The 242,408-nt window shown below is 40.5% G+C and overlaps 1 protein-coding gene across 2 annotated transcripts; it reads right to left on the reverse strand.

Moving 5' to 3' along the window:
* Positions 1 to 6,107: 6,107 nt before the first annotated feature.
* RTN1 (reticulon 1) lies at positions 6,108 to 217,197 on the reverse strand. 2 transcript variants are annotated; one of them, XM_087855977.1, is made up of 9 exons: positions 216,809 to 217,197; positions 102,260 to 103,033; positions 93,658 to 94,410; positions 15,827 to 16,034; positions 13,018 to 13,156; positions 11,518 to 11,587; positions 10,959 to 11,005; positions 10,815 to 10,873; positions 6,108 to 6,898 (listed from the first exon to the last, which is right to left on the reverse strand). In XM_087855977.1, exons 1-9 carry the CDS (start codon positions 217,047 to 217,049, stop codon positions 6,856 to 6,858), a joined length of 2,334 nt encoding a protein of 777 aa, XP_087712103.1. In that variant the 5' UTR covers positions 217,050 to 217,197; the 3' UTR covers positions 6,108 to 6,855. The 2 variants fall into 2 exon arrangements, with proteins under 2 accessions (XP_087712103.1, XP_045666487.1); XM_045810531.2 differs by lacking the exons at positions 93,658 to 94,410; positions 102,260 to 103,033; positions 216,809 to 217,197 and adding an exon at positions 30,407 to 30,592.
* Positions 217,198 to 242,408: the final 25,211 nt, after the last annotated feature.

Consider the following 242,408-nt stretch of genomic DNA (forward strand, 5'->3'; position numbering starts at 1 on the left):
TCTTTTTCTTGTCTGAGTGCTCTTGCTAGTACTTCCAGTATTATGTGGAGTAGAAGTGGTTAGAAAGTGCATCCTTTCCTGTATCATATCTTAGAGGAAAAGCTTTCAGTTTTCCCCATTGATGATAATGTTAGCTGTGGGCTTTTCAAAAGTGGCCTTTATTATGTTGAGAAAATTTCCTTTTATACCTATTTTTTGAGCATATTTATCATGAATGGGTGTTGATCTTTATCAAATGTTTTTTCTGCCTCTGAGAGGATCAGATGATTTTTTACGTTTCATTCTGTTAATATGGTATGTATCACATTGATCGATTTGTGTATGTTAAACCAAACTTGTATCCCAGGAATAAATCCCACTTGGCCATGGAATATGATCTTTTAAAAAAAAAAAAGATTTATTTATTTGAGAGACAGTGAGGGGGGGAGGAGCAGAGGGAGGAAGAGAATCTTTTTTTTTTTTAATTTTTTTTTTAAATTTATTTTATTCGACAGAGATAGAGACAGCCAGCGAGAGAGGGAACACAAGCAGGGGGAGTGGGAGAGGAAGAAGCAGGCTCATAGCGGAGGAGCCTGATGTGGGGCTCGATCCCATAACGCCGGGATCACGCCCTGAGCCGAAGGCAGACGCTTAACCACTGTGCCACCCAGGCGCCCCGAGAAAGAGAATCTTAAGCAGACTCCATGCAGAGCACAGAGCCCAATGCAGGACTTGATCTCACAACCCTCAGGTCATGGCCTGAGCTGAAATCAAGAGTACGACGCTTAACCAACTGAGCCACTCAGGCACCCCAGAATATAATCTTTTTGATGTTGTTGTTGAATTCAGTTCGCTAGTATTTTAAATTAAGGATTTTTACCTCTATGCTCATCAGAGACTTTGGCCTATAGTTTTCTTGTGGTGTCTGTCTGGCTGTGGTATCAGGGTTCTGCTGGCCTCATAAAATGAATTTGGAAGTATTCTCTGCATTTCTTGGAAGAACTTCAGAATTGGTACTTATTCTTTGAATGTTTGGTAGAATTCACTGTAAAGCCATATGGTCCTGGGCTTTTCTTTGTTAGGAGGTTTTGGTTACTATATTGGTCTCCTTATTTGTTATTGATCTGTTAAGGCTTTGTATTTCTTCTCGATTCAGTGTTGGTAGGTTGCATGTTTCTAGGAATTTATCCATTTTTTCTAGGTTATCCAATTTGTTTGCTTATAATCATCCATAATAGTCCTTTATGATCCTGGGGCACCTGGGTGGCTCAGTCAGTTAAGAGACTCTTGATTTTGGCTCAGGTCATGATCTCATGGCCCTGGGATCCAGCCCAGTGTTGGGCTCCGTGCTCAGTGCGGAGTCTGCTTGAGGATTCTCTCTCCCTCTCCCTTTGCCTCTCCCCCTGCTCATGCTCTCTTTCTCTCTCTCTCAAATAAATAAATAAATTTTAAAAAAAATAGTCCTTTATGATCCTTTTTATTTCTGGAGCATCTGTTATAATGTATCTTCGTTCATTTCTGATTTTTATTTGAGTTTTCTTTTTCTCTTAGTCTACGTAAGGGTTTGTCAATTTTGTGTGTTTTTTCAAATAACAAACTCATAGTTTTGTTGTTTTTTTCTATTGCTTTTCTATTTTCTATTTGATTTATTTCTGCCCTGATCTTTATTGTTTCCTTCCCTCTGGAACTTTGGGTTTAGTTTAATTATTCTTTTCTAGTTCTTAAAGGTACAAAGTTCGGTTGTTTATTTGAGATCTTTCTTCTTTTTTAATGTAGGCATCTATCTCTATAAACTTCCCTTAATACTGCTTTTGCAGTATTTGGTAATTTGTGTTTTTGTTTTCACTTATCTCAAATATCTTTTAAACTCCCTTTTGATTTCCTCTTTGACTTAGTGATTGTTCAAGAGTGTATTATTTAGTTTCCACATATTTGTGAATTTTCCCATTTCCTTGCTTTTAGTGATTTCTAGTTTCATTCCACTATGGTCAGAAATGATACATGGTATAACTTTTATCTTCTTAAATTTGTTAAGACTTGTTTTGTCAGCTAACATGTGATCTATCATGGAGAATGTTCTGTATGCACTTGAGAAGACTGTTGTATTCTTCTGCTGTTGGATGAAAAGTTCTGAGTAAGTCTGTTAGGTCTATTTGGTCTATAGTGTTGTTCAAGTCCCTTGTTTCTTTTGATCTTTCTGTCTGGATGTTCTGTCCATTGTTGACTGTGGGGTGTTGAAGTCTACTATTACCGTTTGCTGTCAATTTCCACTTTCAGATCTGTCAATATTTGTCTTACATACTTAGGTATTCTGATGTTGGATGCATATATTTTTACAACTGATATATGTCCCTGTTGAATTGACCCTTTCATCATTATATAATGACCTTCTTTGTCTTTAAATACAGTTATTGACTTTGACTTAAAATCCACTTTACCAACGAGTTTCATACTTTAGCCACTTGTGTTGCTGTGTACTGTCCTTTAATTTCTACTTGAAAAACCCTGGTTAACAACCAGGAAGAGCTAATTCCAGCAGAATTCCTTTAGAAGGAATCGTGCGGCCCAGGATACAAAAGAATTCACTTCAATTTACTCGTAAAGAAAAAGTGGCCAGCCAAACTAATTCTGTAATATTGAATGTATTGAACTAAAGAAAAATCAAAAGGAAAAAACTCATTTCTAGGAGCTTGAAGATGGTCCCAATATAAAGCAGTAGAGAGGCAGGCTGGAGTCTGAAGGCAAATGGCCTTTCTGCCTGGGTTAGCAGAGCACTAAGCCAACCACTAGACTGGCCAACACCAACACACCGATGGTGGCTCTTTTCTGTCCCCAATCTGCTTCTCTATACTCTGATGAGAGTGCTAAAGTTTGGGTGTCAGGAGCTTCTCCATTCAAGGACAGTGTGGTGATTGCTGGAACCCTGTAGTAGTGAAGTGAGGCCCAGTACTCGGCCATACTCAAGCACCTCTGAGTAAGGGATGAGCCATTCCACTTCTTCTCAGCAGTAATTCCCTAGTGGGGAACAGCTGGAGAAACAGGCCCAGGCTCTGCACAGGAGGAAAAGTCTACACAATGGCATAAAGGCTTGTATGAGGCCTGGGGTGGTGGTATGGGTTGAATTGTGTCTTGCCAAAAAGATGTGCTGAAGTCCCAAACCCCGGTATATCAGAATGTGACCTTATTTGGAAATGGGGTCTTTTATAAAGATCATCAAATTAAGTGAGGTCATGAGGTTGGGCCCTAATCCAATATGACTGCTATCCTTGTAAAAAGAGGAAATGTGAAGACACACAGGGAGGAGATGGCCCTGTGCCTGGAGTGAGGCGGCATCTCCTAGGCAAGGAGCACCAGGCATTGCTGGCAACCACCAGAAGCTGGAAGAGGCAAGGAAGCGTTCTCCCCCACGGCCCTGCCAACACCTTCATTTCAGACTTCCAGGCTCTAGAACTGGGAGCGAGTAAATTTTTGGAGTGTTAAGTCGTCCAGTTTTTGGCATTTTGCTAGGGCAACCCCAGGAAACTAACAGAGGTGGGGAAAGAGCCAAGGATGTATCAACTATTCTACTTATTTATTCCTGAAATGATCCATAAAGCATACCACAGCTGCTGTACCTACCTACCCTCTGGTGGGCTAGCTTGTCCATAGGCTGTATGAATTTTGTACTGTTCACAGCTCTCAGGATAACCTCACTCACTCTGGGTCCCTGGGAGGTTCTGTTCTTGGTCCTCTTCTTACCTGTTCATTGGGTCCTCACGTTGTATCCATCACCTTGAATATCATCTTGACTGATACTCTGTGCCCCATGTTCCACTTGGTAAAATTCTATGTCCACACCTATCATTTTGTAAAGGCAGGAGTCTCCTCAGGAAACGTTCTCCACCACTGCCAGCAAATGGAATTCCTCGTTAGATCCTCCTAATGAGCAGCTGCTTTTGAAAGGAATTCTGGGCCAAGAGGAGGGAGGAACCTGCTGCAAATGCAGATAAGGAGGAAGGTTAATTCTACACAGTGAAGCCATTTACAGGAAGTGTGATCACAAAGGTTGGAAAGCACACATGGAATAAAGGATGCTCTTCTGTACCTAGTAACCATAAAAAATGGCAGGCGCACCCAACCCAGCTTATTATCTTCCTTCCCCACACCAGGTCTTCCGGGCTCGCTCTCCCGAAAAATGGTGTTGCAATCTCCTGAACAGCCAGTCTGGGGCTAGGGCGAGGCGAGCCAGCTGCCTGGGTGTGAAAATTGAGGAGGCACCAACTCAGGGTCAGCTTTGGTCTTGAAACCCCACATCTAGGCAATGACCAACTCCGTCCCCTATCCCTCCACATCATCTCCTAGTGGCTCCCCAGGGGGTCTCGGCATGTTGGGCTGAGAGAAAGGATGAAGGACAGGTGCATATCCCCTTATATTTTCACTGTAGCCGCTTTAGCAGAGGCCTACTCATTTGTCACCCGTGTGGTGTTAGTTATGCTACAATCCTCTTCTACTCTCTCCAGCATCCTGCACCCTCAGTGTGTTCACGTGACGCTCTGAGATCTAAAAAACAAAGCTCAAACCCCTCAGCATTCAAGTTCCTTCCTAGTCGTCTCGACCCAGCTTTCAGCCTCACATGGCACCACTACAACCTCACCCCAAGCAGCTCACACCCCAGTTCAGCTTGTCACGCACTGTTCCCTGCATATGCCATGCACTTCCGTGCCTCAGCATCTTAGGTCACGTTCTTTCTCCATACTGGGATGAACCACGTTCTCCGTCTGGAAAAAGCCATACCAGGACCCAGCCGCAAAGTTCACCTCCTCTGGAGAATCCTTCTCTGTTGCTCTGATCTTGGAAGACAGCTCTTCTTTCATGCTGCTTTTATTTAGTTCGCATTTCCCCATAGCCGCCTCCCACCTCCCTCCATCTTGGCTGTTGGCACAGCAACCAGTTGCCCCTGTGGTCATCACACCACTTTGTGCAGAAGGGAACCTCCATGAGTGCTTACTGAGCCCAAGTGTGAAATGGGTCAAAGGAAGCTTTCTGTAAGTTACTGTTCCTTTTTTCTCCTGCTACTTTTATTCCTCCCACTGTTACTATTTTCATCCACTTCATCTTTGACTTTTGACCCTAACAGTGAAATGGAATAGGCAATTGGATTTTTATGAAAAGCAGCAAGCAATCCTTAGAAGATCTGTCTTGGTGATGGCAGTTAGTGTCCTCTCTCTTATTCCCAGCCCTATTCTCAGTGCTTGGCACACAGTAGGTGCTCAGGAAATAATTACCAAAAGATTGACTTCATAGCATATAAATTGTTGCATATTATTGTAAGAAGTTTATAGCACCATGCCCACAATAGCCAAACTATGGAAAGAGCCCAGATGTCCATCAACAGATAAATGGATAAAGAAGATGTGGTATATATACACAGTGGAATATTACACAGCCATCAAAAATGAAATCTTGCCATTTGCAATGATGCGGATGGAACTAGAGGGTATTATGCTAAGAGAAATAAATCAATCAGAGAAAGACAATTATCATATCTCACTGATATGTGGAATTTGAGAAACAAGGCAGAGGATCAAAGGGGAAGAGAGGAAAAAATGAAACAAGGTGAAATCAGAGAGGGAGACAAAGCATAAGAGACTCAATCTTAGGAAACAAACTGAGGGTTGCTGGGGGGTGGACGAGGTGGCTGGGTGATGGACATTGGGGAGGGTATGTGTTGTGGTGAGCACTGGGTGTTGTGTAAGACTGATGAATCACAGACCTGTACCCCTGAAACAAATAATACATTATATGTTAATTTAAAAAAATAACAAAAAAATAAATAAAATATTTAGAAAATTAAAAAAGAAGTTTATAGAAGGATTTATATCACTTGCAAGTTTTTAAAAAATGACTTAAAATATCTGCATCAACCCTGCAGAGTACAACATGAAGCATGCTTCCCAGTTTTACTCCTTTTCCATGACTTCCATCAAGAACCTAAGGGAACATATACCAAGTTGGGGTTGGACCCTATGGTCCTGGAGACAGGAGCAGAGTGAGCTCTTGGTCTCGGTCTTCCCAGACTGCCCTCAGAAGACTCTGTCTCTTAGAAATTTTGCATTTTCTGGTCATAGCACAAGAAGAGAGGGAGAAGGTTTTACATTTAGTAACATTTATTTATGCATTCAGTATCAAGTACATAAGTGCAAATATCCAGAGTCCATAATTAGGTCCATTAGGAACTACAGAGAAAGTAATACAAATTGTAATAAAGTTAACATGCTGGTACTTTTTACCATACATGTAAATCAGCCTGTCAGTCCCACACAACAAAAGTACTGCATGTTTTTTTTTGGGGGGGGGGGTTATTCATTTATTTAATTATTTTAAGTTATACAAAACTGATTACCAGAAGTATGGTCGACTGTTTTTATTTTTATGTTGTGTGTTGGAAAAACACTAGTCTACAATTCTATATATTGTTATTAAAGATGAATCCAACCAGCAACCCAAGGACATATAAGCGGTTTCCACTACTGCATCGGGGCACTCGGCGGGAAAGGCCTAGCCACAGGGGACATTAGAAGCTACAGAAGCATTGCAGAGAGGAGGAGAACACCGAAGAAGAAAAATAAGTTGGGCTCTCACCATCATGCACTTTTTTTTTTAGCAACACAAAATTAAAACCACATCTAATACACTTTTCTCTATACTTTAGTGCTTGACACAAGTGACTCAAATATCCTAAGAGTACAGGAACAGCGTGAGAACAGCTGTTGAAAGTTTGTCTCTAAGATGATGGTATTGGGGGGAGAAACAATCAATTTGCAGTAACATGTAAGAACAGAGCTGTTACCACTCCAGACATTCTGGTTCGTGTCCAGTCCCCAGTGGGAAATCGATTTACTCAGCATGCCTTTTAGCGCCTGGGATTTTAGCCTGAATCCTAAAAAGACAATATCAAAAAATGGTCAGTCACAAGTGTCATCAATGAAATCATTCTGTGACTTCATTACGCGTTCTTGCTTAAACTAGCTAGCTGACCAAATAGCTTAATATTCCAAAAAATATGATAGCAAAGTATGAGTGTCTGAGAACATATTTCTATGCAGCAGTAGAGACACGTTTCTGTGCATCAAACTGAGACCCAGAAGTGACCGGGACAGGTTCCATCCATGTCCTCTGCTTAGAGAAGGTAGTGGCACTGAGGTCTTCCTGACCCGGTCTGGGACCTCCACACTCCTCTTCGTCCGATCTCTAGGCAGTAATAGCACGATGATGAGGATGAGGATGATGGTGTCTACTATTTATTGTGTCTTCTGTCAAAGTCAGAGTACTTTACAGACATTATCTCATTTAATCCCCAACAACCTTAAGAGTTAAGTATTAACATTCCCAGTGTGCAGATAAGGACACAGGTTCACAGATGAACTCGTATAGCTGAGAATGCCAGAATTGGACTCAAACTAGCCTGATTCTGAAGATCCTGTTCTTAAGTGTTTCACTAAAATGATGTGAGTTCCTGTGCTGGGACTTACTCTAACGTGGAGTCAGAATTTCAAAGGTGAAGGAGCCTTAGAGGTAAGAGCCCCCAAGAAATTTCCTTCAAAATTTAGTGTCAGGCAAAACAGGTTCTCTTGAAGAACTTCTGTTCCCTTCTTTCTGATAACAAGAGCTATGTAACTTGCCTAGTTTCTCTTCTTGCTCTAGCTACCAAGAAGCTCAGAGCCAAGTCTGAATAAAGCTCAATTACAGAAACCATGGTAGTTCTCATGGGTAATGTTTTCCTTCTTTTCCTTTTCACAGCCCTGACTGCCAATTTTAACTAATGCAATTGTTAAAAAATAAATAAATTATAATAAATAAATAAATTATACACACATGTATAATGCATGTTCATACACTGTACGTTCTCTGTCTTCTCTCCTTTCTCTCCATTTTAACAGGCCTAGACCCCTATCACTTTCTGTGAATTGTGATCACTTCTTAGCCAATCTGATCGCCACATCTCCACTCTCCGGTGCAACTCTCCTCCCATTAGATTGTCATTGTGATCTGTGCAAAACCCAGCTCTGATTACATCACCCCGGCATAAAAACAGCAGGCGCTGGCCATTTCCCATTGGGGCAGAGTCACTCCTTAGAGCATTCAACACTTGACCTCAGCATCTCTTTCTAGACTCTTTCCAGTTGATCTTTCTTCTCATTTAAGCTTTAGACACACTGGTTGACTCATTGTTTCCTACATGACCTACATTTTCATGCTTCTGCCTCTACTTACATTATTTCTTTCTCCTGCAATGTCTTTCCCCTTACCACCCACCTGGCCAGTGTTCCCTCATCCTTCAGGGATGCTATAGGTGGAATGTTTGTGTCCCCCCATCCCAAATTCATATGTTGAAACTTAGCCCCCAATGCGTTGGTATTAGGTGAGGCCTTCCGGAGGTGATTAGGTCATGAGAGTGGAGCCTTCATGAATAGGATTAATGTCCCTAACAGAGACCCCAGAGAGTGCCCTTCCACTTCTACCATGTGAGGACACAGCGAGAAGTCTGTAAGCTGGATGAAGGCCCCGACCAGAGCCTGACCATGCGGGCACTCTGATCTTCGACCTCCGGCCTCTAGAACTGGGAGAAATAAATTGGTGTTGCTTGTAAGCCACCCAGTCTGTGGCTAAGACAAAGGCCTTCATTTCTGTGAGGGTTTAGTGTCATTTCCATTATCCCTCCAGGTAGGAACACACTTATTTCCTTCTCTCTCTGTCCTTCACATTTTATACAATTTCATTGCAGTTCTTACACTGTCTTATACTTCTTTCTTTACAGTTTTGTCTGCACCGAGAGCCTGAGAGCTGCACTAGGGTGGGGACCATCTCTTTCATCTTTATACCCTCCGTGCCCGTTGCATGCAGTACCTGGGACATCACGGGTATGGCTCTTTTTGGAACCAACCGACCAGTCAATGAAATAAAAAATTAATAGATGTGATTTGCGCAAGATCCCCAAACTAAGTATTGGACAACTTAGGACTAGAATTTCTATCTTCTAGTTTCTAAGCTCGTGTTCTGGTGTTGCTATAGTTCCCTAAAACACAGCTCTAATTGCCAAAAAGTCACCTGGGGAGTTCATTAAAGTATAGATTCTAGGTTCCCAACCCTAGCAATTCTAATTCTATAGGTCTGTCTTAAGAATCTGGGAACTGGGGTCTTTACCAGCTTCCCCAGGTTCTGGTGCCACCAACCGTCATACTATACCAAGCTGCCATTTCTTAATACAAAACAATGACTACTTTGGCTTCAATCTGTTGATTTTCATCAGATATTAGTTGCATTTGGGTCCCAGGTGATAATTTCAGGCATTCTGAAATGTGCTGTAGATCTGATCCAGATCCAAGCTCACCATGAATTTAAGAGGAAGAATATGAAGAGTACACAGTAAAAACCAAAATTCTTCATATACTGCAGGAAAGAACCATAACGGATGATATGCAAATCAAATAGCAGAAGAACTTTAAAGTGGTTGTTTTGTCTATGGACTCTGAGAAACAAACTGAGGGCCTCAGAGGGGAGGGGGATGGGGGAATGGGATAGACCGGTGATGGGTAGTAAGGAGGGCATGTATTGCGTGGTGCACCGGGTGTTATATGCAACTAATGAATCATCGAACTTTACATCGGAAACCGGGGATGTACTGTATGGTGACTAACATAATATAATAAAAAATCATTTGAAAAAAATAAATAAATAATAAAGTAGTTGTTTTGTTTGTTTTGTTTGATATATCTTCGGCCATCTAAAATATTTCCCTTTAATTCTGATCACCACCTACGTCCAGCCATGTGATTCTAAGATTATGAGAGGGAGTTTGTGTCAAAAAAGTCTAGCCCTTTTATGGCATGTATTTCCAGTGGGAGCCTAGATCAGCTTTTGATGAAAACAAAATCATTAATAAAATGACAACATATGGGGCGCCTGAGTGGCTCAGTCCGTTAAGCACCAGCCTTTGCTTTCGGCTCAGGTCATGATCCCAGGGTCCTGAGATCAAGCCCCGCATTGGGCTCCCTGCTCAGTGGGACACCACGCTGCTTCTCCCTCGCCCTCTGTCCCCCAGCTTGTGCTCTCTCTCTCACTCTCTCTCTCAAATAAATAAAATCTTTAAAAAAAAAGGAAAGTTAAAAAAAAATAAAATGACAACACAAAAACTATCATTTTAGATGGAGATATATTTACAAACATTAATTTAAGAGTTATGGAAGATTAATGTCCATTTAGCTGTGGCTACTTACAACTGAATAATATACAAGACTCAGGTTTAAAAAGCAATGGTGTTAATTAAATAAGCAAATAAACATACACACTTGTTGAGTCAAAATGATGTACTAGAAAACATAACACCTGTTACAGATATTTAAAATTCCTCAAGTTTTATAAACAATTTCAGTGGCTTATAAAATTAGTGGTATTTATTGTTGAAAATGTTTGTTAACTTGATTGTTTTTATTTCAGTTAAACTGTTATAAATTAATTTTAGTTTTCTGAATCAAGCTTCCTTCTTTCCTCCAACCCACCTTGTTCTTGGACATAAGCCAGTCCCCAGATAGAGCTTAATGCCATTCACTCATTAAAACTCATTCATCATGATACCTGAAGTAAACCACTGAAAGCTTTATTTAATTGAGAGTTTTAAAATGTATACTTATTTTCTGAAGTAATATGATTGGGAAAGGTGTGAATACATGACATGAATAAGTGAGTGATCATAAATTAACTTACTATTTTATTATCCCTTCATCACTCCCCTCTAATCCCCACAAAGCCTGCCTAAGGCAGTCTCTCCTTTTTCAGAATTGTACAATGTAACTTACTTTGCCACAACAGCGTTTATGTGAGTCCTCACAAGTCCCAGATATTGGTCAATCTGTGCCTACGAAGAGGAAGAAATCATGAGCACACCCAAAGGTCACAAGGTCAAAATTTAAGGTGAATATTTGACATCACACAGGACTTACCTGGTGCTTAACATACACTACAGGTAGAGTAAACATTGAAACCACAGCTGGGATGAAAAACAAATACAGTATTAAAATTCTGAGGGTTATCAGTGAGGAGAAGCTTTTAGATACATTTGTATATAATTATGTGATGTTAGAGCATTATTTTATAGCAGCTAGCATTTTAGCTAAAAGACGGCAGTGCAGTCCATAAGGAAAATAAAGGGGGCACCAAGCCTTTTATAAATATTAAGCCATTATTCCTGGAATGAGGATGGACCGTAGCCTCCCACGACGAAAATGAATTTCTGCCCATAACCGCCTGTTGCAAACAGGTATTGACTGGGAACCAAATGAAACTAGTCGTGCTTGAAGAGAAAAAAAACACTTCAGTCTAAGAAATTCAGTATTAATAAATATTATACCCTCTAACTGAACGATGATGGTCAGGAAACGCCCTGCACCACGTGGCGTTTGTTCCTAGGAACCTATGACAACCAGCTCACAGCTAACGGCCTAGGAAGTCTATGCTCACGGAGCAGGTGAAGGAAGACATGACATGCTCTTCTGTCCTTACCCATGAGCAGCAGGGTCAGCCCGTTGAAGAGAGCGCCCACGTAAGTCAGGAGCCACATCAGGACCGCAAACTGAAGAACGAAAAGATTATCAGAGCTCTTAAAACCATTTGTGACAGATGAGAGTTTTATTTCAGTGACTTTTTTGGATTAAAACTGGGGGAAATCCATCATGGTTTCAATAGGAAATGTAAGCATTTAAAGCTCATCCCAGAATTACTGAAAGAGGATCTAGTCTTCACTTCTCTCAGAACCCTTTGGATCTCTTTGTTATAAGATTCGAAGGACTCAATGAAATAATAAGACAAGGGTCAGCAAACTGGCCTGTTTTTTATGGGCCCGTGAGTTAAGAATGAATTTTATATTTTTAAATGGTTGAATAAAATCAAAGCAAGAATAACATTTTGTGATATGTAAAAATGATATGAAATGCAATTTTCAGTGTTCATAAATAAAGTTTTATTGGCTCACAGCCACAGTCATTCCTTTATGCATTGGGTTAGGCTGCTTTCCTGCTGTGACGGCAAAGCTGAGTAGCTGGGACAGATTTAGGCATGCAAAGCCTGGAGTACTTACTATACGGCCCTTAACAAATAAGGACTGCTGACCTCTGTTCCGGCCCATTATTTTTACATCACACATACAAATAGAAACATCACTGAAAAGCCCTAGGGTAAGTAATTACAATCTCCCCCGATACCTCTCTCTACTCATCACTTGGAAGGATGTTATTCCAGGAAAGTGTCTCGAGGGTCCAGGGCACGTTACTCACTTTCCCTTCTGCCTTTCCTCCAACAGCTGCTGGGCAGCCCCTGCTATAAGACCCCTGCCCCGCATGTACAAAGAGCTCTGGGAGCATGGGGAACCGTAACAACCTCGCCCAGGCCCTGCTGCAGCCTGACTCACTGACTTCTGGTTTATACATACACTGCAGGGCGGGAAAAGCAGCGTGTTCAAAGCACCCTGGTAAGTTCAGTGAGAGTGCCAGGAAGAACACCCGGGTGCCTGAGGTCCTCTGCCTCACAGGCTCTCACAGCCCCCACTACGTAAGGACACTTGCACGTCTCACCATTAGCAGAGTCCAGAGTTTCTTTCAATGAAAAAAGCATAGACATTTTTCACATTCCCCACATGAGATTTTTTAAAACATTAATTTTAGGAAATCGGCCAAGGAATTGAAAGTGGTAAGGACGGACAACCTGGTGTGTCGTAAAAAGTTCAGAATTAGAAGCTGTGTGACCCTCCGTTGGATCCCGGCTCTGCCAGTGACTCACTGGGCAACCTCGGGCAAGTGTCTTAACCTCTCTGGGCCGTAGTTTTGGCATGTGTAAGATGTGGGGCTGGGGCTGGCTGAGCTCCACGGGACTGCACAGCTGCAGGTTTTCTCGCTCTAGAGTGTAATCAGCACTTGCTTCTTACTGTCTAGTTTGTGGTGGTTTACAGGATACCCTTAGGGAAAATGACACTCGAGACTGTCGAGTGAACGGCGTAAGCAATCGTACTTTTAGGGAGTCCACCAGGTCCTGGACGAGGAAGAGTCGCCTCAGCTCCTTGAGCGTGTTATTCACGTAGAACTGCAGGCAGTCCGTGTACTTCTGCATCTGCTCCTGAGAGAGGGTGATCTCGAGCTCCAGGTAGGTCCTGTCAACACACCATCCCCACAGAGAGCTCCCTCAGATGCAAGCTCGGAACAGCTCTGAGGACAGCCGGCTCCCCTCTGGGGGCTGCAGGTACCACACACACCCACCGCCACTGCCTGGGGAACCTGGGAATCGCGGCTGTTAGCGGTGCACTGTGACTATTTCTGTGGCCCCGAGACCGCGGGACAGTGGGCGCTGATAGTTCAGAGCAACTGTCGGGAAGCCGAGGGAAGTCAGCCCCAAATCTGCTCATTCTCCAGACATCCCTGGCCCACTAGGTAGCTATGAAAGTCCTCGTTTCCTGTTGGCTGCAGGGAGAGGGGCGATCTTTTTAAATAATTGAGGTATCTGAAAATCCTAGCTGCCAATTATTGTTCATTATCAAAACTTTAATATTTCATAATTAAATTCTGGAAAATACTTCCAGGTTTTATGCAGAGAGTTCTGAACACTCAAGGGACCTGGGCCATATTCAAAAGCTCACTGTTTCTACTAAGAGCAATATTTTTAGTGACTACATTTTTTAGTTTTTCAAATGATGACATGTGATTATGGGTAGATAAACCAGGCTCCTCAAAAAGTCCATCGTCCTGTTTGGCGAAGCTCCCCACAGAGGGCCCATCCTCCCTTCCTCCTTCCCTCTCTCTATTCTAAGACAGAACCATGTTGTCTACCTAGAGGATATTTCTAGAGTTCTTACAGGGCTTACCTAACTCTGTGAATTGAGATGAAAAAAAGTAAAGTAGCATTTGGTTTGAATTTTAGAGAGTTTACACTAAAACCTTATGGCTTTTCTACTCTTTAGAAAAAAATAGAAAAATGATGATTTGTCCGGATAGTAAGTTTTTTTTGTTTTGTTTTGTTTTTTAAAGATTTTATTTATTTATTTGACAGAGACAGCCAGTGAGAGAGAAAACACAGCAGGGGGAGTGGGAGAGGAAGAAGCAGGCTCCCAGCAGAGGAGCCCAATGTGGGACTCGATCCCAGAACGCTCGGATCACGTCCTGAGCTTAACGACTGCACCACCCAGTCTATCTGGCGCCCCCAGATAGTAAGTTTTGATCCAAAATGTACTCTGAGTCAAATATTCCTTTTACTGATTAAAAACAACTCAACCAAAGGAAGTTTTTTATTTTAAATTTGTCTCCTAAAGGAAGAAAAAGTAGTTGGGCTAATTGAACGTAACGGTCTTAGGGGCCAAGAAAGTGAAAGAAACTAGCCTTCCTTGAATGGCTGGGGGCAGAGGCTGGGGAAGAGCAGGACTGAAGACAGGCACCCTGGTCACAGGCTGGGGCCACTGAAGGAGGCATGATATAACTCTGGTATGAAGACACTCCACTTCTCCGCTTCTCGCACCTTCGGGGTGGGAACTTGGACGGCCAAGCTATAGCCCAGAAGACCCATGAACTGCATTAGAAGGCCAAATACATCCCATGGGCAAGAAGGCTTGGAGTGTAACTGTTTAACATTGAGGTCAGGAGCCAGAGGCTGGGAAGGGAGGTCTGATACGCAGCCTTTTCCCCTTCTGTCAATAAGTCCTCACGACACAGGCATCTTTTCCCCTTTTGAGAGCATGGTGCCCTAAGGCCTTCATTCAGCTGACTGGTGAGGGTGAGCCAGGAAGGCATCCTGGTCCAGAAGCCATCCGCCGCAGCATCTACGAGGCTCACCTAGGACTCAGAACTGTCCCTCTGCTGCAGGGGCCGAGGCCACCCGTACTGCAGCCTCACTCTGGGGCCAGCACCGGGGAGAGGGTGACTCTGAGAGTCAGCGCTGAAAGGCCCCAGGCTCATGAGCCAGAGTCAGGAGATAATCTGGGGTGGAGTGGGTTGGCATGCAGCTGCCGGGGGAGCTATTACCTCCCTCTGCCCCGTTTCATTCATCCTCTTACTATATTGCCTGAAAAACAGTTCCTCCTCACAACTGATGAATCACTAAACTCTACCTAGGAAACTAACAATATACTATATGTTAATTGAATTTAAATAAAATTTAAAAAAGAAACAAAACAAAAAATCCTTCCTCCTCAATGTTCATTCTAGTCAGACTTCCCCAGTACAAAAATGCAGAGAAGGGTACATTATAAGACTATTCATGAACCTTGCACCCCTCAGAAAGTTGGCCCTTTGGTAGTAAGCTTCCAGAGACCATAGAAATAAAAATCCAAACACCCTAGTCCTGACTCTATGCTAGTCACTGGCCATGTGACTTTGGGCAAGTCACTTAACTTCTTAGACTTTGTTTTCCCACCTGTAAATAGAGAGTGCCCTGCCCTGCCTTCTTCACAGGGCTGGAAGGATTCATTGTTGACCACTCCTTAAATGATAAAACACTGTACACATATGATGGATTATGATTACTATTAGTAATAATTAAATATAAAATATTAATATTATATGTAAATTTATGTTAAATACACATATTAATTTATTCGTGGTAATGAAAATATAAAAAGTCAATACAGCAATAAGTGTTACAATAGGGATAACTGAGTTTGTTTTAGAAATTAATCAGAAATATTAGCTATTAAAAGTCAGGGCATTCAAGAGACTCTGCGAGGTCTGTCTGTTCCCTGAGATGCATCACCCAAATGCCCAGGGGCTGAAGCAGAGTCAGAGGGCAGGAGGTCCAGGAGGGGCTGGGCAAGGGCTGGTCCAGCTGGGACACTCACTTGAAAGGGTGGCCCTCGTCGGTTTTCTGCACAGCTTGTAAAACAGACTTGTAGATGCGGAAGCTGATGGTGGCCGAGAGCGCGGCCAGGGCCAGGTAGGCCACGACGCTCACCACGCTGAACTGGGTCAGGGAGAAGAGCAGCAGCAGGAAGCTCCCGAACACGATGCCCGTCTGCTTGATGTCCCGCCAGTAGAGCAAGTCAATAGCTGCGGAGGAGACAAAACCCACACACACACACACACACTTAACACTGGCAGTACTGTTGGGGGGCTGCCGCGGGGCTCACGCCGCAAAGCTGTGGACGCTGCACGTCCTCACCTGGCCTTTGCGTTCTCAAGCATGAGCGAGTAGACCTAGGGCTTTGGCCAGGGCACTGACTGTCACTGTATTTTGCTTTGGAGGACTCGTTTCCATCCCTGAGGATGGTTCAAAAATTCACAGAGAAGAACAGGCCGTTGCATCTCCAGCCACCGACACCTCTATGACTGTGTCTCGCTGGGCTACACCATCAGTGACTTGGAAACAGAACGGAAAGTACAGAAAACTCGGGGTACCTGTCCTGTCCCCCTGGATGGCACTGACTGCGTGCATCCTGATGCCCTACTGACAAATTTCATGCCTCAGTGGTGGCCTAGAGGTGTGTGCATCTCAGTCATACACACGTCCCTGCTGCTGAGAAGGGGCAGCAATGATGGAAACAGAGGTTCTGAAGAAGCGGTACCTTCAGAAACACGGCCGTGGGGCCAGAGACCCAGCCAATGTCGGAGGTTTCTGAATAAAGAGATAGCCCGCCTCCCAAACAAGCAGAACTGAAAAGTTTGTAGCTGTCTCATGAGTCCCTGGAGCTGACATTTGGACTAAACCATTTTGTACAGCATAATCTTTTTGCTCACCTTTTGTGAGTTAAAAATCTGGAATACAGCTTTAAAATCTACAGCACATTTCTCATTTAGTTATTTCCCTCTTTCACTTAGAAACAAAAAATTAAGTTCAAAAGAACAAAGCCATGGTGCTTCAAATTTGATACAAAATGTAAGTATTTTCAAAATTCCTGCCACCAGATTATGAAACAGGCGTAGAAGCCTTGCTAAAGAATGCATGCAAATTTATTCTCTAATTAGGCAAGTCACAAATTTTTTTTTAAATCATGATATAATTGACATCTAACATGGTATAAGTTTAAGGTGTATGACACGTTGATTGGATATATTCATATATTGTAATATGATTGTCATCAGAGCATTAAACTAACACCTCTGTCATAGCACATAATTATCATTTCTTTCCTGGTGAGAACATTTAGGATCAAGTCTCTTAGCAGCTTTGAAGTTTATAATACAGTATTGTTGGCCATAATCATGATGCTGTGCATTAGGTCTCCAGAATTTATTCGCCTTCTAGTTGCAAGTTTTTTTTTTTTTAAGATTTTATTTATTTATGTGACAGAGAGACAGCCAGCGAGAGAGGGAACACAGCAGGGGAGTGGGAGAGGAAGAAGCAGGCTCCCAGCGGAGGAGCCTGATGTGGGACTCGATTCTGGAACACTGGGATCATGCTCTGAGCCGAAGGCAGACGCTTAACGACTGCGCTACCCAGGTGCCCCTAGTTGCAAGTTTATAACCTTTGACCAGCATCTCCCCAGTTCCCCCACCCTCTAATGCTGGTTACCACCATTCTCGTAGGCGCCTGGGTGGCTCAGTTGGTTAAGCGTCTGCCTTCAGCTCAGGTAATGATCCCAAGGTCCTGGGATCGAGTCTCGCTTCGGGCTCCCTGCTCAGTGGGAAGTCTGCTCTCCCTCTGCTCCTCTCTCCCTATGCCCTACTTGTTCTTCCTCTCTCACAAAAATAAATAAAATCTTAAAAAAAAAAAACACCCCACCATTCTCCTGTTTCTGTGAGTTTGGCTCTTTTAGATTCCACCTATTAACGTGATCATACCTTGTCTTTCTCTAACTTTTTTCACTTAGCGTAATGGCCTCAAGATCCATCCATGTTGTTGCAACAAATGGTCTTTATAGAATGTTATGTCAATAAATTTTCAGAAAGAAAAGACACGAAATTCCCATCTCACAACCGAATGAAAATGGCAGTTGCTTACACTGCCAGCTTCACGTACAGTGTACCTGGAGGCACCTGGTTTATAGAATTAGATCCAGTCATTTGCTCAGAGGAAAACAAAGGTGACCAGGTTGAAGAGAGCGGGGGGCTGCTCCCATCATACACAGGAACAGTATTGAAAAGGCCACATAGCCCGTGACAACCCTCTGATGCTGTAGAGGGGGTACGAGGAGTGTTGCAGAGCAAAGTATTAACCCTTGGCAGCAGTCTTCCCTCAGGCTGGCTGGAGAGTAAATCAGGGACTGAAGGGGTGGGCTTCTTTTAAAAACTGGCTGAGGATACCTCAACAATCTGAAGCTGGAGAGAGAATTTACTTTTGAGCTGACCTGTCATCCATCCCCACCTACACCTCACCTACCCGGTCCACCAGTGACCTTAACGCACAAGCTCGCAGTAGTCTGCCATTTTGTTGGCAAAAATTTGTTCTTTTTCTCTTACAACACTTTTGCGTAGGAAGTAGAGGACAGAATCACAAGCATGTTTTGGTGTGAAACGAAGATTTTTTTTTTTTGTCTTTTGAGTGGGGGCTGGTTCTACAAGTAAGTTTCCAGGGGAAAGGAAAAGCACTGTTGCTCTAAAGCCTCTCTCTTCTCCCCACCCCAAACACCAGTCACACTGACTGACATTCTACTATTAGAAATTCAGTCCTTTAGACTAATCCTTTTTATCTTTATATTTATCCTTTTTATCTTTTTTTTTTTTTTTTGGAAAGATCCCAGAAGGGGATAATGCACTAAAGATTAGCTTGTCAGTAACAACAAAATACAAATGAGTTCGCCAAATGATTTTTGTTTTAGAAGAGTTTGTTGAGAACAGAGCACCAAGGTAATAATCCTTTTCAGGGGGAGAAGAGGGATCTTTTAGAAGACATGACACAAGAAACCCCTGGGCCTCCGAGGGTAGGTGATAGAAGTGGGAGGAGAAAGGATCTCCACAGAAGCTTAGTGCTCCCCGTGGTTGAGTGGATTTGCAGCACCAAACTGAAGTAAGCCCAGGCTATGTCCAGACCAGCAGGGCTAGAGGTCTCTGGGGAACTGGAGCCTCCTAGCATTTATTCTGTTTCATGTGGGGGAGAGGGGGTGGAGAATAGAAAGACTAAAACATCACCATTATCTGCAATGTTGCCTCTCCCCCATTTTGTTCATGTAGTCAGTGTTTTTTGAGCAAGAACTTTTTTTAAGTGCCAGGCTTTGTGCTAGGTGCCAAGGATATCAAAATCAATGAATTGTTTAAAAAAAGAAACCCTACACACAATTAAGTTGTAATCTGTTTTATGATACCCACAGATTCACATGGCAGACGCATTTAGAAACAAATACATTATAAGACAGCATGATTTGTGCTAAAGGGGACTCTCCTTAATGCTGAAGTAGGCTTATCCACCTCCGAGATGATGTGAGGGACATGGGAGATCCTGCAGGAAGTTTTCAGGCATAGAAAACATAAAATCTGCTACTACCAAGTGAACCCCCACTTAAACTGCTTAACACCTGTTAAAAATGGTGTACCCATCTAGAAAAGCCTTCTGAATCTCTGGATACCTGTTCAAACAGCCTGAGAATGGCAGGTACCAGGCAGGGACTTCATGAGTAGAAACTATGGGCAGAGAGTGTGGACCGTTAGCTAAACAACCGTAGTTCGGTGTAGTCACTACACAACAGGTGTTTCGATCAATGTTAAGATTGCTGGAGGTTTCTGATGAGGAGGTTAACAGAAGATTTATCTTACACATCAATAGGACATTTATTCTGGGTACTATGACACGGGAATCTATTTACATAGATTCTGAAATGTTCAAAGCACTTTCAGACATTACCTCATTTAAACTTCACAATCAACTCCACTGGATAGGTATATAACAGGTGAAGAAGCTAAAAGTTAAGAAATCTGTCTACTTACTAGTTAATGGGGGAAGCAAGATCAAACCCTAAGTTTGATGCTTCTTCTAAAACAATATGTTGCCTCTCTCACATTATGTGGTTATAGGTTGAATGGTCCCTGAAGCATGTAAAGTTAATTTGGGTAACCTGCTTTTATTTAAATCTGCTTCCAAAGCTCAATATTTATAGTGAAAGTTTGTATGTGAAAATGAGCCATTATCAACAGTAAACAGTTATTGGTCATCTATTCATCTAGTAAAACCAGGAATGAAGAGATCATAAAATTCTGTGTCCTGCTTCTAAGGCACTTAAGATCTAGCTGGGAGGACTGACATTCATTTTACAAATACTGAATGATTGCTAATATATTTTGTGTCATTGGAGGTGGCAAAGTTGAGTTCAAGGAAGGGATAGTGCTGGAATTGATGAAAGAGGACGTGGGATGGTTTGTGAATGTAGTGAACAATTTGCTAAGGAGATGGAGTGGATAAAGGGAAATATTATGAAGGATTAGTCAACAAGAATGGTGACTAATTAGCCGTGGGAGAAAAGAGGAAGAGCTAATTAAGGGTGAAGGCAACATTTCAAAGCTGGGTGACTGAGTGATCAGTATCATTGACAAAAACAGGAAATCGGAGGGGTTGCTGGTTGGGGATAGAGTGGACACTTGTTTTTAAACCTCCAGGTTCTAACATGATGACATCAAAGCAGGTCATTTTGACACAGTCTAGTGCAGAGATGGGATAGGGATTACAGGTGAGATGAAGCTGACAATGACAATGCTTCCTAAAAGCTTAGAAATCAAATGATTTGTTTTTTTAGGTTTTGTCATAGTAGCCCTGAGTTAAATGGCCAGTAATATCATAGTCCAATGATATTGAGATGAATATGTACAGTAGGAAACTGGAAGTGCAAGACTGAGATTTAGGAAAGAGGGCTGAATATTTACATTTGGGTATATTCTGGGTAGAAAGGATGACTGAGACCATGAGAGTGGAGGAAACCTCCAAGACAGGAGAGACTAAGAAATGCAACTGAGGATGAAACCATAGTTCAAGATTCAAAGGAGTAAGTGGAGCTTATCAAAAGAGTCCCATCTGAGTGTCAGCATGGGGACCCCAACAGTGTAGGTTACAGCAGTCAAGAAGAAGGAAATCTCCCAGGACAAAGAGGTAGATTACAGTGAGGGATGCTGAAGACATAACAAGGGAAACGATAACTGAGAAAGGACTCTGGATTTAGAGACTGGAAGGTCACTCATAACTCAGTGGAGAGTATTACCAGTAGTGAGGGTGGAAGCCATATTGTAAACGGCTGGGTAAACGGTGGAATGTTCAAAGTTATAAGAAAGATGGCAAATACAATGGTAGTTTGGGCAAGTAGCAGCAAAACAAACCCTTAGGTTGAGCAAAGCCTGAGAATATTAATGGAAAGGGAGGAGTGAGGATTCCAGAAAGAGAGAGATTTGATTGAGCAAAGTCTCAGAGAAGGGGAGAAAGGATAGGATTCATCATAGCTCTTTCTTTTCAAGGGGAGAAGGATGAAAAGAATGGATAAAGAGGGAGAGACAGTTTGGGAACGTATGGGTGTGACTGCAGATATGTGTTTCCGAGCTGGAAAAGGAACAACGTAAAGTGGCTGAAAGTGGCTTGAGGTAGATTTACTCAAATCCTGGAAGACGAGTTAGGAGGTCTTCCTGAGACTGAGGACGATAAGGGTAGGGCTTGAAGAGATTAGGAAGGGTCCGAATCCACCTTGTTCAGTATAGTAGTGATGAGCCACATGTGGCTACTGAGCGCTGGTCCCAAATGAGACATGCTGTAGTGTAAGCTACCTCTCAGATTTCAGACCTAGTCCAAAAAAAGGATGTAGGGTACCTCATTAATACTTTTTATTTTGATATTTGTTGTTGAAAGGTTAACGATCTGCATGTGTTGGATTAAATATATTATCAAAATTAATTTTACCAGGTTCTTTTTACTTTTAATGAGGAAGCTACTAAAAAATTTAAAATTTCTAATTAGTGGCTCACATTTTATTTCTATGGACAGTGCTGATCTAGGAAAATACAGTATGTCAAAAAGGAATCAATAAAAGAACTGCCAGAAAGTTAAGAGGGTTTGGTTAAAGTCAGGGATCGCTAGTGGATCCAGTCAATAGCGTTAGAGGCTGGGTGTTCCAAGCAGTAGACGGCGGAGCTGAGTGAGCCAGGGCTGTGAACTTGCATAAGCAGCATGGTTAGAGGAGTCGAAGATCCAAGAGGACAGAATTGAAATGAACCACTCAGGCTAGGAATGACAGTCAGCCAAGACTACTGGGGACTCATGGGCTGGGAGAATGGCAATGGCTGCGTGTGGTCAAAGTGACAGTAAATGGCCTGTGATGATTCAGTGGGAAGGGTAGGAAGTGATGAAGTGTGATCAGAGAAGAGACTTTCTGTGTTCCAATCTGCTGTGTAAATGATGACTTTTCACATTTTAATTTTGCTTAGAGTGATGTAAACTTGTGTAGGAAGCTTTATAGTAGCTGATCCAGAAAAACGGATATTTGGATAAAATTTCCTTAAACCCAAGAAAAAAAAAAAGTAACTCTGTAAGTGTGACAAATTACCCCCAGGAGTCTTTGGGTACAACGAAGTACAGACAGCTTACTCTCCTTTAATAACCCTCCTAATGCAGAAAGGTCACACGAGAGTTTGAACACCTGAGTCACATTCATTAAGCGTACTCACGAAGGCAGGTAAATAAAAGGCCAAGTGAGAAAATTCTGTTTATAATACCAGCATTTCATCAACCCGACTGTTAAAAAATGATATGCTATTGACTCTAATTTGCTTTTCAGCAAGCTTCCAATAATCGACTACAATACTTGACTACCTTCTGAAAAGAATTAAAGGCTCGAAAACCTCAGTTCTTTACAACCCAGGGTCCAAAGCAGTGATAGCCAGTTTCTCTGATTTTCATGAGGCCAACAAAATATCACCACAAAAAGTTAAGAGGAAACAGGAGTGACTTTCCCTACTTTAACTTCCCGTCATTTTGCCATCAAACTGGAGAAACGTAACGGAAATCGATGTAATAAAAAAAACTTGAAACATGCACAGAGACCTTCAAAGATGACATCTACTCAATGACTCTATGAGTTTCCTTGCCGTGAAACAGTCTCATACATACGTTTAAACTTTAAATGGTAATCCAGGGACCCTGAACTCGGGGCACAGGGAGAGGAGGGTGGCGGCGGTGGGGAACTGCTGGGAGGGACTTTAAGACATCTGCAGTGATTCCATTTTCCAGGCCCTTCCTTCTCACTGCTTAAATGCAACCAGTATGACTGTCAAGAGAAAAATGCCAACACTCTTATTTCTAGACGTTTAAATAATTCTGCGGATATTTTGAAAGAGGAGACACAGGACAGCTGGCATTCTGTGTGGACAGTAAAAGAGCGCAGCATTTATTCCACATGCTGGTTCTAACCCCTGGGACCACATTTCTCCCTGTGCTATGAAATTAACGCAATGATGCTTAGACCCGTCGTCACCTTTATGGGGTGGAGCTGGCCAGGAAATGAAACAGCAGGGCCCAGTATTTAAGACAGTGTGGCCAGCTCCTCCTGCTAATTCTTGTAGCAAATGGGCTCATTTGGAAGGGTCTCCACAGGGCAACTGGCATCAAAGGAAGAAATGGCCATATGGAGAGAGAGATAGGCTTTGGGCACATGGTAACTGAGGGAAGCACACAGTAAGATCTGCGAGGTATTAAATAATGGAGGTCCTTGTGTGATTTTTCTTTTTTAAGCTTCCTGACTTGATCAATAAAACTGCCACACCTTAAAATCCATCATTGTATTGGAATAGAAAAGAACCATGGAGATAGACAGCTATTACTTATTTGAAAAGACTGAATATATTTAAAATTTTTGACCAAGACCATAATGGCAAAATGTTTCTTGAACTAAAAGGATAAGGAAAAGGAACAGTCTCTCATTGTACCTCTGTTCCATTCAATAAATTATTATGTCCTTCTTGATCCTTGTTACCACCATATTGGATCTGCAGTTTGGTAAAATGTTTCTGAAAGCAACACATACTCATTGCTTATTGGATAGAAATGCAATAAATTCTAAAAGTTAAAACCTGTTACATTTATACTTTTCATCTGTTCAAAATCAACATCAGTTTCGACAAAGAGCTTCTAAATAATTCTTGAATTACAAGACAACTTTACTCAGATTTAACTTAAAAATATATTTGGAGGACATAGACCTCTATACTTCAAAGTTCTAAAACTTCTAACAAATTTCTTTTTATTTTATAAAGATTTTATTTATTTATTTATTTTAGAGAGAGAGGGAAAGAGGGAGCCTGCACGAGCAGGGGAGAGGCAGAGGGAGACAGAAAATCTCAAGCAGACTCCACACCAAATGTGGAGCCCTACACAGGGCTCAATCTCATCACCCTGAGATCATGACCTGAGCTGAAATCAAGAGTCAGATGCTCAGTTGACTGAGCCACCCAGATGTCCCACAAATTTTTTATCTTATTTGAAATATATGCTACAAATTTTGAATACATTTACAATGACCAGGGTTTTAATGTAATTATTATTATTATTTGTCATCTAGGCAGAAGATGGATTTTAAAGAATTATTAATGTCAAATTCTTCGCTTTCAAACTGTGAGCTTAATTATAAGGCAATCACGTTTCTGTGTACTTTCGTAAGAACTGGAAAGGTGACAATATGTAAATGCTAATATATGGCCAAATGTAAATATTAATACATGACCACAACTTAGGAGATCAGGTTGAGAAGGATGGGAAATTTTGTGGTGATGTACATTTAATTATTTCCAAAAAGAGAGGTGATATTCTGGAAGTCATCCACCCACATTAGCTTTTATTTGCTGGATTTAGTGAATTTTAGCATTTAATTCTACTATAAGGTAATTTAAAATATATCAATTACTTCACAGATTCTGTTCCCAAATGCATTAACTAAAGATGAAAGAGAATTGAATAAAGAATATAATTTCAAATATAAGGAGGAAATGGGAGAGGAGACAGGGAGAGGGACGGAAAGAGAGCAAAAGGGGAGGAGAGTGAGAGAGGGGGAGAAGGAGAAAGGGGGAGGAGAAAAAGGGAGAGAGAGAGAAACCTTTTCAAAATACTGAAGAAGGAGGGGCCTGCTCATTCCGATGGAATAGGGATCTGCAATCATAATCCTAATGCTTTAGAAATACACTATCAGGTATAGAATTGGGCTTTCAAATGAAATAAAAATTAATTCATGGAAATCTGAGAGAAATCATAGATTTGAAGATGTGGATTTAGATCAGCATTTTTTCAACCTTTCTCACCCATGATGGATCTTCCTTTACAAAAAAAAAGTTAGACCCCGCAGACAGTCCATTTGTACCTTTAAAACCAAAACATGAAAGTAAAAAATTATTCTATTTATGTTTATCATAGACTTTTTCTTAACTTTAGGAAGAATAGCTCATACAGTAAAGAAACATATATCTGAAGTTCAGCAATTCTCTGTTTCATGTCAGTTTCTTCCATTAAATTACTTCAAATACTTTTTGAGACAAAGATAATCTTGTTTTATAAAAGCTGTTTTTGTTGCCAAACGAGTCTCTAGCTTCATCTTACACGGTATGGAGATACTGGACAATATTTAGCAAATAATTAATGCTGATTAATTCTAGGTGGTAGAACTTTGGGCGATTTATGGATTTCATTTGAACCTCTCTTTAAAGAACCGGAAAATTTCATAATGTGTATGTATCACTTTTAGAAAAAGAATAAAGCCATTATTCTGTCCCCAAACTTTGGAATATTTCCTTTTAAAGATTCTCATGAAAATAATCATACACTGTGAAAAAGCAGAGTTTTGTTTTTAATGGAGTAATAACTACCCATATTTGGTATATTATCTGTATAAGGAGAGTTTTTTTTTTCATTTAAAAAAAAAATCCCCAGGGGCACCTGGGTGGCTCAGTCGGTTAAATGCCTGACTTTTGATTTTAGCTCAGGTCATGATTTCAGGGTCCTGGGGTGGAGCCCCACCTCAGGCTCTGTGCTCAGCATGGAGCCTGCTTACGATTCTCCTCTCTCCTCTCCTTCTGTCCCTCCCCGCCCCCCACACCTGTCCTCTCCATTCATATTCACACATTCACACTCTCTCTCACTCCTTAAAAAAAAAAACAAAAAACAAAAAAACAAACCCAGATCCTCAGCTAAGCCACTTTCCCCATTGGATCTCATTAGAATCTGCAGAAAGGGAGTTTGCAAGTGTAATACTTATGTTGTAATATTTGTACAGCATTCTAATGAGATTGAGTCCAAATAAAAGGTGTTTGATAAAAGGTTGTATTGGTCTGCCTTTTTGTAAGTATTATCTTGACCAAATGCCATCTTCAAAATACAAGCTTTTCTTTCAATTTCTGTCGTTAAAACACATTTTTTTTTTCTGTGTGTTCTGGGATGCTTGGCTGTTTTCAACTAGCACCTTTCAGAATGGACCACCACGAACAGTTTTTCCACAGAGCACTGTAGACCAGCATAAAATATTTTATTTTGTAAAAAACCAGAAATACTTTTAAGTTATATTCTCTGGAAAGTGTTTCACCCTTCATTAATATTTTATATGCTGGGAAAGCTTTACGTACAGAATGCTGCAACAGAGTCAAGTGGGAGTTGACCAGTAGCCCCAAACAGGTGACAAGTAACAACCCAGTGTATTACAAAGCATACTGCCAGGTAAATTTGTCGAGCACAGTGATATCTGGAAAAACCACCTCTGAGCACAAACAGAATGATATGGATGAATGATTTTGCTCAAACTTTATTCCTCTGCCACAGTACTATTTGGATTTAGGCAGTATGATTGAGTCATTAAAAGCATAGGTTTCAGAATCAGCCTGCCTTATGTTTGGGACCCAGTTAAGTCCTAAGGTAAATTCCTGGCCCTCTCTGCCTCAAACCCCTCAGTTTCCTCCTCTGTAAAATGGGAGTAGGATAATCATCATCTCAGGAAGGCTTAATTAAAGACATGTAGCAAGAGTTTAGGATAGCTACCAGGACATAGCTAATATTTACAGAGAATCTGGGATAATGAATTGATGATGGTGGTGAGGATGACAACAATGGCATAAATTGATTGAGGTCACTGACTTGCTGATAAATTTTGTGGTCTGTAAGGGGAGAAACTACGTGAGAAATATCTTGGCAGAGGTGAGGGGAAGTTCACTCTGTAACTCAGCATGAGGAAAGGAAATGGAGTGCTATCGTGGGAAGAGTTCTGGATTTGAAGCAGGTACCTTCCCACTACTCCACCACTTATCAAAAAACCTTGGATAAGTCACTTAACCTCTTTGAGCCTCATGATGTCCAAGAGTAAACTGAAAAGCTCCAATGAGAAGACATTTGGCAAAATGAAAACTATGTAAATGTGAGGGATTATTAAGCCCATACAATCACCATTATCTACATAATTCGTATTCTTAGAAACACCATTGAGGGAAAAGTTATCTACCACTGAGGCAGAGGGCAGAGCAGTGAGAAGTGAGAGGTTCTGTGGTCAGACAGCCTAGGCTTGACTCTAGCCTCTTCTGGCATTACTGGCCACGTGCCCTGGTGGAGGCCTCAGCTTATCACTTATAAAATAAGGTAATACTAAAATTTACACACTACAGGATTTGTGATGCAATGATGCAAGTAAAGCATTCAGCAGAAGTGCCCCCAACAAATGAGTATTATTGTGGTCTGTAACACCTAACGTATACAGGTGTTTTATTAGGTTATCGTTTTCTTCTGCTTTCACTTTCACTCAGTTGGGTGGGCTTTGGTTTATTAACCAATATTGGTAGTGGTACTTTTTTTTACATTGGAAGCAGAATCTTTGTAATGTATACATTGATGTATTAATATCCTGTAATGTAATGTGTTACAGAATCTTTGTACTAGTATAATGTGGATTTTAGACTCTCTTTAAATGCTCCTGTCTCTAGCTGAAATCTTATATATTAATTAAGTAAATATAAGGTCCCTTTTGTGTGGGTACTACAGTTCTTAGGACAATTGTATTAGTTCCAGTAGAGTCTTCATGAAATAATCAATGGGCTACAATTTCTCCATGGAATGTTTAATAATATGGAGAAAACCTAAGCTTGCTTTCTTTATTCTCTTTTACAAACAAAACTTTCACCTGTCATACTTCTGGAGGACATTCTCAATGATGTTACACTGCGTCCTGCAACCACATTCAAAGCTGCTCCTAGATCACACCCATTCCATCATTTGTACACCCGACCCTGCTCTCCTGGGCTATGGACTGGGCTAAGAATCATCACACACCACTGGTGGCTCCAACCCCAATTATGTATGAAACTCACTTGAGGATCTTTTAAAAAAATATTGATACTTGACCCAATTGAATCAGAACCTCTAGGGGTGGGGCCCAGGCATCCTTTGTGTTCGTAAAAGCTCCCCAGGTGATATTAATGTGTAGCCAGGGTTAAGAACAGCTCTTTTTGATAATGATAAAGTGAAGAAGATACATTGAAAATGCTAAACAAAAATCTTATTATAGATTTAGTTTAAACGAAAAGTTCTCCTAGTGGAAAGAAAAAGGAATTATTTACTTCTTATTATTTCTCCTTCATGCCTATAAACCCACCCACCCAGTTATTAGTCAATTTTCAAGATAATGGCTTTGTTCTATCTGACAAAAGGAAATCAATGGCACTGAAGACGACCAAAGGTCACAGAGTGTAAAAGACCTTCAACGATCTTGCATTAATCTTCACAAGTAGCTGTATATTGAAAATGAAAATGATTGTTTTCAATAGACAAATGATGACATTTGTGTTATTTTCTGATTACGAACGGCCATGCACTTTTTTAAGCCCTGCAGTGAGAAAGCTGATTGAGGCAAAACACACAGGAATATAACGAAATAGTGTCTTACATCTTACACAAATAAAACAGAAAATCTGCCATGTTTTGGCATCTACTCTGGGTAAAAATAGAAGAAACCCATAATCATAGTCTAAAAACCAACTTTTTTTTAATGTCTGCGTCCAACTAAACTTGATATTATATCAAGCCATAGCTGTCTGTTAAGTGTGTATATCAAAATAAACTGGATGAGTCTAATACATAATAAAACGTCACCAAGCATTTCCCCAGCTGCCTTCTATAAAACATGCGATTTCACGTCGCTGTCATCATTCTCTAAGATTATGTCCCGAATTGCCATAGATTACTTATTGCCTAGCTCTTAAATGTATTAGGGCAATTTATTCACTTTTGACAGTTGTATTTCCAATAGACCCACATAATTTGAACTCAACTGTTCTATTTTATGGCACCGCCACCCAAACCAACGAGTAAGAGACAGAGCTAATGTGCTCTTAATTCTGAGGTTCATGTTCACTTTTTCTTTGCTTAAAAAATTTACTGAAGAAAAATCCTACAGGGGCATTAAAGAGGAAAAGCCGTTCTATTCTTTCTGTGATATAAAAGGACAAGGGGAAGATGCCATATTAAAAAAAAAAAAAATCAGCTTCGGCTCCAGAGTATTTTTGGTCCCCTGAGGAACACTGCAACCCTTCAGGTTAAGTCAAATGCGCCTTCTTCAGAACCTTATTTGTTAAATATTTCAAGACACTTCATCTTACAAACACCCAAGTTCACCACACATAATTCATTCTTCCAAATTCTCTCTGTCTCCTCATCATCTCAAACTGAGCAAGGTGAAGGAGAGAATCTTAATGTAACAAAGGAGAGATGGATGTGTGAAGTATGAGGCTGAATAAAAATGGCTGAAAAGCCATCCAAGCGAGGCTGGAGGGTGGCCACACCCAGTGCTAATATGGACTGTTTTAAAATAAATCTGTTATACCAGAGGGCACTTCGCACTGCTTTTTATTTCCCCTCTGTTTGTTCCACAGATACCCATTATTAATAAATAGTAGTTACAGGTTACCCCAATGACAGACAAAAACCCTGAAATATTTCAAAGTGAACCATCCTAATATGTGGCTACGCCATCATATTTTCAGGATTTCGAGAGCTAGTCTGCATTTCCAGTCTCCTTTGTGTGACCACAAATAACAACCCTGAAATGGGTGTGTCCCTCTTAAAAGGATGCACTAGAGCCCTCTCACTTAATGGTTATACCAGGAGATTTCAACCTTTCGGCGGAAATTAAATGGCCTGGGATGCATAGAACAATAAGAAAGCATTTTAACTCCGAGGATGAGAAGAGATTAAACAAGTACTGAACAATCAACGGATCCCACAAGAGCTCCCGGAGAAGGCAACTGATGCATTATTTAAATTTCTAGCATTACAACAAGAAAACAAAGGGGTGGGGGTGGGGGGTTAAAAAAAAAAAAGGAAATGAATCCAAACACCATCCATTTTGATTTTTGACATGACAAGTTTACTCCCCCCAACAGAAAGCTCTTGGGTATGAAGCATGCATAGGTCCCACAGGTGAAATGATGCACAATGGCCGAGTCCGGGTCCCGGGGTTCCCGTGCACCGCAGGCATGCACTACCGAAATAAAGAGAATACCCTGACTTTTCCAGTTGCTCCATACACAGTCCATCTTGGTGGAATCGGCAGTAGCCTGCATCGTGAGGGCTTTGGGGGCTCGCCGCTGCTCTCCTCGGGGGCGCGGAGCTAGCACTCAGGGTCGGCGCCCCGGCTGCAGCGGCAGGGCTCGCGGTGGCCGCGCGGCTGCAGACTGACTGAGGCTGCACCAGCCGGCGCGCGGCGAGGGGCGGGCGCGTCGCGGGCGCCGCAGTCTCCGCGGCAGCGAATCAGCGCGGCGCGGCCCCGGGGCTGCCAGCGCGCACCGGGATGCGGCCACCGCTCGACGCGAGAGCGCTGGCTCGGCCGTCTGTCCTGGGGGGCTGCCCTGGAGACCGCTGAGCGGGTTCTGACCGGGGAGGCACAAAAATGGGCAAGGGGGGGGGGAGAAAAGGAGGGGCAAAGGGCCAAGGGTGGGGATCAGAGTGCGGCAATTGGACTGCTCCTGGGAGTTCTGGACACAGGGTGCATATTCTAGAAATATCTTAGACACCTAAGAAACCTGTTGGGTAAGACGCAGGTGACGGCAGTACAGCTGTCCGGCTTTCAGCAGAATGTCCCCCCATAATTGTCCCCATTGCTCACTCGCCTCTCTCTTCCTCATTTCTTTACATTCTGGCCACGATTTATTTTAATTGCCTGGCATCTTCCAAGCAATTGCCAGATCTCTTCCTCTTTCTGGAATGTTCTATGGCTATCCAAAACCTTTGTTGGCAAGCCAAAATCACTGTATAAAGAAATCCTGCTGCTCAGTAGGTCTTGTGTGTTTCTCCTGCGGCCCCTCTTCTCCAGCTCAGTTTGTGGTTTGAATGAATAAATACGTATCAGAATGTGGTGCTTGTAGGCTCTGGTTCAAAGCCCCTGGACTCTCGCACGCAGAGTTACTGGTCACTGCACTGACACTCCAGGAGGTCAGTTGTGGGGACATCCAAACAGAACTCAGGGAAGCAAAGGGTATTCTGCCTCGACATCATCATCTTTGGGATTGAATGTTGGGGGCAGATGGAGGTGGGGCTGTGTGTATCATTTGGGAGATATAAAGTAGGTTTCCAAACCCAGTGAGTCAAGAGATTCAAGTCCGCAGTTACAATGCAGATGTCAATGGGAGGACAACAGTGGGTGGTGACCTACTATTTAAATCTCACCATGAAATACTTTATCAGTTTATACACCAAGAACTTGAGAGAATGGACTGGGGATAGGTACATTTTGATGAGGAAAAGGCAGAGATAGCACAGAGAAAGGACTCGAATTTGGGCATTGTCTGGGGGAAGGCAGTTCTGGTGACAGGAACCCTTGGGGAGACAAAATATAACATGGGGCCAGAGGACTCCTTTGGAACTACAGAGGCATGCAGAAGGAAGAGTTCCCATTTTACTTGTTGTGGCATGACATCATCTTTTACACAGTATTTCTCTCTCTCCCTCAAAGAGAAATGGAGCCTTCATGATTCTTCCACAGTTCACAGAGAGGTTCCTTGCCAGACCCAAATCGACATTTGCACATCCTGCACTGGCAAGGACTTAAAGACAGTAGTCTCAAGGTTATGCTTGTAGCTATGATTTATCTTTCATTTTATGAAGAGTATACACATTAAAATGTGATCTTTGGGATCATGCATATTTTTTTTCTTTTTAGGATGTGAGCTTCCAGAGACCCTGAGCTTCTCTCTGTAGCTCTGTAACCTAACTGAAATTACTAAGGAAGCTTAATAAGAATGAGAAAGCAGGAGGATGATTTGGCACTTCCGGGCAGCTGACTTCTCCTACAAGAGGAAGGGGTGTCAGAGCTACCATGGGGCTGACGGGAAGGAAAAGTGTTATTACAAAGCACTTTTCAAACTGACTTGCTCCAGTGATTGTAGTGACCTTTCTATACTTCTATTTCCAACCCCACTCCAAATTTTTTTTTCATCATCATGGTCATGTTTGGGAATTCAGTCACAAAATACCGAAAAGACAGGTACTTGATGATCTGACCAGTACTGAATTCTCACTGCATGAAGTAGGGCTGGACAAACTAAAAACAGATGGGACAAGGCTCAGAAGGAAGGGGTTGCCATGTGGGCTGCCTATACTGGCTCCTTGTCAATGGAAAACCTTTGGAGCCTTGGCCACTAGGAGGCACTGCCAGTCCAATGATAGCCCCAGTCATCAGCCCGAAGTCCAGCCGTTGCCCCCCAGTTGCCTTTAGTGGTGAGTATGAAGTGTTCACCATGTTACCAGAACCACCGTTCACGGCTAATCTGATGGGCAGTCCTGTGCAGCAAGCTGAGGGCAGCACACCCCTGCCTGGGAAGAGCAGGCAGAGGCTAACTCTCCCTCAAGTGGAGGGGAGCTGTGTCAGACTTCCTGGGCCACGCATTTTCATGGGCCACCAAGCTGACCTTGGAATTTCAGCTCAGCTGAAAGACCACATTCTGTTTAGTCATGCTGAATCTGAAGACAGAGCTTGATGACGCCCCAGAAGTCAAGATAGCAATTTGATAGTCGAAGGTTGAGGTAAGGCGTCTGATGCCACAGAGATACACACCAGTGATACAAGAATTGAGGGGCTTTAGGTTAAGGCGTAGGTGGTAGGAGAAACATAAATGAATTTATTGAAGAAAAATCAGGCAGAAAAGTGTGAAGAACTTGACTGAGAATTGGGGGGTGTGGGCGTGAGACCCACTTAGGTGGCAGAAGTTAGTTATGTGGCCTTCAGCAAGTATTTATCACCTTTGGACCTTTTTCTCATAATGAGAAATGAATTATACAAATGAATTACAGCTTTAGATGTTTGTTTCTATGAAATAATAAGAACTTATTTCTTGTAGACATTGTAAGTGGGTACTTTCTTTGCACAAGTGCCCACACAGTATTAATTGAAAGCTCTTGCCAAGATCAAGATGATAAAATGGGTAGAAAAGATATGTAAATTGTCCTTGAGCGGTGAAAGAAAACAGAAAGCAAAATAAAGCTTGCTAAAAGCGGGCAGGGACTGCCACTGTCTTTAAACCAGGAGAGAACAGACGGGCTTTGTACACAGCCAGCTCAGAACTTGGTTTAGGTGCCTGCCAGGAGCGGAAGTGATGTCTTTAGTGTTCAGGATGAAATCATGCTGTAGGCATTCGGTTCAAGGAAAAACAAAATTGTTAAGTTTTGAAATCTCATCCCAGATCAAGACAAATGTTGAAGACTACCATGCCCAGAGTGCCTGTACGGCGTCTGTGCTTTTGTAGCCCCAGGATTTTACTGATGAGAACCAGTGGCACCTATATTGATACATTTATTCAATACATATTTACTGAGTACCTACTGTTTCTAGATACTGCTCTAGGATAAAGCAAAATTGCTACTTTTAAGAAGTTTACGTGCTAGTAGGATGGGCAGATAATAATAAAAGACGTAAATGTGTATTTCACTTATGGACGGGTGTACAGGGGGAAATAAAGCAGGTAAAGGGGATAGAGAATGGGAGTGGGGTGGAAGTTTTCTATTTTATGAGAAGGGTCAGCAAAGGCCTATCTCAAGAATAAGGTAAAATTAAAGCAGACACCAAACAAAAGAGAAGGAGAAAGCCATTAAGTTATATGGGGAAGAGTATTTACAAATGCACTGAGTTTCAGGACGGAATGTAATAGCTTAAACTATATCCAGCTCATAGAACTCCATGTTTGGCGTGTGTGTGTGTGTGTGTGTGTGTGTGTGTGTGTACTGCTCTGCGAAGTATAGCAATTGGAAGAAAAGGCACAAAACCAAAAAAGTACTTCATTATGATCAAAGAACACTCAGAACTTTGCTTTATGCCATATGGAATAAGGAAATTTAAAGTAACAACCAATTTGGCACATAAGCCACTGCACCAAAATAATGCATGAATTGCCTTTAATTCAAACGACAGATCAGCACTTGTTACTTGCCAGGTGCTTTTTCATATGGTATATATTTAGTTGTTACATATCTGTATGAGGTAGATAGTGCTTACCTTCATTTTCTTGATTCATTCATCCACTCAATCTGCAAACATTTATAGAGCCCCAACTAAGTGCCTGATCCTGTAAATACAAAAGGAACTGCCCACTGGAAACTTGAGTTTAGTGGGGGAGAGTTACACACAAGTAGATAAATGCAATCAACTGTTAGGTGCAGGAGCAGGAAAGAGTGGATACACAGTGATTAAGGGGAAGAATAGGTTTCAGGAAAAGCTTCGGAAAATAGATGATTACAAAGCTGAGTTACAAACAAAAAAATGGGATCGCCAGTTTGAGTGACGGGGCTTTCCTGGCATATGGACATGGAAATTTAATCACAGACAGGTGCAGGGGACAGTGAGACAGATCCAAGTAATAATACTATCAGTGAATGAAGGAAACCCTGCGAAGTTTCAAGAGGAGGAATAACATCTTGAGAAGCAGAATAATTTATCCGGATTTGGCTTTGGATTTCCCAGAATTGTTAAAAGAAATGCATTATAGCCCTGAGCAAGCAAGAGGAAATCAATACCCTGACCCACATCATAGTGAAACTACAGGGTATCAAAGACAAGAGAAAATCTTAAAAGTAAGCATAAGTGAACGACACATTGCCTCAGAGAAACTGTTGGACCAGCCACAGTCTTTTCATTAACCGAAGCCAGAAGACAATGGAATAATGTCCTCAAAGTAGTAAGGGAAAATAACTGTCATCTAGAATTCCGTATCCAGCAAGACTAATATAGATATTTTCAAATGTAAGAAATGAGAAAACTTCTTAACTACAAACCCTACAGAAAAAGCAACCAAGGTTGGTACATCTGGAAGAAGAAAACTGAACTTAGAAGGAAGAAGGGAAATGCATGAAAGAGTGCTAAGTGCAAAAATTGGTAATGGCTAATTTGGGGGGTTGCAAAAGAAAGGTGAGATTAAAGTAGTAGACAAAAATAGAATATAAAGTAGGAAGGAGTGATAAAAGTAAGAGCATCCTAACGTCCTAGTACTATTCAGGAGAAGAGTAGAGATCTTTATTTTATTTCATGTTTTTGAGATCTTAATTTTATTTATTTTTTAATAATATTTTTTATTATATCATGTTAGTCACCATACAGTACATCCCTAGTTTTTGATGTGAAGTTCCATGATTCATTACTTGCGTATAACACCCAGTGCACCATGCAATACATGCCTCCTTAATACCCATCACCAGCCTATCCCATCCCCCCACCCCGCTCCCCTCTGAAGCCCTCAGTTTGTTTCCCAGAGTCCATAGTCTCTCATGGTTCATTCCCCTTCTGAGATCTTAATTTTAGACAATGAAAAGTCAAATATGTGTGTTAAACATTTAAGGGGCACCACTAGAAATAACTAGAACATGTATCTTCTAAATGAATAAAATGTAAAAACAAGGTAATTAATAAATTAAATTGGAATCAGGAAAGAAAAAAATGAGAAGCAAAGTAAAGAACTAGTAAATAGAAAGCATAAAATAAAGCATTTAGAAAACATCTAAATATATCCAAATAATGCCAACCAGAAAGATGGAAACTCTCTGACTGGATGAAAAAAATTTAGCTAAAGGAGGTCTATAAAAGAAAATCCTAAAGCATACTGACACAGTAAAGTTAAAAGTAAAGATGTAAAAAACTATTCCAGGTTAGAGATTTTTGGATAGTGATCTTGCTAATAAACTTACTTCTTAATTCTAGTTGTGGATTCTTTTGAATTTTCTATGTACATAATCATTATTCTCTGAAGAAATATGTTGTTATTTCTTCCTTTCCAATCTTTATACTTTTATTTCTTTACTTTGACTTAACTGCACTGGCTAGTACTTCCACATATAATGTTGAGTTTCAGAAGTGGTAAAGGGTGTATATTCTTTGTCTTACTCTTGGATTTAGGGGAAAACTGTGCTCAAAATTTTACCATTAAATATGATGTTGGCTGTGAATATGTTAGTGGTCTTTTATCAGATTAAGGCAAGTTCCTTCTATCCCTAGTTTTTTTAGAGTTTTTGTCATGAACAGGTATTGAATTCTATCAAATGCTTCTACTGAAGCTATTGAAATGATCACAGGGATTTTATCCTTAATTTAGGTAATACATAAATTACATGGATTGAATTTTTAATGTTAAAGCAACCTTGCACATTCCTCAGATATACCCCATATGGCCCTAATGTGATATTCTTTTTATATATCAGTACTCAATTTCAAGTCAATTTGCTAATAATTTGTGTAAACTTTTTCTATTTATATGCAGGAGATCTGTCCCTTCCTTTCTTTTCTTGTAATATCTTTCTTAAGTTTTTGTATCAGGGTTATGCTGGCCTCACAAAACAGGCGGAAGAGTGTTACTCCCTCCTATCTTTTCTGAAAGAGTTTATATAAGGTGGTATTCTTTCTTTTTGGAATGTTTGGAAGAATTCACCAGTGAACCCATCTAGACCTAGTTTTCTTGTGAGATGTTTTTTAATTATAAATTTCTTTAACAGATATAGGATTATTCTGATTTTTAACTTCTGCTTATGTCAATTTTAGCAAGTTTTATTTTCCTCAAATCCATTCATTTTAAATGTTGTCAAATTTATTGGTATAAATTATTCATAACATCATAATTTTATGTTTTTAATAATCTGAAGGAGCTGTAGCCATGTCTACTTTTTCATTTGTGATATTGGTTTTATTTTTCTCTCTTCATTTCTTGATCATCTTATTGGAGGCTGATTAATATTATGAATTAATTTCAAAGAATAAAATTTTTCTTTTTTTTCTCTTTTGTGTATCTTTTTATATGCTATTTCATTCTATTACTATTATTTCCTTCTTTTATTTTCGTTTTTCTTTCATTACCTCCACAAAATAGAGGCTTAGATTATTTTCAGCCTTTCTTCTTTTCTAACATATTCATATTCATTTAAAAATATAATATTCCCTCTAAGCACTGGTTTAGTGGCAACCTACAAGTTTTGTTACATTATGTTCACGTTATTGTCCAGTTCAAAATATTTTCTAATAGTCATTGTGATTTTTTTCCTTTGGTCCATTGATTATATAAGAATTATAAACTTCTGAGGTGTGTTCTAACGATCCTATTGTTTATTTTCAGTTTAATTCACCTGTAGTTAGACAACAAACTCTGTACAATTTTAATCCATTGAAACTTGTCAAGCCTTGCTTTAGAGTCTGGAATATGATCTATTTCTTTTTAAAAGATTTATTTATTAACTTGAGAGAAAGCAAGCAGGGGGAGGGGCAGGAAGGGAGGGAGAGAAGTGGACTCAGCGCTGTTCGTGGAGCCCAACATCTCTCACAGCCCTGAGAGATCCTGATCTGAGCTGAAATCAAGAATTAGAGGCTTAACTGACTGAGCCACCCAGGTGTCCCAAATACGACCTATTTTGATACATGTGTCAATTGGTCATGAATGTATATTCTGAAGTTTTAAGGGTGTTCTATAAATGTCAATTAGGTCACAGTGGTTAGCAGCATTATTCAAATAATCTATTTCCCTACTAATTTTTTGGCTGTATGTCTGCCAGATATTGAAATGAGTATACTACAACATCTAACTTTCATGTTGATTGATCTATCTTCCTTTCAATTCTGTCAACTTATAAAACTTTACATATATTGGGCTCTTATAAATTTAGAATTATGATGTCTTACTGTTGAGTTAACCCATTTATCTTTATGAAATGTTCCTCCCTATCTCTAGTAACACTCCTTGACTCAAAGTTTAGTTTGGCTGATGTGTATATATACACAACAGCTTTCTTTTGGTTGGTGTTTGCATGATATGTCTTTTTCCATCCTTTACTTTCAAACTATCTGTATCTTTTTTTGTTCTTAAAAACAGTATTTTCTTGGGTCTTGTTTTTAATTCAGGCTAGTCATCTTTGTTTTTTTAAGGTTGAGTGTTAAAGTCAATTTATATTTAATGTAACCATTGATAGAGCTGGATTTAAGTCCATCATCCTGCTAGTTATTTCTTACTCATCACATCTCTTCTTTGCTCATTTATTCCACATTTCTTGACTTCTTTCAAAATAATCAAGCATTTTAAAAAAAATTAATCCATTTATTTCCCACAATAATTTTCTAGTTACACCATTTAAAATATTCTTGTAATTACCTTTCAATGATAATGTTCATCCTTAACTTACTGGAGTCTATCTTATATAGTACTTTTACAATTTCCTATAAAAGAATCAAAGAATCTTACAACTGTAAACTCCACTTACTGACTGCCACTTTTAAGCTAGGTTTGTTATGTTATAAACACCAAACAATATAATAATTTTTGTTTTAAAAGGTTGATAGTATTTTACATCTTTTCACATATATACTTTTTCCAATATTCTTCATCTCATCCTGGATTACCATATTTCCATCTGGGATCATTTTCTTTCAACCCAAAGAATTTTCTTTACTATTTCTTTCAGTTCTGGTCATGGCAACCAATTCTCTCAGTTTTTGTTTGTCTTAACATACCTTTATTTCACTTTCATTTCTGAATGATAGTTTCACTGGGCAAAGAGCTCTAATTTAGCAGGTTTTTTTCTTCCAGCAATTTAAACGTTTTTTCCTATTGACTACTGATCATCCTAGTTTTGGTTGAAAAGTCAGCAGTTGACCTCGTTTCTTTGAAAGTAATGTTTCTTATTTTTATGGCTGTTTTTAAGATTTTCCTCTTTTGCTTTGGTTTTATGCAGTTTGATTAAAATAAGGTTATATGTCCTTTGGTGTCTATTGAGCTTCTCAAATTTGTATATTGACTGATGCCTTTTATCAATTTTGAAAAAAAATCTCAGCCATATTTCTTCAAATATTCCTCTGCCCCATTTTCTGTCTCCTTTCCTATAAATCCAATTATTCATAGGTTCAGCCTTCTGACAAGTTTTTTATACTCTGTTCTTTTCATATTTTTATTTAGTTTTTTCACCACTTTGGATATTTCTTATTGAGGTATCTCTGAATTCACTAATTTTATCTTCTTCTGTGTCCAAAGAGCTATTACATGTAGCTAAGTGAATTTTAATTTCAGAAATTTAATTTTTCAGTTCTAGAACATTCACTTGATTTTTTCATAAATACCCTTTCTCTGCTGAAATTCTCAATCTTTTTATCCATTTTCTTTCAAATATTTATAATAGTTATTTAAAAGACTTCATCTAACTTCAATATCCAGCTCATCTATGGGTCAGCTTCTATTGTCTCTTTCTAAATTCTAGCATAGTTAACATGCAATGTTATATTAGTTTCAGGTGTACAATTAGTGATTTAACAATTCTATGTTACTCAGTGCTCATCATGATTAAGTGTGCTCTTAATCTCCTTAACCTATGTCATCCATCCCTCTGCCTATCTCCCCTCTGGTCACCATCAGTTTGTTCTCTATAGTCAAGAGTCTGTTTTTAGGTCTGTCTCTTTTTTTGTTTTGTTTTGTTTTTTATATTCCACATATGAGTGAAATCACATGGTATTTGTCTTTCTCTGATGGACTTATTTCACATAGCATTATACCCTCTAGATCCATCCCTATTGTCTTTTTTTGTTGTTATCAGTCACATATTCTTGCCTCTCTTACATGTCTAGTAATGTTTTATAGTATGATAGATATTGTGTACTCAAGAACCATACAGATAGGCAGTTGATGCTATTTTCCCACAGAAAGGGTTCACCTCTTCCTCTGTTAAGCAGATAATGGTGAGGGGTTGATCACATCCCTTCAATTATATGATAGACTACAAAACAAGACTCAATACACTTTAACAGGATGGAAATCATACAAAATGTATTCTCCAACCACTTGGAATAAAATTAGAAATTGATAACGAGGAAATTTGTAAATTCACTAATATGTGAAACTTAATCAATACCCTTCTAAACAAGCAATGGGTCAAAGAAGAAATCACAAGGGAAATTTTAAAATATTTCAAAATGAATGAAAATGAAACAAATGTTCAGAAGGTACAGCCAAAGTAATACTTAGAGGGAAATGTATAGCTGTAAACACCTATGATAGAAAAAAAGAAATCAATAACCTAAACTTCTGCCTTAAGAGACTAGAAAAGGAGCACAACCTAAACCCAAAGCAAGCAGGTGGAAGAAGTAATAGAGATTAGGGTGGAAATTAATGAAATAGGAAAAACGATACAGAAAATCAATGAAACCAAAAGTTGATTCTTTAAAAGGATCAACAAAGTTGACAAACCTTTAGCTAGAATAACTGAGAAGGAACAGATAAAGACTCAAATTACTTAAAGTCAGTGATGAAAGAGAGGGACATTGCTACCAACCTTACAGAATTAGGAGGATTATAGGGAAATACTATGAACAACTACAGACAAACAAATTCAATAACGTAGATGAAAATGAACAAATCTTTAGAAAGACATAAACTACCAAAACTGACTCAAGGGGAGATAGAAAATAAGAATAGACTGAGATGAATAGACACTAAATTAGTAATTTTAAAACTTCGCACTAAGATAAGCCCAGGTCCAGATGGTTTCACTGGTGAATTCTACCAAACATTTAAAAAATACATAACACCAATCCTTCACAACTCTTCCAAAAATAAGAAGGCGTGGGAAAACTTTCCATCACACTCTATAAGGTCGCCATCACCCTGATAAAAACCAGACAATGGTGAGAATTACAGATCAATATTTCTTATGACTACAGATGAGAAACTTCTCAACAAAATACTGCCAAACTGAATCCAGCAACATATAAAAAGGATACATCATGACTAAGTGGGATTTATGCCAGTGGTAAGATAGCCAATGTAATACACCATCTTAAAGAATAAAGGACAAGACCCACATAATCATCTCAATGAAGGAAAAAACCATTTGAGAAATTGATCACCCTTTCACAATAAAAAATGCTCAACAAACTAGGAATAGAAGGAAACTTTCTTACCCTGATAAAAAGGAATCTCAAAAAAAAAAAAAAAATCTCACAGCTAACACGAAACTTAATGGCAAGAGATTGAAAGCTTTCCCCATAAGATCTGGAGCAAGACAAGGATGTTTGCTCTGGCAATTTCTATTCAGTATCACACTGGAGATTCTAGCCAGGGCAATGTAACAAGAAAAAGAAATGAAACTGATCCAGATTGGAAATGAAAAAGTAAAACTATCTCAGACAAAATGAGCTTGTATACAGAAAATTATAAGGAATCAAAAAAATATTTAGAGGCAATAAAATAAGTCTAGCAGTTTGCAGGATGTAAGATCAGTGTACAAAAACCAACTGTATTTCTACACACAAGCAGTGAACAATCCAAAAATGAAGTTAATAAAACAGTTTCATTCATAATAACATAAAGAAGAATAAAACAGGGGCACCTGGGTGGCTCGTCAGTTAAGCATTTGCCTTCAGCTCAGGCCATGATCCCGGGGTCCTGGGATCGAGCCCCACATCAGGTCCCCAGCTCAGCGGGGAGTCTGCTTCTCCCTCTCCCTCCCCTGCTCGTGCTCTCACTCTCTCTTTCTCTCTCTCTCAAATAAATAAATTTTTAAAAAAGAATAAAATACTTAGGGAATAAATCTAACAGAGAAAATGTAAAGCTTATCCTTTGAAAACTATAAAACGAATGAAATTAAAGAAGACTTAATTAAATGGAACTACATTTTTGTTCATAGATCAAAAGGCTTAATATTGTTAAGATGGCAATATTCCCCAAATTAATCTACAGATTCAACACAATCCCTGTCAAAATCCAAGCTATTTTTTTTCTTTCAAAAATCAAATGATTAATCCTAAAATTCATATGGAAATGCAAGGGACCCATAACAGACAAGATGATCTTGAAACAGAACAAAGTTGTGGGTCTCACACTTCCTGACTTCAAAACCTACTATAAAGCTACACTAATCAAGACAGTGTGGTAATGGGATAAGGCTAGACACATAGGTCAATAGAATAAAATTGAAAGTCCCGAAATAAACCCTAATATATATGGTCAACTGATTGTCAACAAGGGTGCCAAGACCATTCAATGGGGATAAGAACAATATTTTCAACAATGGTACTGGGACAACTTGCTATACAAAAGAACAAAGTTGGATCCCTACCTTACACCAAATACAAAAATTAACTCATAATAGATCAAAGACTTAATGTAAGAGATAAAACTAGAAATCTCTTAGAAGAAAACAGGCATAAATCATCATGACCTTGGATTAGGCAGAGGCTTCTTAGATATGACACCAAAAGCACACAGAATGAAAGAAAACACAGGCAAATTGGACTTCAATATTTATCTTTTTTTGACTTCCAAAAGAAACCAAACCACTTTTGTACATCAAAGGATACTATCAAGAAAGTGAAAAAACGGAGACAACACCTCATACCTGTCAGAATGGTTAATATCAAAAACACAAGAAACCGGAGCTCCTGGCTGCCTTAGTCAGAAGAGCATGTGACTCTTGATCTCAGGGTTGTGAGTCTGAGCCCCATGTTGAGTGTAGAGATTATTTAAAAATAAATAAATAAAACCAAACCACACAAGAAACAAGTGCTGGCAAGGGTATGAAGAAAAAGTCATACAGTGCTGGTGGGAATGCAAACTCTTAACAGCCACTGTGGAAACAGTATGGAGGTTCCTCAAAAAATTAAAAATAGAATTTCCATTTGATCTAGTAATTCCAGTACTGGCTATTTAGCCAAAGAATATGAAAACAGTAATTTAAAAAGATATATGCACCCCTATATTTACGCAGTATTATTTACAATAGCCAAGATATGGAAGAAACCCAAGTGTCTGCTGATAGATGAATGGATAGAGAAGATGTGGTGTATATACATAATGGAATATTACTCAGCCATAAAAAAGAATGAAAGCTTGCCATTTGCAATGACATGGATGGATCTAGAGAGTATAATGCTAAGTGAAATAAGTCAGTCAGAGAAGGACAAATACCATACGATTTCACCCATTTGTGGAATTTAAGAAACAAAACAAATGAGTAAAGAAAAAAGAGACAAACCAAAAAATAGAATCTTAACTATAGAGAACAAACTGGTAGTGACCAGAGAGAAGGTGAAAGGGGGGATGGGTGAAATAGATAATGGGGATTAAGAGTACCATTATCATAATGAGCACTGCATAATGTATAGAATTGTTGAATCACTATATTGTACACCAGAAACTAATATAACACTGTACGTTAACCATACTGGAATAAAAAAAAAAAGATTACATGCAGTTAAAAAAAAAGTTTCCTCCTCCAGATGGCTGCAATGCTGCATCTCGGCGTGAGGCTTGGTGAACGGAGTGGGAGCTGGAATGAAGCCTCATTTGCTATGTTGGCCAGGCAATCTTACAAAGGGCACAACCTGGCAACTTTGCATGGCAGCTTGGATTGCTACTTAGCCCACCCTCCAAGCCAGCCTTGTTCTCTGTCTCAGCCTCTACTGACAGCACAACTCTGGCTCCAGCCAAAATTGCTCTCCGGAGCTCCTTGACAACCTGAGTTTATTGCTGTCCCTTTCCTGGTCCTCCCTTCCCATCACATTTCTCAGAATTTCTATTGCTGGATGTAATTTGAATTGGTTTCTGCATCTGCACATTTCCACTAGACCAGGGGGGCATGACTCTATTTGCAGACTTTTTTCCTTATTAGGGATTCAGCTCTTCAGACTTGCCTTTCATATATCCCTGCCCTCTCACTTATGGGTGGCTCCAGCTTTCTGTTTCTTTTGTTACTACCTGTTGATCAGTGGCTAATTGTATATATAATAATGTTCCCTCTCCCTCTCCCTCTCTCTCTCTCTCTCTCTCTCTCTCTCACACACACACACACACACACACACACACACACACACACACACACACAAGCTTTTCCAGAATGCCTTGCACATAGTAGTGGCAATAAGGCCAGGTTTTAGCCAATAACATACAAAGGAAAGTCTGCTGGAGGGCTTCTGGGAAAGATTGTTTTCCTGGTTAAAAAGCAGGGAGAGCTCGTTTCTCACCCTCGCTGCCCCCAGCTTTCTTTGAGGACATGATGCTTGGAACTGCTGCAGCCACCCTGTCATCATGGGGAGAAGGCCATGATAACTGTGAAGAGTATAGCGCCCTAATACTGTGGCTGTGTTGAGCCATCAGTGTCTCTGGTATCTCCTACTTCTAAATTTTTTTTAAAGATTTTATTTATTTATTTGAGAGAGAGAGAGTGAGTGAGTGAGAGAGAGCACGAATGGGGGGATAGGGAGGGAGCAGAGGGATAGGGAGAAGCAGGCTCCCTGATGAGCAGGGAGCCCCACTCGGGGCTTGATCCCAGGACCCTGGGATCATGACCTAAGCTGAAGGCAGACGTTTAACCAACTGAACCACCCAGGTGCCCCTCTCCTACTTCTAAACTTCTTTCTTTTTTTTTTTTAAGATTTTATTTATTTACTTGACAGAGAGAGACAGCCAGTGAGAGAGGGAACACAAGCAGGGGGAGTGGGAGAGGAAGAAGCAGGCTCTTAGCAGAGGAGCCTGATGTGGGGCTCAATCCCAGAATGCCGGGATCACGCCCTGAGCAGAAGGCTGACGCTGAACAACTGTGCCACCCAGGCGCCCCCCTACTTCTAAACTTCTTATTAAGTGCATACTCAATGTCCTTTTGGTTCACACTGATACTAGTTTGGATTTTTCTGTCACTTGCAGCCAGAAGCATTCCTACTGACAAGTCACAGACTGAAGTTCTATACATAGCAGGCTTAACACTGGTGTATTTTTTCTGATCCCTCGTTTATTATATAGACTCCTTGTTCCAGTGAAAAGCAACAACACCTTCTGACTCCATTGCCTGCACATGCCTCTCACTGTGAATGAGTTAGACATTTTCTTTCCTTTTTTTTTTTTTTTAAGATTTTATTTATTTATTTGACAGAGAGAGATAGCAAGAGAGAGCACAAGCAGGGGGAGTGGCGGGCAGAGGGAGAGGGAGAAGCAGGCTCCCTGCTGAGCAAGGAGCCAGACACAGGGCTCAATCCCAGGACCCTGGGATCACAACCTGAGCCGAAGGCAGACGCTTAAACTACTGAGCCACCCAGGCGTCCCGAGTTAGACATTTTCAACCATTTTCTTTGAAGGTCATCACTGACCACTTTGACAGAAAGCTACAGCAAAGAGAATAACTAAAGAAATGGGTTGCTATTGCAAAACTTTGCCTTGTACATCAATGTAAAAGAAACATTTTCAATAAATCATACATCATATAAGGGAGATACTGATGATTTCGCAGTAGTGCCTTACTAGTACAAAGTCAACACACACACACACACACACACACACACACACACATACACACAATCTTCCTCTGCTGAACATGCACTAATGAACAAGGACCAGGAACTGGATTAAAAATAATGATCTCATGAAACATTTATAGTGCAGCAGTAAATTTTGCAAACAGTTACAATTTTGCAAACTACCCCTAACAGATCTATATGGAAATATTTTTTTTAAATGCTAATGTGAGAGGCCAGGAAGCCGTTGAAGCAGCACAGAAATGTTTTCTCAGCAAGAGGCAACCTGAATACATGAAGCCAGAGTCTCACTATTTAAGGTCTGGAATTTCAGAGGAGGGCTTTGTGTTAGGGAAAAAAATAAAGTAAACAGACAAAGGACAAGAATAGTCAATTATTGTGGGTAACAGGTACTAGAAAAAACCCCTGCAAAGTTCTGTTGCACACAGCCACACTGGAATAAAGGAAGAGAAGGAAGAAAAACACAAAGGAATAAAAACAAGGAATAAAACACTAAGATTGAATCAATATGCTTCCTAAACTATGAACATCTATCTCTTCACCCTTAGCTAACCTAACAATCATGGAACCTCTCTCTCTCTCTCTCTCTCTTTAATGTGTTGGGTGGTATCTGTTGTAGTGAGTCTAGAAGTTTCAGGGACCAGAGAGGTACTCTTTCTTTCAGAATAATGGCCATAGTCAATCCCAGGCAAAAAACTCATGTGAGGTGAATTTTAAAAGATGCTTATAATGCCTTTGTTCTTGTCCAGTGACCTTGCAGGAATGCTTCTGAAGTCGGCTAACTGAAGATCCTCACAGATGAGTCTTCTCATAGGGCTGCTGATCTCAGAAATACACGTAGGGCCACTTCTTGCCTCAGCTACAGTGTTTTTAGCATAGACTTACTCTTGCAGTATAAAATATAGAGCTGTGCTCCAATTCTATTCTTATTTTTCCTTTAATCTAAGTGATGATGGCTTTTAAGAGCATTGAAAGTTAGAGACACTGACGTAAAAGTAATTTAGCAAAACTGACATCTGATGTTATATTTGAAGTTAAAAGAGATCATGCGTGTTTTGACCATTCTCCTTCAACCACGTGTTTCAGCAGCTTCACGGGCATACAGCAGTCTCTCAGCCCATTCATGTGCTTGAAAATGAAACCTATGTGCTGGTATAAGCTGAGTAAGTGTGTGTATACTAAATCACTATGCTCAAAGAAGGTAAATGACATCCAATTATCATAACATCTAGTATATTTTTGGGCCATGTCGGAAGGCGTTTACTATAATCAAGAAGTAGTCTCCTTGGAATGCTCCTAAATATCAATATGGTTATTCATCAAGTCTTCTTCTAAAAAAAAAAAACATTTAATTAATTTATTTATTTTACAGAGAGAGAGAGCAAGTGTGGGGGCCGGAGAGTGGGAGAAGGAGAGAGAGAATGCCAAGCAGGCTCCACGTCCAGTGCAGAGTCCAACATGGGGCTACATCTCACAACCCTGAGATCATGATCTGAGTTGAAATCAAGAGTCAGACGCTTAACCGACTGAGCCACCCAAGCGCCCCAACCAAGTCTTCTTAAGTAATTCCCATTAAAATACAAGCCAACTGGGCAGTTATGTTTGCGCAATCTTCTTTGAGGACTTTGCCACCTAAGCCACCACACAGTCAGCCGCAGTGCTGTCACAGTGAGTGCCCACCCCTCCATCCTACCATGCTCTAAGCAGTGGATTCTGCAGCAATACGTCCTGGCTCAGTCTGTGTTGGGTATATATGAAGTATGCATGGGGAGGAGAAAAGGCTGTGATTTTAAGTTTTCAAAGAGATGTTTTTCTTGCAAAGATACATGTCAAAGAGTCAATTTTGTGAAAGGGGAAAATGTCCAGTGTTGAAGTTGTCCCTCTTTGAACACCCTTCTTTATATAGTCTAACCAGATGTGTAGAGGATTCTTACTTCCTATTTTTAACCTCCGTTAAAGACAAACCATCAGGAGTTTGTAGGGAAAAAAAGCCCTTCTTATTCCTCCTTTTCCAACTGCCAGATAACATGGAACGAAGATTATATGTAACTCATACATAAATCAAAGAGCGGAGAAAAACATTCCACTCTCAAAAGAATAAGAGTGATACCAATAATAGCACCCATTCATTAATATTTGCCAAGTGACAGACACTGGGCTAAGTATTTCACGTGGATTCTCTCCTTTACTACAATGAAATGATAAGAAAGGGCTGTTAATACTCCCATTTTACGGGGCTGGGGGGCTGCAGAGGGGAGGAGAACTTGAGGCTCAGATTAGATAACTTGATCCCACCCCCAAATCCCCTTAGTGGCAGAGTCAGGTTCAGACCCAGGATTCCCAGGCTTCAGAACTCCGGCTATGATCCAGGATACTTTACTGCCTCCTGACATTTCCTAACAACCACCCTCTGTCTGTACCAGAGAAGCCAGGGGCTGCGTAAACAAAGGGTCTAAAGCTTCTGAACCTGAAAAGGCCAATCCCGAGGTAGCAGACAGCTCCTAGCCTCTATGGAGCTGGACTTGGGCTCAGAATTCAATGAAGGGAGAGGATATGGTGTGTTCAGTGTTTTGTTTTGTTTAGTCACTGGCTAACGCCCACAAAATTAAAACAAGACAGCTCAGATATTACATTTCTGACTTCTAGTTCCTGCCTTTTTCTTTCTCGAAATGGACACCATACGACTTGATGCCACAGTGATTAGGAAGTGATCAGCTGGACACACAAATGCTGGGAGTCTCTGAAGTCAGCCTTGCTTTGTCTCTGCTTAAGCTGCAGCAATGGCAGAAGAAAGAGTTCTGGCTCAGCCATGCTGGTCTCATCCTTCATGTAGTTTGACTTCCCTGCGTTCGGGTTCATCAGCAGGAGAAAGAAGATGATGCTGACCACACACAGGTACATAGGCCAGGTGTTCAGTATATAGCAGCGTGCTGCCAGTTCAGAAGAGGGTAAAATCAGCACCCCTCAACATAAAACGCCATTCCACGGTAGTGAGTAAAGCACTATTAAGTTACCTCAGGACCCTGAAGGATGTTACTTTAAAACACTGTTACATTCCAAAGAGAATCACTATTTTTCTACCATGGTGTTTCGAGTTGCATGTGATCCACACAAAAGATCCGCCGTGTGGCAAATTATTTTCCAAATTAATATCAAAGGAGGTAGTACCTTTATAAAATTAATTATGTTTTATTAGAAAATGAGAATTATTTAACAAATAACTTGGTGTTGAATAAAGGAATGAATACAAAGCATTATTTTTTTTAACCTTGACTTTTTTTGTTCAACCAGGAAGCTCAAAGTCAAATGTAATATAAAATCAGAGAAACTACACTGACATTTATCATTGCACATTTACTTCACTCATTTTTCATTATGGACTTGGTTTCCTATTTCTTTTTTTACTTTCATTTAAAAATCTTTAAAATTTTTATTATTTATTTATTTATTTATTTATTTATTTATTTATTTATTTATTTATTTTTAAGTAAGCTCTATACCCAATGTGGTACTTGAACTCACAACCTGAGATCAAGAGTTGTGTGCTCTACTGACTGATCCAGCCAGGAGCCCCAACTTTCATTTTTTTTAAATTGAAAGTTTTATTAACACACTTGCAGATTCATTTGCAAAGAAATAATACATAGATATCCTTGTACACTTTGTGTAGTGTCTTCCAATGGTAACATTTCACAAAACTGTAATACAGTAGCATAATCAGGGTGTGGACGTTGATTCAACCACCCACCGTTCTTTAGACTTCTCCTCCTGCTTGTACTGGTGTGTGTGTGTGTGTGTGTGTATTTAGCTCTCTATAGTGTTATCATTTGTTCAGGTTTGTATGTCCATCATTACACTAAAAACACGGAACAGTTCAAACACCACAAAACTCTCTCCTGTTGCCCTCTTTTAACCACACTCCCCTCGCACAATCCTCCCACATTTAATTCTATTTTTAACAGGCCTATTTCCTACATGTCTTGGAAGTCCACAGGAGATAAGCAGGAATGAATAAATATTTTAAAAACAAGGTTAAGCCTCATCACAGCCTTGTTGGTGATGTTGGCTAACCTGGCCAGAAAGCAAGGTGATGATGTCTCTGCGTGTTACCAGTATGGCATCTTTCCTGGCAGTGAGGAAACACGCTTGTCACAGGCACTTTGCCACATTTTAATTCAACAAGTAGTTGCTGAGTGCCCAGTGTTTCAGGCATGTCCTAGGTGCTGGAGAAATAAAGATGAATGAAGTACAAGCGCTCATCAATAACCGGGAGGCAGAAATGTAAAGCAGTAATTGCAATGTGGGTGATATTACAATTTCTTTCAAGTAGTTGGTTTCCAGTACAGCTTAAGGAGCAGAAAGTTGGAGAAATAGAGCTATTTTAATGATAGCTAAAAATTACCAATTACTAAAAATGTTTTGAACAATGACTTTACTTAAAGCTAGGGGGGTTACTTCCAAAGGGAATTATTTAACAAATGCCATTCTAAAAAAACCCAGACAAAAAGACTGTGTGTGTGTGTGTGTGTGTGTGTGTGTGTGTGTAGTATTCAACATACTGAAAGATCTTCATCTTTTATACTGAAAGTTCTTTTCATACTGAGAGTAGTTCAGACCTTCATACTTGAAAAGGAAGCAACTGAACAGGAATAATTATAAATTGCAGGATGCAAACAGCAGAGCACACTTGGGCAAGGAGGAGGCAGCAGCAAAAGAGGTAAATAAGTACTTTAAAAATTGCAAACGGCAAAGAGTGAAAAGACAAGTGATTTGTAAAAATATTACAATAAGAAGCCAAATAAGACTATTGAATATGAACTAAATACCTTCTTTACCTAAAATTAGGGGGAAAGTGATACATTTATTCATTCATCCATTCAAAAATACTTATTGTAAACCTATTAAAGCCCAGGCTTCCTTCTAGGTGCTGGACATAAAAAGGAGAGCAGGTCACAAGGAGGCCCCACACATGAGGGGGGGTATGCAGACGAGCACACACAATTGTCGTACAGCGTGAGAGGCGCCGTTAAGGGCAAGGACGGTGCGTTACAGTGCTCGTGAGTGGGGTGGCTAACCAAGACGTGGTGAAGAGGGTCAGGAAGGGTTTCCAGGAGGATGTGGTGTCTAAGCAGAGTCTTGAAGGAGGAGTAAACTAAGTACACAAGGAATGTGTGCATATGGGGCAAGAGGTGGGGGAGAGAGGAAAGGGAAAAATGCGAGTGCACGTGCAAAGTCCTTGAGGCCAGGGAATCTGGAGGCAAAGGTCAGAGTGCTCAGCAGGAAGCCAGCATGTTAATTTGGGGGTCAAGAGACTAAAGTACAAAATGTAATTACTTGAGAATGACAGCAGTTGGGGAGAGAAAAACATTAAAATTTATTGAGCATTTACTACGTTCCAGACACTGCCCTGGGTGCTTTTCATGTGTCACCTCATATTAATTCTCACAACAACCCTGTGATTTAGGGATGGTTAATTTTGCTTTACAGATGAGGAGCCCAAGATTTAGAGAGACTAAGTAACTTGTCCAAAGTCACACCATGTATAAGTGATAGAGCTTGGATTTAAACTCAGAGGAGTCCAATTCCAACACCAAGGGTCCTCAGTTAACTGGGTTATTTTCTATTATCTCTTCTCTCTTGCAATTTCATAATTAATATAAAAATTACAAGGAAAATAGATTCTGGAATTTTGTTTTAAATGAAACCAATCATCAAGGACATGATCTGGGTCAACATATTCAGTCCCCTTTCAGACCTTTAGTCCTACTTAACTTTCAGTCTTTCAAGACACCTCCCTGACAGTCCCACCCCCTCTAATACTGGCTCAGGTGCCACCGTGTATGTGTTCATAATTCCCCTTGGCTTCTTGTCTGCTCCCCAAACAGACCGGAAGCTTTTACGAGGGTAGGCTCATCACTGTGTCATTAACACCTAGTATAGTGCCTGACATATGGCAGTTAGTTTCAAACACCCAGTAGACAAATTTTCTAAATCAAGATTAATAGGAAAAAGTTAGCACTGGAATGGATGCTTACGACCAACTGTCTTCAGCCGGCAAGTGGAAAAAGTGATGTGAGCTAGTTTTTGCATAGAGACTGTACAGGTTAATGAGTCAATGTCTTCTGTGCACAGGTTTCTCTCTCTGTCTGAAAGCTTGCTTTACGCCACTTTGCTTTTATGAAAGACCTATGCTAGTACCTGTTTTTGTTAACCGAAAGAAATCCAAAGAGAATTTTCATGTTTATGAAATAGTAATTGCTTCTTCACTTTGTGCCATATCAGCTCACGGAAGGTTTCATACGCATGTGCTACTTTCAGACAGTGGGGGACACCTATATACCTCAGGTCGTCAGAAGGTTCTGTGTATATAGCAAATGCTGTTTGTTTTCTGTCGTATATAAATGACCTTGAGAATATCATCATCATTTGTAACTGCAGTGGCAGCAATCTGGGAACAGGTCCAATTAATTACCAGGAGTTTTATGGCCTGAGAGAGAAGTCAGAGGTTGACGCAAACTAAAAAATGAATGAAATTCTGTGAGAGGTCCAAGAGATAGGCTAAAGCTTCAGTGGGTACCTAGCTGAACTGATGACTGGAAAAGACTTCTGAGGGCAAAGGCCACATACACAAACATGGTGTGTGTTGGAAGAATGCCAAAAAGGAGGCAGGACAGCATGAAAGATGGAGGAAAAAGGAAGCAAAGAGTCAGGCAGTGTTCTGTTAACTATCAGCTTTAAAAATCACCTGGTATATTCATTTAAAATGAATTGATTTCTGTATCTATCCTTGACTAACCAAATCAGAACCACTGGGGATGAAGCCCTAGAACTTGCATTTTAATAGGTTTTTTGTTTTGTTTTGTTTTTTGCTTATTATTAAGAACTGAAAAAATAGTGACCCACTAGTTCTTAAATCCATGAAATATGACAAATAACAAGAGCAGAGAGAGCAATGAGGTTCAGAAATGCTTATTCCCTAAAAGGTAAGACGCACAGCCCAGAGAGATTTTTTGGGAAGGCATTACGAATTCAGATGATGAGAACAGATTCATCATATTCACCACACCCTACCTAAGAAGCAGACCTCACCACAAATCCACTTGTGCACCTGCTCCACTGCCCTCTGCCCATGTCTCCCCAAGTGAGAGGCTCTGGCTGTCACCTCAATGTTGTCTGTAGACCCTGCTCCTTCTTCCTTCTGATGTGCCTTCTGAATCCCTTCCTTCAGAATCCCAGTCTTTGAGTCCTTCTATAAGGAGCATACCCGTAGGTGTTGGTTTTAAGCTAGGTTGATGTGATGTATTCATGCATTCTGAATTTAAAAAGCAACACCCATTCGATTTTTCTCAGATTTTGAGCTTCTAACTGGCAAGGGCTCTCTCCATTTGATTTTCATCATAGGTTATTCAGGATATCTTTTTCCAGGGATGATGGGACCTCACTGCTCCGGTCAATGAGGAAACAGTGATTATTTTATGAAGATAAAAGTAATACATAAAGACACAAGAAAAGTCCTTCTTTTTTTAGGAGGCATAAGGAGAGATTTACAATCTGATATGTAGCTCCAGAGGTCAAATACTGCATTAAATGGGTAGAATATGATGTATAAGGAAATGAAACAAGAGATTGATAATAAATAAATAAATATCTCCAGTATTAATATCTCAGATGGACAGGGGGAGGGGCAAAGGGAGAGGGAGAATCCTAAGCAGGCTCCATGCGCAGTGAGGAGACTGATGCAGGGCTTAATCTCACAACATTCAGATCATGACCCAAGCTGAAATCAAGAGTCAGACACTTAGCCAACTGAGCCACCCAGATGCCCCAATACTGGATATTTTTAATCACCTAAACAAAAGTATAGAACAAAACAAAATCTGGCCCTGGGGAGGGAGATGATACAGGTGGTCATAACTGCTTGGCCAAAGGAAGATAAGGGCCTGGCTTCCACAGGTAGATGGAAATCAATGAAGACTATGTTGGCTTTCTCTCAAGTCAATTCAAAGCACTTGACCAGACTCGTGCATTCCTAGCTTTGAGAGGTGACCATAACTCAGGAATCGTGACCTCATTTAAGAGAAAGTGGGGAAGTGACTAGCTACCCCACTCATTGTAAGGCAGTAACATGGGTTTTAGTTTGGCAAGTAAATTTCTTAACAAACCATTTGGCCCATTTCTGTCTTTTAATGTTAGAACAATCCCCTAAAATAGTATTTCTTACAAAAATAACATTCTTTTCCCACTCCAAGTATCTTAGCATCTAAATGTTATTCTAAGCATTTCAAAAAGATAAATTAGTCAAAGCTATTTACAACAATGACTACCACGGCTGTGGCCAGAGAGAGAGAGAGAGCTTCACTCTGATTGCCAAGAAGGGAACAAGGGCATCATATAAGCCTGGAAAACAAGCCAAGGGGACAAGTCCTGCTCAGGGCTCTGAGAGGTTTGGAAGGCTGACAAAGCTTAGGCAGTTGGGGGGGTGGTTGTGGGGAATGAGAAAAGGGCCTTTCTCCAAAGTTCTGTCTAAGGATTGCATGGTAACACTTAAGTGGCCCGGCTCAATTATTGTAGCTATTCCGGCTAGCCCTTCCTATCGGCAAGTCTGAAGCCAGCAGCAAGTTACAAAACCTTCCATTTCTCTAAAAGGCTGGGGCCTGGTCTTTGTTTCATGTATGTTCTGGTTTCCACTATCTGGAAGGAAAAAATTGACTTAAACACTTAAGTAATTGCTGATGACGCTCACCGAGTCAGATTACAGATCACTGCATTCCTGTTTCTGTTTTACCTTGTGCCTCTTTCTCTGTAAATACTGAAGGCTTGTTGTTTTTTCACACACACATAGGTCTGGTCTGGATCGCACCACATGCTGGGACCTCAGGGCAGAAGGCTCCTTGCTGGGTTCCCAGGCGCAGAGGCACAGGCCTCCCTTCTCACTAGCACCACCTCCCCAAACTCCCCACTGTCCCCATTAAGCTTAGGACCACGGGCATGGATGAGGCTCTAACAGACTGAGAAGCCACTTCTCAGTGTTTGAAAGTAAGACCCACAGACCACTTGCTTCAGAAGCATCACAAGAGCTTGTAAAAATGCAGCTTCCTGGACCCACCGCAGGCCTCCTGAGTCAGAATGGAGAGGAGGAATCTGCATTTTTAACATGTTCTCCAGGTAATTCTTTTTTGTTTGTTTGTTTGTTTGTTTGTTTTAGAGGAGAGGGGATAGGGGCAGAAGGAGAGGGAGAGGGAGAGACCCCCAAGCAGGCTCTACGCCCAGTGCAGAGCCTGGAGCAGGGCTTGATCTCACAACCCCACGATCATGACCTGAGCCAAAATCAGTGTTGGCTGCTTAACTGACTGAGCAACCCCAGGTAATTCTAACCCAAGATCCGTTTAAGAATCATGACCAAAGGTGCAAAGTCTTAGTCTCTAATCTGCTTGGTTCTTGAGTTCAACAGTGAATTCAAAAGCAAGGGACAGTATCAGTGTCTTGTTTGTTCCTGGGATTTGGAAAGTAAGAGACTGGATCACAAGGGATAATGGTATTGGGGGAGAACTGGGTACAGGTAGGAATCAAGTAAAAAAGATCAGAGTAATACCTGACTTATCGCATATCATGTGTTAGTTGTAACTGTCAGTGTGGCTTGGGTATGAATTGGGGAATATTCTGCATTTCCCTCTTCAGTGTTGAGAGTCCCAGAGGTGCTCACAAATGAATCAATTTAGCAATTTAGCATTATTGCTAAACTGCATTATCTATTCATCAGAGCCACATCCTCTGACTTAGGTTTCATTTCTGCCATTGTATCAATATTCATAAAATAAGGCTGGGGCTCGGGGCTCTCATTTTCATCAATTCAAACTCCAGCCATCTCAGCTGAGACTGTGAGGTCTTTATTTCTTCTCTGTATCTTAATTTCCCCCATTATGGGATGGCCATGCTTCTCGTACGAGTCATATGCACCTTTTTAGGGTTGTTAAAGAGGGTTGACCAGTGGAAAAAAAGCAAGGCACAAAATAGGTATTAATACCAGTAACCATTGCTAATAATTTCACATTGTCCTATAAAAATTAACAATGAGGAGAAGCTGAACTGCTTAGCTGAAGTCTGGGATTATTTATGGATTTCAGTTATTTACATTGTGCCTATCACCATCTGCAAGAGACACGTCAAAGTTCACAGTTCTTTGGAATACCATATAATTTCCTGCAGCTTCCACACAGATCTGCTTCTTCTCTTAAAAGATGGCTGTGAGCCTTGCAAATTGCTTTCATTTCATTTTAGGTCTCATAGGTTACATTTGTTTTTGTTAATTTTTTTTTTAAGAACCTTTCTTTTTAATCTAGGTCAGACCTATCAAGAGAATCTAAATAAGCTTTGGTATGTTGTACAACCTCTACAATACAGCAATAATAAAATGTTTGCAGCAATTGCTGCCCTCATGCCGAAAAGCACTTACAATACATGTGACAAAGTGTGTCTATTTCCATGGTTCCTATCACCATGGTAGCTGAGCAGCACTCCTGGAACGATCAGGAATATAGCCCTTAGCTACTGCCTCCTAAAAGCTCTGCTCTTGAATAAATAAATGGGACACTGTCTGTCTGTTTTTAAGAAGCCATAAAACCCCTCCAAAATTGTTGCTAAATACTGCTTAATTTACTAAAAACAACAAACCCTCTTCCCCTGGATACCAGTTAGAGAAACATTTCTTCTTTCTTTCATTTAGAGAAACATTTCCAAGCTTCTTGACCATATAAAATGTATAAAATGTATTGTGCTTTGAACTACATTTTTAAGACTGTTTTGGATGAAGGTTGGCTTTTCAAAGAGATGGTAGTAATTGTTTAAAATAAGGCCACCTTTACATTAATTTGAACTGATCAGTGTATTCGTTAAATCAATAAAGTACAAGGATAGTGCCAATTCCCAATTTCCCAATGCCGAAATACAGGCTTCATAGTATGCTTCGTGGCATTGCCATATAAAACTTACAGAAGTGTAAACTGGAACTATCTTTTTAAAAAGCTATTTGGCACTAGGAACCTGAAAATGTTCATATCTTGTAGCTTAGTCCTTTTGGGCCACTGTTACAAAATATCACAGCCTGGGTAGCTTATAAACAACACACATTTATTTCTCACAGTCTGGAGGCTGGGAATCCAAGATCAAGGCACCAGCGTGGTCATGTTCTGGTGAGGGCCCTCTTCCTGGTTCACAGCCTGAGCCTTCTTGCTGTGTCCTCACACGGTGAAAGGGGGTGAAGATCTCTATGAGCTCTCTTTAATGAGAACATTAAGCCCATTCACAAGGGCTCTACCCTCAAGACTAAGCACCTCCCAAGGTCCCCCTTCATAATAACACATCCAGCAAGAGGATTTCAATATATGAACGGGGGGGGGGGGGACGGAACACAAAAATTCAGACCATAACACCTGTTAATATGGTAATCCTGTTTTGAGGAACTTATGCAAAGAAAATTGTTTTAAATAGACACAGTGCTTTATAACAAAGATGCTCATTGGAGTATTTAAAATAGAAAAAACAAAAACCTAATTGTTGAACAATAAAGAACATGTAAAAAAATAATTACAAGGTGACGGGCATCTTATGCTGTCACTAAAAATCATGCTTAAGAAAAGTTCTTAATAATTTAGGAAAATGATTATAAGATAAAAAAAGCACACAAAATTATATAGAGAGCATGATATATATAAAGTATGTAAAATATGTAAAAAAAATACTGGAAAATGTTGAAATTGGTGATAGTTGCTCTATGTGGTTGCATTGTGGATGAGAATTATTTTTGTTCTCTATATATTTCTGAGCTAATAATATTGGTGTGTCTATCACTATCTTCCTCATTCTTCTTTTCTCTGCCTCTTTCCTTTCATTCTAAGTGTCCATAAAATAAAACTAAAATTATTTTATTATCTACAAATTTACTGTATACAATTTAGAATTCTACATGCACCCATCCATCAAATACCTATGAAGCATTATTATAGGAACAATTATTAGTTTGGACATATACACAGATATTTTCTCTACCAAAAAATCAGTTACTTTGTTTTTAAATTACTTGGTTCTCAATTGGTTTTTCCCCTACAATTTACTATCCTTCAATAGAAAAAACTCTAAACCTTAAAAATGGTAATTTGATAATACCAAAATTTTCACCATCCTATTTGCTTCCAAACCTTTTTTCTAGCTCCAGTGATGATTATAGACAATGAGAGTCAGAGCAATTCCATCTCTCAATGCTGAACATACACTGCAGTGGGCACTGGGAAATAATGAATCCGGGTTATTCATTCTGTATTTTCCCCCTGGACTATCTCAGTCATGTTCATGATTACCACCAGACACAGGTACCATGTCTGTAACTCTAGCCTGGATCTTACTCCTGAGTTCCAGACTCAGGTCACGAACTGCTCACTAAACAGATCTCCCTAAATGTCTCATCAGCATCTATGAACTCATCCCACCTGCACTGCCTTCTCCTCAGACTGTGATCTGGTAACTAGCACTCCTGTTCACAGTCAGTCAAACAGAACACAAGTCATCAAATATTTTGTGTCATTAGACTTTTAAAATATTAATCAAGAACCAAAATGTAAAACCTACTGAATGTGAGATTTTTGCCAATGACATATCTGATGAAGGGTTAGTATCCAAAATATATAAAGAACTGATACAACCCAACACCAAAAAACCCAAATAATCCGATTTAAAAATAGGCAGAAGACGTGAAAAGCTATTTCTCCAAAGAAGACATAAAGATGGCCAACAGACACTTGAAAAGATGCTCAACATCACTCATCGTCAGGGAAATGCAAATCAAAGCCACAATGAGATATCACCTCACAATTATCAGAATGGCTAGAATCAAAAAGATAAGAAATAACCAGTATTGGTGAAGATGTGGAGAAAAAGGAGCCCTCGTGCACTGCTGGTGGGAAGGCAAACTGGTACAGTCACTATGGAAAACAGTATGGAGTTTCCTCAAAAAGTTAAAAATAGAACTACCCTAAATTTCAATAATTGACTACTGAGTATTTACCCCAAAAACACTAATTCAAAAGGATACAGGTACGCCTGTGTTTATAGCAGCATTATTTATAATAGCCAAATTATGGAAGCAGCCCAAGTGTCTGTTGATAGATGAATGAAGAAGTGGCATATACATACATATACGTGTGTGTGTGTGTGTATATATATATATATATATATATGAATATTATTCAGCTATAAAAAAGAATTAAATCTTGCTATTTGCAACAACATGGATGGAGCTACAGAATATAATGCTAAGTGAAATAAGTCAGTCAGAAAAAGATAAATACCATACGATTTCACTCACATGTGGAATTCAAGAAACAAAATAAATGAACAAAGGAAAAAAAGATAGAGACAAACCAAGAAACAGACTCAACTATAGAGAACAAACTGATGGTTACCAGCGAGGAGGTGGTGGGGGGCTGGGTGAAATAGGTGATGGGGATTAAAGAGTACACTTATTATGACGAGCATTGAATAATGTTTAAAGAAATAAATGTAACTCAGTGGAACACCCCCCCCCAACAAAAATGTACAAAGGTGCTATTAATTTTCAGGGATTAACACCACGACTTATTTATCTAAATATTTCCAAATCATCCTAGGATCAGGGAAGTGAAAACTGCACATTTGCAATATGGTTGAGATGGAAAATATATTTTGCATATTTAAAATGATATGCATTCAATATTAATCTTTAGCAACTTACTAAGCATTTAAAGACTAGGATTTTTTCTTTTTTTTTTTTTAATTTTCTTTTAGAAAATTAAAAGAATCTTGGTTAGAATATGTCTTTGGTCCCAGGACACCTTATCGTACTTTCCTAAGATCCATTCATCGTAGAATTGAATGTCACAAATGATAGGTTTTGCCACAACTTCTGAAAGCTTTCTTTGTTCCTCAAACCAGGTGAGCCAAGTTACAAATCTGTTTATTCATTCTATTTCCTGAAAGATTAGATACTCTAGCTCAATAGCAGGTCCCTTGAAGGGCTCCTTTCTTTCGCTTTAGAATTACTCTTTATTTCCTCTTTGGTTTCAGGTAGTTGACCTTATTAGTCATGAAAGTGTTTTTGGCTTTTGTCTGCCATGAAAAAAACTGATGATCCATCTAATTTGCTCTCCTTTGGTTTTCTGTTCTTGTCAAAGCCAACTCCTTTCACTATGAATAGTACCCTAGTGTTTTGATAGTCTTTGTGTCATTCTTATCATGTATTGTGCTTTGAGTCAGTTTCTTAAAAGTAATTTTAGTGATTGCCTTTCATAGGCCCAGAAAGCTTCTGCATTTAGAATTTTGTAATGAATCAAGCAAACTATACAGAGTGCATATTTAGTTTGCAACGGTGTAATAATATAACTGCGAAAGGCTCTGTGAATTTTAATTAGAATAGGCTTTTTTTTTAAGTCTTCCTCACTCCACCCCATTATTCTTACTTAGTTTCCTTTTTATGTATGATAGTTACTATGATTTATTTAAATGAATCTATTTTGCAACCATTTCTTGATATACTGATTTTAGGCAGTATCTGTTTTATAAAAATTAAAAAAAAAAACTTAGTACACTTTCAATTATTCATTTCCTTTCCTATTACTGATTTTTCACTTTTAGTGCCAAGATTTATAAAATTTACATTAAAAAAAAAGATTTAATTTGTTTATTTAAGAGAGAAAGAGAGAGAGCATGAGTGAGGGGAGGGGCAAAGGGAGAAGCAGACTCCCCACTGAACAGGGAGCCCAATGAGGGGCACAAGCCCAGGACCCTGCAATCACAAGCTGAGCCAAAGGCAGGTGCTTAACCAACTGAACTACACAGGCTCCCCTAAACTTTACATTCTTTTAAGGAGCTGTAATTAGGACTTCTCTGCCTTGTCCATGGAGGTGATTCTAAAATTTATGGTATTTATAGTTACACCACTACAACTATTTAAATATTATTTACTACAAAAATAGGTAGTGAGTTTAGACTCAAAAAAAGGGGAAATAATAATCTACCACTAAGGCTGCCACTGCTCAAGAGAAAAAAGCCTTAAACATCAAGATCCAATACAGGGCCTACCTGGGTGGCTCAGTCTGTTAAGCATCTGACTCTTCGTTTGGGCTCAAGTCATGATCTCAGAGTCATGAGGAGGGGCTCTGTGCTCAGTGGGACATCTGCTTGAGGGCCTTTCACAGTTATATTATTGTTATTCTCCTTTCATTCTCCCCATGTTTTTTCACTAGGTGCCCTCCCCAGGAGGAAAGATGGTTGTCTTTGGGAAGGGTTCCCTAGCTTTAGCTAAGGGGCTCAAGTCCCATTGTCAGACGTAGTTAAGGAGGGGGGCGAACCCTGTTGTCTCATCTATTCAAACGCACACACAGAGGTCCCCTAGCCCGCCTGGCCATGGTATTTGTTAAGCTGGGAGCTTCTCTGGTTCTCTTGAGATGAACTGTACCAGGAGCTGATGTCTGGACTACAATTTCCTCTGCAACTCCTCTCCGATCCAACCCCATCTGCTTTCTGTTTTTTTTCAGAAAAATCTTCAAAACTTCTTGTCCACTGATTTCATTAGTTCATATTTTCTAGTGCCTATATATAAATCTACTATTTTAAGAATATTTTCTGTCATTTCAATGGGAAAGTGGGAGGGAGGAGTGATGGGTGCCATTGCTTGATTTGTCACCTTGAACTGCAAGCCCCTCAAGCCATTCTGGATATCTTCTAAAGACTGGTAAAAGTTTAACTCTGTTGACAAATTTTGATCTGAATATGTAATCATTGTTTTATTAATACACACCTGTTTCTGACTTTGCTATAAGCCAATTGTAATTATTGGGCAAGTCACTGAACATCTTGGTGTCAGTTTCCTTCATTTTTAAAGTGAAGAAGGCTAATAAGGACGTATTCTGGAGGCTGAGAATGGAATAACAAGCTAGAAATAGCCACAGAAAAGTCAGAAAAGGAGAGAATGAGGAGCAAAGAGAATGGCTAGTGCAAATGCCCTGAGGGAGAAACAAACTACAGAACAAGCTACAGAAACATGAAGAGGGTCAGTGCATGAGAAGGAAGTGGTAGAAAGTAAGGTCAGAGAGTGAGGCAGGAATCAGATTTTTCAGGGCCTTTTAAATCACATTAAGGACCTCAGATTTCATTCTAAGAACATAGGGAAGACAATCAATGGTTTTTAACTAGTAGTTGACATCCTCTGATTCAAGCTTCTGGCATTGCCATGTGGAGAACAGCCAGTGGGGTGTGGGGGGCAGAGTGGAAGCGGAGGACCAATAAGAAATAATGAGCGAACTTGAAGATCAATTTTTGCACAATTCATCTTTTGTAGCATTTACTAGAATATTGATGAACATCTGTATGTTCATCTCATTGAACATGGCTCCTGGTTTTGACTGTTTGTACAGTTTGGTTTAACTCTAGTAGTCCAAATCAATACGGACACTGCTGTTCAAAGTTGTTTTTCTCTTTGAGCCTTATTTTTCCTATAATTCACTCAGACATGCGCGTGCAGTAAATGAGACCCAGAGGATCCACACAAAGGCTGGTCTATACCACAACAGGTATGAGAGTTCAGCCAAAAAAGGAAGTGGGCTTGCTCCGTGGCAACACGTCTAAAGATGATTTCTGCCAGACTCCACATGCTCAGAACCAGACTGACTTTTTCAGTTCCCTTCACCTTCGTCCATATGTCAATTTGGTTTAATGGAGATGCATCTCAAAGCAAATGGCCCATTTGGGTTCTGAAACCTTACTTTAATTCTAAATAGCATCTTTCAGCATAGGGTCTTCGTTGTGTTTCCCTTCCTCAGTCAGGTGTTTTGTTATCCAGCTCTTATTCCTCAGTTGCAGTCACCATTTTGTTTTTTAAATCAGGATTTTTTAACTTCAATAAAATATCGATCACAGTCAATTCTTAATAAAAGTAATGCCAGCATGACAATTAATTGCAGCAGATTATCTATCTAGAAACAAGGAGAGCCACAGTTTAGGCCAGGGGGGAGAGAGGGAGGGGAAAATCACTCCCAATGGGCAGAAATGATTGACAAACACTGCAAGAATGGAAGGAAGAAAGAGCATATGTGAATGTGTGCGCACTCTTCTTTTGAGAGTCAGAATCTCATCAAAATATATTTCATTTGACAAGGATAATTAAATATCTTTTTAAAGAAATGTTAATTACGAGTTTCTGAAAATAATTCTGAAAATTTGCACAGTGCAAAAACATCAAAGTACATCAATTACAAAAATGAGAAAATGCCATATGGTGTCTTAGAACCTCAAAGATTCAGGTTGAAAAGGGAATTTCCGTTGTATTCTTATACCTAATAGGATATTCAAAATTAATTGCCAACCTCCCAACATTATGGATCAATTTATAGTTAGAATATGCAAATCACTGGTCACAACACAAAGTAGCCTGGAAAGATTGTGAAGGTACACTAGCTGCTTCTTCCCTCCCCCAGCCTAACCCTGGAGTGCCACAGAAAGGAAAACGAGGCTGACACATCTCAGAAACTCAGATCTAAACAGGAAAACTCTCAGGGGAGAGTAGTGGTTGGGTTCCAGTGTGGACGGCAGACAGCATCCAGAGTGGGAGAAGGTGGGCATTCACAGAGATAAGACTAGAGCTTCTTAGGTTTTTTTCCCTTTTATTACTCTGGCATAGGTCACCGGAGGCAGAAAAACAGCAATACCAGCTTCTCAGAGTGGCAGAGCATTCCCTCCTCCTCCCAGGGGGAGATACAGATAGGTTCCAGAGAGAGAAGGTCTCTTGGTGGTGTTACAGGTGAGTGATGTGGTGGGGGTCGTAAGTAGTGAGGAGGCAGGCCAGGAGGCAAAGCCAAACCCAGATTGTAACAGAAGAGGCTTTCTACTATGAAGACCATTCCCTTTGCCACTCCTTAAGCTTATCATGAAGGGCTCAGCTAGAATCTCAAAATATATGAAGCATAATTGATCAAACTATGGGGTGAAAAAGATTCATCACAAATTGAAATTGGAAAGTTTAACAAACCCTGCATAGAAACTCACAGATCAAGAACACAGAAATTAGGGGCGCCTGGGTGGCACAGCGGTTGAGCGTCTGCCTTCGGCTCGGGGCGTGATCCCGGCGTTATGGGATCGAGCCCCACATCAGGCTCCTCCGCTGTGAGCCTGCTTCTTCCTCTCCCACTCCCCCTGCTTGTGTTCCCTCTCTCGCTGGCTGTCTCTATCTCTGTCAAATAAATAAATAAAATCTTTAAAAAAAAAAAAAAAAGAACACAGAAATTAGCAAAGACACATACGATTTAAATATCATAATTAATAAACTCAAATTAATAAAGAACTTTACATTCAATAGAAAATATATATTTTGCTTTCTTTATGAATATATGAAATATTCACAAAAATCAACTACTTGCTAGGGAATGATCAAAACCTTAGTAAAATCTAGAAAATCAACATTAGACATTCAAAACTAACCAAAATGTAATAAAATTAAAAATCATAGGGGAAATTACAAAAACTTGATTGGAATGGAAGTGAAAACTCATGTCAAAATTTGTGAGTTTTAAATATATTAGTCAGAAAGTAAGAAGATAAAAGCAAACAAGCTATATTTTTGTTTCAAGTGTTAGAAGAACAACAAACTAAATCCAAAGACACAAGAAAGAAGGAAATATATCAGTATGAAAAGAAATCAATGAAATAGACACGAAAACAACAAAAATGGAGATTAAAAAGAAAAAGCTGCTCCTCTGAAAAGATTAATGATGGACAGGACTGACCAAGAAAAGGAGAAAGAAGCAGCAAATGAAATACAACATGATCAAGAAGAAATAGCCACAGACACAATAAAGATCACAAAATAATATTGTGCATAACTACATCAATAATCTGAAAACTGGAATAAAACAGATATGTTTCAGGAAAATTCTGTGCAAATTAGTACAAAGAAGCATAGACATCTTACACTAAACAACAATATTCAGAGAAATGGAAATGGTCATCAAAGACTTCCTCCCCACCCATAGATTCCAGATGATTCTACATTTCAATTCCACCCCACTTTCAAAGACTCAATGATGCCTATTTTCTACAAAATGCTCTAGAAAGAAACAAAGAGGGAAAGCTATCCACATAATTTTATGTTGCAAGTATAATCTTGACTCCAGAGTGGGATGAGGGCAGTAAGAGCAACAGTGGTTACAGGCTCCATCCATTGATGAGAGGCGGTAAAGCACAGCACAGAGGAACACGGAAGCCAGAGCCAGGCTCTCTGATTCGAAATGGCAGCCCCACCACTGACTAGCTGTGTGATCTTGGCAATGTTACTTCTTCGTGCCTCAGTTTCCTCATCAGTAAAATGAGAATGGTAAATATCAGTAGATATGTCATAGACTGTTGGGAGGACTAAATGAGTTAACATATGTAGAGTCCTGGGCCCGTGTCTGGTATGGAGTAAATGTTCTGTAAGTGTTAGTAATTATTAATACTGATATGAACATCAAAGTTCTAAATAAATATTAGCTAACCAACAGATATTAAAATGCTACATAAAATAGCAGCTAATCAAATCACAGTTTATTCTAGGAACATAAGACTGTCTAGCTTTAGAAAATCTATCAGTTTAATTTGCTACATTAATTGACCAAAAGAGAAAAATCACATGATTATCATAATAGATACAGATAAAGTATTTAAAGTTAAATTCCTATTTTGTGACTGAAAAATATTAGAGAATTAGAAATCTAAGGAAACTTCCTTCACAAAGGTTATATGTCAAAATCAAATTACAGACATCATACGTAGTGCATTCCTTTTTGATCAGGCATAAGACAAGTATGTTCATCTATACAGAAACCCCAAAAGGTTCAGCAGACAGTGATACGGAACTAATATACAAGTTTGGCAAACTTGTCAGATACAGAATATATACGTATATATGTGTACCCCCCCCACAAAGAGTACTCTTCTGTATCAGTAACAACAAAAATATGTTGCCTTTACAACAGCAGCAGAAGCTATTGGAATTAACCTAAAAAGGTAGAAGACCTTTATGTAGAAAAAGTTTAAATTCTACTGAATCATCACACAAATAAATAAATAACTGACTCCAGTAAGTGGAGATATATATATTGCTTGCATGAATGAAAAGGTTAACATTATAAAAATGCTAATTTTCTCCTAGTTAAATATACAAATGCAATGCAATTCAAATTTCAGTATGATTTTTTGAGACTTTGAAAAATGTTTTCTAAAACTTCTATGGAAGAATAAGGAACCAGACAAAAGTCAATTTTGGGGGAAAAAAAAAAACGAGAGAGAGAGAGAGAGAGAGAGAGAGAGAGAGTAGATTCACTGTAGCAAATACAAAGAAAAACAGTTAAAGTATGATGGATGTGGAGAAAGGGGAACCCTCTTACACTGTTGATGAATGCAGGCTGGTACAGCCACTCTGGAAAACAGTATGGAGGTTCCTCAAGATGTTAAGAATAGAGTTACCCTATGACCCAGCAATTCCACTACTAGGTATTTACCCCAAAGATACAGATGTAGTGAAAAGAAGGGGCATGTGCACCCCAATGTTCATAGCAGTGAGGTTCATAATAGCCAAACTGTGGAAGGAATCAAGATGCCCTTCAACAGATGAATGGATAAAGAAGATGTGGTCCATATATACAATGGAATATTACTCAGCCATCAGAAAGGATGAATACCCACCATTTGCATCGACATGGATAGAAGTGGAGGGGTTTATGCTAAGTGAAATAAGTCAAGCAGAGAAAGACAATTATCATATGGTTTCACTTACATGTGGAACATAAGGAATAGCATGGAGGACATTAAAAGAAGGAAGGGAAAAATGAAGGGGGGGTGGAATTAGAGGGAGAGACGAACCATGAGAGACTACAGACTCCGGGAAACAAACTGAGGGTTTCAGAGGGGAGGGGGATGGAGGGATGGGTTAGCCCGGTGATGGGTAGTAAGGAGGGCACGTATTGTATGAAGCACTGGGTGTTATACGCAAACAATGAATCACGGAACAACACATCAAAAACTAGTGATGTACTGTATGGTGACTAACATAATAAAAAAAATCGTAATGAAAACAAACGTGGCTCTGACCCAAGAACACAAATCTCCCCAATGTACACTGAGCGAAAAGGTTTTATTTTCAGTTAGGTCATTCTCAATATGGAACATCACTTCTTACAGCAACGTAGCTGGTGCCAGAAAGTTCTGATGCTGACGCTATGCTGTGTAATTATTTGTTTACATGATTTTTTCCCTCCTTTCTTTCAACTTGCTTACCCGTCCATTGATGTTGGGCTTGGCTCTGTGGCACGCTTTGGCTAATGGGGTGTGAGGGAACACGACACTCCCCACATCTGAGTGGAAACTTAAGTGACTGTGAGGCTTGGTTGGTGCTGTCCTGCTCCATTGTTGCACCAGAAGAACACCACGTCCTAGATAGGGGCTGCTCCTTCAGCCTGGCTTCCAAAATGAACAAAACAAAACAAAACACCATATGGAGAAGAGCCCAAAAGAGTTTAGCAGAGTCAAACCCTGAGGTAAGGTGTGGAAGAAAAACGATTTCTTGTTGCAAGCCACGGAGATCTGGGGCTTCTTTGATGTAAACTAGAAAAAGCTGAGGAACTCACTGACTTAGAGGGTGACAGAGGATTTACTGTCCGTTTTAGCCATACGAATTAAAGATATTCTTCATTTTTCCCTCTGAGGAATATTATCTGACTTTGACTATTGATCCCTAAGAATACCTTTGATTATTTCAGCACTATTTTGATACATCCTGATGTTATCTATCTCAGAAAAATGCTAGCACCTTGCTCAGTCTATAGAAAAATATTCAAATGCTATGTTTACTTGGCCCCAAATCTTACAGTATATATACTGACCATGCATTAGAATGATGGGGGGGGGATGGTAATCTTAAGCAGGCTTTTATGCACAAGAGCCAAAGGCGGCAAACTAGCGGGAGAGCAGCCCCTACAAGTACCTGTAGGCATATGTCATCACGTACACCTCCTTCAAGCAAATCCTCCCAGTCACCCTGGTCAACCTTCTACTGTGATATCCACCGATACACTATCCCCCCAGCCTTGTAGGGAAATGCTGGTATGATTTTCATATTTTCATTTATTCTTTATTTCCACGTGGTGTTTAATATAGGGCTTGTAAATAATGGGCAGATAGTAATGTTTACTGACTGAGTGAAAGAATACATGTATACACGGTGGACTTCCCTATCGATGGTTTAAATGATGGGCAAAAAAGAGGTTGAGAGAAAATACATGTGAGTTACATTCACTATTTCTCATCCCAGACACATGTTTCTAAGTGCTGTTTCCACTTTTGCTTTTGACCAGAAGTAAAGAGATTGGCAAGGAAGATCCTTCCCCGGTACTCACTTTGCCTTAAGAACCTTCACCAGTGGAACTATTCTCTAGAAATGTTCAGCTCTAGGCTGATATGTACAAAACCATGAAGAAGTCAGGCTGTGGGCTCAAGAGGCAGAGGGAGGAGCAACTAGTAATTGTCACTTTTCTTCCACTGAACTCTGAGTTGCTTCACACCAAAAAAGATACTGTGTCAGGTAGTCAGCATTTAAACAATGACAAATAAAACACAGCGTGCCCTCCTAGAACTTATGCTCTAGTGGGAACACAATCATTAATGAAAGAATACAGGGACAGATCTGCAACTAAAACCCATTATAAAAGCTACAAAGAATAGCAAGCTATCAGAGGTTTAACACAATTTTAAAAATTTTGCTTTTTAGGGCCCTCATATTATGCTTGGCTTCCCTGGAGATTTAGACAGATTAAGCAGGTGACTTTGTTGAAGTCAGAGCAACTATTTAGCTACATTTGCAACAATCCAGCTAAGTTTTAAACTTCTCCTCTTACCTACTGTCAACAGCAATTTAATACCTGTATTTACCTGCCTGGCAGAGGATGAGGTCATACGCCTTTACGCTGAGGCAGTAGCTAGAATGACTTTGCTTTTAAAAGCTGCAAGATCTTTGCTAAATGGCATGGGCAGTTCTGACTAAATGAATGACTTGGCCCGCAGCAGAATTACTTTGGTCTTGAGATGGCTTTCTGCCCAAGTCACTCATCATTCCCAGGGCCAAGACATTACTTAAAAGGTCAGCAGCATAACTTAATAAAATGACAAGTACTTCTACATTACGGGTCTTGTGAAAGGAGAGAGGCAGTTTTAATTTTGTTTCAGTTTTTAAAGGAGAAAATCTCTTGCTAAATTGATTGTCCTTGTAGAGATACTAAATGGAAAATGCTATTCACTACAGCTACACAAGCTGGTCCTGGCTTTAGGGCTGGCAGGGCTGGTGAGTAATCCATTTATTGTCAGCAACAAATTTCTGAATTTCTGTGAAGGTGCGGAGTCCATTGTGAGTCTAAGGGGTCCCAAATACTGATCGAAGAGGCTGGAAGATACTATAACCTAGCTGTTGGAGGATCTAATCTGGGTAAGAGTTGTTCCTCCAAGACGGAGGAGTCTGTCACAAAGGTGAGATTTGGGTCAATAAAGATAAGCCATCAAGAAACAATTTTTCAGATTTCTTATTCTTGGCTCCTAGAACCTAAATCTAAGGAACATTAGTAAGAGTTTCCTAACCACCCTCAAGAGCAAAAAACAGGAAAACACATGATCTAGAAAATTTTTAAATGGAAACTTCCATTCTGATAGCATGTGATTGCTGTTATTATTGTGCAGTAACCACGGGATACTCTGGAGTTTAGGTTAAGTTGGCGAACATTATCTATAATGATAGAGTCTCAACTTTTTGATCTACTTGCTCCTCGAGGGAAGAACTCTCAGGAAAATAACACTTTGTTTTCCTATGAATAAATGCTGATTAATGAATGACAATCAGACTTTCTTTTCCTCTCACAAATACCTCCTCCTCTTTCAAGACCTGGCTCAAATATCACCTTGTCTTTGTACACATCATTAACCACCCCAGGTAATTACTGACCTCTCCTCTGTGTTCCTTGTTCACATTTTTGTTATTGTACTCCTCATTGTATACTCTGTTTATTTGTTTGGATGTCTTCCTCTCTATATAGACTAGTGATTTACTTGAGACTACCATCTTATCTTGTTTGTCATTGAATTCCCAACTCTTACCAAGTACGTGCTGAATAAATGTTTATGGAATTAAATTTAAATATGGAGAGAAGTTTCTAATAGCCAATCACAGGATCTAGGCTCTCAAACCTTTCATCAGTGATATGTAAAAAGCAAGTGATCATGCCTATAAATAACGCAAAAGTTGGCAGAGACAGCAAATGTACTGAGTGACAGGATTCTCTTAAATCTTGGCAAGATTAGGAAAATGGAGTTAACCTAACAAGATTAAGTTTAGCAGATATAAAATGCAAGGTCTAGTACTTCCTTCCACAGTGCCAACCATAATAATGTGAGCTATAAGAAATATAGCTTATTGCTAAGCACATATAAATAAAATCCTAAGGATATTAGATGATGTAAACTCAACACAAGTCAACGATGTGATGCAGCTGACAAACAGGTAATATGCCCATAGGCTGGACTGGCAGAAATTGGGTGTCCACAGTGAGGGAAGCCAGGGTCTTGCTGTGGAATGCACTAACCAGCTCACACACTACTCAAAAAGATGTTCTTCTTGGGGCATAACACTCAGAAAAGGGATTTGGAGGGACTAGAGGGCATACAAAAGAGGACAAATGGTACATGGATTTGAAACTAATCTGTGTTGGTTGATAACAAGGGAAATTTAGACTCTGGAAAAGCAAAAATGCAAGGTTAGTATGACAGTTATCTTTTTATTTTATGGCCCTACATGATACAATGGGATTAGTGGATAAGTAGCACCAATATCTGAAATAAATTTCAGAAGTAGCCAAGAATGGAAAGCCAATTTGGAAGGCAATGGGTTCCCTATCACTGAGAATGTTCATAAGATCTTTTGTAATGGTTCCTTCCAACCCAGAAATTATCTGATTCTGAGCTCTTTGATCAGTCAGGTTTAAAAAAATAATTATCTCAACACTTGATCATTTCTAATATTATGTCCCACTGGGAAGAATGAGTAGTCATAACAGTCTGCTTTTTATCAATAGATTAAACAGCTAACTTTTCATAAGGCATTATCAAGCTAAAAAAAATATTGTGACTGAGTAAGACCTCGTCTTTCTCTGGGAAGGTTTGCTTCCCAGATAACCACAGGATTATACTTCTGAATTGTTATGAAACTTTTAGTTGTGACTAGAAGTCTGAATTTTATGTGTACAACTTGAGTTGTTGAGTAATATTTTAATCTGTTTTGGTACAGTCAACATTCTTCTGGAGCAGATTCAAAAAAAGGAGTTAGTGGAAACCCATTTGAACCTGTTCCAGCTGGAAGTCTGTTGTCATCTATACCAACAAAATAGATACTGCAGGAGATGTGCTTTTGGTGGCTGAAACTGCTACATTTTCCATTTCATTACATCTACATGTTTATGAGCCAAACCAGAACACCATTACTAAAAAATGGAAGTAACATCTTTTTCTTAAGGGGACAGCTACACAAAACAAAACTTGCTTCAATATCACCTAATACTGAGGAACCAACATATTTTTCTGCACTTAAATTTTTATAAATAAATAATTAATAAAGGCACAACTAGGGGGCTGATATTAAGAATTTAGTGTGGGAAGTAGGGAAGGAGCAACTTTTAAATTATATCTCTCAGTCAGAGATTTAACTTCTAAGTCATGGTCATGGAAATGAAGATGGACAAAAAGGTAGAAGTTCTGGAATTCTGGGCCAACTTCTTGACGTTGGCTCTTGCATATGACATTAACAAATCACTTTCTTCCCTCATAAGAAAAGGATACTAAAATTTCAAGGAAGAGAAACAGAATATCAGAGAGATCAAATAGAAAATGTGAGGCCCAGGATTTGAACCCAGATCTCACTAACTCCAAAACTCATCCTCTGCAATATTATTTGTATTTCTCACCATCAAATAAAATTATTCTGATTCCTCTTCCATCTTACCACACAGAATCTCTGATGGAGGAAAAGAAAAGAATCAGTATTTTCTGAGAACAAAGTATGGTGATTAGCAAATGTTTTCTGTGAAGGGCCAGATAGTCAATATTTTAGGCTTTGTGGACCATAGAGTCTCAGTTGTAACTACTCAACTCTGCCCTTGCAGCACAAAAGCCAAAGACAATATATAACAATCAGTGTGGCTGTGTTCCAATAAAATTGTATTTTAAAAAATAGGTGGTGGTATGATAGCAACAAAAAGAAAAAAGTAATTAGGAATAAATTTAATAGAAGAAGTGCAAGACTTGTACAATGAGAACTACAAAACATTGTGGAAATAAATTAAATATGACCTAAATAAGTGGAAAAATATGCCATGTTCATGGATTGGAAAACTTAATATTGTTAAGACAGCAATATTCCACAAACCATAGATTCACCACAATCCTTAACAATGGATCTCTAGCCATTGGGAAGCTTAAGCAATCCCTATCAATTTCTGTCTTTCAGAAATTAATAAGTTGATTCTAAAATTCATATGGAAGTGCAAGGGACCCAGAATAGCCAAAACAATATTGAAAAAGAAGAACAAATTTGGAGGACTTATACTTCTAGATTTCACTTACTCCAGAGTTGCATTAATCAAAACAATGTGGCATTAGCATAAGGCTAGACATACAGATTAATGGAATAGGACTGAGGGTCTAGAAATAAATTCTTACATTTAGTCAATTGTTTTTTGAGCAGGATGACAAGATGCTTTGATGGGAAATAAACGATCTTTTTAACAAATGATTCCAGGGCATGCTTGAGTGGCTCAATTGGTTAAGTGTCCCACTCTTGGTTTCGGCTCAGGTCATGATCGCAAGGTCATGAGATTGAGCCCTGTTGGGGCTCCACGCTGATAGTGGAGACTGCTTAAGATTTTCTCTCTCTCGGGCACATATTGCATGGAGCACTGGGTGTTATACGCAAATAATGAATCATGGAACACTACATCAAAAACTAAGGATGTACTGTATGGTGACTAACATAACATAATTAAAAATTATTATTAAAAAAAATATTTTCTCTCTCTCCATCTACCCACCCTCCCCCTGCTCTCCACGTGCACATACTCTTTCAAAAAGAAAAAAGAAAAAAATTCCAGAACAACTAGACACCCACGTACATATTAAAGAATGAAGTTGAACTCTTATCTCACACTAAGTATAAATTAACTCAAAATGGACCAAAGACCTAAGTATAAGAGCTAAAACCATAAAACTCTTAGAAAAAAAACGTAGGAGTGAATCACTGTGACCTTGGACTAGGCAATGTTTTTTAAAGCATGTGCTAAAGACCCCACCTTTTAATACCAGCATCTTTGGGAAGTAGGATTTCAACATATGAATTTGGGGGACACAAATATTCGGACCAGAGCAGGGGTCCAACGTAAGAATCCCTGAATTCTAATCCCTTTAGGAAGGCCCTCAACATAGTCAAATCCCTGTCAGCTTCAAAGATCTACTTAGAAGATTATTTAGCATTGCTCAGAAATCCCATCCAATATTTAACAATGTTCCCTCTCAGCAAACTACTCCTTATGTCTCTGTGAGGATGGAATGAAAGAGCAGTGAGTACAATATGGTCTGCCATCGGGAAAAGGAGAAACAGAAATAGGCAGAGCTTTGAAAATCTGCTGGTACCTAAAGAGTCAGCTTTCAGAGTTCCAAAGGCAGGGAGGGAGTCACTGGAGTCTCCACACTAGTCCTTGTTTGCTTTGACGGGGTGTCCCTGCCATAGAATGAAGTGATGGCTAGCTTGTTCTTTTTTGAATTCAGCATTGTTCTGTGTAGAGAGTACAGAAGTGAAGGAATTTGGAGAAATCATCAAACTGCCAGCTACTGAGAGAGAGGAGAGAAGATAATAGAAATGTCAGTCAAAGCGTCGGGGGGTGGGGAGCCTTTGTTGGTCCTGGAGTTTGACTTGCTGCCGCCGCCACCACCACCAATCTTCCCCAACACTGTGCTCAGGAGGGAAATCCACCTCTTGCAAAGGCTGTGCCAGAGAGCAGAGAAACAGCATCTCGATGCCACCCAAGCATATTGGACTGGGGGAAAAGAGGAGAAGTGGGTAATCAGAGCACTGGATCATCAATATAAACATGCAGCACAAAGCCGTATTTACAGCTTTAGTTAGCCCAACAGATATATTCCTGGCTTTGAAAAGTGGTACTCAACTGGATAGGAATTTTATATATAGTAAGGGTAATATGGTGGACTTAAATCTCTCCTTTATGCCCAGAAAAGCCACATTAAAAGCACTCCAGAGTGTAGGAAATAAATAAGACATTTAACAGTCTTCTCCTATTCCCAAACTCAATTCTACTCTTGCTTCTGCGCAGCTATCCCAGGCTCCTGGGCACAGGGCAGGGGAAGACTGCATACCCAGGAGGGAGGACAGCACCACCCCGCCCCACCCCCCAGTCTGCAGCTGCCCTGCAATCAGCCTCTACTGAGGTGAGCACTGACATTTAACAGTACAGAGGGCTAATGAGTCTCTAAAGTTATCCAATAATTCCATGTATATTGTATAAACAGGAAAACAGGGAGGTAATACATTCTTACCATTTGCTTCTCTCCCACTGGTGTGCTATCACTAGCGTCTGATAATGCTACTCCAGCTATTAAAACAAGGATTCTCTTTATGTGGGTTATTTCCCGTAAGCCAAAACTAATATTCTCACCACTTTGGGACAATCCAACCTTCCTTCAAGAAAGGGATAGGAATCATTATTCTGCTAACACTTCTCTCTGCCCCAGATTTTTTAAGAAATGGGAAAATAGGCACAGAAAGGTCAGAACACTCATACAGCATCTCAGCCAATGCAGCATAAATCAATAACACAGACAGGGCTGGGACAAACATAGCTTCATTGCTCCTCTAACACTTTATTGCACTAATTTGTCTATATTCTTGTCCTTACAAATGCCTGTGGGCATTATTCATCCTAGTTTCCTCAGCCACAGCCCAGTCACTCACATGCAATAGGTGCCTGAGACTTGATTCTTGAACGAACGAATGAATGAATGAATGAATGAGCATGTACTCAAGTGAGTGCAAGCACATACAGAGAAATCAAAATGGGTTGCTCATAGCTCTAATTTCCTCAGAATCTCCTTAGTTTCTCATTACAGAAATAGGAGTAGTTTCCATGGGGCTCAACGTTCAGCTCAAACTGACATTTCAAGAGGGTAGGTAGACAGAAATGCACTGGACATTTTAACACTTCTCCCTTCTCTGAAATCCAACATGACTGCACTTAAGATTGGTAGCATTTTTATGAGAGTTAATTGCAACAGTACCTGGTATTTTTACATAAATGTCCCATATACATTTATTCTATCCTCTGGATGGGTTGAGGGTTGGTGAAGTATTCTGTGAAAAGCAACTCCTGGAAAGCAGGTTTTGACTTAAAATCCTCTGGTGCTCCCCCATGGGACCCAGCAAAGAACTAGACACACACAGAAGTTATAACCAGGTGCTGAATTAAAGAACTGTCAAACCGAGTCAAGTCCAAGGTCTACCCAGTTCCGCAGCAATACCAGAAACTGACAGCTTCAAAGAACAGACTTGTTTTTCATCTGTGTAGTGTTGCTGGTTAATGTTGAAAGATAACTAACAATGAGTATCTGTATTGAACAAAAGCTTCAAGGCACAGGGTTGGAGGACACGTCTGTTGTCCTTGCTGGCGATTTTAATACATGAGAGATTTCCATTGCAATATTTTAATCCCATCATCCATCTTTAACCATCCTATTGAAAATAGCTTTGCCTGCTTTAGCTTTTAATTCACAGTGCTTCCCACCACATGTGTGTTTACTTGTGTCCTGTCAGTCTCCCCTGTAACGGAACTCCATGGAAGCGGGGTGTTTGCTTTATTCTCCACTCTCCCCACCGCCCACCATGCCTAGGAAAGAGCCTGGCATGTAACAGCTTTTCCATAATTATTTATTTAGTGATGCTGCTGAATTTACAAATGTTCACTCACGAAGAGTAAGGCTTTCATTGCAGATAAAGCAGAGAGGTCTAGGAATGTGTTAACTGCTCGACAAGTTATCACATGCACGCATGCGCACATCCACTAAGCTGAAGCTGGAGTCTTCAGGAAATGGACACCTAGAGCCAGAGGAATGTATTTTTGTGACAAAAGCCTCATCCAGTGACCAGGAGGAAGAAACAGGGCCAATCAGTATAAAAGATTTGGAAAGAGACTGGCTGCGTTCTACTAAGGCTAAAAAAGAAAGGGGCGGTGGGGGGGGGGGGATTGCTGCAAATAAGCCAGATGGGGTAGAATGCCATGAAACTTACAGCAGATGGCACTAAAATATTAAACTAACATTTCCTTATGCTCCAAGCTGAGCTCTATGTTAATGCTGATTAGGAGAGTTGGTCTATTTTAAAACATTCAAATGAAAAACGAATCCTGTACTGTTAAATCACTCTGCTAAAAACAACTCCAAGCATTAGCATCCAATGTGCTTTCACACAAGTGATATGTTAATATTATTCAGGCAAGGTTACATCTAACAAAACCACCCAGAATGGGAGAGGGAGAAAAAAAGCCCACAGTCTCATGAATCTGTTCAAAAACAAGCACAGTGTGGTAAAGCCATGAAAATCTGCTTCTCTGATCTCCATAGCAACAGCAGCAACCCTCAGAGGGACACTTTAGAAACCAGATGTGTTTTTCTCTTTTCCAAGTACCGTTGCACGATATTTTTGGATAATGTTGAAATACGACTGACATTGCATAAGGTGTAAACACACTGCCTGTTCCAAATGCTTCGGTATTAGGGTAGCTTCTCATTTCTCACTTAACCCACAGTGTGATGCCACCGTCACAGTGCGGCACCTGGCTCTCCAGGGATACCCCACAGAAATGCTGTCAACTGAAAGTCAGGCTTAATAATGTTTGTAGGCTGGCATGAGCTATCCAGTTGGAGAAGAAGATACTCTCAAGATTTATAAACTATGCAAAGTAATAAGCACATTATCTATCTGCTTTGCAAATATTTTAGGCTTCCACCTAAAAAGAAGCCATAGAACATTCATTTTCTCACTGAATCTGAGGTATGGAGACCATCCAATCCCAGCCAGCTCAGCAAGTCAGAGAAAGAATTAAAAATAGAACCATATAAACAGGGGTGCACTGAAGAACTCTTTCAACCATTCTGTATGGTTTGAAAATTTTTATAACAAAATATTGGGAAAAAAGGGAAACACATCTGATCATCATATAAAACACAAAACAAAGGAACTTTCCATTGTTCCATGTTCTTACTACAGTCAATGTAGCGGAAAAACAAAAGCTGAAAGATATTTGCTCATTGGCTAATTAAAAGTGACCAACTGAAGGGGTGTTTGGCTGGCTCAGTTGGTAGAGTGTGAGACTCTTGATCTTGGAATGGTGGGTGTGAGCCCCACACTGGAGGTAGAGATTAAAAATATAAAAATATTTTATATTAAACTATAAAATATAAAAATATAAAATATAAAAAAAGTGACCAACTGAAAAAAAGTGGAGGGTTCTTGAGAGAATTTGAATATGAACTGGGCAATAGATGATGGGTGATATTTGTTTTATTAGATGTAATAATGGTCCCACAGTCACATAAGTAAATATTTTTAGATATGTACACTTAAGCATTTAGGGGTAAAATATCTTGATGGCTATGACTTAATTTTGAAATGCTCCCCTCAAAAGTAAATGAAATAAATCTGAAAAAAATGGTAATTACTGATAAATTTTGTTGATCTATATGTGGGAGTTCATAATAGTATTTTCTCCAATCTATATTTTCTTTTGAAAAAGAACCATAAGTATTCATTTTCAAATCATAGATAAGAGTTCAGTGTTTGAAGAGCTGACCATAACCTTGTCTTCTTTAAAGGATAATTAAAATACATACTAGCGTCTGGATGACGAGTTTTTGTCAGTACCTATGAAATATCCTGTATGGATTTTTGGAGTTCATTGATGCATAATTATTTTTAAAATTATGAAAATGGTGGAGGGGCGCCTGGGTGGCTCAGTTGGTTGACCGTACGACTCTTGGTTTTGGCTCAGGTCATGAACTCAGGGTGTGGGATCAAGACCTTCGTCAGGCTCTGTGTTCAATGTGGAGTCCGCTTCAGATTCTCTCTCCCTCTTCCCATTCCACTCCCCTGCCCCCGCTCACGTGTGCGCATGTTCTCTCCCTCTAAAATAAACTAATAAATCTTTTAAAAAACGGAAACGGAAGATGAAGCAAAATGCACTAAGTGAGCAAGATATTCCAAGAAACCACAGAAAGAAAGACATTGTCAAAACTATCTTATCTTCCATCTTACTCTCTTAAGGCTTATTTATCTTTCCTAAAATTCATCTTCTCTCTCCTAAGTGGCCTTTGACCCTCTACTCTCCCTGTTAAGATGGTATTCCACTGGACAGTCACTACCTTTCTGTGATGCCCCGTGAAGATAAAATTAAAAATTAATAAATTTGTCAAAAAAAAGAAAGAAAGAAAGAAAGAAAAGAAACCTCCATAGATGGAGATAGAAATTCTGCATAAATCCTGCCCCCTGCCTGCCAGTCCGCCTGCTTGTAAGGGACCACACGACGAGACTTCCCTGAACTGGAAGCACACGAAAGCTGACTTCCCACTTGGGATTACTGAACGCATATAACAAAAGTGGAAGAGCTTTTTGAGAGAAATGGCAGTCATCTGACACATTTGATGTAAGAAACAAATCCTAAAGGACATGTTTATCCATTTTAAAGAGGTTATTCCACGTGTATCATTGGGAGAATGTAGCTAAACCTTTTCCCCAAACATTATTTCAAATATTCCTGAAGAATCTGATTGTTCAGAAGGTAGCTTTCCATAAAAATAAATCATAGGACTGAAACTTCTTTGTGTGTTGAGTGACGCTTTGGGAAATGGGAAAGAAGAATGTGCAATTCTAAGCTTGCCGTGAATTCAGTCCCTTTTACAGGAAAGTAGCCTTAATGGGTCTGCTAAAGCTGCTGGTCATTCTTCTGTGTTGGGAGAAAACCATCCTGCTTGCCTGAGACCAGCGTTGGGGGCTTGAGCTAAATGTTGGTGAGGGGCAATAATGTCCCTGAGATGGGCTGTGACAGGTGAGCGTCGATGGTAATGAAGCAGCCCACCCGGATCCTCCCCATCCCGGGGAGCAGTAACGCTCAGTGCACAGAAGGAAGATGGGCTGCTGATGGAACTCAGGTGCGTGGCTGGGCTGCTGCCGCGGTGCCACACACACCTGCCATTCTGCCAGCCTCCAAGGCCAGGGGGCTGATCCACTGAGGAGAGCCCACCCCTGCTGCCTCACATTTTCTCATAGCCTTGGCAACTGCCACTACTGACTATAATCTGGGTGTATGCCTGATGTAGTACAGAAAACACGATCCAGGGGCGCCTGGGTGGCACAGCGGTTAAGCATCTGCCTTCGGCTCAGGGCGTGATCCCAGCGTTCTGGGATCGAGCCCCACATCAGGCTCCTCCGCTATGAGCCTGCTTCTTCCTCTCCCACTCCCCCTGCTTGTGTTCCCTCTCTCACTGGCTGTCTCTGTCTCTGTTGAATAAATAAATAAAATCTTAAAAAAAAAAAAAAAAGAAAGAAAGAAAACACGATCCAACCATACCTGATAATAACTGCTGCCATTTACACTGTGCCAGGTCTTCTACTAACCTAAGCCCCTTAAAACATTATTTAATGAACTCAATTTAAATCTCATTACAATGCTGAAGAATAGGAATTACTATTTTACAGATGAGGCTTACGGACATTTTAGGCCAGCAACTGGTGGACTGGGGTTCAAACCCGTATCTGTCTATTCCAGAGCTCATGCCTTCATCACTACGTAATACTGCCTGTCTCCATATCAACCTTAATAACAAGCCTTGTTTTAAATTGGGTTCTACTGTGTTCAAAATAACAAGACGCATTCACTGCAGAAAGTTTTTCCATTTTATAGGGGTTATAAAGTTTCAATAGACTGGACTTGTACAAATTCCATAGGTTCAGCAAAGAAAGGCTGAACACAGGCCTACAGTGATGTCATCTTCTGCTTTGTCAACTCAAATCCATTATTGGCTATGTCAGCTGAACCTCAGAAAAGCATCTTTCTCTGCTGACTCCATTGGCCCTTTGCTGGGATGATCACTCCAGGGGTGTACAGCCAAGAGGTAAATGCTCTTCATGAATAACAGTAGGGGATCCACACACAATATTCTCTTCTTAATTGGCCTATTATTCCTTAAACTTTCACTGGACTCAGTAACATTTAAATGAACTCGTGGGAAAGAGCACAGCTATAAAGCACTCTGACATACAACAGAATCCCATAATACACTTCAGTGTCTTCACCTACGTGTCTGGAGTCACTAGTCACTTATTCATCAAATGTTCATTGTGTCCCTACGACTTACCAGGCCCCACTGTAGGCCCTGGAGACACAGCAGCAAATCAAGGTGTGGGATGTTAAAGACGTTTGAATCTACGTGGTAGGACAAGCAACACACAAATAAACAAATGCACATATAATAGAGTGGGTCATGATAAGTGCTATGAAATTCTAAAACAAGACAGAATTGTGCAAGAGGTCTGTGATAAGGACTTAATCCTCACCGAATTTCTAGTGTGCCCCATGCGCCAGTGGAGTCATGTTACTAATTCTGGCCAATGGGCCATAAGCAAAATGGCATGTGTCATTTCTAGGAGGCGGCTCTGAAGAACTAGTGAGCCCCTCCAGCTTTCTCTTCTCCTGGCAAGACAACCTGGGGAACCATATGTCGATGTTCAGTGGCATAGGCGAGAAGGAGCTTGGATGCCTTTGCAACTGGACAAAAAAGAGCCCCCACCAACTAGCATCAGATTTTGTATGAGCCAGAAATAAATATTTGTTGAGTCAAGCCATTGAGATTTGGGGGTTTGTTACTCCAGCATGGGCTAACAGAGTCACAAAACTACAAAATGCCAGAGCCTGGGGAGAAACAACAAATGGGATGAAAGATTTAGGGAACTGTATACCACAGTTGGGGGTAACTCAGTGGCTGCAAACCTTGCACAGACATTTTAGATTACCCCAGGGGATTCTAAAAAATTCTGCTGTAGGGACATTACACCCAAAGATTATACTCTGGGATATTTAGGGTGGAGCCTAAGCATATATATTTTGGATAAAAAAACCAATACTCAACGGAAGAAGATAAATTGGGCCAGCTGGCTTTAGGAAGCCTTCCCAGAAGCAACCTGTCCCATGATATGCTTGGGAAGGAGCTTATTAGTGAGATCAAGTCAACTTCCTATAAATCACGGGAAAGCAGTAAATCAAACTATGACATATGTGGAAAACCCATAAACTTACTAATTGAAATTTTATGAAAGATGTTGCAGAAAGAATTCTTGCATTAAATCAGTAACTGGACTAGATTGTTCCAAAGTCCCTTCTCGTTGTATAATTATTATTAACATAAATATTTAAATAGTAATAAAATGAGAGAGTAATTACTTAACCTAAATGATCTCAATTAATCCTCATAAGAACCCCGTATGCAGGTACTATTCTCCCCTTTGAACAGATGAAAAAATTGAAGTGCAGACAGGTTAACTTGCCCAAAATTACACGGCTAGTAGTAAGTGGTGGAACTACGACCCAAACCCAGCTGGCCCCTGAGTCCTTGTCCCAGTGAAGAGAAGGACATACAATCAACATCATATAGAATCCAGAGAAGGGGACTCTACACAAGCGGCCGCTAGAGAGGGAAGGACCTCAGGCATGGCTCAGGGGTTCTGCTCTGATTCAAGTTGAGGATCCCAGTCCTTAGAGGACAGTTCACAGGTTGTGAGAGTGAGATGGAAATTTCCAGTGAAGCCATCCACCCTTCTTGCTCTAATTCTGTACCAGGCAACAATGAACTGATCTCCACACTAGGATGGCATTCCCCTGGTACATGTCCAGCGTAAGTTTAGAAAGGGCATGCGGGTTTAAACCAGATTCTAATATGTTTGTGTTTCAGAACACATACTGCTGAGAATGGAGTCTTGGACTCAGGAAACTACTCCCTAAAACTGTGGACTAGTCTTACCCTAAGATGGCTCATTCTGAAGATCTGTTGCATAGGAGGAATCACACACTAGCTCACTAACACATGGAAAAGAATTGGTTTATCAAATTACGCCTGTACGGTACACCATAAGAAATGGGAAGCATGAAGGACTCCAAGGATCCAGGATACAGGGAATGCATGTTTCGAAAGGGAAGCCAGGAGAGTTCAGGAGCACTGGGAGCCTCAAGTAGCTGAGGGACAGTGTTGAGGTGAGGGATACAAGGGTGGTGGGACGGAGGGAAGCCCAAGATACTGTGCCTATTTTCCAATTTTGCATGGGGCTAGCCCTAGACAGAGGGACGTCTCTAGTTCTCTCAGCGGTTTATCACACAGAAACTCCACATGCTTCTGCCCTGGTGAACCCGATGGTCACCACAAGGGCTACTTCTTACTTTGCACAACTCCAGAGGGCACCAGCTACTCACCTTGTGGTTATTAAAGATTTGTTTGGCTTTGATGACAATATTTCGCTAAGTAGCAATACAATGTCTTGAGGACAGGATTGTCTTTTTCTAATAGGTTCAGAATTATGCCACAGTAATTCTGGAAGTAGGACTGATTAGCATCAGCAAAGGAGAGTACAAAGTAAAAAGGTATAGAGGAGAAGCAAGACATAAAATCATGCAACTATGGGACATATGTTCCAACATACATTCTTTTTTTTATTTTTATTTTTTAATTTTTTTTTAATTTTTTTTTAAAGATTTTATTTATTCATTCAACAGAGATAGAGACAGCCAGCGAGAGAGGGAACACAAGCAGGGGGAGTGGGAGAGGAAGAAGCAGGCTCCTAGCGGAAGAGCCTGATGTGGGGCTCGATCCCATAACGCCGGGATCACGCCCTGAGCCGAAGGCAGACGCTTAACCGCTGTGCCACCCAGGCGCCCCCCAACATACATTCTAACAACAGGTCTTTCTCGACCTCATGTTACATCATGGGTTAGCATATTAGTCGGGATGAGGCTAGCTATAGTAACACCCCCAAAATTTCAGTGGCTTTAACATGGGAGAAATTTATTTTAAGCTAACTTAATAAATCAACATGGTGTTCATTGGCAAGGAGCTTTTGATAAGAATTAGGCTCCTGGCTTCACCTGGATATAAGGTCTGCGAAATGCAGTGCTGACCTGAGCAGCTACTTTCCAGAAATGACTCTATACTACGGAAGCGGAAGTATCAACTTGGTGGAAAGTTACCTATCTTTACCTGTTACAAAATAGGCACCAGATAAACTATAAGGGCAAACATTATATACGGGTGGAGAGATGAAACTTATAGTTCAAGTAAATGATCTGTATCTCATCCTAGAGGCTTATCAGTTCAGATATGATAGATGAACAGTAGGTCTGAATTCTGAAAAGTGTCTCTTCACTAGGACTTTGCCCTCAGCCTTTAGGGCTTGGGCCAGGGACTTCTCAAGCAAGGAGTCCTCTAGTGTTTTTAGCCACACGATTGGGATCTGAGGGAAAGGTATGGTATTCACAGGAATGAGAATGGAAACCATGAGAGGCTTTAGAAATCAAAGTCCAAGCCAAGATTTTTGGCTTTGGAATTACAGCACATCTTCGCAGAATATATAAAATCTACCCCAGATTTCAAGATTCTGTTCAGAGAAATAAAAGAGGGCTTAAGGGGCGCCTGGGTGGCACAGCGGTTAAGCATCTGCCTTCGGCTCAGGGCATGATCCCGGTGTTCTGGGATCGAGTCCCACATCAGGCTCCTCCGCTATGAGCCTGCTTCTTCCTCTCCCACTCCCCCTGCTTGTGTTCCCTCTCTCGCTGGCTGTCTCTATCTCTGTCGAATAAATAAAAAAAAATTAAGAAAAAAAATAAAAGAGGGCTTAAAAATGTTGACCCCAACAAAGGGAAGAGAAAGAAAATAAAAGGGACAAATTGACAATGAGGCCATTTTACCTGGATCAAAATTATGTGGAATCAAATTACTTGTGACTTTTTTTTATTTATTTCCAACATTGGAGAAAACTATGACTTTATGTAAAATTGATTCACCATCAGTTGACTAATCTAAAATTAAAGAAAAATTAAATCCTCTCAGGGTAACTGGAAAATTTCCAGCTGACAATGGCTAACACTTGACCTAGCTGCACATTGTGCTTGCTACTGTGAAAGTCCTACTTATGTCAATATGCATTAACGATAGTAAATCTTACATCTTCAAATTCTAAAGTAACTTGACATAGAAAACTTTCAGATTTTCTCATAAACAAGTCAACTACTTGGAAATCAATTTAGTTGGAAAAGGGTTCTGGATGAGAGTCAGATCTTATATTTCAGATCCTGGTTCTTCTAACCCTGAAATATCACCTGGAACAACTGCCTATACAACAATCTTTGACTTCCATTTAAAATAGGGCACCTAGGGGCGCCTGGGTAGCGCAGTCGTTAAAGTATCTGCCTTCGGCTCAGGGCGTGATCCCGGCGTTCTGGGATCGAGCCCCACATCGGGCTCCTCCGCTAGGAGCCTGCTTCTTCCTCTCCCACTCCCCCTGCTGTGTTCCCTCTCTCGCTGGCTGTCTCTCTGTCACATAAATAAATAAAATCTTTAAAATAAAATAAAATAAAATAAAATAAAATAAAATAAAATAAAATAAAATAAAATAAAATAGGGCACCAATCCGAAAACCCCAATTAGTAGGAAACTATGGTTCGCAAATTCTACATGGATTATATTTCATGGTTTGGTACAGGCCAAATGTTATATAGCTTAAAATTAATTCTGGTAAAAACTAAGTTACCCATTGGGGAATATTTTTTGAATCTCTGTCCACGTGCTTGTTCCAAGGAAAATATGGATGACGACTTAACTGATCAATCACCACATAAATGGTCCGGCCATTTAGCCATTCGGTGGACACTGTAAAATCATTCAAAGACATATTTTCTTACATCATAACCCAAGAGATCTGTAAATGTCAAATCTGGTGGTTTGAGATGAGGTTAAAAAGTAAAGGTTGGATATTTTCATCACAACCACTGGATGGCAACAGACATTAACATTGAGTTGAGATAATCAATAAGAAAACCACTCTTCTGCTTTACTTGATTTCCTCTGCACTTTTAGATGTAGAGTCAAATCTCCTTGAGCTATTAGGGGGAGGCAAAAAAAAAAAGTGAGTTTGGAAGTAAAAGAATTAGTTTGGGGACACATCATCTGCTTTTGCAAGTGATTTGTGTGTAGAAAAATCCCCCATGATTTCAGTGCTCAGCCAAGAGTTGTAAGAAAATGAGGTAACTGCCAGAAGGGAAGATGTAAGCCAGAATGCTGTATTTACCATAATCTGCAGCTTTCAACTGAATTATTTATCAGTGGCGTGAAATCTTTTACCGTGTGTAAGATCAAGCTTGTAACTCCTCTCTTGTGCCTGGTACAACCTGTGCCTGGGGCTCAACCCCACCCTCAGGCCCTTTCTTCTGAGATTTTTCCAAGCTATAAACAAAGGCCATCTGGAGGATTCTTCTGACTCAGGAAGCCCTAAACTACTGGGAATGTGCGTGCTTAGCTATCTGTGTTCCCACCATGTCCTTCTGGGGTCTTTGTTCTGGAGGCTTTGTGAGGTGGGGAGATGTTAGGAGCATCCTCCAGAGTGGCCTGGCAAGACTCCCACAATCTCCGCTCTATGTCTCCCATGAGGAGGTGGAAGTCTCAGAGTTAACAGTATAAATTTCATTCTAAACCTCTCACATGAACCATTTTAACTAATATCTAAGCCCAAACAGAAAAGCCAATGGAATGGAATGGAATGGAATGGAATGGAATGGAATGGAAAGGAAAGGAAAGGAAAGGAAAGGAAAGGAAAGGAAAGGAAAGGAAAGGAAAGGGAAGGAAAGAAAAGCCAACTTTCAGGATTCTGGTTCAGGCCTGGAAGAAGTTGGGGCACTACAGGAAAAAATTGCCGAAGATTACTCTGAGTGTTCTGAAAATTCAGCCTCAACACAGCTCCTCAAACAATAATTCTCAAATTCTGTTGTGCCTAGGAATCTGTTGGACCTACTTAATGAAGCAGTTTCCTCAGTCCCTCCCTAGGAAATTGTGAGGCGAGTCTAGGAATTTGTATTCTAACAAACAGCTTCTGATATAAATGGTCCAACAACAACACTTTGAGGAACGCTGTCAAGAAAAACTTCAAACAGTTCCACCCAGCACCTAATCCTCTCTCCCTACCAATTGACCCAAATCTCCACAAGGAGAGAGAAAATTCCTGGATTAACACTTCACCTGGCAGAAGAGGACTACTGCCTCAGCCTAGGTCATTTCAAACCCAAAAGGAGCATGACAGAAATAGTGTTGACTCAGAAAGTCCTGAGCAATCACAGATAAAGACCATGGTCAGCTGTAGCCTTGAGATGAAGTAACCAGACCCAGTGGCGTGCTTGTCTCTACTTCAGACCCCAGTTTGAGTGTTTGCCTTAAAGCCACCCTTTTCTCTCATTTTAACATCTGCTCTCTGGCAGGCTGCTATCTTGTCTTCGCCTGTTAGTATAATTTTTCCATATTTGGGACTGTACTTCAGGCTTTCTGAAGCTTTTATAAGTTCCTGGCCCTAGCCAAACTTGTACGTAATTCTATTTAGATGATCGATTTGCTTGTCCACAATCCCTGCCCACCTTACTACATGCCTTATTTAACCTCCACAAGTACCATATTTGACCGTCATTCCAGCTCCAGTCTCAGCCACCCATACATCACGGTCATCTAAACACACTGATGACCATTAGACCCCCAGTAGCTTGGCCATGGAAATATACTAGATACACAGGTCAAACTGTGAGAGAGTATTTCAGTGATGTCATCACTCAAGTGGATGGTTTTCTAACAGCAGACACAAAAAATGGGTTCAATGACTCCTGCACTAAGTTTGGGGTTATTTTTTCTGATTGTAAATGTTTTTGCATCTACTTGTAATCATTATGGTGACCAAAAACTAAAACATAACTTGAGAGATGTTGGGAATAAAATCGCCCCCAACCACCCATCCAATGCCTCAGTAAGTCCTGTGACGTCATTCTGCAAATTCTACCACAAATCCATCCATTCCTCTCCATGTGCATGGCTACCACTCTGTCCGAGTCACCATCATCCCATGCCCACACTACTGCCATAGCTTCCTCATCAGTTTTCCCACTTCCACACTCATCCTCCTCCAACCCCTTTCCTCGACAGCAGCCAATATGACCTTTAAAAAATGGAGAGCAGGTCATGTTACTTCCTAGTTTAAAACTCTTTTGGTGGCTTCTTGCAATGGCTGGATAAAGACCAAACTCTGCACCCTGGGCTGGGTAAGAAATGGCACTGCCAACCTTCCGATCCCATTTCTTGCCATTGTCAACTTTCCCTACCATACTCCAGCTATGCAGCCCTTTTTTTTTTTTTTTTAATTTTTCGATTTCTAGAATGACCCCAGAACTTTCCTCCCTCTGGTCTTTGTATTTTCTATTGTTTGGAATTTTCTTTAATCATCTCTTGCCATAGTTGGCCATGCAGTTTCCTCCTTCCCTGACCTTCCTACCTAAGTGTCCCTACCACCAGGTACTCTCTCATTCTCTCACACATCACTCTATTGATTTCCTTTTTAATGGAAACCTCCCCATCTTCACCAATGTAAGCCTCACGAGGGGTGGATTCATGGCTGCCTTGGTCACCATTATGCTGATAGCATCAGGCATGTAGTATAGCTTATTGGTTGAATCAAAAGAAGGATGAATGAATCAGTAAGGTCTTGCTTTTGCAAGGCTGGCATAACATTAGTTAAAATTTATTTCATTCTGTATTATTTTGTGGGATTGCAAAGATAGAATCCAGAAGTACAGAGACTATATCTGTGAGTATCCCACCAAGACTGCAGTGGAAGGTCAGGGTAGCATTTAAAAGGGATGGAGAATCCTCTGGAGTCAGTCTTGGCTCTGAGAATTAGAAGTACGTGAATTATATCCTCCAAGCTGCATGATTACATCAGCAGGAAAGGATGATTTATGTGAGGGGTAAGGGGCTGGATAGTGAATCAGGATCACCATCTATTAGGGTCATTATTTCTCAGAGGCACCATAATGTTTACCATCTGTGAACTCTCTCTCTATAGGCAAGTTCAAGGTTGACTTGAATCCATCTTAGGAGCTAATCTATGCCCCATTCTGTGCCAAGGCAAAATTTACTAGGGAGTTGGGATTTACCATGTCCCAAAAAATGACAATGAAGTATTACAGAGGTATAATAACCACTTCAGATCTATATACACACCCTGTGGAAATATCAAGAATATCTGTCCCTCGAAACAAGAAGCTCTGGGGCCACCAAGATCTGGAGCAACTCTATACAAGTCTGGGAAGAAAATCTCCCCAGTGTTTTAAAGTCACCAGTTAAAAAACATAGATCAATATGCAATCTGGGACAATGCCAACCTTGTGACTACTTCAGAAGGAAAAGCCAGAGAGGTGAGCTGCTTACCGGCAGCTCATTCGGGGTGCCTAGGCCAGGACAGAACCTTCTATCAATGGGCAAAGTCTCACAAAAGCAGCTTAATTGTTTTGAATAGTCTAAGATGGAAGGCTCAGTGTCTCCATCTAAGTAGCACATTGCATATGTCCTCATAGAAACCAAGCTTTATCCAGCAGTTACTGGTCCATCTTGTTGAAAGCTGGCTCGGGGGGAAGAAGGGGTAGCAGCTACAATGGAAGGGGCCTAAGTCCTTAGGCTGATTCTGAAATCTGCACTGTGAAGGAGACTTTCCAAGAATCTTTACAGCCTGATTTATGAATTCAGTCTTGTGAAAGCAAATAAATATGGGACTAGAAGTTGACGACTTGTTTTTAGAATTATAGGAAGAAAAGTAAATGGGTCACACTTATTTTGGTTCCTTCAAATATTTTAGGACAGGAGCAATATCTGGCATAATAATGAGAAGCAATGATAAACATCATAAATGTTAGGTCTATTTAGAAGACCTCCATCTGGTAGCCTCCCAGCAAATCACTCCCCCACGGAGGAGATGAGATTTTCCTGCCACGAGGGGCTGAGCCCTGCAAGCTCAGGCTACTGCAGCTGGTGTCCACAAAGGGAAGCTACAGAGGGCTGCTTCCCAGGGCACAGGAAGGGATGGAAACAGCTGAGTGCCCTCTCAGTCTCCCTAATTAAAAACCAACATGTGCCTCGGGCATGCTCACCAAGGTGGTTTTTTACTACACGTCTAGGCTGCCCAGCTCATCTGCTTACAACCCAAATTCTCTTCAGCATGCTTATTAAAAGTACAGGTTTGGGCCCTGATGCATTCTGACTCTGCAGGCCTGGTGCAGGAGAAGAGTGGGAACCTGCATTTTTCATCAGTACTCAGGGAGGTTCTGAGGAACCTGGTGCTCAGGCAATACTTGCGGGACCACTGGCTTAAACCAACATTTCTCAAAGTGGTGTCACTGGATGCATTCTTAAGAGTGCTGCAAGGAGAATTTTCTCATTTTGTCTTTTTATTTTAATACTCTTTCTAATGTTAAGAACATTTTGGGGGCACCTTGCTGGCTCAGTCAGCTAAGCATCTCAGCTCAGGTCATGATCCTGGGGTCCCAGGATGGTGCCCAGCATGGGGTTCTCTGCTCAGTGGGGAGTCTGCTTCTCCCTCTCCCTCTGCCTGCCCCCACCTTGCTTGTGTTCTTTCTCAAATAAATAAAATCTTAAAAAAAAAAAAGAACATTCTGGATCATTTGGATGATAATTTTATAACCAAACACTGCCACAAGACTTCCACTGAGTGTTTACATTTGTGTTGTACTTTTAACCATGTCTCAAACTAGTGAATTTTTATTTAGATCCAGACCTGATTTGAATGTTCAAGCCAAAGCGAAGCCCAAATGATATTCCGACATTAGCTCAGGAAGGGCACGGAGGAAGGAAAGGAGCAGATTTTGACAAATAACATCAACGAATTGCATTTGGACGGTCTGCAGTATGTCCAAACAACAGTGGGGAAATAGGCTTGGAGCTCAGGAGACGAATTCTCCAAAGCCAGAGATCTGGGATGTGCTACCCATAAGGCAGTGGCTGAAAACCTGTGTGGGTGACAGCAAGGAAATGAGGGACAAAGAAAGACAGGGACAGAACTCAGAGGCAAGACAGAGGAACTGGGAAGAAAGGTAGCAAAAAAGATAGGCAAAGAGGTCAGAGAGTAAGGGGTGGAGCAGGAAGGGGAAACACCTGGGAGATAAGGGAGGAAAAAGTTCTAAGGAGAGAACAGTGTTCGTGTGAGTGGGTACTGTCCCTGATTTTACTGTCACAGGGAGCAAGTTACAAAACAGTCTGTCCAGTACAATATCACTTGTGCAGTCGCAACTTATATATGCCTGAATACTTGAAGAAAATTTCTGAAAGGCACCAGAACAACAAAACCAAAACAAAAGCCTGCGAGTATCTCCAAGAATTAGATCAGGAGGGGGAGCAGGGGAACTGTAAGTTTTATTTGGCACCATTTTGTTCAGTTTATATTTATTATTATGAATGTACACTACTTTCTCCCTAATGTTTTAAGGACCGGCCAGCACTATGATCTTAAATTACCAGACAGGATAAGAAAGATGAGACTCAAAAGAGGGCATTTTAGGGGCAAAATGTGTCACTGGTGATGGTTATCAGGATGGTTACAGGTAGGAATGTGAAAGCTGACTGCCATAGTCTAAAACACTGCTCCTCAGGCTTCGCCAGGCATGTGAATGATGAGGGGATCTTGTTAGAATGCAGATTCTGACTTCATAGGTCTGGGATGGAGTGAGATTTCTAATAGGCTCCCACATATGACCCACATAACCATACTTTTGAGTTGCAAGGTAAAGAAATCAGAATGTAGGGAGTGGATGTGAGTATGAAGAGGCCACTATTTCCCAAAAAGTGTTCCCTAGAGGAGGAACCCCGAGGAACACACCAATAAAAAAAATTCTGCAATTAAACAGGTTTGGTGAATTCCACACAGCCATCCTGATGGGTCACACTGGTGTCAGTGCTTTATTGAGAATCTCTTGCTTGGCTTTTCACTCGGATGTCCCTGACAGTCAGGGTTAACCTTGCGGCAAGGAGAACTTCTCTACACTCTCAGAGTCTGATGCTCCTCACAGGCCTTCCCGGAAGGTGTGCAGGAACAGAATGACAGGGTAGCGAGAGTTCAGGAGCGCGCAGAGGAGGAGGGCAACTGGAACATGACAAACTGCATTTTGTCTCCAATGCAATAGCACCAGAGGCCTCTGAAAGGCGAAAAAGCTCCAAAAATAGACTTGATGAGGCCATATGCACCAGGATACCCTGAAGCTCCTTGACAGTCCATACTATGATGCCATCAGATATTTGCCACTCCTTATTCTAAATATTTCTGGACCTTTCCGCAACTCAGCCTCAGCCACATGGCTCCAAACCCAGGGAGATAAGCATACTGTGAAAACCTGAACTTGAATGCATTTATACTGCCAGAGGCTTCAGTGGGCAAGAGCAGGCGACCACAGAAGCCGACCTGACTTCACTGCTGACAGCCCTGCTTGACCTGAGCACAATCCTACCGTCCACTGACAGTGATTAAGAACAGCCTGGGGGAGGCTGGGCAGCACTGATCCTCTCACCTGCTGAGACAGAGCAGGTGAGACCAGGAGGAACCTCGGAGCTCAAAATACCATGCTGGCAGCACTGAGTCATCCTCCCAAGACCTCTGGTGCTTGGCTGCCCCAGAACAGTCTTTCAGACTCTCTTTATAGATAATGCAGCTGAGCAGTCAGTTCCGGCGGGAGACTGGAATTCAAAGGACCCCTCAGTGCAGAGAGCAGAGGTTATTCACCCTGGCATGCCTGAATTGTTTGAAAAGACTGCCACTCTCTCCTCTCTCATGTCTAAACTTGGCAGCAGAGGGTCCAAGCCATATGGGACAACTCACACAGAGATTAGAATGGACCAGAATTGGCCGGAAAAGATGCTCTGAAGCCTTTGCGTTCACAGCTGCGGTTTTCCTTCGCCTTAGCCCTTCACCAGACGTCTGGTCACTCTGTCAGTCCCAGCTGTCGCACCTGTCTCTCAGATTTACTGTGGAGAGAAATGGGCCTGCACAATTCTGTTTCCTCCTTATTAGCCTTCCGATGTATTTGCTTCCGAGAATAAACATATTTGAACAGCACTGCACACATGGTGACTCTTTCAGGGACATTATTTAGGGGATAAAATGGAAACACGTGTCTGTTCAAGTACAGTGGTATGAACTTGTGCTCAGCAAGACACACACTCCACTGCTTCAGGACCAAAAGGGATGGAAGATGTTCATGTTTACGCCATTTCCCGTGGCTCCCTGAAAGTTACAGGGTCCTTCCCCATCACAGTCAGAGTAGAAGCAAAAGAATCCAAAATTGGTTTTAACCTTCACCTAACAAACACACATTCCCACTGTTAAATCTGTCATCAAATAGCCCCACTATTGCACGCACTAAATACACTTTGAACTCTCAGGGAAGAGTTATTTGGGAAATCAAGGGTCAAGTCTACAGGATGCTACATGTCACGTGTCTAAGCCACCAAGCAACCAAGCAGCAGGATTATCTTTTTATCACATCCCTCTTGGTTCCCCTGTTCCATGTGTTAAAGAATTTAGAAGCTAGCTTCTAATCTACAATGGGAAAGATCTGCATTCTATTTTTATGTGAAACACTTTAATTGCTACCAATATCACTGAAGTTATTAGCATAAACAAAAGAAGGAGGGTGAAATCATTTATCCCCCAAAGGCAAAATACTTTGAAAGAAGAAGCAAGCAGAGGAGATGGGTGGGAGGGGACTTTGAATAAAGTTGTGCCTTGGGGGTTTGTTTTAAAGTTCTACCTGGATGTTCTCCACCCAGGAGCTGGAGAGACATTCCCTTCCTTCTCTCAATGTAGCCTGTGACAAGACTGCACGGGGCCTAATTTATTCACTGACTCCGCTCCATAATACAGTTGCAGTCAGGCTTGGGAGATGATTTGGAAAGAAGAATGCTACCCATTCTTCACAGAAAATGTCTGTAAGATAAAATAACACCTTCCATTTCTCGTGCATTTGAAGACTTCAACTCAAGACTTTTTGTAGGAAAAATATAATGGCCAATTTAAAATTCTTAAATTATACAAGACTTTAAAAATTAACTTAGGTCTTGCCGAAGAACAAGAAAAATTCTGGAATTAACTTTGGTCCCTGTCTTTCCTGACTGGCCAGGACACAAAAAAATTTGGACCTTTTTTCACCCTTGTTCCTTGGGTAAGAGAAGAAGGTGCTGAGATCCCCGACACCCAGGTAAGTACCAGCTTGGCTGGTGAAATGGATGTGCTGACTAAAGGTGGGTTCCAGCCCCTACAGGGATGGAGCCACGCCCCATCGCTGAGGGGTGGGAAGACGGAAATGAGCAACCATCCCTTCCCAGGTGAGGAAATCCAACCCAGGAGGAAAGGAAGGCCGCATTCACTCCATCCAGGAGATCTCTGCGTGTACACAGAAGTGCTTATTATTGGGGACACAGGGACTCTGCCAGCGCAGCACTGCCGCTTGGAGCACGAGGCTCTGCCGCCGAAGTCCCAGCTGCGAATCTGACTGTCCCCATCATCTCCTCCCCATCCTCTCCTGGTTGTTCTCTGGTCAAGTGTTGGACCAGCCAGCACAGGGCAACAGGGCTGGGCCCGAACCGCCCCTCTGCGCAACACTCGAGAGCGCCCAGGGAAAGAACTCTACTAAGCAGACAAGTTCCTTCCATGAGGAAAACTGTCACTTTACCTTGTTGCTTACTGAGGAACAGCGGAGGGGGCGCGACTCCCGGACCTCGCGGCTCCGGGCCCTGCGTGGCCGCTGGGCTTTGGCTGGAACTCGCTGCTTCCGCAGGTTTCTGCTGGGCGATGGGCCCCTCGGGCGGCGCCGGTGCTCTGTCCCCAGAGGACAGCTCGGGGCCAGCGTTGGGGGCGGCCGCGGGGAAGGTGAGGAAGGGGCCCGGGTCGGCCAGGGCCCGGCGGTTGGCTGCGCCCTCCTCGGCCCGGGTGCCCGGCTCCTCCCGGATGGCGTCCAGGGCGCCCGGCTTCATCGGGGGCGAGTCCTGCTCCCGCTTGGGGCTCTCCTCCGAGGCGGAGGACGCGTCGCACGACTCGATGATGAGCTCGCTGTCCAGCTCGGCCTCGCGCTCCTCCCTCAGGATGCTGTACTGGATGGACGGCGAGGCGGGCGACGGCGGCGGGCCGCCCACGTGGCCGAACGTCACGTAGCCCGAGGGCAGCGCGTCCTCCGCGGCCAGTGGGTCCTCGGACACCAGCTCGATCTCCGAGTCCCCTGACTCCGCGCTGCTGGCCTCGTGGTCCAGGGGGCTGGGGATGGTCGGCAGCCCAGACCTAGCCTTGGCCTCGGGCCTGTTGGCCACGTGGCCCGCCGGCCGCGGGCTCTCCGTTGTTTCATAGGATAACCCCTTTGCTTCTTTAATGGCAGTGATCAGCTCATCCTCGGAGATGCTGCACTTCCCCTGGGATTCTGCAGCAGATGGTTCTGTCGTCCCACAAAGCGAAAAAGACCCAGAGAGGCACACACACGGACAGACAGATGGACACACAGAGAAGAAATAAAACAAAATTCCATTAGGGGAGATGTTTTCTCGTTGCTTGAGAAACACGTATCTCATTAGCACAAAAATAGTCTGTTTCCAGGGCTATGCTGAAAAGGCAGGCCACCTGAAGGAAAGGGCTAATTACTATTATGGCCCAATTAATCAGTGTTTTACATACCTATCTATCTTCATCTAGCTACTTTAAAAAATGACAAAGCAATTTCTCAGCAACAGTCCCTCGGTTGGTTTTCCTATTTCAATGTGGCGAAGATTCTAGAAGTCATGGTTTTAATTCTGAATCATTCTCTCAGGGAAGTTTTCCAAGTTCACAGATTTCATCAGGTAATCTGATGTATAGAACTCTCTATTTTGGCCTGCCAATATCAACAAATCTGAAAAATCATTCATTACTCCTTACCCATTGCTTTTCACGTCCCCTCCTTCAGTAGGCCAAAGAAAGCTTAGTCTGGATCCTTATATACAATTTGACTTCTGAGCTTAATATTTACCATAAGAATCAATACCTTTACTCTTTTTTAGTGAAAAGTGTAACAAAGTAGGGGCGCCTGGGTAGCGCAGTGGTTAAGCGTCTACCTTCAGCTCAGGGCATGATCCCAGCGTTCTGGGTTCGAGTCCCACATCAGGCTCCTCCACTAAGAGCCTGCTTCTTCCTTTCCCACTCCCCCTGCTTATGTTCCCTCTCTCGCTGGCTGTCTCTCTCCGTCAAATAAATAAATAAAATCTTTTTTAAAAAAAAGTGTAACAAAGTAGAACAATATAAGAGAAAGATTTTGCCAGTTCTACTGAGGAGGCTGTGAAGATGGCCATAATGCACAATGCCCCTGGGCTTCTAACAATGGAGCCCACTATCGTTCATTTTCCTCTCTTCCCCTCCTCTAGAGAAGAACAAAACCGAGAGTCCCCTGGGTGAATGCCTGCCTTCTGCCTGATGTTTATCCAGATGGCCAGAAAACTTCACCAGCAATTTTGCTGATAGTTCTCTCCCTTAGATGAGACTACCTGGGATCACCATGACAACAGTTTTTGGGAGCTTGGTTTTTCCCTTGCCATACAGCAGGGCCTTATTTCAGAATATCCCAGACAGTGGTTTCTGGCCCTTTTATAAGCAAGGAATAGTTGTCATTTCTCCAAAGCTTTGAGGTCACTGATTTGAGGGGGTGAAGGGGGCAAACTATAACTAGGTAATCTGTTGCTTTAGAATTGTGGGAGAACACCGATGGACAAAACATTTCAAATTTGTCTAATTCTTTCTAAAGTAGAACTGATTTTATCCTTCATCCATACAGCATTCATTCATCTATTATTTATTGAGAACCTACTAAGTGTTAGGCTTTCTTCTAGGCATTTGGGACATATTAGTGAATGAAACAGGTAACAAAATCTCTGCTTATATTCTAGTGGGAGGAGAACACAATATATAATTATATATAGTAAATGAGTAAATAGTAGGTAAGATGTTAAGTGCTGTGAAAAAAAGTAGAGTAGGGTGAAGGGATCAGGAGAGCTGGGAGAAGGTGGGGATGAATCTGTAATTTAATTTTTTTTTAAAGATTTTATTTATTTATTTTAGAGAGAGAGCAAGAGCACAAGCAGGGGGAGCAGCAGGCAGAGGGAGAGGGAGAAGCAGGCTCCCCACCAGGCAGGGAACCTGACCCAGGGCTCGATCCCAGGAGCCTGGGATCAAGACCTGAGCTGAAGGCAGATGCTTAACTGACTGAGCCACCCAGGAGTCCCTGAATCTGTAATTTTAAATAGGGTAGCCAAGATAGACCTCACTGAGAATGTAACCTATATTCAACACTTGGGTAGTCAAGAGAGTGACTCATGATGATAATCAGAGGAAAAAGCATGCCAAACAAAGGGAACCCATAGTGCAAAGGCCTGGAGATGGGAGCCACATTGATTCCTAGGTATCACAAACATGCCCAATGGGTCTGACCAAAGTCCTGCCTGTACAACATTCCTAGGAGACCAGGAAGCAGGGAGGCAGGACCTGGGGCTCAGAGGGCTACAGCTGACCCCGCAAGGCAGCCTGCCCTGTGTGCAAGCTGACCTAGTGCTATGTGGACCAGGAGGCTGGCTGGTGTCCACTCATGTTCTACAAGTAGGAGCCCTGAGAGGCTTTGTATCTGTTTACGTGATGATATGATTAACATCTGTCTCTTCACCCTTCCCCACTTTCTCTGACCCCACACTGGAAGCCCCAGGAGGGCAAAGGGCAGCCAGCATCTTTTTGTTCAGTGTCATATCTCCAGCATTTAGTGCAGGGTCTGGCTGAGTGAGGACTAGCTCAAATCTTTAGAACAGTGGTTCTTAATCATGTGTATGGCTCATAACTACCCTCAGAAATTCTGCCTTCATTGAAGTAAGTCTGAAGGGGCCTAGCCATCTGTATTTTGTAACTCCAAGGGTAATTCTTTTTTTTTTTTTTTTTTAAGATTTTATTCATTTATTTGAGAGAGAAAGAGTGCGCAGAAGCAGGGGGAATGGCAGGCAGAGGGAGAGGGAGAACCAGGCTCCCCATTGAGCAGGGAGCTGGTCGAGGGGCTCAACTCCAGGACCCTGGGATCATGACCTGAGCAGAAGGCAGATGCTTAACCAACTGAACCACCCAGGCACTCCTCCAAGGGTAATTCCAATAGTCACCTGTAGTTAGGGTTGGCAGACTTGGCCAATAAAAATAGAGGACATCCAGTTACCTTTGAATCTCTGCTAAACTATGAAGTTTTTTAAGTGTAAGTATGTCCCGTGAAACACTAGTATTTTGGCAACACTACCTCCAGTTGAAAACCACTGAGGTAGAGCACTCAGAAAAGGCTCAAAGATCTTGCTTCATTTACTTAAGAATAAGGATGGTGTCAGACAGCTGTGGGAAGTGGGATGGAAGGGACTGATGTATTTCCTCTTGGGCAGGTGAACGTACCAGCCTGAAAAGAATCCATCCTTATTATGAGTTAAAAGCTTCTCAATAGAAATTAATAGATGTTGTCCTTCGTTCTTAATGGGAACCAAAAGTTTAACAAAGTGCTAAGAGGAATTGGGGAAAAGCCTAGAACAAAACAGAAGTTTTTGTATACTCGGTTTTAAAATTTATGGGCCTCTGATTAAGATTTTGGTTTTTCTGTGTCATGACTGACACAGCAAAGCTAGAAACAGTCAACAAAAATACTTGAACAGATTATAAAAACTGAGAAGGTTAGAACTGCCCTGCCTGGGGAGATGTGTTTGCTGCTGCTGCTAATTAGAATGATAAAAAGAAAGGTGAACATGGGCCAGTTTGCCAAGTCGCAGATGCCACCGTCCAGCTGTGAATGATGCTGCCATTCAGGTCTCCCCTTTGCTTCTGGCTCATTCTTCACTCATCATCCAGAGGGATCATTTTAAAACACACATCTGATCCTGCCATGCTTCCCTTCTTTCTCCCCACTCTGGCCATACTGGCCTTGCCACTGCTCCTAAACACCCAGGACATTCCCAGCTCCGGGCCTCTGCACTGGCTGTCCCCCAGACTGCCCCTCTTCCTTGGGTATCTACATGGCTTGCTGCTTCCCCCTCTGCCCTGTGCAGGTCTCTGCTCAGAGCCCGCACCAGGGAAAACCTTTCCTCACAACCACCCGAATCACTCTCTTACACTCTGTCTTGCTTTATTTTTCTTCATTACCATCATAGATACCTGATATTATATTATATATTCATTTATTTGTATGTAAGTCTTCCCAATAAGAATGCAAGCTCCATGCAGATAGGAATCTTGTTAGGTTTCAGCACTGTATCCCCTGTGGTGATGGGACAACGCCCGACATGGAGAAAATGGTCAACACATACTTGTTAAGTGAAGGGATGAATGAATGAATGTCAATTCCCAGATTAAAACCCTCCAGTGGTTTCCTATTGCATGTGGAACAAAATCCACATTCTTCACCCTAGTATGTGAATCCCTGAACAACCTGGGTCCTGCCTACCACTGCAACTCTGTTCTGTGCCATATTTATCCTTTGCTCCTATAAAAATTAATAAAGGGAAGCCTCACTAATGTAGAGTCAGGAGGCTAAAGGGGGGCATTATACCACTCAATGCCAATTACAGTAAGGCCAATTATAGAACCCAACAGAAGAATCATCAACAGGGAAGAATGATCACTTACAGGCCCAACAGAAAAAGATATACATGAACCTTCTAGGAGAAGCTGATTACCTCTGCAACTCAGCCAATGAGGAACCATCATTAGCCTGAACTATTACTTCTCCAATGGACTTCCATTCAAAACAACCCCTCCCAACTTCCTTGGTCTTATCCATAAAACAATGTTCCTCTCCTTTGTTGGACTTGCCTATGGTTTTAGCATGGACAGCATGTCCTGAATTGTAATGCTCTGCTATTCCTGAATAAACCAATGTTTGTTGGCAAAATAACTATTTTTAAAGTTAACACTTCTTTGCACCATCTTTCAGTTCCCAGATAACACGGCCTTGGGGCCTGTGCACATGCTTTCCTCTGTACCTGGGGGGTCCCCTTTTTATCCCTTCCTTTGAATTGTGAGCTCCTTCTCCTCATTCAGGTCTCAGATCACCTGTCACCTCCTCAGAGAGGCCATCCTTGACCCCTTCACACCCAACACTCTATCACTCCTTATAGGAATCAGACTGTGAAATTTCAGATGTGATGAAATTGATTTACTTCTTACTGCTTATTTCTTACTAAGGGAAGCTGGAGTGGTTTAATTATGACCTCTCTGAGGTTTCCACCTCGAAGAACATCCATGACCACCATAACATAGTCCTAGGCGCTGTGTCAGAAACAACGTGGTGCCAGGAGGCCAATGGTCTGGCACGTGTCAGGACACTGAGCATGTGTTCCTAGTGCTTCACTTGTATTCATGACTGATCTTCGCTGAGAAGAAACTTCCAATATGCAAGCTGTAAGAATTTTTGCCTCTGTACCTCAGAGTATATTAATTAACATGATGAAAATAGTTCACTACTTTAGAGAAAATCACAAAATGGAATAATCTATTGGAATTGAAGGCAATACATTAGACTCCTTGCTTAGGCTTCAGGGTCTGCGGCTAAAATTGTTCTAAATGAGAATTTCTCCTGATTCATAATTCACATAATTAGAATTACTAGAATTAGATGATGATGATGATGATTATTATTATTATCATCAGAGTGTCACATGCCCAGAGTGCCAGGGGCTCACAAGATGGGGAGGGAGCTAGGGTAACCTCTTTGGATAGAAAGAACAAGGAGAAAGGCCTCAGTGACAAGCTAATTCCTCCCATCTTTCCTGTTAATTTTATTCTTATCTGTTGTCATTTGACTCAGGTGTTACGATGTGAGATGTGTGTGGAGAGAGGAGCTAAACATGGGAGAGAACTATGTACTGGGTCTGGGGACTTTCTCTTTCTTGAATAAACTTTACTTAGCATGTTATTTGGACCAACTGCAGAAAAAAAAACCATTGCCCTAATCCAATGCTGTCAAGTGCACAACCCGAGGTCATGAAACTCCAAGATCACGTCAGCCAGATTTGTCTTTGTCTTATCTTGAAGGTGCTCCAAAACCCTAATGGGCTATGGCTACTGAAAAAAAGGGAAATTTCTTAATAATTCCTAAGCCCTATATCATATCAAGTCTTTCTCATCAGGTCTACAAACTGTAATTTTTACATGAGGCATGTGCCATATAAATGGACCTATATGTGCTGGGGCATTTCACTCTTCCTGAAGACTGCCTTAAGTTCTTCTAAACTGACCACCCCGTAGCTTGAGAAAACACAGCTGACAATATAGCTTACATCTTCAGAGCACCAATATCTTTAGGTTGTTGAATAACAGAAGGGTTTTACGATGCATTATCACAAAGACCACAAGGAGGCTTCGAGACTCAGATATGTTGCTACATCATGTTGTAATGCAGGACAAGTCACATCTAATTCACTTGGAGCCTCACTTTCCTTATTTGTTGTCACTACCCAAATCTCAATTTACATCTCATGGAAATTCACTGTGGCCTCACACCTCCATGTCCTTGAACCTCCTCAGACTAGAAGGCCACCCTCCCCTTCACCTGGTTACCCCCTCTTGCTCCATTCACCTGGGAGCGGCTGGACTATACTCTCCAGCACCTATGTTTCCCTCTCAGAACACAAATCACACCAGAGTGTGACTATTTCCTTGGTCATCTGTTCCACTGGAAGACAGAAACTGTTTTTGTTTGTTTGTTTGTTTGTTTCAGTTCCAGACTCACCAGTACCTAGTAGAGCACCTGACCAAAAGAATGTATGTAGAACGTGTTTGTTGAGCGAATGAATGAATTTGAAAATCAGGGATATGGTGCAGTGGCTCTTTAAGACCCTTGGATCCTTATAGTTGAATAAGTCTGAGATCAGGTTGGGAAGGGGAGGAGTTGATACTAAAATCTTTAGGGAAACAGGACGGGAGGCACATTAAGTTCTCTCCAACACCTGGACTTACTTCATTGTCAGGATTTAGAGCAATCACTCATAATAGGCTTTGGATCTGTTTTAAGACTTCAGTAAAAGGGGGCACCTGAGTGGCTCAGTCTTTAAGCCTCTGCCTTTAGCTCAGGGCATGATCCCCGTGTTCTAGGATCAAGCCCCGCGTCGGGCTCCCTGCTCCGCTGGGAATCTGCTTCTTCCTCTCCCACTCCCCCTGCTTGTGTTCCCTCTCTTGCTGGCTGTCTCTCTCTCTCTGTCAAATAAATAAATAAAATCTTAAAAAAAAAAAAAAGACTTCAGTAAAAGCTCTTGCACCTGACTTCTGAAAATCATTTTTTTTTTAATCACAAAGGTTTGCAAATCACTTTTGAGTAGGGTAAGAATGCCAGCCACTGGAGGCAGGGGAAGATCCAAGGACCTCTCATTGTCCTCTCCATCCTGATGCCTCATGAACACTGAAGAGAGGTAGACATGCAAAGGCCTCACTTTTGCCACCCGGGGTGGAGTGGTACAAAAGGGTGGGGACACTCCTGCTACCACTCAGGCCCTTCATCTGGATACAGGAGACCCCTTTGAGTTTAAGAGGATATACTGAGTGTGGTTTAACACTCTGCTTTGGGTCACAGTAGGAGAATATTCAAGTTGACAAAGATCAGAGCTTAGTGAATTCTGAACTTTTTAATTCTAATCAAATAGATCCTCTAAGTTTAAAAAATAAAACTTCAACAAAGTAAAAAGACAAAAATGACCCTGCTGAGGTTGATGAAGAGGAAGATTATACTTTTTTAAGGTCTCCTCTCACTGCCCATGTCCCCCCTAAAGACCCTGAAGTGCACCCTGGCCCCCCTTCCTTGTACAGACTTGGAGCTGGGATGAGGAATGTGCAGTGTCCTGTCCCCGGTGGCCCAGCTGGTCTGGAAAAGGCATGGTGCTCTCTCTGTGATGTGTCCAGGAGACCCAGAAGTCCGTGTGGGAAGCTAACTAGAAGCGGACTGCACCTCCCTCTCTGCTCTGAATGATGGAGCCACATGAGGATTTTCCTGCTCCAGTGTATCGTCCTTACCTCTTCCCTCAAATGAAGAAAGAAACACTTTACAAGACAAATCTGATAGGACTTCCACGGAAATCCCAGATCTCAACCTTTGTACCATGGGCACAAGACTGAAAAAGTTGTATGTTAATTAAATCCAGTTAAACTGAAACTTAAAGGGACCCTATAGTAAAATATTTTGAATACAGATTCACATTCTTTTAATATTCAGATCTCTATACCCTGCATTTTCCCAAGGCAGGGAATACCAGTTCCCTTACCTGTCCCGGAAGACGGGGGCGTGACGGATCCCGGGCTGTCATCTTCAGGCTCTGAGACAGTGACGGTGGGGACTGTGTCGGGACTTGGTTTCAGACAGATATCTTGCTTCTCGGGGGTCTTCTCTTGGGTCGCAGTTTCAACAGAAGGTTCGATTTCAGTCAGGGTGATTTTGACAGGGGCTGTGATCAGAGGAGCACTGTGCTGTTCTTCAGAGAGATCATCTGTGTAAGGTACAAACGTTGATTCTTCAAATAAATGGTCCTTGAGGATTTTTCCCTCCACAGGAACTGGTTTCTCTGGTTCACGGGCCTCTTCAGGTTTTGTTGAGATATCAGTGTCCTTATTCTTAAAGTCCGAGCCTTTCTCTTCCAACATGGGGTGACACTGCTCCCGCCATTTCACCTCCTCTGGCCTGGTTATGTCAATGTATTTATAGGCTTCTGCTTTCATCTGGTCCAGGGGGTCTGCTAAGATCTTGTTCACCTCCACGGACTCTGCAGGAGTCATCTCGATTCCAGAATCAGAGCTAAATAAGCCACGAGGCTCCGTCCCAGTCACATCTGGGAAGGAGGGCCCGGGGGTACTCAACTCCTCAGGGCTCTCAGAAGTGGTGACTTGGCCGTTTTCCTTCTGAAGAATTCCCGTGAAATATGTAGAATCCTCCCGAGGTGGGTAGCAGATGTTGGAAATCAGAGATGTGTAACACGATCCTTCCCCATCTTTTGATGCTGTTGAAAAGGTATGATCCATGGCCCTGGAGACATCTGCCGCACCTATGAATCAAAACAGCAGCAGACAGTGAGGGGGCGTCTGGCTTCGGTTCTCTCTCCTGCCTAATCCCCCACCCACCCCTGTCCTGTGGAGACACGGCAGCCTTTCCCCTGACACCCTCGGAGTTCCCTCGGAGCACACTCATGTTTTGCTTGTCTCCCTCCCGGCCCACAGCACTGGTGTCTTCCTGGTGGCAGAGCACACACGTCCACATGAGCTGCCACACCATAGAAGTTGGGGACAGATCCCAGAGGAGTGGAAAGCTGATGTTTCAAAATCTACGATCTTGACATACAGTGACTTGGTCCTTCTTGGAATTGATCAGCAGAAGCCCTCTTTGTATCTCAAGTATTAATGACTCTTTAAATACAGCTGGAAATGTAGGCTACTTCAGGTTTGCAGATGCAGCAATGGGATAGCTGAGTGGGGGAGAGGGGCTGCGAGACTCAGAGCTGGGAGAGGCCTCAAGAGACCCTCTTGCCTGGCCCTTTCAGTCAGGGACACCTGCTTCACCTGGATGGATGCTGTTCCTTCTCTTTTTAAAGGTCCTCAGAGAAAGGGACTCCTAGTTTTCCAATGGCCTCATCCCAAAATGGTATCACCTTAATAAGCACTTCCCTATTTCTTCAGTTTTCTCCTCATTTTGTTTCCCTCCTCACTCACCCACCTACTGCCCATTTTCTACCTTCCAGTCATATTCAAAATGATCCCATGGGAATTTCTTGGTTCCACCGGTGGTGCTAAGGGCAAAACAAGTTTATAAAGTTTGAGTCTATGCAGTGTTTTCACCTGGCCTTTATTCTACTCATAAACCAGCCAAAAAATTCACAAATAGCAAGCAGAAGAGGGGGACCCTCTGTAATTTTTCTTTGCTATAAAATGCTGCCAGAGGGGAAGAAAACTAACATTTATTGAGGCCTTATCATGTGTTAAGCAGTGGGATTTTACCTAATTCTCATAACTCTTTTGTAAACTAAGCTCCATGCTCTCAACACGTCATACACATACACAAACACAAACACACACGAAGCCGTTAGGACACACTCAAAGAATATTCCAGGGCATTAATCCATACAAGCAAAAAAAAAAGTAGTAGCAGTAATCTAATAATATTAATAGCTAATATCTGCATGTTTGCCATGCATCAGAGATAGTTCTGAGCTTTTAATTAATACTGACTCATTTAATCCTCAAAGCAATCCTAGAAGATGAAACGTGTACTACCATTAGCCACATTTTACAGATAAGGAAATCCCAGCCAGGATTCAAACCCAAGACGTCTCAAAGTCAGGAAACATTCCCTAACACCCTCTGTACCTCCTTAAATCAGTTTGTGAAGTCTTCTTTAAAGCAATTTTGAATCAGTTTTATTACAAATAAACTTGGCTTTTGTCTTCACCAAGCCCTTCATAATCTCACACTCACTTGGCCAGCTTTTCTAGACCTGCCTTCCACGTGCCAATTCAAACTCTCTTCTTGGTGGCTCAAGCCATTGGTCATCTATGGGGAATGGAAAAGCACACCGCCTCTAGCCCCTCCCACCCTGAAACCTGCTGTTTTCCTTCCTTGGAGCTCTCTTCCCCCAGATACCTGCCTACCTCACCCCTTCACCACCAAGTCTGCTCAAATGTCACCTTTTAAAGAAGATGACCCTGACCACTCTCTCTCCAATTGCAACCAGCCCTCCCCTCCCTATTCCCTGGCAATCCTGTGCCCTCCTACCCTTCTCTCTACCTTTTCTTTTCCCCCAAAACACTTGTCTCCTTCTAAAATACCACTTAATTAACCTATTTATTTATTACCTATTTATTGATTATTGAGGTATGTTCTATGAGGGCAGGAATCTTTGAACATTTTGTTCACTAAGGCAGCCCAGCACCTAGAACGGGGCCTGGCACATAGTAAGTGTTCAAATACTTGCCAAATAGAAGAAGGTATTTTGGAGTTTAGAACAAAACACAGATAATAGGATTGTGTAAGAAGACAGACTGGAAGTATTTTAAAGCTTCTTTCATGCTATAGGCTCAGTCCACATGTAGACCTCACTGCAGGCAGGGGAATCAATCCTGAGGTATTTTACTACAGTCGTCTGGCCCTGGGGATTCTCTAGCACAATTCTCTGGAAGCACTTGCATGTGTTAGTAAGTATTCGCCATAAAGTAAGGAGGGTCCTGCCCATGGCTATGAACAGCCTGATGTGTGGGGGTGGGGAAGAGAACGCTCTCCTGGAGACTAAACAGTAGGTAGTTTCAGGCCTGTGGCAGAGCCATTATCATTCAGTTCCCACTTGACACTTCCACTGCAGGGGCCACCTCAGGGCTCCTGGCCCGTACCACCTCTACCTGGCACATCGCCCGCAGTCTCCTGCCATCAGTTATCATACTACACACAACTGTCCACTACTCAGCCACTGGCCATAGGGCTCTGCCTTGTCTCACCAAAAAATCCTTCAATTCTGCAGCCTAGCATTTGAGACCATGTGAAGGCCACACGGCCTCACTCACAGCCCCGTCTCTGCTGCTCCTCTCACTAACCCTCCACTCCAGGCACACCAAGCCCTTCATAATCTCACACGCACTCGGCTGGCTCTTCTAGACCTGCCTTCCACGCGCCAATTCAAACTCTCAGCTCTGGTTAATATAAACTACCCATCGCATCTCCAACACTTTATCCTTCCAATCTTCACATCCAAATATCTTGGGCACTCAGATAGAGAGGGGCCCAGCATTGGTCTAGGCAGGAACAAGCATTGGGTAGGAGATTGGCTGAGACAACTGCAGAGGTCCCTTTCAAATTTCTGTGATTTTGACACTGACTGGCTGCCCCCACAGTCAGACAAAACCTCCTTTACTTTTTCCTTACCTGTAAAAGAGAATATCATTTTCCCTGAGGTGATGCCACAAAGAATAGGGGCTTCCCAGATGAATAGGGATAACTAAAGGAATAAAATCTAGGGTACATTTACATTATTTGTGAATCTATAAATAGAACCAATAGTTAGGAAGAACTCCCATTCCTGAAATTCTTTTTTTTTTTTTTTAAGATTTTATTTATTTATTTGACAGAGATAGAGACAGCCAGCAAGAGAGGGAACACAAGCAGGGGGAGTGGGAGAAGAAGAAGCAGGCTCCCAGCAGAGGAGCCTGATGTGGGGCTCGATCCCATAACGCCAGGATCACGCCCTGAGCCGAAGGCAGACGCTTAACGACTGTGCCACCCAGGCGCCCCCTCATTCCTGAAATTCTTATCCTACCAGCTCTGATCTTGCTCAAAGAGCCGAGTACAAAATTGGAAGGACCCTTTTGCCATACTCTACAAATACCACCAACTAGAGGAAGAAGAACAAAGTCGTGGGACACCTGGGTGGCTCAGTTGGTTATGAGTCTTTTGATTTTGGCTCAGGTCATGATCTCAGGGTCGTGAGATCAAGCCCCGCGACTGGCTCTGTGCACTCAGTACGGAGTCTGCTTGAGATTCTCTCTCCCTCTTCCCCCCACCCCGTGCTCATGCTCACTCTTTAAATAAATAAAATCTTAAAAAGAAGGAGGAGGAGGAAGAGGAGGAGGACCAGAAGGAGAAGGAGAAGAAGGAGAGGAGGAGGAGGAAAAGGTGGGGGAGGTGGAGGAGGAGGAGGAGGAGGAGGAGAAGGTCATTTGTATAAACCACACATTTTAGACGGGAGCATGTCACGACTCTTGTAAAAGCAACAAATAATGTCCCATTTTCTTAAACTGAGCTAAATACCCTGAAAGTTTCTCTAGGTTCTAGCTTACTGAAATGTGTATACATTATATAGTGCCTATGGGATAGAACTTGTGGAAACAGAAAGTCCTTCTAGACAGTAAATCATGTGAGAGCACAGTCCTGTGGGACTGTAAGAACAGAGAAACCAAGCTGAGCCTCAAGGCTCAGAAAAGCCAATTAATTCTTGTCAGTGCTTCCTGCAGGCTGGCAGATGTGAGAACTGAGGCAGGGAGCAAAAGCCAGTTGGCCCAGGTTGGAACCAATATTGTTATACTGTTAAATACAAATCCACCAAATAAAAGCGCTTTCCTTGTCTGGGCTAGAAATGACTACTTTCTTTATATAACCAAAGATTCCTTGGAACGTCTGACTTCCTCATTCTCTCTGGCTATTTCCTTGGTCACCTAAAGTCTGATTTGTGTGGAGGCAGACGTACACCAAGAGTCAATGCGTGGACCCACAGATGCTCTCTCTGGGGGCCGCTGGACCGGAGGGCACAGCAAATTCAGTTACCTGGATGCATTTAAAATGGGATTGGACTTTAAATTTTCAATTTGCAACTAACTTTTCAGGAATGTACTTACAATAAAATACTGAAGGATTCACAGGCATCTATTTCTAGCCAAAAGCTAAATGGAAGAAGAATGAAACCAAGCTAAAATTATTGTCATTGGAGCACATGTGTGGATAAAATCAGGCTTTTGTATCCACCCATGTCCTAGGTCAGAAATACTAACCATGAGCTAGACAAATTCAGTAATTTCATGAAGGGTGGGTGTTTTGTTTAACTTTATTTTATATCTTTAATTCTCTGGCAGTACCGAGGAATGAGATGGTAAAGATAACTTGCAGAAGACGGTCTTACATTCCCCAAGGAAAGTTTCAGTCCTCAAATCCTTTAGCTCTTAAACTCTGACTCACCCTCACAGAATTGAGTTCCTTGGATTGGTGGCCCAGAGCTTAGTTTTGTATTCTGGCTCTACCACTATCAGCTGGGAGACTGTGGAAGCCTCTCTGTGTATCAGTTTATTCATTTTGAAAATGGGGGCAGGAATGTCTCCTCTCATATTGGGCTGTTATGAGGATTAAATGACAACATGCACTCAGCTCTTCACCTGGCCCACAGTACACCCTCAATAAATGAGAGCTGTACATTTTATTATTACCTCTATTTTCCAAAGAGGATACTAGCCATTTGCAACACATTCGCACCTATTAGTTTGGTATTTTATCTTTAATGAGGTGTGATCGAGGTCTTTTGGGCCAGGAGTTAAATCTAGCCAAACCACACATGTGTTGCACTGTGGGGTCTGACTTAGATATTAAAGTCCTCGGGGTGCAAGGACACGGCTGTCTGCACAGCATCATGAGCAGGTGGTCGTTACTTAAGTACTTTCTAGTGAGGCAACGGACATAGATCCTGTCATGGACATGGTGATGATGACTTGAATGTTTAAAGCTGAAACTTAGCAAGACAATAGACAGAAAAGGAACAGAAGTATTTGGTGTCCATGGATGAGCTTTCTCCCTTGTGGACAGAGCTCATTCTGACTTCTCAGGGTGAGAAGAGGTCTAGGGTTTAAGATGATATTTATAACTCAATAAAGCCCCTCTTCCTGCTTTGAAATGGAAACAGAGAATGCCAGAAAGAAAGACTGATTATACCAAAAGGTTTTCTCAGCACAGAGGTAGATATGTTCCATTAGAGAAATCTGGTTTACCTTTCTCCCTGGATTAAAAACAAAACAAAACAGAAAACACCAATTATTGTTTGAATAGAGCCAATACTTACAGATATAAGGGACATTAGTCCCATTAAATTGAGAAATATATTTTTAAAAGGGGGGTATAATTAAAAAAAAAAACTGGACTGACAGTGGGGGTGGGGAGAGAGATACACATTAAAATTCAAGAATTAGAGGCTAGAAGCAGTGACCCGGAATGAAACTGCATTCATGTTCCCCATAATTGTTTGCCCTTAGGCTGCCCGTGTGATGGATGGCTGTAGCCTGCACAGAGTTTAGTCTGTAAGGCTTCTTCCCTGAAACTCCCACTCATCGTTTCTGAGTGCTGAGATATCAGCAGGCCCACAGTATGGAGGCTGTGACACATTTGACAACAGAGCCATTTATGAGGGATGAATATACCAGGGAGGCTCCAGGAGCCTTGATGTCACCTAGAAAACATTCTCCTTTTGAAATTAAGTGGTCTGTGATTTAACATGAAAAATGGGTGTTGAAAAATCCAGGTATACCCATTTTTTAAGATTTTATCTATGTGATTAGTCAATAAAGTTAAAAAAAGAAAGAAAAATGAGCCTGCGTTCTCCAGCAAAAGACTCTAAGCCAAAGCTGATGGCAAGTTTGGGGGTTTAAGAATATGAGTAACTACTCTTTCTTTCCCCAGTTTCCTGCCTTATTTAAAGCTTGCCTGTCAGGATAATAGATTTAGCTGTTGAGATTGCAAAATTAATGTCTAATGAAAAATGATTCAGCAAGTTTTTGTTTTTGTTGTGGGCGTTTTTCCCCCATATGAAAAGCTAGGACTTGCACTGCCTGTGGAGTTTTCACTTTAGAAGAAAATTCTGTAGAGGAAAAACCTGGCCTGGCAGACAAACCACTGTCTAAGTTTCTCTGACAGTTCTCAGCAGTGCCTTGGAAAGCACAAAGCCGCAGAGCACCGAGATGGAATGGGAGTGGAAATTCTGATGAGCTTGGAAGAGTGGGATATAGCTTGCCTACTGTCCAAAGGTGAAAATGTGATTCTATGACCTTCTTTGGGGGACAATTATTTTTGGGAGGACAGAGGAGATAAATATTTGTAATTTACTTAGATCTTAAGAAAAAGTCCTAAAAACCCTATATAAACTTCCCATGTCTTTTTAAACAGCTTTATTGATTTATAATTCATAAAATTCGCTAGTAAAGTGTAGAGTTCACCGGTTTTTGTATATTCACAGTTATACAGCCATCAGCACTATCTAATCTACCACCTAATTCAGATGCATTCTATCTGATACTTCCAATACAGAGAAAGCTCTCAGTTACACCTGCCACACAAAGAATTGCCTTTGGGACATAAACAAGAGCAATCCCATCCTAGTTATCATTTGTTGATAGAATATTGCTCTCTGATTTCCAAAGAGGAAAATAATTGGTTTTGGTCACATGACTTCAATGCTATGTATACATGGAGAGTAGAAAAAAAAGGTATACTATAAATTTGTTCGTTGATGGTCCGTTTCCTCCCTCCCCCCTCATAGAATCATCTAGCTAATCCCCATAGTTCCTTTTACATGATCTTTCTCCCTTACTTCCCATTCCATGGTTACCTCCTCAGCTGACTCTCACCACCTTCCCCTTGAATGACTGATAGGTTCCTAAGCATCTGGCTTCCGGCCTTACCTCTTCTTCTGTGTGCCACCCTGCACACAGCTACCGTATTCCTCTCCCTAAAACACTACTTTCACATGTCACTTCGCAACTCCAAAGTCTTTGGTGGCTGTCTCTGCCCATCCTTTTGCTTAGAATTCAGGATCCTCTTCAACGAGGTCCCAGTCTGCCTTTATGGTTTTATTTTTGAGCCTGCTCAGGAAACACACGTGACCAAGCCCACAAACATGAGATTTTCACCTTCAATAGCCTTTACTCAAGCTTTCCCTTCAACTGAAAGGCTCTTTTACTCTTCCCCAAATCCAAATAAAGTCATGGATGATGTCTCATCTCCTCTAGGAGGTCTCCCCCTACCTCCCTACCCCTCAGTGCTTTCTCCCTCATCCCTGTTCCAAGGGCCGTGACCATTTATTTAGGGCTCATTGGCTTTTCTGCCTCTGTTGTCAGCTATCTTTTTCTGCATACTTGTGGAAAACCATGTCTTATACTTTTTCATATCCCTGAGTTCCTAGCACTGTGCATTGCACAGAGTACACACTCAGTAATTACTGACTGGATGACTACCTCCATATTACCATCTGATTGAGTCACGTTCAAGAGCTTTTGGAATGAGCTTTACCATCAATCAACATTTTAAATAATCCAATTTAAAAAATTTACTCAATACTTAACCCTGGTGAAGCACCAAAATGAAGGACATTCCTATGCTTATGTAGGCTTAGTAACCTGCTGTGTCACAAACATTTACCACGAAGCCATTGTTTGTAAATAGGAGTTCGGGTCCCCCTGGCTGCTTATGGCAGTGATGCCAGGGGGATCATTACTGGAGCAAGGAGGTCCCATATGGGGCCAGGACATTTAATGCAACCTGACTGATCTTTCTGGTCAGACATGGTGTTATCAGAAAAAAATAAAGAAGGATCAAAATGGTTCTTTGAGAGGGGCCTGGGTGGCTCAGTCAGTTAAGCAACTGACTCTTGATTTCAGCTCAGGTCGTGATTTCGGGGTCACGAGATCAAGCGACTCCCCCCCCCCACCTTTGGGCTCCACGCTCAGCAGGGAGTTTGCTTAAAAGTCTCTCTCTCCTTCTCCCTCTGCCCCTCCCCACCTTGAGAGTGCGCTCTCTCTAAAAAAAAAAAAAAAAGCGGGGGGGGGGGGGGCTTCTTTGAAGTCATCTAATCCCAGGATCTCATCCACAAGATTAAGATTGACCATTTCCCAACTTTAGTTTGTTATCTGCATTGACGGCATCTCACTGCTTGTTACGCAAACCAAATTACTAGTAAATTCGTAGTTAAGAGTCTATGCCCCGGGTGAAGTGCAGGACTTTGAATACTGACTCCACCATTTATTGGCTGTGTGAACAGGGGCAGCTTTCCTAATGCCTTTGTGCTTCAGTTTCGTCTATTAATAATAATTACCACCTCCTAGGATTTTTGCAAAGACTAAACGAGATATTGGAATCAAAGCACTAAGTATCATGCTGATACATATGAAGGACTCATTTTTAAAATTTAACTTAAATATACCTCCCTATTGCTTTCAGCCTTTAGTCCCAGGTTTGCCTTCATATTCTATTAGTGGAAACAGACACCTCAAATAATTAGTAAACAGTATGGCATATAAAGAGCTAATCCCCCCAAAATATAGTGAGTTCCAAGAAACCAAGAAGAAAAAGCCCTCAGTCCATTTACTTAATAATAGACAAAGGACAAGAATAAACACTTTGCATGGAAAAGTCAATATAAATGACTCCAGAACATAAAAATGCAAGTTAAAACAACCCTAAAAATGACATTTCTCCATTTTCAGAGTGGGTAAAACTCAAAAAATGTTTGGCTATCCACTCTTCGGTGCATAGGGGGAAACAGGCACCGTCATACTAAAGCGCAGGCTGGTAGGATTGGAATATGATATACCCCGAGGGAGGGCAATTTGGCAGTGTCTATCCACATCATAAATTCATCTACTCTTTGAACCAGTACTCTTACAGGAATTATTCTACAGACATACTTGTACATGTTTAAAAGTGAATATGAACAAAGCCATTGATCACAGCATAGTTTGAAAAAACAAAACCCAGAATCAACTCAAATTTCCACAATCAGGGCCTGGTCAAACTATATACTTGTACACACAGAATACTGTGTGGTTGTATGAAGGAATGGACACAACATCCGTGTATTGATACGGAAAGATTTCCAGGTAAATATTGTTAAGTGAAAAGTAAGATGCAGAAAATATGTTCTGGATATAAATACAGATATACAGAATGCAAACTTTCTTGTAAGAAAAGGGGAAAATAAGAATATATTTGTATTTGTTTATATCTGCATAAAGAAACACTGGAAGAACACGTGAGAAATTATTTATTAACTGCGAGAGGATAGAGAGTAACAGAAGTAGAAGGGAGACCTTTCATTGTGTCCATCTTTTTAAAAATGTTTTTCCTTTTTCAACAAAAAGAATGCATACTACTTAAAATTTTAATTTCATTTTGAAAAAAAAAGAAAACAATGTAGGAGGATAGTAATAGTGTTGCACAAGCTCTGATGGGAACCCCCCAGCCCAGCTTCCTTCTTCCACATGACAGACACTCAAAGATGTGAAGACAGAGGTCCTCTCTTTGGTTCTGATGGCTCAGGCTAAAACCTTCATTCTCTCTTTCACGTGTGGTGTTCTCTTCACACTGAGTTCTGAGGGACGCAGACAACATCTTGCACTCACTGCTCCCCTCATGTTATTCATACTTGCTGGCAAATAGATTTTGTGTGGTAAATACATATGGAATGAATAAACACGTTTTCAGGCTCATCATACCAGTTTCCATTGGGGGATGGATACACTGTAGTTTGTCCTTTTCCCTCTAAAATCTGAGCTGGATCTGACTACAAGCCAATGAGTACAGGGGGACAGTGAGACAATTTCTCCTGCCAGTTTTGATTCCCTTGACTTAAATTTCCTAATTTTATTCACAAACTTTTTAATTTAACTTAACTTAATTTAAATCCCAGTATAGTTAACATACAGTGTTATATTAGTTTCAGGTCTATAATATAGTGACTCAGCACTTCCATACATCAGCTGGTGCTCATCAGGACAAGTGCACTCCTTAACCCCATCCCCCCCACCCACCTCCCCTCTGGTCACCATCAGTTTGTTCTCTAGAGTTAGGAGTCTGTTTCTTGATTCACAGACTTTTATATCTGCCACCCTGCACTATTAGCTCATGTTGCATTTGTAGCTAACCAAAACATGCGGGTTTATAAGTTGTTTTTTTTCCCTCTAAATGATTGCATAATTTCAAAATGTACTTTTAGCCATAGTACTGGGTATTTTTCATAAGCTTGAAAGACAGTAAAGTCAGAAGCAAAGAATATTCATGATAATTGCCTATGACCTGCAGCTATCACTTAGAACACATTGAAGAAGACCCTAGAAAGGGGATTTACCTCAATTTGGAACAATCCACAGAATCAAGCTAATGCTGATGCTGGAGTTAGTGTCTTCTCATTAGAATGTGTCTTATAAAGGGAAATGTATGGCCACAAAGTCTGGGGCCATCCTTGTAGGGCTGCCACCAGATCACACTGTGCCTTGACCAAAAAAAAAAAAAAAAAAAAAAATTCTTCTTCGGGTGGACACAGACCTGTGCCACAGGCTTGCATCCTCTGCTGAAGGTCTTGGGTTTTGTGCCAGTACTGGGAATTGAACATAGGTCACAAAGGTCACTGGGATCTAAAACAATGTTATGTAAAGCTGTGAGAGGTGCATAAGGAAGGACAAACGAGGATGACAACTGAGGGATAATACTGTTAGAAAGATAACATGGCGCGTGATGGGGCGTGGTGTGTGGTGTGGTGCCATGTGTTCTGCCGTGGTGGTGTGACACGACATGGGGCATGGTGTGCTGTGCTTCTGGCTATGGCATTTTGGGACAGAAAAATCACAGGTGTGAAGAGGACTTGGAGTTCCATCTCCAACAAGTTACTGACGTTTAATGTCATTAAACTCTCAGGAAAAGAGGAAGATAACAACAATAGCTAACATTTAAGTTATATGCTTACTATGCTCCAAACAAGATAATTACATGGATTGTCTCATTTTAAGTTTCAACGGTTTATGAGACTTTTTTTTTTTAAGATTTTATTTATTTATTTGACAGAGAGACAGCCAACCAGATAGGGAACACAAGCAGGGGGAGTGGGAGAGGAAGAAGCAGGCTTCCAGCGGAGGAGCCTGATGTGGGGCTCGATCCCATAATGCCGGGATCACGCCCTGAGCCGAAGGCAGACGCTTAACGACTGCGCTACCCAGGCGCCCCGAGACTTTTTTTTTTTAACCACACTCATGCTATTGATGAAGATACTGAGGCTTCGAGAGGTCAAGGAATTTGCTCTGAGGAACACAACAAGAAATGACAGGACCAGAACTTGGATTTAGGGCAATCGGACTGCAAGCAGATGCTATTAGCACCATTCTCACAATTGCTGGGGGATTAAAGTAGATTAAACGGTTTGTGGCTGGCTTCTTAAGCAAGGCGAGGCAGATCTGATGTGGAGTCACGTCATAGCTAACAATGCAGTCAAGGAGCAAGAAACTGGCTCCGCGCGATCTCCACACAACGCAGACTCAATGGCTGATCGATGGTCACTTCTTACACAAATCATTAAGTGGCTGGGGCAAGAAAGTGTGTGTTCCAGGACTTATGATTTAACTGAGAGTATATCAAAGTGGATTTTAAAAACTCTTACGCTGACTGCCTTTTTGAGGTACGGTGGTAGAAGAGAAGGCTTTGATTTTGAAATGCAATTATCATTAGCTACTATTTCTCCTTTATACAGCATTTCTTCTTCCTCAAGTTTTCAAAATCTAACTCCTATGTTTTCCTACTCCTGGAATATTTGAAATTTAATTTGGGGCTTTCAGCATTCCTAATTTCAAATGTTATCTCCTATGGGAACATATAAAACAGAAATAGGTGAATGACATCCTGGGACAAATTAACTTAAAACTGGAACTTGGGGCATACCAGTTGGCAGATACTTTGACTTTCACACACACACACACACACACGCACACACACATACACGGAGTCAAAATCAAAATAATATGTAGAAAATTTATTCTACTAGGTATATAGAAAATAGCCCCATAGGTAGCCATACTAACCAAGGAAAGTGACAAAAAAGATTAATGTCCTTTATCAACAGAGCATGCATTTTGTTCCTCTGAGCTCTCTGATCTATGGGTTGAGGTAAACTGTGTGCTTCACGCAAGACAATAACTCAGCCATTGAAGTGCCAGAGTTTGGGAGTATTGATCCAAGTGGCTCTCAGTGCTAAGTCAGGAAACTATAGCAAGATTTTTCTTCCCACTTTCTTTCCTTTTATCCCCAGGCAGAAAAAGGACAATAAAAAACAAGCAATAAATTCAAAACATACACAATTTCTGAAATTCATGCAAAATTTCAATCACCTGCACGTTCGAAGGGGGTAACTGAAACATTTCATTTTTCTAGTGTAACCTACCTAAGTGATCAATAAAAATGCATTGTGGGGTTTTCCTTTAAATTTTTTTTAAGTAGCCTCCATGATGGGCTTGAATTCACGACCCTGAGAGCAAGACCTGAGCTGAGATCAAGAGTCAGACGCTTAACCGACTAAGCCACCCAGGCGCCCCTACATTGTGTTTTTAGGAATCTGGAGAAGGGAATCTGAGAGAATAGTGAGACTTGCTTGGGGGCTTTGAAAATAGGTATGATTTCAGAGAGGCAAAGGGAAGTAGTTAGAAGTTACTTTAGGGGCAGAAATAACAGCAAAGTCAAGGGCAAAATAATGAGTAAGAAAGAATTCCAACTCCAACAGGAGAGTTTGGGAAGCAGAGGAAACTCAGGCCAGAAGGAGTGTCTGGGATTATGAAGCTAGCATGGGGGCTTTATAAAGGTGGTGGGACATAAGAATCCAGTGATTGTTTTAGAGTGATTAGACCAAAAATAGCTTCCACAATGGTAGCATATAGGTTTGGGGGTCATGTCAAATAAATTTGTGATTTTTAAAAAAATTATAAAAGTAATAATACATGATCACTATATATTTTTTTAAATATAGATATACACAAGTTAAAAAGTTACAGTTCCTATCCCTACTTTCAGGTCTCTGAGAGAGAGAAAGAGATGTACTTTATATTTGAAAAGTCAGTATTCCGTAGAATGAATGCTCTAAAATTCGTTTAAGCATTCCCCTTCTGTTGGACATTTATGATGTCACCATTCTTTTGCTGTTATAATTATGGCAATGAACGTCCTTTGAGTACATGACTTTTTGATAGGACCACTGAGGCTCAAGAATGTAAATATTTTTTAAAATTTTAAGATCGTAAAACATTCTTCTTTGTGTCAAAATGGAAGAATTAGAAGAAAACAAAGCAAAGAAGGAGCAGGATTCAACAGTACGGGAGCTAAGAAAAAGAGGGGTTCCAGCAGATGCTATAAAAAACCAGGAAACATCCACCAGGACTTGCACTGCAGTATAGCCTGGAATTCCAGACCTCAGACCCAATAGCTCTCAAAGAGACTGGAGAAGGCGGGTTCAAAAGAAAGACTTTACTCTTCCAGCAGTGCCTGATTAGGAAAGTGTCACAGAATTGAAGGGGTTGAAGCCCAACTTTCAAGAATGTGGAGAATTCATAGAGGCTAAAAAATAGGTAAAGAACTTCTAAGGACGGAAGTGTTGATGCTTTGATGTTCAGTCAAACACATTCACAAAGTTATGTGAATTTCTAGATATTCCATCTGAAGTTTGGCCACCGTCTCACAGTCATCTTTTTTGAATAGTCTGAAACGAATCTGTCATGTTTGAGGTGAAAAAGTTGACTCCCTAAACAAGCTAGTATGTGAACAGTTAAAATTGTCTGAGTAACACCACAAATAGATAAGAGCTTGCAGAGGTTACTGCATTTCTTTGTTCTGTAAGATCTCATAAAATGAGAGCAGAAGCCTCCACCAAATGTGTCCTGGAAGAGGAACCAGCAACCAATTACTATGTCAATAATTCAAGATAAGCATTAAATTTTCATGGTTTTTAAAAACTCTTTAAGATAATCTGCAGGGCATCATCTCCTGCATCTGGTGTTTGGAGCCCTCAAATCACGACTCCTACGAATTGTACTTTGTTCCAGTTAAGGACTGAATTAACAGATTGAGCCACAAACAAAAGTCAATTCTATTTAAGTGTATGTTTTTTAAAAATTGGTTAACAATTAGCTGGAATTTTAATCTGTTCCTCAACACAAAGTAGTTTTTCAAAATGCTTCTTGAAGAGAGCAGTTGGAAAGAAAACAGAGAATCAAGTTCCTCTTTCCTGAAGTGTGTAGAAACATGCCAGAGTCGATGCATACCTTCTGTTCTACCTCTGTTTTGTTATCTTTGCTCCAAACTCACGTGTATTATTCAAACCTATTACAGTTGCAGCTTGAACAAAGTGAGGGTTAGGGGCACTGACTCCCTGCACAGTCAAAAATCCACATATCACTTTTGAGTCCCCCAAAACTTAACTACTAATAGCCCACTGTTGACTAGAAGCCTCACCAGTAACATAAACAATTAACACATATTTTGTATGCTATATGGGTTATATTCTGTATTCTTATGACTAAGTAAGCTAGAGAAAAGAAAATAGTAAGTTAAGAAAATCATAAGAGAGGGGCGCCTGGGTGGCACAGCGGTTAAGCGTCTGCCTTCAGCTCAGGGCGTGATCCTGGCATTATGGGATCGAGCCCCACATCAGGCTCCTCCACTATGAGTCTGCTTCTTCCTCTCCCACTCCCCCTGCTTGTGTTCCCTCTCTCGCTGGCTGTCTCTACCTCTGTCGAATAAATAAATAAATAAATCTTTAAAAATAAATAAATAAATAAATAAATAAATAAATCATAAGAGAAAATACATTTACAGTACTGTACTATATTTATCCAAAAATTTTCTTATAAGTGGACCCTTGCAGTTCAAACCTAGGTTGTTCAAGGGTCAACTTTATTTTTTATTCACCTGGAAGTTTGTAAGGCACACGCTCTTATGTTTTGAAAAGAAACTGCAGGTTAAAACAGCTATACAATTACCTGTTAGCTGCAGCTAATTTGTCAGAAGATCTCAGACAGACCCTTGAAAATGATACTCATTAAGGGAATTCTTTTTTTTTTAAGATTTTTTTTTTTAATTTCAGAGAGAGAATGCTCATGATAACCAGGGAGGGGCAGGGAGAGGGACAAGCAGACTCTGTCCTGAGCTCAGAGCCGGTGGGGGGGGGGGGCTGATTCTCCAGACCCTGAGATCATGACCTGAACTGAAATCAAGAGTCTGTCCCTTAACTGACTGAGCCACCCAGGTGCCCCTAAGGGAATTCTTTAATTCAATTCTTTAATACTTCAGATTTCTTCTGTGAATTGCAAAATTAACAGTTTCAATATTATTTCTTAATCTATCTTTATATCCTATACATGAATCTTTTCTTCTTGACTGAAAGAAATGGAAGGAAATTTACCATTTGTCGATTACTTGCTATGTGCCTGCCAGTCACCCTGCTAATGCTTAAAGTTTCCATCATGTCAATCAATAAATATTCTAAAGTCAAACCTAATAATGATACAACAAACCTGATTTTTATTTTAAAATCAGTGTTTATTTTTCATTGTTTTTAAGCTTCATTCACGCAATATATACTGAGTGCCTACTACGTGCTTGGGACTTCTCCCAGTTTCTGGGGGAAGAACAGTGAATGAGATAGGTAGTCCCTGGCCCCACAGAAGACAGAAAAAAACCACAAACAAACAAAAACACAACTATGTAGGCATGGCAGGGACTGCTAATTGTACCCCAGTGTCTATTCTATCCTTCTCTCCTTTAGCAATAGACAACTTCCACCCCCCACGAATTTACCATATGGTTACCCAGCTAAAAACTCCACTCCTCAACCTCCCTTTAGGTATGGCCACGTGACAGGGATGTGAAAGAAAGCGATGGGTGTTGCTTCTGGATCCCGTCTTTAAAGAAGAAGCTGGTTACCTTCCACCCTTTCTTTGCCCTTTCCATGGGCTAGCCCACCAACAGGGTCCCACTGAGCCAGCTTTAGCAATACAGATGGAGGCGACATTCGAGGGGGTGATGGACAACAAGACAGAAGGGATCAAGTCCTGGATGACCTCCTGGGACAGACCCTCGCCCGCTTCTGGCCTGTTACATAAGAGAGAAATAAAATCCTAGCTCGTTTGAGCCACTCTATTTTTGTATCTCTTTGTTATAGCAGCTTAGGTTGTCCTCTAATAATACGGCAGATGAATCAAGTAACTTATAAGTGCTTTGAAGGAAACGGATGAGAAAAAATAAAAGGCTATCAGTGGGGAGGGGTGGATTACGTTAGAGAAGAGCGCAGGCCACTCTGAGATGACATTTGAGCTGAGACCAAAGGATGAGAAGAGGCAATCAGGAGCTTTTAAATTTCTCTATGGTGCCTTCAGTTCTTTGTCCTTCCCTGCGTTTTGACCGCATTGTTTCTCTTACTCCTGCCGACATGTCAAGGTGCAATTCCTATACACCTTTGTAAAGTCCTGGGGTAGGCCTGTTACTGGAGTTCCTGATCTCTTTGGGCATGCCGTGGTTACCACCTTTATGTGAAAGGTCACATACATCAGCTAACCAGCCAGTTACAGACCCTATGAACGGTTGTCTGCCTTGTCTTACAGTCACACTAGACTGGGAGATGCTTGAGGGCAAGCACGGTCTTATCATCTCTGTATCCCTAGCACAGTACTTAGCACTTAATATAAGTTCAATGAATTTTATTGAATGACTAAGTTTACAAAGTAGCATTCACCAAACGTTTGAGAAATTCCCTCTTCTTTGACAACAAAAAGATCAGATTTCAAAATGGCTCTACCTTTTAAGACAGCTTTTCCAAAGGCCTGGTTAATGGTCCAATGATTAAAATCAGGATTTAGATCATCTGTGCTGCCCTCAGTTGGGCTGGATAACCAGACGTAACTGAGGGGTGGCCGTACCTCAGCATGGTGGATGCATCATGGCTCTTGATCTGGTCTGCTTTGGGCATTTTTGCCCACATGCCACATGGCTCTGGGCTGTGCTTACAGGACTGAACACGTCCCGCCCACTCACTCCTCCATTCTGGTCTCTACTATCAATGACTCAAGGATGGGGGAGAGGAGCCTTAGCCATGAAATGACTATCCTGGGGGCCTTGAGCTTTGTCACTGACATGTTCACCTAGTCCTGCTTCCCTCTTTTCATTTAATTCCATGTGGTTCTCCATTAAACAAAATTATACTGACTAATAATGACAACAGCCCATTTATTTAACTTCTCCATGTGCTAGCACTGTGCTGACAGCCATCAACACATTAACTCATTTAAATTCTATAACAACCCTGAGGCAGGTGACATTATTACCCCCATTTTATAGATGAAGAAACTAAGAATTAGAGAAAGTAAGTGACTTGAACAAGGCACCACACTATTCTAAGGTGAGCAGTCATCTTGGTTTGCTCAGGACCAAGGGGTTTTCCAGATCATAGGACTTTCAGTGTTAAAAGTGGGAGTGTCTTGGACAAACCGAGACAAGTGGGTCACCTTGTAGGTAGCTGAAGACTCTGACCCTGGGTAGTTGCATTCTAAAGCAATTGCTTTTAACTACAATGTCAAACTGCTTGATTTTTTGTGTGTGTTCATTACTGTTATAGACTGAATGGCTCCATCTCATAACCCTGAGATCATGACCTGAGCTGAAATCAAGAGTCAGTTGCTTAAGCAACTGAGCCACCCAGGCACCCCTAAGAAAGACATTTTTTGAACTGGCACCTGAATAAAGTCAGTATCAGTAGACAACAAGCATTTCTTAGGCTGTATATTGTGAACATGAATATGAAGATTCACTATTAAACCTCACTAGAAATGAAAGACATTTTTTGGAACACTTTCCCCAGCAATGAGTTGTTTTGCCTCCAGAATAGAGGCAAATTCCAGAATAGCTGACGAGAACTGTGTTGGGAAGCCTGAGGAGCAAGGCCTGCTCCTCGCAGAAGCCAACCCATGGGGAAAGAGGCTGAGAAGGCAGAACACGGAAATGCAGTCTCCTAAGATGGGCCATGCAGATCTTGTTTTGTATTAAGAGTATACTTAAACAGAAGTAAGATAAAAAGAGTTACTTCTCTTTGCCTTTATCACATAATAGTCTTATGCCATGCCTGTAAACATGAAAGGCCTAGGCACCTCTTGGCTGGTTCAGGGGGAAAGAATCCACCTTGATTGATCATGTGGTCACTGGGAGACCATCTGGGAAAGACACGCATCGACAAGCACTTCTCATGATACCAAGGGCAGAGGTAGTCTGCTGCCCTCCAGGAGCTTACGATACATTGGTTACAGCTGGAATGAAAGATAATGAACAGAAGATACAGGAAGGGGGCGCCTGGGTGGCTCAGTCAGTTAACTGTCTGCCTTCAGCTCAAGTCATGATCCTGGGGTCCTGGGATGGAGCCCTCCATCGGGCTCCCTGCTCAGTGGGGAGTCTTCTCCTTCTTCTACCCCAGTTCCCGCTCATGCTCTCTGTCTCCAAATAAATAAATAAAATCTTTAAAAAAAAATTGTGCAATGACATGAGCTCTTCTTCTTCTATCAAAGTCACCAACCATCAGCTGACTCTGTATTTTGAATTATTTCTCTAAAAACTATGATGGACTCATGATGACCCTTTTACATTCTCATTCCCCCACTGATATTTTGGTCCCATATTTGAAAAATGGCAGAGTAGGAGCAGGGAGCCACCCATAGCCATAGAATCCATCAAAGTCACAGGCCTCTGTAGGGGTCTTCAGTGGGCTTCTCACCAAACAGGCTAAGAATAACCAAGAGTTGCTGATAGACCCATCAGTCTGAACTACACTCAAAGGGTACAGGCTCTGCTTTTTAAGGTGCCAAGTTGGCTCCTTAACTTTTACAAAATTAAAACCCAAATGCATCTGTGAGCACCATGGAGGTGTGTGAATCATAAGCATTCATAAAATGTCATGCTAAATTAAGTCTTATCATCAAATAGTATTTATTAAACGCCCACATACGCATAGGCATGGCAGTGTTCGAGGCACATTAGCAAAAGAATGCTGTATCTTCAGCCATGAAAATACTTCATAATAAAATGCCAAACTGCTGCTGGAGGCCATAAAGATTATTCTTTTACTGTGCCTATTCTCACCATAAATTTCAAATAAACAGTGGAATGGGGTAGCTTCTCCCATATGGTGGAATCTTCACTGGAGTGCTTCATACTCAATTATCCTTATCAGTAAATAAAGGGCTTATATGCAAGTCCAATTATGTTTCTTGTGGATATGACAGGACATTCTCAGAAGAATTACTCATGTATGGATTCACGTCATTTTGCACTGTGCTTTTTAAAATTATGAGAACACAAAAAATGCAGTGAGAAGGAATGTCTACATTTAAATTGTCAAAGAACCATTTTATTCTAGACTTGAGTATACTATTCATTATCTATTGCTATTGCCTTTTATAATCACCTCTGAGAATACATAGACGAAAAAATTACATAAAAGCTGAACAAATAGAACATCTGAAGACAACAGCACTGAAATTACTTTTTATGTCTGGAGGCCTAGAACACACATAATTACTGGGAAAATAAAATTTTTAGTCAGTCAACTGATGCTTCATCTACAGAACATTAAAAAAGATCTGTTCTCACATCATGTAATTGTTTTTTAAAAAACAAACTGTATTAATCAACCTGTTGTTTCCACATTTTTAGAACGATCCTGAGGTAGTTTTAAATTGGAATGAGTTATGTTAACCCTCAGGGATTTCTTTTTCTTTTCTTTTCTTTTTTTTTTTTTACTCCTTAGTTACTTTCATTTACAAATGTGCTCACTACAAGTCATTTCCATTGTTCAGCTTATCAACAATTACCTTTAACTGTCTTCAACGTGTTCAGCATTCTATTTGGAAATTTAGGTGCCAAAGAAGCAGAAGAAGGTCAAAATAACAGTTTACGCCTTTCCAAATTAAGTCCCATGACAGCCTAATTCCTTCCTCTCCTTCCACAAGATTTCAGAAAAAAAAAAAAAAAAAAAGAAGGTGCAATAAGAGGAAATCTTCGCTTGGAGCTGATTCCTTTGCTAACATGATGCTAAATCAGGCAACTATGACTAGGCATCTTTTAGGTTCTTGCCTTTCTGTTCAAGGAAGCTCCTAGGCTGTGAAAAACACTCATCCCCTAAGTGAATGAGACTGAGACACAGCTCTTGTCCTCCATTATTTAATATCTCAGGTTCTCAAAAATGTAGGAAACCCACTGATAAAAGCCTTATTGGTCAATAAGGGACTCTTTTTGCCATTTTAAGATATGGCGAAATTTAGAGGTCAGAAAAAAATTAAAAGATGTGTTATTCATGAAACCCTGTGGTCCCGTCTCTGGGGTCCCTGTGACTGAACTCCAGGTAAACGGTGATGGAGCTCTTCGGTACACAGGCCATCGTGCTCCTTTGGATGAGGTTCAAGTCACGCCCACTTCACACTGCATTCTGTCTCTAATGAATACTGACTGGCGCAGAAAAATTCCAGAGCAATGAATTTCAGATGGCTTGCTATAAATTAGTATAATAGTAAATTTGTTAGTTAAGGGATATAGTTCCTTACCTTAACATAGTTCATAAATTAGGCCTTAACCGCATTATGCTTTCCTGAAATATTTGAAGTGGCTTCACAGGTAAAAAAGAGCCCAAAGACAGTTAAGTTCAAAGCTGTGAGATATATTTCAAGGGCACTCTATCTCATTAACTATAAAACGATTACCATGCCTAGTTAGTTATATTTTTAAAAAAATCCTCCCCATTTATTTCTTGTTACAATAAAAACAATACCGTATTAAACCTGACTAAGAAAAAAAAACTAAAGAGGGTATTAAGTCCTGTAATTTACTGCTGTGGTTCCAAGAGTAAATGAGGAAGGATTCTATATCTATTATGTATATTCTTTTTTTTTTTTTAAAGATTTTATTTATTCGACAGAGACAGAGACAGCCAGCGAGAGAGGGAACACAAGCAGGGGGAGTGGGAGAGGAAGAAGCAGGCTCATAGCGGAAGAGCCTGACGTGGGGCTCGATCCCACAACGCCGGGATCACGCCCTGAGCCGAAGGCAGACGCTTAACCGCTGTGCCACCCAGGCGCCCCTCTATTATGTATATTCTGATGCCAAAAGCTAATTCCTGAAAAATAACCCAGCACAGAAAAGAGAACTCACTTCAAACCAATAACAATATTCATTGACAGGGGATAAATATTCTCATTTTGGATTAAACCTTTAAAGGCTTAATTAAAGCTAAATGTTCCATAATTGAGTATCAAAAATAGTTTTCTATCACGTGAAGAGTCTCCTGAAGACACCGCCGTGTCCCCACCTGAGCTACCGACTCATCCATCTATGTCTAAGAATCAATAGGGACAAGGGCATGGCAAGGGCTCCCACAAGTAGGTGGGAGCATTGTCATCTCTCAGGTATGCAGGGGATGATTTATCTTGGCTTTTCAATTATTGTCTTTCTTCTTTCTACCCTGCTTTTTGACAATCTCATTAATTTTCAGACACAAGAGAAGATGAAAGAAAAGGACAAAACAAGATAAGAAAAGAATATTCAGCTCACCCTCTGGCACTTCATTTTTGGCATATTGAGAAAGGGATATCATAATAGGATGATGGAATATAGTGACTGAAATAAGGATTTTAGATTATCTGAAAGTTTTTTTTTTTTTTTAAAGATTTTATTTATTTGAGAGAGAGAGAGAGCACGAGCAGGGGGAGCAGCAGGCAGAGGGAGAAGAAGTCTGCTCCTCGCCGAGCCAGGAGCCTGATTTGGGACTCGATCCCAAGACCCTGGGATCATGACTTGAGCTGAAGGCAGACGCTGAACTGATTGAGCTACCCAGGTACCCCGGATTAGAAGGTTTTATCCACCTCCACCTTTCTTTCTTTTGTGCTAATAACGGAGAGTTACTGTTATTTTTCCATTGTTGTAAGATTGGGATAAACCTGCATACATGTTTGCTACCTAGAATGTCAGGTTTACAAATCTTGGGCTAGTATCCACACTATGGTAAAAGAATATCTATAGGGAACTGCTAGTATCACTTGAATGAAAGGAGAACTTTAAATGCCTTAAGTAGCAGAATTAAAACATAATGCAACTGCTGAGTTAATGACAGCATTATTCCTTACTGTTCAATGACAAAAAAATGTGAATTGCTTACTAAATTGACTTTAAATTTGCTGAATTTCCCCCCAAAGCATTCTGCATCCCACCAGGTAGAATGTGGCATCAACTCTGAGTACAAAAGTGATGTATAATCTATACAGTCCTATAGAGATTATTGTAATTTCGCTCCGAGTGGCTGGTTTCTTTCCACCTCTGCAGTTTTAGCTGTGTCTCCTGCTGTGTTAGCATGTCGACATGGGCAAAATTGAGAGCTGAAGTAATTAGGCAAATAATTCAGGCCAAATATGCCTGAGAAATAAACTATTTGGCAGTCTCTCTCCACACTGATAAATTCAGTTCGTAATAGTCTGATTCTCTACTTTTTTTCTCCCAAAAAAGCCTCATATAAAAACATGTGAAGTCAATGAAGTTCAAGTAATTTTCACTCAGAATCCAATATTTACATATGTATTTAAAAAAAAAAAAGATTTATTTATTTGTTTGTTTTGTGAAAGAGAGCACAAGCGGGAGGGGCAGAAGGAGAGGAAGAGAGAACCCCAGGCGGACTCCACACTGAGCACAGAGTCAGACCCAGGACTCCATCTCATGACCCTGGGATCATGACCTAAGTGGAAACTAAGAGTCGGACGCTTAACCGACTGCACCACCCAGGTGCCCCTACATATGTGTTCTTAATGTTCCCTTCTGAACAAACCATGAACCGTGTGGATAAATCTGGTTACAGTATTTCACTACTACCAAAGTTGAGCTTTGAGGAGTGGTATGGTAAAACCAGCCAACAGCCAACTCACAAAACATCCACAAATATCCCCAAAGGGAGATAGCATGAGTGGAAGTCACTCCTCTAGAAAATCATCCTGGTAATTAAAATATCATCTTTTTCTCATTAATCAAGGAGGCAAAGATGGCCAAGTAACCACTTCAATATTGCTTTACTGAATTAACATTTCAGGAGGAAACTGTTGCAATAATAAACAGACATAGGCTGTAATCTTTGACATCGGTCTTAGCAACATTTTTCTAGATATGTCCTCTCAGGCAGTGGAAACAAAACTGAAAATAAACTATAGGGATTATACTGAAATAAGAAGCTTTTGCACAGCAAAGGAAACCATCAACAAAACACAAAGGCAACCTACTGAATGGGAGAAGATATTTGCAAATGAAGAATACACAACTCAACACCAAAAATCAATTATTCAATTAAGAAATGGGCAGAGGAACTGAATAGACATTTTTCCAAAGAAGACATACAGATGGCCAACAGACACCCGAAAAGATGCTTAACATCACTCATCATCAGGGAAATGCAAATCAAAACCACAGTGAGATATCACATTACATCTGTCAGGAATGGCTAAAATAAAAAACACAAGAAACAGCAAATGTTGGTGAAAATGTGTAGAAAGAGGGACCCAGGTGCACTGTTGGTGGGAATGTAAGTTGGTGCAGCCACTGTGGAAAACAAAAGAAGATGTGGAATATTATTCAGCCACAAAAAAAGAATGAGATCTTGCCATTTGTGACAATGTGGAGGGACCTAGAGGGCATTATGTTACATGAAATAAGACAAAGAGAAAAACGCAAATATTGTATGATTTCACTTATATGTGGAATCTAACAAACAAAACAAAGGAATAAACAAAAAATGCAGAGAACAAACTGATGGTGGCCAGAGGGGAGTGGGATGGGTAAGATGGGTGAAGGGGAGTGGGAGGTTAGGGAAGAGCATAGGGAATACAGTCAATGGTATCATATGGTGACAGATGATACTTGTGGTATCATATGGTGACAGATGCTACACTTGTGGTGAGCAAAGCATAAATTACAGAGCTGCCAAATCACTCTGTTGTACACCTGAAACTAATGTAACTTTGTGCGTCAACTATACTTTGATAAAAATAATAATCAGCAGAAACCTCCTTCAACGGTATGGCAAAGACAGCCACCTAGGTGGAACCATGGGACTAGTTCTTGCCAATAGGATGTCAGCAGAAGTCATGTGTGTCACCCCTGAGCTGAGGTGGTTAAAAAGGGAGTATCTCAGCTCCTCTCTTCTGTCTACTGGTTGAATGTCTCTGTCCCACATAACACTGAAAACCTTATATTGAAGAGGGTAGAACCAAGATATGGAAGAAGCCTGGGTCCTTGAATCATCATCTGAGGGCCATCTGCATGCTACTTAGGAACACACATCTTAGAGTTTATGTGAGTGAGAAATAAACCTCTATTGTGTTTGAGCAATTAAACATTGTTTAAAAAAAATAGCAACTAGCATTACTGTGACTTAGAGGAAGCCTATCACAGCATTTTGAACATGATGCAGCTTGATGGTGATGATGATATCTAACACTTCTGAATTGTTAACTGTGTGTCACACACATTCTAAATCCTCTACTGGTATCAACTTGATCCTTACAACAGCTTCACGAGGTACGTCCTATTCGTTATTCCTATTTTACAGATGAGAAAACTGAGGCACAGTGCAGTTAAGAATACACAGTAACAGAACTTGAACGGAAATGCCAGATGAAGCATCTTCAGAACAAAAGTAGGACATTTTGTACTCTATATTGTATATGACAAATACCAAAGTCCTCTGTTTTAATATATATTGTAAAACACTCTCTAAATAGGCAATACAAATAGTGGACTTGTAGCCTGGTTTATTAAAAAGACCATTCAGGGACGCCCGGGTGGCTCAGTTGATTAAGCGTCTGACTCTTGGTTTCAGCTCAGGTCATGATCTCAGGGTCATGAGATCAAGCCTGGTGTTGGTCTCCATGCTCAGCCTGGAGTCTGCTTGAGATTCTCTCTCCCTCTCCCTCTGCCCCTCCCCCTGCTCGCTCACTCTCTCTCTCTCTCTTTCTCTTTAAATAAATAAAATATCCAAAAATCTTAAAAAAACGCCATTCATTCATTCATGGAACAGCAAGTTGTCTCTAATAACTGAAATAAAAAGGAAAAGCCATTTGAAGGCTGAACTGTTACTCTTATAATCAGGAATAAAAAGTTTTAAATTAAGGGTAGCAGAGATCAATTAATATACATAATATCCAATAATAAAAATTAAATAAAATGTGATTCAATAAGATGCCGTATTATAATTGAGTTTAGCCCCTTTCTATCACTTTCCTTTTTATTCTGCAGTCAAAAGCCTATGGTATCTTGGAGAATAAATACTTAGTGCCAACACTTGTGAGAAAAACACCAGCTCCCAGCCATTGTTCTTCTTTCTCCTGGTTTCTGACAAAGGTCCATAAAGTAGGAATTTCCTTTGTCTTGGAAGTGTTGGGGGGGGCGGAGAAACTATTTAGCCCTGCTCTCTGCCTCATTTGCCCCTGCCCAAAAGAAGAGGCTAAGCTTCCCTCTGCTGGGTGGAGCTAAGGAGCTTCAATCTGCCTCCCCAAGCCTGTCTCTCACCCTCTCTGACTCTCCTTTGGAGCTGCACACCCCTCCTTTCTGTTATCAGTAGAAGTCTCTGTTGGGGACCCAATGGGAAATTCACTTCAGGAGGAGTAAGAAGTCCATTTCACCACCACAGCTCCAAGCTGTGCCCTCCAACCCAGGTTTACCAGAAAGAAAGCAATCATGTAATGCTTGACCCCAACTGGATTGGTTCAGAACTCAGAGGGGAAGGTGTGAGATTGATCGACACCAAACCTCCCACTGATATCTAAATTATTTATTGAGTTATAGCTCCCAAACTAAAAATAATTCACCTGCCATCACTGACAGGTAACAATGTGTGACTGTTCATCGGGGGGCCACAAGCCTCTCACCTAAGAAGACTAAATGTGTCAGCACGAGCAACCATGGTCCCTGGCCATGGGAACCTCAGTATGGGGATTCTGCCCACATCACAGAAGAGCGTGCAGCCCCTCTAGGTTGAGTTCTCCTTTGTCCGATGCCACATTACTGGAAGAGAGCAAATGCTACCCATCATTGTCGTGGGCAGGATGGACCATCCATCGTCCCTTGGTGTAGAGGCATACCCTAAAATCCTGGGGAGTCTGCTTTTTCTGTTTGTCTTTCATCATGGCCCAGAGACTTTTCACCTCTCAACACTTCCTTTTCTCGCTTAATAGTTACTGGTCAGTTGGAAGCAGAGCACATTATACTTGTTGAAGCTACAGGAATGAGACCACATCCCATCTTAGCAATATTTCTTTTTAAACTTAAACCAGTGACTTTGCTGTCTAAATGCCCTTCTATTATGACTGGTACCTACTGCTGGCTCTTTCTTCGCTTTGGACATTAACTTGGGGAGCACTTCTTCCAAATAATCTCTTTGTGGAGTAAAATGGAAGTCAATGATGGCTTCTTTGGCTCAGCTAAGGATGTTTCAATGCTGTGAATCCCAACCCTTTTGACCCTTTTCAGGACCACTCTTAGCACCAAAGCATTGTCCTAGGTTTTCTGGGGAACAAGTACGTGTCTAATGAGATTGATGCTACATTTTCAGCAAAACAGAATGATATTTTTTCCTAAGTCTTTAGAACTCAAGGATGAGGAAAACTCAAAGCAGGGAAAACTACATGTCTTTCCTCTGCCAAGTCAAGGGACAAGGCACAATGTAGCCTCCACCTGCCTCTGTTTCTCGTTCCATGTTCACCCCTTGCTCTCTGCATTTCAGGGACATAGATTTTCTCTCAATCCCTTGGATGTGCTGTGCTCTGATATCTCCTGCTTGGAAAATACTTTTCTCCCTCTTTATTTAACAGCTCCTCCTCATCCCTCATATCTCTGCTCACCCAATTCCTCCAGAAAGGCTTCCCTGACTTCTCTGATTAGGTCAGTACTTCTGACATAGACTCTGAAGGTCCCATGTGGTTCTGTCTTGCAGTACTGGTTACAGTTGTAATTTTACATTTATTTTTGTGAGTATTTTATTTCTCTAACAAGATTGCATGCTCCATGGCAATAGGGCCCAGGTATGCTTTTGTTCATCATGGCATTTTAAGCCATGTTTTGAATTAATGACTAAGTGGCTTTAATAAATTCCTAGAAAATCCTGTGCTATAGATACTTTAAATTCAATTTTTTAAGATAAAGGAGCACTGTTTTCTGGACTAAATGATTTGTACAAGTCACTGTAAGTGATGGAGCCTGAGACCATATTTATTCATGCATTCATCCAATATTTATTGAGTGCTCACTGCTGGCTTTGCTCTATGCCAGAGAGTGGAATAAAACAACAAATAAGCCACAATTCTTTAATGAGGTCCTAGTCTTTTTAGTGAGAGAGGTTTGCAAACCAGTAAGTCTAATAAAATATTATACAGGTTAAGATGTTTGTCTAGCTAGCATACAGCAGGCATACATAGGAGAAGGTGACTGGTCTACCAGAAGAGCAATGAATCCTGAAATATAAGCAAGTGCTTACCAAACAGACAATAATAAGGGCTTTAGGATAGAGGGAGCCCTAGAAGCAAAGGCACGGAAGACTATGACAGCAAGGCCCCCTGAGACTGAGCAACAATTGGAGGTGTCAGAACACAGGTTATAAGACTAGAATGAGTGGGCAGGATCAGGTCAGGAAGGGCTTCATATGCCATGTAAAGACCTTGGGCATTATGCTATAGCTATGGGAAGTCACTGAAGGGCCTTAAGCAAGGAGTTCTAACCAGAATTCAGAAAAGTCACTCTGGAAGTGGGGAGGGTAGACAGATTAGGGGAAGGTGAGTTTGGAAACTGTAAGATCAGAACAGAGGATCAAGCAATGGTCCAGGACAGCAGTAATGACGATCAGAACTAGGGCAGTCGCAGTAGAGATGGATACAGGAGATGCTAAAAGAAGAGACATCAACAGGATCTGATACCTATTGCGTGTGAAATCAAAGAGTGAGGGACGAGTCTGGGGTGATCCTTGACTTTGGGGCATGGCTCATTAGGTGGATGGTAATTTAACTTTCCCACACATGAAGGGCAGAGAGAGGTTTGGGAAGACAGAAAACAAATTCTATTTGGGTTCCCTGGAGTTTAAACTTGAGAAACATGTGAGTGAGCTGCCTCTGGGCTAAAGAGAAGATTAACACAAAGATGTTAAACGATTTAGCAAGGATTACATCACTAGTCAATAATAAGGCAAGAGATTAAACCCAGAATCATCTAGTTTCTCTTCCTACACTTAAGTTCTACCAGGACTAATAAGAAAAATCCATAAATAACCCACTACTTGGCATTTCCTGCACCTTCTGACCTCAGTCCTTCATTCACCACTCTTGTGCCAGTTATCATGATCCTTGTCCTCAAGGAGCTCCCAGACTTCTGGGAGGCTGGACTCATTGACAGAAAACACTGTGATTCATGCTGTGAAAGAGGTCTTTGCAGGTGGAGAGAGGGTGCTGAATTCTATCTAAAGACCTGGGGAAGAGAGTCAATGCTTGTACTGAGACCTGACTTTCTTGTAAATATCACCATAAAAGCAAAGAAATTCAAATAAATTAAAGAGAATCTACGTCCAATATTAACAACACATAACATCATCTTGGATTTAGATCCAACTGTCATGAAACCGAGAGGAAGTCTGGAAGAAGAAAAACCATAACAAGCAAGTGTTACTCCATAGTGCCAACCATCCAAGAGGTAATCAAAGCTGATGGTAGTCAAACTGGAGAGAAAATATGGAACAGACTCACTTTAACTGAATGAAGAAGCTATTGAAAGTAGGGAACTGATGTCTAGTGCAAATCTCAGATCTCGTACAATTCACCAGTTTTTCTTTTCTCTCTCTTGCTCTCTCTCTTCCTCTCTCTTTCTCTCTCTCAACTATTTAAGGGCAATTCCATTTCCATTTGTTTCTTCTCATTGCTTCTTACAAATAAAGGACCAAAAATACTGTGAATTACCATGACATAAGCTCATTTGGCAGCAATGAATCCAATTATATCATAGAAAGCAAGGTAAATACAAAAAGGTGCTGCAAAGTTATTAGTTCCACAAATATTTATTCACTTCAATTCCAACTTGTAACAGCAATAGATATCATGTTAGAGGTGGAAGCATTTGCCTTAGAAACAACACACACACACACACACACACACACATATGATGGAAATTTTAAAATAATAAAAGTATGTTATGAAAATTAAAAAAAGAAATAGAATGAAAGCCTCTACTTCCAGGCACCTGCATGGGAGGCATATCTATTAGTATATAATAATATGTACTAATTACATCATAATAATGAGCAGACCATGCAAAGCACCTTTTACTTCTATCACCTCATTTAGTCTCCCCAACAACTCTGTGGAACTGGTGTCTTATCCCCACTATGCAGATAAGGAAATGGAAGTGTTTGGACCAAGGTCACATGGACAGGATGGGGCTGGGATCTGAATCCAGGAAAGCCCAGGCTCTCATTCACTCAACCATCTCCTTTCTACTTGTTCAGAGCAGACCAGAACAAAGATCAGAGCAGACCTTATGGATGATTTTCTTTCTTTTTTAATGACTTCGCTATAGACTTTACCACCTTTATAGAAACAAAAATCTCCAAAATTTCAGTTATCAACTGTTTATGTACCTACTCCTGTCCTATTCTAGTTGTTACTATATACGGTAATGTTTTACTCAGTGGCAATCAGGATATAATTTTGAGTCTCTTTTTTTTCTACTTAATATTATTTGGAAATTTGGCCCCATCTTCTGATATGGTTCATACCACTTGTCATTTTTAAGACTATAAAATATTTTATTCTGGCCATTATCTGGTTTCCTTTCAAATAATCATAGGCACATTTCATGTACCCTTTCCCCCCTATTCCTATTATTATTAATTGCCACTGACGTGTTTATAAATTATAAAAATTTCTAAAGTGCCTATCATTTAAACCTTACTTTTCTTGTACACTAAGTTCCTTGGACACATGACTTGATTAAAAATGCAAAAATGTTGGAGTAGGTTGGATAAGAATTAGATTTAAAAAAAAATAACAGATAGCTTTTAAAATACCTCTGGGATGAAAGACAGACATTTCTTGAAGATATGATGAAAGAGTACATAGACTCCACGCAGGAAGGTGGGTCGTGTGGGCACTGTTATTAGAAGACAGCTACCCAGCAAATCTATCCCTCAAAATCTATTCACAGGAAGGAGATAATATATTCTCATTTTAATCCCCTGGCTTTGGGCTCTTCTCTTACAATGAAAGTAGCTGGGAATAAGGATGCAAGTTGAAAAGGCTAAATAGCTCTCTATCAATTTAGCTAGTGCAATTTTCCCCTGGGTTGGCAGAACTAGAACCATCTTAAAGGACCAATAAAACTTCACTGCACACAGTTGCAGAAATGGAAAGAAGTCAAGTCAGCCTTTTATCCCAAGTCTCTTACCTAAATTAATTATTAAGAGCCTAGAAAGAGGCAAATGGATGAGGTAGAATAATATGTGATCATTACCTTCTATAATGGTTTCCCCCCCACGTCAGGGCCCTAATTTATAGCTGCCCTAGACAAGGCATGCACTTCACCAACACATTTCTCAAGTAACTGCTATGTAATGTTGCTTATTTGCAGCAGTTATTCTTTGGTGCAATTTTTCTTCTTTCTTGTCTCAGTCATGAGTTTCCCTTTCTTCTTGAGCAGAATGATTGTTTGATCATCACCTACAGAGGGGTGGTGGAAATGGTAGAAGCCAAGTTTACCCAGCAGGCTGTGTTGAGTGACAGTTTGGTGATGGCTGCAATGGCCCTGCTTCCCATGACCCTTAGTTCTGTGCTAAGCACTTGGCACATTTTGCATACATCATCTCAATTACGGCCTACAACTGCATAAGGAAAGCTCTGTTGATCCGACTGTAGAGATGAAGAAAACAAGACGAAAAGTTTAAGAAAGTTGTCCAAGAACATACAGTCCAGACCTATTCCTTGAATCTTACGCTGTGTTACTTCCCTACATGCCTGTGTATATATGGCTTTGGTCAATCACAAAGCTCTCCAAATTTCTACTCTACATGCCATAAGATGGAGAAAAATAGAGCCACCAAAATTCCACATGAGGTGGGGTATAGAGAAGGAACCAGGCAAGAAAATTACCCTGGTGGGGCCAACAACCCACAGGAGTGGGGCCTGGATTACATTCCCAGGACGCTGGGTGAACTAAGGAATACTTTCACCTGAATTTTGGAAGGGGTGGAGGGTGACAGGAACAGTAGGTGGGATAGTCAAAGCTGTGTGATGTGGGATAGGATTCCTCCCCCACAGTCTTCTGATTTTTAGCAGAGACTAAACTTACAAAAGCTCTGGGTGTTGGGATTCCTTCCTGGGAGCAGTGAAGAACAGCCTCCAGACTCAAAATCACACATGTAATGAAAACAGTGAAACCAAATCTTCCACTTTCCCCACAGCAAAGAGGGGGAAGGGAGTGGGGCCAGTGACATATGAGTGACACGGGGGTATCACTAAAGATCATTGCCAAGGCATCAAGGATATCATCCCTTCTTTTGGGAAACACACAAAGAAAAAAACAATGAAGAGGCATTTTCTTCAACAGTTAGCAAAATGCAGTATATACCTCGAGTAATTAAAACAGTGTGCAGGGGCACCTGGGTGGCGCAGCGGTTAAGCGTCTGCCTTCAGCTCAGGGCGTGATCCCGGCGTTGTGGGATCGAGCCCCACATCAGGCTCTTCCACTATGAGCCTGCTTCTTCCTCTCCCACTCCCCCTGCTTGTGTTCCCTCTCTCGCTGGCTGTCTCTATCTCTGTCGAATAAATAAATAAGATATTAAAAAAAACCAAAAAAACAAAAAACAGTGTACAGATGCCTGGCCTGAAGGAGAGGGCAGTCAAAACACAAAGGCAGAGTACACACAACATGCACCAGAGACACTCCCAGAAGCACCAGGCCCTGGATACTACATGACCTCTTCTACATAAAACCATTACTTTCAGGAGCAGGAGACATAACTGGCTTTTCTAACACACAAAAGAAGGCAGAGTCTTAGATAAAATGCCAAGATGGAGGAATTTATTCCAAATGAAACAATGAGATAAGGTCATGGCCAGAGATTTAAGCAAAATAGATATAAGTAACATGCCTGATGAAGAATTTAGAGCAACAATCATAAGGATACTCACTGGACTTGAGAAAAAAGTGGAAGAGTTTGGTGAGACCCTTACCAGAGAGATAAAAGAGTTAAAAGAGAATCAATTAGAAATGAAGAATCAATAAACAAGATTGGAAACAGGCTTGATGCAATGAACAGCAGGCTGGAGGAAACAGGAACAAATCAGTGACCCAGAAGACAAAATAATGGAATATACTGAAGATGAACAAAAGAGAGGAAAAAGAATTATGCAACATCAGGATAGACTTCGAGAACTCAGTGACTCCATCAAATGTAATAACATTCATATTAGAGGAGTCCCAGAAGAAAAGAGAGAAGAGGGGGCAGAAAATTTATTTGAGGAAATCATAGAAGAAAACTTCCCTAATCTGGGGAAGGAAATAGACATCCAAATCCAGGAGGCACAGAGAACTCCCATCAAAATCAACAAAAGCAGGCCAACACCAAGACATATTGTAATTAAATTTGTAAAATATAGTGATAATGGAAAGATCTTAAAAGCAGCAAGACAAAAGAAGTCCTTAACTTACAAGGGAAGACCCATAAGGCTAGCTGGAGATTTCTCAATGGAAACTTGGCAAGCTAGAAGAAAGTGGCATGATATATTCAAAGTGCTGAATGGGAAAAATCTGCAGCCAAGAATACTCTATCCAGCAATGCTGTCATTCAGAATAGAAGGAGAGGTAAAGAGTTTCCCAGGCAAACAGAAACTAAAGGAGTTCGCAACCCCTAAACCAGCCCTGCAAGAAATATTAAAGGGGACTCTGAGTTCAAAGGAGAGAGTAAAGGTGACAAAGACAAGAAAGGACAGAGAATAACTCCAGAAACAAAATAAGTAATAAAATGACAATAAATACATACCTATCAATAATTACTTTGAATGTAAATGAACTAAATGCTCCAATCAAAAGATAGAGGGTGTCAGAATGGATAAAAATACAAGATCCATTTATATGCTGCCTATGAGAGATGGACTGATTTCGAGGATGTTCCCTCTATTCCATTATTTGTAATATTTTGATAAAGATTATCATTATATTTTTAAATGTTTGGTAGAATTCACCAATGAAACCACGTAGTCTTGGGCTTTTCTGTGCTGGGAGATTTTTGATTCTGAATTCAACTTTCACTCTTATTATTGGTCTAAGAAGATTTCCTGTTTCTTGGATTCAAGATTCATGACTCAATCATGGTAACTTGTGCATTTTTAGGAATTACCTGTGTTTTTTTTCTAAGTTATCTGATTTGTTAGCATTTAATTGTTTATAGCAACCTTTTATCACACTATGTATGTCTGTGGTTTTCTGTTGTATCATTTTCTCTTCCATTTCTCATTTTGGTTTTTGAGTCTTCTCCTTTTTTTCTTAGTTAAAACATTGCCAATTTTGTTGTTATTGTTGTTGTTTAAACTGATCATTACTTTCAATGTTATGTTATTGTTTATCCTGGTCTCTACTTATTTCTGATTTTTCTTTGTTATTTCCTTCTACTACTAAGTGTTGACTAAGTTTCTTCTTTTTCTAGTTCCTTGTGGTATAATATTGTTTATTTGAACTTTTTTTTTCTTTTATACAAGCATTTATAGCATAAATTTCACACTATCATCTGCTTTTGCTGCATCCCATAAGTTTTGGAATATTATGTTTTCTTTTTCTTTTGTTTTGAGACATATTTTGATTTGCCATTTGATCTCTTATTTGGCCCATTGCTTGTGCAGTAGGGTGTTATTTAATTTTTACATATTAAATATTGAATATTTATATTGTAGATTTTCCAGCTTTGTTTTATTGTTGATCTTTAGGTTTGTACCATTGTGGTTGGAAAATATATTTGGTATGAATTCAGTCTTAAAACACACATACACACACACACACACACACACACGAAAACAGTGTAGTATAAACAAATAGATGAAAAAAAGTAGGTAATAAAGTCTTATCTTATAATTTTCTAATCAGGTGGTCAAAAATATTGTGTTTCATGATTTAAATTTGCATTTTCCTGGTTTCCAGAAAGGGTATGAATCTTTACAAGTGCTTATTGGCTATTTATCATTTCTTTCTCTGTGCAGTAACTCTTCATATCCTTTGCATATTTTCTATCAGGTCATTTGTCTTTGTTATGCTACTTTGTTGGGACTCTTTATATTTTATGATTATTGATCTTGTTCTTTATATATTAAAAAAAATCTCTGGGGCGCCTGGGTGGCTCAGTTGTTAAGCGTCTGCCTTCGGCTCAGGGCGTGACCCCAGCGTTCTGGGATCGAGCCCCACATCAGGCTCCTCTGCTGGAAACCTGCTTCTTCCTCTCCCACTGCCCCTGCTTGTGTTCCCTCTCTCACTGGCTGTCTCTATCTCTGTCAAATAAATAAATAAAATCTTTAAAAAAAAAATCTCTATCACACTATTTTCAACTTTAATTGTGGTATCTTTGGCTGTACAGAAGTTTGGGTTTCTTTGTGGTCAAATCTGTGTCTCTTTGTTGATATGACTCTTGGGTTTTGTGTATTGTGCAGAAATATTACTGGAGCACACTTGGGAGTATGCTTTGGTACAGCCTTTCAGAAAGGCGATTCAAAAGTTTCTTTTTCATATGACAATTCACTTTTATGAAATGTTATTCTGTTTTTCTTAATTTGAACAGTTTGCTAGAAAGAAACTGCATGCCACATGCCAATTCATACTGCTGGGATAGCTAAGTGACTCTTAGTGCCTGAGAAGTAAGTAATGATAACTATTGGGGCATATATTTCAGGGAAAATAAGATTGAAAATGAGAGTGGGAACTGGTAAACTTTTGGACATATAGTTCTATCTTTTAATTGATACATTTTAATAACAGAAAACCTTCCTGAATCTCCTAATACATGGAAATATATTTCCAACTGTCATTTTTTTAAAAAAAGATTTTATTTATTTATTTGTCAGAGACAGAGACAGAGAGCACAAGCAGGGGGAGTGGCAGACAGAGGGAGAGGCAGGCTTCCTGCCTAGCAGGGAGCCCAATGAGGGGAGTCGATCCCAGGACCCTGGGATTAAGACCTGAGCCAAAGGCAGATGCTTAACTGACTGAGCCACCCAGGCATCCCCCAACTCTCACTTTTTGTTTCCAACTTGACCTGTTTTCACAGATCTTACAACATTGCAAAACTTAATCCAGAGTTTACCTTACAGAATAAATCCTGCAGTAACTGCTTCAAACACAGCCGTGTCTGTGTCGTGCAACATTAAATATCAGCTCATGTTCTAAATGGCTGAGTTTTATAAACCCTGATGTAGCAGGCTGTGCTTTGACACTTTTCCACTTACAAAATAATGTGTTTTCCAATCATTATGTTAATCAAATTAAGAAAACTTATCAATGCTCAAACTGTTTCATCTTAATTCTTCTTGCAACACTGATTTCATTTTTTTTTCTTCTTAAAACAGTCTCATTTCACATGATGTGAGTTAATTTTAGTGCCTAATGATACAAGTGCATTGCTAAAATCCATATGAAAAATTATAACAAAAGTAAAACACATAAGATCTGAGTGCCAAGACAGATTTGTCATCTGGTGCCTTGTCTCTACCTAAGTACATTTGTTTCTCTCCCATCTGTTTGGAAACTTATTTAAGCAAATTAACATTTGTCCCAGAATTAATCTGACTTCCGTATCAAATGGCAAATATCTTTATTTGAAGAAACTTTTCATACTTTATTATTTAGTCCCCATTACACTTTGTGTTATAACTATTATCTCCGTTATACGTATAAAGAAACTCAGTATGAAAAAGGTAAAAGTGACTTGCCTGAAGTCATACTGTTCTTAAGTGACATAACTGAAATGTGAACTTGTCTTATCTAGCTTGTCCCTTTTTCCAATACATGACACTTCTACACTTCCATTCATCCATGAAGGTCAGGATGGCATTGGTGACTCCAGGGTTGGGGCTCTCGACGGTATCTCTTAGGAAAAAGTATATTTGAGGGAGGTTTTAAGGGCTGAAACCCCAGCAGTGGATAACACTGGGCCACCCACAGAGACAGACATTTCCTCTTTCTTCCAAAAGTCTTCCCTGTGCTTCCTCTTATTGGCCACAAAGGCTCAGAAAACGTCCCCTCCCATCAGCAAACAGAAGGGTATAGAAAGTTCTCTGCCTCACCACTTAGAAGGTAAAAGATACCACCAATAACCCACAGAATTAAATGGTCCAATGAAGACCACAGGCAACCTAGAGAAGAAAAGGGGACAAGCATCTTGCTAGATGTTACTAAACTTACCTGTGTGTCTAAGATGGCTCACTGGAAATCCTATTTCGGACAGAAGTCCATAGACAAAAAGAAAGGATTTGATGTCAGATAGGCCTAGGTTTGAATTACAGTGACGCTATTTACTACTCTGTGACTTTGGGTACAACTTTTTAGAGCCTATATTTAACTGTAAAATGGAGTGACTAAAGCCACCTCACAGCACTCCATAAATGGCAGTTACATTTAGGATTATTAGTAGCAGAAGTGTAGGTCTGAGCTTCTCTATCTCTCTTTCTCCTACGCAGAGAAATACATGATACTCAATATAAAGTACCTCTAATGATACATGGCTTATCATGGGCACCCAATCAGTAATAGTTTTATTATTACTTTTATTATTATAATAATAATTATTATTATTACTACTATTACTACTCTCCTACTAGTAGGGAAGATAACAACTGGCCTTGTCAAGGTGGCTTTCAGCTTCTGGATTTTAGGGAAGGGCAGTAAGAGTTATGAGAAATGGTAAGAGTATAGGATTAAGAGGGAGGATCAGATTAAAGAAGGAAGAACACGAAAAGGCAAAATTTTATAACCTAAGGAAAATTCCCCTTTAATTTCTGTTCAAAGAGTCTCATGACTATGTAGGCTAAAACTATCACGCTGGGCCAATTTTTCACCTTTGTTGTCGGAGCAACATAGCCATCGAGAGAGAAAAATGGTGACTTTCCTGAAACGATGTTTAGCCGTAAGAGGCATCGTGTTGCAACTTAGTAAATGAACTGAAGCAAAATGAGTAATTCCAAAAATATACCTTTGAAGTACCAAAAATAGTCCTGACGGCTGTAAAATGGAGCTATCAGAAATTATTTGGGGAAAGCAATCAAGGGACAGTAAGGTACTTACAGAATTCTGGCTGTATATGTATTACTAAAGGGAAAAGAACATTAAGTTGAGATGGTTCTCAGCTTATAAAGGACTTACATTTCCCCAAGTCCATTTGAGTCTGCATTTGGAACCTGAAACACATATCCCCATCGAGAAAAACAAAGCATAAAGGGTGGTTTGCCTGGGCCTAGGGAACACTATTTTATTCCCCCTGGGGCTGAGCTGTCCTCTGAAGAGGAAAATGGCAGTGCCGTGGTAGTATCAAAAGCTCTAGCTGGGGTTAGGCATATGGGGGTTTGAAGTCTTGACCTGCTTTTTATTCAATAGGTAGGGGCCTGGGCAAGTACTTATACCTGTATAATCCTCAGTCTACGTTCTCCCCACCTCAACCCCAGCTTTTTTTTTTTTTTTAAGATTTTATATATTTATTTGACAGAGAGAGACAGCCAGCAAGAGAGGAAACACAAGCAGGGGGAGTGGGAGAGGAAGAAGCAGGCTCCCAGTGAAGGTGCCCTATGTGGGGCTCGATCCCAGGACTCTGGGATCACGCCCTGAGCCGAAGGCAGATGCTTAACGACTGAGCCACCCAGGCGCCCCTCACCCCCAGCTTTATTGACATATGATTGGTATAGAAAAAAACTGCACATAGTTAATGTGTACAACTTGATGAGTTTGCAAATATGTATACACTTGTGTGACCATCACCACAATCCAGGTCATAAACCTATCCATCACCTCCAAAAGTTTCCTTATGTCCCTTTTTTATTTGTTTTGGTCTTTTGTGGCAAGAATGCTTTACATGAGATCTACCCTCCTAACAAATTTTGAAGCCCACAATACCTTACTGTTAATTCCAGGCACTGCGTTCCAGCAGATCTCTGGAACATACTCATCTTGTATAAGCCTCGCTTTATAGGCATTGAACAATTCCCATACCCCACGCCCATCCCTGGTAATCATCACTCTACTGTGTACTTCTATGACTTTGACTCTTTTAGATACCTCATGTAAGAGGAACCATACAGCACTTGTCCTTCTGTGACTGACTCACTTCACTTAGCATCACGTCTTCTAGGTCCATCCATATTGTCCTCAACGGTAAGATTCTTTGGTTAAATGGACATGAAAGCACTACCAGTCTCATGAGCCCCTGTGAGCAGGAACTGAGACCTTGCCTGGGAAGCGCTCGACACAATCAGCCCTCAGTAAACATCAGTGATCATTAGTCCTGGTAGCAGAAATGCAGGCCTGATATTCTCCACCTTCCTTATGCAGGTTTACCTGCCAGTGTGAAGTCAGCACTAAAGAAAAACCCTGAGTGTGCTAGACGTGCCCTCCCCTAACAGGGAGAAAGGCAAGAGGCCGACAGCAGGACGGCTGTGGCTGGGGTCCCACGGAGGCTGGGTGTTACAGATAACCTTAATACGCACACGTGGTTAAAAATGCAAACTGGACAAAAGGATTAAAAGAAACATGCTTCCTCGTCTTCTGATAACTAGTGTTGCGTATTTTTTTGTGTCCCTCAGGAAATCTTATATGCCTATTAGCCTATGTTGATCTCTATACTCTTTCTAGCCCTAACACCTGCGTCAAAACCACCTCCTCTCTATTTACACAAAGGAGCCACGGACATGTGATCTTCCCCACCTGTTTCCTTTTTTCATTAAATAATACATCTCAGACCTCATTCCATATGTGCAATTATACATCTGTCTCGTTCTCAGTAATGATTCAGAGATTCCATTGTATGAACGTGCCTTAATTTTTAAATCTGACCCCTATCAGTGGCCATGTCATTTTTTTCTCAGCATTTTATAATAACAACACTTCAATAAACATCCTTGTACACATAAATTTACACATTTTTGCAAAATTTGTCCAGAGGGTAAATTTCCAGCAACAGAGCTGCTAAATTAAAGGGTATGTGTTTTTTTTTCTGTTGAGAAATACTGCCAAATATTTTCCCTTAAAAATAATGCATTAATTTGCCCTCCTACCCACAGCATGAGAGTTCCTGCTTCCACTCAACCTGGCCAACACTGAGTGTTACAAATGCTGAAAACATTGCCATCAGATACATGAAAAATAACATACAATTTTCTATGGCTTTTCTTTGGTTATAAATGATATAATTATCATATTTGTTTTTCATGTTTGTTTGCCATTTGTACTTATTTTTCTATGAAATTCCTGTTCACAATCCTTGTCCAGTTTTCTATTTTGAAAGGTTTTGTTCTTCCTTTCTGTCAGCTAAATTAATTTGGCCATGTATCCTTTTTTTTTTCTTATATTAATTTGAAATGCTTCATTTTTAAATACCAAGTGTTTATATGAATTTTAGTTGCTTCTAGAATATTTATTCTTTTCCACCGATCAATTTCTTTTTCAGTTCTAAGCAGTTTTGGCTATTGGAGCTTCATAATTTATTTTCATGTCTTGACTGGTTATTGTTCTCTCCCTGTAATCTTCTGGCTGCTCTGGCAGGTTTATTTTTCCAGATGGTCTTGATTGCCACTCTATTAAATTCCAAAAAGGATACCTTGACTTCTAATTGATATTTATTCAGAGATTAATTTAGGGGAAAACAACATCTTTTAGAATTTTCCTATTCAAGAGTAAGGTACAAATTTACTTAAGTCTTCTTTGTATGTCCTTTGGTGGATTTTTAATGTTAATTTTACATTGGCCTTTTCTATATTGTGTAATATTGTTAAATTTTTCCATACATTTTTACCATTTGGTTATTATTATAATAGGATCTCTTCTTCCTTTGTATTTCCTATTATTTATTTCCTTAACTGATTATGTAATGAGCCACCTTACCACGTTCTGTTAACATTTTGAGCACAATTTCGCGTTTGATTCTTCCAGCTTTTCTTGATACATTGTATTTTGCCTCCTTTCTAGCAGCATTTCTTTCTTCCTTTGGTCTAAGTTCATTTGCCAAAACAAAAAATGCTAAATAATAAAGATAGATGGCATTTGTTCATTATTTCACTGGAAAAAAATTAAATGTTGTATGATTGATTTTTTTGACTTTTTTTTAAGATTTATTAATCGGAGAGAGAGAGAGAGAGAACACGTGTGCGCGCGTGCGCATGAGTGGAGGAAGGGCAGAGGGAGAGGGAGAAGTAGACTCCCTGCTGAGCAGGGAGCCCCAGAGCAGGGCTCCATGCAGGGCTTGATCCCAGGACACCAGGATCATGACCTGAGACTGAGGCAGATGCTTAATTGACTGAGCCACTCAGGCTCCCTTGACTAACGTTTAAGAAAACTTTCATCCATTCCTATTTTGCTAGGAGATATTCCTTATTTTCAGGATTGAATTTAATCAAGTGCCTATTTGGCATCTACTACAATGATCATGCTTTTTATACTTTACGAAAACTTGACAAAGAAAAACAAAATGACTTTTAAGATCATACTTTGCAAACTTTTATGCAAATAAATTTGAAAGCCTAATTAAAATAATGCTTCTCTAGGAATACTATGCCTGAAGGTCTTGCATGTTTGAAATATCCTGCTGTCCTTAGACGTCAACAACAATTTGGCTGGGCATAACAGTTGGGGACGAACTAAAAAATGCACAAAACCTGCAACTTAAAAATTCTAACATTCACATTTGTGCAAAAACACTTAAGGATGTCCTTTACAGCTTTATTTGTAAAACTAACAAAATTAGAACGAATCTAAATATCTATATACAATATAACAAAGTACATAAGTTAAAAAGAATAAGGAACATTAAATGGGTATTAACGAGGACAGATATAAACATTTTTGTTAAAAAATTAACCAAGTTGCAAAATGATGCATACAGCATGATACCCTTTATATACATTAAAGAAAACACATAAACATATTGTATGGTTTTTATAGGTCCATATCAAATAAAAGTATAGCATGAAGATTGGAATGATAAATATACTCAATTTACAGTCTGTGTCTTGGGACATTTAACTTATCTGTAATCATGTAACTTTTTAAATGGTAACAATGTAGTCATTCACTATGTCTGATACACACATACACATTCACACACTTAGGAAAATGTGGCAGGAATGTGACAAACCATTAATAGTAATTACTTCTGAGTGGTAGCCATCATTGTTTTGTTTAGTAAGCAATAGGGATTTGTATTGTTTTTTGCTTGTTTATATTTAAATTTTAAACTAATACTTATATGAACTTATTAAGTGATTCTTTTTCTTTAGAATTCTGTACACTTCACCCCATTGTTTTTTGGCTGTGAGTATTGTTTTAGAGAATTCTAAGGTGAGCCTGATTTTTCCTACTGGTAAGGTGATTTGTTTTTATGTGTGAAGAAGTTGCCTGAAGAATTCATTTTCTAGCTTCAAAGTTTAACCAAAGAGTATATATCCTGGCATTGAGGCTTCTGTATCAATTTTTCCTAGGACATAGTATGTTCTTTTGATCTAGAGAATCAGCGATTTCAGAATTAGGGTTGTCATTTCTTTCAATATTTTTCTAACCTATTTGTTCTATCTTCTAACTCAGACATACCAATTTTCCTTTTGCTGTGACCATCTTTGAATTCCATAACTATTATCTTCTAATGGTTAAATCTCTATCTTTCCGTTTTACAGTCACTGAGTCTTTCAAACCTTTCTTCTATGTCATTATTTCGGGTTTTATCCATGTCTATCCTCTTCCTCCTATTGCTAATTATTTATAACTGGAGTAACAATATTGTTTGAGCCCTCCATTATTTCCTTGACTCTGGCATTTCCTTTTTTTATCTCATTCTATAGCTCTGTCATCTTGTCTCTGGTGCCATTTTCCTGGAACTCATGGTCTTTTAAAGTTCTTTATAGCAGAAAGCAACATTTAGATAATATGTTTCTATTTCATAGCTAGTATTCTTCCAGAACAAATTCTTTCTCTCTCATTGACATTCAATCCTCCTCTCTCTTATTTTTCCTCTTCACTCCTTTACTCTTGCCAGGTTTCCATGTGTTTTCTTTGTTTCCTTGCTCATGTTGAACCCAAACAGCTCTGTCAAGACCATGTAATTGCTTCTTGGCTGTCCTCCATGTTATCTGACCTCTTCGTCTAGGAGTTGGGAATTTCAGGTTCTATCGTGGGTGAGTTCAGCTGGGACTACAGGCAGCTCTGGTTAGCAGACCTGCCTGCTGCTCTTGCACCTCGGCTCCTAATAAATAGAGATCCTGCATCTCCGTGCACACCTTCTAATTCTCCCCATGCCGAGGGATGTTATCCTCATTTTCCCAATATCCCAGAGGCCGAGCCAAGGAAAATTCATGCAGACAGACCTGGTGTCGTCTTTCTCTGCATCACCGTCCTCTACCAGCAGTGGATCTCACTCTCTCTCAGCCAGCAGAGACCAAAGTAAAGCATTTTGGCTGCAGTCACATCCTGCTATGGTCTAACAACTGGCCCCTCCAACGATCTCTTCCTCTAGGCTCCTACCTCTCTCCTTCACTTTCCCCTTCATCCTCCATTCAGCTAAATCCCCCGTTAGTGCTGGAGATCATTCAGCCAGGGTAATTATAGTCACTCCCAATTCTCTCTCAGCTTTCTTTCCACCCGGTCAGTATCATAAAGGTTAGTCATGATGCTTCTCCTCCTCTGATGAGACACTGAGGGCACAGGAAGGGCTTTTCAAATTCTTCCCTAGGGCTGCCTACACATTCCATGGATTGCTTCTATCTAAGTTGAGGAATACTGTGGAGTCTTAGGACGTTTCACATCCTATTCCCTCAATGGCCTCAGGGGAGCAGGAAGAAAGGGAATGGAATTCAGAGCCAAGAAGGTTCCTGGAGTCATGCTTCTTTCTTTCTGTGGCTATTACATTGCATGCAGCTGCACCTCTGCCTTTATCTCACGGCTGCCAGCTTGGTTTTTGCTGGTTTTTACATTTACTCGATCTCTGGGCACGCCATATGTGGACTTTGGGGGGAGGGGATTCTGCGATTAGGCTTCATCCTCCCATCTTATCCGGGAAGTACAGTTAAGGTTATATACATACATTGGGGTTCTCCTCCCAAAAGTAACTCTAAGTAACTTTTACTCTTCAACAGTAAAAATATATCAATTCAACGTAAGAAAGAAAGAAAGGTTCTGAGATAACATATCTATTGAAATACATTCATGTATGTGTGTGCATGTGTAAGTAAATATGAAAGCCAAATAGAGAACTCAACATACTTTACTGGATAAGATTTAGGTATTTATAAAAAGTGATAAGGTAACAACTGCCTTAGTATCACCAGGGAATTTCAACCAGGATCAACACTACTCTTTATGGATCAGTTCTGAAAAGGCAGTCAAAATCCTCCATTTCATGCTTTCTTTGTATTTACTATCATTCCAATTTCACCAGAAGTGCCAAGGTGTAGTCAACATATTTTCCACCCAACCATACTTAATGCATATTATAAAAACCTTAAAAACAGAATTTAAAAGCAGAATCCTTCAAATACTACTCGTAGGAAGAAAGAAATAGTCAATAATACTTTCCCAGATTTCCTGGGAGTTCTAGCAAATATTTTCCTATCAGTGAAGAGAATTATTAAGTGGAATTTTCTTTTGTGGCCCCCAGAATGAAATAAAAGTCCCTTTTACATTCTGTCATGCTGAGTTGAGATGATCTATATTATTTCATGAGCCAATAGCAACATAATAAGACAATGAAAACCTACCTGAAATCATATGACAATCTTAGCCTGATTTTTTTTTTTTTTAACTCTTAAAAATACTGTTTAAAGCAATTGATCCACTCTGGCCCCAAGGTCAAGCCATGACGGCCCTAAGTAGAAATTACTGCAACTGGCAAAATCTGAAGAACATACATCACAGTAGTTCTCCTGAGAAACAAAGACTTTCCTTTAACAGAGCTGCCTTTAATAATTAACACAGAGTGCACGTTTTAAAACCAATATGCAGTATTTCACTTTGTTCTAGATAAAACTAAGATTTTTTTTTTCTACAGAGACTTGATTTCCCAGTTTTATTCCTCCCAGCAAGTGACAGAAGCAGAGCTCTCTGCTGGGCACAGCCAGGTGAGGCACGCTGTGTAAACTACAGTGGCCGCCTTTACTTTCAGCCACTCAGAAGATGAAAGGTGGTGCTAAATTGTAAGTGCAACAGAAGAAGCATTGGACTCCATTCCAAGTCTGTTTGACCGCGGCAAAGTAGATGATTGCATCAATTATCTGGATAATTTAGGCAAAATACAAATGAGAAACAACAACAAATGCCCAACTCATAACCTTAGAAATGTAGTAAGAGACTGATAACCATATGTAAGCATGTGGGTGTGCTTTTAATCATAGATATTCATTCCCCGTGCCCAGGGCCTTTTAACAAAGAATTCACAAAAATTCCATTACCTTCTCAGGATTACATACACACACAGAGTCATAAGATCAAAAAGCTATCCATACATATACTCTCTTAGACTCTCTTAGGGGTTATTATACTAATTACACTTGCTGTTGTGCTACTAGCAAAAATCACCTTCAAGGGTACCTGGCTGCCTCAGTCAGTTACTGGTCTGACCCTGATTTCAGCTCAGGTCCAGATCTCAGGGTTGTGAGGTCAAGCCCCCTGTTGGGCTCACTCTCAATGTGGAGTCTGCTTGTTCCTCTCCCTCTGTTCCTCCCACCTCCCTCAAATAACTAACTAACTAAATCTTTTTAAAAAATCACCTTCATTGAGTCCTGCTCCTGCCTTAGCCCAAATGCCCAACTTATATACAAAATCCTGATTATGACTTTCAACCACTCTCTATAGCAGCCCCACCCAATCTTATACAGATTGCCTCTATACCCCAGCATATACACCCTACTCCTGAACCACATAAGCCCCATGCTTTCTCCTTCAGTCTGCTCACCTTTGGTAGCGGATACTGTCTAGATGCCTCCCCAGCAGCCATCACACTCCTCTTCCACTGAATAGCAGCCATGAAACTTGAGTTACACTAACCCTTCCTCCAGGCCCAGGGATGCTTACTGGCTTAAGCTATTCAGGATGGTACATCCCCTTTACTACAATTATTGATAACCTAGAGATAAGCAAGTAAGTATATGGCATTATCTTGGCCATAGTGACTAATTCAGGTTTAGACATGAGACCTAAACTTCTTGCATTCAAAATGAAACTCAATTTTTTTTGTTCATGGGTGGAGGAACAAGAACCCTCACCCTTAGAAGTGCCCTCAGAGTGTTAACAAAAATGCATGTAGCCCTAGGAGCTTCCAGCAGTATCTTTTTGACTTGCAGAGGAAGACAAATGTAAAGAATTATGGACAAAAAGCACTTGAAGGTACTGTAAACTACTGAATTAAATCCCCCCTGAAGCCTGTCTGCCTCTAGCATTTCCATTCATCCGCCAATAGATTCCCTTATTGTTTTGGTCAGTCTGGATTGAGTTTCTGTTATTTGCAACACAACAGCTTTCTCCTCCTTCCTACCTGTATTAGAATAAAGTTTTGGTTGTCCAAATATTTGTTATCCAAAATAACACTGACTTAGTCCAAGGCCAATATGGCCGCTTTATGGTATGGTATTGGGGCCAGGTTCTTAATACCTTATTGCCCTGTCACACTTTGGATATGCTGTAATCTGTGTGGTTGAAGGTGGCTCCTCACCGAGTCCGTGTTCCTGCCTCAAGGATGAGGAAGAGAAGAGAGAGAAAAGGGCCTATCCTTTTCTTTTAAGGGCACAATTCAGAAGTAGCACATAGCACTTGTAGTCAGTCTGTTGACCAGAGGATGGTTGTATGGCCACATTTAGCTGTAAGGGAGGCTGAGATATGTGATCATTATCTGGGCAGCCATATGTCCAGCTAAAAAGTCTTTCATTGTAGTAGAAGACAAGAATGGATACTGGAGGAAAACTACTAATTCTGCACCTTGACTTTTACCCAGATTGTCACATATGGTGTAATTATCTATCTCTTATGATCTACCGATTCATTTCTATTTGTTCTTTTAAACCTGTTTAATATCCACTCCAATTCTGCAGAATTTCAATTCCATCTGCTGAGTTCTACATGAAAATAATTCCATATTGTGTGTATGTTTGTGTGCATACCAACTAAAGTTCAAACTCTGGTTAATTTCAATATTCTGTGACTAATTTTAATCTTTGATAGGACAAACTGGAATTAGCCCAAATTGTTTTCACTTGATGACGTTAAAGATTTTTAAAGAATGGTAGTATAACAAGTGTGAGCACTTACTCTCTAAGGTCAGTTAAGAAGAGAATGGTTTAGGGAAGCCTGGGTAGTTCAGTCAGTGGGGGATCTGACTCTTAAGCTCAGCTCAGGTCTCGATCTCACGGTTGTGAGTTCGAGCCCAGCATAGAGCCTACTTTAAAAAAAAAGAAAAGAGGGGCGCCTGGGTGGCACAGCGGTTAAGCGTCTGCCTATGGCTCAGGGCGTGATCCCGGCGTTCTGGGATCGAGTCCCACACCAGGCTCCTCCGTTATGAGCCTGCTTCTTCCTCTCCCACTCCCCCTGCTTGTGTTCCCTCTCTCACTGGCTGTCTCTATTTCTGTCAAATAAATAAATAAAATCTAAAAAAAAAAAAAAAAAAGAAAGAAAAGAAGAGAATGGTTTGTTTTTTAACCATTTCAAAATAACAAGATTAATGTTAAATGTTGTGGATAATGGCAATCTTAGTCAGAATTCTGAACTTGTTCTAATACATAAAATGCATCTGTTTGTATTATCTGTTAGTGTTCATAGTTTTTTATAATTAACTTCCCAGCGCCTGGGAAGCTACATTCACTTCCAGAGTTTTAAAACAAACATCTCATTAAGGTATTCACCAAAAGACAAAGACCAAAACTTGACACTAATATTTGGTACCTAAGGAGCACATTGGTACACCTGGACTGACAGACTCAGATGTATATACATGTAATTGTTGCTGATTAATGTCATAGAACATAAGTTTGCTCTCATCCCAGGAATCTAACAGGACCTTGGGTATAATAGGAATGTGGGATGAGGAAAAGACCAGAATTGGGCTTTATAATAAATATGATCATTAAAATAATCTACATCAATCCAAAAATCATGTATTAATCACCAACTATGTCCCAAGTACTGTGTGATGTACTGGGGCAGATAAAGAATGAGACAAAGTCCCTGCTCCCATCATGCATTCAGTCTCCAAATATAGCCAATGTCATGTATCAATAAAGCACTGCTCATATCATTTTTGTTGGTGGTGTTTAAAACCTTCAATGTCCACATTGCTTACAGGAAAATACCCCTACTTCTTGGCAAGATATACAGGAATTTAATAATGTATTGGCTCTTGTTTACTTAGCACTTCCTGTACCATTCTACATCCTATCCTTACATCAGTAGCTACAGGAACATTCTATCCTATCTCATACCTCCGAGCCTTTGCACAAATACCAACCTCAGCCTATTTAAACACCACCTCTCCTTAATTGCTATTTATTCTTTAGATTCAGCTCAGGTTTCATTCTCTTTGGAAAGAAAGTTTTCCCTAACCTCTGTAAACAGTATTAGGTACTCTTTCTATACAAACAAATCATTCTCTCTGATTGCATACATTGCATTATTTCTAACTGTTAATTTACTGACCTCTTTCACTCACTAGACTGTGGGCTCCTGTGGGGGCGGGGGGCAGTGATTTTATCCTGTCTATCTTTATATCTTCTCTGCCTAGAATAGTGCCTCATGCAATGTTGAGTTAATGAACAAAAGATACGGTGTGTTAAGTTTGTAAATGAACTCAATGCAAATTACTGTAATTCATGAATAACTTCTTCAAATTCTAAAGGAATTACCTGAATTCTCTGAACCTCTCCCCTCATCATTGTTTGGAATAACACAAGCTTTTGGCTTTCAAGGAGGGTTCTTTTGAAAGATTCATTATTTATTAGGCATGAAGCAGTTTGAACTTCTTTTTCTTTATAACAGCCTATTGCTAAACACTAAATAAGTCTTCATCATCACTTTCTGGGCAACTTCTACAAGCACAGAGAGTATGAAACAGTGATATACCGTTCCCTTGTCCAACAACCACATTGGATTCTCTAGTTCGAATAGGCTCATTGTATTGGTAATGCAACCTACTGCACCATTTAAAAATCAAAACTGGATTGAGTCAAAGTAGGAAATGGTGAATTCTGATTTGGGAAAGGCAGTGCAATATCCAGCAGTTTTCCTTCCTGTAAAGCTGTAGAGAGATCTTTCCTTTTAGTTATTCGAAAGTCCATTGTGCAAGGAGAGTCTCTGCAGATGCCTGGCCTGAAGGAGAGGGCAGCCAAAACACAACAGCAGAGCACACACAACACACACCAGAGACACTGCCTAAAGCACCAGGCCCTGGATACTACATGACCTCTTCTGCATAAAGCCATTACTTTCAGGAGCAGATGTAACTGGCTTTTCTAACACACAAAAGAAGGCAGAGTTTTAGACAAAATGCCAAGATGGAGGAATTTATCCCAAATGAAACAATAAGATAAGGCCATGGCCAGAGAGCCAAGTGAAATAGATATAAGTAACCTGCCTGATGGAAAATTTAAAGCAACAATCAGAAGGATACTCACTGGACTTGAGAAAAGAGTGGAAGACTTCAGTGAGACCCTTACCACAGAGATAAAAGAGTTTAAAAAGAATCAATAAGACATGAAGAATGCAGGGGTGCTGGGTGGCTCAGTAGGGTAAGCATCTGCCTTCAGCTCAGCTCATGATTCCAAGGTCGCGGGATCGAGCCCCACATCAGGCTCCTTGCTCAGTGGGGAGCCTGTTTCTTTCTCTGCCTGCTGCTCCCCCTGCTTGTGCATGTGCACTGTCTCGCTCTCTCTAACAAATAAGTAAAATCTTTTTTTAAAAAAGACATATTATAATTAAATTTGCAAAATATAGTGATAAAGGAAAGATCTTAAAAGCAGCAAGACAAAAGAAGTCCTTAACTTACAAGGGAAAACCCATAAGGCTAACTGGAGATTATTCAATAAAAACTTGGCAAGTCAGAAAGGAATGGCATGATATATTCAAAGTGCTGAATGGGAAAAATCTAGAGCCAAGAATGCCCTATCCAGCAAGGTTATCATTCAGAAGAGAAGGAGAGGTAAAAAGTTTCCCAGACAAACAAAAACTAAGGGAGTTCATGACCCCTAAACCAGCCCTGCAAGAAATATTAAAGGGGACTCTTTGAGTGAAAGGAGAGACCAAAAGTAACAAAGACAAGAAAGGATCAGAGAAGCACCCGGCTGGCTCAGTCGGAATAGCATATGACTCTTGATCTCAAGGTTGTAAGTTTGAGCCCCACATTGGATGTAGAGATTACTTAAATAAATATTTTTAAAAAGTATCAGAGAAAATCTCCAGAACAATGGCAATAAATATATATCTATCAATAATTACTTTGAATGCAAATGGACTAAATACTCCAATCAAAAGATATACAGTGTCAGAATGGATAAAAAAAACAAAACCAATCTATATGCTACAAGAGATTCGTTTTAGACCTAAAGACACCTGCAGACTGAAAGTGAGGAAATGGGGAAACACTGATCACACAAATGGATGTCAAAAGAAAATTGGAGTAGCAATACTTATATTGGACAAACTAGACTTTGAAACAGACTGCAACAAGAGACAAAGAAGGGCAACTATATCATAATAAAAGGGACAATCCAACAAGATATGACAACTGTAAATATTTATGCACCCAACATGGAAGCACCAAAATATATAAAACATTTATTAACAAACATGAAGGAACTAATTGATAATAACACAATAATAGTAGGAGACTTTAGTACCCCACTTACATCAATGGACAGATCATCTAAACAGAAAATAAACAAGGAAACAATGGCTTTTAATGACACACTGGACCAGATAAACCTTACAGATATATTCAGAACATCCCACTCTAAAACAGCAGAATACACATTCCTTTCCAGTGCATGGGACATTCTCCAGAATAGATCACATATTATGTCACAAATCAGGCTTCAACAAATACAAAAAGATTGAGATCATACCATGCACCTTTTCTGACCACAACACTATGAAACTAGAAGTCAACCACAAGGAAAACTTTGAAAAGACCACATATACATAGAGGTTAAATAACATGCTACTAAACAATGAATGGGTTACCCAGGAAATCAAAGAAGAAATAAAAAAAAAAAAGAAATAAAAAAAATACATGGGAACAAATGAAAATGAAAACACAATTGTCCAAAACCTTTGGGATGCAGCAAAAGCAGTCCTAAGAGGGAAGTACTTAGCCATAGGGGCCCACCCCAAGAAGCAAGAAAAATCTCAAACTATCTAACCTTACACCTAAAAGAGCAAGAGAAAGAATAACAAATGAAGCCTAAAGCCAGGAGAAAGAAGGAAATAATAAAGATTAGAGCTGAAATAAATGGTATGGAAACTTAAAAAACAATAGAACATAGAACACATCAATGAAACCAGGAGATGGTTCTCTGAAAAAATTAATAAAATTGATAAACTTCCAGCCAGACTAATCAGAAAGAAAAGAGAAAGGACACAAATAAATAAAATCACAAATGAGAGAGGAGAAATAACAACACCAGAAGAATACAAACCATTTTAAGAGAATATTATGAGCAATTATATGCCAATAAATTGGGCAACCTGGAAGAAACGGATAAATTCCACCAAAATATAAACTACCAAAACTAAAACAGGAAGAAATGGAAAAATTGAATAGACCGATAACCAGCAAAGATATTAATCAGCAATCAAAATACGGGTCCCAACAAAGTCCAGGGCCAGATGGCTTCACAGGCAAATTCTACCAAATATCTAAAGAAGAGTTAATACTTATTCTTCTTAAACTATTCCAAAAAATAGAAAAGGAAGGAAAACTTCCACACTCATTCTAGAGGCCAACATTACCCTGATACCAAAACCAGATAAAGACTCCATTAAAAAAGAAAATATAAGGGCAACTGGTTGGCTCAGTCAGTAGAGCATCTGACTCTTGATCTTGTGGTTGTGAGTTCAAGCCCCATTATGGGTATAGAGATCACTTAAATAAATAAAACTTAAAAAAAAGAAGAAGAAGAATGACACGCCAATATCCCTGATGAACATGAACGCGAAAATTCTCAATAAAATACTAGCACACTTCATCCAACAATACATTTAAAAAAAATCATTCACCACAATCAAGTGGGATTTATTCCTGGGTCACAAGGGTAGTTCAACATTAGTAAATCAATCAATATGATACACTATATTAATAAAAGAAAGGGTAAGAAAGAACCATATGATGATTTCAATAGATGCAGAAAAAGCATTTGACAAAGTACAACATCCATTCATGATAAAATCCTCAACAAAGCAGGTGTACAGGGAACACACCTCAACATAATAAAGGCCATCTATGAAAAACCCACAGCTAATATCATCCTCGAAGGGGAAAAACTGGGAGCTTTTCCTCTATGGGCAAGAACAAGACAGGGATGTCCACTTTCACCACTGCTATTTAACACAATACTGCAAGTCCTGGCCACAGCAATCAGACAACGAAAAGAAGTAAAAGTCATCCAAATCAGCAAGGAAAAAGTAAAACTGTCACTATTTGCAGATGACAGATACTCTATACAGAAAACTTAAAAGACTCCACCAAAAAGTTGCTAGAGCTGATAACATGAATTCAGTAAAGTCACAGGATACAAAATCAACATACAGAAATCTGTTGCATTTCTATACACCAATAATGAAGCAGCAGAAAGAGAAATCAAGCAATTGATTCCATTTACAACTGCACCAGAAACGATAAGATACCTAGGAATAAACCTAATCACAGAAGTGAAAGACCCGTACTCTGAAAACTATAAAAACTCTGGTGAAAGAAATTGAAGAGGACCAAAGAAATGGAAACACAGTCCAAGCTCATGGATTGGAAGAACAAATATTGTTAAAATGTCTATACTACTCAAAGCAATCTGCACATTTAATACAATCCCTATAAAAATACCACCAGCATTTTTCACAGAGCTAGAACAAACAATCCTAAAATGTGTGTGGAACCACAAAGGACCCCGAATAGCCAAAGCAACCTTGAAAAAGAACAGCATAGCTAGAGGCACCACAATTCCAGACTTCAGGTTATATCACAAAGCTGTAGTGATGAGGACAGTATGGTACTGCCACAAAAATAGAGAAATCTCTAGAACTGAATAGAAAATCCAGAAATGAACCCACAACTATATGGTCAATTAATCTTCAACAAAGCAGGAAAGAATGGGAAAAAGACTGTCTCTAAAACAAATGGTATTAGGAAAACCAGACAGGAACATACAAAAGAATGACACTAGACCACTTTCTTACACCATTCACAAAAATAAATTCAAAATTGATGAAAGACCTAAATGTGAGACATGAAACCATAAAAATCCTAGAGGAGAACACAGGCAGTAACCTCTTTGACATCATCCATAGCAACTTCTTTCTAGATATGTCTCCTGAGGCAAGGGAAACAGAGCAAAAATAAACTATTGGGATTTCATCAAAAAAAAAAAAAAAAGACTTCTGCACAGCAAAGGAAACAATCAACAAAACTAAAAGGCAGGCTACCGAATGGGAGAAGATATTTGCAAATGACATATCTGATAAAGGGTTAGTATCCAAAATATATATATAGAACTTATAAAACTCAACACCCAAAAAAATGAATAATCTAAGTAAAAAATGGGCAGAAGATGTGAACTGACATTTTTCCAAAGAAGACATCCAGATGGCTAACAGATATGTGAAAAGATGCTTAATATCACTCATCATCAGGTAAATACAAATCAAAACTACAATGAGATATCACCTCACACCTGTCAGAATGGCTAAAATCAACAACACAGGAAACAACAGATGTTGGCAAGGATATGGAGAAAGGGGAAACCTCTCACACTGTTGGTGGGAATGCAAACTGGTGCAACTACTGTGAAAAGTATGGAGGTTCCTCAAAAAGTTAAAAAGGGAACAACCCTATGATCCAGCAATTGTACTACTAGGTATTTACCAAAGGAATACAAAAATACCAATTCAAAGGGATACATGCACCCTGTTGTTTATAGCAGCATTACATAGAACAGTCAAATTATGGAAACAGTCCACCTACTAATGAATCATAAGGAAGATGTGGTACACACACACACACACACACACACACACAATATTACTCAGCCATAAAAAAGAATGAAATCTTGCCATTTGCAACAGCACGGATGGAACTAGAAGGTATTATGCTAAGCGAGATAAGTTAGAGAAAGACAAATACCATATGATATCACTCATGGGTGGAATTTAAGAAACAAAACAAATGAGCAAAGGGAAAAAATAGAGGCAAACCAAGAAACAGAGTCTTAACTATAGAGAACAAACTGATGGTGACCAGAGGGATGTTGGTGGGGGGATGGGTGAAACAAGGTGATGAGGATTAAGGAGTGCACCTGTGATGAGCACCAGGTGTTGTATGGAAGTGTTGAATAACTACATGGCACACCTGAAAGCAATATTACACTGTATGTTAACTACTTGAAATTTAAATAACAACTTTTAGAAAAATTCCCTTATGCAACCAGTAACCAGAATCTATTACTTAGTAAGCAGAACCCAGGGATTAGCAGTAGCAACCTACATGGCATAACATTAAAGATATAATAAAAGGTCTGAACGCTGTCAACTCTCTGCCCGTTATTAGAGTCATTCCCTTGGTTTAAGGCATTAGGTCTACTTATTCCTTACACAAAAGTAGAGGGACTCAAGTCATATTAAAGATAAGAATCTACCTTTTTATTACTTTTGCCTAGTGCCATCTATGTTAGCAGTACTGAGGAGTAGTGTTTTATTATAGCAATGAGGATCATAAGATTTGGAGACATAGGTCTCTTAGTACAAATCTAGCTCTTCCAGTGACTAGCTGTATGACTTTGGGCAAGTTACATCAACTTTCTGAGCTTTAATTACTATAAAATAGTGAAAAGAATACTTATTTCTATAACTGTGAGAATTATATGGGATAAATGTTAAGTGCGCAGCATATTATAAGATTTACAGTAAATGGAAATCTGTCGTTGTTGTTGTTGTTGTTGTTGTTACTGCTACAAATAATAATGGCTCAGCTAATTCACCATGGCCACAAATTCTATAGTGAAGAGACAATAGATATATATCAAGCCAGGAAAAAAAAAAACAAACAGGAAATACACTCCCCATTATAAGGATAGGTTGTTGTCCATTATTATCCATGTTCAACAGGACACCATAGTAAATCTCTGGAAAAAAGGGTATAATATCTGCTTTCTCAGGATAAGAGGCCACTAAAAATCATGACTCTTCTCCTTCATTAAAATGAATCATTTATCATGAATTTATATCTGCTAAAATCATAGGATGAAATCCACTAAGCAGCTCAAGTGACAGTATAAGGGACCCATTTTAGGATTAACAACTAAATGCTCACTTGACTGAGTGTTCTTTGAAATGGTCACACCCACTGCATAATTCCTTTTCTTTTGCTATGAAGGCATAAGAAACAGGATTTTAGCCTTTCAAAGTTTATGTTAATTTCCTATTGCTGTTTTAACAAATTGCCACAAACCTAGTGACTTAAACAACACAAATTTATTACCCTACAGTTATGGAGGTCAGAAGTCCTAAGATCAAGGTGTTGGTAGGCGTGGGTTCTTTCTCAAGGCTCTAGGAGAGAATCGGTTTCCCTCCCTTCATCCTCTAGAAGTGGCTGCCTACATTCCTCAGCTCACGGCCCATTCCCATCTTCATAGCCAGCAGTGCAGCATCTCCTGCTCTCTCTCTCTAATTATGACCCTTGCTTTGATCATCTCATCCTTCTTGACTCTGACCCTCTTGTCTCTCTCTTATTAGGACTTGTGATAACATTAGGCCCACCTCGATAATCTCTCCATTTTAATGTCCATAATGTAACTTAATCACATCTGCAAAGTCTCTTTTGTCATATAAGGTAACATATTCCGGGGTTAGGACATGGACATCTTTGGAGGGGTGCAGTATTCTGTCTACAATGTATTGAGATTAATAAATTTATAGATAAAACATTTCAATTACTGATGACTTAAAAAGTGACTCAAACTACTAATATGAGAATAAGCAAAGGATTCTCAGATCCCCAGAAACAGTCAGTGATTTGCCAAGGTCACTCAAAAAAACAATTCCCAGACTTTGTAAAAATGTAATGGGGTCAGGTGAATTATGACTTGACTGCACAAACAAATGTATTACTCTAAATGTGTGGCTTACCTTATACAACTTAGGGTATTACCTCACAATTTGAGATTTAAAAAAAGTATTTAAAATTCTTTCAAAATGGCACTCGGAGAAGAGCCCAACAACAACACTCTGAATAAAAACAAAATATCTATGGAATGAGAATAAGCTACCGAGCCAACTTATCACGTTTCACTCACCATAATAATCATGAAAGAAGGAATTCTTCTCTTTCTTCAGAAGAAGAAAACTTCAAGAGAACATCACTCCCATTCTAACATGGAAGAAAATTTGGATAATGTACAAAATTATCAATTTTCTCAAGCTCACCAGAGAGCTGAGGTTATAAGGCAACCATTAAACTAAATTTCAGAGAGAGACATCTTCCCTAAGAAGGTATGGGACACAAAAACTCCCTCATCTTTGCCAGACCATGGAGGGAAGAAATAGCCACCAGAAGAGATCAGCTAGAGTTTTAATGAATTTGTAGAGACTGAATGTGGGCTAGTGCAGAAGTTTAGAATAACTAGGAGTCCCAAATACAGAGTTCACATTCTTCTCCATGGACCTTCTGGGGTGCTCACAAGAAAGATTTGTAAAGGGCAAGAGACCAGGAAAGTCCCACCTGAGTGGCACAGGTTTTCAGGTGCTGATCAGCTGCCGGTTGGGAACAGACATGAAATAACACCCACTTCAACAGATTCTTCTCTCCTACAAAGCAAATACCTTGAGCCACTGAAGGATAAGAAACCTTCCCACTGCTAAGACTCTAGCACGAATCTACTGCTTCTAGAAGGGTAGATATAAGAGCCCTCTATCCCTGTGGGAAGGGCAGGAAAACCTTTTGGGGCCAGGGTAGGGAGTGTTTGGGGTGAAGAATCTATACTTCCCAGAGATACAAGACAGTCTGAGAGCCAAAGCAGGAAAGGGACAAGAACACTGAGAGAAAGTCTTACCTTCAAGCTCTAAGCACAGAAGAGCTGCCTAAAACTAAAGCTGGACCAGCAGAACTCCCACCTACACAAGCCTTGCACCAAATAAGAAGCAAAAGAAGTCTACAGGTGGGGGAGAAACAAAAGCAAAGAGAGAAAGAATCCCTCTGTGGACTAAATATGTAGGGCCTGCTGCAACCTGAGAGTGAGGCAGGAAAACTAAGAAGAACCCTTTGGCACTACATGACCACAGTAAGCACAAAATAATAGTAACCCACTGTGAGAGGAATTTGAAGACAGTGTGAGACAATGAAAGTAACTATAGAAACGACAAAACCCAAGATTAATTCAACCACACTCTTCTTCAAGCCTTACAGAAGAAGGGTATACCCACTTCCAGGCATAAATGCTCATTCTCTCATTGCTATTCTACACATGATGTTTGGCATTTATTCAAAATTTGTAAGAAACACAAAAATATAACTTTATATATACATATATATATTATACATACATATATATATAGATTTATTTATTTATTTATTTATTTATTTATTTATTTATTTATTTTGAGAGAGAGAGAATGAGAGCACAAGTGGGTGGGGCTCAGGAAAGGGGCAGAGGGAGAGGGAGAGAGAATCCCAAGCAGAGTCTGTGCTGAGTGCAGATCCCCCACATAGGGCTTTATTCCACAACCCTGAGATCATGACCTGAGCCAAAACCAAGAGTTGGATGCTCAACAAACTATAGCACCCAGGTGCCCTTAAAATATCTTATTTTTAATTGTCAAGAGATAAAGCAATCAACAGAATCAACTCAGCTGACACAGATGTCAAAAATACCATTCAGTGACTTTAAAATAACTGACTCACATGATAAAAGACCCAGTAGAAAAGGTTAAAAAAATGAACAAAGAAATAGAAAAAATAAAAGAGACGGAAAAATTAAATAAGATTCTAATGTGAATGCTAGAATAAATTAAAGCATGTAAAAAAAAATCCTTCAACAAGCTTATCTGGTTACTGAACACAGCTGTGAAAAGAACGAAAACTACAGATAAGTAAAGAGAAATTTATTTTTTAATGATAAAAATAGACATAAAAAATAGAAATTATAGGAACACACAACGAAAAAGAGTGGAGGGAGAAAAGGACAGAGCATCCAAGATCTGTGGGACCACATCAAATAATTAACATACATGTAATTAGAATCTTAGAAGGGGAAGAAAGAGAGAGTAAGGCAGAAAAATATTTGAAAAGCTAATGGCTGAGAATTGGCATTTGAAAAACTGCTGAATTTCTAGAAGGAAATTCACCTCCCACCCAGTTTTGCCAGGGGATGGCTTTCTAGTTCTTGTGTGCTTTCGTAATAATTCTGATGACCTCCACTCATATCAAACATTTATCCAAATACTTTTAGAACCTGGAATGTGAATAATCTTTTACGCCCACGGTGACTTCTTCAGACTCTAGAATTCATTAGACAGATGAGTGTTCTATAATTCTTTTTAAAATAAATTACTTTAAGGGGCAGTATTTTTAAAATATACTTTAAAAAAAATAAATAAATAAAATATACTTTTATTTAGATATAAATAAAATAGATTTATAATAAGCGTGACATTAACAGTTTCTATCAGTATGTTTATAGTACAGAAGCCTGGCAAACACCACCTCTGGTAATCAAGATTAACATGGCCAATGGTAAGTCATGTCAATATCTTATACTCCTGACTGATGTACTGAGAATGGCACCGTACTCTATGGCATTCATCCCAGAAACCCACAACCCCAGCAAAATCATGAGAAAAACATCAGACAAACTCCAACTGAGGGTATTCTAAAAAATATCTGACCAGTACTCCCCAAAATTGTCAAGGTCATCAGAAACAAGGAAAGTCTGACAGCCAAGAGGAGTCTAAGGAGATGTGACAAGTAAATGTAATGTGATATCCTAGATGGGATCCTGAAACAAAGGACACTAGGGAAAAACTAAGGAAATATGAATGACTTTAGCTAATAATAGTATATCAATGTAAATTCATTAATTGTAACAACTGTACCATACTAAGATAAGATATTAATAATAGAGGAAACTGGATTTGGGGCATATGGAAATTCTGTGCTATCTTCACAACTTTTCTGCAAACCCAAAATTATTCTAGATAATGTTTAAATAAATAACTATTAAAATAAATAATAAATAAAATTCTCAGCATAAAAAGAGAGTCTGTATCACATACGGACAATAGAGCATAGAATACTGGAGCTTCAGGTTTCTAAAATTTCAAGGCAAGAGTCCCAAACCACCCACCTGCTTACTGCCTCATTTGCTACTTAACTACTGTTTCTCCCTCAGGTCACAGGTGTAGTACAGCTTGGGAAAGGAAAATGCTGTTTAGAATGGAAAGCAAAGTGTCATGTATCCAGGAAAAAAGAGCAGAGGACAGAGGTAAGTGGGTTACATGAATACTCTTACCTCTCTTGGCTGAGGCAGAAAATGATGCCGATTTCCCAAGTAAGAAAATGCTGGAGGATTTCAATCCCCCTGAATTATATGGGGGACAAGAACCTGCAAGGGAAGTTGTTTTTTCACTTGAATAATTCAGGTCATCGTAGATTTGGGTGGCCTGAATTATCGGGATAGTTGCCCTAATTCTTTACTTTGACTGTGGAGACTTGGCCTTCGAGGGAAATAGGCCATCCATTCCCTGAGATACTCGTTCCCTTCCTGGAGGATGAAAATTTACTGACAGGTCTGGAAACTTTTCACATCTGGATTGAATTATTAGCTTGTGAAGGCTTTTGCTCAATTGTACACTCCTTGAGAGTAGAAGCACGTCACAGGCAGCTCAGTGTCTTGTACAGAATCGAATCTGCTCTCCCCTCCTCAGGCAGTCAGGCGAGCCAGTCAGAATCACAGCTCCAGGGGGTTCTGATTACAGGTGTCCTCGCTCCAGCTGTTTCTGGGCAAATGAGAAAGAAGGCATCCTGTCCTTGTGATTTCATGTAGACAGACAGCTATTTTCTGCCTGGCCTGTGTGCTTATCCCAGAATAAATGACAGGTTGTTGTCTTTATCAGTTTCACCAAAGGGGTGGTGGATTGTTGGGTAAGTTCTTTTTCTTTAAGTGGTGAAAGCCGAGAGAATTAAATGTCACCTGTCAATTCCCAACTCCCTTTCTCCTCTTTGTAAAAGCCATCTTTTATAAAGGGCTATTTCCATTTCATTGTTACTTTGAGGCAAGCAAAAAGATGGCACCTGGCCTGCCTCTGGCTTAGCAAGATGGTGACAGCCTTCTGGAGAAAGACCAAAGATTTGGTAATGCAGTTAAAAGCAGTTGCCATTTTAGCAAGTGCGATTTTAGTTCAGATTATGGTCAGAGAGCGGAAGGTCAAAACCTGTGAGGCTTCCCCAGGGGTGAAATTCGGGGATAATCCAGAAGTATCCTTCTTGGCTATGGCTGCTTAAATATTGAAAATGGTAACTAAAGAAAACCTCAAACGTTAAAGACATACACTTGAAGTGCATTACTGAATTTCAAATGCTTATTTCATCTGAAATTACATAGAAACATTACGTGTAAAGAGTGTGTATTAACAACCGGAATTTGAATTAAGGGTTTTTTCTACCAGTCATTGAAGCAAAGGCAAACTCTGATGCCCCTACAGCTCAGATTCAGGTAGATTTAAATCGTATCCCCAGAGGGAAGTCATATTCCACTCCACTGCAGCCCACTGCCACGCATTGTTCTAGGCTCGTCTGGATTGGGATTCAGGAGGTCTTTGGCTTAGTCTGAAATTCTGCATTTCAAACAACCCCCCAGGTAATGCTAGGCTATGGACCACACTTTGACTAGCAATGTTCTAGCCCCTTCCTCTGAAAAGATCACAATTCTGTTTATTTGGGTTTTAATTTATCAATCCTTACATTTTCCACGACTTTATTTTTACTAGTCAGTAAATGGAGCCAATGAGAAAAAAAATAGCACCCCCCCTTTTTTTTTTTGCAGATTTCACTCAACATTAGTAACTTTACCAGTTGCTACAAAAACTTCAACTGTCCATGATGTGCTATGGTCCAGGCACCATCGCCCAACTGCATCTCTTGGGACACAAGTGAGTTCTGAGATGTTTCCATCCTCACAGACACTTAGAAAATGCTGCACCAGATAGAACAGCATGTTAACAGGTCTCAGAAATTTGTTAAACACTGTGTGACTCCAAACCTATGTGATTATGGGATACTTTTTTTCATGGGTTATCCATGAATTACTGAGCTATCCCATGGAATGATGTGGGAAGAAGTGAACATAGTGTGATTTTCTCTAACTATAGAAGACTTTAGCTTATCACAATCTATCTTCATGGATAGTATCATCTGTCCAAAGGTCTCTTCCATAGGGAGGTCTTTCCTAACCACCTCATCTAAAATGGCACCCCCAAGCCCTAGTCTCTCTCTCCTTATTCTGGTCATTTTTCTTGGTGATATACCTATACACTCTGACATTATGTGTTTATCTTATTCCCCCACCTCCACTAGAATGTAAATTCCATAATAACAGGGACTTTACTTTGTTCACTGCTTTACCACCAAATTCCAAAATGGTTTCTGGCATACAGACTTACAGGCTTAAGAAAGGTAGAGGAAGAGAGGGAGGTCACCGGCCCGGAACACCTAAGAACCTAGTTATGTCTGGTCAAGTCTCTGCTCTGAACGTCCTGATTGGGACTGAACCACTGACATGGCCACCCACCTGCCTCCCAATAAGGCCTGATTTATATCAAAGGATGAAACATTAGGACCATATAACAGCTTAGAACCAAAACCGCCGATGCTCAAATGAATTACACCCACAAATGAGCCTTTCCTAGAAGGCCTGCAGAGTGTCATAAACCTGGATTACGACAAAACAAAAAAGTTTGACTTAAAAATACTGTCAAAAAAGTTTTTTCTATCACTCATCATCAGGGAAATGTGAATCAAAACTACAATGAGATACTACCTCACACTTGTCAGAATGACTATCATCAAAAAGATGATCAGACAAGAGATAACAAGTGTTGGCGAGGACATGGAGAAAGGAGAATATTTGTGCACTGTTGGTGGGAATGTACATTGGTGCAGCCATTATGGAAAACAGTATGGAGGTGCCTCAAAAAATTAAAAATAGAACTATCATATGATATAACAAGTCCACTTCTGGGTATTTATCTAAAGAAAACTAACTCAAAAAGATATATGTATCCCCACATTCACTGCAACTTTATTTACAATAACCTAGATATGGAAAAAATCTAAGGGTCCATAGACAGATGAAGAGATGAAGAAAATGTCATACACACACACACACACACACACACACACACACACAATGACTATTATTCAGCTGTAAAAAAGAATGAAATCATTGCCATTTGCAACAACATGGATAGACCTTAAAGGCATTATGCTAAGTGAAATAAGTCAGATAGCGAAAGACCAGTACTGTATGTGGAACGCTTATATGTGAAATACAAATACTTATATGTGAAATCTAAAAAACGAAAAACCAAGTTCATAGATACAGAGAACAGACTGGTGGCTCCCAGAGGTTGGGGGACTGGGGGTAGGCCAAATTGATGAAAGGAGTCAAAAGGTACAAACTTTCAGTTATAAAATAAATAAATCATAGGGATGCAATGTACAACATGGTGACTTTGGTTAATAATACTGTATTCCATCTTTGAAAGTTGGTAAGAAAGTGGATCTTTAAAGTTCTCATCATAAGAAAAAATTCTGTAACTAAGGGTAGGGATAAACATTAACTAGATTTATTGTGGTGATCACTTCACAATATATACAATTAATGAATCATTATGTTGTATACCTGAAACTAATGTGATGTTATATGTCAATTATACCTCAATTAACAAAAAAGTTTCTCCTACAAAACACTTTATTTTTCAGCAGTTAGGTTTCCTAGATGATACCTCCTGATTTTACAATTAAAGGGAATATTATGAATTCTACGTTATTTGGTATTTTCTCAAATTACATCAAGAAGACTCAGAAAAGAAAGAGCACAAAACAAAGTCAAACAATGCATAATGCCTTTCATTTTGTTTATTGAATCAATCCTACTTGAGAGGCATCCATAAAATTGGGACCAGAAGATACCTACTATGGTTTATATTACTTACATATGTAAGTAATTATATACGTTTGATTTAATAAAATTATAAATCACAGCCCATAAAATTATATTTCTTTCCCATTATACATCTTTCTTCTCAATGTTGATCTGTGAAGATAAAATTTTTTTCTAAGTCTAACCAAAATCCAGCAGAAAAAATTGAATTAAAAAACATAAATTGCAACATATTTTTATGTTTTACCTTTCAAAGCTAAATTTTTTAAATGGGATTCTTTATCTCAGATTTGGCTGAGGTCACAAAAGGCTGAGAACAAAAAACTAGGGGGCTAGTACTCCTATATTCCAAAGGAAATGGGAAAATTAAATTTGTAACTCTTTGTCCCTGACTCATTCGCTGTGATTAAAGTGTCAAAGTTGGGCTGGCTGAGAGTTAACAACTGAAAGGAGTATTTCGGTGAAGGAAGGGGTCCATGTGCCTTCAAATCAAATGACAGTGCCTTCCAGGAGAACCTACTGAAGCTTGGTATATGATCTAGTGGCTGGAAGCACTGTGGCCCAGAAGGACAGATGTGGTTGCAGAGTGGAGAGCTGAGCTGGGAAGTAAATGCATTCTACTTATCACAGCCAAAGGAGAGTTGACCTGTATTGTCTTAGATCCATGCCCAGAGGTCAGCCTGGACCTGCTAGGCCACTCCAGCAGAATGAGGCCCGAGTTGGTCCTCAGGATATGAAAGTCCACTAGAGATGCAAAGGAATTGCAGATGAGACATTTTTAGGGAGGGGACAATCTACAAAGAATCCCTAATACCCCATAATGGCTTTCAACACCTACCACAGTCAGAGGAAGCCAACAGCCCTTTGCGTCAGTGTCTTTCAAGTGAAACCTTTCCTGATGCTTTCTCTCCCCACCACGACCTTAACCCTGGAAAGTCACAGGCTGCACTAGGATGTGAGAGAGTTCATAGAAAAGCTTCTGTCCCCTCTTTTCCACTGCGACCTCCCACGTGGAGTAAACCTGCAGGTGGTGGGAGAGGAAAGCTTTGACTTTCAAGGAACTGGCATGAAGTTTACAAGGACATGACATTTGTCGCATTTACAAGGACGTGCAAAATGTGACAGCTTTTCACTATTCAACGTAGCTGAGGATGTTTTGTTTTCCAATAGTGACCAGACAAATGATGGAACGACTTTACCATTCATCAAAAAAGCAAGGAAGAATTCGCCCCCACAAAGCAGATAGGAAAAGTGGCAAGGGGTAAGAGTAAGGTTTTTGTTTGAGCTCCATGAGCCCGATTACTTCAATACACCCTAAAGTACATTACTAATTGGTTCTTACTTGTAATAAATGAAAGTGTGTTTTCATTCCTATAAGCATTTTGGAATTTCCCAACATTTTACACCAGGAGTCAGATTCAGCAAACACTTTCTTATGCTAGTATTACTGAGCCAAAGAAAAAGGCCATCATTATACAAATTAATGATTTAGTGTGATAGAAGGGTAAACAGAAGCTTAGCTAATGAGTCCGTTAATTGTCCTTCCTGGTAGTAGGCATCAGCATCAGCATCTAGCTTGAACATATCCATTGGACAGGAAATAACAGAGTTCCCCAGGCTGCCTAGAATTGTAGTCAGAGGTTTTTCTCTGAAGGTCTCCCACCCTGGGCGCACTCCCACAAAGCAGCTAAATGAAGGCTGAGCACTTCCTAAGTGTAGAGGGCACAACAGAGCACTCAGATGTGCCTAGTAAGGTAGACAGTATTGCAGGATGATTTTGATATTTATTAAAAGAAATTGATCTGTGTTCAAAGATTTTTGAAGGGAAACCTTCTGAAATAGGCCCTTTTTAATTTCCTTCCTCCCTCCCCCAATTTTTTTTTCAATTTCCAGCTGCTTTCAATCATCCTTCAACAAATATTTACTGAGTATCCATTATGTTCCCAACCCTGTGCAAGCTGCCATAAAGAACAAAGACTAATGTCGGGGGATAATTCTCCATGGGTCTCTTGCACTTTTGCATGTCTTATGGTGAGGTGTTGACACCTTTGTTGACAGTCCTTTCAAGAATGTTTGTATAGCAAATAGTCTTAGAAGATGGGGAGAGTATCTCCCTCCTAGTCAGAGGGCAGGTTTGTTTCCCAACCAGGATATGATGTCTCTTCCGGGGGCAAAGGTGGGACAGGTTTGCTAGCAGCCCCTTAGGCTGGAGGTTTTCCTAAGCTCAAAGTTCCTTGGCTGTGACACATGCCCTCTGTGTGTGCAGCATCTAGCTGGGGTTCCCTGCGTCACCCTCAGGGAATCGGAGGATGGGGAACTGAGGCAAACACGAGGTCCGTGCTGCCTGCCATGCTGTAATAGAGTTCTCAGTCTCTGATCCAGATTCCCTATCAGCATCCCTGAAACTGTGGTTTGCAAGCATGGTAAAATCGCCAACCATTTATATTCTTGACATTCCATTCCTCACATCTAGGAACTCATGGTCTCTTGGGGGAAGTGAAAACAACAAAAAAATTCTAAAATAGTGCGCTTATGGTGTGATAGAAATATGCTTCAGGTGTTATGTGTCCAATGGAAAATCAAGGAGGAGGGACAGTCAAGAAAGGTTTCTAGGAGGTGATCATACTTCAAACAGAATCCTCAAGTATTCACTGGAGTCAACCAAGTGAAGAAGACGGCAAGCATACACAAAGACCTGACCGCAGAGCAGCCTGGTGTACGCAGGGGACTGAACCGTTCACTGACGCTGCAGCATCAAGTGTGAACTCAGGAATGAACCAGACTACGGCTGCAACGGTAGGGAGAAGCCCTCATATCTCTTCCCAGGAGCCTAATTTTAGTTGTGGTCCTGTGGTCCCCAAAGAAAGGCACACAAGCCAATCCACTGTAGCACTTGAAAAAATAGACTGGAATATATTTATGCATCTATCTAACTTTTATTGAAAAATAATTAATTTTATTAATATTGATTAGATAGACATTGACTCCCTCCCCTGATGATCTGTATTTTTGATCTTGTGGGTTACCCAGATCTTTTATATAGATCTATATAGGGGATTCCCGAGCATGTGAAGCTCCTTTTTGCATGTTGTGACGCTGCAGTCTATGAACCCTGAGTGAAGAATACGTGAAGATGAGACTACACAGTGTGAGGCTGACCCTCACAACATGGACAAATGGCTTAAAAAGATTCCAGTAAAGAAGCCACAGACTGACAATAGCAATAATAATGCGAACACAAAAAAATGCCCTGAAAATGGGTTGTCACTTCTAGTCCGATTTCTTCGTCAGCCACATTACAAGTGATAATCAATGACAATTTAATCAGATCTGACCGCAGGAATTTGTTTTCTTGTTAATTGAAATATGGATCTATATTCACGACGGATAAAGATGAACTGCACTGTAAGTGTCTGCTGATTCTTGATATATTAGCTAATGTCTGTGTCAAGTCATCACAATTAGCAAGACAGTTAAAAACCGAGCATCCTAAACGTAGAGTCAACAATTACAAGTTTTTCAGTGTTGCTTAATATTATGTGTGCTTCAACCCAGAAAATATTGTTGGAAGGTGCATTAAAAATATTGCTGCATATTTGAAGAGACTTGTATTAGTACAAATTATACAATGTGGGAGGTTTGCTACACAGTTGGATGAAAGTACTGGGGTTTCAACATGTCTCAGCTTATGGTATTTGGACTCCGTTTCAATGATAAAATACACAAAGAGTTACTTCTGATGAAGAACTGAGGCAGTGATTCTCAACCCTAACTACACATTAGAATTAACTGGGTACATTATAAAAAGGCCTATGGTCAGGTCCCTTCCCAGACCATTAAATCAGAATCACTGTAAATACTTCTTGCATTAGGAAGGAAAAAAGGAAGGATGGTTGCAGTGATAGCATCTCACCGTGAAACCCATTCTTGAATCATTCACAAGCAAACCATTGTACAAAGCAGTTAAAGCCAGGATTGTACAAACTGCTACTGGAGGTCATCAGTGTATGGTCAGTTCTGCTGTAACATGACCTATATATTCCTACAAATCACAACACCATATGATGCAAAATTGCAAGAAAAATCACAGGGCTTATTCAGAAAAAAGCCAAAAACTCTCAAAAACCCAACAGTGACAGATTTTTTTAAAAAAGGATGAAAATATAATAAAAACAGAAGCACAGAAGATTTGCATGTGTTAGATGGCTAAGAAATACATAAACATATACTAAATTTGGTGCACTGTCGTTTGAAAAAGGCCTGAGGGTTTGTGGAAATGGGTGATGGGAGGGTTGCAGTTGTGGATTACTGTAGAGTGGCAAAGAAGGTTTATCTGAAATTGGATGGGAAGTTATGACACCAGATGAGAACAAGTATGGCTCATAACACATGTAACATGGAACATAAAGTGGTAAACTGAGGCAGCTGGTATATAGCAGAGGGGTGTGTGTTTGTGTGTGTGTGTCTTGATTCAGGTATTTTCTGCATTCACCTAGGTTCACATACAGTTGGTTTCTTCATGGAGGAAACCATACATAAGCAAACACAAAATTTGTGTTATGCACAAAGTATTCCTTAATATATGAACTGCATTGGAACAAACTCACATTTCCAAGTAAGCTTTATAGCAGAACTGACTGCGTTTTAGATTACAGAAACCATACACTGAAATACAGCATAATCTTTCAATAATTTGCAATGAGATGGAGAGTGACCAAGAAAATATTTTCCAGACATCAAAGTTTGCTGGTTATCTCACTGTAAAGAAAATAAAAGAATTCTAACTTTAAATTGTGTTACTCACACACACAAAAAGTAATCTAAATTCGCCAACCTCTCTTGGTATAACAAATGCCTTCTGTGATACGGTACCAAGCAGAAATTTAATAAAAATACACACACACAAAGTCTCCTTTCATCGTAAAGGTGGCATTTGAACCATGACACGAAATTGCAGTTTTTCAAAACAGACCTGGGCTCTGGAGGGAGCATTTTGAAAATGAATAATTGGAAATGATTCCATTGTTAGGTAATTTTTTTTTTGCTTAAAATGATGTGTGTCATATATAAAAATGCTCATATCTACACACATTAAATTGGAAACTGAATTTCCCAATCCATCTAAAAATCTTCCACTTGAGAAATATCTGTCCGTGGGTTTTGAAGCCAATTGTTAAAAGTATAGAAAGCATCCTCCCAATTAGTCTGCATTGAGAGTCATCAGGGAAGAGTGAGGTTTACTGGCCAAATTTAATAATAAAAAAAAAACGACTTTGCATTATTGACAGATGGGGTTGAACAATGAGTATCCATATTTAATAAGTTCAACTAATGTCCTACTTATGCCTTTTGAAAATATGTATCTTTGTGAGACATCTTTCTCAGATTGGACAGTCAATAAAACCAAGCATAGAGCTAAGCTAACCTTGAAGACAGACCTTCAGAGCATTCCATTACAACAGTGCTAGGTTAAGATTTTCAAGAAATTTGAAAAAAAAATTAAAAGCATCTTAATCATAATCACACTGCTCCCTGTTTTGCTCAGTACTGACAATAAAAAAGATTTTGTATCATTAATAAACAGAATGGAATATGAAATTAATTAAAAAATTTTTTTTGCCTTCATCTCTTTTTCTCTATGTCTAATATACTAATACATGTGGGTGGTTAATAGATAAGAATGCACACAAATTTGTAGAAATCCGTTTTCAATTTTTTTTACTGCTAGACATCATGATCAAAAAAGCGAGAGACCACGGGGAGGTGAAGCAGTTGAGACTGCATTCAAGGGGCTCCTGTGTGGCTCAGTCAGTTAAGCGTCCAACTTGATTTTGGCTCAGATCATGAGACCTGATGAGATCGAGCCCCATATCAGGCTCTGCACTGGGTGTGGAGGCTGCTTAAGAGTCTCTCTCTCTCCCTCTCCCCCTCCCCTGCTCACACGCATGCTCTCTCTCTCTCTTAAAGAAAAAAAAAAAAAAGACTGCATTCAACCCCATGTTATCAAAAATCCTACTTTAGAGGTTTAATCTTCTCACAAAAAGGAGACCAGGTGCAGGCAGTCCTAGGCTGAGACTCATGAAAGGTCCAAATCCCTGTCTTTTCACAAAGCCTTATTTAATGTAGGGATTTGCTCTCGTGAACATGGGCTGTCTGCTGCACTCAAACACCGTGTCCACCTTACAGGCAGGAAGAAGAGGGAAAGGTGAAGGAAAAAAAGACAGAATACACACAGGGCTAGGCAGCCAAGGGGAAAAAAAAACAGGAGGTCAACTAACCTCTTTCTGTACTGTATCTCTATCAAGGCTGACAACAGAGCCAGAGGCTGAAACTTAGGCTCAACAAGGGTTACTGTAGAGAAGCGAGCAGAAAGCAAGACTGCTAGGGGCTGCACGTGGGCAGTGAGGGGCCCAGGAAAGCCGTGTCCTCGAGTGGGGCCAGGGCATGGGGTCCTCACTGGCAACAGCCTGCAGCTGGCTCTACATCTGAAAGTGCAGGATCTGAAGACATCAAGTCATCACTTCTCTGGAAAGAGTCATCAGCTCAATGTAGAGGAAGACTATCGGAAGGAAAAGTCAAACGAACCTCTCTCCGTCCTGCTCCCTCTCACACTTTTTAACTTATTTCTGCAAACAACAGCACATCCAAGCATCTATGGCTTTAACAAAGCAAACTGGTACCAACTTCAAAATACTCTTTGGGAAAACCTTATTGGAAATGGCTGACAATTCACTTATGAATGGTCTCATTCATTCGCCCATGTAAAGCAACCTCAATGATGTTAGGCTATGACAGGCAGCCCAAACAAAGAAATAAATACAAGAATGTCCACAGCTTAGAATGGCAGCCAAGTTCTCTCTGGGATACTTTTATCCTGATAAGGAAAAGTTGTCCTGATTTGTGTTCTGCCTGATTTTCTCATAGATAGTATTTTGGAGTTTTTTGCTCAGTAATAGAATCAGTGACTGCTCAAACAGCAGAAATAGTAATATTTAAGGCCAAGATTATACATCGCTTGCTCAGTATGTCCAGGCTATTTTATGTTGCTCAAGACTCAAAAGTCTTGTGCATTATTCATTTACTCCAAACAAGGCATGTAATACATTACTGCTGAGATCTACCACTTAAAGCAAGACAGTTCATATTTACTCTGAAAAGTGCTTTCTTCTCAAAGCATTTTCTCTTTAAGGTACCATCACGGGCATTGACAACCCTCCTAATAATGTTTGTTCTTTACCCTCCTGCACATTGCACTGTGTAAAGCTCCATCCTGTAACCTGAAACAAATAGAATTTTGGATTCTACACTCTGAGGGAAACAGCTCTGGAAGAACTAGAGTTTGGGGCCCCCCAATACAGAGTCCAAGTCTCCCTCCAGCCCATAGGAGCCCTTCCTGCAGCTTGCTTGGAGACATCACTCTCTTGCTCATTGCCCATCTCTCTTGTCCTGAACTCTCCCTCCTGACTTTAAGAATCCCCTCCCAAACCCTACGTGCCCCTGCAGTTGCCAGGGTATCCCTATCTCATCCCTTCATGTCAGTCCTAGACGGTAGGTAATCTACACTGTCTTCACCTCTCGACTCCCATTCTCTCAACACATCGCAAGCTCCTGGCCCATCAACCAGTGTCTACTGAGCCACACAGGAACTTCTGCAGAAGGCATCTATGGACCCCGACCTTCTCTGTGCCCTTGGAGGGACACAAAGGTGCTCCCTGGTGGGCTCTCCTTCCTCATCCCAGCTCTCTCCATCCTTCAGCCCTTCTCCCATCCCATGCCAATTTCACACTCCTCCCTTTCCACCCCCAGTCCTGGGGTCAGCCTGTTCAATACCCTACCTTCCTTCTTGGAGCCCTCCTTTCTTCCTCATTTCCTTAATTCTGATTCCCAGGCCTTAAAGCCCCCCTCCCCTTGTCCCCACGTGGGACCCTTTGGTATCTGCATCCTTTTGCAGTAGCCCAGTTAATCTGCTATTTCCTGTTATGTTTACCAACTCCTCACGCCTTTGCTCAGAGTTCCACTTCTATTAGCAGGGCTTCTCCCTACCACTGTGAAGTCATTTGTGCCACCTGTTCTTAGAGATATTAACTACACCGTATGCTCCCCCCCCCGATTAATCCTCATACCACTTATTTTACTCAACATCCCCTATTACAAAGATTCAGTCATGCTGAGTCAGATCTTTCGAAAAGAATAAAGTAGCCACCCCCTGGGAAGCCACTATCCACCCTCACGCATCTCCCCTAGCACCTTGTCCATTTCTCTATCACTACAGAGCTGACCACACGGCAATGTGGTGTGCGGTCTGCCTTCTCTGATCTCCAAGTAGCTCCTAGGAAACCAGAACTGAATCAGATTTAGCTCTGTATCTCCAGCCCTCACACCGTGCCTGAGACAGAATAGGGGCTTAAGGAATATTTACTGCCTGTATAAATGAGTTTTGAGATGGAGGACACAAACCAGGTTGTGACCAGCATCCAGCATAAAATTAAGACCTGGCTGGGGGAGGGGAGCACAGTGAAGAGCTGTGAAATAATAATATTGTGAAGGATCAAGTTATAAAATGCCCAGTACTAATAAGGGTTGTTTCATACATGTTTTAAAGGCAAATCTCAGCGTGACGAACAGTATATGGTGAACTCACAAGAAAACAGGAGAGAACGCATCTTAAGAAATATTTCTGTTTTGAAGGCAATAGTCAAACATAGAGCTCAGGTTCTAATATATATGCACGCACTTATTCAGGAAATTGTTACTAAGTGCCTGTGTGTGACAGGCAGCAAGCCAAACCCTAGCATTACAAGAGTGATGGTCCCTGTCCTTAGGGGACCTCTTATAGTCCAGTGGGGGAAATTGATATTTATGAACTACTGGTAAAGAAAATAAAAATGTAATTACAAATGGTGACAAGTGCTATGAAGAAAAAAATAAAGAAGGCTATGAGCCTGTATACGGAACCAAGATGATGCTTCACAGGCAGAAAACTGCATTTTTCAAACAAGAGGCGTTGGCTGGGGCGGGGGGGGGGGGAGGCGGGGAGCATATCTGATTCAGTTTCTTAAAAAGCCAACAAGGTACCTTATAATCTTCTTCAACTGTCTGTGAAAATAAGCCCCCGTTCCAAGATCCTGACAAAGAGGGTATCCTGAAGAAGGTAATCTTCACGTTTCTTGTTTGTAGAGACTGACAGGAGCCCTTTGGATAAACACGCCACAGTTCTCCTCACCACTTCCCTGTTAATGGGCCACTGCGAACACACTAAAACGTCTCTCAACTACGTATCTACTCTCCCTCTGATTTACTTTTCCTCAGCAACAGTTCTGAAGAGCGGGAGTGCTGGCGAGTACTCTAAGCGCTTGCACGCCTCCGGACGCCCAGGACGCCCAGGACGCCGGCGCGCACGGCCGAGGGCACGCCACCGCCCCCAGCGCCGGCAGCAGCCCGTTTCAACGGCTTCGCTGTTTTTGCTAGTTGAACAGATACAAACCAATGCCCAACTCTTGCTTCTTTGCTGTGAGGTCAGTTTTTACAAACTGATTAACTGGGTTTTTTTTTTTTTCTTTTATGTCATTTGAACAAATTTTTTACCTTCTTTAAGCTTAACCTTCTTCATACCTCAAATTGGGGTAGGAGCGGCTATCCCCGCGGTGTTGTATCGGATCAAACGAAGTAATGTTCCTGAGACGCTCAACCCAGTAATCTAGGATGTGGCAAACCATCAATAGATCACTATCGTGCCTATCTATCTGTTATCAATTTAATGGTGTTCTTTTGCCTTTGTTAGTACTCATTATATTTTCTGCAATAAACATCAACTGGCAAAATGACAGAAAATATTTTCTCCCATTCTACCAATTTCTTTATTTAGTGTTCCTTGTTCTTATTGTATAGAGAAGCCTTTGTAAAATAAATACATTTTGAAGGAGAGCCCATGAACCTCTGCTAGTGCTTCAGTTTTATTTTCTGGATGCTGTGACACCTATATGGGGGGTTTAAATTTATGGGGGGTAGGGGTAGGGTAGAGAGTTCACGCTCTGGTTCCCAATCATTTCCTAAAATTGCCCTAAATGTGATCTCTAGAAAAGTAAAATATCGTATAGTATTTACCACGCAAATGTTTGTATTTGTGGTACCTTTTTAAATCTGTTGTTCAAATACCCCCCTTGCTGTCCTGAAGGAAAATGTGGTAAGAGCTCCCATGCTGAAGTCCTTCTCTTTTATCTAAGAGGTAGCTAACTAATTTTTTCAAAATACAGTTCGAGGAACTGTAGCAACAAAAAGTACTGGCCAGCAACTAGCTGAAAAAGCTATTGTGCTGCGTTTTAGTTTATAATTTTTTTAAAAAGATTTTATTTATTTATTTATTTATTCGACAGGATAGAGACAGCCAGCGAGAGAGGGAACACAAGCAGGGGGAGTGGGAGAGGAAGAAGCAGGCTCATAGCGGAGGAACCTGATGTGGGGCTCGATCCCATAACGCCGGGATCACGCCCTGAGCCGAAGGCAGACGCTTAACCGCTGTGCCACCCAGGCACCCCTTTAGGTTATAATTTTTTATTCACAACTGAGAAGTCTAGATCCTCAACTTCAAGGCATCACCAGAAGTAATGTTGTCAGAAAACGTGAAATTCCTGATTTCATTAATGAGATCTGTTCAATGAAATTCAGATGACAAAATTCTCCCAAATCCCTATGTGCTAAAATCTGAGCCACTTCCTTCCCATCTTTCAACTTTGATGGAGGAGGCTCTGAAGAACTACCCCCATCCTAAGCCCCTGCCTCACCTGCCTTGGCCACATGATCTGACTTTGGCCTCTACCCTTTTCAGTCAAAGAAGTGCAAGACTTGGGCTCTGAAGACTCCCTTACTTATTTACTGTGTCATATGTGGCAATCACTTAGCCCCTCACAGCCTCAGAAGGCCCAGTAGTAAAATGGAAATAATAAGGGCCATACGCATCTCCTGGGCCATACCCAAACAGCTGTAGTGCTAGAAGTATGCCTATTTCTTGATGCCAGACTTAAGCCAAAGCAAGAGACTGGCATCAGCGAGGTCCTGAAAAAAATAAAAAGAGGCTGCTACTTCAGAAAGCAGATGGCACATTAGAAGTTTCAGGCTGCTGGTGGTCTGTGCCTCTTTCCAGATGTCTGGACTAAATCCTAATCCTTAGCTTGGTTCCTGAAGGTTTGTGGACCAAACTTCCTACCTCGCACTGACTGCCCTCCTGTTATTCAGCTTGCTTATTACCTCGTTCCTGATCTCTGATCTCAGATTTTTCTAGATGGGACGCTTTGTGTGATTCCCCCCACCATAGTTTAGGGTTTCTTAATCCTGGCACTATTGACGTTTGGGGCCAGATAAGTCTTTGTTGTGGACAGCTGTCGTATGCACTGCAGAACGTTTCGCAACAGCCCTGGTCTCTACCCACGAGATGCCAATGGCACTCCTGAGTCATGCCAATCAAACTTCTCTGCAGACATTGCCAAATGTCCCTCGGGGGGAAAAAATCTCTCCCTCTATTGAGAAAGTGAGGTAACCCTCTTGAACTCGACCTCTGGGCTACCTGAACTCTGACCCTCGCTTGCCAATTCTAAAATGCTTTAGGCAAACACCGTCCTTGTTCTTCTAGCTTCCCTCACTGTCAGAAACCTGGGGTATCCAGGAAAATGCTTTAACTCCACTTAAGTTGCTGTAAAATAATAATAAAATCGTTAAAATGTGTTTTCTGATTTTTCAAAGTTTGATCAGCCTGAAGGGGAGCTGTCTACTCTGCAGCCTGCAGTGTGAGAAGAATACCGCAGTGTCACGTCTGGGCCTTCGGGCCTCCAGCCGCACGAGCACAGCGCTCGGCCGAACATGGAGTCCACACACAGCACAAGCGGCCGTGGGACAAAGTTACCATGTGCTCTTAAAGATACACAGATGTTTAAGCTTACCTGTCTCAGGGCCCCATCTTACCCTCAGTTTTAGAGAAGACAAAACAGAGGCTGTACAGGCTACATGGCATACGTTACATCACAAAGCTATGCAGCAAAATTCAGACCAGACCACGTGCCCCTCATTCCAGGCATGGTGGAATTAGGCACCCAACAGTTTGTGGCACCCATTCCCAGTATCCTAATGCACACATTTCATTCTTAAGCACTGGGTTTCCTACATGCACCTGCACGTTCTGAACTATGAAACATAGAGTATACTTCTACTTTCCCACCAGACAGATAAAAAAGAGAAGTTGATAGAAAAGCATTAAACCACAATATCAAGGGATCAGAAAAGGACCAACAAGAAGAGAGAAAGAGAAAGAGAGAGGAGGGAGGAAGAAAACACACATTTAGGAGCACAAACCACACTTTTAAGTATCCTCTCAGTTCTCGACATGATTCTATGATGTACATTTGAATATTGGCTCCACCATTGAAAACTTGGTGACCTGTAGTAAGTTACTTAAACTCTCTGTGCCTCAGCTTCCTTGTCTATAAAATGGGTACAACAACAGAACTTAGCCCTTTATACAGTTGTGAAGATTAAGTGACACAGTGTATATAAAGTACTCAGCACAAGAGCTGGCACATAGTAAGCACTTCATAACTATTAGTGATTATTGCCCTGTATTCCAGCAAGCTGTGTCTGTTTCCCGTCCATATCCAGACTGCCATGTTCTCCATCCCACTCTGGCTGTATAACCATAACTCTGAGCAGCTCATCGGAAGCCCTGAGTTCCTTCCATACTTTGCATCAGCTAATGGCTCCTGGGCGCAAGGGACAAGGTCACAGGAATAATCTCCCTGCTTCACAGTAGCCTACATTTGCTCAGTAAATGTTTTGGAGCCAGAAATTTAAAACTCAAAGATAAATAATACAGGGTTTCCCCACAAGCGGTACACAGCTTTTCATCGAGCAAATGTTTCCTGAGCTCCTACTCTGTGCTGGGATCTATGCAAGGCTCTGACGATAGATACCATGCAGGAGGGACAAGCGCCTGATTTCGTGGTTATTACATTCTAGCGACAATAAACAAATAAGCAGAAACACAACATAAGCTAATGGTGAGTACAAAGAAGAAAATTAACAGACTTGACTGGCAGGTAGTGATGGGACATGCAGCATGGTATTTAGAGGGGATAGTCAAGGAGGGCCCTTCTGAGGAAGGAGCATCCCAGCTGGTGTCTGGATGGCAAGAAGCATCCAACCAGATGAAGGTCTGGGGAAACTAAATACATCTACAGCCAACAAGGACCTGTTTGATTCTTATTGCACTTTTCTTCTTTACATCAGTTGGGTTCATTTTCTTACTGGACTTGCCCTCCCGTTGGCTGCCATGGCAACCTGGGCAGACCACTTTGTTTTGCCCACCCAGTCACTCACCAGCCCACACTCAGTGCATACCCAATCCTAGCAACTAGTCATGGAAATATTATTGAGAAAACAATAGATTCCATAACTCTTTACATCAGCTCCAAGGACTATTCGGCTGTAACTGAAAATAAATCAAGCAGCCTTACCCCAGGAGAAAGCCTCAGTCATTGCCTATCCTTCACAAATAATAAGCCCAGACTTCTCAAACCAGCGTCTATCTTGCTTTCAACAAAAGCCTGGGGTCAGCCAACCCAAGCGACCCGTAACAGCCCTGTCTGATACCCACAATGTTCTTCTCTCCCTCGCCCTGTAGTCAAACTTCCTTATAGCCTTTCCTCTGGATATATTTTCATTTGAGACAAGAGTTTTGATTTCAGATACTCCATGAAGACATACTCCCAGCAGTTGCGGCCTATGTATGATTTGTTCCTACTCATCTATGGTACCTACTTTTAAGTTCTCCCATATGAGCAAATGGACAGGGCACTTCCATGTTTAATGAGCCATGCCGGACCAAAATAAGTTATCACCCTATTTATCTCCCAGGAAATGAGTTCAGGGGAGGCCTGTTTACTTTGGTTCGCCTCACGTTGGAACGTAGCTTGGCAAATGCAACCTTACATCTTCAATGACCATTCAGAATCATCTCTCCTGACACGGACATTTTTTCTGTGCGTCTTTGCCATCATTATTTCCCGAAGACCTTCAAACATTTGTCCTTAGTTTTTATTCTAAAAGGAGAGCTAAGGAATTAAACATATGTGATCAAGTCTACACCACGAGGGAATCATTTTCTCAGTACTGAAGTATTGGGTTAAGTATATCCTTAGAATGGAGGACGGAGTGGGGGGGAGGGACAGGGGGAGAGGGAGAGAGAGAGGGAGGGAAGGAGAGAGAGGCTGGCTGTAATACCTAAACAGAAGCCAGGGATTATGTTCCGACTAGCCTGACTCTCCCTGGAGAGCTGTGCTCATTTCTGGGCTGGACAAAGCCCACCTTAAGAGGATTGCAGAAGACACGAGGTAGGAGCACAGAGGGAAGATGACAGAGGCCTGAACGAAGAGACTGGTGAGGATGAGTGGGTATTATGTGGCCCGGAGGGAAGGCTGCAGACCATCCATTTGCATACCAGCAGCACAGGAACTGCAAACTGCCTTAAAATCAGACACCAGTGGTCCAAATATGTCCCAGTTTCTGTCTCAGGCAATGGCTTGCTACCGATGCAGCTACAGAAGGGTCCTCTGTCGTGTGACACCCGGTCAGCTCCTCCCTGCTATGTCCCCTGCTGGGGGGGTGGGGGTGGGAAGCACCGCTGGCCTCAACTGACAGTGCAATTTTTTGCTCCCCGTAGCACAAAGGTAGATGGTTAAAAAAAAAAAAATCAAACGGTGGGGGAGGGGGAGGTATCATGATTTCAGTATGAAAATCCTGACTATAAAAAGACATACATTCACAGATAAAGTTTCTAAAGCACTTAAAAAGCTATAGGCAATAAGGAACCAAGGCGGCCTATAAATCGTGCAAGGCAGAATTCCATGCCTAATGAAGTAAAGCTGTATGGTAAGTGCCTTCTCCACCAGCCCCACTTCTGCCAAATAGTGTATTATGCAACGTCCTGGGCTTTCACCCCACCTCCGGTTGATCTCATAGCTCAATACTAAAGCAGTTGGATAATGATGAATTTCAGGGTATTTAGCGCCTTTTAGGTCCCCAGATGAGCTTCTTATTTCCCATCCTTTCTACCTAAGAAGATAGCACCTACACAGCAATCCAGCATTCATTCACTAGTAAACATTTTTGAGTGCACAACACACACTACCGTATTGGGACAGATTCAAAGACTAATCAGATGTGCTCTCTTAGGGAGCTTGTGATCTGACAGAAAGAGAGCAAAAGTATACATGAGTGACTACACTACAGGGGCAAAAAAACATTGTGTTTGATTAAAGGGGGGGAATCAAAATATGATAAGTCTGAAAGAGTTTCATGTCCCTGCAATTAAAGTACATATTTGGAAAAAGAAAAACATTTCTATTAATCAAAATAGAATACCTAACGCTGAGGTAACCTCCAAATCCCAGTGACTTAAAGTAGCATTTTATACTTATGTAAGATAGAACCCTTGGGGAAAACTGGGTGAATGATACAAGGGACCTCTCTGTACTATTTTTGCAATTTCTTATAAATCTATAATTTCTGCAAGATGAAAAGTCCAAATAAACAGGCAAGTGACGGAGCAAAGAGCAACGTTTCAGGTCTCGCTCCTGTGGCTTGTGCAGGCAGGTTGGCTGGGGCACCACGCTCTGCAGTCCTCACACCCCAACCGGTCCGAGGAAGGCTCCCCCTCTGCACCCAGCGGGGCAAAGCCAGTGTAGTGGAGCTCACGAGGCTCTCGAAGCTTTCACTTGGAAGAGGCCCATGACACTGCCACTCATGTTCCATCAGCCAAAGCACATCACACAGCCATTCCTCACTTCCAGGGAATGGGGCTGTGCCCACAGGAGAACCAAAAATATCTGGCAAATAGCACTAAGGACTGCAGTACCCAAGGACACAAACTGTATATAATCGGACACTGGTTCTTTAAGAGTTTTCGATGAAAAATAGTGTTTTTGGCATGTGTTTGCTCTTAAGTATGATTTCCTTGTGACAGCAGAGCAGACTCTTAAACGAATTCCACTGGAACACAGTCATGCAGACAAGCCAGCCACAGGAGTGGCTGGGAGGGCCTCTCCGCAGGCTCAGCTGTTTTGCCCACCAGCAGCCCGCAGCTGTTACAGTGCCTTCCTTGAAGGCAGGGTAGAGAATCTGGATCGATGCGGTAATGCCTGCCGGAAAGCAATCCCAGCTCCATTTGCTAGAAGTCTAATTGTGACAGTAGCCAAACTTCTTCAGTGCCCGCATTAAAGATGCTGTGTGCTGACTCTTCAAGTGCATGCTGTAAGAAACTGATCCAACAGCAAGCCACGAGACGCCCCCGCCCTCTCGCCCACAGAGCCTGCAACACCAGCACCGCTCACTGAAGCCGGAAGCTCAGGGAGTTCTCCAGCCCAGGCAGGGAGAAGGGGAAGTGCTCAGTGGGGGGAAAGGAGACTAGTCAGGCATCGGAGGGTAGGAGGGGCAGCACTGTGGAAAAGCACCCTGGAGGGGGTGACAGGTACCCAAGGACAACTCCCAGCTCTGCCTCCTAGAGGTGAAGTGCCTTTGAGCAAATCAGTTACCCTCTTCCTGTCCCCTCTTCCTTTAGATTCAGAGAATAGCACCCCTTCTTTATTAAGAAACGGATCGCTTGTGTTTAAATAACAGCTCCGTCCCTAACTAGCAGTGCGATTTCAGCAAGTGCTTCACCTCTCTGTGCCTCAATTTTCTGTAAAATAAGGATAGAAATAGATGTCACCCACGGGGTGGTTGTAATGAATAAATGAGTTAACGTATGTAACGTATGTAAGTCCCTTAGAACAGTGCCTGGCTAAATAAGTACTACCTACTATTGTCATTGTTATTACTATTAGTAAATTAAAGTCGAAGACACAGAAGCAACACTTAGAACTCTCAGCTCTGTGTCCTGGACAAGTTCACAAGAAGATACAAGTGTATTTTAGATCAGTTTCCCAGTGAGTATGGGTTTAAAGATAAAAGTTAAAATTACAGGTTACAAATCAGAAGAAAAAATGTTAAATTATTACTTTGCTAGCCTCTTGAGATTAGAAAGAAAAAAAAAAACAACTGCCTTCCACCACCTTGAAAGGAGGGCCACACTGCCAACACTCTGCCAGCTCCCCTCTCCCCCTCTAGTCGAAGCCTTTTGAGGCAGCATCTCCCTGGCCTCACACTGACGATCTCCCTGCACGCTGGCAAATCTGACCTGGACTCAAGACCCTGGGCTTCCGAGAGTCACAGTTCATGCCAAGCACCTGAGGAGCAGAGGCAGGAGAAATTATGACCTGAAATTAGGGTTGTAAGGGTCAGAAAAGGGTCACTATGTTTACCTATAAATATAAGTAATGATATTTATATTTCAATAAAGATGAAAAGATTGATATCTCTTATAAAGATACAAAAATAGTTATATTTCCTCTTCACTTTATAATTATTTATAGTTAACTATAACACAGTATAATGTATTTTTTTCGCTTCTCGTTTACCTAGGAATAGTCATTGGATCCATTTTGTCACTTCCCCCCACATTCCCCTTAGAGCACAGGTAGTCAAAAAAAAAAAAAAAACCCCAAACACCCCCCCAAAAAAACTATGCAAAGCAAGTCAAGACTGCACTCTAAAAAGATTACACATCAGGAAGCATCTTTATAAATGAGGTACACAGAGCATGTCTGGAAGAGAATATGACAAAGGGCCTCAGGAGAAAAATAAATGACAGGATACATCTGGGTAACTGCCAGACTGAAGCTTGAACAAATATTTTCCAAGATGCAGGGCTTACAAACCTAGAGAAATGCTCATAATGCAGAGATTTATCTGAAAATGAGACATTTATATCCACATGGATTCATATGGGAGATATAAATCTAAGGGGTACAGAAAGAATGAAAAAGAAGAGAGTAAATATTGACTATCTCATGATTAGCAAATATTCAAAGTAGTAATGTAAAATTTTTAACTGTAGGAAAACATTAAATAATAGTTAAAAAGTTAATGACATGAATTATACGTTAGCTTTAGAGACTATGCACGTTCTAGTAAAGTTCTCTAAACCTCCATTTTTCTCAGAGCACAAACATTAAGAAAGGTCACATAGACACGTTTGCTCCCCAAAGCAAATACTAGTTCTGAAACATTGCAAGATTATTCTAAATAATACTTCAGAATTTTCCTTTTGATTTAAAAATCATTTCTTTATGAAGACCCAAGTTGGAGGACAAACACTACCTAATTTCAAAACATATTATAAAGCTATAATAACCAAGAGAGTGTAGTATTAGCTTAAAGATAAATAGACGAATAGCAGAATAAAGAGTCCAGAAATAGACCCCACACCTACATGGAAAACTTCTTTTTTTCAATTTTTAATTTTAATTCCAGCTAGCTATAACATACAGTGTTCTATTAGTTTCAGGTATACAATATAGTGATTCAACAGTTCCACACATCACCTGCTGCTCATCACACCAAGTACACTCCTAAGTAACCCATCCCCTATCTCCATCCCCTCTGGTAACATCAGCTTGTTCTCTATAGTTAAGAGTCTGTTTCTTGGTCTCTCTCTCTCTCTCTCTCTTTTTTTCCCTTTGCTTGTTTATTTTGTTTCTTAAATTCCACATGAGTGGAATCATATGGTATTTGTCTTTCTCTGACTGGCTTATTTCACTTAGCATAATACTCTCTAGCTCCATCCATATCATTGCAAATGGCAAGCTTTTATTCTTTTTTATGGCTGAATAATATTCCAATGTATATGTGTATATATACACCACATCTTCGTTATCCATTCATCAATGAATGGACACTTAGGCTGCGTCCACAATTTGGCTATTGTAGACAGTGCTACTATAAACACTGGGGTGCATGTATCCTTTCGAAATAGTATTTTTGCATTCTTTGGGTAAATACCCAGTAGTGTGATTGCTGGATTACAGGATAGTTCTATTTTAACTTTCCGGGGAACGTCCATACTGTTTTCCACAGTGGCTGCACTAGTTCGCATCTCCAGCAACAGTGCAACAAAGGCAATTCAGAGAAAGGAGAGTCTTTCCACAAATGGTGCCCCCAAAAAACCTGGATATCTACTTCCAGAAGGAAGGAAGTTAGGAAGTTAGGAAGTTAGTTAGGAAGTTAGGAAGTTAGGAAGTTAGGAAGGAAGGAAGGAAGGAAGGAAGGAAGGAAGGAAGGAAGGAAGAAAGAAAGGAAGGAAGGAACTTTTATTCATATTTCATACCATATACAAAATTAACTCAAAACAGACCTTAGACCAAAGAGCAAAATCTGAAATTATAAAAGTTCCAGAAAAAAAAAAATAGAAGAAAACCTTTGCAACCTTGAGTTAGGCAAAGATTTCTTACATATAAGATGAAAATCCATAAAAGACAGTAATCTAAAACAGAGCAAATCTATTAATTGGACCTAATAAAAAAATAAGTCTTCTGCTCTTCAAAGAGACTGTTAAGAGAATGAAAAGACAAGTCACAGACCGAGAGAAAACATTTGTAAATCATACCTGATAAAGGATTTGTGTGCAGAATATATAAAGTACATTCAAAATTCAATAAGGTAAAAATCTAATAACATGGGCAAAAGATTTGAACAGATACTCCACCAAAAAAAGGTGTATGGATGGCAAATACAAACAGAAAAGATGCTCAACATCATGAGTCACTAAGGAAATTCAAGTTAAAAGTGCAACAAAATATGACTACACACCTAATAGAACGGCCCAAATTGAAAAGACTGACAATAGCAAATGTCAGTGAGGATATAAAGGAACTGGAACTCTCGTATACCGGTGGTGGGAAGGGAAAATAGGACAAGCACTTTTTTTTTTAACTTTTTAAAAAAAGATTTTATTTATTTGTTTGAGAGATAGAGAGAGAAAGAGAGGGAGCACAAGCAGGGGGAGAAGCAGAGGGAGAAGCAGACTGCCTGCTGAGCAGAGAGCCCTATGCAGGGCTTGATCCCAGGACCCTGGGACCATGACCTGAGCCGAAGGCAGACGCTAAACCGACTGAGCCACCTAAACCCCATACAAGCACTTTCAAAAAAAGTTTGGCAGTTTCTTACAAACTTAAAACTCTGCCTACCTTATGCCATATGCACCCCAATGTTCATAGCAGCAATGTCCACAATAGCTAAATCATGGAAGGAGCCGAGATGCCCTGCAACAGATGACTGGATTAAGAAGTTGTGGTCCATATATACAATGGAATATTACTCAGCAATCAGAAAGAATGAGTTCTCAACATTTGCTACAACATGGACGGCACTGGAGGAGATAATGCTTAGTGAAATAAGTCAAACAGAGAAAGACAACTATCATATGATTTCTCTCATCTATGGAACATAAGAACTAGAATGATCGGTAGGGGAAGAAAGGGATAAAGAAAGGGGGGGGTAATCAGAAGGGGGAATGAAACATGAGAGACTGTGGACTCTGAGAAACAAACTGAGGGCTTCAGAGGGGAGGGGGGTGGGGGAATGGGATAGGCTGGTGATGGGTAGTAAGGAGGGCACGTATTGCATGGTGCACTGGGTGTTATACACAACTAATGAATCATCGAGCTTTACATCGGAAACCGGGGATGTACTGTATGGTGACTAACATAATATAATAAAAAATCATTATTAAAAAAAAAAAAAAACTCTGCCTACCTTACGATGCAGACATTCTACTCCCAGGTTATTTACCCAAGAGAAATGAAAGCATATGTCCATAGGAAGACTTGTACATAATGTTCTCAGCAGCTTTATTTGTAGCAGCCAGAAACTGGAAACAATTCAAATGCTTCTCAATAGATAAAATGGATAAACACATTCTGGTGTATCCATAATGGACTCAGCAATAAAAAGGAGTGAAATATTGATACACACAACAATACAGATGAATTTTTAATAATTATACTGAATAAAAGAAGCTAGACAAAGAGTACATATCGTACACTTGAATTTATATGAAGTCCTTGAAAAATGCAAGCTTGTATATTAACAGAAAGCTGACTGGGGGGTAGGAGTGGGAGGGTGGGTTACAAAGGGGCACGAAAAAACTTTTTGGGTGTGGGCATATTCATTATTTTGATTGGTGTGGTAGTTACACAGATTTATATATATATATATGTTATACTCCATATACCCTGTAAATATGTGCAGTTTATATGCTAATTATACCTCAATAAAACTGTTTTTCTAATAAAGAATATAATAATTTTATAGATTTACTCACCAAAAATGTGTTGAGCACCCACTGTGTGCCAGGCACCACTACAGACATAGGATATAACAGTGAACAAACTAGACAAAAACCCGTTCTGTGGTCCTCTCTAAGCAAGGATATTATCTTCATTTTTATTTTTTTAAAAATTACTTGTTTAAGTCCAGGAAAAAAGTTAGAAACAAACAGAGTCAGGAGCAGGTCCTCCCCTCACATATGCTGGGCCTGATGCAAGAGTGCAAATAGAGGCTCACAGCACGAATTTGATATATAAAAGCGATAAATCAAACCGTTCCTCTCCCCAGCCCACATTCTCTCCTGGGCCTCAAGAGCTAGAGGCTAAGCAGCTGCTCTTCCCAAGTCAGCCCTGCTCCTTGCAAGCCTGAACCAGGGCATGAAAATCCGGGGGGGAGGGGGGGGACAGGGTGGGATAGAAGCTGGGCCTCCCTGAACCCTGAGAGGACTGCCAGAACCAAGCTTCTCCTGTAAGCCTCAATTCCCAGACTCGGGATTTCCAGGTGCCTCCCAAAAGGACACTGCCTGAGCCGAGCAGAGAGCAGGAGTGCAGGTACCTGGGGCACTCTGTCTACCCAAGCACCCTCTGGAGTCTAGGACAGAAGCTCTCGTTTTCTCCTTCTTCCTTGTGGACTTCCCGCAATCTCACCTCCGAGTCCTTGCCTGGGCCAAAGGCTCAAGCATTCCCCTCATTTGCTCAACTGGTTTCTGAAGTTGGAAAAAAAATAAATTTTACAAGATGGAAGACGGTTTTGTTTTTTTTAAGTCTTTAAATCTTTGTGTTTTGATGTTTGTGACACACAGAGCCCTCTTAAGAGCAAGATTCAGGTTAGGGTTCCCTCTAGCTTGGGTTTAAAGTTGGTACAGATCAAGAATAGAATTCAAGTTTCTAGGAGACCACGTGGATTTCAAAAATCCTATAGGCAAATCATATAAAAATGGAAAGCATTCAGTAACAGGAAGCCCACAAACTTAGGGTCTTAAAACAATGCTAATTATCATACAGTTTTTAAGGCAGAGAAAAAGGCATTCCTTGCAACAGGTATTACCCACATATCTTGGGTTTCATAACCTCATTAAAATAAAAATTTGAATCAACCTTAAAATAACTGCAGAAATAGTCTCTAATTCCATAAACCAATTCAAAGGAAGATGAATGAAAATTTGGATATTTTACACATTTGAATTGTGATGAATTTACTCTTTCCTTCAACATATTTTTGGTGAGTTCAAGAAACCATGCCAAGCCATGTGTAAATTACCAAGTTGTGCAAGACATTGCACAGGTCCTCCAGAGTCCTGGAATCTAAATATTTAACATAAGGTCCTATGTGATAAATACCATGGAAGTGGGACATCTGAGAGTACTGGGAATAAAGCAGAGAGAGAATGTGCATAAGCGATTCCTTGTGTTGGCATGACAGTGGAAACGCACTAAAGGGAAAGGCATGCAAACTAGCTAGGTTCAAAGACAGAAACTTCGTCTGACTCTACAGGAAGCACGTACAACTTATTCTGTAAGAGGTTATCCGGTGGCTGCTTCAACTACTCCTTTACAGCAGTAATTTACTTTTACTGTACTTTCAGGAAGTCATTTTTTTTAATCACCTCAAAATGTCTTTCTTTATAACTTCCAACCATTGACCTTGGTTCTGCCCCCTGGACCACGCAGAATCACTCTTTCATACGAAAATTAATTGTATTAACAGCGTGATCATATCCTAAGGCTTCTTTTTTCCAGGTTTAATAATTATTATAATGATGATGATAAAATTATTTATAGCATTATATTCATTTCCTACTAATGCAATAACAAATTACCACAAGCTTAAGGGGCTTAAAACAACATGCCCCTCCCCCTGCTTGTTTATTAGCCTACACTTATTTATGCACATCAGAAGTCTGGGCTAAAATCGAGTTGTCACCAGGGTTGTGTTCCTTCTGGAGGTTCTGGGGGAGAATCACGTCCTTGCCTCCATCCCTTCCTCCCATCGCTTGCCCTCTGCTGCTGTAATCACATCTCCTTCTCTGACTCTGACCCTCCTGTCCCTCTCTTATGAGGCCCCTTGTGATTACACTGGCCCACCTGGATAATCCAGGATAATCTCCCCTATCTCAAGGTCTTAATCACATCTGCAAAGTCCTTCTTGCCCTGTAAGGTAACATTTCCAGGGGGAATGGAGTCCTACTCTTGTCCCCATTCTACAGAGTGATTAATTAAGGCTGAGGGGCATTAAGGGCCTTCCCAGGTCATACACCTAATTTTGTCAGTTCTCACAACTCTTCTTCATAACTCATGGTTTCCAGAGGTTGTAGTCTCTTTTTCTCATCTGTGGACCTGCTACCACTTGTGGCTATTAGAAAAAACAGAAGGGATGACAACCCACATAAAGAAAATTATGTGAACAAAGGAGTGGAGGCAGGAAGGATAAAATTCTTCACTAAGGATAGGCAAGAAGGCCAGATCATCCGGGCAGAAGGCATGTGTTGGGGAGGAAAAGGAGATAAAATTGGAAGCTGGATTGTAAAGGGAAAAAGATTTGGACTTAGTTGGTAGAGGTGAACCCAAATGTTTATTACCAAAGCTTTAATAAGGAGACAGCATTAGACAAAAATAAACAGAAGCATTCTCCAGACTATTTACTAGCAAAACCTTCCAGATTTCTCATTGAGATTCCTCATTGTGAATCAAAGAGAAAGGCTGAAAATGATCAATAAAATTGGATTATCAAGTGAATTCATTTGAATGGATAATATTTAGATTTTTTTTTTTGCTTCCTACTGTTTTTTTCATGTTCCTAGCAAACATATGCAGATATAACTCAGTTTATACTAGAAATCAAAGTTCAATATACAAAAACATTTTCTGGGGGTGCCTGGGTGGCTCAGTTAGTTAAGCATCTGCCTTCAGCTTAGGTCATGATCTCAGAGTCCTAGAATCGAGGCCCTTGTAGGGCTCCCTGATCAGCGGGGAGTCTGCTTCTCCCTCTCCCTCTGCCCCTCCCCCTGCTTGTGCTCATGTGCTCGCTCGCTCTCTCTCTCTCAAATAAATAAATAAAATCTTTTAAAAAATACTTTCTGATCACAGGAACCCCATGCTTCCTCTCAGAAGCTCAAAATGCACATTAGCTTGTCTTCAGCTTTAACTCATAAAATATGTTATGATTTCCTTTCATTATTATTGTAATTATTGCTATTTCAAAGTAATGCCTGCTTATTGTAATCTGTCAAACAACTCGGAGAAATAGAAAGAGATGGAAATCTTCCTTCCTCCACTAACTCAATTCTACGGAGGAACCAAGGTTAACTGTTGGGCTGTTGTCCTTTGGCACTCTCTAAAATGTTCATTTTACTTTGGTTTTGTAGGTTTAAAAACAAAAAGTTCAGGCCATTAGCAAAATGCGTTGTGGTTTTGCAAAGGATGAATCTATATACTTACAAGAAAATCAATGGAAATATATCAAAAGTGATTCAAAACCTTTACTAACTTCAATTGTGAAGGAAATTTTTTCTATAAATTAAGGCTAAAAATTCAACAAATTCAGCTTCACCCACAGGGAAAACTTAGCTTTTTCTCTGTCTAATACATATAATTAATTTTAGACAGTGAATTTCCTTTGCAGAATTCTCATTCATATAGAGAATAATTGAAAATCTGTTTTTGGTGTTAAACATGTAGGAACAAAAATTTTAATTAGTTCTCCTCTGCATTGCAAACTTAGCCTTTCCTAGGTACTGAGATTACCTGATTTCTTTCTGTTCTATAATTAAACTTTCTTTCCACCTTTTGCCTTTTTTCTTGTTGTTCTACCAAAGTTTTCCAGGTATCCTCTATCATTTTCAAACTCTTCCATGTTTAGCCTTTGGACCCCACTGCATGCTCTGCACTTCATTGGATATGGTCCTGCCTCTTTTGCTTCTACTCCACCCCAGCATAGAACCACCCCAATGACTGGGAGGAGTCTCGGACTCAGCAGGTGGCAATACTTCATGTTGGTGAGCTCACAGAACCCCTGTCTCCATTTTCCCATCATTAAAATAATAACTGCATTTATCGACTTCAGAAAGTTGTTGTAAGGCTTACATAAAATAGAGTCCAGAAGATCTGTAGACCAAAAACCACCTCTCTTCTCTACCTTCAACTTACATAGTGGTTAAGAACATAGACTTTCAAGTTGACCTGACTAGTTCTATCTTTTTCCAGGTGCGTGATCTTGGGCACATCATATCCTTTCTGTGCCTTAATTTCTTCATCTGCAAACTACAGATAAAAACGTACCCACCACATATGGTTGTTATAAGGATTAAATGTGATAATATTTGGATCCAGAGGTCCCACTTCCAGGTACATATCCAAAGAAAATATCTCAAAGACACATCTGTACTTCCATGCTCATTATAGCATTATTCACATAAGTCAAGATATGTAAATGAGAGAGGTGTCTGTCAACAAATAAATGAATAAATATATCACATGTATGATGGAATATATATATATATATATATATATATATATATATATATATATAGTGGAATATACATGTAGATAATGGAATATTACTCAGCCTTAAAAAAGGAAGAAAATCCTGCCATTCGTGACAACATGAATGAACCTGGAGGCCATTATGCTTCTCTCTCTCTGCCTCTCTCCCTCTGCCCCTCCCCACTGCTCGTTCTCTCTCAAATAAGTAAATAAAATCTTAAATAAATAAATAAATAAATAAAATTAGAGGGGAAAAAGAAGAGATTGTTAAGACTAATAAAACAGCAAGACTCAAAGGTATGCTGTCTACAAAAGACATGTTGTATAAGGATTTAGGTAGACAAAGATGAGGAATAGACAAAGATATACATGCAAATAATAAGCATAAGAAAGCAAGATGAGGTACACTAAAAAATAAGGAGTATTAGCATAGTTTTATAATTATTTGAGGAACAATTATCAGGAGGACATAACATTCATAAACGTGTATGCAACTAATAACACAGCTTCAATTATATGAAGCAAAGACTGAAAAAACTAAAGGGATAACTAGAAAATCCCACTATCATAATTGGAGACTTAAAAAAATCCCTCTTTCAGAAATGGTTAGAATAAGTAGACAAAAAATAGTAAGGATCTAAAACAGCCTTCCCGAGCTAGAGTTGTACAAAAAAACTTAAGCACTTAAGAAATGATTTGAAAAACTATTTTTGTTCAGGTTTTCCAAAGATGGCATATAACTAGCACCATTCCAGATCCTTACAATGGATGCATTAGATATTATGACTTCTCTGCAGAACCCCAATTACAAAGAGTTGATACAGAAGATGTGAAAAACATCATTTATTAACTTGACCTAATTGGCAATTATAGATGGAACATTTATACCTAAAAATGGCTTGGGGTGGTAGTTACACAGTTTTATACATTTTTGGAAACTCATCAACCTATACACTTAAAATAAGTGCATTTTATTATATGTAAATTACATCTTGATACATTTCAGTGGGGAAAAAAACCATAAGGAGATTCTATGACCCATCCACCAGAATGTCTGAAATGAAGGAGTCTGACAATAACAAGTAATGGTGAGAACGTGGAACAACTTCAACTTCCATATACTGTTGAAAGGAATACAAAGATACAACTACTTTGGAAAACTGTTCAGGAGCTTCTAGTAAAACTAAAAGAGGACTTCCCTATGCCTTTCCATTATACTTCTGGGCACATAATTAAGAGAGATGTTTCCATAGGTCCACAAAATAGTATGTTCAAGAATGTGCATAGCAGCTTTATTCACCATAGCCAAAAAATAAGGGCAGAACCCAAATGTTCATCAACAAGTAAATGGATAAACAAATGGATACAATACAAAAAATAACAAACTCTCAATACACATAATAACATTGAATGAATCTCAAAAGCATCTTATTAGGGGGAAAAAAAGCCAAACACATGAAAAGATGCTCAACATCACTTGTCATCAGGGAAATGCAAATCACAACCACAATGAGCTATCACCTCACACCTGTTAGAATTTCTAAAATAAAAAACACTAAGAAAACAACATGTGCTGGCCAGGATGTAGAGAAAAAGGAATCCTCTTGCACTGTTGGTGGGAATGCAAACTGGTGCAGCCACTGTGGAAACCAGTATGGAGGTTCCTCAAAAAGTTAAAAAGAGAATTGCCCTATGATCCAGCAATTGCACTACTGGGTATTTACCCCAAAAATACAAAAACACTAATTCAAAAGGAAACGTGCACCCATATGTTTATAGCAGCATTATTTACAATAGCCAAGATACGGAAGCAGCCCAAGTGTCCATTGATTAATAAATGGATAAAGAAGATGTGGTGTATACACACACACACACACACACACACACACACACACACACACTAGAATATTACTCAGGCATAAAAAGGAATGAAAGCTTGCCATTTGCAACAACATGGATGGAGCTAAAGAGTATCATGCTAAACAGAATTAGTCCGAGAAAGACAAATACTGTATGATCTCACTCACATGTGGAATTTAAGAAACAAAGCAAATGAGCAAAGGGAAAAAAGAGAGAGAGAAAAAGACAAACCAAGAAACGGACTCAACTACAGAGAACGAACTGATGGTGACCAGAGGGGAGGCGGGGGGGATGTGTGAAACAGGTGAAGGGGATTAAGGAGGGCACTTGTGATGAGCACTGGGTGATGTACGGAATTGCTGAATCACTGTATTGTACACCCGAAACTACTGTAACACTATGTTCGCTGGAATTAAAGAAGAGAAGGAAACAAAGTCAGATACAAGTTTCCCCTTCATATATGTTCAAAGACAGGTAGAACTATTACGTGGTAATAGAAGCCAGAATAACGGCTGCCTCTGGAAACGGAGGATTGACTGAAAGAAGTGGTACGAATGAGCCTTCCTAGATGATGGAAATGTTCTTTCTTGATCTGGGTGACGGTTACACGGATGTGCACCCACCTACCAGTACAAATGAGATTTGTTTACTATTCTATATGTAAATTGCATCTCAGTGTTTTTAAAAGATTAAATGGTATAATTAAGTTAAATCATGAAACCAGCCTGACGTGTGCATGATGTTTAATAGATTATACCTATTACTGTTATTCCTAACTTAAATACCTGCTACTAACATCTGCTCAGCAAGTGTAACTATACACACTTGGAAATGTAAGCTAAAACGAACTGAAAAAGGAAGGCACATGTGATTTAAGAAAGGAAATTGTTAAGGGCAATTTCACGAAAGTGTGACACTGAAAAAAATGCAAAAGTTATAGAGCCCATACCCTATAAATGGCTAGATGAACTTCATAAAATGTTCATAAATTACTTAGCCATTGGAGTTTTCAAAGTCTTCCACTTAGAAAGCAACAATTACAGCATAGTGCTTTTTTACAAACATTTTAAAGGCACTAGAAAAAAAGAGATTTATTTTAAGAAAATAAATGGGTTAAGATTTAGGTCAAAATCCCATAATGATTTGTGTTTGTCCTTAATTTGCTCCATGAAAAAAGCTGCTTTGAGAATCTCAACATCCTCTTGGGATGCCCTTACTCCCAGCCTCTCTGCAGGAATACGGGCTGGTTTAGCAATGGAGGACTGAGTCCTGTCTGGGCAAAAGAACAAGGAAAGCTTGTGGGCGTTCTCGAGGGCACAAGTACGCAGGTCTTATAAACACAACTTCTGGATGGGAGAGGGATAAAAAACAGTTTATAATAGTAGCCTTGTTAGTACATAAGAAGAAAAAGAAGAGTTTGTGATTATTATGTTAAAAAAAAAGTGCTTTAAGATGAAAAAATACAAAAGTAAAATAGGCAAGGTGCAGTAAGAAGCACATGACACCTTCTCAATAGGGAAGGACTAAATGGAGAGCCAGCAAATTTTAGGGCTTAGGCTTTTTTGCTTTTGTAAGTCTCCCCATAATCTCCTTCAGTTCTCCACCAGAGAAAACTAGCCATTCATTGATTTACATACGCTTTTGTTCAATAAATGTTTTGAACATCCTTTTGTGCCAAGCGTTGTTATGGGCCATAGAGATGTAACAGCGAGAATCAGACTTCAGGGAACATAAAGTTTTCAAACAAGAAAAATGAGCCAGGTATTCACAAGCGAGTTGCTATCACCAGGTTTCTGAATACAGAGTTGCTGATATGATCCTTACTTGCCTCACCACGTCAATCAGCAGATATTGTGACTAAGTGACGGTCAAAACCTCTATCCTTGGAGAAGGAACAACCCTGTTTTACCCTGTGAATGTGGAATGGGAAAGAAACTATGGAATAATAGGGTGGGATGAGGGGAACCTCTCGAGTTTTCAACTAGAGCAATCCATTGCTTCCATGAAGACCTGGGGGGTGGGGGGGCGGGGAAGGAGGAAAATCCCTACCCAGGGCCACAGTCTACCTCATGGCCAGATTCTTGTGATACAGAGGATCCTGGGCAACCCTTCTAGTATGTGATGCTTTGATTCACAATCTTTTTGAATAATGTACAGTGTATTCAGGGGTGTGAGTCACCCCATTAAGGCCTTCTTAATTTTCACTCTTCATATTTCCATTATCAAAACTGTAGAAACACATATCAGACCCAGAGCAGAACCCCATAAACTTTACTAACCATGACCATATTTCACACTTCCAGTTCTAGCTGATTTCAAATACACTGCAGCAATGTCTTAAAATATTCTCTAACCATGGTTCAGTCGTGCTCCCTGGTCAGCTCAGACTGACGATACAAGGCATTGGGAATAACAGCTCACCTGAGAAATAACAGTATTTAACACTGATTAAATGTTTATGGTAAGCCAGCCTCTGTTCTAAATGCGTTCACGGAGAATAACAAATTGAAGCCTCCCGACAACACTGTAAGGAAGGTTCTACTGATTTACAGATGAAGAAACTGAGACTCTCGAAGTTCAATCAACTGGCCCAACATTGCACAATTAGGAAATGGTAGCCCACAATTTGAACCGAAAGCAACTCCAGATACTATGCTCTCAGGAGACTGCTGGTTAGCTCCTGATCTGAACTGGGCAGCATCTGAAGGACCTGTCTGAGGATGACTAATGTGCTACTTTCCTACCCAGCCCACTGCTGCTTTAAAACCTTCCAAACGTTATTCTGACGATGAGTCAGTTACATGGGAGCCAACACAGAGAACCAATTAGAGGTTATAGGAAAACTATATTGTTTTCTCTTGCTGAAAAAGTAATGAGTCCTCCTAGAGTACTCAGATTCATAGACAGAAAATAGAATGGTGGTTGCCAGGGACTGGGGGTGGGGAGAGTGGGGAGCTACTGTTAAATGGATAGAGTGAGTTCTCGAGATGGATGGCAGTGATGGTTGCAATATCACGACACTGTACATTTTAAAATAGTTAAAATGATAAGTATTACATAATGTGCATTTTACCACAATTTAAAATGATATTTTAAAAAGATAATCATGGGGAAAAGTTAAATAAGTAATGAATCCTCCCGTTGCTTTAGTAAATGGGGGGCACCTGGGTGGCTCAGTTGGTTAAGCGGCTGACTTCGGCTCTAATCATGATCCCAGCGTCCTGGGATCGAGCCCCACATTGGGCTCTCTGCTCAATGGGGAGCCTGCTTTACCCTCTCCCTCTCCCCACCGCTCGTGCTCTCTCTCTCTCTCAAATAAATAAATAAAATCTTTTAAAAAATAATAATAAATTACCAAATGGGTTAATATATATTCAAGGATTTTTCTGATACATCTTATTAGAATTTGTCAAGCTTTATTTTGTTCTCGAAGACATAACAAGTTCAGTTAATATTTATGGATGCTAAACAAGGATATTATAAGGATGCAGTTGTGCAATCAACCCATATTCAATCAGAACTGGTTAGTGTTTCTCCATATCATAAATTGCTACTACAGTAAGACATACAACCAAAGTAAAATTTAATCACCTTATACATGAACTTGACATTGTAGATTCCCTGCATCAATTAAAAATTAAAAGGGCTTATAGTTTGCATTTTTTTGTATGGTGTTTATAAAAGCACTAGCTTTGTGATTCCTAATGGTTTCTCTACGTCTGTGTAATCAATACTGTGGACGACCATTACCTTAAAGATAAGTTCAGTGAAATATGATTTTAATATTAAGACATTACATTTGCAATGGAGTGCTATTATCTCTGAAAGTGTTTTACATTGATTCCCTCTTTCTGTATCTGCATTTCACTTAACAGCATCACCATGCACCCACGTGTTCAAGCAAGGACCAGAAATAATTTTTAAGTCTTTCTCATCTCCAATTTCTGTCCACTGTACTTCATGAAATCTCTCCATCCCAAACCCTCTTGCTATTCACTGCCACAGTTCTGGCCTCACCATGTCTCCTGGGACTGCCCTGGAAGCCCCCTAACGCACTTCCCACCCCCCCCACCTTCCATGTTTGCCAGAGTGCCTGCTTAACGCCAATCGGAAAGAGCTCCTATCTCGATGAGAAACCTCAAATGATTCTCCACGATCAAAAGAGAATAAAACTTGAAGTTCTTAGTGTGGCATCAAGTGTTTCACAGCCTGCTCCCTCTCCACCCTTCCCTCATCCCTCCCCTTTGCCATAGAACCACTTGTCCCTATCCCCTCGCACCAGCTTTACAAGTCAATTCATTTGTACTCACTGAACCCTCTCCCTAGGAAGTCTTCCCCCACCTTTTCCCAGCATGTGACATTCTTCTAGATCCAGAGAAAGAAGCAGTTCAGGCAGGTGCCACAGACAATTCTATAGAGCACATGCTAGAGGAGAAAAATTCCCTAAAGCCCAGCATTATACGTGCAGCACTATCGTAGATTAGGAACAGCAGTCGTTGGAACGATAAACATAGAGTTGATGAAGGCTCTTTATATAAAAATCTGAACTTGGAACAATTGCAAAAAACCTGAGAACTCTCTATAATAGCAACCTTGATGTCCGTATGCCATCAGTCAGGGGCGGGCCATTAAGGGTCATGAACCAGGTTGGGATACAAGAGAAGTCAGGGACATGGCAGCACAAGGAACCTGGAAGAAAGAATCAGGACCAGAACTTTGACATCTTTCATACCCCTCCTGGCTACAGGGTCACTGGTGCTTTTCTGAGGAAGGAGAAATAGAGTGACCCAATGGATAAATCCTGGCCCAGCTTTGCTTCTCTCCCTTCTCATTTTCACACATGGCAGACATCATTCATGAAGGCCAGCATTCTTTTCCATGGCATTCTGCTCATCTCAGCACCCACGTATGAGTTGGGGCATGCACACGTCCACACACACACACACACACACACACACACACACACACACGCATCTGCCACTTAGTTCTTGAGGTGCTCAGTCCTCATCCCAGAGCACCTACTCAGACACCTTTCTACCTAGTTTTCCTCAAATATTTCCAACCAAGCAAGCATCACAGAAAAGGAAGAGAAGTGTGTATCCCAAGGGCCTGTGAATGCAACCTAGATGCATGATGCAGGAAGTTTAAAGCCTCACATTTGTCAACTGCATGTGAATTTCCTCCCTAATGCATCCATTTATTTTGTAATAAAAACCAATGTTTTAAAAGGCTTACTACTGGAGAAAATTGACTTTGTCTAGTCTGGCTTTGAGTGCCCTTGGTACTTAGCCAGGTGTCTGCACACCTGCTTGTGATACACAGTCTGCCCAATTCTGAAAACCATACGTGCTCTCATAGACCCAGTCACTTTAAGGAGGCTGATTTTGCTGTGAACCGGGAATAATCCAGAGGCTTAAAGACAAATGGAAATAAAGAGCTCTGTACCCTTTCATCACTATTCTAGAAACCTAGAGTCTGAAAGACTCTAAAAAAAAGAGGATTCCTTTTTGAAAAAGCAAGAAGGGAGAAATGTGGTTTTAAATAAGGCTGTTCTTTCTGAATGGTCTTCCCCATGCCTTATCTTGCTAATTTCTCATCTTTTAAAAGTCAGTTTCAGAACGACTTGCAGCAAAAAGCTTTTTCCAACCTTCCTTTTCTGTTAAGATGCTTGACATGGCATTCTGTACATAACTTCTATCATAGTTCTCCACAATAAAATATAATTGTTGCCTTATTTATCTCTTTCATTAGACTATCAGTTTCTTGAGAAAGAGTTTTTTAAAAACACTCTTAAATTTTTAAAAACAACACTTAGCATAATACAAGGCATGTAAGTGTATAATAATGAATATTTAGTTCCCATCCTTCATCATGGCCCTCATGAGCACTACTTAATAAGATATTTTTGTCTACCAACAGCATTTTAAGGAACATAATGATTAATCAATGTTTCCATTTTACTAATCAAAGACATTTTTTCTGACCATGCCATAAAAATAACAAGTAGAAAATGTTTCTCAGTATTAAAATGACCTGTTCACTTAGACTGCTGGTGTTTAGGTTTGCTTTAACTAAAGATACAAAGCCCCAATATTAAAAATGTATGTGTCCATTTAAAGTCATTCACATGTGCATAACAAACCCCCGTTTTTATTGCAAAATCCTGGAATCCTGAGACAAAAGGAATACAAAGAAAATTTAAAGTAATCTAGTTCAACTTCCCACTTGAAAATAAGCCTCCTTGTAAACATCCCTGAAAAGAGATCATGCAGTCTCCTCTCGAACCTTCCATAGAGAGAATGCCCTACTTCATGCTACATTTACTTCTGAGCAGGTCTAGGTGCTGAACCCACAGACTGTTGTCACTTGAAGAGACAGCATCATACACAGGCAGGCCCGAGGAGAGCTGGAGGAAGCTGGCACAGATCGCCCAAGCTGGCAGTCAGGAAGCGGGCCCAGGACCTGAATTTATTCACAAATCCCATATGAAGACTTTTAGCCAGGCCATCTCTGCCGGGCCCAAACCTGTTTTCAAGCCCCATGTCTGTGGAGTCTCTTTTATCTCAAGTAAATGCCCAGATTTCAAAGGGCAAGAATTGAATTGAAAAGGCGGTAATGTCTTGCTACCCGCAAACTAGTGAAAGATTAACTCACCGTTGTTATTCCTATTATTAATAGAAAATGAGGATCTGACCTGTAATGGTCTGCACCTCAATGCCACATCTGCTTTCTGAAGGCTGAGCGGCCAGGTGAGCCGCCAGGTGCTAAGAAGGAACTGTTAATGACAACTGTGTCAAACTCATCTCGGTGCAAACTACTGCATTTTATTATGTAAATCCCCAGGATAACTGAACACCTTATCAAGGGCATCCACTCAATTAATTTAAAAACGTTAACAGAATTCATTTATCATCATTTTTAATCATAACTGCCAAGAATTTTTTTTTCTTTTTTAAGTTAGCACTCTAGAGTTTTTAAAGAAATTCAAAGTGGTAGGACATAGGACATTTTTTTGCTGATTATTCTTGTAACTCATATAAACAGGAGTAATAATTCACATTGTAATTGATCTAATAGTGGTCACATGAGTTATATGTAAAAGATCCAAGTCCTACTTCTAAATTCGAATTGTCATTGATTCTGTGAACACTGAAAGCTTATGAAAATGTGCTATGGCCCCAATATGGTATTAAGATCTTTTTACGTAAGCAAAGAACGAAATAAATCATCAAATGATGAAATTCTGACTGCTGTGTTCGATCCTCTGCTAGGGTTTATAGACTACTGGAGACTTGACACCCGTCTCGAGGGGCTTTCATCTAGACAAGGAGAAAAAAACATTCATGTACTTGATGCAGTATGAACGAGTACACATACTTAAACCATCATTAATGAAAGGATAGGGAGGACCCCAAATCCTTAGCTGGCTATTTCAGCAGACCCCCCCAAAAGAATGTGGTTTAAATAAACATTCCTGAAAATGCATATGTGTCACCAGCTACGACTTGAGCCCCAACATCTGGTCCCCTCTCCTAATCAGCCTTGTGGGATCTCACTGGAAGACTCCTGTTCTATGTCTAATTTCTGGCCCTGGCTGGAAGCAAATACAGGGACTTATGAAAATTAGTGGTCACGGCTGCTCAGATCAACCAAGTGACAGTGCAGTTTTCTGCTAGCTATTCAATAGGCCACTGATACGAAAGCTAACCTACGAAGATACAGAAAACGTGTGTCACACGCTGCCTGTGTCGCCCCATGAGCTAAATACATGTTAACTTTCACTTTGTTCTGTTTCCTCTCTTTTTCTTAACTACCCCATTTCTCAATCAAGGTATAGAATACATTTTTATACTTGAGCGTGGTAAAGGAAAACCAGTTAATTCTCTGAATTGCTTCCTAAACCACAGCACTTGTGAACCTCAGGGCTGGTTGTGCAGAGAAAAGTTTACAAATAATCCCTTATTTCTGAGAGAAAACTCTGAGCTAATTTTTTCTCCATTTAGATAAAGCTAATGTAAAGCCTTTGGAAAATCCCCAGATGGAAGAAGGAACACTTTGGCCCCCAGGCCTGATTCAGCCCACTACTTGATTTCATTCGGCCTGCAGGTGAGAAAGCTCTGAGCAGCCCAGCACAGAACACCCCAAGCTTCTACCCCTGAGCCCCAGGGACCTGCTGAGGTCACTCCACTTAGGAAAAGTCTCTAAACAATAAAAAAGATGCAAATTATAATTTCAGAGGAAAGTAAGGCCAAGAACCCCAATTCTAGAATTTAGGAAAGCTTTGCTACCTAACTCTCTTTTCCTCTTTTTTTTACAAATCCATATATATATTCCCCCGCCTTTCCTCCCCATTAGTCTACTTGTGTCCGTTCCAAGGGTCAAGCTTCCTTCCTCCATCACCATCCCCCTCCTTCTCCCCCTCCTTCTCCACACCTCATCAGAGATGTGGCTTTGGCCTTTCTCGGAGTTGACATTTGTAAAATAAGGATCACTAGATAAACGACATCAGTGCTTCATCCATTCTAAAGCACTTAAGGAAGGTTAGTGATTATTATGCAAATGAAAAAAATTAATAGGGAATTAAAAACAATAATAAGAATGGCAAACATTTATAAGGTCCTCACTAAGTGTCAAGCATTACAAATATTTCATTGACCCCTCAAATCACTCACTATACAAGGTTGGCACTAAGAATTGTGCAAAGAAGATGAGATGGTAAGTTTTTTCTCTTGCAAACACTGTTTTTATATATTTTTTGAAGATTTATTACTTGAGAGTGCACAGACATGCAGGGTGGGGGAGGGGCAGAGGGTGAGGAGAGAGAAAGAATCTCAAGCAGATTCCCTACTGAGCCCAGAGACCGGCTTGATCCCACAACCCTGAGATCATGACCTGAGCCTAAATCAAGAGTCAGACGCTTAACTGAGACACCCAGGTGCCCCTGTTTTTATAATTTTTTTTAAAGATTTTATTTATTTATTTGACAGAGAGAGACAGCCAACGAGAGAGGAAACACAAGCACGGGGAGTGGGAGAGGAAGAAGCAGGCTCCTAGCAGAGGGGTCTGATGTGGGGCTCGATCCCAGAACGCCAGGATCACGCCCTGAGCCGAAGGCAGACGCTTAACAACTGCACCACCCAGGCGCCCCCCTGTTTTTATAATTTTAAAACAAGGCTCTGGAATTAAATATTTCCATATGACTAAGGAAATCAACTGAATTAAGTTCCATTTAACTCATACACAGTCCTCTGCTGATTTCTTTTTTCCCCCGGCGAGCCAGGGCCCTTCATAGAAGAAAATGAGTTCTAGGCTCTTGTTTTCAACCTATGTGTCAATTATCCCTTTTATGAACTGAAAACTGACACTTCACAAGATTCATTATACAAGGTGGCATTTCAATATCAAATCAATATCTAGAAGACATTTTCACACAAACGATCACAGGGGAAACCAATCATTACTTCTTAAGTGACACAGTTAAAGGTTGACCTTGATGTCCCCAGTCTGACAGAATGGCAGAGCTTTTTTGTTAACAAATTGGTGGAGATTTCATTTAGGAACCAATGTTCCTGGAAGTTATTATAATGGTTAAATAAGTAGTGAGCACAAAGCAGAGTACTATACCTAAAAAGAAAAAAAAAAGGTAACACAAATGGCCTGACAGCCCACCACAAACTGTTTCCTACTCCTAACACACGTTTACCTTCAAGACAGGATATTTCTGGGGCTTGTTTCTCTAGAAAGTACATTTCCTCTCTTTAAAACAAATTTTTAAAAACTGTTCCACATTTATAGAAACAAAACGGATTCTTCTGAGACTTCTGATATGCAAACATCCAAATTATAAGCTACCAGGCCTTTAAAAGATTATGCAATTTCTAGGAAAAGGTACTAGGTGTTTGTTCTTTTTCACATTTCTGGTGAAATAAAATAGAAAGACTTTAACACTGTGGATTTGATTAAAAAAATAAACTCATTCAAGTTCAATTCTGAAAATGCAAACATGCTGGGTTGCAATTTACCCTTGTGTTATCAATAACAAAAGGTTTGATAAACAAATAATAGTAGGGGCCACTCCAATATTTCCTAGATTATAGTGCTTAGGGGCCACAGGCTGGCTGGAGGCAGAGCCAGGTGACTTATTTTGAAGCTGCCCTCGAGCAGGAATCACCCTGATTTTACTTTGATGATGTATTCAGACACAAATTAAAGTAGTACAGAATTTTTAAAAATCCTATGCACACTTTACATAAAACTGAGAAAACATCACTGTCCACATCAGAGAGTATCTGTTTGTTTGTTTGCTTATTTACTGTAGCATTAGGTGGCTGGTGGGCATAGCAGGGGGAGAAGTAACATCTTCTCTTACCCCTTCCCCCAAACATCTCCTGATCATAACAGTAAAGGGATGTTGCCTTAAGTAACAACTGGTTCCAAAACCTTTAGCAATGACGAAAGTGTACACAGAAGTTACAGCACCCACAAAAGCAGCAGATGAACAAATGATACCTCACTTATCTGGAGACTGAAGATTTACCTAGAGCTACCATCTAGCTGTCCCCACAGAGGCTGTGACTTGCTACTGGCCACTGGACGAGCGGAGACTGGAATCTGGCATGGCGTCTCCAAGTCCACACTCTCTCCCACTTCGTCATAGCCGGTTTAGAAAGAGCATGGCTTGGTAACCCTTCGAGAGACACAAATGCAGTTCTAGCATATTCTTGAAACTAACGGAACAGCATTTACGGAATACAGACCTTTTCCTCAATACAGACTGTTCTTCCTCATAATCTGGCTACATTGTTATTCTACTGCATTTATTTTTATATTCTGGTTTTGCATTTAGGTGCCACCTACTCATACCTAGTATATACCTTGTACACACACACATCTAGAGAGTGCTTACTAAATATTTGTTGAATAAGTGAACGGATGATTCACTGAGATTTTACTGAATTGTAAAACTAGTGCCCTTGTATAAACAGTGATCTCTAAGAGGTTATCCAGAATTATCAATTTCTAAGAGTTGTAAAGTTATTTAATTCCTCCATCCATAAAAGGCTTCTGAAAAAATCCCAGAATTGGTGTGCAAACTGGTGTTTATAAAATGCATTTTCCTGGGCAGAAATCACAAAGCTCTCATCAGACTCTATGGGGGGGGTCTATGAACCTGAAAAGATAAAAAATTACTAACCCAATGTATCCCCTCTATTGTATCCCCTCTATTGTATAAATGACCAGAACAGCTACGCTTACATACCTCCGTGACAAGAAACTCATCACCATATGGGGCAGTCCTGGCTACTTTCATATTTCATAGCGTAACTTCCGATTGACCACAACTCCATCCTCCAGAGTCACACAGAATGTATCCAGTGCCTGTGCCACTGGACTGTTCTTCATGTATTTTTAGAGAGCTGTCATAACCCATCCTATCTTCCCTTATGCAGGCTGCAAATCCTCAGTTCTTTCAGAGTCAAGGTTTCTGCTACCCTCTGCACCATCTCCATTCCGGCACTCTCAGTGCACTCAGGACGCCACCTAGCCACATGGGTGGCCACCACCTCCCCAGCACCCCCCCACCCCCATTCTGGCCGAAACTGCATACCTCTGCTAAACAGAGACCAATCATCACCTTGGGGACAGCTGGTTGACCCCACTGACTTGGGGTTAACTTCTAGTTAACTAAGACTCCTCTATTTTTTTCTTTATATGTGTCGCAGTTTCCCCATGACCCTCCCGTCCTGATTTTTAGTCATTAGTTTGAGGATCCCATTGCAACATTTTACGACTGTCCCATCAAACCTCCACTTTTAAATGCAACTGTTTCTTTCAGTGAGGTTCCTATGGACTCTCAAGTTCTATCAATCCACATTTTAGCTACCTTCCCCCTCACCTAGCCTCTCTCTTTCACTCTAGTTCAGATAGGCTTTCATACAGGGTGATGCCTTATGAGCATGCAACTTGTACTAGAGAGGTCATAAAATAGATGTTGCATGAGAAAAGCCCAAAACAGGCAAGGGTGGGCTAATTAAGAGCACAGACTCTAGAGCCAAATCTCATGGCTGCCACTTACTAGTGCATGACTTGAGGCAAGACACTTAACCTCTATCTCCACTTACTCGTCTGTAAAATGGGATAGATAACTACACCTGCTTCACTGAGTAGTTGTAACAGTGAAATGTAAGGAGCCCAGAACACATTGTAGGTGCTACATAAGTGCTTGTTAAATAAATACTTTAGCTAATATGTGCATATATTTAGTTACCTAAGTATGAGAGGGTCAGAAACTAGTGGGTACTGTAAACGCAGAAAACAGCTCAAGGACTTAAAATAGTGCTCTTGGGTTCTTCTCCCTACAGCCCACATCTAGACCAACACAGCTTAGACTTGATCTACTTAGCAAAGCCGAGGCACACACCTCTCAGTCTGTTTCCACTGTGGTCTGTCTGTTCACATGAACACCCAGGGAACATTGGAGAAAGGGAACGAGGCCCGGTAAACATGCCTGAGCTACGGAGCTGGAAGGGTTTCATTATTCATTCACTTTTATTTTCAGTCTATTTTCTCTCTGTTGTTCAGATTGGTCATTTCTGTCGTTTATCTGCAAGTTGACCCGTTCCTCCCTCTATCCCTTCCATTGTACTGTTCAGCTCACCCATTGAATTGTTGTGTTTTTTTCTCTTCTAAGTCTTTCAGCGATTGTATTTGTCAGTTCTAAAATTTCCCTTTGGTTCTTCATTATATCTTCTATTTTTTTCACTGAAACTTTCTATTTCCTCACTGGGACTTTCCATTTTATTACTTGTTTGAAGTGTGTTCATAATTGCTTATGGAAGCATTCTTGCGATGGCTGCTTTAAAATTCTCGTCAGGTAATTCCAACATCTGTGTCATCTTGGTCTTGAATAGCCCTTGTCATTTACATTCAGATCTTCCTGGGGTTTGGTATGACAAGTGATTTTCAATTACAATCTGGACATTTGGGGTGTTTCGTTATGAGATTACAGATCTTACGTAATGCCACACTAACAGGGAAGAAGAGTGCCCCCTTATTACCCCCGGGGCAGGGAGGGGGGTGGAGTTTAGGTTCTCCACTGAGTCTCATTACCAGTGAGCAGTGTTAAAACGCCTGCCTCTCCACTCAGCTTCCTCTGACACCACACTAGCTGGAAGGCTTATTAGGTCCGAAGCCTTGCCATACTGGGTGGAAGTCCAGGCTTCCCACATGGTGTCCACTGGCACTAGGATTGTGGTGGGGGAGTTGTTGGGGTGCCTCTTACAGCTTCACAGGGGTTGAAGTCTAGGCTCCCTGCTTGGCTTTTGCTGGTGGGATAGGGATTGGGGCCAGCAGTTTATTTTGTGGTGTTTGGCTGGAGCAGAGAAGTTAGTGTCAAAAAGTTCTCAGCCTTGCTAGGCTGCTCCTTTCCTGGTCATCTGGCTGGAGAGAACAGGCTTTCTTGTAGGTGCTTTTTGTCTGTGTGCATTGGCCCTTCCCAGTTGCTGGCTTCTACCATACCCAGTCTGAACTAGATGAGGGGAAAAGAAAACCCAGAGAACTCACTGTACGTCCTTTCTCAGGTCCCAAGTTCCCTAGTAAGTCTGCCTTCTTCTCTCCACCTTTCAGAGTCTTTTTATGTTTATTTTATATACAATGTTCAGGCATTTTGGCTATACTTAGCAGGAGGATAAAGAAAAGTGTCTTGGCTCCATCTTTCCAGAGGCATTAGTCTATTTATAAACGACTTTAACGTACAGAGCTGTAAGACTATCCGGCAGATACCCAAGAGCCCACAGGACCAGTTGATTTAGTCTTGCAGGGGGGGTGGGGGGTGGGGATAGGTAGTGGCAGGAGCTGACTTTCACTGTCAAACCCTCTTTGGTGACAGAAGCAGCCTCTTCCAGACCAACTCCCACGTATACCTACAACAGCTTCCTACATTCATTGCCCTTCCGGCTGCTGTCTGCACTCACTCCAGCTGGCCCCCATGGGCGCACCTCAGCCCTGCTCCAGTCACTGACCACTCATTAGGACCTGAGGAATGAGGCAGGTCCCCACTCCAACTGCACTCCCCGGAGCCAAAATGTCTTCCAAAGCGCTTCACCAGAATGGACTTCTCCCCGCCCCCATTCTTCCCTGCTCTCCTGCCACTCCCTGCTGAGATTTGGCTGAGGTCCAGGTAAGCACAGCAAGCATTTTCTATTAAAAAGCCTAAGACTAAAGTAGCATGACTTTTTCTCCATCTTTGTTCTCCTAGACCGTTCTTCTGCATCTGACAGTGTGCTGACCAGGCTTCCTATTAATAGCACCTTCCAGATAATTAGTTATTTGCAATTTGCATTTACTTCCCCATGTTACTTCATTTTATCTTCATGATACACATCCTTAAGATAGCCAGGACAATAGTATCAGGCCCATTTTATATATGAAGAAACTGAGACGTAAAGCAGATTTGCCCACATTGACATTATATTAGGTGCCAAAGCCAAGACAAGGTAAACCTCTCAGGGGCAGCTAGGTGGCTCAGTGGGTTAAGGGTCCAACTCTTGATTTTGACTCAGGTCTTGATCTCAGGGTCCTGAGACTGAACACCATATTGGACTCCCCGCTCAGTGGGTAGTCTGTTTGTCTCCCTCTCCCCCTGCTCATGTGCTCTCTCTCTGAAAAAAATTAATAAATCTTTAAAAAAAGAAATGTGCTTTCTCAGTCAGAGCTCATTCTCTACCATGCCGTCTTGGCTTCCATGATACTCTAATAATAAGAGTAATTGCCATTTGAGCTGCTCCCCTACTTGTGTGCATTCTCTCTCCCTCTCAAATAAATAAATAAAATCTTAAAAAAACCCAGTAATTACCATTTGATTGCCAGACCCTCTACAAGACCCAGTACCATATATACTACTATGGAATCTGAGGCTCAGGGAAGTTCAAAAACTTGCCTAATGCCACTCAGCTAGTAAGAGGCAAGGAGCCCGTGCTCCGTTCTTGGCCCTTTGGTCTTCCCACACAACATACTCTCTTTCAAAAATCTAATTTATTCTATGACTTCTCTTGTAACCTTCTAAATCTATATCAACAATCCTGCTTTCAACTCTAAAATCCATTCCTTTATCTTCAGTGCCAAGGGGAGATTTCCAGTCAAGGGGCTTATCATCCTTTCAAGCCCCACATGACTAAAAATGAATCCGTGATCTTCCTTCTTTAACCAGTTCCCCCTCCCTACCTCCCTAGAACATCAACATCCTCCCAGCCACAGGACACGGAACTTTAGAGTTGACTTACTCCTTTCCTCACACCCTATATCTTGTCAGTCACAAAGTGCTATTAAATATTACCAGGAAGCTGCTCATCCTTTTTTCCTCTTTCTTCCCATGGCTATTTATTCAAGGCCCTGATGCTGCCAGTGGGTCAGCCTTCCCCACTAAGTTCATCCTCTATGCCACCGTCTGACCAATCCTCCTTACCACAGTTTTATAATATTACCTCCCCCACCCATAAACCTGCAAAGGTCCCAGAATCCATACACAAGGAGTCTAGAGTCCCGTGAGTAGCTTTCAAGCCCCCCAGAATCTGTCTCCCCTCACCCAGCCGGACAGGTTAAACCAGCCTAGTCACTGGTCATCCCCAAGTCATCACCCATGTTTCTCCCCTCACCCAAACTGTCTTTCAGGTCACTTCTGCTCATTCCTGTTCTGTCTATCCTTTAGGTGTGTCACACTCCACCTCCTTCAAAAGACCAGGAACTCTGGGACCCATAAAACCACGGAATGTGCGTAGCACTTAGCGCTTGTACCATCCGTCTAAGCAGCAGGCTGTATTCTGATTTACTGACCTTTGTTTTGTGTGAGTTAGTCTAACCTCCCAACTAGACAGTAAGCTCAGAAGAACGGGGAAAGGGGACATAGCTCATGTCCTCAATTCCCCACAGCTCCTAGCAAAATACCAAGCATATGGGGGAGAGTCAATACATTGGTGCTTCCTGAAGTTTTAATATGCATCTGGCAGGCTTGTTTCCCTAGTCTGAAGTCTGTGGATTACCTCATGTGATCCTGAAGCAGACAGTCTACAGACCACATTTTCAGAAGTCCTAATTTTTCAGGATCAGTTGCAAAATTCATGCCAAAGATAGACGTGACATTGGTTTTTATTCTTATGCTCAGCAACTAGATCAGCCGTAACTTGAACACACACAATTCTTTGTTATTCAAGAGTTGTTTTTTGAAAATGCATAAAGATTTGCTAAGCCTAAAACAAAATTCTAGGTCTAGGTATTTTTTAAAGATATGATATATTCAACAAGTTCCCCACATTCAAGAAGCAAGAATTTTGGTCTATAACTGTTTTTTTTTTTTTAAAGATTTTATTTATTTTTTTGACAGAGATAGAAACAGCCAGCGAGAGAGGGAACACAAGCAGGAGGAGCGGGAGAGGAAGAAGCAGGCTCACAGCGGAGGAGCCTGATGTGGGGCTCGATCCCATAACGCCGGGATCACGCCCTGAGCCGAAGGCAGGCGCTTAACCGCTGTGCCACCCAGGCGCCCCTATAACTGGTTTTATAATAATCTCATGCAGGAGATGAATTAGAAAATCCATTTGGGGATCGGACATGGAAGTTAGAATGCAGAACTGTTCTAGCTAGAAAGGTAATTCATTAGGAAACCCAGGAAACATAGTTTTTACAATGAATAATCTCACATAAATGTACAAGGAGTGAAGAAGAGGACTACGGACAGAGTCAAATGATGCTTTTAGCACTACGGAATTATTTAATGAATTCCCCAAACATTTAGAATATGTTGAATATCTATGGAATTAGATATGTTAGCCAAAAATGAAAAAGATAGTTCAGGAAAAAGAATAAATAAAAGAGATACTTGCAAACAACGTGCTTCACATTTAGGTTAATGACCCCAAACTGGATAAAACTGTGTAGTTCTTAAGCCAGTATGTTACATTAAGGAGTGTTTCTCGACAAGGGAGAACTAGAGAATTTCAAGGAAGCCACAATTTTGTGGAGAGTGCATTTTAGGTAGTCAATTTGGAGTTAACTATGGGTTTTGCGACGGACTCTTTCTGGTTTCATTAGGATGCTGTTCGCTTTTAAGAAATAGGTCCATGTTAACAACCACAACTTTAAGTTAGGCACATTGTTTTCTTTTAGGAAAGTATAAAGATCTTGGTATAACTAATAACTTCCTTTCAAAGTTTCCTCCAATAAACAACAACCTCATTTTTGCTTGAATATCAGTAACTGACAGGCAACCTATCTCTTTTCCAGGTAGTTCTAGTTAGTAGAACTTTCTCCTTCACTAAGTAGGAATCTGCTTCTCCAATTTGCCCACCCTCCCAATTCTGCCCTGTGAAATCGTCTGGGTCACATCTCTGATTCAGAGAAGTGCTTCCGGTATTCGAATTTAACATTGAAATCTCCATTCATTCTTCTTTCTTGTGACAAAAAAATTAATTTCTTCAGCCATTTCTCAAATGGCATTTTTTCTAGAAGCCTCACCAGTCTGGTCACCCTTCTCTCAACATTCTGTAGTTCATGAATGTCTCTCACAGCATGGTATCCACTGTTTAGTACAAGGCTCCAAATCTGCCTAGAACAAAATCTAGAGGAATTATTACCTCATATAATGTGTACCCAAGACTTTCTATTAATACTATCTAAAATTACATAAGAGATTTTAGTAATTTCACCATACCACTAGCTCATATTCAGCTAATTACAACCCTCAAAGTTCCCATCCCCCACAATGCACTATTTTAAGTTGCATCTCCTACGTTCTGTACATATTAAATAGTTTGCAGAACCTACAGTCAGGACTTCACATTAATCATTTCACAGGACACTGTTCTTCTCTCCCCCTCAAGAAACCCTTAGCTTTGAAGCCCAGGTCACTACGTCTTTTCCTAAAGATATCAGCACCAAGTTCACGTCTCTCTCCGATCTCTGCCATTGTTCTTCATGATTTCAGTAACCATACAGGGCAGGATTTTACTCCTGCCCTTGCCATTCTTCTGGACTCCACTCCTCCAATGACCTTGTCTTCCACTCCAACCCGGTCTCCTACTCAATAACTGTGCTCCCTCCTTAATCTCTGTCGCAAACACCCACTCTGGAAGCACCACCTCTTATCCTTTCAGTTCCCTTATCCAGGAATCCCCGTCCCATCTGTTCTTCCACCCTACCAGCACATATGAACCATTTATATCATCTTCTCACTGAGCATCAGCCCCCTCTTGTCCTCCTTCCCTCCCCCCCAGATTCCATAACCCATCAGTATCCTCACTGCCTTACACACAATTCACGTCCATGGCCCCTCTCTTCCTGTCATGCTCACTGAAAAGCAAAAACAAAACCAATTCAACCATCCACTGACTCCAAACCAGTGCTCAGGCAGCTGAACATGGTTGAAAAAAAGACAGCGTATACAGTAACTGGTCTCACGTCAAGCTCATGACCACAAACTCCAAGTGAGCCCTAGGACTGCTCAGAATTCCCAGTTTCCACTAATCCTTTCGTTCTGCCGTTCTAGAAACAATTTTCTACTTTCTCCCCTCCTCTCAAACTTCCAACTCTACTCCTGCTTTCACTCTGCTCTTGACCTTGTTTCCTAGTTCATGGAAAATAGAAACAGTTGGAAAAGAACCTCTAGCTGTTCTCGGCCCCACCCCTGTGCCCCACTCATCTGTCTTTGCTCCAGTTCTATCCACAAGCTGTCCTTCGGTCCATCTAACATCAGCCCTCCACCATGCCCTGGGTCCATTCCCCTCACCTACTCAGTTACAGGAAATGCACTCTCTCCCCTACACTCGCCATCTTTCCATCCCAAGTGAATCATTTATATCACTTTACAAATATGCCTTAAAATCCCCAGAATAAGAAAATAAATAAAATGCTCTCTTCTTTTGATCCCAATCCCATAGACTGACAGATACCTAGATAGATTTTCTTTTCCCACAGCTGCATAGTCTGAGCAAGTTGTGCTCATGTTTGTTTATCCCGTGGTGACCTCCGAAAACTAACTCATGCCCTTGTGCCTGTGGGGTTAGATTATTATAATGCCCTTCTAGTCAAGCTTCCAGTGATGACTTGGGAATAAGGAAATTGAAAAATGACACCAAAGGAACTGTTTCATTAAACTAAATACTAATGTGAAACAGAAAGATGCACCTATTTCAGGAAACCACGACCTGTGTTTAGCACAGACACTTCCAAAAAGGAGGCATTCATTGAATGTTTACTAAACTGAATTGAACCGCAATGGTTTCTCACTTTACAGATAATAAAACCCTTCTGGAACCCGTGCTATTCAGGATACAATATAATGAGCAAAAAAATCCACAACTTGTCTCCAAACCTGCAGAATTGGAAGTAAATGAACACCCTAGGAAAGAGACGAGGCAAGAAGGCCTATGGTAGATCTGAGGGGCAACGACCAGGATGGGTTTCCAGGAAGAGTGAGTACATGAAGAGGAAGTGATGCTGGAAGCCTCGATAAAATTTATTATCCATGTATTTTTAGGGTATGTAAGTGTTTCTAAATTTTAATTCACCCTAACTTGAATTCCCTATATGAAAGGACATATACCATACTTTCTGCCAGAAATGTTATTGATTGTAACCAGAGGCTATGTCCGAGAAATAAATTACATTAGGAACTCTTTTATTCTTCTTATATGTTCTGTAAAATATTGTAAGAGTAAGTGTAATGTTCCTTCTCATTTCCACATTAACTGTAGCTTTCTCAAAAGATGAAAGAAAAAAGAAAATTGAAATTTACACCTTCTGAAGGGGATTACTGGGAATGACTCCAAATAAAAAAACTGTACACACATCTATCAAACACACCCACAAGTTAAGAGATTCAATCCAGCCTCCATGTGAATTTTAGAAGATGTCAGTGATATTTACAGTACAACTTATTATACTAAACAATGAACACAGGATATATAAATATTCTGAAGTTATTTAAATCATGAGAGATAATTTATAGCTTTTCCAATAGCGTATCACATTCAGCATTTGAAAAATACGAATTTATGAGCACTGTGGTCCAAATAAAATAAAAATCTCTCTCACTCTCACCAATCATCTAGAAATTTAAGTCAAATTATCTATAAGTCAATATTACAGAAGCAAATCATATTTATTTCTCTGGACCATTCACCATTCTGTTCATTTTGCCTTCATGCATAAAGCAGTCAATGAGTTAATTTCCAAAGCAACCATGAGTTAACTTCTCACCACTGCATTTTGTTCAAATGTTCTATTTTAAATTATTCCTTTAAACAAAGGGCCCTTCTTCTATCCTTGTGTTATTGTATGCTCCCTTTGAATAGTTTCCAGGGATAAAATAACTGATCGTGAAAAAACAAAACAGTTGCTCTTACCACCCTTTGTATAAAGTTATTAGATGATGGTGCTGATTCATGATGTAACAACTCTAACATGTTGTAGCCTACACAGGGTGTATTAAATGTTCCCTTGGCAATAGACATCATTTTGCATGCCCATTATCAATTTTCGACATGAAAAATTGTAGCTTTAAAAGAAAGTGTTACTTTTTATTAAAAACATTTCCACTCCACAAAAGGGACAGGAGCAATGAGAATACCTGAAAATATAGCACAGTTTTAATGATGTTTAAACATATATTCATTGCAGGACATTATTAAGAAATAGTTTTGGAAATGTTTCTTTAGGAACTTTAATTACCATCAATGTATAAAAATAAATAACAGAATTTCTGTCCAGATGGCATGACTAGTGCTGTTTTTCAGAAAAAAAAAAAAAAAAGCTTTTAAAATATCAATATCTGTCTTACACTTTATAATCCTATCTGAAAAAGAAACAAAATCTGTTTATAGGGCATCACGCTCAAAGTCTAAGTTACTTCTTAGTTTGAGTCCCAAAGAGCACCATTCTTTTTTTAAAAAGTAGATCAGTGTGTTTAATAGGCTCCCTCTGGATTTTGTCTCTGATAAAGTTACAGATGCACCTACTGACGTTGCTTATAGCAAAAAAAAAAAAAAAAAAAAAAAAAAAAAAAAAACCTGTCGCAATAACAGACAAGGAAGATGGCCCAGATTTTGTTTGGATTTTCAAGACCTAGCTACTTATTTAGATATCATTTCCAGCATCTAGGTCTCTTATACCAGCCTCTCCAGTATAAGAAATATGAAACATGTACATTTAAAACATTAAACAATCAACAACTATATGAGACATTCCTTCAAGCAGCAATAATAAACTAAAAACATTCTATATAAATATGCAAAATATGTGCTCCTTTCCCATCCCTTCATCCCCTTCCCATCCAAACTCAGCATCATCATGTTCATTTTATTAGTGTATTTGTTGTCTAGAACAGGAAACCCCCAACATATTCAAAAAAGTAAAATATTTCTATAATTTTCTATAAAAAAAAGCCAATAATGTTAAAATTGCAAATGGCTACTTTATGACAGGAGTTGTTCTAAACATTTTATACATAGCAACTCATTTTAATGTATAGTGTGTTACTGAACACAGGGCACTAGCTTCCTTTCCCAGGTTCCCCTAACTTTGGTGACACTAGTGGGAGGTGGGAAATATTTATAAAGAAATAATTTACTTTGATGATGGTGGGTAAAGGTTCTGAACTATGAGCTACAAAGAATAGTAATGGAAAACCAACAAAAGTACCTCCCTTTGTCTTTTATCTTTTTCCATCTTCCTTTGCCATTACAAGGAGTTTTGTTTTCATTCAGATGAAGAAGTTGAAAGAGAAGCTAGGCAGCCTTTCTTAGTCTTAAAACCTTTCCACCCCCACACCCTCATATAATAATTAATATATGACAAATGGGGTTTTCTTCCTTGCAGTTTTCTTCTTTTCTTTCTTTCTTTCTTTCTTTCTTTCTTTCTTTCTTTCTTTCTTTTTTTTCTGATCATGGTCCCCAATTTTTCCCTTCCCATCAGTGTTGATATGTTTTAATTATCGCATTCCCCAAACATTTTTTCCTCAGCTCAAATCTTTTGTACTAGACCAGAGTTAAGACTACCTAACGCACTCCACATGACCCTTAAGTGAGGCGGTGGCTTAAGAAAGGGATTTCCCTAAATCAGCTGCCAAGAACACGCAAGCAGTCCCACCCCCTTTCCCTCTTCCGGAAGCACCCACCACCCCATATCCTCGAGGACTACATATCCAAATCTACACAACTCCCATTCCACTACAACAAAGCTTTTTCAGAGAACAACACTGCACGGCCCCCTCTAACCCCCTGCCTGGAAACACAGGGCTACCCAGGCCGGCAGCCCCTCCCCAAAGCTTCGCCTCCCGCATCCTTTGGTCGGGATGCTCCAAGGCCCTGGTCCCAGCTGGGCACCCGCGCGCTCCGGCTCGAAAGGGGGAGTCAGGCTAAGGGTGACCGAACCCAAGGCAATTTCCAAATACCCAGCGGGTCCAGATTGCCGGTAAACTGTGCCTCGTTCGCTCACCACCACCACTACTCAAGCCCTCACACCGCAGCCAGGCCGGCCGCTCTTACGGGTTCCAAGTTTCAATGCTCCCTGCAAGACGGGGACATCTGGGCAGTTCCGGGCAGGGACAGTCGCAACTCCTAACCCTCTTGCAAAGCTGCCCCTCCTAAATGAGACATACACACCTTGGGATTTCTGTTTTCTGCGGCAGGGAGGGGGAGGTGGAGAACGGCAGGGGAACTGGGAGGGAGTAGGGTGTGGCGATTTGTGGAGGGAAGGGGTAAGGAACACTTCCAGCCACATCTCTGCCCCGGACCCAGTCGGATCTAGCGGCAGCCGGCCTGCCCGTCGCTTTGTTGTCAGCGTCCCCTGTAGCCGGCGCGCACGCCGAGTGCAAACACGCCCCAAAAAATCATCGCAACTGGCCAAGCGGGCCCTACAGCCTCCAACCTCTTGGCGGAAGGAAAAAACTTGTACGCGGGCGCGCCAGCAGCCACGATGCTGCGGTTCGCCTCCGAGGACAATTTTTAAAGCCGAGATAACAATGATAATGAAATAAAATGAATCGATAGTATTTTGTCTTCTTCCGAGCCTTTGGGGTAAAAAATTCCTGTTTTCTAACAGTCCGCCAATATTTACAGTCGCCCGTGGCGAAGCGGGCTGAGGTTGGTGCTCAAGGTAGAGAGCGCGAGCGAGGTGCAGAGCCGAGATGTGGAGAAGGGGACCGGCTGAGGGACCCGGTCCCCGACGCCATTTGCGGGGCAGCGGCGCCCGCCGCCCGCCTTACCTGTGGATGCAGTTCCCATGGCAACGGGCGGCGGCCGGGCGGGGCCCGAGTCCAGTTCCCGCGGCGCCGCTTCTCCTGCCCCGGCGCCCAGCCCCCGGCCGGGCTCCCCCGCCTGCGGCGCCGGCTTGGCCCCTGTCGGCGTCACCGCTTCGTTCTCCCCCTCCCCCCGGTCCCCGAACCACTGGGACCCGGAGCCTGTCAGCGGCAGCAGCTCGTCTTGGGGATCCGGCGGCGTGGCCATGGCTGGCGGTCCCCCCGGCGCGACGACGGCGGTTTGGCGGGGCCGAGGTGCGGTGCCTGGGCGGCCGGGCGCTCCCTGCTGCTGCCCCCGCCTGGACTCGGGGCTTGGGGAGGCTACGGTGTCAGCGCCGCTGCCGCTGCTGCAACTCCGGCCGAGCTGCTGGCTGCCGCTCTCCCCGCTTCAGCTCCTCCTCCTCCCCCTCCTCTTCCTCCCGGCCCCGCCGCGGCTGCTGCTTGCGCTCCTCCTCCTACTCCAGCCGCCGCCGCCGCCGCCGCTCCGCTACTCCCAAGCCTGTTATTACGCAGGTGAAAATGGCCTGCTTCGTCCTAGTCTCCCTCGGCCCACATCAGCCCCCGGCCTGCTAGTGGCAGGCCCCGATTAGGGGATGGGCCAAATCCACTTGAATCTTCCTCTCTTTGGGGTAAGAATCTAAGGAGATGATGAGCAGGTAGAAGCAGTCAGCAGCTGAAGCGTGACGGATGAGGCGAGCCGCCCTTCCAACTCCTAAAGTTGAGCCCGGACTGGTGTCTCGGGACTCAGGGAAAAGGAAGGAAGCTTAAAGACCTTAAGGCCAGGATTCTGAAAGAGACCAATATCAGCTCTGGAGGGGACGTGGGTCTGCGCGGGGAAGGGTGAAGAGGAGAAAGGGAGCTACAACCCCGAGGTTAGATGCTGCGTCCTTAAAAACTGTTGTTTCCAGAACAGGGCTGAAAATAGTGGAGTACAGGAAAGAACTACAAGGAGAGCCTCTGAAAAAAAGCTTACCAGACCTCATCCGTACCAGCACTGAAAGCAAGTAGGATGTCACTAGGCAGGACAAAAAGCAGCTATGCTTCCTTTCAGAAACACTGAGCCAAAGCCATACAAATGATAAGCTGTCTGTGCAGTTTATTTGATCTGAGAATGTGGACATCAGGAACCTTGCTGCTGCTTTTTTTTTTTTTCCTTTACAGCTGTCTCTGACAAAGTGGAAGATACTTGAAAGATAAACCGAACTCAGAGAAGTTGGCTTATAATGTATTATAGCCACATTTGGACCCATCTTTTCAAACAAAACTTGTGCGTTATTTGTTCCTAAATTGTCTATAAAATGATGTGGTTTGGGAAAAAAATAAATATCAGGCCAACACACAGGGTAGAACAACAGGCTTATCCATTGCTCTTTCTCTAGAAAAGGTGGGTCATGGAGTAGAAGTACTTGGGGCATTGTGACACGGCTAAGCTACCATAGGCCTATCAAGGGTTTCATACCTGTTGATTTTTTGGAAGATTTTATTTACTTTTGCGAGAAAGAGAGACTGTGGGCACAAGATATCGGGAGAGGCAGAGGGAGAAGCAGACTCCCCACCGAGCAGGGAGCCAGATGCAAGACTCAATCCCAGGTCCCCAGGATCGTGACCTGAGCTGAACACAGGCGCTTAACCCACTGAGCCATCCAGGCACCCATACCTGTTGATTTTTATATTCCAAGGCCAACTTCAGCACTATTCAGCTGCTCCTCAAAAATGCTGAAACTGAAAAGCCTAAATTCTGTCCAACCCTTTGTTCTTTTAGTACACTAGTGTTCAAAGGATGTCCAGTGATAATAAATTAGAGAAGATGTATTCACTCAGTAGACAATAAATGTGGCCTACTAGTGCCGGATGTCCCTGGAGATAGGATCATCACCAAAATTTTACATTACTGGTATCTTTAAAAATTATCATGGACATGTTCATTATTTTGATTATGGTGATAGCTTCACAGGTGTATACATAAGTCAGAACTAATCAAATTGTTCACTATAAATATTTGAGATTTAATGTATATCTATTTTACCTCAATAAAGCTATAAAAAAAAATTCCCTCTCCAACAACAGCAACCAAAAAAAATTCTTGGTTATCATGAATCATCATGGTTTTTGAAATCTTTCCATGGGAAAAACAACCTTGTTTAAGAAATCTTTAAGATGAAAAGCTATTCCATTGCCGTCTTTCCATGGAGCTTAATCCTGTGTGATCAGGGGCCCTTGTGAGACTTTTTCACATCTATTGTTTAGAACTCCTTGGGGCATCAGAAATACCAGATGGGAATTTCTCAGTTTCATTATTGATAACATGCCAAGAACACAGTCAACTCTAAGGATACGATATTAAGCAGTTACGGATGTGTACTGGACGTGTGAGAATTGTTATGGTAAGGGAGTTACATACACAATTACACAGTGTATGTTACTTTGTTTCCCTGGGAAACACTAATGAAAGTCATCATTGAAAAACTGGAATAACAATGCAAGCCTCTTAACTTCCTTATGCCTAAATAGATAAGGAATTTGGGAATAGGATTCTAATTATTTTCCATATTGTATCAGATGCGGATCAATACTCTAATTGAGAATGTGAGGAGGAAATAGCCAGTTAAATGTATTTAGATTTTATTAAAGGAAATTGAAAATTTCCATTTTCATTTCCAATTTAATTGAAATTCCATTTTGATAAATGATTCTGTTTTGCTCTGCGGAAAAGAGATGTGTTCACTGTTTCAGATTTAGCAATCTTCACAACCATCTTTACTTTTTTAGATTCCACCTCTGAATATATACAAATAATTGTTTATTTGGATGAAGATATTTTCAGGTTTGTGCTTTGGTTTGAAGTTATCAATGTTTATCCACATTATTTTATATTTGCACCCCTGTGTACTGACAAAGCTTGACTAATTTGGAAATTTATGGGCATAACACACAGTCAGCTGTGGAATTCCAGGGCTTGCATAGTTGCTCTAAGTTATGGATTGCTCTAATACGCTTTGGAGATTAAAAAAAATAATAAGGTTGGCACTTTTAAAGAATTCTTAGCAAGAAGAGTTGAGACAAAAGAACTGTCAGGTTTTGTCTTCAAAGACAAAGCTATTGGGTTTTTTTTTTTTTTTTTTTGGAAAAGAAGTTTTGTTCATCATTTCAAAAGAAGGAATCTGATGAGGAGCATTTATTTAACACTAGCTTCTTAACTTAGACCAAACCTCATATCATGGGGAAAGGGGGTATAGGACAGATAAAAAGAGCACCACAAGTAACAAACTTTAACCAAGACGAAATCCTTTCCAACTGCAATATTAAAGTTACATAAGAGCTCTGTGCCTCAGTTTCCTCAACTGTAACCTGGATATTTTAATAGTATCTTCTGTACAGGGTTTGAGGGAGCACCAAATGGGCTGATATAAGTAGGTATGTTATTAACATAGAAAAGCACACTCCAGATTATTTCCAGAAAATGGCTTATAATGGTAAAAGCTCTGCCTGCGTTTTTGTATTTGCAAAGATCGAAGAATCAAAGAATTCATTTAAAACAAATTTGAAGGCATTTAAAACAAATTAGATGAGAAATGTTCCCCTATATTGAGTGACTATTGGTCGGTTTTCACTTGAAAATCCTATAATTCTGAAAGGCAAACCTTACATAAAGACAAATACACTTCAAAGGTTCTTTGAAGTAGCTGGGTCACACACACACACCTCAAATTGGAATAGCCTGTATCAGGAATGGCAAATAGAATTCATTGATTGTATAGTACTGAATGTTGGAGCACTGTACTGAGAGTCTTGGGCTATGTTCAGATTCAGTAGGAAAAAGTTCCTGGAAGGATAAGCACTAGCTACATGCAGGCAAGTGAAGGAGATGTGGCAACATATGCCAAGTATTTGCCTTCTCTGGGTTATATGTTTATCAGCACCCAAACCTCGTTTCTACTTTTGGAACTTTTTGGGAAAGAATGCAACTGTGAAACCACTCCCATTGACTTAGTAAGATAAAGTGTTTGACTCAAAATGAGACTCATCTGCAACCTCAAATTTTTCTGAAATCATTGTGTGTGGCATTGGTTCAAAGCTTATTGTGTCTATAGCATCCACCCATTTTGCAACATGGTTTTTACTCTGCTGCAATGTGTGGTAGCTCTTGAATTTTATATGGAAAAGTGTCCTCCATGTCCTACTGCAGTGAAAAAATAGTTAGATTGAAACTAATTTATAGAGACCCCAGGCTGGTGCACAAGACAGCTGTGTTTTCTCCAGGAGCCCACTACAACACTCACAAATGTCTCAACACATTTGGAACACACCAGGCTCCTTCTGTTCATAGGGAGTGGCTGCTGTTACTGACTCTGCCATCAAAGGGGACAAAACATAGATGCTTCTAATGTCCTCCAGTAGGGAAGGAAAGAAGAGAATTGATCACTTTTCAGTAACCCAGTTTTGGTTTTCTCATAGAATTTGTGCATTTGAGCAAAACGGCAAAGATTTGTGACTTCTTTGGGCAAAAACATGAATTAGGAAATCTGTAACATGAATTTTCCATGCTGTGGACTCAAAAAAACACCTTTTAAGATATTCTGAGCTTGAGGGGCACCTGGGTGGCACAGCGGTTAAGCATCTGCCTTTGGCTCAGGGTGTGATCCTGGCGTTCTGGGATCGAGCCCCACATCAGGCTCCTCCGCTATGAGCCTGCTTCTTCCTCTCCCACTCCCCCTGCTTGTGTTCCCTCTCTCGCTGGCTGTCTCTCTCTCTGTTGAATAAAATAAAATCTTTTTTAAAAAAAGATATTCTGAGCTTGAGGAGCAAACCAAAATATACATGATGGAAGTAAATTGCCTTTGAACAGTTCTTTGCACTTTACAAATAGATCTCATTGAATACACACACATGCCAACTTTTAATTTCCAAAATCTGATGAGAGATATGGTATCTCACAGTCAGCTTTTTATTTATTTGATGACCAAGGAATTAGCAGATTTCAAATGTGCTTCCTGGTAATTTGTATTTATTTGTTTTAATAACAGCTTGAGATGTAATTTCCATACAATACAATTTAAAGTGTGTAATTCAATGATTTTAAGTATAGTCACATAGTTGTGCAACCATCAACACAATCAACTGTACAACATTCTCATCTCTCCAAAAAGAAACTTCATGCCCATTAGCAGTCACTCTCCACCCCTACAACCCAAATCCAGTCCTAGGCACTCACTAATCTACTTTCTGACTCCATAACTTTAGCTACTCTGGATATTCCATATGAATGGAATCATACAATATGTGCACTTTTGTGACTGGCTTCTTTTCCTTAGCATGATGTTTTCAAGGTCCACCTATGTTATAGCACATATCATTATTTCATTCCTTTTTCTTGTGTGGATTCTCCATTGTATGGATATGCTATAACTTGTTTAACCACTCATCAGTTGATAGACATTTAGGTTGTTTCTTCTTTTGGGCTATTATAAAGCTGTTATAATTGTTTGTGTACAAGATTTTTGGGAGCACGTTTTCTTTTATCTTGCATATATACCTAGGCTTAGAATTGCTGGGTTGTATAGGGTCTGTGTTTCATTGTTTGAGGAACCGTCAAATTTTTAGAGAATTTTGTTTTCCAAATTAACTGCACCATTTAAAAATCCTGTCGGCAGGGGCGCCTGGGTGGCTCAGTCGTTAAGCGTCTGCCTTTGGCTCAGGGCGTGATCCCAGCATTCTGGGATCGAGCCCCACATCAGGCTCCTCCGCTATGAGCCTGCTTCTTCCTCTCCCACTCCCCCTGCTTGTGTTCCCTCTCTCCCTGGCTGTCTCTATCTCTGTCAAATGAATAAATAAAATCTTTAAAAAAAAAAATCCTGTCGGCAGTGTGTAAGGGTTTCAATTTGTCCACATTCTTGTCAGCACTTGTCATTATCTGCCTTTTTCTATTGCAGCCATCCTAGTGGGTGTGAAGCAATGTCACATTTTAGTTTTGATTTGCAGTTCCCTGATAGGTAATGATGTTCAGCATCTTTTCATGTGCTTATTGACCATTTGTATATCTTCTGTGGAGAAATGTCTATTCAATCCCATGCCTACTTTTAAATTGGGTTATTTGTCTTCTATTATTTTGTTGTAGAAGTTCTTTATAATTCTGGATACAAATTTTTATCAGATATATGATTTGCAAATTTTTTCCCTCATTCTATGGATTGTCTTTTTACTTTCTTGATAGCAGCCTTTGCAGCACGAATGTGTTTAATTTTTATGAAGTCCAATTCATCTACTTTACCTTTCATTGCTTGTGGTTCTGGTGTTGTATCTAAGAAACCATTGCTTAATTCCAGGTCCAAAGATTTACAGCTAAATTTTCTTCTAAGAGTTTCATAGTTTTACATCTTATGTTTAGGTCTTTGGTCCATTTTGAGTTAATTTTTATATATCATGTGGATAATTTATCTTTCTTATTTTGTGAATTGCCTTTTGTGTCCAGTCCAATTGTTTTTTCCAATCAGGTATTTTTTTTTCTTAAGTATTTTTAAATGCTCTTTGTATTGTATTTTTGTCATTTATGTTGCAGATATTTGTCACATTTTATTGTTCAGGCATGACGAGAAAACCAAGGTTCTGAAAAACGTTCAGAGATTTCTTCAAAGTCACATGGCTAAAGCAGCTGTTACTAAAATCTAAGTCTTCTGACTCTAGGACTTAAATTCTCCAAATTTAAAGTCCCGACATAGTACGATCAGTTTTTCAGTTTATATATACTACGCCATTGACAAGAGCCTGGCCCGGCGGAGCTCAATAGAGACCACAGAGGTATTCAAGTTTAGGAATCACAGACTACATCCAAAATATTCCAAGTTCAAAGCAAAATCATCAGCATCAAGACCAAGGATAAGGAAGGTAGTCTTGGCCTGTGTGGAAGTCAGAACCCTGGACAGCTCAGTAGGAGCCCTAGAAAACTGGAGTTTTCTTCTAACTTTATACTGTAATTACTGAAACTGTAAAAGTGCTCAGAGCCAGGGCATATTTATGATTCCATATATACCACAAGTTTGACCACTGGTGTCATGGAGCAGATGGGACAAGACAAAATTCTATGGCTTGGAATCACTAAATTCTACACCCGAAACTAATATTACACTGTATGTTAATTAACTGGAATTTAAATAAAACTTGAAAAAGAAAAAAAAAACCTCTGTGGCTTGTATGCACTTCTGAGCTGTTCTGAGACATTGGTCATCTATCTCACTGCAGCTGTATTTGGTTACAGGTGTAAGACAGTAATAAACCAGGATAAGCCTGTAATGACTGGGAAATCAACGTAAATGAAAGTCCTGATGATAGTAGAAGGTTCCAAACAAAACTCCTGAGCATGAAGATAGTCCAGGAGACCTAGCACATAATCAAGAGAAAGAAATACTTTGGGTCTGTTTCTTGAAGAAATAAGAGAAAAAGAGAATCTTGCACTCTGTCTCTTGGTGATAGGTATAGTATATTGCAACATCGGTCATGAGGTTAGCTTTCTGTTTTATAAGCAATAGGTCAACTATCTTAGATAGACAACTGCTCTGCAGAAGCAACAAGGTGTTACTCTGAAATAATGTTACTCTTCAACAGAAGTATGGTTTCCTGGGCAGCTTAATTGTGGAGACTTTAGAAAGATCTTTTTGCCAAACGTTGCTCCTACTCCAGCCTGTAATTGGTATTGTAAATACAACGTTTTGACTTTATAAATTTGTTAGGTCAGTACTGTTGTAAATGGCAGCATCCCAAGAAATGGTAACTTGGCATTCATTGTATTGATACCTCATAGTGAATTACCAGATAAGTTTACTAAGCTGAGCTTAGATTGTGACAAGGAGAGAAGGCTAGAACCAAAGTATTCCACGTTGCCCAGGGAAGACAGCCCACAGGATTGCAATTGCAGCCCTTTGAGAATCAGAGGACGATGCTTAACTTCCCCAGGGCTGAATTTATTTCAACAAACTATAAAACTGCTTACCAATCCTTGCAGATCATAATTTTGTAACAGAAATTATCTCCAGGATTGTGAAAACATCTATTTTCTTCTTAAATGTTTTTCATCTTTTCTGAATTCTCTAAGAAAAAAAGCAGTTATATTAAAAGTCTCAAAAGTAAACAGCCAGCATTTTTTGGATACTAGTAAGTTCTGCTTATAAATTTTTCATGTAAGTTCATTTTAAGCATCAAGAATCAATTCATGAAAGGAGCACAAGAGGCTGTCAGTAAGCCAGAGGAAGGTAAGGATTATGCATTGGACTGCATCAAGAAAACCTCAGGTATACCTTTCAATAAGCAATGCATCTCTAATACCTAACTTCAAATTTTGCTACCACCAAGAAAACACCCCATGAAACTACATACACAGTAAACTACCAAATGATTTTTTGAAAGCAAAAAGTTTGTAAGATATTTGTAAGAATAATGATATCAAATGGTAGACTACTTACAATCTGATATTGTCCTTTTGTGCAGATACCTACGAAACTGCAATATCCTACAGACTGTGGACCAAGCTTCTTGAATAATTTCACCAACACAATTAATTTGATAGATACCCTCTTCACTTGTTCATTCAGAAATGTACTGAATCCTTCCTCTATTTGTCAGGTTAGGATAGACTATGCTGCAGTAAAATATTAATTCTGAAATTTCAGTAGTTTAGCACAACAGAATTCCTTACTTAGACTCACACCTAGTATGGTTCAGGGGGAGCCCTGATCCACGTGATCAATCAGAGACTCAGACATAGAAACTCCACCAAGTTGCAGCTGGACCACATGGCCTTGTAGACTGCCACAGAAGAAGAAGAAGGAACAAAGAGTGGAGAATTCTCATCTGTTCCAAAATACTTCAAACCAAAAGTGTTACACGTAACTCCGTACAGCATATTTGCCAGAAATAGTCATATGCCCCAAGTCTAATAGCAAAGGATACTGGAAAATATAAAGAAGTATATGGAATATTTGGTAAGTGCAATCAAATTTGTTCAAATATTTATACCAGGCACTTTGGGACTACAAAGATGAATCAATTTTTCAATATGTATATAATCAAATCATGGAGATAATAAAATATGCATGTGAATAATCAGAATCCAAGGCAGAGGGTGATAAGCACTAGGAAAAAGGTACAGATGAAGTGCTATGGTAAATCAGAAGATGCAAAGATTACTGCTATCTGGAGAGATCAAGAAAAGCTTCATAGGATGAGAAGTATTTGAGCTAGGCTTTGAAAGTTGTAAGATTTGTACATGAAGAGCTGATGAACAGAGATCATTCTGGTCTCAGAAACATTAAAAGACATGGGAGAGAGAAATCATAGGGCACTTACAGAGAAGAAAAAGTCTGTTTTTTCTAGACCAAAGGTCCAGCAAAGTCAGAAATAAAAAATAAAAAAAAATTGGTTGGGCTCAGCTTGTGAAGGAACTAGAATGCTAGCTTAAGATGTCAGGATTTTTTTTTTTTTATAGGTAAGAGTCTCAATGAGAGGTATGACAGATGCTATTCAGAAAAAGATAGTAGCAACCAAAATGATTCAGAGTGGAAGAAAATTAATGGTAGGGAAGCCAACTATCAGGCTCTTAAAGTTGTTTCGATGAAGGGCACTGGGAAAGAGGAAATAATAATAGAAATAGGGGGACATATATTAAAAATATTTCAGTCAACATAATTTGATACCTGATTAAACATGGGAAGAGTAAAGATTGACCCAGAGGTCTAGAATTTGAGGGATGGAGAGTTCATAAGTGTCATTAACAGGAATGTTTTAAAAACACAGGAAGAGAAGCTGATTGTGAAAGAATAATTAGTTAATGTTTGGCCATGCAGAATTTAATGTGCAGATGAGACACAGGTGAAGGTATCTAGCTGGATCCTAGAAATGTGAAAAGGACGTCAAGGTCAAAGACGGTGATTCAGACTGAGGCATCACCTGGGTAGAGAGGATAATCCAAGTCATAAGGTTAAATAGGTATACTGAGGGAGACAGTAGAGGGCTATGAAGTAGGCCAAGAACATATCCTTAAGAAATGCATATTAAAGAGTCCAAAGAAGAAGAAAGACCATCCAGGGAGGTAGGCAAGGAACAACCAAGGCAGGAGTTTCAAGCGTGGGCGCCTTCAACAACATTTAATGCCACAGAGAGACTGGTGGTGAGGCTACCTCAACTGGCCACTGAATTTGGCCATTTAATTTAACTCCTGGAAGGAAAGACAGGAAAAGATGAAACTTGCTTAAAGAAATAAAGGGATTAACAGAAAGTTTAGCCTTTTGGAAAGGGAGAGGAAAAGTATATAGGCTAAGGGGGAAGATAAAATGGGGAAGAAACACTGTAGATTCAAGAAAAAGAAGAGGTATTGATGAAGCCAGTGGAGAAGGATGGAATCAGCACCTGGTTCTCCTCACCTGCTATACTCATCACCCAAAAGAAGCAACTTACCACTCGCTCCCTTTGTCCTTGCCTATGTCCTCAACCATTTCATTGGACCCTCCAGAACTCCACTTTCTGGTCTGTTCCTGCCTCTCTTGGAATCCTGACTGCTTCCTCGTAGCCTTGAAGGCTCTCCTTGAAGTGGATGCTTGGTATTTACCTCCAATACGGATGTTGGCCTTTCTCTTGGTCCACAGCTCACACTCACCCCTAGAATTTAGCCAGCTCCCTTCCAGGGCTGGAAAACATCCTGCCTAATATAGTCTCTCCATACGACCCCCCCAACTGGTGCTGGCCCTTGAGGATAAGGATTAAATTTAGAATGTAGGAAATCTACTTCTTTTTCAGAAATAGAAAAGAAAACACAAAGGAGATGGATATGGAGAAAAAGTCTGAGCTGTAGATAAGGGAGGTTCATGTCAAATGGCCTATAACTTTTCAGTGAAGTATAAGGCAGAGTTATCATCAAAGAATGAAGGTGGCAATAGCAGGGTTTCAGAATAGGAAAGGTTGCACGTAAGCCTAATATTTGTAATTTGTGTTGCTTTTTCCAATTGAGTGCTCTTATAATTTTACAGTACATTCTTACTCAGACCCGCTAGACTGTAATTCTTCAAACGGAGAATTCCAACATTATCAAAGAGCTTTCTGACTGCTCTTTATCAAGGGCATTCTAATATGCTCTCTCTAGAAAGCAATATAGTCAAACAAATAATCAACTTAAACTTTCATACATAAAGCATTTTAAGACATTCTATTTCTCAAAGTTCTTCCATAATTCTAGTGGAGTTAAATGGCTGCAGTACTTATCCCACTGCTTCTAAGACTTAGTACAAATCATTAACCAAAACAAACAAACAAACACAAAGAGAACTGTGTGTGATTGATATTGAATTGGTTAGGGGCTCTAAAGTCAGGCAGGACTTGAATTCCAATTGTACCACGTCCTGGCAGTATAGTCTAGCAAGAAAGAGCAGAAGGGCATTGTGGCATCAGACTTCCTCAGTCCAAATTATGACTATCCTACCCACTTAATGAGGGCAAATAAGTCCCCTAAAGCCTCAGTTTCTAATATCCATAATAATGATATTATAACCTGTAAAACAACAGTCATAATGTAGACCTCATAGGATTGTGAACATTACATGAGGTGGATCATAAATTTAGGGTTAAGAGCATGAGCTCTGCAATCAGCCTGCTTGAGTTTGGATACCGGCTCTGACAGAGTCTAGCTGTGAGATCTTAGGTGAACAACTCCCTATGCTTCAGTTTTCTCAACTCAAAATTGGAATAAGAGTACATTCTTCACAGGACTGCTGTGAAGATTGAGTGACATGATAATATAAAGCACTAAACAGAGTGTCTGACATATAAAGAGTTCTTAATAAACACTATTATTATGATATGTTCAGCACAGTGCCTGACATATGGTCAGCACTCAATAAGTGGTATCAAATTATTCAAAAGGGGATGTTCTTAATGTCTCTTTAAGATGATTCTGATACAGTAATAAACACTGATTTACCTAAAGTCTAACCAACAATGCCAGCATTCCAACTACTGTTACTGGAATATGTTTTTACACAGTTGTAGAAAGTTGGAAAACTAAATTATGTTAGAGATAAGGGTGCATTTAACACTGCACCTGAGCAGACATATATAAAGCATGAATGCTCTCCAGATTTTACGTAGCTGCTCTGACATGAACAAACAAGTGAAATAACTTCAAGCTGAAGAAACACCATAAAAATCAATGAATGTGGAGCCACAGGCAGTGATGCCCCTGCTTGGTAAAGAAATGCTAGGAAACAGCAGTGTTGGACCGACCAGCTGGGCCTGCTGCCAGGAGAGGGATTGTGAAAGAGCATTGTGAAGACGGATTCATGTTGACTAAGAGTTATTTTGGTCCTGTAAAGATGAACTTTTTCATATATTGTGTTGAACAGGGTAGCACTGAGTTCTTGGACGTCTTCTTTCTCACTGATTAATACGCACATTGTATAGCAGTGACTAGCATATAGTAGATACTTAATAAATGATGGCGGAATAAATGAGTGAAGTGTGGAGTCCTAACTGGAAGACACACTGGGGATGCTTTAGACTAAGCAGGGTCACCCCCTTCAAGGTATGCTGCTCCTCCATCCCAACCCTGAGACGTCTCCCCTAGGCACCTCCAGGTCTTATGATATCATGGGTCCTGGCTTTGACCAATATTGTCCTTCTGGAGATGAACTGGCTTAGATTTCAGCTATCAATCCCTGCTTGTCCTGGTTTCTCCCTCAGGTATGGCTTCACTTCTGGTGACTTGCCCTTCCCTAGTTTCATTTCAGCCTCCTTTTACCTTGCAAGTCTCCATCCACTTTCCAGTGAAACTCATGTCATTGGCTCTCCACTCCTTGGCTTTCTGCTCTCTACATCTGTCACCCATGGAGTAGAGGCTTCTGTGCAGCTCTGGTACTTGCAGGCTCTGAAGTCAACCTCTTGGGCTCTGTCAATCGTGCCTATGCTGCCCATTGACCTCAAATAATGCATAGAGGAATACCACCCCCAGCTCAAGGCCATGTAGAAGGTCATAGCACTCCTAAATATTTTTAAAACTGAAGTCCCTCACCTAATTCTCTTGTTTCTCAGGTAATCTTTCCCCTTAGCCTTCCACATACATTTGAAAGAAACATAAGACTCTGTCCAGCCTCTTGGCATGGCTTTAGTTCTAGCTAAAATCTTTGACCTATAGACCAGCACAGGTGCTTTATGTTTGGACTTCCTCATAAACCACCACTCCAGGAGGATGAGAGATAAAAGAAAAAAGGAACCTCCAGTGGTAATAAATACAGTTTCCCACTCTGCTGTTTTGGGTAATCCAGAGCTTAGTTGTGGATTTTAAAGGATGCCAAGAGGTGCTGACTAGGTCTGGAAGTGTCAGTGCTAATAGCAAAGCTATAGCTTAGACTTGGCCTGGATTGCTAATTTCATTGAACTTATTCAGTTTGGACTGGAATAAAGCCACTCTATGAGCTTCAGGAAGTTCTCAATAGTCAGTCAATGTGGGCCACTCAAGTGGAAATAGTAATGCTTCTGTCCAGATTACTGTGCCTACTGATTGAAGCTGATTCAAGGCCCCCTTAAATACCAGCTCAGGTGTCCTCATTATGCTCCAACTTGGCCTCCATAGGGGTTACCTTAAACTGATGTACTTAAGCTAACTTGGTTCCAACCTTTCTCTTCTTCTTTGAGCTTGGGCTGGTGAGGCACTATGCCATTTACAAGCCCCCAGTGGAGAAAGAGAGTGGGGAAAAAATCAGTTCTGGTGTAAATGAGGCCCCTATCAAACAAAGGATGAATCTCATCATGGAACAACCCCAGCACCTCCATCTATCGAGCTACATCCTCCAAAAGTTCTACCAACCTAAGTAGTTTCAGGAACTATATACTTTGCCCAATAACTAGAGACCACATCTCTTTTTATACAATGTTGTCCCCAATATTACTATATTACAAATACAAATATTACATGGAGCTCCATGCCCATTGGATCCTATGTGGATGATGTCCTCAGAAGCCAAATGCTGCAGCAGCCTTTGTTGCCCCACTGAAATTGAGACCATTGGTGGCCAACTTGACAAACCAGCTACTCATAATTATTCAGTTTTAGAAAAGACTCTAACCCTTAGTGTAATATATATCTCACTTTTCCCTCCAGGTGCCAGAATTTGTGGTCTAAGGCAGACCTGGCACTTTGTTCCCCTAAAGAGGTCTGTGGTTTTCTTGGACTCTGTCCAGAAACTAGCAGCCAAGCAAAGCCTTCCTGAGATATGTGGAAGTGTCAAGACTTCCAGAACACTTGTAGTACCATGGAAGCTACCGTGTTGGTGCTAGGAGCCCCAGTTCTTATGGGCCATGTTCATCCCTCCCAGAATACAGATGCAGGTAGTCTAAGACTTCCTTTCAACCAGCCTGTGAAGCTGCCTCAAACAGGGAACACCCTCTTTTGGTACATATTGGATTGGGGTGCAATTATATTCTGGATGATTTTCTCGCAACGCCAGAGACATGGCCCACTCTCTCCTATGACCTTGAATTGCTGCTAGTAATTCTGGCTCTTTGCTGAGCTGAATCAATCAGAATATGATACTCTAAAGGCCAATTCTGTAGAATCATCTCCCCTCAGGACATTGAGCTCCAATAGTCTCTGGTAAATTTGGGTTTTGTGGAATATTATGGCATAGTTGTGGGAGATATATATATATCTCTCTCCATATTTCTCCATCCTAACTTCCCAGCTTACCAAACTGCTTGAGGAAAACAAGCCAAGCATCATAAAAGACCCAAAAGGATTTGGAAATCACAAAGATGACCCACCCCGCAGCTATTCTAGTACACCAGACTATCAGGGTCTTTCCTCCCCCAAGCACATGTTCTGAACACACCGTGGAGGAATAATTCCCAAAGTATGCTCTAGAGACTAACTACATCAGAATCACTTGATATTCCTGTTTAACATGCTTAGTCCTAGGCCCTACCCCAGACCTACTGAGTCAGATTCACTGGAAACAGGCCCAGAAATATGCAATTTAAATAAGCCCCTTAAGTTATTCTTATATCCACTAAAATCTGAAAACTATAGCTGTAGCAGCATCCTTCTTAACTCAGCCCTGACTCATCATTTTCACAAATCTATTCTGCAAATTTACCACTCTCCATCCCCTGCCCTACCCAACCACCCAGTCAAAGTTATATAATATGGGAGAGGAAGTTCTTGACCACTAAAGCAGCATAAAGCCTGAAAGAATTATTTGGAAAGGGACCGTGTTCCCAATAATGACAAAAACAGGCTGTCGTAAACAAGAACATCATTCAAGTGTTTAAAGATTAAGCCAAAGTTCCATTCATCCATTCATCCATCCATCCAAGGTCAGGGCAGGCCAGGCTAAGCAGAGACTAGAGCAGGTAACCATGGCCAAGTTATAGTCAAGTAGGTCAAGGAGAAGTGTTTATAGATAGGAACACAGAAAGACTGGTGGGGCTGAGAGCATTAAATACTAGCAAGTAGCTGGAAGAAATGTGGTTGGATATTTAAAGCAAGGTACAGTGCTAGAAGAGCTAAGAAGAGGGGGTGAAGAGATAGTGAGGACAGTTACTGCAGGAAGACATCACTGACAATACCTAGCATAATTCAAGAAACAGACCATATTACCAGACACATCAAGTCAATGTAAGACAGTCAATCATAGGACATTGGTCAAGGCAGAGCAATTTATAGTTTAGAAGTCCCATATTACAGCTGTTAACCCAGTCAGCTCTAATTTCTCACAAAGTGAGAAAGGTTTCTCGTAGCTAAGTATATGCCGTGATTTATAAGCTGCCTTCTCTTCAAGGTACCCACTATATTAAGCCAGGCTACAAGCCAAATCCAAACTTACTCAGAAGAAAGAATTTATAAGTTCATGTCACTGAAAGGTCCCTGTTGCTTCAGGCTCAGCTGGTTCGAGATGATCCTCAGGGATCAGGATTTATCTTTCTCTCTCAGACAAATTCTCCCTGTAGTGGTTGAAATGACCTTTGGCAGGTCCCGACACCCATTCCACTAACTTAGTTCAGCCATAGAAATGTCTTTACTGATAGCTCTGAAAAGAATGTCCCAGGGAAGACTTCCATCATCCTCACTCGTGATACGTGCATTGCTTTAGGGTGGGGGTGGGTTGTACTATGGGACAGGGTGACCAACATGTTCCAGTTTACCTGGAATTCTTCCAGGTTTTTTGTTTGTTTGTTTGTTTTTGCTTTTTAGCGAGAGAGAGGGAGAGAATTTTCTTTAGGGAGAATTCTCTCTTTAGGGAGAGAGAATCTTAAGCAGGCTCCACACCCAGCGCTTAAGAGCCACGTAGGGCTTGATCTCACAACCCTGAGATCGTGACCTGAGCTGAAATCAAGAGTCGGACGCTTAACCGACTGAGCCACCCAGGTGCCCCAGGAATTTTAACAGTTTTAAAGCTGAAAGTCTATGTCCTGGGAAATCCCCTCAGTTCCAGGCAAACCGGGAAAACTGGTCACCTTACTTTTTCTATGTGGCCTGAGTTCCCCACAGGAGCAAGCACTTCTGTTACAAGATGGAGAAGGAAGAGGGGCTGCAGTAGCAGGAACATTTAATTCACCCAGGCTGGATCCGTCTGGTGCCTGGGCAGAAGCATGGTGAAAGCTCCTACCCCTCCTTTATGGCCACATTGGGAAAGGTTGTCTTTTCGATCAGGCTGGGCCTGTATGACTGGCCCAGGACACCACCTCAAAGGATTTCCCTCCATAAACTCAACCAGGCCCTGAAATTCCTCTCTCAAGGTTCTTTGCACCCTCTCCGGATCCTTAATTGTTCCTAATTCCTGGCCTTGGTCTGACTCCTCTCTGGTGACCTGGTGGCTTGCTCTTTGGCTTTCATTCTTGGGTTCGTGCTGGCTTCCGTGTCTCTGTACCTCATGGCAACTCTGATCCACACACTCGTCTGATGCCACTGCTGCATCCTGCTTGGATCAGCCTGATGTGCTCTCAGTAGGGTCTCTGTGGTGGATCTGCCACTAAGGTTTGCCAAAGCCTTCCTACTCGCACAGTTCACCACTGCCCCCACCTGTTTCCAGGTGGAATTCAGCATGGCTGTCCATCAAAATCCACGCTAAATTGTGAGGTGGGGGCTTCATCTTCTTAATCACAGCTATTAGTGCTCTAACTCCACCCTCCACACACACACCCGCACACACACCCTCTAGTCCTGACAGTTTTGCAATGCAGGTGCTTTTATTCCCATTTCACAAATGGGGACACTGAGGCTTAGAGGAGTGAAGTCACTTGCCCATTCACGAAGCCAGTCAATTCTGAAGTCAGAATTCAAAACCTTGAGCTAGTTCTACTGCACCATGCTGACTCTGTTAGACAACATGATGGTGGTAACTACTTAAAATAGTAAGATCACAAATGACAACTTCTGAAGACATTTTTTAAAGTTCTGCTCAATGTATATATATATATGCTTATATTATGTCAATAATGCCAACACACTCAATAATGTCAAGCACATATGTGGAACTTTTCAGAATTTTGAAACTGTCCTTGACCTCTACAAGCTAAACAGTGAGGAAATTATTTTAAAATGGATTTAAAACTTATGTCTGGGGGCGCCTGGGTGGCTCAGTCATTAAGTGTCTGCCTTCGGCTCAGGGCGTGATCCCAGAGTCCTGGGATCGAGCCCCACATCAGGCTCCTCCGCTGGGAGCCTGCTTCTTCCTCTCCCACTACCCTGCTTGTGTTCCCTCTCTCTCTGGCTGTCTCTCTTTCTGTCAAATAAATAAATAAAATCTTTAAAAAAATAAAAAATGAAACTTATGTCCCAATAACTAATGGAGTAGCTTCTAGGCCTAGAATTCTAAACTCCTTTACTTTCAATTATGAATATTATGCCCTTTTCCTTCATGGACCAAATGTTGTTCAAGACCAGTAGTTCTCAACATGTGGTGGATAACTCTCATGGTCTCTGAGGTCAAAACCGATTTCATAACAATATTAGGATGTAATTTGCCTTTCACTCTCATTCTCTTGTGAGCGTATGAAGCCACGTGAACTGAGATTTTGCAACAGACTGACTTCAAAAGCACATGTAAGACTCTAAGTCACTTAAGTCAGACATAGTCCCTTAAGTCAGACTCTAAAGAACTTGTAAAATAATGCTGTTTCTCCCTAAAGTTTTCTTTCAGAAAGTACAATTATTTGTATAAACATGTTATTTATGTTAACTATAATCATTTATTCTTTTAAAATAAATAAACATGTTTTGAATTTCTGAGTTTTAATTTCTAATATGGTAAATATCAGTTGGGTAGAACTCACACAAAAGTTCTTTGGAGTCCTCAGTAATTTTTAAGAATATAAAGGACACCCAAAATCTTGAGAATACTTGTTCTAAACAAGAGATTTTTGTAATGAAGTTCTAAATTTAAAGCTCTCTCTAGTAAATACTCTTTAATAGTCTAGAAAACTGGGAAAGATAGGGTTATTCTGCAAATTAGGACAGTGTGTTATTATTACAAAAAAACCCACAACACAATAAACTTGTAATTTGAAGTACCTGTCAGTCACTCATTACAGCTGTTCATCAATGTCTAGTGCTGCTCTCTTATGAGTTCCTGTATTTATGGCTCAAATAACACTCCTAATGCTTAGGAACTCATTTAAATTGAACTTAGAAATAAAACCAAAGGGAAGAAAATTAGTGACAAAAATCTAAGAATGTTTTGAAAAGCCTTGAAGAAATGAACATTTTCCTTTCTTCCGATGGAATTTCCAGTTGGAAAATTCTTAATGGCAATCTAAAGAATTGAGGCATTCAAAACAATGATTGCAGATGAATTAAATAATCACTTCAATTGAATAAGAAGAAGTAAAGATGATAAGTGACGAATTCAAAACATAAAGTGCATCCAGAGGGAATGAGAAACGTCTACAGCTGAAAAACACAAAGATCTCATCTGCAAGCATCTCATTTATTCTCTCATCTCCATTCTCTGATTTACACCTTTAGAAGGGACTTCAATCTTTTCTAGTTTCTTTTCCCTCTTTGAACCCAGTTGAGAGGCTGCTGAAATCGTTCTAAATGAGAATTACAACCATGATTAAACGTATTAAAAAGAATTTGGTGTGGGAAGGGCTAGCACTTTCTTTAAAATCATCATTTTTACTCGAGTATCTTTTTTTAAAAAAAGATTTTATTTATTTGACAGAGAGAGCGTATAAGCAGGGGGAATGTCAGGCAGAGGGAGAGGGAGAAGCAGGCTTCCCGCTGAGCAGGGAGCCTGATGTGGGGCTCCATCCCAGGACCCTGGGATCATGACCTGAGCTGAAGGCAGACACTTAACAAACTGAGCCACCCAGGTGTCCCACTCAAGTATCTTTTTTTTAATTAAAGATTTTATTTATTTATTTGACAGAGAGAGAAAGCCAGCGAGAAAGGGAACATAAGCAGGGGGAGTGGGAGAGGAAGAAGCAGGTTACCAGCGGAGGAGCCTGATGTGGGGCTCGATCCCAGAACGCAGGGATCACGCCCTGAGCCAAAGGCAGACACTTGATGACTGAGCCACCCAGGCGCCCCCCACTCAAGTATATTTTTAACTTGATCAACTTTGGTTAGTAAAAAGAAATTGGCAGTATTTCAGCCAATATTTCCACTGTAATGAGGAAGACTACTCCATCATTTCACAATGCACACCTGCCCACTAACCGCTATGTGAAAAGTGCACTTCTGAGACCTGAAGACAGAGACTGAGAGAGGGACTCCATTCCCTAAGGGTTGCCCAGTCTAGTACAGAAAACAGCAGTGAGGCTCAAAAGCACATAGTGAATTTCTCCCATTTATTTGACTGGATGACATTTTACTTCCCTTCATTGGTTCCTCTCTCCTTCCCTTTCTCAAACAAACCCAAGCCGTCAATTAGTGCATTCATTTACTAAATCAAATAAAAATGAATTCATTTTAAGAACTTTGCTGTATCTGTTTAGATTACTGAAGTCACTGTAATAAACTTGCACTGGAAACTCATTTACTTATCACGAGGCTTCAAGTTGCCACACAATTTAAATAATTTTCTGGAACAGTGATGTTTTGTGTGGGATCAGAAGTCAAGAATATTGGTTGAGGGAGGAAGAATGAGAGAATTTTTATTTCAACTTTAGAGATATATCTTGAGAAAGTAGGCAAACTGTCTTTGAATAAAAGCAGGAATAATATGGCTTTGAGTGTTTTGTACTATCTGTAACCCTGATCCTTGGGTATTTACCCTAGATTTCATAGCTTTAAAGGAGCAGTACGTTTAACTAGAAATACCAAATATCTGTTTACTTAAATACTAAAGTTGTGTGTGGGAAACACAAAAGCAATAATATATAGGCCCTTGCCTTCTGGTTATTTATAGATATTTAGGCAGAAAAAAAAAAGATAACTACCGAGATGGTTAAAAGGTAACAAACTACCTGCCAAAAGGGGAAAGTGGAGCTACCCTCCATCTAACCCATTTTCTCTCCAGAAAATAGCTCCACATTCAGAGAAATTCTTGATTTAATACATATCTTATACACACGACAACCCAAATTTAACAACTAGGAAATTAAACATCTGCATGTACGAATATAAGACTGGGTCATATCAAATGATCTGGCTAAAAGCTAAGACTGAGGGCACCTTTCTATTATGGCAGAAACTTCTCTGAATGTTTATTACCCAAGCACAGTTCTCTGCACTGCTAGAGTGCTAAGGTCGCATAACCTGTTGGAATTTCTACCTTACAGAATGTTGAATATCAGTAGGTTTGCTAGTAAACTAAGAAATCTGTGGGTTAATTCTACTAAAGAAGGCGTAACCCTAAAGAGGCCTGTTTCACTTCCAGCGACGGGTATATTTAAGACAATCTTTTTGAAAACCTATTGAGTTTTCGAAGACCCTCTTGAAATAAAGATTACTGGTTTCCCCTCCTTATCCATTTCTTTTTCTTCTGTAGTAGCAAAACCTCCCATTTTAAGCTGTACATAGGGCTACCTTAAATTAACATTAAATATGCTGCTTCTCTTGCAGCTCTCTGTGGACCTGTCACTAAGTTCTGGCTGATGGCATATGATTATTATACAAAACTTCCTCCCTCTCCTTCCTCCTATCTGCTGGCTGGCAGGCAGATGTGATGACTGGAGAAGGAGCAAGCATCTTAGACCATGAGGCGACCCTGCTATTAAAGGCCATACACAGCAGAGAAAAAAGGTAAGAAAGCTGGGTCCTGACACCTTATCAATCCCAGACCACTATCTCCCAACTTTATATAAGAGAGAAATAAATTTCTATCTTTATAAAGCTATGATTATTTCTGTGTTTTCTTTCAGCACAGCCAAACCTAAGCCTAATATTCATCTAAATTCTAAATGGAAAAAACTGAAGCCAATCATTTGGAACTATACAATTGAATATGGTAGCCATGATTCACAGTTATCTATTAGCACTTAAAATGTGGCTGGTCTGAATTCAGATGTGCTGTAAGGATAAAATACACCCCAGATTTTGAAAACTTCATATGAAACTAAGAATGGAAAATAGCTCATTAATGACTTTTATATTGAGTATATGTTGAAATGAAAATATTTTGGTATGTTGGGTTGAAAATATTAAAATTGATTTCACCTGCACAGGAAAGGAAGCCACCAACAAAATAAGTCAAGTCACTGAATGGGAGAAACCATCTGCAAACCATATATCTGATAAGGAGCTGATATACAAAATATATAAAGACTCCTAGAACTGAATAGAGGAAAAAAACCCAAACAATCTGATTAAAAAACTGGTGGAGGATTTGAATAGACATTCTTCCAAAGAGGACATACTGATGGTCAACAAGCACATGAAAAGATACTCAACATCACTAATCATCACAAAAATGCAAATCAAAACCACAAGATGTATCACCTCACACCTGTCAGAAAGACTTATCAAAACGATGAGAAATAACAAGTGTTGGTGAGGATGTGGAGAAAAAGGAACCTTCATGCACTGTTGGTAGAAATGTAAATTGGAGGAGTCACCGTGGAAAACAGCATGGAGTTTCATAAAAAAAAATTTAAAAAAAAACCTACCATATGATCCACCAATTCCACTTCTGGGTATTTATTTGAAGAAAATGAAAACACTAATGTGAACCATTATTTACAGTAGCCAAGATATGAAAACACTCCAAGTGCCCATTGACATATGAATGGATAAAGACATTGTGGTATATATATATTCAGCCATAAAAAAAGAATGAAATCTTGCCATTTGTGGCCATATGGATGGACTTTGAGGGCATTATGCTAAGTGAAATAAATCAGACAGAGGCAGATAAATGCTGTATGATCTCACATATATGCAGAATACAAAACTGAAACAAAACAAAACAAAAAACCCAACCAAGGTCATGAATATAGAAAACGGATTGGAGGTTGTGAGAGGTGGGGGTTGGGGGTTGGGCAAAATAGGTAAAGGAGTCAAAGGTACAATTTTCAGTTATTAACTAAGAAAGTCGTGAGGATGCAATATACAACATCATAACTATAGTTAATAATACTCTAGTGCATATTTGAAAATGGCTAAGAGACTACATCTTAAAAGTCCTCCCCATGAGAAAAAAAATTCTATAACTTCCTATGATAATGGATATTAACTAGATTTATTACGGTGATCATTTTGTGATATATACAAATATTAAATTTGTATACCTGAAACTAATATAATGTTGTATGTCGATCATACCTCAATTAAAAAAAAAGACTTCTGATGATAATGTGATTTTAAAAAATTTTATAAAAAATTAATTTCACCTGTTTCTTTTTACTTTTTTAATATGGCTAATAGAACATTTAAAATGATATATATGGTCCACATTTTATTTCTGTTGAACAGAACTGATTAGAACATGAACTTTTAAATACAGTGATAAGTAGGTATCTTTACTGAAGATCAAAAAAGACAAAGATGACAGTGCCTATAGCATTTCAGATTTAGGTCAGGCATGGGGTACATGTCCTGCCAACAGGGGGTTTTAAAATAAAAATGGAAGACTGCTAAAATATCTTTCAAAGAAAGAATATCTGGGATGATTTTAAACATGATTCTGTATTAAGACAAAAGGTGAATTAAATGCTTAAAGTCTCCTAAGCACAATAATTTAAAAACCTGATAACTGATACAAAACCTACTATCGTAGGTAAAATTCTTCTATGTATTAATAAATATATATACAAATGGAAATACATATAAGACATTCACATTATATATGTATCAGCCTTTATTGTATGTTACTATGTTTTCGAGGGCACAAATGCCTTTCTTATTTTTGATGTACTGGATGTGATTTAAGAGGGTCACTTGAAGTTACTAATTACAGTCTAACGTTCTGTTTGGTGGTGTTCATCTTGTGTTTGCACAATTAAAACTCTGCTTCTACTCAGGTGTTGGATTTGCGGGTTGGCTCACACAATGATTCTTCTGCCAGAGCTAGCAAGATGGTGCTGGCCACAAACAGTAATTGTCTTAGAGTTCCCTGTATTTGATAACAGTGCTGCATCTCTTTCCCAAGACCTCTTGTCAAGTACACAGATGTGCACATTAGCCACGGTTTATAAAGCAAATCAAGGGTTTCTGTGCAGGCTGGCTCTAAATTCTACAGATCTTTGTGTACATGCAGCTAGGATATAGATCTATAGTAACAGCATGGCACACTTTCACTTTCCTAAAACAGAAAAAGAGTTCTTTATTCTGACTTACAGAATATTGTCTTTTTCAGTATCAATATGCATTTTAAATTTCAAACATTTGGATTATTCAAAAATACACTTAACCCAAACTATAGAATCAGGTTTTGGAAGGCAAATAAATAATACTCCTTTTATCCCTTCCAAGCTTCAAATCAACTGGGAAATAGACATGAGACGTGAGACATATAAATGGAGCTTAAAATATCAACTTTAATACTGGAACTGTCATTGGGGAAATGGCTGTATACCTGTAGAGAAAGGGGCTCAATAGCATTCCCTCTTCCAACTAGATCATGCAACTGTCCACCTGAGGGAAAGTTTGGTTCAAAGAAGATACACTTAGGCAAATTGCTGCCCCCCACTAGTTGGGGCACAGACAGATGAAAACAGGAGCAAATCCGCAGTATTTTTAATCCTGTTGTAGATTAGCTTCACCAAATCAAGGAACGTAAGCCCATGATGGGGGGTGGGGGAGAGGGGTCTCGCATTTGATCTGTTAACTTCTCAAGTATTTTATTGTAAAATACTAGAGACGAAAAAAAATGTGGATATATCCCTACAGAGTCAAAGCAGCACTGGTTTGGGATATGTAAGGTAATAACTACACACTGTGATGTATAAATTTTAAGGACATCTTCTTAATCTATTTATCTATTAATAGACACTTGGGGTGCTTCATACCTTGGCTGTTATAAATAATGCTGCAATAAACATAGGGGTGCATATATCTTTTTGAATTAGTGTTTTTGTTTCCTTAGGGTAAATACCCAGTAGAGGAATTACTGGGTTATATTTCTATTTTTAATTTTTTGAGGAACCTCCATACTGTTTTTCACAGTAGCTGCACCAATTTACATTCCCACCGTGCATAAGAGTTCCCTTTTCTCCATGTCCTTACTCACACTTGTTTCTTGTCTTTTTTTTCTCACTGCTGTAGGGTGATATCTCATTGTGGTTTTGATTTGCATTTCCCCAGTAATTCCACTTCTAGGTATTTACCTGAGAAAGCAAAAACACTAATTCAAAAAGATATATGCACCTCTATATTTATTGCAAAAGTTCGACGACGTGGTCAGTCAGCAATTGAGTCAGAGTTCTTGTGTAGCTATAGGCTAATAACCATTGGTGATTTGTCAAACTAAAGCCTTTTCCTGAGTAATTCTCAAAGGAAGTATTGCCTGTTATTAACATATTCTAGATGGTATTTGGAACAAAAGGTGATTACAGTTAAAAGGCATGGGAAGAATACAAAACTTAGAAATAAGTCTTAAAATTACTTGTTTATATAATATAAAGAAATTTGTGTATTAGCTCTCTCCTAGTCTTTTACTGGTTAGGAGAGTCATAACAGATTTCTAACCATATACTTTAATAATCTCTATACTTTATCCAAAGGAGCTGCATCCCCCCCAAACGAGAAGCTTGATGTATAAAATTCTCTTCATTGATTTCTGACCAAATTCTTAATCTAAAAGTTGAGATTTCTAAACTGTCTAGTCTTTATACCCCAAGATGAATATTTGCTTAGACAGGTCTTGTTCAGCTAGGTTTTCAAATAATATTAAAAATACAAATACGAATCCGATTTCTCTGGAACTTGTTTTAAACCCCTAAGCCACAAATATTTTAATTAATTTATTCTTAACTAATCAATTAATGAGAGGGGAACAAATTCTTGTGAAATAAAACATGTAAAGAGAAAATTAATTTACTTTTTAAAATATGTTTATGCACTTACAGTCAACATTATAGAAAAAATAATTCAATCATGACAAATGTTTAATTGTTATTAGATAAATGTAAATAATTTTTTTTTAAGTAGGCTTCC

Source organism: Ursus americanus, chromosome 26, assembly GCF_024610735.1.
Source record: "Ursus americanus isolate L20-20 chromosome 26, mUrsAme1.1.p, whole genome shotgun sequence".
Lineage (NCBI taxonomy): Eukaryota > Metazoa > Chordata > Mammalia > Carnivora > Ursidae > Ursus > Ursus americanus.

Coding starts and splice junctions, on each gene's coding strand:
- RTN1 (XM_087855977.1), bottom strand. CDS start 217,049: ATGGCCACGCCGCCGGATCCCCAAGACGAGCTGCTGCCGCTGACAGGC. Junction 13,157..15,826: donor GACGAGGGCCACCCTTTCAA/GTGAGTGTCCCA, acceptor GTGTGTTGACAG/GACCTACCTGGAGCTCGAGA. Junction 10,874..10,958: donor TAGTGTATGTTAAGCACCAG/GTAAGTCCTGTG, acceptor TCCTCTTCGTAG/GCACAGATTGACCAATATCT.